This window comes from Anser anser (assembly GCF_964211835.1).
Source record: "Anser anser genome assembly, chromosome: 10".
NCBI classification, from domain to species: Eukaryota; Metazoa; Chordata; class Aves; order Anseriformes; family Anatidae; genus Anser; species Anser anser.
The window spans coordinates 11,184,585-11,462,012 of NC_139730.1; the positions used below are offsets into that span (position 1 = coordinate 11,184,585).

The 277,428-nt window shown below is 50.8% G+C and overlaps 11 protein-coding genes across 33 annotated transcripts in view; 7 read left to right on the forward strand and 4 right to left on the reverse strand.

Moving 5' to 3' along the window:
- The first annotated feature begins 2,875 nt into the window (after positions 1 to 2,875).
- Positions 2,876 to 14,982, forward strand: LOC310904616 (sodium/nucleoside cotransporter 1-like). 7 transcript variants are annotated; one of them, XM_083849631.1, is made up of 18 exons: positions 2,876 to 4,133; positions 5,330 to 5,453; positions 5,530 to 5,627; positions 5,733 to 5,824; positions 6,261 to 6,450; positions 6,807 to 6,948; positions 7,704 to 7,817; positions 8,211 to 8,288; positions 8,598 to 8,678; positions 9,029 to 9,109; positions 9,243 to 9,368; positions 10,566 to 10,696; positions 10,905 to 11,073; positions 11,254 to 11,451; positions 11,898 to 11,979; positions 13,779 to 13,877; positions 14,238 to 14,349; positions 14,643 to 14,982. In XM_083849631.1, the coding sequence occupies exons 2-18, from the start codon at positions 5,370 to 5,372 to the stop codon at positions 14,758 to 14,760; spliced, it is 1,995 nt and encodes a 664-aa protein (XP_083705757.1). In that variant the 5' UTR covers positions 2,876 to 4,133; positions 5,330 to 5,369; the 3' UTR covers positions 14,761 to 14,982. The 7 variants fall into 7 exon arrangements, with proteins under 7 accessions (XP_083705757.1, XP_083705758.1, XP_083705759.1 ...); XM_083849632.1 differs by having other exon boundaries at positions 5,363 to 5,453; XM_083849633.1 differs by lacking the exon at positions 6,807 to 6,948 and having other exon boundaries at positions 6,261 to 6,388.
- A 228-nt stretch (positions 14,983 to 15,210) lies between these two features.
- On the reverse strand, positions 15,211 to 49,420 carry ALPK3 (alpha kinase 3). Its single transcript, XM_083849630.1, is given in 14 exon segments — positions 15,211 to 16,824; positions 16,984 to 17,032; positions 17,233 to 17,450; positions 17,680 to 17,768; positions 18,108 to 18,382; positions 18,490 to 18,525; positions 18,797 to 18,924; positions 20,384 to 20,531; positions 21,495 to 23,499; positions 26,599 to 27,625; positions 28,884 to 29,001; positions 36,018 to 36,139; positions 49,166 to 49,362; positions 49,364 to 49,420. Coding segments are annotated over 14 exon segments (4,776 nt in total). The 5' UTR covers positions 49,406 to 49,420; the 3' UTR covers positions 15,211 to 16,502.
- A 6,276-nt stretch (positions 49,421 to 55,696) lies between these two features.
- LOC310904617 (mucosa-associated lymphoid tissue lymphoma translocation protein 1-like) lies at positions 55,697 to 83,962 on the forward strand. 5 transcript variants are annotated; one of them, XM_083849640.1, is made up of 16 exons: positions 55,702 to 55,850; positions 56,614 to 56,702; positions 56,860 to 56,963; positions 57,447 to 57,565; positions 57,910 to 58,063; positions 58,720 to 58,898; positions 60,390 to 60,486; positions 62,749 to 62,775; positions 63,594 to 63,797; positions 68,615 to 68,792; positions 72,363 to 72,437; positions 73,034 to 73,161; positions 73,433 to 73,564; positions 73,692 to 73,843; positions 80,021 to 80,146; positions 81,668 to 83,962. In XM_083849640.1, the coding sequence occupies exons 3-16, from the start codon at positions 56,954 to 56,956 to the stop codon at positions 81,992 to 81,994; spliced, it is 1,908 nt and encodes a 635-aa protein (XP_083705766.1). In that variant the 5' UTR covers positions 55,702 to 55,850; positions 56,614 to 56,702; positions 56,860 to 56,953; the 3' UTR covers positions 81,995 to 83,962. The 5 variants fall into 5 exon arrangements, with proteins under 5 accessions (XP_083705767.1, XP_083705766.1, XP_083705765.1 ...); XM_083849639.1 differs by lacking the exon at positions 55,702 to 55,850 and adding an exon at positions 56,390 to 56,457; XM_083849641.1 differs by lacking the exon at positions 56,614 to 56,702 and having other exon boundaries at positions 55,697 to 55,850.
- A 15,581-nt stretch (positions 83,963 to 99,543) lies between these two features.
- Positions 99,544 to 141,440, forward strand: ZNF592 (zinc finger protein 592). The gene is made up of 10 exons (XM_083850448.1): positions 99,544 to 99,673; positions 100,590 to 100,701; positions 104,701 to 107,039; positions 122,547 to 122,725; positions 127,100 to 127,276; positions 128,063 to 128,222; positions 132,568 to 132,846; positions 134,244 to 134,356; positions 138,111 to 138,246; positions 139,539 to 141,440. Exons 3-10 carry the CDS (start codon positions 104,709 to 104,711, stop codon positions 140,067 to 140,069), a joined length of 3,906 nt encoding a protein of 1,301 aa, XP_083706574.1. The 5' UTR covers positions 99,544 to 99,673; positions 100,590 to 100,701; positions 104,701 to 104,708; the 3' UTR covers positions 140,070 to 141,440.
- A 113-nt stretch (positions 141,441 to 141,553) lies between these two features.
- On the forward strand, positions 141,554 to 150,350 carry SEC11A (SEC11 homolog A, signal peptidase complex subunit). Of its 2 annotated transcripts, XM_083850449.1 has the most exons (6): positions 141,555 to 141,712; positions 141,805 to 141,914; positions 144,290 to 144,439; positions 148,132 to 148,251; positions 149,847 to 149,904; positions 150,064 to 150,350. In XM_083850449.1, exons 1-6 carry the CDS (start codon positions 141,662 to 141,664, stop codon positions 150,112 to 150,114), a joined length of 540 nt encoding a protein of 179 aa, XP_083706575.1. In that variant the 5' UTR covers positions 141,555 to 141,661; the 3' UTR covers positions 150,115 to 150,350. The 2 variants fall into 2 exon arrangements, with proteins under 2 accessions (XP_083706576.1, XP_083706575.1); XM_083850450.1 differs by lacking the exon at positions 148,132 to 148,251 and having other exon boundaries at positions 141,554 to 141,712.
- Positions 150,351 to 162,156: 11,806 nt separating this feature from the next.
- Positions 162,157 to 166,479, forward strand: NMB (neuromedin B). Of its 4 annotated transcripts, XR_014588726.1 has the most exons (5): positions 162,198 to 162,380; positions 162,811 to 163,013; positions 164,059 to 164,145; positions 164,254 to 164,427; positions 166,194 to 166,479. XR_014588726.1 is itself a non-coding variant. In XM_083850473.1 (3 exons), the coding sequence occupies exons 1-3, from the start codon at positions 162,245 to 162,247 to the stop codon at positions 166,239 to 166,241; spliced, it is 387 nt and encodes a 128-aa protein (XP_083706599.1). In that variant the 5' UTR covers positions 162,157 to 162,244; the 3' UTR covers positions 166,242 to 166,479. The 4 variants fall into 4 exon arrangements, 1 of the variants encoding a protein (XP_083706599.1); XR_014588725.1 differs by lacking the exons at positions 164,059 to 164,145; positions 164,254 to 164,427 and adding an exon at positions 163,888 to 163,995; XR_014588727.1 differs by lacking the exons at positions 164,059 to 164,145; positions 164,254 to 164,427 and adding an exon at positions 163,885 to 163,995 and having other exon boundaries at positions 162,199 to 162,380.
- A 7,770-nt stretch (positions 166,480 to 174,249) lies between these two features.
- On the forward strand, positions 174,250 to 182,686 carry LOC310904620 (dual oxidase maturation factor 1-like). 2 transcript variants are annotated; one of them, XM_083849647.1, is made up of 7 exons: positions 174,250 to 174,734; positions 175,198 to 175,352; positions 176,187 to 176,244; positions 176,835 to 176,969; positions 177,089 to 177,302; positions 179,059 to 179,273; positions 180,008 to 182,686. In XM_083849647.1, the coding sequence occupies exons 2-7, from the start codon at positions 175,206 to 175,208 to the stop codon at positions 180,220 to 180,222; spliced, it is 984 nt and encodes a 327-aa protein (XP_083705773.1). In that variant the 5' UTR covers positions 174,250 to 174,734; positions 175,198 to 175,205; the 3' UTR covers positions 180,223 to 182,686. The 2 variants fall into 2 exon arrangements, with proteins under 2 accessions (XP_083705773.1, XP_083705774.1); XM_083849648.1 differs by lacking the exons at positions 174,250 to 174,734; positions 175,198 to 175,352; positions 176,187 to 176,244 and adding an exon at positions 176,355 to 176,457.
- Positions 182,687 to 182,830: 144 nt separating this feature from the next.
- DUOXA2 (dual oxidase maturation factor 2) lies at positions 182,831 to 190,380 on the reverse strand. Of its 3 annotated transcripts, none has more exons than XM_083849653.1 (8): positions 190,359 to 190,380; positions 189,167 to 189,261; positions 187,521 to 187,684; positions 187,342 to 187,399; positions 185,338 to 185,472; positions 184,936 to 185,149; positions 184,431 to 184,645; positions 182,831 to 183,980 (listed from the first exon to the last, which is right to left on the reverse strand). In XM_083849653.1, the coding sequence occupies exons 3-8, from the start codon at positions 187,665 to 187,667 to the stop codon at positions 183,781 to 183,783; spliced, it is 969 nt and encodes a 322-aa protein (XP_083705779.1). In that variant the 5' UTR covers positions 187,668 to 187,684; positions 189,167 to 189,261; positions 190,359 to 190,380; the 3' UTR covers positions 182,831 to 183,780. The 3 variants fall into 3 exon arrangements, with proteins under 3 accessions (XP_083705779.1, XP_083705778.1, XP_083705780.1); XM_083849652.1 differs by having other exon boundaries at positions 187,521 to 187,817; XM_083849654.1 differs by lacking the exons at positions 187,521 to 187,684; positions 190,359 to 190,380.
- On the forward strand, positions 185,498 to 215,757 carry DUOX2 (dual oxidase 2). 2 transcript variants are annotated; one of them, XM_083849644.1, is made up of 34 exons: positions 185,498 to 185,861; positions 195,560 to 195,648; positions 196,318 to 196,401; positions 197,615 to 197,779; positions 198,604 to 198,791; positions 200,146 to 200,347; positions 201,024 to 201,190; positions 201,263 to 201,323; positions 201,447 to 201,543; positions 201,696 to 201,783; positions 202,507 to 202,609; positions 202,951 to 203,114; positions 203,540 to 203,706; positions 203,916 to 204,034; positions 205,171 to 205,308; positions 205,464 to 205,574; positions 206,277 to 206,479; positions 206,917 to 207,102; positions 207,529 to 207,754; positions 208,445 to 208,538; positions 208,770 to 208,945; positions 209,210 to 209,276; positions 209,769 to 209,864; positions 210,669 to 210,847; positions 211,668 to 211,898; positions 212,105 to 212,204; positions 212,322 to 212,371; positions 212,463 to 212,590; positions 212,776 to 212,929; positions 213,453 to 213,685; positions 213,840 to 213,998; positions 214,128 to 214,283; positions 214,365 to 214,493; positions 214,904 to 215,757. In XM_083849644.1, exons 2-34 carry the CDS (start codon positions 195,588 to 195,590, stop codon positions 215,024 to 215,026), a joined length of 4,605 nt encoding a protein of 1,534 aa, XP_083705770.1. In that variant the 5' UTR covers positions 185,498 to 185,861; positions 195,560 to 195,587; the 3' UTR covers positions 215,027 to 215,757. The 2 variants fall into 2 exon arrangements, with proteins under 2 accessions (XP_083705770.1, XP_083705769.1); XM_083849643.1 differs by lacking the exon at positions 185,498 to 185,861 and adding an exon at positions 190,386 to 190,488.
- Positions 215,758 to 216,327: 570 nt separating this feature from the next.
- Positions 216,328 to 237,797, reverse strand: SORD (sorbitol dehydrogenase). Of its 2 annotated transcripts, none has more exons than XM_083849646.1 (9): positions 237,624 to 237,797; positions 233,836 to 233,869; positions 232,950 to 233,114; positions 230,620 to 230,779; positions 228,197 to 228,315; positions 227,675 to 227,740; positions 221,352 to 221,482; positions 220,414 to 220,535; positions 216,328 to 217,601 (listed from the first exon to the last, which is right to left on the reverse strand). In XM_083849646.1, the coding sequence occupies exons 1-9, from the start codon at positions 237,681 to 237,683 to the stop codon at positions 217,436 to 217,438; spliced, it is 1,023 nt and encodes a 340-aa protein (XP_083705772.1). In that variant the 5' UTR covers positions 237,684 to 237,797; the 3' UTR covers positions 216,328 to 217,435. The 2 variants fall into 2 exon arrangements, with proteins under 2 accessions (XP_083705772.1, XP_083705771.1); XM_083849645.1 differs by having other exon boundaries at positions 221,352 to 221,527.
- Positions 237,798 to 257,028: 19,231 nt separating this feature from the next.
- The window catches only part of RBPMS2 (RNA binding protein, mRNA processing factor 2), a 25,352-nt gene continuing 4,952 nt past the window's right edge, over positions 257,029 to 277,428 (reverse strand). The window contains exons 2-9 of one of the 4 annotated variants that reach the window (XR_014588559.1): positions 270,916 to 270,993; positions 269,848 to 269,886; positions 269,224 to 269,286; positions 268,210 to 268,360; positions 267,456 to 267,604; positions 264,443 to 264,605; positions 258,459 to 258,528; positions 257,029 to 258,216 (exon numbers count right to left, since the gene is read on the reverse strand). Coding sequence is in view for 2 of the 4 variants with exons in the window: in XM_083849824.1 (XP_083705950.1) it covers positions 258,466 to 258,528; positions 267,456 to 267,604; positions 268,210 to 268,360; positions 269,224 to 269,286; positions 269,848 to 269,886; positions 270,916 to 270,993 (543 nt within the window). In the remaining 2 variants the exon portion in view is untranslated. Of the gene's footprint in view, positions 258,217 to 258,454; positions 258,529 to 264,442; positions 264,606 to 267,455; positions 267,605 to 268,209; positions 268,361 to 269,223; positions 269,287 to 269,847; positions 269,887 to 270,915; positions 270,994 to 277,428 lie in introns of all 4 variants that reach the window. The other 3 variants (XR_014588560.1, XM_083849824.1, XM_083849823.1) reach the window with 3 other exon arrangements.

The following is a 277,428-nucleotide window of genomic DNA, read 5'->3' on the forward strand; positions in this document are numbered from 1 at the left end:
ACATCCCAGCTCCCGCTGGAGGCTGGACCCACCGTGAAAGGGCTCAAGGAGCTTTGTGCTCCCTGCAGGTCAGAAGCAACAGCCCTGGGGAATCCCTACTCCATGCATTTTGGGGACCATTTGCCTTGATCTCTGGAGATCGGAGCCAAGGAAGGAGATCCCAGACAGAGGAAAGCACAAAATCAGTCTGATGTAGCCTGTTTGCCTGCCCTATATAGCACGGTTAAACTGGAAAAAGGTCTTTTTAGTCAGGGCTTGGAAGAACCAGGAGAACATCTCATGCACTGTTGTGGGCTCATAAAGCCTCTCAAGAGAACCACAGCTGAAAATTCCTATCAAGAAAAGCTTGAGTCCTTCTCCTTCAGTTCTCAGCACACATCTTAGAGCTAAAAGGAAATGGGGAGTTGGACGGTGGGGACAGAACCACGTCAGGTTGTTTGTACCGCTCACACATCTCACAGACGTGCTTTCCTTCACCTCCCAAATCCCACCTTAACCTTTGCCTCCAAAATCATCCCAGACCTTTCTCCTTGCTGCTGCACCCTGCAAATTTTAAGCTGCATTTATGGCCTATGAGTACGATGGTGATGGCCTGCATCAGTGCGTGGTTCTATATCACCAGGAAAGGCTGGAGTTCCTCCTCACAGCACTGGCCATCCCTCCTGCTTCCCCGGGCACCGGCACCATTCCTGGGGATGTTTTGGGGATCTGAGGCAGGCTCAGGACTGAAAGAGGCAGCGGTGGGGAAGGCTCTGCCTCCCTGAGGTGGGGAAAGCAGGTGGGGGGCTGCCCCAGTGAGGGAACAGCTGGAGAGGCCGCTGTAGGGGCAGAGCAGCTGAGACAGCCGCACGGTGATGAATTGCTCTTGTCCCTGTGCCAGCCGGAAGATTTATGTTTGTGCCACGGAGTGGCAACGTTTGGGCCTGGCAGTGCTCTGCCTGGCTGCACCAGCATTTCGACATTGAAGGCACCTCTAAAATCCTTTCAAACACAGCCCACAGGCATCAGATGGCGTGGAGGAAAGCCACCGAGGGACACAGAGGATGGGTAGAGCTCAGGAGCCTGCCTGGAGCAAGCATGCTGCCCAGGTGCTGAGCAGAGGCCAAAGGGACCAGGTCACCCAGCAGATGGACAGTCCCCCCATACCACGCGCCCCTTTTCCCCTACATGCCTTGGCAGGTCCAAACCACCCAGGGAGATCAGCAACATCCTGTGGACAAAACTACGCAGTAAAAAACCTGTTGGGGTCCCGAAAACCCGGCATGATTTCTTTAGGAGTGCTCACATCCAAATCCCACTGGGGAAGGCATCCCATGGGCAGGAAGCTGTGCTGGGACAGCCCCACCACTGCCAGTGACGGGTGGCAGCAGCTTCACACCTCCTTATCCACACCTGCCAGGCCCTGACTTATCTCCACATCCACTCGCCACCTCCCTGATCACTTCCATGTTTGGCTGATTCCTCCTTATCACCACAGTGTTTATCTCGGTGGTGTCTGTTCCAGCAGCTGAGATCATTGTTATTCTGACAGCCGAGCATCCGAAGCATGAGCCCCGCCACCTCCTTCCTGCCTGCAGAGAAACCAGCACCATGCACACCGAGTGTGCAGCACCCAGCGTGCAGCCGGGCGAACGCCCAGCTCAGGCTGAGAATCAGGATCAAGGCCTTGGTGGACACCACGCTCAGGGAGGAATCCCCTGCTCGCTGCGTGCATCGCTGGAGGTCCTCCATCCCCACCAGGCACAGACAGCATGTCCTGCCAGAGATGCTCTGCATCTCCACACCATCCCACCTTCTCTTTTGGTTGCTTCTTCCCCACCACAGCCGCGCTGGTCCAACACAGCAATTGCCCAGGGCCACGTGTGTCAGCAGGCCACTGACGCAGTGGAGCCAAGCTTGTCCTGTCCCTGTGACAAACCCAGCTCAGTGACATTGTGCCACCACCAGCTGGGTGTGGAAGAAAGCACAAGAGGCCAGGCACAGAACAGGACAAGGACTTCTCCCTCCACTATCCCATGCCTTGAGTTTCAGGGGTTGTGATGACCCCACCTCCACCGCTCAGTGACGCCTGTCCTGTCTTTGTATCTTCGTGTCTCCGTGGGGCTGACGACAGCGTTAAACTCGCCAGTCATGAGAGCAGACACACACACTTCTCACCAGGCATGCTGCACCCACTCCAGGCCCAGCATGAGGACACAGATGGCGACAAGGTTGGCCACAGATGAGCAGGAGCACCCCTGTAGCCCTGCGGGAGGGGTGGACCGGGACCCTTTGGGTGCAGACAAGGGAAGGTGAAAGGCAGCGCTGGGGCAGGAGGCGGCCAACAGCCACCCAGACACGCGGGGCATTCAGAGATACCACCAGAGAGCCCCTCATCCACCAGCTCCCGGGTTTGGTGTTGTGGAGACGCAGCGGTTCCCTCTGCCACTGAGGGACCAGCACATACACCAGGGCCTGGGGCACGTTAACAGCAGAGGCTGAGGAAAGAAGGAGATGGACGTGGGCAAAGGGGGGCCGGAAAAGGCCCGTTCCATCTCCCTTCACACCTCCGAGCTCTTTTGGTGTGCAGGCACGGAGCGAGAGGAGCGCCTCCTCTGACGCAGAGCTCCTTTGTTGGGAGCCTTGGTTTTATCAAATCCAACCAGAACTAGATGGTTGTTATGAACGTGACAACGCTGTGACAGACCCCAGCACCGCCACCGCCACCAGCCCACACGGCGCTGAGGGCACGGCCGCGCGGGGCGCGCAGGCGCACACGGCCCAGCGGAGGAGGGGGCCGCCCCCTTCCCCCCCCCGCGTCGCCATGGCAACGCCTCTCGGCCCGCCCCGCCGTGAGCTCAGCGCCCCCTGCGCTTAACAGCGCGCCCGGCGAGCTCGGCGCCCAGAGCCCCGGTAGCGCGCCGTGATCGTATAGTGGTTAGTACTCTGCGTTGTGGCCGCAGCAACCTCGGTTCGAATCCGAGTCACGGCATCGCCCCGGCGGTACCACGGCACACGGGCTCTCTTTTTTTCCCCTTATTCCGCTCACTTCCCCACACGTTCCAGCGCGCCCTTCGCGTTCGCCTTTTACACTTTCGCCCCGCTTTTTGCACGATTTTCGCTCGTTCCCCCCGCCGCCACCGCTACCCCCGCCGGCTCCCTCCGCCGCCTCGCCGGGGGCTGCGGGGCCGGGCCGAGGCCGGGGAAGGCGCCCGGGGGCCCTGCCGCAGCTGCCGGGCACGGCCGGGGACCGGAGCCAGGCCCCCCGCCGGCCCCCGAGGCCGCGCCACCGCCGCGGGGCTCCCCATAGCGAAAATCGTGTGAACCGCGCGGGACGGGCGTGCAAGGCGCGACGGGGGCGATGCGATTAGGGGCGCGCTGGCGCATGTTGAAAGCAGAGGAATGAGTAAAAGAAAAAAAAGAAAAAGAAAATATCGGAGCCCGTGTGCCGTGGTACCGCCGGGGCGATGCCGTGACTCGGATTCGAACCGAGGTTGCTGCGGCCACAACGCAGAGTACTAACCACTATACGATCACGGCGCGCTACCGGGGCTCTGGGCGCCGAGCTCGCCGGGCGCGCTGTTAAGCGCGGGGGGGGCGGGGCCGGGCGGGCCCCCTGCGGGCAGCGCCTGGCGGCCCGGCTCCCTGCGGCCCGTGCCCGGGAGGTGCAAAACCCCCGCCGCTGCCGCTCGGGGCTGACCACGACAGCGGGCACTCGGCGCAGCGGGGCGATGCCGGCGCCGTGCGTGCCCGCGGGGGCGCACCCTGCAACGTCCTGCCTTGAAAAGTTGTTTCCAAGCCAGGCTTTGGCCGTCCACCCTGCGTCCCTCCGCCTAACGCGACTTCGCGCCGCCGCATCCCTCTGCCTAGCACCCTTTTAGAATTTTTTTCCCGGCGTTTCTTCTTCCAGCTCGCTTCCTGCAAAGCTCCCTGCTGGGACGGGAGCACCGCAGGGGTTTGGCCGCAGGGTGCTGCCGTGGCTGCCCCGCCGCGCTCCTCCGAGCACCCTCGCGGCTGACGGGTGCAGCCAGGGCCGGGTGCCAGGGCGTGAGCCCGGGAGGAGCCGAGCTATCGCTATGGGTTGACCCAGCTCTTTGGACTGAGCTGTTAATCCGTAACCGCACGGCACCAGGCCGGAGCTGCGGGGCTGGCGGGTGAGCGCTGGGGCCCGGTGGGCACGGGGACTGGGGTGGGGGACATGGACGAGGGCCCTACGCGTGGCTGCGCTGTCCCACGGCCGGGCGGGGACCACGGGGGGCACCATGTCCCCACACAGGGGGCACAGGGGGCATGGGAGGGGGGTGTTGATTGTCTGCCTGCCCACCCGGCACCACTCCCAGGGAGGAGGGCGGCCAAGGCGGCCTTGGCAAAATAAAAGGCAGCAGAGCCACTGGGGGAGGGGAGTGGGCACTGGAACCCCCCTGCCTCAGGGTACAAGTGCCTGCGGCTCTGGGGGGAGCTGGGAGCACTGGGGAAACCCCGAGGGGGTCCCCAGACCCTGGGACTGGGAGGTGCTGGGGGGGGTCCCTGGGCTGGAGGGGGCCTGCTGTCCTTGATGGAGCCCGATTCTTGCGCTGTGGGAAGCGAGGTGTGAGCCTGGCCTCTCCGCCTTGTCCTTGCCGTCCTGACACACACACCTCCAGAGCAAGGACTCCTCGCCATTCCCTCTGTCCTCACGCAAAAGTGCTCCTGCAGTCACCCGCTGCCTTCTCTGTGACTTCTCTGCTCTCTGCACTTCCCCTGTTCTTCTCCAGGTAGAGATAGCGGGAGGGTGCCCAAACGAGATGCTGCAAGGAGCCCTGCACTGGTGGGAACACTGGTTCTTCTAGCTTTGCTGGACCAGTTCTCCCAGTACAATCCTCCTTTAGGACTAGTCCCCATGCAAATCACAGTTTACTCCTACCCATCACTCCTGTGCTGTACTAGTTACCATCAGGAAAAGACCTTCCTTATCCTCGTCTGAAGGACACGGGTGCTCCAAGAGCTCTTGATGGGACATGCGACCACTCTTATTTTTCGCAAACCCCCACAACATTTTTGCAAACATCTTCTCCACCTTGGAGGAGGGGTGCTAGCTCTTCCTGCAGCATTGCTGGGGTCTAATCCTCTCCTGTAATTCTTCGGAAGCATGGAAGAGCAAGGACCCTCCCATAGTTACAGGAGAACAAGCAAGCCAGCGCACCAGTCCCATGGCTTGAGGACACCACGGGATGGTCTGGTGCTTTGTTGGAGCAGGAGATGCTCTGAATGCTAACTACAAAGGGTGTTCTCCTCAGAGACCCCAAACTGTCATCAGGGGTCAGATATTTGTCCCTCCCAGAACTGATTCCAGCTTTCTCTCCCTGGCCAGATGGTCCCTCGTCGTGCTGTTTCTCTAATGCAGTGAAGCAATGGCGCACCAGGAGATGGAAGAAAACCAGATATCCCTGGACAACTTTGAGAAGGGCATAGACAACCCAGCTTTCGAATCCCTGGTAACCCCCCCCCCCCTTCCCCTCCCACAGGGCCACAGGAGCAGCTTGGGGTGCTCCAGCTAACAATGTTTTCCAGGGTGAGGAGAGACTCCATGAGGACCATGATGGTCCGCGTGGTGGGAGCAAGGAGGAAAGGCGAGGAGAAGGGAAAGGGAGAGTCTCCTCATACTGCAGGTAGGATAACCCCTGTAGATTCGTGCATGTAAAGTATTTCCAGTGGTCATAGCAAGTCCGAAACTGGGCTGATCTTCAGGATAAATGGTGTGTGACTCTCCCCAGGAAGGCTCTGCAGCCAGCATCCAAGGCAAAGCGCTTCTGCAAGGCTCATGCCAAGGTACTGCGGATGGTCTTCTGGGGGATCCTTGGAGCAGGTGAGGACTTCCCAGCACTGAGACCCCATCTCCACATCCCCTGGGCTGGCTGTGCCCCCAGCCTCTGAGCACCAGGCACCACTGCTCACATGGAGGTTGTGTCTATGCTCACCAGCCCCATTGTCCAAGTCCCCCTCACCCCGCTGCTCCTGTCCATGAGAGCTACCTGTACCTCACTGTCCTCCCCTTTCTCCACTTACACAAAGAGTTTGCTCGGCCTCTTCTCACTCCGTGTGCACCCAGACAGCTGAGATGCTGTCACCAAGGAGCCTAGCTGCTCAGGTGGTGCTACCTAAATCCTCCCCACGCATAAACGAGAGCCTCAAGGGTGGCCAGGGAAGGATGTTTTGAGGAAACAGACCTCACTGTTTGCCACAGTTAGTATTGTGAATCCCTATGGTCCTGATGTTTCTGACCCCCTGCGTGCCTTCTCCAGCCTACCTGTGCTACCTGATTGCGGCCTGTTGGCTCAACTTCCAGCGAGCCCTTGCCTTGCTCATCATAACTGCTGTGGTTGTCTTCTTCATCTTATGGAGCCTCTTCAAGAAGTACTGTGGGGCAAAGGTATTGCTGCTCCTCAGCCCCGTTCAGAAATGCTTCCAAAAGTCCTGGCCATGGCTGAAATGGTGAGTGAGGAAGAGACAGGGCCGCATCTCCCCAGAGCCTGGGTCCCCTATCCTGTGGTCGTCCGGCCAGAGCGGGGCAGGCGTGACCGATAGCTGGTGGCACTGGGCATGTGCCCTGGTGTTGTGCAGGCACCTCATGGGTGATGAGGCACGGCCCTGCCACGTAAAAGCCATGGCAGAAATGGCTTGCCGCCACCTCTCTACCTCAGTAGCCTGACGGCTAGTTGTACCCCTCATTTGCATCTGAGCCCCAGGTTTCATCAGATGCATGTCCCATAGGGTGACATCTCCCGCACAATTAGCTCCTGCCTTCATGGGGACTTCCTCTCTGTGACAGTCTGGGATTTACTTTGCAGGCTGCTGAGCGTGGTCCTCCTGGGCGGCCTGGTCACGTGGCTGGCTTTGGACACCGCCAGAAATCCAGAGCAGCTCATCTCATTAGCTGGCTTCTGCTTTATTTTGCTGTTTCTGTTCATCTTCTCCAAGCACCACAGCGCAGTATGTGTTTCAGGTGTGGCATGGCCTCACAAGAGGTGGCCACCCAGCACTGAGAGCTGAGGAGGATGTGGGGAACAAATGCTTCTTTCCCATTATCATCCCCTGATGGCCCATGGCTGGAGCAGGGGAGAAGTCCACAGGCTCCCTGGAGGACACAAAAACCCAGCAGGGCCCCTGGGCAGAGCTGGTCACAGCCTGGGAAGCAGAGCCCAGGCTGGATGGCTGGAGCCCCAAAGCCACCATACTGCTCTCCTGCCTGCTGCTCAACCCAGGGCTCCCCCGTGGTACCCCCATCCTGTTTTCCACCATGTCTTTCGTACTGGGGCAGACCCAGAGACCCAGAACCAGACCCGTACCTGAGCTTCAGGTGCCTGTGGGTGGAGGGGCAGAAGTGATTGAAGTCCCAGGGGTTTCCAACCCTGCCCTTTTCAATGTTTTGGGCAATCCCTCCATCCCCTTCCTCCAAAGTGTTAGTGAACAGGCAGTTTTGCTCTAGGGGGTCTGTACTACCACAAGAAGGTCTCCACTGCTCTTCTCCTCCCTGGCAAGCCTGGAAGGTTACATTTCACCAGCCATTTCCTGACTCCCACCAACTTGTCTCCTTCCTCTATCACCAACCTGGTTTCTGAGGGGATTTCTGCCAAATAGCATCCCCATGACCATCACCCAAGAGCTACTGAAAGGGCAGGAAGCCAGAGAGGTAAGTGTGTAGGCTTTGGTAACACTTTGGTCCTCATTCTACTCTTGGTCCCCAGGTGTCCTGGAGAGCTGTTTTCTGGGGTCTTGCCTTGGAATTCTTAATTGGACTCTTCATCCTCCGAACAACCCCTGGCATCCAAGCTTTCCAGTGGCTGGGTGACCAGATCCAGGTACTGTTTCTGCTCACCCCATCCCATCCTTAAGCCCTCCAGGTAGCTCCCCTTGCGACCAGTAAGTAGAGCTGAGCGTGGCATGGGCTGGAGGAGTGGCAGGGAATGCACGCCAGCATTCTTAATGAGACTGGAGAAAAGCCAGCTCTTTCCTGGTTCTGTGGCACAGCCCAGGCCCTTTGGCACAGTGTCCCTTGCAGGCTGGAGTAGTGCCCCGTGCCTCAGGGACACCCCACCACTATCCCCAGCTTAGGTTTCACAGGGTCTTTATCTGCTGGGGCAATGAATCTAGCTGTGGGATTGCGGGGGCAGTCACCTGCTAGGCAGAAGACAGACGTCAGGGGAAGAGCTCATGGAGATCTCCCTCTTACCATACGACATCCCCAATTGCAGATCTTCCTGGGCTACACCAAAGCTGGCTCCGTCTTTGTCTTTGGGAACACGCTCGTTGAAGAAGTCTTTGCCTTTCAGGTCAGCTTGGGGAATGGGATGTGGGGAGGGAGAGGCAGAGCCTGGTTTTCTTCTGGCCTTGTCCAGAGCTCAGCCAGCTCAAGGATGGGTCTCCCTTAGCTTTGTTCCCACCCATGGACCTCCTCAGAGCCATGGGGAATTTATACTGGTCCCTGTCTCTCCTGCTGGCCTGGCCCAGTGTTGTGGCACCCCAATAGCGTGGGCTGGATATGCAACACCATGCTATGCCCAGCCCATGTGGCAGGGGAGCCTGGTCCCCAAGTGTACTTAGATGCGCTTTAATCCTGCACCCTGGTGTCTCGTTTGCAGACTCTGCCCATCGTTGTTTTCTTCAGCTGTGTGATGTCCATCCTCTATTACCTCGGTGCCATGCAGTGGCTCATCCTGAAGGTAGGGCCTCGTGTCTAGCTCTGTGATGGTGGTGGAAAGGAGAAGGAGCTGGTGGTTTCTGCAGCCACAATGAAAAGTTGATGGATATCCCTGGAAAATTGGGATGGTGCTAATTTGGTTTGACTTGTCCTGCTAAAATGATAGACACAGGACCCCTTTTTTGTGCACATCTTCCTGAGAAAGCCCAGCCCTGGTGTTGATGATGCTAGTTGGTCTTTGGGCACTTCTGGAGATCACCACCATGCAGCTTGGCAAGGGCAGGCTGGAGGACCAAACAGTGCTCTGCTTCACAGGGTGGGTGGTAGGGTGTCAGGAGCCTTTGGGAACACAGTGGCCTTGTCTTTCCCCAGATCTCCTGGCTGCTTCAGATCTCAATGGGCACCACCCCTACTGAGACCCTGAGCGTGGCGGGGAACATTTTTGTGGGACAGGTAAGGCTCTGGGCAGGAGATGTAGCTCCTCAATCCTTGCAGCTGAGCCTGCCCCAGAGGAAAGGTCTTCTCCTCCCTTCCCAGCAGACCTACAGCCCTGCATGGTGACAACAGAGGCTTTTCTTTCACACAGACCGAAGCCCCACTGCTCATCCGCCCGTACCTTGCGGACATGACCTATTCAGAAATTCATGCTGTGATGACTGGGGGCTTTTCCACCATTGCAGGCAGCGTGATGGGAGCCTATATATCCTTTGGGGTGAGTGCATGGGCAGATATAAGCCACGTTTTCCCTGCTCAGGGGTCCTGACATGCCAGAACTGCCCTCAGATTGTGGGGGAAAAAGACCCACTGTGGTCCTCTTCCATAGGGGGCAAGGGGCCTCCATGCCCAGTCTCACCTCACTTCTGCTGGCCTCGCCAAAACCCCAGAGCTCTGCTAGGGACCCTCCCACAGCAATCAGGGTAAATCTTCTCATTGAATCAGGGAATAATTTAGCCTGGAAGACCCCTTTGGAGGTCTCTGGTCCACCCTCTTGCCCAGACTGGGTAATGGCAAAGCCCGAGCAGGATGCTCATCCAGGTTATCATCACCCCCCCACACCTCTCCTGTCTGCCCCACAGATGCCCCAATTCACTGGGAACAATTTTTTCCTTATGTCCAGCAGGAATTTCCCCACTGCAACCTGTACTGTGCTTCTCGCCCTTTCACCAGGCACCTCTGAGAAGTGTCTTCCCTTCAGCCCCCTTTAAAGTACATGGGAACTGCAGCTCCCACCTGCTCGGCTCTCTTTTCTCCCAGCCGAACAAGCCCAGCTCCTCCAGCATCTCCTTGGCTGTCCTGTGCCGCAGCCCTCTGGGAATGCTCTCACCAGTTCATCGTTGTCTCAGAGATGGACGTGGTGCCCAGATGTGGCCTCATCAGTGCTCCATAATGGGGAATAAACCTTCCCCTTGACCTTCTGGCTGAGCTACTGCTATTTAAACATTAATTAGGCTCCTTAAGGAGGGAGCCAAGGGTGAAAGGACAGAGAAATGAGAAATTGCCACGCAGAGGGCAGGGGAGGGGTGAGACAAGGCTGTTACGGTAATACACTGCTCCTGCTGGGAGCTTGGCTGTTCGTCGGGGGTAGAAGTTCACAATGTTGCACAACTTACGGCTCTGATAATGATAGAAAGGGACAGGGAGGGGACAAAAATCATCAAGATTAAGTCAGACAACAACAGATTAACATCTCTGAGGTTATGACTGCTGCGGCTCCAGCAATGTCTCCATCCAGACCTACACACTCTCAATGGCCAAGATGGGAAATGCAGAGACATTTTCCGACCCTGAGCAAACAGAGAGCCCTGCACTGCTCCAGGTGTTGCTGGCCCTTGCTGGCCATGTCCTGGGGCAGCCCTGTGCAGCCTTGCACGGAGGTGCAGCGCCTGAGCCCACGGTCTGCCTGTTGCAGATAGACGCAGCATCGCTGATTGCGGCCTCCGTGATGGCTGCACCCTGTGCCCTCGCTATGTCCAAACTGGTCTACCCTGAGGTGGAAGAGTCCAAGTTCAAGGGCAAAGAAAGCATCCACATCTCCGGCGGGTGAGTGGGAGCAGAGGGATGGGGCAGTGGGGTCGCGCACACTTCCTGCCACAGCAGGGAAGTTGCGGGAGTAATTCGGGTATCGCAGGTGGCAGAAGGTTGGGAGACCCTGTGGCGTGCAGACAGCGCAGTACATCCACAGAGCAAGACCAACCTTACACTGGAGATGCCTGGCCACGTGAGCCTGTCTGGGTCTTTTTTCTCCCAGGGAAGAGCAGAACATCCTGGAAGCTGCTAGCAGCGGGGCTGCTGCCTCGGTGGGGCTCGTGGCCAACATCGCGGCCAACCTCATCGCTTTCTTGGCGGTGCTGGAGTTCATCAATGCTGCCTTACTCTGGTTCGGGGAGATGGTGAACATCAAAGGCCTCTCCTTTCAGGTATCCCCAAACCCCCTGCCCATCCCCACCTTTGCCCGCTGCCTCAGTAGACTGCTGAGACCCCTCCTTGCCTAGCGTTCACCTTGCTGGTGCTTGGCAAACGCTGGCGGCGGGTGCCCAAGCTGGGGGCTACGCAGAGGCTCAGCTCTGCGTTGCTCCCTCCTGGCGCGCTCTTCCCAGATGATCTGCTCCTACGTCCTCATGCCCGTGGCCTTTCTCATGGGGGCAGACTGGGCAGACTCACCAGTGGTGGCCGAGCTCCTGGGGATCAAGATCTTCCTGAACGAGTTCGTGGCATACCAGCAGCTGGCCACATACAAGAAGAATCGGCTGGAAGGCCTGGAGGAGTGGAACGGGGGCCAGAAGCAATGGATATCTGTGAGGGCAACTGCCACCCTGCCGGGCATAGGGCAGTGATGGAGCCAGCTGAAACGGGGCACGGGGCCTGGCATGGGGGGTGATGGTTAGGGGGATGGGAGGACACCTACAGCCAACTAGACTTGAATGTCCCACTCACTACTGGGTTCGGGGTCATCCTGAAGGACCCAATGAAGTCACGTCCCACTGGTTCTGCTCTCCGGCAGGGCAGATCATGATGCTGTAGGGCCTCCCCCATGGTGCCAGCCCGACCTCTTCCACAAGCAGGCTGTCCCTCCCTTACCTCCTTGCTGCAAAAAAAAAAGGCTGAAGTAGAAAGGATTGGGGTGGGGACTTATCTCCATCCCGGCTAGCTGGGCTGGGAGCTACAACACGGTGCTCAGCACAGGGTGCTGTGGGGCTGCTGCTGGGCTGAGGTGATTGTCCCCTGCCTTTGTGCCCTCCAGGAGCGTGCCGAGACCATCACCACCTTTGCACTCTGTGGATTCGCCAACCTCAGCTCCATCGGGATCATGCTGGGAGGCCTGAGTGAGTGTGACCCACGTCCTGGGGGCTTGGGCATGGGGCAGTGGGACCTGTGGGCGGGAGGAGTTTGCTGCCTTCAAGCCTCAGCGTTCAGTCTCTGATAGCACGCAGCTAAGGAATGGGACTTACAGATTCACAGATTCACAGATTTCTCTAGGTTGGAAGAGACCTCAAGATCATCGAGTCCAACCTCCGACCTAACACTAAGTACTCCACTAAACCATATCCCTAAGCTCTACATCTAAACGTCTTTTAAAGACCTCCAGGGATGGTGACTCCACCACCTCCCTGGGCAGCCCGTTCCAATGCTTAATAACCCTTTCGGTAAAGAAGTACTTCCTAACATCCAACCTAAAACTCCCCTGTCGCAACTTTAGCCCATTCCCCCTCGTCCTGTCACTAGGCACGTGGGAGAACAGACCAACCCCCACCTCTCTACAGCCTCCTTTCAGGTAACTGTAGAGAGCGATGAGGTCGCCCCTGAGCCTCCTCTTCTCCAGGCTGAACAACCCCAGCTCCCTCAGCCGCTCCTCGTAAGACTTGTTCTCCAGACCCCTCACAAGCTTGGTCGCCCTTCTCTGGACTCGCTCGAGCACGTCCATGTCCTTCCTGTAGCGAGGGGCCCAAAACTGAACACAGTACTCGAGGTGCGGCCTCACCAGAGCCGAGTACAGGGGCACAATCACTTCCTTCGACCTGCTGGCCACACTGCTTCTTATACAGGCCAGGATGCCGTTGGCCTTCTTGGCTACCTGAGCACACTGCTGGCTCATATTCAGCTGACTATCCACCAATACTCCCAGGTCCTTCTCGGCCAGGCAGCTTTCCAGCCACTCATCTCCCAGCCTGTAGCTCTGCTTGGGGTTGTTGCGCCCCAGGTGCAGGACCCGGCACTTGGCCTTGTTGAACTTCATACAGTTGACCTCAGCCCATCGCTCCAGCCTATCCAGATCCTCCTGCAGAGCCTTCCTGCCCTCGAGCAGATCGACACACGCACTTAGCTTGGTGTCATCTGCAAACTTACTGAGGGTGCACTGGACGCCCTCATCCAGATCATCGATAAAGATATTAAAGAGGACCGGCCCCAGTACCGAGCCCTGGGGGACTCCACTAGTGACCGGCCTCCAACCAGATTTGACTCCATTCACCACAACTCTCTGGGCCCGGCCATCCAGCCAGTTTCTAACCCAGCGAAGCGTACGCCAGTCCAAGCCCCGAGCAGCCAGTTTCTTGAGGAGAATGTTGTGGGGAACGGTGTCAAAAGCCTTACTGAGGTCAAGGTAGACCACGTCCACAGCCTTTCCCTCATCCACCAAGCGCGTCACTTGGTCATAGAAGGAGATCAGGTTCGTCAAGCAGGACCTGCCTTTCATAAACCCATGCTGACTGGGCCTGATCGCCTGCTTGCCCTGCTTGCCCTTACATGAGATACAGATGATTTTGCAGGGTACCATGGGCAAGGTCACCTGCACATCCCACAAGCTGAGGTGTCGCCATGAACAGAGGTTAAAAGTCCAAAGTTCAAAACAAGGAACAGAGACTCCAGCCCAAAGGGCTCTGATTGATCCCTCACGGGTGCAGGGCGGGCACGGCACTCTGCCAACACCCCCCACCACAGGCTGGGCAGACAGGCTGGGCCATGGCCAGGACCACCAAACACGATGTTACACCAGCGTGGTTGGGCAGGGCACTGGATGGCAGAGCCAGATGGGGACCTGGGACATGTCTCTTCTGTGTCCCTGACTGGGGCCAGAAGCAGAGCAAGGATCCGACTTGCCCTATTCTCTGCTTTGTCCCCGCAGCCTCCCTTGTTCCCCACCGCAAGGGCGACTTTGCCTCCGTTGTGCTGCGAGCGCTGCTCACCGGCATCTGCGTCTCCATGCTCAACTCCTGCCTGGCAGGTAGGTCCCTGGGGAGAACGGGCGAAGGGCTGAACACCCCTACGAATGCTGGTGCAGGTGTAGGAAGGCTGGCTGCCGCCCCCACGGCTCTGACAGGGCCTCCAAACCCTCTGCTCTCTCCCCCCTGCGGCAGTTTGTCAGCATCCCCCAAATCCCATTGCTCTGCTGGGGCTCCTCACCCTCATCTGGGCTGCAACTGGGATATTTCAAGGGTGGATTTTGAGGCACTGTGAGGAGCTCCCGCTGCTGCAGCCAGCTGGGAGGATGTGGTGCATGGGGCTGGGTGTGCAAGCTTGGTCAGGGTGTGGGATTTGAGTGTGTGGTCCCTCAGAGACCAAACCACGAGGCCTTGTCCCGCAGGCCTCATGTACATGCCAAAGGAGGTGAGCGACTGCGTGACCTTCCTCAGCACCGCCAACTTCACCTCTACCAGCTACCCCATATACACGTGCTGCAAGCAACTCTTTGCTAGGTGGGTGTGTGGCCAGGCCCTGGGAAGGGTCTGGAGCTATGTGGTCTTGCCTGGGGACCCGTGTGCATGGGGGTGGCAGACAGGGCTGGGATGGGGCTGGCTCGTGTAGCTCGCCCGCACATCCCATCTCCTTCACCCTCAGGCAGCTGGGCACAGTGGGCACCCAGCAAGCCAGCTCTCTGGCTCTCTCATCTGGGAGGATGAGGAGCCCGGCATGAGCCTCTGAACCATCAGTTTTGGGATGGGGGTGGTAGGGTGGCTCTAGGCCTGACCGTGCCTCTCTCTCCTTTCAGCACGGTGCTGGAGAACGGGACACTCTCCTTCACTGGAGTCTGGGATGGCCAGGCGGAGAGCATGCGATGCCTGACGCAGTGCTGCGGGCACTACAACCACACATCCTGCACATGGTGAACTCTGAAACTCACAGGCTGCTGCCGGCTCGAAGAGACATCGGGGTCTGCACGGGCGGGCCCAGAGGCACGAAAAAAACCAGCATGGATACGTGTGTCTGGTCTTCTCCACTCCAGTGATGAAAGACAGCACCATGCACCTTGCAACCAGCAGCCCTGGGTGTTGGCCCCTGGACACAGGGGAACTGCTCCAAAATAAACCTCAGGCTGTACGTACCCATGACTGAAGCTCCCCATGGCTGTTTCTTGCTGCAAACCTTGCAAGCCGAGCCTCCACCAGGTGCCAGCTTCAGGGCCCGGGCCCAGCCCCAGCCCCAGCCCCTCTCCTCTCCCCACAACAGGCGTAGATGGGGTAAAGCTGTCAGCTGAAGCTGCTTCCTTCCCCAGACACAAGCCTCCCCGTCCCGCCGTGCTTGGGTTCATCTTTTCCATAGCGACCACAGCGCCGGGGAACAGGCCAGTCCTTCTCACTTTATTGCACTCGAGCACACCCATTTGCCAAGGCGGCCATGTATGTACACCATTATTTTACAATGATCTGACGACAGCACCAGGGCACTGGAGCACACCTCACTCCCGGCCCAGCCCCTTCCCTCCTCTGCCAGGCTGCAGCGAGTCACCGTTTCAGATGCCACCACCCTCGCCATGCTTAGGTGTGGCACTGCTGTCACCCAGCACGCCTCTCCAAAGCCCTAGGGAAGGTGATGGGGTGGGACGAAGGAGGCTTGTCCCACTGTGGGGAGCTTTACTTCGCAGCAGGAGCACCACTGCCCACTCGTCGATGCCTCCCACCACGGCCAGAGCACACGGCCCTGGGGCCCAGAACTGGCCTCTGTCTGGCACCAGGGCAGCAGGGACAGGGGCAGACACTGCCACTGGGGTAACTGCGCCAAGCGGGGGTGACGCTAACCACACGCGGCCAGCATTGCCCGCTCCTGGGCGCCCCATGTGAGGTAGAGCATCCTTACCTGTAGCAGCACCACCGCCCTCAGCATCCACCCGGCCAGGGAGGCCAGGAGAGGGGTGCAACTCTGGCCCCATGCAGCTGCTGGCACTGACACCAGCACCCTGCCACGGGGCTGGCCTGCACCCCAGAGCCCCAAGCAATAGCAGCAGGCAAGCACAAGTGCTGCAGCTCACCGCTAAACCCCACTGCAGCAAAACAATTTAAATCAGCATGCAAAGGACCAGTCAGGCTCTGGTTTGGTTCACACCCCTGACACCGAGCACTGTCTGGGCTTTACGGAGGACATGAAGAGGGACAGGAGTGGTGACACGTGCTGGGGGAGCAGAAAAGAGCTGGGAGCCAGGAGGAGAGCCCATACTCCTGCTCAGCTCAGGGGAGCGCTGGGGCACCGCCAGGAATGGGGCACGGTATAGGCAAAGCCTGAGGCAGCTGGTCTGACGGCCCATGTCTTGAATGCACCAGTTCAAGCAAGCCAAATGGAAAGAGGCAGGAGTGGAAAGCAAGTCCCAGTGCAAGGGCGTGCACAGCCCCACGCAGCTTCTACAGAGAGGTCTGTGAGAGGGGGCCCACGGGTGGGTGCCGCAATGCCCGCAGCTGTGCCGGCCCTGCTGCGAAGCCAGTCGAGTGGCTTGCGCTAGCACACACCACACAACACAAACGTGATGAGCCGGGGCAGGAGCAAAGGGATGAGAGCAGCTGCAGCACGCAGTCGCACGCTGCCCTCCGGCTGCTTGGGCTGGTGGGCGGAGCGGGGGTCCCCACGGCCGCAGCTCCGACTACTGCGGGCAACCAGACCCGCTGCCCTCTCCAGACCTGAGTTTGGAGGCTGCTTGGGCCTCCCCTGCTTCCACTGCTCTCCGGGAGCTCCTGGGGCTCACAGTAGCCTTCCGGGTGCCCTGGGGACTCGCCATCCCCTTCTTCGGAAGCTGGGGGCTGGACTGGGTTGATTTCCTGCCTGTGGAGGGGCTCTTGGAGCCCTTGGGTTTGGCCGGCTCCAGAGTCTTCAGGCCCAGGATGCTGCAGTAATGGTTGCACTGGTGAGTGGCTGCGAATTGCTCCAACAGGGAGGGGAAGCAGCTTTCCTTCAGCCCCTGGTACCTGCCAACACAGACACACTCAGCCTCACCTCGTGCTCGGAGACGTCCCACCGGATGGCGAGGATGGAGCCCGGCCACGCTTACTATCGTGCCCCACGCCAGCAGCGGAGCTGGGGACAGCCTGAGGCCACCCCATGCCACCATCTGGAGGGTCACTCACCCTTTGAGGTTGGTAGCTATCCGCACGTTGGTCATCTTCCAGCCCACTCCTGCAATGAAAGGGAGGACAACCAGTCCCTGCCCAGGCAAGGATGGGCACTGGAGCCAAGGGCAGCTCATCACCCTTGAAGCAGGGCTCCAAGGCACATAGGGAAACAGTCAGGAGGGCAAGGCTGGGGCTAGTTCTCCTCCTTTTGCAAGCCCATGAGTGGTGAAGGGCCACGGGAATTGGGTGGGAATATCCCTTTACCTTCCATGTCAGTCACAAGGATGTTTCCATTCGTCCACTGGTATACCCAATGCTGGAAGGCACAGCATTTGAGCACAATCTCTGAGGTGCCTCGTGCCACCAAGCTGCCATCTCTCTCGGTGACACAGTACTGCTCACAGGGCCCACCCAGATCCTCCTCCATTGTGGCGTAAGGGATGTTGTTAGCCGGTCGGTAGATCAGGTACAGAGGAATTATCCTGTGTGGTAACACACAGCTGGGGTAAGCACCAGCTTTCCCAGCTCAGCAAATGGAGATCCACACATCAGTCTCTGGCTTTTGCCTTCCCCCAAAATGTCTCCTGCTTGAGAGCAGGAGAAGTTGCTGCCCTCTGGTATGTCCCCAGTGCCCCATGGAGAACCCTCCCACCATCTCCCAAGAAGCTCTGCCCCACTGTCAAGCCCAAGGGGCTGCAGCACCCTACTTACTCAGGCACTGCTCCAAAATCAGGGACGGCTCGTGCCTCAGCAGCAAAGATCTTGCAGTACTCACGGCTAGAGTTCTGGATTTTACATTCCTGGAGATTCAAGCAGGAGAGTCAGGGCCCTGTCCCTCCTTGTGCCAACCAGCCTGCAACAAAGCCCTGGGACCCCCCTCCCGGGAAAGCATCCCTTGGGCCCGCTCCCAGTTGTTCCCCTGTCCCAGCAGTCAAAGGACAAGTGTCAGGAAAGCTCTGAGCAGCTCTGCGTTGCTCAGAGAGAAGGGCTGAAGCCCACAGGGATATGGCTTGACCCATCCAAAGCATTCAAAAACTGGAAGGAAATAAAGAAGGCAGGCATAGAGCTGGGGACCGTGGTGCCAACAGATGAGGAAAAAGTGGGGTATCCCCACAAGAGTGCCAGTCTGCAGTGCCCACCTGTATGGTGATATCATAGTTCTTCTCGATGAGGCTGTTCTCATTCTTGGTCCCAAAGACAATAAAATTGTGCACTTTGATGACGCAGGTGTGGCCGGACTCGAAGATGGGCTCTAGGCCGTAGATGGCTCTGGCACGGCAGGCTTTGCGCAGGAAGCCAGCACCCACTTCCATGTCCTCACTCACCACACGCCCGAAGAACTTATCCCCCCAGTAGCCTGCGTCAGCCAAGCCCTTTGCAAACACCATGGGCGTCATCTCGATCTCCTCTCCAACTGGTGGAGGGAAGAGCTGGTGAGAAGGGACAACGCAGGCACGTCCTGCCCACACCACAGCAAGGTGGGGTGGTGGGGGCAGCAGCTTGTCAGCACATCACCCTTACCTTCGATCTCTTCCCGCAAGATAAATCCTGACAGCACTGGAGGAGACACAAAGCAGGAGAGGAGTCAGGGTTCACCCAGGATCCCATCCTGCCTCAGGGCCCACGCACTTCCACACGGAGGGATGGCAAGGAGGAAGGCATGAACTGCTCACAAAGCAGCACGTGGAGGCAGATGCACCTTGCCAAGGTGGCTTGCAGGGCTCCCGCTCTGCAGCCCAGCACCAAACCCTCCCTGTGGCTCGCCGTGCCACCCCACCGCACACCCCGGCAGCTGTAAGAGCCCACCAGGCTGCTGAAGGCTCCTCACCTTCTGGGCTGAGCAGGAAATCAGTGGAGTCAGTGCCGTACTCATTGCTGATCACACAGCGGTAGACCCCGCAGTCCTTCTGGGATGCCTGCACGATGGCCAAGGCTGCCTGGCCCTCATCGCCAGCACTGGAAGAAATCAGAGCAAGGTGTCAGCCTCATGCAGTGCACGGGGACACCTGGAGCCCCGTCACCAGCCAGGGTGCTGCGGTGGGCACCGTGCTGACCTTGGAGGGCAGGCAGAGGGCTGGAAAGGAAGCCAGCCTGTGGGCATGCAGGAAGGCAGGAGCATCCTAGCTGCTCCCCTGGCACCTCACGGCATCAGGAGGCTTGCCCTTCATACTCACGGACGTGCACATCTCCCAGGCAAGCCCTGCAAACTCTGGCCAGGGTTGGGCTACATGCTGATAAAGGTGGTTGCCTCTGAGTGTGGCTAGGTCAGGGCTGTATCTGGCTAATAAATGCTTGTCTGGATGAGATAGCTGGAAGCCGAACACAGAGGTGTCCAGCTTCCTGCCACGTTTTCAGCCATTCAGGAGTGAGGGCAGACGCTACTCCCCACCCTGCAACCTCTCCCTTTCCAAGGAACCAATAAAACATGAAACTGCAGAACCAAGCTTTGGGCTGGCATCCCCTGGCCAAGGTGGCAGCACACCGGGCAGACTGGTCCCCACAAGAACCAAAAGCCCGTTTCTGCCTTGCATGGCCAGCGTGAACTGGCAAGGGATAACAGGTTGCAGAGGAAGGAGGTGAGACTTTCATTCCGAGACCCACGGCTGAGCTGGCCACACTGTTCAGCTAGAAGGAAACGGACACTCCTAGTCCATCTGCCTCAGCTCAAGTATCTGCTGCAGGACATTACTGGTGCCCCAGAAGCATCTCTTTCTGACTGCCCATTTTAAAGGATCCTCACTCACATGACTCCTAGAGGCATCAGGCAAATCTCATCCAATGTGGATGATGTTCTCACACAAGCGAGAGCTCACCTGGGCTTGAGCACAAGCTGTTCTCCATAACACACCCAAAGGAGCATCCCAGATACAAGCCACACAGAAGTTCTTTTCCTGTGCAAGGGCAGTGGCAAGGGGTAGGGAGAGCAAAACCAGAGCTACTTTTTTCTCCTTTGGTGCTTGCCAGTGTTGGTTGCATGGAAGTGCAGTGTGCAGGCCCTCCCAGCACAGCTACCAGCCCTCCCCTCCCCTGTATCACTTGGGGTCCCAGTTCTGTAGTTTGCTCCCAGCTTTCAAGCTCTGAGATGGGCACAACACTTTCCCTGCCCTCTCCAAGGTCTGGATCAGCCCCTGCCCTCCCCTGGGCTCCGTGACTCAAAGCATCAGCCCTTGAGCCAGACTCTAGATGAAGCATCAGTAGGACAAGTAGGGCAGCAGTTCCCTGTCCGAGCAATCCTCCCTCCCAGGGCACTGAGCAAATAAAGTTCACAATGTACCGTGCCATGCAACGAGCTTCCCATGCAGCCTTAAGAAAAGGGGCACCTTTACCGCAGTAAACACAATGGCCAGAGCTGGATTTAACACATGAACCCAGGGCTATGCACAAGGACTACAATGAAGTGGAGCTGGCAGGTTACCTCCTTTGTGCTTCTGCTACAGGGATCTCGTCCTTGTACCACATCAGCTTAGAATCACTCAAAATATTGAAGAACTGGCACCAAAGTTTCAGGTTTCCTGATGCATCGGAAAATTGTTCAGCCCTGATCTTACGAATCACCTGTGGAGCTAAGGACAGGGTGCAAAGAGATTGATGGTGAGACACACAATGCTGGCTGCAGCTCTGGGGACAGGCCAGCCTACCCCAGTGCTGCTGCATCGGACTTAGGTGGTGGGTATCACAAGTACATCAGCACAGCGTCGCCTGGTACAACGTTGCTTTCCCAGAGAAGGTCTCGGAGCTCTAAATATGATGGGATGTAAGTGGTACAAATGTTCTCAACGGCACAGCACTGCAATGCCTAGTGGGGCTCAGCCAGAGGCAAAGCAGAAGAACACTAGGCAATGTAGGAGGAAACATTTATCTACTAAGGTGGGTATTCAGTAAGGTTACCCTTACTTTTGCAAGAACTGGATTTTAGAGGTCTTTTCCAACCTAAGTGATTCTATGATTCTAAGAGTGCTGATTTCAGTGAGGCTATCAGCTGGCTCCTGCAAGCACCTCAACACCAGGATTAAGCCTTTTCTAAGTCATTGCCACCAGGGAACACATCAGCATGGACCACAGAGGCGGAAAAGGCGTGTGCACCCTGCTTACACCCACTGGAGCCCTGACCAGCACGAGGCACCATGAGGAACAGGGCATGCTGGCCAAGAACAAGAGAGTTAGTTCTGTCATTCCCTTGGGTTGGGAAGTCCATGCTGTGGACACAGCCAGTCTCAGCGCTACTCTCTCTGGCCTTCCTCTGCCTCCTCTGTGCTAACCGCGGCAGGGAACGGTGGCAGCAGATGTGCTTGTGCATCTCTTGTGCTCGGGCAGATGAGCATCTGGCCCATCTTACCCAGCTACATCTGACTTTGCAAATACTTGGAGCACACTTTGGGCTTTCATGCGGACAAAAGACAATGTTGAAAACCCTGCAAATGCACAAAACTCACATGGCCCCAGGTGGCTCTCACCAGCTTGGTTGGCCAGGCTCCCTTCATAGGCAACAGGGAAATGTGCTTCATGGGGATTACCTCTTTCCTTACCTTTAAACGGGTTATTTGCTTTCTTGGATTCTGCTGGCTGCCCTTCCAGCTTAGCATCTTCAGGGACTTCGGGATCATTGCTGCTGTCACCTGTGGGTTCATCATACAGCTTAGGAACCTCCAACGTGGCCATCTTCCTCATGAGGGTTGGCGAGCGTTGCTCTGCTGGAGGGGATGGAGCCTGGGCAGGTGTCTGCAACAGGGCTGCGTTCTTTCTGGATTGCCGCGGTGAAACAGTAGGGCTTCTTGCATGCCCTTGGCTCTCCGGGGTTGCCTCCTCTTCCTCCCCAGCTTGCTTCGTTTTTGGCAGGTATATTTTGCGACGGGCCCCAGAAGCAAGCTCCTCTGGTGTGGCACAAGGTAGCGCAACCGAAGGGTCACTAGGGCTCTCTTTCTCAGGGCTCACTGGAGGCAAGTTGGGAGCATTATTAGGAGGCTGTCCCGCTCCTGCTGCTGGCACGCTGCCCACCACGATGGATGGCACAGAGAGCTGGGATGACCCCTCTGCTTCGGGAGCCACCTTTGTTCGTCTCTTTGGTGGCACAGGCCTGCAAGCCAGCATCTCTTTGCTGGTAACAAATTCCTCATGAATCAGGCCTGTGATCCGCCTGGTTGTCCTGGGTGTCAGAGGCAAATTCTCTGCTGTCTGGAAGAGCTGGTTGTTTTGTACCTTTTCCAAAACTCTCCTTGAGGTGCGGGGGCTCAGGCCTGCAATGCCTATCTCTGGGAGCGCAGCTTCCTCTGCAGTGGGCTGCTCCTCATCCCTGGGCTCAGCATCTTCTTTTGTGTCACTGTTGCTGCTATCTGACATTTTTAAAAGCAGCAGGAGGTAGCTCTTCAAGGAGGAAACAAGGTTTTTGTGCTGCATCTTCTCCTCCAAAGTCATTTCCTGAGGTTTCTCGGGGCTTGGCAGGACCAGTGGTGCTTGTGGCTGAACCTCAGTGCCTCTTTCAAAAGTGCCCGAAGGTGCTGCTGGCTCCTGGTTTGGAGCTGCAGCTGTTTGCTCTGCTCCTTCCTTCCTCTGAGGTACTACAGGCACCTGTTTGGCACTCTCCTCCCCTGAAGTACTGGCTGGAAACTTTTCCCGTGGGACAGCTCCATCTGCCTTTTTGGTTTCCATGGCTTTGCTCGCAGGAGGCAGCAGCTGGGCTCCAGACGGGGCCTCCCCTGCAGCAGACTCCTTCCCCTGACTGCTGTGAGCTGCAGGCAGTGCCTCCTGTGCCGCCAATGTCCCTGCTGCAAGAGTAGGGACTGGCTCTTCTTTGGCCACTTGTACTAAAGCAGGAGCTGGTGTTTCAGCCTCCCGAAGCCCCAGAGTTTTCCCTCCCACCACAGGGGACGACTCTTCCTTGGCCACTTGTACTGAAGCAGGAGCTGGCGTTTCAGCCTCCTGAAGCCCCAGAGGTGTCCCTCCCACCACAGGGGACGACTCTTCCTTGGCCACTTGTACTGAAGCAGGAGCTGGTGTTTCAGCCTCCCGAAGCCCCAGACGTGTCCCTCCCACCACAGGGGATGACTCTGCTACACTGCTCCCTCTTGCCTCTGCGCAGGGCTCACTCCCGGATGTCTCTAAGCCTGCCTCTTTGCTCTTCCCATCCTTTACCATCGCCTGATGTGCATTTTGCTCAGGAGGAGTATTTTCTCCAGGCTCTGGAGGACTCAGTTTCTTTGGCAATGGCTCTTTATTACCTTGGCTCTTGACATCTTGATTTGACAGTCCTTGTTGGGCCTCTCTGCCCTCAAGAGTATGGGAATGTCCTTCTGACTGTTTCCTAGAGGGAGGATGCTCCTTGTGGGGCTGTGTGTGGTCTGCTGGTGGTGGCTTTGGTGGCTCCCGAGGCCTCAACCTGGGGTTCGTCCTTTTTCCAGACCCCCTGGTCTCCTGGCAAACTGGAGTCTCCTTCTTGGGCTCCTCTAACTTGTTGGCTTGCTGACCGGTATCTACTGTTGGGCCAGACACTGGATGTTTTAGGTCACTAGCAGACTGTCCCACTGCTCCTGCAACCTAGTCGAAGAAGAAAAAGGGAAACATTATTTTACTGTCTGGGTCTGCTCAGTGGTGCTTATGGTCCATCTGTACCATGCAGCACTGCCCAGCCTCTGCTTGAATCCTGAATCTTAACTGTGCAAACCTGGTATTGCTGGTACTCACTCATCCAGGGCCTTGCTGCTTCGCCATCGTCCCATGGTAGTGAGTCCCACAGCACCCTGTCACACTGCACAAAGTGGTTTTTCATTGTCAGCTCCAACTCTGCTGCCTTTCAACACACAGCAGTACAACCAAGAGGCAGGAGATCTGCTTCTCGAAAACACTCAGTGGCTTTAAATATAAGCTCCTTCAACACAGCACTTGTCCAAGGAGCAACGCTTTCCTGTTTTCAACAGCCATTGCTAAGACCTTGTATAAAATTCATGCTCTTTTTTAAGAGTCAGTACTCCCCTGACACTATATCTGCAATCTCCACTCTGAGATGGGGCGATTGGCATGTCACACAGTATCTGGATGAGGCTGCCTAAATGATTTATAGCGAAATTGTACACCCTGACGTTATCTGTGCTATTTGACCATCCTGTTTCTTTGACATTCGGGAAGCTCAAATGTTTCCGACTGCAGCTGCACACTAGCAGACATTTCAGCAAGCTGCCCACTGCGATGGCTGAGCTTTATCCCGAGGAGATCTGGTGAACTCTTCCAGCCAAGGGACACTACCTGTTTCTGTAGGATAAGGCTCAGGGGAGGTAGCGATACCACCAATATACGCTGTACCTGTTTGGTGCTCAGCTAGCAGCTTCAGGACAAAAGCATGGGAATGGGGCAGTCATACAACAGCTTCCCCATCCCCTATATATAGACCTGCCTGTCCTCCCCATCTCTACAGAGGATGTCCTGCCTGCAGAGGATGAGAGCTGCTCAAGTTTTTCTCCTGAAGGAGTTTTAAGCCTCCAAAATGAGGTCCATGGGTAAAGAGGGTTGTGGCACTTCATACTTAGGACTGCAGTTTTTGGTCCTCAGTGGCACAGAAAGGGATGGGGATGGTCACTGCACAGCCCCAGTCCGTCTGTTCAAATGCAAAGAGTGTGAAGGATCACGGCACACAGAGGAAGCTTGGGGAAAACAAGGTTCACAGATGGACGCTCAGAGTGAGCTCTGTGCCACAGTGCTGCCAAGGGAGGCATCTCTTTGGCTGAACAGGAGCTGGGGCTTGGGGGCACAGGAACTAAAGCTCATTCAGAAGAGCTTGCTGGGGGCTTTTTAGAAAAGCACCTCTCCTAAAGTAACTGTGAAACACCTAAACTAGGGGCATATAAAAGAAATACGATAAAAACACCATTTTCAAAATTATACAAGAACTACTGCAAGGGTGATTTTCATTCAAACCCAGTTTTACCTCTGCCCTTGTGCATGTGGATGTTCAGAACCTGGCTAGTGGCTGATGTTTTATAAAGTTCTTCTGCTACAGATAAATCCAGCTCAAAGAGAAGTCGTGAGCACAAGGACTAGATAGGTCCCAAGACCAGGAAAACACTGCTAAGGCTCTGTCTGGCTTGCGGGAAAGATTTAAAAAATAAAATAAAAAGCAATCTTTGTCCTGGAGAGCATAAGTATTCTCAAACACACTTGGAGTCAGCTACAAAGGATTTTAAAATGGCTTATTTGGTCACACAAAAGCCTCAGTACTTCCCCCAGCAACACTAACTAGCTGAAGCATTCAAATTCAAATCAAAAGCTTTTTGTCTGCTCAAAAAGCACACTAGCTGTCAAGTTACAGGTTTCCTCTGTGAGTGGGTTTTTGAAGAGGAAAATACCTTGATGTATTGTCAAAAGCTGAGGGATGACAGCCTGGCTGCCATACACAAAGTTCCACCCTCCTTAAGAGCAAGGGGCAGAATAATGCAGGAGAGAGAGAAAAAGAATTGCTTTTCCATGGGCTTACACACACAGCAATAATTAATGCAGCAATGTGTGATGCTGATGGGTTAAAGTGGGCTTCACTGCTTTGAGCCCCGGACCCAGACACTCAATTCACTGCATAAAGCAGCATATTTCTGAGAATAAAAAGTGCTCCTATCTATGGTTAAAGAAATCTAGAAGAGGAAGAAAGGATTTTTTTTTTACTGGAGCAGACAGCAGTCCCACTTTCCATACCATGGACGTCCCCACATCCAGACGTATTGCGTTACCTACTGAGGGAGACGTGCTACACCCGGAGTGCATCGCCCGATAGCCTTGGTCTGTACTGAGAGTGTGCACCTACCCTTGCTCAGATGCCAGATCCTGATGGCATCTGCAAATTGGACTCAGAGAACCCTTCACCACAGGAGGCTTCATCCAATTTAAAAAAGAACACAAAACAAACAAACAAACAAAAAACTGGTAGCCTCCAGTCTAATATTTTCATGGAAAATGCTTCAGGTTAAGTGGTTAAGTGACAAAAATAGAAGTTGACTAAAAGACGTAGTGAGGGTCAGGAGCAGGTGTGGTGCTCTGGCTCTGCATGGCCACCACAATGAGTCTTGCAAGAGAGTTTTTCCAACAGGGGAGAGCCAAAAAATAGCCCAGATCTACTGTATACATGTTGCACTGTAAACAAAATTCAATGCCCTGCCCGGCACAGCTCACGTGGCATACCTGGCACGCTGCGCTCATTTGCATGGGGGGCTCATTAAACGCCGGCTGAAGCTCAGGCTCAATTGCTAAACTGAACAGATGTCATCAGTCTCACGTACACACAAGGCATCCACCCCCAGCTAAAAATAGCCATTCACAGCTCCCTGCTTAACTGATTTGGAAGCATTCTGCATGAGGTCAGGCTGCCGATTAAACCGGAGAGCTCGCAGCACGCCCCGGGCCGCTCGCCGACCAGCTGTCCAGCCGCAGGGCCTGACGTACATCTCTCCTCGCCACCTCGTCTGACATTTATTCGGAGATGGGGTGCTCAGCTGGAAGCTCTGCCACTTGGGCACACAAAGCCCAGACAGTTTCCTGGGTGTTTTTGCTGGAGGAGACCTGCGAAGCTGCAGCAGCAGCTCCCTTGGGGTGCACACAGCCTCCCAGGGCTGGTGCTGCACCACAACCACGTTGGCTGAGATCTGTTCTAGTTACCTCTGGACCGACGGCTTTATGTCCCTCCGACTTCTGTGCTGTGTGCTGGCTCTTCCTTCCCTCAGGTGGTGCAGGTCCTGCCTTTGACACCTTTGAGGATGGTGAAGCACCCTCTGTCTGCCTGCTGACACCCGCGGGCTGCAGGGCAGCCTCTCTCGCAGCCTCTTCCTTGGCTCCTGCCTCCTCCTTCTCTGCTGCTGCTTTCACTTGATTATCAAAATACATCTCTTTCAAAGAGAAGTGCACATCACCATTAATTTTAGCATCCTGATTCACAGCTTTCCCAGACTCTTTGATCTTTGGAATATTTTCCACTTCTTGATCATTTGCCACCCTCAGATGTGCATTCCTGCGTAAGGGGACGGGAGGGGCAAACCTTGGATTTGCTGAGGGTTTTGTCCTGTCTCTCCCACTTTCCTCTCGCTTTGAAACTTCCTGCTTTGCTGCTGGAGCATCCTCCACTTTCTTCTTCTTTTTAGCTGCGGAGTCTTTGGCCATTGGCTTAGCCACTAGGTCTTCCACTGTCTCGTAGATGTACGCAAGAAAGCCATTCCCATTCTCTTCTGCACTTTCCAAACAGGCATCTCCATTGGTGGTCACCTCTGCTTTCAAAGGTGCTACCAGTTTGTTTGGTAAGCCAGTCATCGTGTTTACTGACTGTTCCTTCAACTCAGCCTCGTGGAATCTGGACTGAGAATCACCGACATGCACTTTTGCTGCATCCTCTTTCTCCCATAGAGAGGCTCCCGACCGGAGATTCAGATCCCTGGCCAGCCTCCGCTTTCTCTGGAGCCGATCGGGGCTCATTCCCTGCACATTCTCCACCTCCACATTCTCTTTCCCTCGTTTCTTGCTCTGTTCTATCTCTCGCAGTTTTTCTTCAGCTTTTCTCTTAATTTTGGCAAACCACTTCTGATGGATTTTGAACTCCGTCATGGTTCCCACTTCCAGCACGCCTGAGCAGGACACGATGCCTTTGTTATTTCTAGCTGAGGCCTGGTAAATGCCTGCATCTTCCTCTCGGCACCTGGAAACCAAAAGCTCTGCATGAGACCTGCCCGTCCTCCCCAAGCACTACAGCTGCATACACACACATGCCCTCTCCCACTTCTTGCCACAGAGGGGCCAGAAGATGCAGATGTTGGCCCAAGGTGCCTGCGGTAGGTCTGGAGGCCTGGGGCTGGCCTCTGTCCCTGGGCTCTGCCTGCTCTCAGCACTAACAGATAAGCAACCCGGATGTAAACCAGTGCCCAGTTCCCTTTGGGCTTTAACTCTGGTAACAGAGGGCTGAGATGAAGGAGGAACGGCCAGCACCATGCTTCCTGACTGTTCTCAGCCACATTCTTCCACAAGATCTTCTCCTCTCAGCTTTTCACAGACTAACTTTGCTTCTTACATTCCTGCTCTTCCTCTATCCTGCTGCCTTACCAGAGCCTTCTCACCTAACTTTGCAGGCGCAAGTACACGCACACCTCTGCCTTCACCCCCTGGAACTCCTGGCCCACGGAGCTCCCCGCTCCTGGAAGAACTGAGCCACATGGAAACCTGGAGCGGCAGAAAAGCCCACGCTGGAATCACAAGGATCGCAGGACTATCAGCAATACAGGTCTCTGTCTGACATCCCAAATCCAGGACTCAAGCTGCAACAGGTCTCTGCTTGCTGAGGACATGATGCCCCTGGCTCTCCAGAAACACAGTCCTTGCCTAAAGTTAAAGGAAGCTGGTAGCCTGGGCTGAATAAAGGAGGCCCTCGACTCCTTCAGTGCAGTGCCAAAGCAGCCCTTCCTTTCCCTGTCCTCTCAGTGGAAGCTAGGAAAGGCCCTCCTGGGGCAGGGCTACAGCCCTTTTCCCTCTTTTATCTTTGCTCAGGACACTTGTATGAACTGCTTCTGTCCTTATTCTGCCTGATCCCTGAACCATCATCATCATCCTGGATGTAGCCAGTGCTTTCCCTTCGCTCACCTGGGGTTAGTCCTAACACTCTGCTCCCGTCTCTTGCAGCAACAGCACGCACTGTTACAGCACTGGAAGGCTCCAGGGAGGGGAATTTCTCCCGACCTTCCTCTTGCTTCCAGCATGGCTGCTGTCCCTGGATGCAGTAATGGACTCATCCTGATGTGATCTGGGAGTCATCAGAGTGAAGAGCTGACTGGGAAGGGTTGGCTGGGAACACTGCAATGGGGAGCACTGGCACTGGGGGGATCACTGCTGACAGCCAGCTTCTCCAAGTCACGAAAACATGCTCCCACCAGCAAATCCAACTACTCTCCAGCTTCCTTACTCACTTGTACAGCTGCAGGGTGTGGCGATTTCCATGGCGGAAAATCTCATACTTAGGTAAGCCACAGTAGCGGTCCATCTCTTCATCATCCTTGTACCATGTCACCTCTGGCTGCGGGTACCCTGCGGAGGAGACAGATGGACATCAGCGTGAGGAACACTGCAACCAGCCGCACAGCAAGTCTGCTCTTGCGGGGACGAGGAATCATCAGCAAAACAAAACGCTCTGGCAGAACAGGATATGTGTTATTCTGGGCTCATCGCATTCTTTAAATCACACAGCAGAAAAAGTATTGTGAGTGGAAAACAGATGGGCTTATCCAAGTCCTTTATCACTCCTAGGAATAGGTCTATTTTTGAGAAAAAAATCCCAACACTTCATTCCTGAACAGAGGAGAGCGAATCACATGGCCATCTCCTGTAACACTGGCTGGGAGCAGAAGGTGAGCGCACTGTCGCTTTTAGGTGAAGAGGCATGTTTTGATGAGATTAAGGCTAAGGTTAGAAAACAGGCATTCGCCCCTCCATGAAGCCCTCAACATTTTGCTAAGTGTCACAGCCTGTAAACTGATCCAAAAGTTTCCATTGAACAGAAGCAACCTTGATTGCATCACAGCCAGCTTGGTGTCCTACAAATGTCACTTGACAACAGATGTCACCTGCCTTTTCCGTAGAATGACATCATGACGTGTGTGACTGGCTGGCCAGCGAGCTGGGCGCTCGGCCACCTTCCCCACCGCACTCGGCGGTGGTGGATCAGCCGGGGTGAGCACACAGACCAGAGCTGGCCACAGCCAGCGCCTCCCACCCACCGCAGCGCTAGCTCGGAACAGGAGCAGCGCATTTTTCAGGGGAAAACTGCTTGAGCAAGCGGCCACCATTCATTCCTGGACGCTTCCCAATGGCTAGCCCACAGATTTCAGGGCTGGCCAGGCCCCTTTTAATCTCCAGGGTGAGAAGCCTCCTGTTTGCACCAGCCAGAAGAGCCGTGAACCTGCAGCAATGCCTGAGCCCAGCTTACGTCTGTTCCCATAAAGAAGGTCCCATAGCAGGAGCAAAAAGTGGGAGCAAAGACTCATCAGCATGCATTGGCTCTGGTGTTGGCTGACTCAAAATGCCTTCGACCAGACAGAGCTAAACCAGGATGTACCAAATCTCCTCCCCATTTATCATTTGTTTTCCTCACCATCCGCTTTCCAACACACTCCCTGTTCCCATCCCCTCACTCATTAGGGCTCTCCACCATCTTCTGGCCTTTCCTAGGACTTATCCTGCTCCGACCAGAACAAGGCTGGGGAAGTACTCTCGGAGGAGTTTTCCTTTCCTGCCCTGCTATCAGATGAGAACGACAGCCACCCCTGTGACCCAGTCATTCCCACAGCCCAGATTTTACTCTGTTCTCTTCCTTTCCTCACTGAGGTCTCTCAACCTGCACTGCCTCTGGCATCCCTTTCCACCCTCACTGCTCTTAGATCTCTCACACCCTTCGCTGCCTCATTCACCCTCCACTGCTGCCATCAGCAGCTCTGGTTTTCGTTTGGTTAGTGTTCATTAGTGCTCCCTCCTCTTCTGCAGGGAGCCAAGTCATGACTTTCTCCCCGAAGCCCTTCATGCAAAGCTCTCCCCTTGACCCTCACATACATGTGGTTGAAGTGAACGAACCCTAAACTGCTAACCGCAGGAAGCCACAAGAGTATCCTAGCAAAGGAATCACCACGGATTGACCCTGCTGCTTATATTTTCCATAAATATTAGCTACTGACTACACTTGGCAGCAGGGCTGTGGACCGAACGAGCCCATGGTGGTTTCTTTCCTTTCTGTTCCAGGGACAAGGAACAAAATAGTTTTCATACACAGTTCACACTTCATCCGGGGCAATCCTACCCTTGCCAAGGGCTGTCTTGCACACAAGACTTTCAGGGCCCCCCCCCGGCTATTAGCACAGCTAGCTGGCAGGTAGATTTTCCTAATATTGTGTGAACAGCCACCACAGCACTTCATTCTGGGAACTGCAAACGTATCATTTCCAAGAAGTCCTGTGATGTCCCCCCGTGGCCTCTGCATCTGATTCCCATTCCCAGCTGACATCTGCCGGAAAGAACTATAATTTCTATAGCTGCACCGTGCCTCGATGAAAGGCTTTTCCTTCTGTTAAGCCTGAACTCTCTCTGGCTCATTGCACTTGCATACACAAGGCTACCTGCTCCCCACCAGGAGCTACCACCGTGCCAGCCCGCAAAGCGAGGGACCAGCCCCCACTGAACACCCCAGCTGGCAGCAAAATGGAGCTACAGGCAAGCACTGGTTGGAAACCCGCAGGCTGAAAGGCTTCCCAACCCCACACACAGCCCAGTCGAGCGTTTGGGAACAGCAGAGCCCAGCTGCCTGCCTGTGACTGCCAGCCGTCCCTCCCCAGGGGCTGTAACAGGAGTCAAGCAGGGGATGGTGAGATGGGCACGCCAGGGAGCCTAATCCTGCCTGGGGAGGGGAGCTGCTGCTGGCATTGCAGGCACAGGCATCCATCTTCTGTCAGACAAGCTAATAAATTTAGGGTAGGCTTTGCCCCCGGTAGGTGCTTTGCACCACTGGTCATGCCGGCAGCTACAGCATCCATCCACAGCGCGGCGGCGGCTGCAAACGGCCCCTTTCAAGACAGAGCAGCCATTCACAAACCAGGCACTCTCCCTCCCCAAGCCTGTCCCTCTCGCAGCCCCCATGCAGCTGGTGCTCAGAGGGATTTGCCAGCAGCTGGTCTGCTGCGTTCACCAGCGAGCGCCCGCATTTACAGACAGAAAGGTGCCACACATTCCTGGGGAGGAGGGCAGGCTCCCGCCGCGTTCCCCGGGTGTCTTCAGGCCCAGCAAAAGCTTTTGGGAAGTGTGTCTTCCGGCGGCATTGCTCCAGCGTGACAGCCAGGCACTGCACTGCACGGCCTGGAAGACCTTCTAAGCAGGGATTTTTCATGGAGAAATTGCCAAGTTTAGATCAAACGCTCTTTTTCCTGAAGCTGTTAAAGTCTGGGAAGCCTTCAAAGCTTTTGTGACCTTATCCAAAACAGCTCTTGAATCAGCCATCCAAAATCACTCAGAGAGTATGTTTAAAGCAATTTTTTATTATTATTTTACAGGGCAGAGGAGGGGGAAGTTAAGCTTCTGAAACTTGGGAAGGTGAAAAGAGTTCGGAAACAATTGCACATAATCTTGGTTTTCTGTTTCTGCTCTACACAAGCTATTTGAGGACTTCAGGCAGTTTGGAGAGGAAAAGTCACACTAAGACCTGGCCCTTTCTGGCTTCATGAATTTAAAGATCCCCACCACCCCTACCCAAGGCTAGGAGACTTCCAGTAATGCTGACAGGGGGACAGACGCTCGCCAAAAGAAGTACCTCTCCATGCCCCCGGCCTGTGAGTGCCACTTGCTCCCCATTCTTCTCTCTTGCTGGCTGTCCCAAACCCAGGCATTGCATCTTCCACCTCTGCTCATCACCTACCCCTTCCTCAGACCCACCCGTCCACTCCTCTTCACAGCCCCCGTGTCTCTCCACACATCCTTGATCCAAGCACTTTCCTCTCATGAGACAGAAGTTTCCCTAGGAGGGCTCCCACAGATGCAACAAGCTGAAATCCTTGATGCTCATTCCGTCCCCCATCCACTGCACTGCCCGCTCGCTCCACCTCCAGCCCCCTTCCCCCAGCTGCAGGCAGGGCCCTTTCCTCCCCATAGCTCTGTGATGAAACCGCACCGATTCTGGGCACTTTGCTTTGTTTCCATCCCCTCCGGGGATGGGCCACCCTGCACAAGCGCCACAGCGCAGATGGCAGCGTTGATCCAGCATCTGCAGAGTGCGGGTGAGTTACCAGGCCGGGCACTTGTTCAGCACAAGCACTGACCCACGGAACGAGTCCCGGGAATGAGCTCCCGAGCCATTGATTTGGGCAGCAAGGTCAGAGGGGTAGAACCTGCTTAAGGAGGGCTGAAATGGCGCTGCAAGTGTAAGCTGGCACTCCCTAGTACTGACGTAACGGCCTTGGCTGGAGGCAGTCACTGCCTCACTCCCTAACAAGCGGTTACAGACCCAGGCCCCCTCATCCGAGCCCCTACACTTCATCAGCATGCATCGCCCTTCCCTATACTGAGTATAACTGAAAAGTTGTAAAATCCTTGTAGCACTACGTTCAGTAAAGGGCACTCTCTAAAGAGAAGAGCCCAATGGCTACTGATAGGAAAGGATCTGCAGGATGAGGCCCCTGAGGTCTTGAAGTCCAGCCAGACCCACCAAGGAAACCACTTGGTGCAGAGAAGTAGGGCGCGCTCTGCTCTGTAAGAAACCACGCAAGAAAAGGAAGCGTTGCTGTTCCCTTTATTCTCAGAGAATAAAGGCTGAACTCATTTTGTCTAAAAAAATGAGAATATGTCATAACTGATGCACGATTTGACCCAAAACAATCAAGTCAGACTTATTAGGCACTCTGGTAGTAGGCAGAACAGTGCTGGAGGAAAGGAGGGGTTGTATGACCACCCAAGAGCATCAGGAAGTCTGCCCCAGACTTATTTTCTTGCTTGCAGCTCCCAGCAAATTTGGAGGCTGATTCTTCAAACACTGCCTTCCTAGGACGTGACCAGCGAGTCTCTGGTATTCACAGATGTGGGACTGCCCTGGAACTTGTTATCAGTCAAGAAGCAGCAAAAAAATATGAAGATGTTATTGTAGGTCACGTATCTGTGTATGGGGCTTGAGAGTCACAACAGGAGCAGCTGACAGTCTGCCCTTTGCCTCCTGTAGGGCTATGAACCAAAGTGTCCCTGGACTCCAGCCACAGCAGTGGGACTGAGCTGTTTCCACACTGGTCACTGGCCAGGGATGCAATCGCCACTTCCTTTCTCCCTGTAGTATCTCCCAGCTGAATGTAAACATCATAGCAGGGGAGATACCTGAACTCCTGATTAGACTTTACAACGGGAGTTTGATTTCCACCTCATGCCCCTCTGTCCCAAAGAGATCCCAAGATGAGCAGCCCACATGCAAGACGTTCGAAGTGGAACAGGTGGTCCAAGCTGCTTAAGGGCTATTCTGTGAAAATTCCTAACTGGGGAAGGGCGTCTCTTCATTTAAATGCATAAAGATGCTCCCCAGTCTAATTTACTAGGTGTAAAAATACTGCAATAGGTTACATGCTGAAGGTGTTCATTTGATGCTTTCCTTCACTTTATTAGGAAGTGAGACAAGTATCGGGTCAAGTTTTCAACTTGGTGTAACACGTCAGGTTGTGCTACACAGCACCAGCAGGTCAGCCAAAGCAGGAAGGCAGCCTCCTGCCTACAGACAGCAAGGGCAGACCACAGGAAGGGCTATAGACAGGAGAAAGACCATGTCTGTCTGTAGATGTACTTCCGTTTGGTACAAGCAGATGCTGTTATTCCTTGGCAGCATGTTTCCTGCACAGTGAAGAGTTTCTCCAGCATCTCTCCTGGAATAGCTGGAGAGGATATGGACGTGGCCTTTAGAAGGCTGACTGAAGTACCTCTCCCCTCTCCTAAAATCACACCCAGACTGTTGTCCTCAAATGCGCAGTGCACTTCCTACCCTGACAGCCAACTTCCAGTATAACTACAACTGAACTAGAGCTCAGCTGCACACATGCACCTCTCACCTTAGCAGGGCCCACATGGAGCTGAAAGTATCATCTGGACTTCAGAAGAAACAAGGCTTGTTAGAGGCAACTGTCCTCCCCAAAATGCAGCTGGTGGAGACTTAAGCCAGGACTAGGCATTTTAAAAAGGGACAAGAAATCCTGAAAGGTAAAGCAGTGCTATTGCATGTCTCTACAGGAAGCAGGCATGCCCTGGGTTCGCACACCTCCCCACTTTCAGGCAAGGATGAGGAGAGAACTGTGTCTGCTATTACTCAGGATTTCATAACGCATCCAAACATCACTCAGCTTTTGACCTGTGATACTCTTGGCTTGCAAAATGGTGAGTTACATGCCACTGCACAATATGTAAAGTTTCTCCTTTTAAATAACTTCAGTCGGAAAGCTCTTGTAATGAAGCACTGAAGGGCATGGCTTGGAGGCATCCCTAGCAGCCCAGTTTTACCACAGAAGCAGGAAGTGGTCTATTAAAGTTAAGCATTAATGAAGTAAATGTACCAGTTGTAGCCTTGCAAGTTCAGAAAGTCAGACCTGTAAAACAAGTGTATCATATGAGAAGAGCCAAGAATTCAAAGCAGGCGTCTTTCAGAGAAGTGCTTCAGTATGCTCTTCTTTGTATACAGCTTATTTACAGCATCGTTATAATGGCAAACTAGATCCCCTAAATCTTAAGCAAGTTGTGGTACTTGTGACTAAGAGGCTCACTGGAGATAACCTCCTCCTTCCAGAACTTGCAAGCTTGTTCTCTCCCTGAGTAACCTGTCTGAATAAATAACATATGCAATACCAGGAAGGATCAGTGTCATAAACAGATAAATACTATGAAAAAAAAGAAAAGGTTTTAGCATCCCTATATTTAAAAGACAAAAGCTCACCATCAAAGGAGTTGCGTGCCTTTATACCAGTGCGTTGCCATGCCCCATCACCATAATACCCTCTTTTTTCAGTCTCCCCCTTTTCCCCTCTTATTGGCCTAAACCGTTCCTGCTCAGGGTTAGATTTAAGCTCACTGGGTAGAAATTGGTCTTTATTTCAGACATTGACAGATATACACATTTGTCACCAATGCAAATTTACAGCCAGCAACCAGAGCTGAAGGTGGCTCCAGTATAACAGATTTAGTCTTTAGAACTGCACATTTCTAAATTATGGAGTCCAGGATTAGGAAAGAAGCAGAGATTAGGACGATAAAACGTCACTGGCCCAAGAAGTAATCATCATATTACATTTTCTGGTCTTTAATCTGCTCTGCTTAAGATGTTACGTTATGCCTTTGCTTCTTTATAAGCTCAAGTGTTTCCCCACCTTCCCCCCTTAAATTAAAGCTGAAATCATCTGCAATCACCATGCAATTGCTGAATCTTTACTTGGCAGCCTGACAACATTGTGCTTGTTATGTGCTGCCTTGTTATCACTTGCTCTAGAGTTTAACTAGCGCAAGTCCAGCAAGTGAGGCAGGACCAGGTTATTCACTGAAGACGCTGTTACCTGTCACTATGCACGTGAATCTAGCATCAGAGTCCTCGGACACAGAACGGGATTTGATAGTGGTTTCAAATAGTGGCTGGGTTTCCTCCGTCAGCTGAGAAATGATTGCGCAGAAGGTGCTCCTGGAAGATTCAAGAAGCATTTCTTAGAGATCAAAGTACTGGAAAGAAATCAAAGGGTCCCCTACCTATCTCATCTCAGAAATATGTCTGTGCTGTGTTCTTGCTATCAATGCCCTCCTTCCCTCCCATCATCCCTACAGTAGGCTTTTTACAAGTCAAGAGGCATGGTATTTGACTGTTTTTTCACTGCTAAGATGATTCTGTCAATTTAAAGTGTCATTTGGGAGACAACCCCTTTGTATATGAAGCTATCAGGGTAATGAATGTCAAGAATCATTTTAGTTCTGGATTATACTTGAGCATTTCTTTGATCAGCCAGCAGGCTCAAACTAAGACACTAACAAAGTTAGCTTCGCAGTCCTGATACTGCACTATCAGCGTTTCAAGCGTTGTGCTCTATACTGGGATTTTATTTCATTTGTGAAGATTTTATATGGCAGTTTCAGGCCAAGTGTGAACTGAACGTGGCTCCTGAACATGTGGCACTTGAACCTGGCTCGCACCCTTCTGAGCTCAGGAATTATATCCAAAGCTGACACCTGCTGCTGCGGGTAGGCACTCATGCTACGTACTCCATGAGTCCATGCACTGCCCCCAAAGTTCAGGCTGGGACAAGCAAGTAGCCAGAACCACCCAAATAGCCAGTACCATCTGTGAAGCTCATGAAAATGAACCATAGATTCTCCAGTCATTTAAATACTATTCGGGGGTGGCACTAAATCAATGTATTCCTACAGCCAACCCTGTTGGAGCGTCACCAAGAGAGGCTCCAGATTTGGTCTTCCTTAAAAAAAAGGGAAAGAATTTAATTCCGACTTGGATCTTCATTTGGATAGTACTCTGGCTCTCTTGGAAGGGAAGAACTTCTTTCATTTTCTCCTCTGCAATTAACACACTACACGTTTACACTGTAAGAGAGGACCCCAAGTTCTCAAGCACCAGGACCTTAGGAGAAACAGCAAGTATTGTAATGTAACTGGTACCCAGCAGCTCTACTTACATCATTTTCAGCAGTGGAAGACACATTCCTTAAACAAATGATCAGCTTCTAAAGACATGCAAGAGGTGGAACAAACCCCCAGATCATTCCTGACACAGCTCCACCACGAGCAGAAGGGCTCTCAGCACGTAGTGAGGGCTCCATGAGGAAGACCCCAGCCTCACAAGCAGCCCCCAGCTCGCAGGCAGGATGCTGGCACTGTTGCTACTCATGCTCTACCTGCTGGGGAAGCAGTCTGCTTCAGGAGAAAACAAAATCCACACTTAGCATGAACCCGGCAAGGGCAGGTGCGCTGACAGGCACTGCAGCATGGAATGAGTTGCACGCACGGCTGGAGGTGCCAGGAGAGCTCCAGCCACAGCAACTGCTTGTTTCATCCACCCAGAAAACTTACCTGGAGGTTGCAGTGCTGCGATTTTCACTCTGGCTTCCCACCAGCATCAGTTTATGAGAGATGCAGGGAGATGAATCCCTGAGCAGCAAACAGCTGGTGTGCCGCGTGAGCCTCACCCAGCTCCCAGGCACTTTGTGTTGGGCGAGGGGAAGGGAAGGGGGCAGCAGCTAGGGCTGTTGCAAACTTGACTCATCTATTGAGCAAGGGTTATGAGCATTGGCTATATCCAAACACACTTGTGGGACAGAGGGTAAAAAGCCGATGCCACAGCTTGGACTCCTTTCTGCAGAAATCAATGGTCCCCAAAGACTGGTCCTGGCAAGCAACTCTCTACCCAACCACGTGGCCACAAAAGGGCTGTGGATGCCAAAGCAGAGAAACCTTTCCATACCCCAAACCCAGGAGAAAAATAACTCCCATTTCCAAAGAGCAAGGCAGAAAATCCAGTGCCAAGGCAGTTACTGTTGGGGTTTGATGGCCTTTTCATTAAGGATTCCTATCCCTAGACCAGTAAATGCCTTTTTAGATCCACATAATGAAGTTAAAATGTCCCAAGCATCAATGACCATTTCATACACCAGCAAGAGAGCAACAGGATCAGCATCTTAGAAAATAAAAGGTGATGTGCACACACATAGTGACACACTCAGGACCAAGTTTAATCCCAGTAGCACGCCACTGCAGCACTGCGAGTAAGCCTGGTCCTTTCAGTGCAAATCCCAGAGTCAGGAGAAATACAGCAAAGGCTACTGAATGCTCTAGGAAAGCAGCATCACCAGAAGCTGGGGACTCCACAGGCACAGCAGATGAATCAGACGAGACTTGCCCAATGCTCACTTGGCAGAGAGCCCTGGAAAGTCTCTTTAATCTTTCAAAGAAACCATTGTATTAGTCACAGGCGGATTTTAGAGACTGCAGCACTGTGGGGCTCTCAGCTGACTCATTCCAGCTGCAACGAGACTTGTCCAATTCAAATTGCTTTCTAAACCAGTAATTCAGAGCATTCAAGAAATCTGATACAAGGCAGCAGCCACTCTTCCTCTGAGCCTTCCTGAAGCGGCACCTTTGCTGCAGAAAAAGCCCTGTAGACTAGGAATAGGACACCAGCAATTCAGTAGCCTTTTTACATTAAAGAGGGATTTCCATACAAAAGTAGCCTGCAGGAAAACAAGATCTGAGAAGTGTTTTCTTCTTCACCAGTTTTCTTTTCCTGACCTTTTGGTTAACAATCCCACAGCTACAGGGGTGTTCTGGAGAGGCCTTTCCATCCACAGTCAATCCTCTACCTGCTTCTGCAGCAAACCAGGAATGCCCACTGACTTCCAAATGTGCTCTTTTGCTAAAGTTCCACTGTACAAGTGCATTTCATGGCAGAGTCCAAATGAAAGAGGATCCTCATGATAAGGCAGAGGGTGATGGGGAAAGAAGAAAATTCCTTCTTTGAAAGCGTCAGGGCAGGAACATCTAATTTTTAAGGTCTCTGTATGGAAGTCTCGCTTTAATATCAAGAAGTAGCTGAACAAACTGTACACCCATCCTTTGGCTAGCGAATATGAATATTTCTTGCACCTTACCGCAGGAATTACAATGAACATTCACTTTGCTGTCTGCAGTTCAGGCAAGTATTAGGGATGCATTCATGCAGGATAAAACTGTTAGACCACTCCAGGGCTCTCTTTAATTAGTACTAAAGCATTACAGATTAATCGTGTGCAGCCAGATCCAGCAAAGTGTTTGGTCAGAGAAGTTTAATGCAATGTAGTTTTACCTTCCTAAACTGGAGAGAGAGAATCTGCTGCTTGATAAGCTAAGCAAAAAACAGCATAAAAACCATTAGACAAAAAAGCATGGAAAGGAGCTGAAATAAACTGTTACAGAGACGTATTAATGTGAGTTGTTTTGCACAGGTCATAGTTCCTATTAAAAGAAGGTACAGCTGCCTTACTCAGGCTGACTGCCAGGACGAGCAAGCCACATTGTAAATTGAAATCAAAGGCTGTAAAAATGAAACATTCATTAACTGCAGAGAATAAGTGTAAGGACATTTATACAAGTAGGTTTCCAAGAAGCAGCACCTGAGCCTTCCATGCACCATCTGCAGCGTTGTGCTCGAAGCAGGCAGCTCCACCCAGGAGATATTCAGTTAAATGGCCCTCAAGAGTACAGCCTGCTGCAAATCCGCTTGCCTACCCGCAAGCAGGTGGCCTGAGCTGGTCGCCTCCGTGCTTCCACGGACAGAGGTACCAGAGTTTTGGAGAAGCTGAAAATGCTCCGGTCACTATACACTGCTTTCTGGTTTGTCAGCCAAGTCACTAATGGCTGGCCAAAAAAAAAAAACAACAAAAAAATAAAATTAAAAACAAAACATTAAAATAAAATACAGACTTTTCAGGAATCTACAGGTTTTGTCTTCTTTGCAGGAAGATTGTATAAAATCAGCCATTTCAGGGAACAAAATCCAACACCAAACCCTACACAAGAGGCACCCAGGTGAGTTACTTACCAACAGCCACCAGCTCTCCCAGAGGAGTGTCTTCAGGGGCTCACATCCGCAGCCAAATACCCACACTGTCATTTTGTGGCAGCAGCAGCCCTTGCGGGCTGTAGGAAATAAACTCAGCACAGACCCACAGCAGCCAGGAGTGGTTCATCAGACTGTGCCCTGAGTCCATCTACATAAGAATCAGAAGTCTAAAGCTAGGTACCAGCTAGTCTGCAGCATGCAAGCTCACTGACTTAATCACACTGAGATATATGATCGTTATGTCTACTACAACCTCGCCATATGGCCTCAGAGGTGACTGGAGTGGGGACATGCCCTGTGGGCTGTAAGGCATCACATTCCCACACTGGTACATGCAGATGGATCAGACCTTATCAGCCTGGGACACTGGAGCAGTACTGAGCAACCAAACTGCTGGGCTTTATGATGATGGACAGCATAAAGAGCTAAGAAAGGTGAACACTTCCAGGTCTCCTACCCAAATTACCACATCTGGGCTCTGCACAACTCCCAGTTGCACGGAAGCCAGCAGAACTCAGTCTTGTCCTAAAAATGACTACAGAGGGCCTCTGAGAACTGCTACTGCCAACCCTGCAGCACTTCCACCTGTGGTTGAAGTACTTCCATGCAAATAACAACTAAAAAAGTAGTTCAGCTTAAAGGCCCTGCACTTTAATTGCATGCATAGAGACATTTACTAGAAGAACAGCCTTCTGAAGAGCTCACTGAAGCCTTTTGCTCAGATCAGGGGAGCAAGGACAGATCAGACAGAAGAAGTTTTAGGCAGCCACTCAGGAGCGACTCTAACCCAACAAACACGGGTGGCACTTGCCCTTTCAGCAGCAGCTTCACCCTCTCCACCCCCAGCCACATGATCCTGATCCTTCCCAGTGCCAGCACGGCTGTTCCTGCCACCAGAGGATGAGTGGATCAGGAGCCATCTGGCTGGAAAAAGCATCAAACACTAACCAGAACAGGTCGATGATCAGCTGCCTGATCCACCTTGCATGCGGTGGGTTGGTCCATGGGAGAAGTCCAAGGAACTTCAGCCTTTGGCTTTTGCAGTTGAGCTCCAGCACCTGGGGCATCCCGTTGAGCTCCAAGCCCTTTCCAGCACTACAAGGCATGCCCTGGCAGTACCTGCCTTACTGACCAGCACATCGCTTTGCCTTCACCACTCCTACCCAGCCCAACGCTTTAGGAGAGCTCCAATTCCTCTTTGAGCCGCTTTCCAACAGTAAAGGAACCCAAAAGTGTTTTGCATACCCACTAAAAGGGAAACCATCTCATTTTGACCTCCAGAAATATAAAGGACACAGGCATTGCTTGAGGAGCCAGGAGATCCTAAAATGCTTGCTGGAGAGTGCTATCATAAGCAGAAGCAGTGTTTCAATCATGCTTTCTTGCATAAGACCAACGGGGAGGTGCCTTGTCTCCAACGTAAAGCGAATCATTCAAAAGGCAAGAGTCAGAACGAAGGGTGCCTGTGACACAACCCCCTTCTGCTCACGTACGTGATCAAGCAGTGAACACAGTCAGCACTTTTAATTCCCAGCGTACAGCACACAGCCCAGGCTTTATTCACTGCATGTCCTGAAACATTATGCTAAATATTGGACTGATGGTCTCTTGAGGAGCCTTGATGCTATCAAAAAAAAAGAAAGACACCACCATTAAGAGCACAGGCATTGACTAAAGTTTAACCTCAGTACGCTAAGGAACTAAGCAAATTTTTCTTTTTTCTTTTTTAACAGACTGGAGATTTAAGCCCAGAGAGAGTAAGATCAAATTCTAAAAGCTCCAGCTACAACAGCCCTGCCTGCAGGCAGCTGGCGTTTCACTTCATTTTAATTAAGTTTACAGCATACCCACACAGAGCTGCACCAGCATAACTACATAAGAGTCTAAACCAAACCTATTAACTTGGAAATGCGGGACTCCTGTGCAAGGCACGACAGATGCCCCAGCACGCCTAGCTTGATACGCCTTGGGATTGGGCTATCCGTATCCTCAGCTCTCCAGAGACTTGTTAGTGTACACAGCGCAGGATTCTGCTAATTAAATGCAGCATCTACAGCGGATGTGTCTCCTCTGAGCAAGCTTGAGGGATGTAGGATGAAGGCAGCAGCTTAGCTTATCCTGAGTCTAAAGCAGATGAATCAAGGTCTAAAGGCACTGGTTTCTCTCCACTGGAGAAAGGGGGTTCTGGATGCTTAGGTTGGAGAGGTCTGCTCCATGCATGTCCAACACTGGTGGGAGGAAAGTCTGCAGGCATCTCATCTATGAGGTAAGGGACAGCTTGGTAAAAGCTAGCCCCGAAAGTACAGGTTTGGTTATCAACCGCTGTTGCACCAGCCCATGAGAATTACAACCCGCTGCTCAGCCTCAGCTCTTCTTAAATTTCCTTTCATCAGATGCTTCCAAACTTCTTTGGACGTTTATCATCCTTTTATAGGTTTTAGCCCTTCACCTGCTTGTAATTTCCTTCAGAAATGAAGACGGTCTCCCCCATTTTTCATGCACTTGCCGAATTTCAGTCTTGCTGCAAGGGCAGGAGGTAGAACCATCAACACCACTCACTTCCTAATCACTAAAAATATTGCTCAAATTGATGCCCTACTCTGGTACATCACCCCACTAGGAAGGACAGGTTAATTCCTTTAAAAACAGACTTTAAATCCAGTATCTTTTCCAATCCCTCTCATGCACTCACTGCACAAAATCCCCATTTCTCTATTTCTTTATCTGGGGGTGAAGAAAGCATTCGCCTTCCAGCTCAGGTCCTCATATGGAAGTCAACAGGAGCTCATGAGATGCTGCAATATGCCTTGCAGTAGCTCCATCCACACATGGACATGGACTCGATCTGCTCGAGCTGCAACAGTCACTCATACATTTCAGTGCTCTTCCACAGCACAAAGACTGAGCTGCACTAGCTGTCCAGTGCAGCACTGGAACAGAGAAATGCATCAATGACAGCAAGCCCAAGACCTCCGAGTTACGTTTTGAAGGAAATAGCATTGCAGAAAACTCTGCAGAAGAACCCACGGAGAACGGGGCAGAACACCCCCAGGACAGAGGGACTGCCCTGACCGTCCCGTGCAGATGCTCCCTCCCACCGCCCCTCTGACCCGTGATATTACTGGGCATGTTTTGCACATGCAGTCTCCTAAGGATAAGATTTCACATGAACTTCTCTGCCTCCAAGGTTAATACTACTTGAGACAAACACAAGCCACTCTGAGCATTTTCTCAGCTGTCAGTAGCCAAGCATTTTTGATTTTTGAAAGACGACAATGAAGCTTTCATGTACCTGTGGTTATGCTTAAGGCTTCTTTCCTGCCACGTGTCCCGCTTCTTATCAAGCACTTCATGCACACACGGAAAAAGTGTGTTTGTGTTTCATACACCGTGGCAGTAATTATCAGCTATCTTGTGATAAACTAGCTGTGAGTGCTGTGGAGTTGTACAAGACACGTTGTTATTTTACAGACTGGAAAATGGATGTATTGAGTCTTTACTTGTCAAGGTCACAGAACAAATCGATGTGAGAGCTGGAGAAATATGGTATTTTTCTGCAAGTAATTTGCTCCGAGACAAATGAACATGGACTGGAATGTTACAATTCAGAGCTAGATTTCATTAACAGGGAAGGTGGAAAACAATAAATTGAGTTACATGTGCCTGTATCAACCACTGAAAATACACAGCATCTTCTGAGTGTTAAACTCCAAAGTATCACTGCCTTTATTATCCAAATTAACTAGTAGCTAGAAGAAAGACATCAAGAAACAAGAAAGGACAAAAAGCTCTTCTATCTCCCCCTTCTCAGACCAGCTGATGCTATAAGACATGAGAGACAGACTGTGAAAAAACAGCCTCATTCATCCAAGCCCTTCCTTCCCTAGCTGAGACAGGGCGAGGATGGAGCAGATTTTAATTTCTGCTCCCGGAATCTGCCTCTGTTTTGGAGGAGACAACGCAACCCCCCTCCTCTGCGCAATGAAAGGGGATTGCAGGTCTGGAAAACGTCTCCATTTACGAGGTTCCTGGAGAATAGCGAAGTTCATACCTGTGATATATTTTAAATTTGAGCAGTGCTTTTGAAGGACAAGATGTGGAGCTGAACAAACAGTGATCTTTCAGCTTAGGTTATCGCCTTATCAGTCTACACAACCAGCTTTACCTAACTTTCTAGCAGATGAGGACAGGACACCTTAGAAAGGACTGAAGAAAACACAGCTTGGGATTATTATTCATAGCATACAGCTGTCAAGGAGCCCACTCAAACCAGGCATGACCGCACATACAGTCATACCTATAGGAAAGTGACATCTCTACTCTCAGGAGCCTACAGACTGGAGATCAGCCCATTGATGCCTTCATTTTTGTCTTTTGAGCAAGTATTGGATGAGCTTCCTTCAAAATCTGGGATACTTCCATTAGACAAGAGATGCACCAAATTCTCCCCGAAGCCACAGTTGGTTTCCTGTCAGGAATTTATACAGATCATTGCCAAGAGCGAGGTCTCACAAGAAGTTACAGATGCCCAGCTGCTGAAGAGGGAATTCCTCTGAACTAAGAAAGCTAGCCATGCTTTTCAGGAGCTAAGCAGCCCTGCATTTTCAGCTCACTTTATTATACTAACAGCTCTTTTCACCTTAATTTGTTATTATGTGCAAAGCAAGAGATAGAAGATAGGGAACCGTTCTTAGCCAGAAAAGCCAGGTGCATAGAAAAATGATGGCAAGGCACTCTCTTAAACTCATCTGCCACCACAGCCAGAAACGGCTGTCCAAGAAAAGATCAGAGGGAATGTCACTATACTCTATAAATATCTGCATATGACGAAGCTATGACAGCAGGAAGATATTTAAGCAAGGAGGCAATGCTTTAACAAGACCTAGTAGCAGACATCTGCGCTAGATGAGAGGTACTGATCGTTTCCAAGAGAAGGGTTGGCCTAGCACTCAAATGAAGCCTTTGTCATAAGTTTTTACAAAAAAAAAAAAGAGTATCTCTCCGCACTAGATGTCTTCCAAAGTCAGCTAGTTCTTACAAAAAGGACACTAACAGAGACTTCTTGAAGTTATGGCCCATGAATGCAGCTAAGGCAGATCCTGGACAGGACTGGCATCTTTTCCTCTCACTTTGTAAAGTAATTATAGCCCAGTGCTTTAAGACATAAGAGTTTAAAAAACGACAAAAACAAAACCACTTGGTGACTGCAAGGGCAAGGTAAGTCACCATTCCTGCTGCTCCTCATTGTCCGTTATCAGATAAATTAAAAGACAGAGGAGAGCCAGTAATTTATGGTCTCTGAACTGTCTGTTCAAAGGGAAAGACTCCTCTTAAAGACCAGTTCTCAACTGCACAAAAGGTAAATATCCTGGATACTCTCTTTAATAAAGGGATGATATTCTTTATCATGGGGTGCATGAGGCACAGCATTGCTGGTCGGTCAAGGGCAGTGATTTTCCTGCTCTGCACTGGTGCGGCCTCACCTTGAGAGCTGTGTGCAGTTTGAGGTGCCACAAAATAAGAAGGACATAAGCCTATTAGAGAGTGCCCAAAAGAGCGCAACAAAGATGGTGAAGGGTCTGGAGGGCGAGATGTATGAGGAGCAGCTGAAGTCACTTGCTTTGTTCAGCCCAGAGAAGAGGAGGCTAAAGGGAGGCCTCGTGGCGGCCTGCAGCTCCCTCACGAGGGGAGCGGAGGGGCAGGCGCTGAGCTCTGCTCTCTGGGGACAGCGACAGGACCCGAGGGGACAGCATGGAGCTGGGACAGGGGACGGTCAGGCTGGGTGTCAGCAAGAGGTTCTTCACAGAGAGGGTGGTCGGGCACTGGTCAAGGCATTGAGTGTGCTGGGGTTCAAGAAGCATTTGGACAACACTCAGACACGTGGTCTGATTTTTGCATGGTCCTGTGTGGAGCCAGGAGTTAGACTCCACGATCCTTGTGGGTCTCTTCCAACTCAGGACAGTCCATGAATATACAGTCAGTCATTTTCAACACCTCTGTTCTTCTGAATTCTATACCATCACCCCAATGATTTCTCTAAGTTAAAAAATGGAAAAAGCACATACCAGTTTCCAAACAGGAATTCTTCAATTTACACATCACTTTCCTACTATGGGCTTAGGGAGGCCAACTAAGACCATCCAGACTATTCTCTACATGGCTCATTAATGCAAGTATGCTGGTGAAACTTTTTCATGTGTTGTCCCAAAGTACGGGTTCCTAACCTCAGTTTATTTTCACGAAGATTTCCTCATCTGCAGGTACCTCTGTCACGTTACTAGTCTCTCTAGTAATTTCCATTGGGAATTGGTGATGAGAACAGGCAAGTATTTCAGCTAAACACTCCACAAATACATACAGAGACAGCAATAGAGAAGCCTGAAAAAACCCACATACTTTCTTTGGATCATTGTATCCATTTCTGCTTTCCAACCACCAAAACAGCCTCCCACTGCAATTCTGTGTCTGTATCACTTGTCCCATGCTTGTCAGCTTCAAACCCACCAAATTCAAATACATTCTGCATTAAAGAAAACTGCTGAATGTTATCTGCTGTTCTGCACATCACTCATCTTGCTTTTCAAGTTCTCCCAGGCAAGCTCTCCAGATGTTCCTGGATTTAATTAAATTCATAATTGCTTTCTGAAAGCCTCCTCGCTACATCATTCCCACTCACTCGCTTTCCAGAATTGTTATGATACATTATTTAATTACAGGACAAAAAGCCCCACTTCATTCAAACCCTTGCCCTGCATCATAGACAGCGATGCAGTTTCACAGCAAGTTTCCACACAGCCTCGCTCAAATCTTCTGCACTTGCAGACATACTCTAGGCTGTGCAGGGAGCAAGACTTCTATATTACTCCTCCCCTGTTCATTAGCGGAAACTGGAAGATGTCACAAATACAGGGAAAGGTCAGTTTTGCTATTTAGCAAATATCTATTCACTGCTTCTTACAACAGAAGGGGCAGCCACTGAAGTTAAATGGCAAAATGAAATTACCTTGCCATAGGCTTCGATGACCAAGTACTTGAATGGGTTGAAAAAGGAATTGAACAATTTGTGGAAAATGAATCCACTGCCAATTTAATCTTTGCAGTACAGTGTCACTTCTGCAAAAGCATAAGGCTCCTACAAATAGAAACGGGTGCAGGCAACACACAGTGCTAGCATGGCAAGATCAAGGCGTTCAGGGCTAGGAGCTTTGCGGTCACAGAGCAGTATTGCTGTGCTTGAGCAGCAGAGTCAACACATCCAGGAGATGCCAGGCTCACCCACATCACATCACTCTGCATCTTCCTCAGTGGCCTCGAGCAAAATTTCTGGGATCTGGGCAAGCCAGCTGGGAACACTGGAAGTATTAGTTGAGGACTGCTGAACCCTTCCTTATGGCTAAACAGATTAAAGCTGCAATTTGAACATATTGGGGGGGGGGGGGGGGGGGGGGGGGGGGTGAATAGAGAATCAAGCTCTAGGCAATCAAAAGTCCTCAACATCTTACTAAAGACTCTCTACCTTTAATCTGTAGAATGGAGGTACTGGACTCAATTACACATTTCCTTTGCAACATTAAGCATGGTCTGAGGTCACAGGTTGGTTGTGAATGCTGCATGTGTATTTCTTGGTACTGAAGACGCTGGGGTACACAGCCAGATTGCAATTAGATTGCACACTACAATACAAGCACAGAGGAACTGAATTAAGGCAACTTAACTTTGGCATTACCCGAGCTTTAACATCTGACTGCCAGGCAGCATGTTTCCGTCTCTTTTGGTGCTGTATTTATTTTCACAAATCTCAGATTATTTCAGGCACCAACCCTTGACATGCTGGAAATGCATTATTTATAAATCGTCAATAAGGAAGATGCACACTCAATTCAAGAGCTTACGGGTTGAAGAGTGCTCATAGCAAATTCAAAGTAATTTAAAGGCTTTATTTTGAACAACTAATGCTGTAACCAACACCTTCGCCTTCACTGGCATGTTGCCTTGTATTCACTAACCTCAACCGGTCTGAGTTAACAACATGTTTATCATACCTTCTCCCCTGAGAACAAAGCCTCATTCCTACCACAGACCTCCTGCCTGAGGCCATTTCTAACCCAGGAATGTAGTTCTCGTCACTGCTCAGCCCATATCTACATAGTAGAAATGCCTTTTTGGCAATAAGATAAGGCACCCGCACAGCGGGCCCCTTGCATGGAGTCTGGTGTAGATAACACAAGCAGTTTCACTACTATGAAGCCAGAAAGGGCAGGGCAGTATCCTGTAGGCAAGTTTAACCTCGAATATTCTGAGGTTTAAAAAAAAAAAAGAGGAAGAAGAAGAAGAAAGACAGAAGCTTGTGTCTGTCAGGATTTCTCAGCATGAAAGTCAACTCAGCCCTGTTATAAAAAGATGCACGATGCTGACAACCCCTGCCCCAGCAACAGCCACGGAAATACACCCCCGTCTTCAGGGAAGCGAGGAGCCAGCCCTCCTGCAGCGAGCACGCACCACATCGCTTTTGAGAACCCAAGAGCGTCCCATCGCTCCAGCTCGCCTCTGCTATCCTGCTCTAACCCTGGAAGGGCCTCCGGGGGCAGGCAGGCACGGCGCTTCCAGTTTCGCGCGCTGCCTTCGCCTTCAGGAGCGCCAGGCAGCCTCCAGCCGCTCGCCACCCGGGTGTGCCCCGCCGTGCGGCCCTGGCTGCGGGCTGGACGGCCGCCCGCTGCCCGGGACACCAGCCCGGCCTTCCGCCCCCGGCGCAGCGCTGGCGGCAGCCCTTCTGCTCCACCTTTTAACACAGCTTGATTTCACCTCCCCAGCTCCCGCGTCTCTTTATCCAGTCATTTTGGTTCTCCACCGTCCTTGGAAGTTTGTCCGTAGGCAGCACCGCCCTGCCCAGCGCTTAGGGGGCAAACAGGAGAGGTGCCAGCCCTGGGGGTGCCCCCGCCACCACACTCATCCCCGTCCCCGCGGCCGCCCCGGGCGCTCCCTGGCTTCGGGTGGCGGCGAGCCCATGGCTAACGGCCCCGGCGCGGGGCGAGCAGAGCCCCTCAGCTCCCCGCGGCACCCCGGGCTCGCCGCCCCCGGCAGGGCCCCGCCGCCCCCGGCCGCCCTCACCTGTTCTGGGGCCGGATGCTGAGGAGGTAGCTACGCCGGTTGGGCCGAGAGGCCCAGGCCGCGTTTTCCGCCTCCTCCGCGCCCTCGACGCTGCCCGGCCGAAGCGGCGGCGACAGCCTCCCGTTGCCCGCGTACGAGTTGCTGAGGGCCCGGCGCGGCGAGCCCATGGCGGCGGCCGGGCTCCGGCTGCCCCTGCCCGGCGCCGCCGCCGCTGCCGGCCCTGTCAATCACGGCCGGCATTTATAGCCGCCCCGCACATGGCGCTGTCAGTCGGGCGGCGGAGCCGTGACGCGGCCCCGGGCTCCCCCCCGCCAGCCTCGGGTCCCTCGGCGTGAGGTGGCCCGGCCCCGGCCCCCCTCCACCCCTCCTCCCCCTCTGGGGACGAAACGCGCGACGTTCGAGCGTTGGTTTTGTTAATCGTAACTCCCTCCCTGCCCCCAGCGCGTTGGTCAGTTTGGGGGTTTGGGGTTTCTCAAAGGTAGCTGAGGGTCGGCTGCAAAACGCCTTGTTGCTTCAAAGGCACGATCGTTGTGCCGTGGCTGGCAGCGCTGTGCGCTGCGATCGTTGCGGTCACGTCCTGGTGGCGGTCCCAGGAGCGTTTCACGCTTTGGCAGCTGTTTTTCCCCTGGGTTCCCAAGGTGCTGGTATTTATTCGGTCTCCCTGAAGAGGACAGCGTGAAACAGGGCCGTAAGAGGTGGGTACACGTCACAAAAGATTAGTGAGAGTGATTTAATACCAGATGAAAACATAACCCATAATAGAATTGAATTTCCTCTTGTTCCACCTTCATCTTGCCTGTCAAGCGGTTGTATTGAGCGCCGCAGGCACGTCGCTGGTGACACTGCGGCTCTGCGGAGCGGGATTGACGGATAGAACAGCTTGGCTGTGCATCGGCGGTCTGCCCACGGCTGTGTGCCTGGAGTCTGCAAGAAGAAAACAACAGCAGGCATTGCTGCAAAAGAGACGAGATCGTGGCAGAGAGGTCCAGACTGGGAAAGACAACAGGATTTGAGCTGATCCCTGCCTGGGCAGGAGAGAGAATGAACGTGACAACAAGCAGCGAGGCAGGTGAGGGCTGCGTGGGTCACTCGGTGCAGGACATCCCCAGCTCCTCATCCCCAGCAAACATTGTGGTTTGGAAGGTGACCTCTGATAGGGACTGGCACGACTGTGTGCGTCAGTTATACACCCGGATCCCTCCAGGACCTGAGCTCATGCACTCAGCGTGCCAGGAGCTGGCACCTGCACCCTTTTTTTCCCATTGCCTCCCGCTGAGACATGCACACATGCAAGCGAGTCTCTGATACATCTACCTACAGTTCATCTGGGCATCACAGACACAAATCCTTATTACCCAGAGTGTGACTTACTATTGGCACTCAGTCCCCTGCACACAACCAGACAGAATAGAGAGCCCCTCAGCCAGATGAATAGTTGGAAAAGGAGTTCATTTAGAAGCCAGGCTGGACTGCACTGATGAGGCACAGGGCATGGCCAGACAAGCATACTGACCACTCTGCTTTAGGTGCAAACAGCCCCTTTTGTTCTCTTACTACCCTGTGTTTTCCCACACTTGTGCTTCCCCAGACCACCCTGATTTCCTCCCTTCCTCCACCTTTAGTTCCTCCCCTAAGCATCCCACATGAAGTCTTGCACAGTTCCCACATGTTTTTCCCTTGCATTCCCTGATGAGTCTCTTACCTCTCAGCATGACTGGTGCCACCCCCAGGCCATAGGGTTGGCGACTGTCCTGGGACAGCCCTGGAAGGAACCAGGCTGGGGTCCCCTGGCTGGTTTATTCAGACAGAAACGTTCCTGCTCTGTTATCCTGTTCTGGAGTCCCATGGATAGTTTACTTCTCCCCAGGTTTATGATGGAAACACAGTATCAGTGTGCGTGGCACATGGAAGGGAGAAGTCAACAGGCCCCGATCAGCCAGGAACCCCAGAAAGGACACTAAAAACAGCAAAGGTGCTGGGTGACACCTGGACACGAAGCCACAACACAGATGTGCAGCAACAGCAGGTTGATGTAACTCAGTCTGGACCTCAGATGCTTTTTTTCACTGGTATATCAAACCTTGAGCCAAGTGGAAAGGGAGGTTACAGCTTGAGCCAGATATGCATGTGGAGAAACTGATGGCCCCCAACGAAGTTATCAAGCCCAGCAGATGCCCAAGCCTGCTTAGAGGGGAGGGTGCTGACATCTGTGGGCCAAGGTGGGGGGAGAAGGTTGCAAGGAGTACTAGGGGAATCCAGACATGCAGTCTAGTAGAGCAGCACTTGCAGACAACACCAGATCCAAAGCCAGGACCCCCGGGTGAATTTTTCTATCATATAAGGTTTCTTGGATCCTGTTAACTTGTCAGAGTCAGTGTATACTGGGTCAACAATTTTTTTTTAAGCTTACAGAAGTTATAATCTGGTCCGACGCAACCCAGATCTGGATACATCCAGTTGTTTTCTAGTGGCCTGAACAGAGTTGCAGTTCTCCACTCAAGCCGTGGTGAAATACATTTCTTAGCTCAGATCTCAGCACAATCTTGCATTTGGGCAGTGTTTTGGAAGGAGCCTTGTGTCATTTCAGGTGTAGGTACTGGAGTTTGCTTATTGCAGATCTCTGTAACAGGTGATTGTGCTATCAAGCATGTAAATAGCTGGATGTGTGACACCAGAGAGCATACTTGGTCTTGGCAAATGCAAAGGAGATGGACCCCATCAGACTTTTGGATTTGTTCCTAGGAAATATGGGGAGAAAGGGTGGTCTGAGAGGGCTGACTGAAGATCTCACCAGGCAGTAAAATAACAGATGAAAGCCCGTGATGACAAATGTAACATGATTCATAGAGGAAGCAATGACAGGCATTTTCCATAGGCAGTGGTGGGGTCTGCATGGGCTAATGCCACTCAGGAAGAATCCATCTCAAACAGAATATAGCAGACCTGAAAAGAAAAGGGAAAAAAAATCCAAACCAAACCAAAACCAAAACCAATCAACCAACCAACCAAACAAAAAACACAACTCACAGCAGGGCAGGAAGGATGATCAGAGACCAGAACTGGCTGCCACTTGGAGAATACCTGCATAGGCTGGGGCTCCTCAGCCTGGAAGGAACAACTGAGGTGTATATGACAGAGGTACGCACAGTCCCGAGGGACAGGGAGAGAGTGTCTATCAAAATAAGTTCATGGGCATCAAGTGAAGTTAGCAGGAGGTAAAGTCAGTAAAAGAGAGGTGCTTCCTTACACACCTTGGCGTTAAGCTGCTTCCATACATTGCTGTGGTTGCTGAATGTTAGTGAGCTTAAAAAAAAATAGGACAAATCTGTGGAAGGCAAATCTCTTGAGATTTCCTCAGGACAAAGATACTAGCTTTGCTTTAAAAAGCTTAAAGAAGTGTTCAAGCTATGAGAAGAAGAAGAATATGAAAGAAGAAGAATATGAAAGAAGAATATTTGCTGTGTGCGTGCACCAACCTCACACCCTATGCTGTGCTTCAGCTGCTGCCCAACGTGACAGGCAGGATGCTAGGCTGGGAGGCCCAATGTGTCATTCTCCTGTCCCCATTTCTTTTTCTGAAAGGAGGACTTTCAGGTCCCACAGCTTCAGGAAACCTGAACTTAAGTCCCATGATATGAATTACGTATGTCATTTCACCATGCCATCATGCTGAGCCCTATCTTTCGGGGTGTTGCCCTGATAGAAAAGACACTCGCCTTGAGAAGGGTGTGCAGAAGAGGTGAGTCTTTGTGTTGGGGCTGAAACTGTGTCCAGTTTCAGACTCTCCAATACAGGAAAGACATTGATATACTGGAGTGAGTCCAGTGAAGACCACCAAGACAATTAAGGGATCTCAGGCACATGCCATACAAGGAGAGCCTGAGGGAACTAGGCTTACATCTTAATCAGAGGTCTAAATGGAGACCTTCTTGCTGTGTTCAGTACCTCATGGTGGGCACAGACCAAACAGAGCCAGCCACTTCCCAGAGGTCCAGAGTGATAGACTGAGAGACAACAAAGACAAGCTGCAAGGAGGAAAATTCAGATTAGATGTTAAGGAAAAATAAATAAATAAATTGCCCCGTGAGTGGGATCAAACAATGCAACAGGGGCCAAGAGGTAAGCGATCTCCATCCTTGGAGATAGTTAAATGTGGATGGAACAAGATGCTGGGCGACAGATACAGGTCCTGCTTGGAGTGAGGGGCTGAATCAGAGACCCGGAGGTGCTCCTTCTCACCCCAGTTACACTGTGGTTGTGCACCTCACCCCACTAGCAAACGGAAACCTGGGTGGCAGGAGCAGGTTTAGCACCTACCAACTTAAGTGCGGTGGGATGAATCCTGCTGCAGTGTTTGAGCCTTCCCCTAGACACATGGTGAATGTATATTTTTCTGCCCTTTCAGGCACTGTATGGTTCCTGTGCCAGTTACCCTGCTGAGACAGAGCTTTCTCTTACAGCATTTGCTCTCTAGTCATTCTGTTTGCAGAGTGACAGTGCCCTCTGCTCCTGTCTCCATTTGGAAACTCGCTCTCGCAGCATTTAGTTTTTGAAGTCTAAGCCAGTCAGCCACAAGGCTTCAAGCCTTGTTAGCAAAGCTTTCGTCCTCTGCCTGCGAATCCAGCGCTGACTCACAGCAAGCGTCACAGATGTTTTCTCACTCCTCTCACACAGTATATCCTTCCCTTTCTCATCCTGCACACATACACATGGGTTCCTCCCTTTCTAAAATAACAGGCTTCTTCCTGCTCTCCAGCACAATGTCAACAAACTACCACCATTGGCATGCAGAAAAAAACATATTCTTGACCAAATATTCATGCAGAGTGTGCCGTGGCAGGGCTTTTAATGACCCAAGGACAAGCAGAACAGACTAGGCATATAATAGAGGATGTTAGCCTTGAAACCCAAAGAAGCGATCTATGGCGAATGCAGCAACCTCTAGCTGATTGAAAAGACACTGCATCAATCAGAAGTGTCATCTTTAGCTCACGGAAAGTGTTCAGGTTAATTTAATGATCACTTTTGTTAGCTACCTGTGCTGTATTTATGTTGACTCTGCATGAGATGTGACAGAGCTACTGGAACACGTTCAGACAGAACCTTCATTTGCAATACATTAATATCTGTATTTTAAACATGTAGGGTATATTTCTAAATATATGTGGAGGGAGAACATCCTTCTTCCATCCACCAATTCTGTTGGTTTTAGCTTTTTCCTACAAACTGCATCCCCATCCTTTTGAAGAGAAAAGCAGCAGGAAGAGTCACATCCCTGGAGAGGCATGGCTCAGCTTTGCTCCTTCCCCAGGTAAGCACATGGTGGTGGTCCCCCCTTGTGCCCAGGCTCCTCCTGCACACCCTCTCTCCATCCCTTTTCTCTCAGCCATAACAGCTTCCCCCTGACATCCAGACATCCATCTGCATCCTTCCATACTGCTAGTGAAGGTACTTGTGGCAAGAGCTGAGGGAGAGACCCAGTGGGAATTTGTCTGCTGGTGGGAATTTGTCCACGCTGGTCCTGAGCCCAGACCTGTTTCATCCCCATTGGTTTTGTGTCACATTCCCTGCCTGGTCACATCGGAGAGCAACAAGTTTGTTGGGAATTACAGCCACCCCCTCTTCTCCCTGTGTTCTCTCCATTCACAATTGCACAGAGCTCAGGTTCAGCTCCAGCTCCTTTCCACTTGGTCTGGTCTTTTGAAAGGTGATGAGTTTTGGTTTAATGAGTCTGTTCTTACAGACACCACTCCAGACCTCACATCGCCTTCATCACACTTCGTGTACCATCTCTAACACCACAGCATCGTTCTGCAAGGGAGAGCAACTAACCACGACTTGGTTGTGCCATAGGGCCATGTAGCAAAATTAAATGTAACGAAATATAATGATGGCGAATCCTTTTTATTTCATTGTTCTGGACACATTTGCAGCCTCACCTGAGATACTGGCGGCAGAGGAGATTCTGCCTTTTGTCCTAACTGTGTAAATAAAAATCACAGCACAGCGATAACAATCGGTACATTCTGCTTCTCCAAGTACAGCCTGCATCCGAGTGTAATTCATTTCATTAAGCTGTAGCTCTAGAAGGGCTCGAAGGATCTCTCATCCTGCTATAAAGGACTGTTTGCGATAGAAATCCGACAGGCACAAGTGTTCTGGTCTCAGAAGGCCTCTCTGAAATTAACTCCTAAATCAATTGGCTGCTTTATTAATGAATCCTCAGACCCATTTCCATGGCCAAGGAGGGAGATTTCAGGAACCAGGGGAGCAATTTCACATTTTTCCTTCACCAGAAAGGTTAAGTTTGGGCTTTGAGTAGAAAATCAAATAACTCGGAGACTATGAATAGGGCCAGTTCCCAGCCCAGGCTCCAGAGCTCACAGCACCGGCCCTGCGGGGCTGGGCTGTGGGGCCAGGCTGTTCCCAGTTGTCCCCATCTGTCGGCTTTCTGCCCTGTCCTGAAGGGTCTTGTGCAACCTCTGGGCGGGCTGGCCCAGCGACACTTCCCCTAGAGCCCTCGTGATACCCAGCCCAGGCGGCGGGGGATTTCTCGGCGGAAACAGCCTGGCAGGTTGTCGTCAGCGCGGGCTGGGTCTCGCCCCACTTCTCCCAGCTGAAGGAGCAGGGACAGCACAGCTGGGGTTCCACCATGAGACCCCGGGCTGTGGCCTCGGGGACAGAGGTGGGGCCGGCCGGCCGGCCGTGGGGATGAGGGGAGGGGGGCTGTGAGGACAGCGATGAGGGTGGTCGTGGGGATGGTGGCAAGGGAGGCGGTGGGGATGGGGGTGGAAGCGAGAGTGGGGATGAAGATGAAAGCAAGGGTTGGTGTAGCGACGGGTGAAGACACCCATGGGGACAACGGTGAGGGCTTGTGTGGGGATGGGGACGAGGACAACTGAGGGGACGTGATACGGCCAACTGAGGGGTTGGGGATGAGGACACCTGAATGGATGGGGCAAGGACAACTGAGGGGACGGGCTGAGGACACCCGTGGGGACAGGGCTGCGGACACCCGTGGGGACAGGCTGCGGGTACCCGTGGGCGCAGGGTGACAATAGCCGTGGGCAGCCCGGGGCCCGGCTGGTGGCGCCTCCCGCCGCTGCCCCCGACGGAGCAGCCCCGGCCCGGGCCGAGAGGCGGCCCCGGCCCCGGCCCCGGCCCCGGCCCCGGGCGGAGCCGCTGGGCGCCGTTTCGCTTTCGGAGCGGGGCTGCGGGGCGGGCCCGGCGGCGCGGAAGTGCGGCAGCTGGGGCCCGGCAGGGCCTTCCCCGGGCGGCGGGGCCGGCGGCAGGTGAGTCCGGGGCCGCGTCCCCGGGCCCAGGCCCGCGGGCACCGGGCCTGCGGCACCGCGGTCTAAGCCCGGAGGGGGAGACACCCGGGTGGCCCCCGGAGGAGCTCGGGGGCCGCGGCGGGGCGAGCCCCGGTGAGCGCCTCCGCCTCTCCGCAGGGCCCGCGGGAGCCCGGCCGGCCCGGGGAGCCTGAGCCCGGCGCTGCCCCCCGAGGACGGCGGCTCCTCGGAGGCCACCATGCCGGCAGGTGAGAGCCCCGCACCGCGGCCCGGCCCGGCCCGGGGAGGCCGCCGCCGAGGGGAGCGGGGAGAGCGGGCGGCTCGGGCTCCGCCACGCCGCCCGGGGCCGGGCCGGGGGCCGGGGGCCGCCTCACGACCTCGTGCCGCTGCTTCTCCCCTCCGCAGGTGCTCGGCGGGGCGAGGAGCCGCCTGCGAGGCCGGCGGCTGCTGAGGGCGGCCGGGGCAGGTGCGGTGCGGGGGACGAGGCGTCGGTAGAGCGATGCAGACAGGTGAGCGGTGTTGGGCTGGGTGACCCTGGCGGCGCCCTTGCAGCTCGGGGTGTTGTGCGGTTCTCAGCGAGCCGCGCCGGCAGGGAGCCACCGGCACGTCGGCGGCAGTGGCGCTGGGGTCGCGGGTTGGCGCTTGGGCAGGCCGGGTGAGCTGCGCCCAAGAAACGCCTGCGATGCCGCCCATCCAGCTGCGGCACAAACCGTGCACCGCAGGGTGCCCCTGCCTGCGTTTGAGCTCCCAGAAGCCACTTTTAAAACAGTGTGGCAACCCACGGGGGGGTCAAGCATGCTCATTTTCCAAAACCTCCCTTCCTTGGTAGGATGGGCCGTGTCTGCACTGGGGGCCTCACCCCTATTGTGAGTGGTCGAGCACCGTGGGTTATGCTGGAGTGTTTCTCCTCTGAAGGAGAAGGAGTGACGCTTGCAATGCCTCCCGGGTTGTGTCCATGCTCCTGTTGCAAACTCACACCTCTTTCTTCGTAGCCATTGTGATCACCGAGCAGCCGGTCTCCGTCTCTGTCCCCGTTGGTTATTCCTTCACGCTGCGGTGCAGAGCCGAGGCTCGTACATCACTACAGTACCAGTGGTTTTGTCAGCGCCAGGTAATGCTGTGAGCAGAGATTACCCCAGTTCTTGTGTCGGGCTTGCTCCCTGCCCTGCGGCATGGTGCAGATAGCCCTCTGTGGGTAGACTGGGTGGGAAGCAGGAGGCTAGAAGAGAAAAGAGGAGAGGGGACAGGATGCGGTTACATGACCATGCTAAGGGCTTCAGCAGGTGCCATGGGGAGTGCCGTAGAAAACATCCTTCTCCCTGTATCCCTGTGGCTGGAGGAGGTGACAGAACCAGGGATCCCTGCTTTTCCTGCTTTTAGCAGGAGCCTGCTGGTCCCTTCTGCTCCCAGCAGTGAGTGGCAACTCGCTGCCCACCGCCTGTGTTTTCCCTTTAGTCTGTCTGCTGCCAGATTCCTGGTGCTACCAAGCAAGACTTGCCCATCACTGCACAGCAGACCCAACTCTACACCTGCAGAATCAATGATCTCTACAGAAATGCCGTCTTCTCTGACTGGGTGAAGGTGGAGGTTCATCCGTGTGTTGCCAGAGGTACTAACATGTCTTGCAGCTTTTCTCTGTTTTCTGCTTTGCACAGATATTGCCAGACATCACTACAGTGGTCCTCTGTGGTTCCTGGGACAGTGCGTCCTCCCAGCTTGAAAAGCACTATACAGAAAGATCACCCCAGTGATGTGAGCCTGCAGGTCTTAGCCAGACTACTGTGTCCATGCTGTGGGTATTTCAGGTCCCTGTCATGATCCCAGTAACCCCAGCTGTATTTACCTGCTCCTCCTGTTGATCACTCGCCATGGGTTTACCGGAGGGAGGTTATACTGGGTGTGTGTTGTTTTGCATTGGACAGAGGGACTGGAAGAGGCAATCTGGCAAAAATACCTCTGGGTGTTGACTGCACCCTTGACAGGAAAGGGTGAGCATCACCAGGAGCCAGGGCATGTTTGGGACTGGGAAGCAAGAGGCAGTGCTTTGGTGTGTCATGTTCTGTAGTGGGTGTTGCTCTCAAGGATTCCCTGCAGAAGGGTGCAGCGGTGATGCTGCAACTACAGCCACCCCATGGGATGGCATCTCTTGGTGCGGATGGAAAAAGGTTCACTGCTCTGGCAATGCACACAGACTGCAGGATACAAAAATACCCTTGTTTTCTCTTCTCATGGATGGGGAACCAATTTTGTGTTCCTGCTTCATAGGACTGCTCCCTCAGCTCTGGCAAGGAGAACCGGTCATCATCCTCAACCCCACTGAGCAGAAGGTGGAAGTTGGGAAGCCACTACTGCTGCAGTGTGCTGCCATGGGGGTCCCAGCCCCCAGCTACCAGTGGTACTGCAATGGGAACGTGCTGGAACACCAGAAGAAAAAAAAGCTCTGGGTAATGTTACCTCGGGATGGTTCAGAAACTTTGGCTACTGGGCTGGGTGATGGGAGAAGCCCGATGGGACGGTGAGTGTGAGAGGGCTTCAGAAGCCTTGGAGAGACTGCTGAAAATTCTATGCTGTTGTCATCCTTGATATGACAGGTCACAGTCCTTAAGCCTGGCTCTTACCTGTGTGTAAAGGCTCAGGCATGCTTTGATCTGTGCCATCAGGTGAATGCGGTCAGAAAGCAGTCTCTTCTTGCCTGTCCTCCCCCTCTCTTCAGCCCTTGAGAAACAACCTCACGCTCAGCCGTGTTTCCCTGCAGTCCACAGATTACTCCTGTTGCTTTGATAGCCCTGACTGAAGGACTATGGTTGAAGAGGGAATACATTTTATGGGCTTCTTCCAAAGCTGTGGATGTTTCTGTAAGAAATAAGAGATTGATGCCTTGTGCTGGCATTGAGGGCTCTCAGCAGGCCTCTTGTGCTTTTTTGCAGTGGCACAAGAACAGCTATTGTATGTACGTGCAGGGGGCTGCGGGTGTAAAGTGATGGAGCTGCAGGAACAGTGTCTGCCTGCAGGAAAGCTAGAAGGAAAAGTGGTTAGTTACAACAGGAAAGAGTCAGGGAGTCAGAAAAAGGTCGGGTTTTGTGGTCAGTCACTGGCTGAATGTGCTGTCTAGTCGGTGCTGTCTTCTGTGCAAGAAAGGCAGACTTCCTCCTGGGGCATCACTTAAAGCATGGTAAAGGAGCCAAGCTCTTCTTAGGTGGTGTTACGAGGGACAGTGGCCTCAAACAGAACTTTTCCCAGGGAAGTTCAGCGTGGGGACTAGGAATAGATTCTTCACTTTGGGGTGGGTGCAGTGGTGGAGCCTGTACACAGAGAGGCCACAAGATCTCTGTCATTAGAGGTTTTTAAGACTTGTCTAGACAGAGCCACAGCTGCTTTGACCCGCTTGTGCCTTTAGTTCCTCTCTGAGCAGGAGGCTAGGCTGGGCTGGAGAACTGCAGAGGTCCTTGCCAGCCAGAACTGCTGGCATTCTTGTCCTGCTTCAGGCGGGACGGATATGAATGAGAAACTTGCTAGAAGAGAGCAATGGGCATGATGGATATCTAGAAAATGCCACCTAAGAGGAAAAACGGGCAACCTTCTGAAGTTGGCCATGTGCTGTCCTGCTAGTGTGGTTCATGGGGCAGAGTATGGCTATGACACAGCGTTTCAGGGCTGCTGGATAAAGAAAAGAGGGCATCAGGGCAGAGCATTCTTGCTCTCTAGAAGCTGGGGTTTGCAGCAGACCTTAGCGTGTGGCCTTGCTGAGCTTCTTAGAAAGACAAAAGTCATGGAAAAGCAATCTTAGATATCTTTCTGAGGCAATAAATGAGGTTGCAGGAAGCAGCAAAAAAAAATATATTTTATTCCCAAAACAAGGGTGCATTTGGCAGATACTGTTGAGAGGATGCAAACTGTCACCATAAATAATGAGATTTAACTTTTGATCTGTCTAGATCACCCACGCCAAAGTCAGTGACTCCGGCACGTACCTCTGCTGTGCCTCCAATAGCCACGGAGAGCACTGGACCAACGCAGTGGACATTCACATAGGTGAGCAGAGCCAACCCACATCTGCTTTGCTGCAAATCATCTTCTAGCTTGAGAAGTAGTTAAGAGGACTTCAGTGCTCTTGTCTGGAAATGCCAGGCCGGTGGACAAGGAGGCCAGTGCCAGGGTGTTACCCTGGGGCTCACTTTGTTCAGGGGAAGCTGGGCTGAGGGGTGTGGGATTAGGAGAAGTAGGGTGCATGGCTTTGCCACTCACACCTTTCTCCAGCTTGAACAGACTTTTAGTAACACAAAAAAATACCATTGGTTTTAAATAACACTGATGTGGGGAGCTGAACATAAGACACTTCAGAGTGGAGAGGCAGCGTGGGGCTCTGCGGAAACACGGGAGTGTCCTGGCAGTCCTGTGGCAGCTGTCACGGGAGCAGCCTGCAGAGCACAGTTTCACACCCTGGATATACTGGGTGATCTCAGCAGAGCTGCGTAAACCCTACTGAGCTGGGAATGCAGGCATCGGCCTGCCCCATGATAAATGGGATTACTTGATAACGGGGTTCAGATTTGGCGAGGGAAGTGGCAACTGTAAAAGAAAAAAAGCAGCATTCTGTCTGCCTGGCTGTACTGTGGCTTGGGACGCTGCTGGGTCCTGCAGATGGTAGGAAAACAGCCACATTAGGCTGCACTCTCAGATGCTCACTGCAGTTTTTCTTGCCCTGCCGAGGTGCGGGTTTAGTAGATCTCTCAACAAATTGCAATGGAGTCCTTCGTTAAAACTAATGCACAGCCTTGCCAAGACAAAGTGATGTGCTCAGACACATGGAGCTGGAGAGGATGGTGTTTATTTCAGGAAGGTTCAGGCCCATCAGGCTGGCAGCCTGGGGCTGATGCAGCGCGTGCTGTGTGACCTGATGGATCCTGGGGAGAAGATGGATCCCCGGAGCCTCGGGCATGCTCCACCTCCAGTGTGATGGCTGCTTTGGCCATCTGCCTTTGCAGTGAGTCAGGAATAGCTTTGTGGGCTCTTTACTCCATCTAGAGATTTTTCTATGCTATAAACTTCTCATCTGGCCTTACAGTCTGTCTTTAAAACCTCTCCAGGGAGCAAACTGGTCCTGTATAATCAGAGAGTGTTGTGTACTCTCCCTGCCTTCTTGCGTCTGGCAAAACAGCACCCAGGAGTAACAGTCAGCATGAAAGGGACATCAGACTGGGTTGGGTTCAAAATGCTATGCCTGAGTAGCTTTAAAATGCAACAGGTGGCTCTGTCAGAGGCAGAAAAGGACAAATAAGCTTGTTCTGATAGATTTCCCTGGAGCATTACCAGCACCGTCATCACTGTGTGTTCAGGTCTTCCAGACTCAGAAGATTTATGCAATTAAAAATATGCTCTTTCTTCATTTAGAGCCTGTAGGGTTTCAGGCTTTTCTCCTGTGCTGGATTTTTTTTTTTAATAGGGAAATCTGGAGCTGTCAGGGTAACGATGGTTTTCAGAGACTGCATGCTGGGAGCATTGAGGGGTGGGATTCCTGCATGGATGCCCCACAGGCACACCAGCACCCACAAAGCGCAGTGCTTGGACAGGGGAGCTGATGAAGCTCATGAAAGTGAGTCACATTTTGGGGTGGCCTTCCTGAGCTGGAACTGCTGAAAGGCAGGAAAAGACAAACCAGGGTGTTGAAGGTGCTGGGAATATTATCACCACCAAGAGCAAACAGCCAGCTTCCTTCCCGCTTGTGGGGAGCAGCTCTCACTTCTGAAGCTTATGTTGACTGAGTTTCTTCCTGGAGTCATCCTGTTTCCTTTGCTTTCGCTGCAGCGAAGGAGCATCTTGGCATCTTGGGAAGCACAGCAGTCCAGGCAGGGCTGATCCAAGCAGCACAGATGTCCTGATAGGCACCAGCTCCTCCACGGTGGCTCTCCTGCCTGCCCCTTCACTCAGCTTTGCTTCCTGGCTACTCACACACAGGCACCCTCCTTCCCTGCATGCCCTACCTTTCAACTCTAACCACTTGCTGTTCCTGTTTGCTGCTGACACGGGGTTTCAGGTACCTCCCAAAGGCCAGCTCAGGCAGGCTCCTGAAATCAGCAGACAAGTGTCTTTAAGGTTACCAAGCAGGCAGTGAAAAACTTGCCCAAGGAGCAGCCTGTTTTACTTCTACAGATGCGGATGAGATGCAGATGCACCGCATGATCCAGCTTTGCATTGCCAGGGGCCATGGGAACAGGTTTCAGACCTGTTGTAGGGGCTGGCACTGGGATGCTGAGTGCTGAGCACTGGCTTATTGTTCCCCTCTTTCTTTTCCAGGTTCCTGTCGTTCAGAGAAGTTTTTTGGTGAGTACTGTCATCATTTCTTCCTAAGCAATTATTCCCTGAATTAAAAGGCAAGCTCCAGGGTGCATGGGAGGGCAGGGCATAGGGGTGCTTTTCTTGCAGAGGCCATTTCAAGCCTTTATGGCCACTTTGTCACAGGCTCCACTGGCTCTGTGCTTTCTGGATCAGAGCTGTGAGGCACAGGATGAGAGTCTTTTTCCCTGCCAAGACCTGATCAGTCTCAGCCAGTGGAGTAAGATTATTCCTAATGAGTAACCCAATCTCAACCTCTGCACTTGCCAAATGACTTTATGAAGTCTGGGTCACACAACGCCTTTTCCCTTCTTTTAAATACCTCCTTGGACCAGAGCAAAGCTCCTTCTCCCACAGCTGCTGAAAGCCAATCTGATTTTCCTACAGGGGAAGCTGGGGGCTGAAGTGAAAGCAAGAGGCTTGGCTTTCCCTCCTTCAGCCCTGTGGGGGGAAAGGACCTCTGGCTCAGAGCTTCCCCCTCCAGGGGCCGCCAGCATGCGTAACAGTCACAGTAGGGCTGGTGCCAAATAGCCTCAGTAGTGCAGATCCTCCTCCACTCCTGCAGTTTTGCTTTCCACATGGAAACTTCTCAGGTCTTTCTTTCAAAATGATGCCTTGCATGTTTTGTCAAAGCGTTCAGAAAGCTGAGTGCTTTCTGGAGGGCACTCCAGGCTCGTGACAGGGTAAGGTCTAACCTTCCTGCCTAAAACTGAGAAAAATTTCCCCTGTCCTCACACCAACCGAAGGAAGTGAGACCTTGCCACTTGCTGTGTGCTTACAGCTTTTTCACTTGGTGTTTCTGTTAGCTACAGGCAAGATAGCACTTTTAGTGGGCAACAACCGCTACCAGCATCATCCAAACCTGATGGCTCCCGTCACAGACGTGTTTGAGCTGAGTGTTCTTCTGAAGCAGCTGGGCTTCCAAGTTGTCTCTCTTCTGGACCTGAACAAGGCTGAGATGGTGACAGCAGTCAGTCGGTTCCTGCAGCTCCTGGGAAAAGGAGTCTATGGTAAGGCATCCGTTTATGTACATGTAGCAGTGGTTGATACAAGGGAGGAGCAAAAAAAATAAAAAAATAAAAAAAATTACCTTTTCTCTTCAGGTAAACGTTTTGTCTAGGTTACAGGCAAGCAGAACAGGTTTTTCACTGTCACATGGCTACCCTTTGGCTCAATTAGCATGGGTTTCTGCTGATGTTTTGGGGAGTCAGTGCTTCCAATTGTGAATGGGAGAGGGTGTTTTAAAATTCAGGAGGTTGTTGATTGCCCCACCTGGTCCTTTGCCAGGACAGGAGCTCCTGTTGATCTGTCATGGCTACAGCTGGCCACAATTTGCTTGTTTCTCATTCCTCGTGGTCCAGTTTGAGCCTCTGACAGCCTTTTTGCAGAAGCACATATTCCCAGCTGCAGATGGCTTTGGGGCTGGGCTTCAATGGGAAGTGTTCCTTAAACATAAAACCAAAGAGCAGATCTTGTGGGTCTTAAAGCAGGTGTTCAGATTTTGGTGGTGAAAGTAGCTTCCTTTAGGTTTCTAAGGGTCTTCCAGCCTGATGGATACCCTCAAAACACCTGGCAGATGTTTTTTTTTTTTTTCTTTGAAACCTCAGCATGAGGCACAGCCTGCTTTGGAAAGTGCTTATCGTCACCACCCTCTCAGCTGCATGGTGAACCAGGGTATTGAGACAGCAAACGTCAACACAGGCCAACTCCAGCACTCGGTGTGAGGTTGGGAGGTTGTGCAATGGACAGGGACAAGGCCACAGATGGAAACATTGCAAAGCTACCTTGTTCCGGGAGGCACTGACTCACTCAGGGAGGCTGAGCTGGCAGGGAAAGGCATCATGCAGTTCTTGCTGCTCCAGCCGTGTGTCATCTGATGACAGCGTATTCCTATGACTTCACCTGCAGCTTCCTTTTGTGATTGCTGTCTGAAATCCCCTTGCATCTGAGGCTTTGCCTCTCCTGGGCCAGTGTCCTCCCTGGGGAGGTGCTGTGCTTTTTCCACGTCTGTGTAAGGCACTGCCATTCCTACCTGCTATCTGTAGCACACAAGGACCAAACGGCATTTTTTTCCATGACAATTCCCCTGTTTTCGTAAGCAATGGAGAAGAAAAAGATTTGGAAATGGCAAACCTTTCATGCTGTCATGCCTTATTTAAACTTCCAGTGCTTTTCTGCATTTGTGGCCATTGATCCTTCCTGGCAAAATTGATTTTGTGCACTGGCAAGGAAAACATTAACAGCTGAGTTACTGAACCTTGATAATCCTCAAGTGTTTGCTAGGCATAGCCTGCTTCAAATAGTAGTTTTCTTTACAGCTTTCTAAGCTGAGTGGTCTGCTATTATTCTGAGGCAGTGAACCTTGGCACAGGCTGGTCCCAGCCCTGTATTTGAGTGGAAGACTCTTGCAGTAGTTGGGTGGCATCCAGGCTTAGGGTGGGGTGTTGGGTCAGTCTGCCTGCTGATTGCCCCAGGGCTTCTCCACCTGAACTGTGCTGCATCTCGCTGTGATGCATCTTCCAGTAGTTTTTCAGCTGTTTTCTTGCATGAGATTAAAAAAACAGGTGAAGCACAAATCCTTTAAATTAACTTGTCTTGTTAATGCATATTTACAAGGAAGCCAACAACTCCTCCTAAACCCTATATGCCCATTTTTCAAGGCACTAGCTCCAGGATAAACACCTAGAACTGATTGAGAAATTCAGGTTTCATGCAACTCGTACGTGCTGGATGATGGTAGTGAGGCTGCAGTTCCAGTCACAATCTAGGTAGCCTGTTAAAACTTCAAAGATCCCAGGGGTGCCCACGTGGGAACCGGTCCTGTACATCCACGTGGGTGTGCTGGACGTGCACCTGCACAGAGACATCTCAGTGCCTCCACTTGTGGGTGTTTTCTTTTTTGGAGACTCCCAAGCATGGAGCCCCCCACTTCTCCACATTCCCTTTTCAGGGCAGACTTCCTCCTGGGAAGTCTTTCCTGACCCTCTGGAGCTGAGGTTGCCCTGTGTTGTATGGCCTGTGCCGATGAGGAGAGCTGGGCTTTGCTGTCTCTTTAATTGCTCCTACAGCAGTTGCAGGCTCTTGTTAGACCCTCCCTTCACCTCCACGTCACCATCCCACCCCATCTCTCCCTGCTTTCTTCCCAGGCCCTGGACCCCAGCATCTCAGTAGCTCCCACTGTCCTTTTTCTAGCTTCCTAGCTTCTCCACCTTCTTCTTGAACTGAAGTCCCTAAAACTGGACACAGGACCTAAGTGGGGTCTCCTTAGGGCCAAGGAGAGTGCCAAGAACTTCCCTTGCCCTGCTGGTCCTGCATGTCCTAACATAGCTCTGTTCCCAGGTGCTGGCTCATCTTTAGCAGGGTGTCTGCTGTGACCCCGGGTCCTTATCTCCAGCGTCGCTGTTCGATCAGCGCTCAGCCCCGGACAAAGCACTGCCTGGGGTTACCTGGACTTTGCTGGACTTTGTACTTTTATGTTATTGAGCCTCATCCGAGATTTCTCCATCGCAGAACAAAACCAGGCTTCATTGTTAGGCACAGAGGTATCGTATGTCTGGATGTTGGAGGTGATTCAAAGGCTCCTCTAATTCACTGCATGGAGGTGGTGGCTCATCTGGCTGCTTTTCCTCCAGACCTCCTCTTAGAAATGGTGATTTTGAAGGCCCCAGACATCCCCTGAATAGTCTAATTATATAGTCCTCAGATAAACAAGGAATCTCCCAAGTGGTTATTTCAAGCGTCCTAAAAAGTCCTGAGTCAAAAAAATGATGTCGGAAATGCAATAAGAGCAGAAAGTTACAAGTGAAATACTAGGAATAAGCTGTCATGCGTTAATTAAGCAGCATGCTGACATTTCCTGTATTATAAGCGGTGCCTGGAGCTTCCCCTTTTTAATTTGGTACTCGGAAGCTTGTCTCTGATCAGCAGTTTTGACTCACAAGATGTGGGAAGAGCACTGAAATGTGTCTCGGGGAAAACAAAACAAAACAAAAAACAAACAAATGAAAAAATACCTTTTCCCCCTCTAGCCAAAATGTTGATGTTCCTGTTCAGGAAGAGAGGTTAAGTCTAGGAAAGATTTGCAGCAAAGTTGTTCAGCTGATATAAAGAACCTGTCTTTCTGTTTGAACTTAAGTCTTTGTGGTTTATGTAGCACAGGGAGCGTTCAACAGTGTATTCCGGGTGCAAAATAGGACCCCAAAAGTTAGGGGATTTAATGATTTAATGATCCCTTATGGGCTTTTCTGTAATATTTCAGGTTTTTCCAAGTGTCAGTGACACTGTCAGGTAGAGGATGTCATCACCTCCATGTTATGTACAGAAATGGAGGCAGACAGACAAAAGCCAGAAGTGCTTGACTACTTTAGAGTCCAAGCCTGAAATGCCTGCATCTGATTTTTACAGAATGCTTCCCATTTTATACTCTTTTTTGGAGTAGGCTTCTGTGGCTTTGATTTGTGAGTTATGAAAGTTTTAAACTTCTGCAAGTCAGAGCCCTCTGTCTCTGGCTGGCAATCCATAAGAAGAGGAACCCAAACCTTGTGGGCACCTGTGAAAACATCTATTTGAGTAACTTTCCATTGTACTCTGAGAATGGAAACCCCTGATGACTTTAGGCCTCCATACGATGAGATCATGCTTTCAGTCCTTCAGCTCCTGCCCCACTCATTGCATCCCTTCCAGCATCAGAGATCAAAGTGAATTTCCAGCAGACTACAGGGGCAGGAAGAGGGGAAGGAAAATAGAGGAGAGGTTACTTAATGAAGCGTGGGCTTTGGCAGGGAATCTGACTTACGAATTTCTCTTACTTTTGCCTCTTAGCTGCTTGTTCCCGTTTCTGACCTCTCATTCTTCACTGTCCTTCAATTGCGGTAGTGCAACTGTTTGCGTCACCTCATGGAGCTATTTTTAGCAGATTTCAGTTCCCCAAGTTGCCTTTCGACAGCATCCCACAAGCAGTTTTATCAGTGCTGGGAAGGGGTAGACAGCCACTGCGCAGCTTCCTTTTGGGAAGCTACAGCCCACCTGGGGGTCCCTGGGCAGAAGGAGAGCTCATCCCTGAGCACGTGTGCAGGGGCTGGAGAAGCACCAGCTTTGGCTGTGTCACCTTCCTCAGTGCTGGCTTTCCAAGCTGGATGTTCCCGTGTTGCTGTCTCTTGTAAAGGTAGAAACCATTGTTATGTTTCATATGCTCAAGAGTAAAACTCAAAACCGAAATTCACATTGGATGTTGGACTTCCCACCAATGTCTGGATGAGTCCTGACTCCTCTCCCACCTTACAGGGCTGGTATCTGGTTTGAGATTGTTGAAGCACATGGTTCACATGGTCTGGACATCTGGAGAACTCATCTCTCTCTGTCTTTCTGAATCTCATTTTTCACTGGCTCATAGTTGTATAAATACAGGCAGACTTTTGAAACCACAGGAATGTTTCCCGTCACCTAAGCTGTTGATTGTCTCTCCTCCAAAACTAGGAAGCTGAGGTGTTTCTTATTTAAAAGGTTGTTAATGTGTTGTAGCACAAATGATTACAGTTTAGCTAATGTATACCCGGTGACTTTGGTGTCTCCTGAAGAACTGCTGGAAACCACAAGTACAGGAGAGCTTCTTGGGGCTACTGTCAGCTCTGCTGAAGGGAATGGATTTGAAAAAAGTTGAGACTGTGAGGTCAACATGGCTTAAGTTTTCCATTTGTAAGTGCTACTGGTGTAAGTCTGTCCCACGCCAGTATCCCTTCAGCGCAGGAGGTGGAAGATGGCCATGGGAAGCTGGTTACAGGCCTACAGGTTTGCACCGTGACTCATCCTCTCCTCTCCTCATTTCCAGCTATATTCTACTACGCTGGGCATGGCTATGAACATCTGGGGAGGAACTACATGGTCCCCATTGATGCTCCACAACCGTATGCCCCTGAGAACTGCATCAGCGTGCAGAGGATCCTCCAGAAGATGCAGCAGCAGCAGACGGCCCTGAACCTCATCCTGCTGGACACCTGCAGAAAATGGTAGGGTGCTCTTCCCCCTTCCTCAGTGGGACAGATTGTGGCATCTCAAGGGCTTGGGGAAACAGCTGCCAGCCTCATCCCCCCTTCAGCAATGGGCTCCTGCACAGCCACATGAGATGTTTGTCCTCTGTTGCACTGCTGAGGCCTCTGTGAAAGGTTATCCGTCTGTGTCATAAAATCAGTAAGGCTGTCAGGTCTTGCAGGGTCTCATGGGAAGCACAGTCAGTCACGTGCTAGATGCAGTTTTGTAAGCATCAGATCCTGCCTGAGACGTGCTGGAGAGAAGGGGAATGAAAAAGCCTGACAAATATAGGCTATTCAGGCAAGTCAACTGCAGTCTGCAAAGGGCTGGCTCTACTTCGGCGTAAAGCGCTAGCTGAAACTCAGCGTAGCTATAGTACAGATTGGCCTTTTATGTCTCAGCCACCTGCACTGACCCACCCGACCAGGCAGGCTGTAGCAGTGTCCCCATGTCATCTCACTGAGTTGCCCCGCATGCTCAGCCTGGGGCCATTTAGCTCATCTCTTTCTCTCGGCTGTGTTTTTGTTAACATCTCAGTAAGAAGAGCGCAACACAATGTGGAAAATATCTTAAGCCATGCCACTTGATTTTACTGGCCTTAAAGGCTTCTGAAGTCGTCGTGTGAAGTGGGACCAAGGCTGCTGCTGAGGTCGGGAATCAGCTTTTTTCTTCTCATTGTAGAAAACCTATCATCCTGCCTTGGCCGGCAGATCTCCATGGTGCATCTTGCGGGCTGCAGAAAGTTACTACTTGCCCATTTCCAACAGAGGTAGTTAGGCTTAGCTAGTAGAAGCTGTGATCGTTTCATTTATTTGGGGCTTCTGAGGTGGATTTACAGGACAGGAAGGACCTGGAGGTCAAAGGCAGAAAATTCTCCCTCTTCCTTCTGCGGTTCCTGCACTGAGCAATGGAAAGACAGTAAAGATTTTGATAGCACTGTCCCGAAAGAACCGCTAGCCCCTGGAAAGACATTAGATCTTTGACATCTTTTAGCTGCAGAGGTGGGAACACTTGCTTTGAATTGCTGGCAAGCTGGTTGCACTGGGACTTATCCTGCATTTTGCAGCTCTGAGTTGCCAACATTGATAGAGCTTGCTGTCCCGTGATACATGCCCCAAAAGCCCCATAGCGAAGCATCCCTCTCCTCCTGCTGTCTCACTGCTACTGCCTGCACACAGCGGGAGCAGAGCGCCTTGATTCCCTGCCCCGTGCTGCTGAGAGCCCTTGCTGAGGGGCACTGCTGAATCATCAGCGCAGCTCCTGCCAAATCTGAGGGCGGAGGTCAGGCCAGGAACTCACCCAAATGTCAAATGCTCCACCTGGAAAGAGCAGGGCAGTACTGCACTGGGATTTCTAACACAAACAGTGATAATCCATGAAGTGGCTTTAGAGCTGATACCTCCGTCCTTGGTGTTGCTGGCTGTTTATGTGCTCCGTGAATTCTTCCGGCACTTTGGGAAAAGGATGCGATGTGAGATCTGCTGTGATGTTTAAGCGTGGCTATGTGGCTGTTTTTCTCTCTTCCTCCCCCAATCTCACACTTCTTTTCTACCCTTTCCCACAGCAAGTGCAGCACTTAGTGCAGAAGGTGTTATCCCTGGGCTCACAGGGGTTTGCTGCAGAAGCTCTCTGCTGGGCTTGTTTTTCTTAAGAAGTCACTGCTTCAGCTCAGCAAAGCATCTGGATTTCATAAATGCATGTGTTTATATCACTCAGTAAAACAGGGCTCACAGGGCCTCCTTTCCCAACGCCCTTTTGGTTAAACTGATGTTGTGAATTGCAGATAGCTGTTGTCTTTTGGTGGCTTGCCCAGCTGTCCGTGAAGCAGGAGGAGCTGTGTGTGTGCTAAGAGGGATCTCACGCGGAGTATCTCTTCGCCCCATATGTCGGCATCAGAAATGCCAAGGCGATGAGAAATGCATATTCCTTTGCCAAGTGGTGGCAGATGTTCAGCTTCAGCACAGGACGAACCAGGAACAAGGAGCCTATGTGTAACCTAGTACATTTATGTGTTCGTTTTGGGTGGATGCGATTGCCTCTTCCAGGAATTCCCTGATTTATGAAGGTTTCTAGAGTGTGCTGCTTAGGACAGGAGGAGGACACTGTCTTCTGTCTGGGGTGCAGATCAGAACTGGGTTGTATGAGAAGTGCTGTATGAATGAGCCTCTACTGGGGCCTGAGGCAGGAGGGAGCGCTGCCACCTTCTCTGATGTCAGACATCTTCCTGTGTTTAGTCATGGTTTGGAAAAACTTTGTCTTCTCATGGGGCAGGGAACCATGGCCAGAACTTCTGCTGCATGCACCAGCTGCATCTGGAGCTGTGGATGCCTGCTGATGCCATCACAAAAGATTTGCATCAGCTTTTGTCTGTGCAGCCTCGGGTGGATGTCCCCAGCATGTGGACAACAGGCTTATTTTGGGATGTGATGTCTCATTTCTTCTTCGACCTGGCATCCCAGATTTCTATATTCATTTAGGAGCACCTGGGAGACAGATAAATCTCTCCATTCAGTGTTCATATTTAGAAGTGTATCTCCTTTTCAACATTTTCTCTTTTGATCATCTTTAGAAAACTTACACAAGCCAGATGAATAGTGCCATTGAACATCTTCTACAGGCTGTGCTACCAGTAGTAGGTAACTCACTGGCTGCTGGCAATACAATGATCCCTTCTGCTCGCCTTAGCGTGCCAGCTTCAGCCCCAGCAAGCTATGTTGGAATTGAATAACACCAAATAATGCCATCTCTGTGCCTGGCTTTTATCCCTGTGCGATTGGGAACAGCTCCAAATCACTGGTGTAGACCTCCTACCTCAGAAGCAACCAGTGCTTGTGCTCTCCAATATGTCTTGATTTGGGCGAGCTCCTAGGTAAGGCTTGCCAAGGGTGCTACCAGGAGATTATTTTGGTGGAAACCAGGACTATCACTTCAGATATAACTGATCTTGAAAATAACAGGCCTGTGGTCACCCTGGTGTCAGAACCAATACTGGGCTTCCAGCTGTACTGATCCCATCTCTCAGTGAGACCTGGCCATGTATTAGCTTTGGTTTCTTGGCGCAGAAGGTATGTGTGTGGGCTGGAAGAGAGCTGTGGAGCACCCCAGAACCCTGAGGCAGGCAGTCAAGCCATAGCCACAAGCTGTGCTTCGGTGCGCACCTCCAAGTCCTTCAGAGACAGCAGTCCCTTGCGCCATGGTAAGCCCACACATTCTCTGCAGTGTGCTGCTGCTTGAATTTGTGAAAAAATAGCCTCAGAAGGGAGGAGGCATGGTTGCACCCACAGCTCTGGGCTCACTTGCAGGATAGAGAGCAGTTACCAGTGTAGATAGGTCAGAGGTGGCCCTATCTGCTCGTTTTCCCATGGTTTGGGTTCTTAGGACTCCTAGCTTTAGTTTCAGTTGCTGCCCAATAACATGAGTATATTTGACATGGGTGTTAATATTATTGCCAACCACAGGAGGTGGATTTTGTGGAGCACACTGGCTCTCCCCTCCAGGCACACACTGTTGCTCTCAATACTGACTGGTACTTTCATCTCCTCTTACAGGTACAACTTAGAGTGTGCCCTCTCCCAGGTACAGCCGCTGGAGCCCTGGGGCAATATTGTGTATGGCTACGCCACGTAAGTGTATTTTGCTGTGCCCACACTGTGACACAGGCTCAAATACTGGCAGGAGCTGGCACTATCCCAGCTATTTTCATACCTTCATGCCTGGGGGCTTTGGAGGCTTGAGACTGCATTTCTCATGTTTTCTCTGGCTCTTACCCTTATCTCTAGCATTTCCCGTTTGAACACTTCTTCTCTTCCTCCTGACATTGCTAGTGGTAGCCTGTTTATCAGTTACAGGTTACCTGTGAAGCTCCTGTCATCTGTCCTTCTAGACCTGAGCCTGATTCCCAAGGCATGTGTGCCATGAGCAGGTCACCAGAAGCCTCCCGAGATGGAGATGAGCATTGCTTACTGTTCTGGTGCTAGCCTTAGAGGCTGCTCAGCTGCTGTCACCCAGCTGGGCTGACAAAAGAAGTTGTGCTCTTTTCTCCTGTCCCCTTTCACTACTTTTTCCCATCCCGTGCCCTTCTCATCCTCTCTGGGGCTAATGTCAAGCACTTGGCAGTATTGCTTGAGGAGCTAACTCAGACTCAGCCAACAAACCCTGATTCACCCCCAGGACTTCCTCCCCATTGCAGAAGGGTAAAGATGAATCATTACCCTTGCAGGAGTGAAGATGCGGAAGCCTATGAGTTGCAGGATGGGGAGTTCAGCTCTGGGATCTTCATGAAATATTTGAAGAAACATATTTTGCAGGAGAAGAAGGTTACACACATGCTGGAGGATGTGTTAGAAGGTAAAGGAGTGCTTTTAACCCAAGTTAGAAACCATTCATTTCAGCAGCAGGGATGAGAAGAGAGATCAGCAGAAGCCAAGTCCCAGCAAGGGGGACAGGGAGGATGAACACCCACACCCCCCCTGCCCCCAAAATCAAGTTGTGGGCCCTGCCCCATGGAAGGTTTTAGTAACCTGGCGGTGGGACCAGGATGCTAATGTAGTGTCTGAAAGGCAGGGTGGCAAGTAAGGAACCTGGAGTGACCCTTGTGCCTCTAAATTGTCTCCTCCAGACATCGGCCGGGATCCCTTGGTCACTGGGAAGCAGGTGATGGAGATAAAACACACTCTGAAGGAAGCCCGCTCCCTGACAGACCCCATCCGTCCCTTGGGAGCAGCCGTGGAGCGCTGGGGATGTGGCCACGGTGAGCTGTGCAGGGATGGAGGGAGCAGGGGGGTCGCTGTGCCCCTCAGAGGCACCTCTCTGCAGGGAGGCAGCAGTGGGATCACTGGAGGAACTGAATGCTGACCCCACTCTGCTTCCCCTTGCAGAGCCACCGAGAGAAACAGTGATGTTCCCCTGTGGGGCGCGGGCAGAGCTCCGCTTCCAACACCTTTTCTCCAATGTGATGTCTGTCTGCGCCAAGCTGCAGGACCCCCCGGCCCATGTCGCTGATGCCCACCTCATGCTCCGCCAGCCCACCGTGAGTCTTGAATGGGGAGATGCTGGTCCCGTTCCCCTTGATTCCCACTGGGGCAGGAGAGGGAAAGGGGGTTATGGTGAGCCCGACGAGTCCCAGGGGCTGGAAAAGGCTGAACCCATGTGAAATAGGATCCCCTCCACTGTTACTGCTGACACCACCTCCCTGCAAGAGCTTTGTGCTCTTTAAATGCTCCTTCCACACGTCAGTGGCTGGCAGACTGCCTGCTTGCTCCTAATGCATTGTGAAAAGGATTTAGTGCCAGTTTCAATGCCTTTAACCAGTTACTCCTCAGACTGATTTCTGGCCTGCCTGATTAAATTATTGCATTTAATCTGATTGAGATGAAGAGCCTGTCTGTTTTCTGTGTTTGGAAGCAGGTCTGGCTTTCTGAATGATCCCGTCTTGACCCGCTGTGCTAAAAGATCTCAACGCAATGATATATTCTCATGGACTTGTTCCCTGTTGAGCTATACCAGCTTCCTCATACCACTTCTTACACCTTTCCTAACAGACCGTGCTCACAGCGTGGTCTTTTCCAGTGGCCTCCACGCTATTGCTAAGGATTTAATTCTCTTGCTGATCCTTTTTGCTAACAATCTTCCTCATTTTTCTGTAGTCCCTTTGCTGAAGCGTAGCATGACTGTGGTGGATCTTTTGGCCCTTGCTGCTCATGGAGGGATGCTGCCCCTAAGTACGTTGTGGTCACTGATGCGGAGCAGTGCGTCCAGCGGGAGGTTTGGAGCCTGATCCTGCCCCTTACAAAACCAGATCATCGTTTCCCCTTGTGAACTCCCAAAACACACCTGAAAATTTTCTGTATGGGTGCGTGTATCCATGCCACAGCAGCACTTGTGGGAAAAGGGAGACCCATCTGCTTGCTCCTGTGTCCCAGACTAGTGCAAGAGGGATTAGGGAGACAAAAAAGGGACCCAGGAACGCTGGAGTGGTAGGATCCTGTGTCCCCGTCCTGCTCCATGGCGGTGCTAGCCTACACTGACCTCCAGTGGTGTCTGCTGACATGGCAGCACATCCTCACGCGGTTGCAGTTCATCGGGCACCCTAGCCATCCACAGTGAGGCCACCCACACTCACCCTTGGGACCAACCCAGAGGTTCAGGGGTGTCTGTAGGAGGGCACCGGGCTCCTTTGGGGATCTGGGCGCTCTGGCTGCATCCTTGCTTGCCAGGGACACTGAGAGGAGCCAGAGGACTGTGAGCCACACTGCTGAGATGCAGGAGCTGGAGGCTGAAGGCAGGCAAACGCAGGCGTGATGTGAGGTGTATGTTTTAAGCCCTGGGAAATGAGTCCAGGGCGCTGTTTGGCTGAGGAAATGGCAGTTTTTATAACATTTGCCATATTCTGACTATCAAAGTGACTTCAGCAGAGAGCCTGGGCTTGATGTAGGGCTTGTCAGAGATAATTATGATGGGCTTTTCTAGCATTGTTTCATTTTCTTTAATTGTCCAGTGGTAGTGTTCTTTCCTGTCCCTTGTCTTGCATTTTCACTGTCCTCAGAGAGAGAAGCTATTTTAGGACATAGGTGGAAATGAGTTATGCTGAGAGCTAAGGCATTCCATTTTTTTTCCTCTGTACTGTTTAAATGCCTACTTTTTTAAACTTTTATGTTGAATCTCCATATTTTCAAGTCAAGTCACTTGATCTGGAGCTGTTTGACCTAATGGTCTCCCCATTCACCTTCTCCCCATATTACTTAGAGTACCTGAATCTCTGGGCGCACCAAAACTCTGGCCTTGCCAATTCCGGGACATCATCCTCATTAAATAATACATTCCATCATGGGGAAACATTTGTCTGTAATTATGAATGGAATACAAATATTAATTCAGAAAATCCTTTTCTCCATTTCCTGACTCCTACCCAGCCAGAAATGATAAAGGAGACTAATGGAAGGAAATACTTGCCTGTGTGCATTGTAATTAGATTGTGGAAGTCATTGGCGCAGGAGGCTACAGAGGCTGGGAATTTAGCAGAGTGCATATACTTGTGGATAACAAGTTGCTGTCGGCAGAGAAGCTCTGAGTCTCGTATGTCAAGGCTTTAATTGATCCCTTGAGACTAGGTCACTCCTTGCCCAGATGAATGTCTTGAAGGTCACCAGGCTCAAGAGCTATTTTCTGTGAGAGACAGTCCTGGAGAGATGAGAGGTCCAGCAGAGCTGGTGGTTTTTTTTGTTGCTGTTTTTTTTTTTTTTTTCCCCTCCTGTAAGCTCAGGAATCCCAATGAGCAGGCAAAGGCAGCAGGAAGCCTGCATGGATGTGCCAGGGGCTCCTACCTGAGCTCAGACATGACAAGCAGGAATGCGAGAGGTAGAAGGAAGGGCAGATGGCACAGGAGGACTGTAGAGACATGGATTCAGGGATGGGGTTAGGAAAGCCAAAGCCTGTCTGGAATTGAATCTGGTGGCAGCAAGAAGGGCTTCTACATCAGCAAAAGAAGGCAAGTAAAATACAGGCCCCTGCTAAATGGGGCACAGACCCTGGTGACACAGGACATGGTAAAGGACAAGGTACTCTGTACCTTCTTTGCCTCAGTACCTTTACTGTTCAGAGTGGCCTTCAGGACTCCCAGACACCAGAGGGGAACTCTGGGGCAAGGAGAACTTTCCCCTGGTGGAGAAGAATCAGATCATGGAGCACTTAAAGAAACTAGGACATAAACCATGCCACGAGTGCTAAAGGATTTGCCAGATGTCACTGCGAGGCCACTGTCAGCTCATGGTGGTCAATGGAAGTTCCTGAGGCTTGGAAGAAAGCCAGCATCCCTCCTGTCTTTTAGAAGGGCAAGAGTAAAGATCTGGGAAGGTGATGGAGCAAATAATCCTGGAAGCCATTTCCAAACACAGTAAGGACAAGGTATACAACTGGAATCAGCCAGTGTGGACTACAGTGTGGACTACCAAGGGGAAGCCATGCCTGATAACCTGATAGCCTTTGTCGAAAGGCTTTTAACAGTCTCTCACATAACTTCCTCATAGACGTGCTGAGATAACGCTGATGAGATAACAGACTAGATAAGTGGACGGTGAAGTAGATTGAAAACAGACTCAATTGCCAGGTTCAAGAGGTTGTGAGTGCCCAGCCCAGCCCAGCCCAGGGACATGCTGTGGACACCCAGCTGGGAAGCAGCCTGGTGGAGAAGGCCCTGGGGATCCAAGGTGAGCAGGAGCCAGCAGGAGGAGGGAGGGGATCCTGCCCCTCTGCTCAGCACTGGGGAGGCCACGCCAGGAGCACTGGGTCCGGTGCCGGGCTCCTCACCAGCAGAGAGCAACAGGCGTACTTCAGGGAGTCCAAGGAAGGACACGGGGAAGCTGATGCCTGGAGCATCTCCGCTGTGAGGAGAGGCTGAGAGAGCTGGGGCTGCTCGGCCTGGAGAAGAGGAGGCTCAGGGGGCGCTCACCAATGTCCGTAACCACCCACGGGCAGGGTGCGGAGAGGTTGGAGCCAGGCGCTTGTCAGCGGTGCCAGTGCCAGGAGCAGAGGCACTGGGCACAAGCTGGAGCATGGGGGGCTCCACTTAAACTTCACAGAAAACCTTTCTACTCTCATACTCTCAGGGTGATTGAATATGTTTCTTCTGGAAAACCAGGGCTGTGGCATTACTTTCTGTTTTCATTAATGACATCAGTGATGTGCCATAGCATGAGCTTATTTAATGTGCAGATCCCGTAACATGGGGAGCACTGCAATGTGCTAAAAAAACAGGGTTGGATTTTAGAAAGATTTGGATAAGCTCGAGATGCAATCTGACAGCAAGGCTGTTACTTGGCAGGTGCAAGGTCCTGCGCATAGGCAGAAGCAAGCATGAGAATAAGCATGGGATGGGAAATGACTCAGTTGCTCTGGTCAGTCCACAATGATTGGTGCAACCAAAGCAGGGCAGAAAACTCTGCCAAGAGCTCCCAGGTTTGTGTCCTCTCTGGCTCTCCTCAGTGTTGCTGAGGCTGGAGCACTGGGTCCTTGTTTGGGTCCATTTGCTCCCCCGGTCTGTGCCAGAGAGAAACAGCACGTCTGATCTGGATGTTCAACGCTAAGGAATGGCTTTGTCCCGTTCAGGGAGGCTGCGTGGTTCTCTCCATCCCAGATTCCTGGTGCTGCTTGGCTTTTCACGCACCAAGTTTTAACTTGCATTGGAGTATTGTATTCCTGCTAGTCACATCTGCAATATTTGCTTTTTTCTTAGGTTGAAAAAAAGGGTAGCCCCGCTGCAAGGGGCTTGAAAATGCAGAACAATAGATGTTCAGGAGAAGAGTCCCGTGCATTAGAACAGATCTGAGCATCCCTGCCCTGCTAGTGTGAACCAAATTGCGATGTTAATCGCCAAGGATTCACGGTGTCCACAAAGGCTGGTAATGCAATTGCAAAAGTAGGCACTTAGAAGTCATCTGATCCACAGCACATCCGTGGCTGCAAGGAGAAAGAAGGGAACATGGCCCAACCCCAGCTCCAACAGGCTGATGGATCCCAGAGGAGGCACTCTGGGACAGAGGTTGTGGATGTGGGGATGCGCTGGGGAAGGCAGGGCTGCAGAAGCCAAAAACCGCTTGTGGAAACAACAAAGAGGCAGCTGTGGAGAAGGCTGGAGGAGAATGACACATCAGAGACCACGTATGGGGAGGAGAGGAGACTAGTGGTGGGTGACTGAGGAGGAATTCTGGCCATGAACTGGATAATTTTTCTCTTAGTTATTGGGATGTTGTAGATATTATGAAGTCTAGCAAGGTTCAAAGATAACTTTGGCACCTTCGTAACAGTCCAGAGATGCTACTGAAAGCACAGGCACAACCTTTAACTCGAAAAGTTGGTGATTTTCCCATGGCAGGAGGCTGGCAGGGTAGGCTTACCCAAGGCAGGGCTGACTGCATGCTTGCCCTGTCCTTCCATTGCAGTGCAATGTCAGCAGCATCAGGTGAGGTGAAGCTGGCTGGGTGTGGTAGGAGCACTCTGCTCCTTTTTGCGGTCCTCCTGCTGAAGCCCTGCATTGGTGGCTTCCAGGCTGATCTGCTTTGTCCCTCTGTTTGGTCTCCAGGTTTACCTTAACCCGGCTGCTGAGCGCAGCACAGCAGTGGCTGAGTTGAGGGAGCTCGGAGCAGATACCTGATGCGATGAGCCAAAGAAGGAGAGGGCAGGAGAGGGCAGTGTTCATTTGCAGAAGGTGCTCTGCATTGCAGTCTCTCTTCTGTTTCAGACTCGGTTCATGCTGGCTGAAGGAACCATGATGAGGCTCCCTGAGCAGGAGAGCTGTTCCATCCCCCTATGAGCTGTGTCCTCCCTTTGTTGGCACAGCCATCCCCCTTTTTGCAACTCCATTTGCTGCGCTGATCTCTCCTAAACACCCTCCAGTTTCTCTTTATCTTTCCAGTAATGAGTAGCCAAGTGCAGAGATGGGATTTGGCTTTGCTTTGTCCAGAGATAAATGCTATTTCTTCAGCCTGCCTCTGGTCGACCTGCTGGATCAGCAACAGACAGATGATGGACTGTTTACTCCTGTTCTGCCAGCCTTGCAGGCAAAGGTGACTCTGATGCCTGTAGATCCCAGCCAGCATTTGGGATCCAGCGTTTTTGCTTCCACCCCCAGTATTCTGGCCAGAAACAAATTGCTTTGGCCTTTTGCAGGCAGCGGTTCAGGGGAGGCTCCAAGAGACGATGGTTTCTGAAGAGGATCTCATAGAGAGGGAGCTGTTCTAGAAAAGTTTGAGTAATTAGGCAAGAATTGACAGTTCTGTAGATGGCAGGGGCTAGCTCAGCACCCAGCACAGTTCAGAGCTTCCTCCAGATCTGCCATCAGAAAACTCCTTCCTCCCTCCTCGACACACCCCTTACACTACAGGTGGTTGTGATATGGGCTGTTGCTGCTATCTATACTGCTGGAAATCCCATTACACCACAAATTTCCTGTTGCTGCCCTCTGGGGATGTTTGGCTAGGTTTTCCCATTGATATACACAAGGCAAGTGTGTAAAATCTCTGTATTTCTGCTGTTTGCACTCTGTAGTACTTCCATTAGGGTACGCAGCATTGCCACTAGCCCAGGTGGCAAGGGCACAGGCCAGCCCCGGTCCCTGCTGTGTAGAGAAGCAGCAGGTTTGATGGGCAGTTGTTCCTCCAGGCCTAAGCTGACACTGAAATTTCCTTACATTTCCTTTGTCTTTCTGACCCAGGAGGTGGATGATGTGGCCAACCTGGAGGAGAGCCGCCCGGACCAAGTGGAATCTCTGCTCGCATCTGTTTGCAAGCAGGAGGAGCAGGACTGCATCTTCCAGCTCTGTGGACTACAGAAAATCCAGGTAGAGGGCTGCGATGTGCAAATCTCTGCTGTTCCCTTTCCCCCTCACACAACTGGTACTCCCCATCCCCACTGGCTGTGCCCCTCTGACCGTGCATCTCTTGGCTCCATGCAGAAAGTGGCTGGCATCTGGGCTGAGACCCTCCTGTGTTGCAGTGTAATGCCCATAGTGATGTTAGAGGAGCTTGTTGGTCTCCAGGGCACAAAAGCTGACTTCTTTCTCTTGGTTTAGCCTGTCCTTCTGTGCTGTCTGGCCAGGGAGGCTGTTCCTTGCCTGTAGCAACCTCGCAGAGGTCAGGACTAGCCCAAATGTTTTGGATGAAGGATATCTCACTAAGCTTGTGCTTGCCTGAGAGATGGGCACATAGGCTGGCCAGGAGCTCGAGCAGCAGGAGAGTTTATCCCCTGCTGTCAGTGATACTACCAAACCTGAGCCAAACTGTGCCTCTCTGGCACACTTCAAAAGACTCTCAAACTATTTAAAGACCATGAGAAGGCAGAATTGCTAGTTGCCTGCCTTGTCTCTTTCAGCAGATTCTGTCTTTGCAAATAGCAGCATGCACCTGGTTTCTCCCTTATTTTTTTCTCACTCTACCACCCAGCCAGTGGATCTTGCCAGGTGCTTATCTGCTCTGCTCCATGCAGGCTCACCCTGAACATTGCTCTCGAGCTGCTGTGTGGATCTGCCTGTAGCGAGCTCCATTTGCTGAGTACAGTACGTGCCTCGGCATATGGCAGCTCTTTCAGCCCTTGATTGTTCCTGGAGCTCTTTTCTTGAACCCTTCCCAAGCTGTTAAATGCAGACATGAGAGCTGGACCCTGTGTTGCCTGCCAGGCACACAGGAAAAATCTCCTTGCTGCATGATACATTTCCCTGCTTTGTACAGCCAGGCATCTCAGGCAAAGCCCCACGCTAGGGTTTCACGTTCAGGGATTTGGCTGCCATGAAACTGCTATTTTCTGTTTTTTTTTCACCCTATTTTATAGAGATCTAAAGTAGTGCTAGACTGCAAATGGATCCCTGCAGAGCATTGCTGTTTTAAACTCTCATTTTTCACTCTGTGATGTGTGTTTTATATAAATGATTCATATCCCTGCCCTTGCATGCCTCCCTCTGTGTGCGCAGTGCCGTACTGTGGCCAGGACGGACATCATGACCAGGACAGACGTCATGGCCTTCCTTGTGTGGGTGCAGTTTGCCTGGGCGCAGTCCCTGTCCCCTCCTGCTCCCCTGCACCAGCGCCCTGGGGTGATGCTGTCCTGCACTGATGAGGTCTTAAGTGAGGTGGCCTGATCTCAGGAGAAGTCCTGAAATCCAGAAACCGTGGCTCAGGCCCTCGAATGCCACAAGTGTATGTAACAGCTCATCTTCTGTGGCAGCAGCATTGCTCCAGCACACCACAGCATGGGGCTGTGAGCCTGCAGAACAGCCAGCAGAGTCCGTCAGGATTTTTGAGCAAAAAAGCTCTGTTTCAAGTCTTGGTCTCCGATTCACCTTGTGTCCTTTGCTCTCCCCTTCTAGGTGGATGTGGCCCTGCAGTTGGATTTGCATTACACCCAGCTGAGCACAAAGAAAAGGACTTGTGAAAGCCTTCAGAAAATCCTCCCAAAATCTCTGCTGGGGCAGTTTTTCAGCCAGAGGAACTATGCCCAGCCAAAGTACCAGAACACTCCCGCCTGGGCAGACCCGAAGGGGCAGCAGGCATCCTTGAGGACAGGTGCTGGCCACAGCTTGCCCAGCAGCAACCCCTCCAACTCCAGCAGCGAGCCGGAGGAGAATGACGAGAGCAGCCTGAGCGAGCTCTGCTCGGCGCTGCTGCGGGCTGGCCCCGGGCAGGACCATCCGTGACCCTGCAGGCTGGCGTGCGCAGCTGAGGGGTGGCTGCCTTGTAGAGGCAGCAGTTATTCAAGTGCTGAACGCGGCAGAATTTATCTGCTTCCCAGCCTCAGCGATCACCCTGTCCAAATGAGGCCAAGGCTGCTTTTTTGGAAAGGCTTCTCCCATCTGGTCCTGAAGCCTGCTGGAAACGACCCCTGTCCCACACGAGGCTGTAGGCATCACCAAGGAGTCACCATCACATCTGGCGGAGGACCCGGCCACCCGACAAGTCATAACATTGCCAGGCAGAACCCAACCGTGCTCACAGTCAAGGGCACGGGATGGTGTTTTCTGCGAATCAGAGTTCGCGAAGCAAGTGCCTGAAAGCAAGCGTTGCAGCATTAATTGTGTTGAGAAACCCACAAACACTACAGTCCTGCACTACAGCAGAGGCACCATCTCAAAGCCCACAACTGCTGTTACTGCTTGTGCCAAGGACACAAGGAATGACCAAGGGACCCAGATAAAACTGTGTGAATGTGTAAGCTTTCCCCTGGGGTTTCCCACTGGGGGTTTCCTTCCTTGCAAGTCCTGCTTGTGTCCAAGCAGGTTTTAAATTATGTGTTTATATATTTCTACAGAATGTATTTATACTTGAGGCAAGAAAAGTGCTTGCTAGGAAAAGGAGGCTCAGATGTCCTGTCGGGTGCATGTTTACAGTGGAGGCTGGTTTTCCATCAGTAGTAGCCCCTGGGCAGGTACATTTCTGCATGCCCCTTGTAGCATGTTACAGTGGGGCATAAAAGGGTGTTAAATTCTGCATGGTCCTGAGTTCCTCTCAGATGCAGAATCTCTACATGTGGGAGATGGAAAAGACCAGGATGGAGAAGGAAGAACCTCAAAAATAGTTATTACTGCAACTGGTTTTTTGTTTGTTTGTTTGTTTTGTTTTGTAAGTGCCTGTCTCAGTGTGCATGCACTGTGGGCAGCCTGAAGCACTACTTTCCGTGGAGAACCAGCCGTCCAGGGAGGAACACAGGTGAGGAGGCCCAGCCTGAGTGGTTGCAGTCTCCTCCCTGCCTGCTTCTCTAGTTTTTCTTTAATAAGGGCCTGGGAGGACAATCAAAAAGCACACGGAGGCCAGTGACCCCAGTGAGGTGTGGCTTCTCCATCCCTGGAGACAGTCCCCTCCGGACTGGAGAAGGTGCTGCTGAACTGATGGAAGTTGGCCTTGCTTGGAGCAGGGAGCTCTACCAGAGAGCTCCAGACAACCCTCCTGGCAATTGTGAACCTGTGGCAGAAGGAATTTGGAGCTCAAAGACTTCTTGAGAAGTCAAGGATGGTGGGGTGAGATGGGGAGAGTGCCTGAGCTCTCTCTGCTGTCTTGTTCTAAAAGAGGGATGGGGAGAACATTTTCTGAGTTTTGGTTCTTCCTCAGCAGTGAAGATAACAGCATATCAGTGTACAGTGGGGACTGCCTATTGCAGCATGGAAAAATATGAAATGCTTCTTCCAGATAAACCATCCTACAAATGCTGGAAGCCTGTCCAAAGAGAACAGAGGAGGCTTTTATTCTCCTCACAGTGAGTAGAGCCAAGGGAAAGAAGAGAGGCCCCATCTGGCTGAAGTCTAGAAAGTCTTCTAGGAAAAAAAAGTAAAGCTCAAAAAAAAAATAAATAAATTACAGGATGAAGTTTAAATAAGATGGACTGATAGAGAAGCTAAACCAGAAAATAATAAACTAACTGAGGGGAGAACCAAAGATTAAATCAACACCAGCAGAAATTTAAGACAGGTCAGTGGGAATTGCTATGGAGCCATTTAGGAGGAGTATGGTACTCAGAAGGAGGGATTATACACACCCTTCTATACCGGTGGGGCAAAGTGTGTCTCTGGCTCGTGTAATTATGGCAGATGTCATCTCATGTGAATGTAAATCTCATTCAAAGCAAGGCTGTTTATTTTTTCTAAATAAAACACTTGGTGTTTTTGAATGCATAGTTTCATGTGGCTCTAAGTTAATGGTCTTTGTTTTTCCCTCTAAGTGCCAGGGTGTGATGTGTGATTTAATCTTGCCCTAATGCTTTTTATGCTTTGAACTGTGTCTTCTAGGATTTTATGCATGAGGACTGCTTCCTTTAGGTAACTGTGTACTGAAGTGTGGATTTAGCAAGTGGATCAAATGCCATTAGATAGGATAAAATAATGTCAGATGAAATGCAGAGATAATGTCAGCATTCGTCGTGAATTATCCACCTCCTTTGTAAAGGGTGGCCCTCAGGTGGCAGAGCCAGGCTTAGCAGGCCTCCTGTCCTGGTGCCAACTGTAGGACGGGGACTTGTCTCTCTCAGCAACTCTCCTGCTGATTCCAGGAGACCCTGCAGCCAAGCCCAGCCCTACCACCATGTTTCCACGTGCCTCAGTTGACAGTGTGTTACTGCAAGCACTTGCAAAGCTGAATTGCAGAGGTGGAGTTTGCATCCTGGACCTCTGACTATGACAGCCTGCTCCCCTGCCGCCAGTTGTGTCAGCGATCAGCCTCTGCAACTGGAAGATCCTTCCCATCTGCCCGTTTTTGTCTACAATGTGAGCTGAACATTATTAGCCTGTTCTTCAGTCTTGCCAGCACTCTGCATTCACCCTCGAGGAGGTCCTGCATCTGCTTCACCCAGAGGTCAGGGTCATCCCCAGCCAGCTTGATGGTCACTCCCATGCAGGCCTGGATTCATTGTAGGAAAAGGTGAAGCTGTTTCTGTATTCCTACCGTACCGTACCCTACCGTACACATGAAATGCTGTGGTGGGATAAATGTTTAGCGCCAGTAAGTTTTCCCTTCAATCTGTGGTTCCGTCACCGTCGTCCTCTGCTTATCCTGATCCTGGCCCAGCACCGACCCTGCAGCCTGTGGCCGTTCCTCTTACTGCATCCCTTTCTCACCTGACAGCACATATCCCACCCACCTTTCTGTGTCATTTCAGGTTATCCCTGCACCCCCATCAGTTTTGAGTAGATTTCCATGCCTGTTTGTACATTTTCTGAAGTAGTTGGTGATGCCTCCAAACTTAGAGACCTGGAACTTTGATGCTATCCCACTGCATTTCTTTACGGGGTCAAAGCTTGGGCAGATCCTGTGGCTGAGCAGTACAGGTGGGCTCACCTGTCTATCTAATTCACGCTACCTTTACTGAGAAAACCACCCCATTACTTAGTCTGTTTCTCCGAGGACTACAAGACCCACTGAAGGCTGGGCTCCCTCATGAGCTGCACAGCTACAGGCAAGGTGGGACCCCAAATCAGCTCCGATTACATTCCCTCTCTGCCTCCATACCTCCATATAACCATGGCCACCACCCTCTGCCTGGGGCTGTTCCTTGGCCAGTTCATGCCCAGGGGCTAAGAACAACAACTCGAGCGTAGCATTTTGAAGCATTTAAGTAAGTAATAAAGCTGCCTTCCCTTTGCCAAAGTCTACTATGCTTTTTTAACTAGCAAACTGAAGCTTTAAACAGTCATTAAACTCCGATGAAAATGGCATCATCTAAACGTTCAGTAATTTGGGGGTTAATTTTCACTTTTTTTCCTCTCTCTTCTTACAAATGTGTTGAAGGGAAGGACCTTGCTCAACAGCCTGATGTGCTCGTCCTGTGCTACACGGTTTGTCTGGGATCAGTTCTCAGTTTTTTTTCTGCTGATGTTTGGCAGTTCCTGACAAAACAAGGCAGATGCACCCAAATAGGGTGAGAAAACAAGGCAGTAAAAAGCAGGGAAATGCCATTTTGTCTGTTTTATTTAGTTGCTGGAAAATCACTGGCCCAGCACGCAGTTGAGAATTGTGTTTTGTGTGGGCTGGCATATATACCCGAACCTGGCGTGCTTCCATAGGCAGCAGATTCTTCAAGGTTTGGTCTCAGCTGGCTTTTTTGTGAATGAAGCAATGAAAGGGTGGATTTGTCCCAGATCAGCCACTCTCCAGACACAGCCAGAGAGCTAAGTGTAAGGCAGCTCTCTCTGCACCTGAAGAACTGATCATGCCTGTAAACTCCCAAGTTAGGGATAAGAAGAGAGCAGAAGCAATGGGTTCGTGTCTCAGGACAGGGACACCAGCTATTCTTGTCTGGTGGCACGAGCTGCTGCTGCCATGTGTTGGCAATGGGAGCTGCCTTTGAAAGAGCTGCATCTGATCACCAGCTCTCTTCATCCAGATGAACATATCATGCCCGGTAGCTTTGGGCCTTCCATATCAGCAGCTCTACGGAGCGTGTCCCCATGCCAAACAGATCTTCCTGGCACCTTTGGGTAGCTGAGACATCAGCACGCCACACCACCGGGGCATTGATGCCACGTACCCAAGAAGCAGCGTGGAGGTGGGGCAGAACGTGGGTTGTTTCTGGGTTAGAACAGCCCCTCACTGGCTGCCAATCCTGCCTGGATTCATCCCCGTTTGCTCTGGGTAAGAGCTGTTTCCTACTGGACTCAACAAAACTGCACAGGAGAGAGCCTGGGATCCACTGACGCCTGTCTGTGAACATTCCCGTCCTCTGTAGTGCATAGGCAGGTTCTTCTCATTCTTACCTATCAACAGTGTGCAACAGAGGGACAGAAATGCCTCCACCAGCTCCTGGGTCACCTCTCAGCACAGTCATCTTAGTGGGACCAGAAAAGACAAGCTCACATCCCAGCTGTGTTCACCTGCGGTTGAGTTCTGCAGCCTATCCAGTAAGAAACAGTGATACTTAGGTGACTGCTTGTAACTTCAACAGCCCAGCTGACCAGGAGGATTTGCAAGCTGTGCTGTGTCTTGGGTAGGACACAGAAAAATGGCCAGCATGTATGCTGTCAGCATAAAGTGAAAATAATAAGCATACCTTATAGAGTGGTAAATATAGTGCAGATGAGACTGATGGATCACAGGACGATAGAACATCCCGTGTTGGAAGGGACCCCTGGGATCACCCAGTCCAACTCCTGGTTCCACACAGGATCACCCAATAATCAAACCACATTTTTGAGAGCATTGAAAGTTGCATGGACTTACCAAAGTGGCTTCAGCACAGGGGGAAATGTATCCTTCGTGCAGAGCAGCTGCTCGTTGTTTGCTTTCCCAGGGTGACGCTGCCAACGTGCAGGTCTGGGTGGTGGCAGGGCACCAAGGGAGCAGCCCAGAGCAGCTCCTGGGAGCTGAGGGAAAGCCCTAGACGGGGTCGCAAAACGTCTGCCATGCAGCAGTGTGTCAGCACACCCGGGGCACTGGCTAAAGCATAATGACCCCTCAAGAGCTGTTTCTAGGGAGAGAAATATCTATATGGAGGAATGTTGAGCTGTTTCACTTACCTGCTCATTTATCTCCCACCATAGACACTGTTAACTGTTGCTTATAGCTTTCAAACTGTTGAGCTGAAATTTTGTGTGTCATGGGCCAACCTCAGGCTGTTTTCTGCCCTTTCCCACCGTTATGCAAGCTTGAGAATTTTTTCTTTTACTCCAGCCTCCTGCTACGCAGGCAACCCAGTCGGTCTGGGCCTTGACAGCACCTTATGGAAAGGATGCATGTAGTGTAGCAGAACATACGGAAGCACGTATTAACGAACTGCAAGACTTGAGAATGCCTGGTTAGTCCTCTATCCCTAGTTTTTGGAAGCAGCTCCTCATGTAGCCAGGAAGGATCCCGAAGGCATTAGCTAGTCATTCCTTCCCAGGGAAAGGAGTTTCCAAAAGGACAGTTTATCATTTTCTTTAGTGGTGACGGTCCCTTTCTTGTAGACAAGGATTGAATAAGATAATGACTTGATCTCATAGAGGAACTTCTCTATTTCTAAAGCGCTCATGCTTAACATTTCTAAAGCACTGTCATAGTTCGTGACTTCTGAAATAGGAGGCAGTGGCAGTCGACTTCCTATAGGCACAGCAGGACCGTACACAAGATGGTAATCAAAGACAGCAGACTCAGGACTAGCAGGGAGCTCTTGAATCGTTGGATTCGGGTGGTGCTCTCAAAGGCAGCATGTCCCAGATGGCCTTTATCCATCATGCCTTGCACATGCTGACACCCACGGCTGTGTTCTCCTCTCTCCTAACGCTGGCAATCATCCTGCTTTGAACAGGAGGTTGGACTAGGTCCCTTCCAACCAACGCTTCTGTGATTCTCCTACCAGATCATATGTCCAAAAGAGTATACATGTTCTGGGTGACTCCGAACAGCAGGCAGGCTGGGAGATGCAAGACTGTGAAATATCCCTGCTGCCTGTCCAAAAGGCAAACAAGGACATGGGTTCAGCTCAACTGGTTCTGAAACTTTGTTTCAAAATAAAATAAAATAAATAAAAATAAAAATAAAAATAAAAAATAAAAATAAAAATAAAAATAAAAATAAAAATAAAAATAAAAATAAAAATAAAAATAAAAATAAAAATAAAAATAAAAATAGATCAGATCTAGAAGACAAGGGAAAGGTGGTGAAACAGCTCATTTGAAAATGTGAGATGGTTCAGATTCAGTCATTCCAGGCTTCCTCAAGAAGCAGATTGTTCAGTAATGAAGCCAGGAGGATGGTTTTAAGTAAAGGGTGAGTGAAGTCATCCACCATGAAGGCAATAAACCCAAGACTGCTCAAATTAAAAGGGTTGATCTGCATTCAGCAAGCTATCCTTCTGCAGAGCGCTGGCATGCCTCTTTGGAAAGCAAAGGCAGGGGCAGGTTTGGTGGCATGGTAAAGCCTGCATACTAAGACTTCATCAATGGTGATAAAATTATTGATAGCACAGCCTCCTCACATGGTCACAGAGCTCTCTCCTCTATCAAAGATTATTTCAGTGACTGCTTTGCCATTGTTACTAATCGCTTGAAATTGGGTCTGTGACATCATGTGGCACTGAAGAGAAAAGCATATCACCGAACAAATGAGACTCCTTGAAATGCTTGAAGCTGCTTCTTATCTTCACAGCTTGGATAACCTTTTGCATAGTAATCAACAATTTCAAATGTATTGGTCATATCAGCTCCTCAAAGAGATGGAAGACTCTCTTTGAAATTACAGACCAGACTTCATATATGCGAGAAGCACTGACGCGGTGTCACACAGTAACGATGAGCTAATGTCTCTTTGATAAAGCTGTCTTCACCAAGTTTGATTTTCTTGCCATGGTGTCAGGAATAGTTGACGAGACAGACGTGTTATTAAGTGGTAAAAATAAACAGATGGAAGAGGCAAGTGAGAGATTTCAGCTATGACTTTCCAGAATGTTTCAGCAAAGAATAACCTAATTTCCATTCCCTACTGGAGATGAAAGATACGAGGTACTTGCCCAAGCGTTGTGCGGTCGCAGATCTCGTGCATCAGTGGGGCCAACTTGCACCCACTGTAATGCCTCTGCTTGAAGGTCAAGCAGTTGATGGAGCAGTTGGTGGGCCCAGAGAAGGGGTGCTGGTCCTGACCTGCTGCTACCCTTGGAGGCAAAGCCATCATTGTGAAGAGTGCTGCTGGACGTTCAGGTGTGTGCCTGGGTTCCTGCTGGGCATCACCACCTATTTCTGAGCCCCCCCACCTCTGTGCCCTGCCTCTTTTCTCATCCTCCCCCATCTGCAGCGCATCTTCTCCACAGCTTTCCATTTCGTCTCACCCTTCCCACCGTCGAGGACGCAGCAGTTTGGGCAGGGCTGTCGGACCGTACCTAACCAGGGGAAGGGCAGATCACAGGCAGGCTGAGCACTTCTCTTCCCCTGGGGTTGCAGCGGCTGGAGCACCACCTCATGCAGGGATGTGACGCTGGCACAGTGCTACGTGGTGACAGTGTGAGCTTGGAGGAGCCTGCCTCTGAATCTGGGTCCTTGCCACAGACGGGCTTGAGGGAAATCCTTTTTTTCTATGGGGTCTGTAGAGGAGGGCTGTTGAGCCCCGACCTGGGCAATACATTACTGGAAAAGTAGAGGGCAGCTTCTGCCATGTCACTGCAGAGCTGCAGCTATCTCCAGCCTGCCTGTCAGATCCATCTGTGTTGCTTAATATCAATTATAAAATATTAAATCAGATAAATACCTTTGGCCTTTCTGGATGATAAGAAAATACATTGTTCTCCCTCCTCAAATGCTGTTGTTTTCACTGGAAATGCTAATGGGATTATATAAAGGTTATTTCAGCCTCCTCTCAAGACTGGAGACATGGCAAAACAGTCACAATGCCCTTTGTTTGTGCCTTTTTAATGACTGCTTTTATCTCCAGTTATAAGGCCTATGTGTCTTCTCAGGTGCTCACTCGCAGAGTCCTAGGGCTGAGTATGGGGGGGAACATCATGGAGAAGATAAACGTATCTGCACTGTCACGTTAGAGATCTGGAGGAGAGCTGGCGGAGCAGAGAGTCCTGGGCGTCTGGCAAGGGTTTGATGTGTATGCCTAGATGCCCTGGGTTACATGCCCTTCTGCATTTTTCATTACGAGCATCTGGGAGCTCGCACCCATGGGCCCGGCGTGCTCCTGCGGTACGTCTGCGCACCGGTGTCCGCACGTGCAGCCTGGGGCTCCGTCTCCTGGATTGCTTTCTTGGAGGCTTCTGTCTGTGAGCCTGTGCTAGGATGCACGCATGAGCGCACGCGGCTCTTGCGATGAGCAAGTAGCGCGGCACGGTCCCCGCGTGCGACCTCCAGTCTAGACGGGCCTTCACCACAGCGTGCAGAAGCGACAGGCTGAGTAAGAAGCGTAGCTCATGAGCCAGAGACAGCTGCAGAAGTAACTGTGGAGTGCCCTCCACTCTGTTCTCTGGGGGGGTGCTTCCAGATGCATAGTTTCCTCCATTTTTTTTTGTTTTTGCTTTTCTGCCCAGGCCTTTGATTTTTACCAATTCACTCCCTTACATCCCAAAAGCATCCCAGTGACATGCGGAGGGCTTGTGATGGCCTGGTAGCCGTGTTGCTTTCCAGAGAGCAGCAGTGTACCGACAGACTGTCAGAATTTGGGTGGTCCTGTGCGAAGCCAGGGGTTGGACTCGATGACCCTTCTGGGTCCCTTCCAACTCAGGACATTCTACAATTCTGCGATAATTTCCAACACCAGAAACGTCAGAAAATAATCTCTTCTCACTGGAGAACCCCCCCAGCCCTGCCTCTGTGTGGGCTGATGAATGCATTCCTGTAGGCTGGCACTGTCGTGAGGGATGGGGTCACAAACCTCGTAGGCATCAGGCTCTGAGCAAGCGGCTGCCACTCTGTCAGCAGCCTCTCTTTGAGCAGGAGGTTGGCCTGGGGACCTCCAGAGTGGCCTTCCACCCTGGGTCCTTCGAGGAATCTAGAAAAATTGCTGCAAAATTTTGCTTGGCTGTGGTCTCCTGCCTTCGTATGCTCTCCTGGAAGAGATGAAGAGAAGATAAAACCGGGTATGTGGCCAATGCAAGGACACCATTCCCTGCCCATACCACCTAAAACTTCATGTTGCTCTGGGTCTTTCACGGTAGTCAGTGGCAGATGGGCTTGTGCTGATACCCTGGGGGTTGCCAGAGCCATCGGATGGGGATTCACATTTTTCCTAAAAAATTCTTTTATTGGTTCCCTTGGTGTAGGTGGTGGGAGGAAGATGGTACTTCGGGAACAATTGTTCTAAGTGTAACTTTATTGTGTTAACACATCAGATTGAGAGGAATAAGAGGTCCTGGAGAGCAGGGGGGCACATTAGGTAGGACAGCCAGGATGACATCTTTCAAAGAGAAAGAGACAGTGGCTGTCGCTGCGTGTTGCAAAGAGCAACATTTGCTCGTTTAGCAAAGAGCATGGGCAGCAAAACGGGTGCATTCCTGGGGTTCAACGGAGATACGAATTGTAAATGCTGTTGCTAAAAGTTGTAATTCTCTCTTTCGAAGTTATTTTGTTGGTGTCCCTGGAGGATCATGCCTGAGAGGTCAGAGACGGCGCAGAGCAGCTGCTTTGGGAGGACAGACCGCTTGCTGCCGATGGGGGGTTTCTGATGCACGTTGGCTATGCAAATTCAGATAATAGGTTTGGTTTTCTCACCTAATTTCTCACCTAACTTCAGTGAGACCGTTTGAATCCTCCCAGACTGGAGAATCATACAGCAGGGGAAGCCCACAGTTTGATCGTACTCTAACAGGCCGTGATCTTGGCCACGTCTGCAGAGGTGCATGGACAGTATTTGCGTGCTTCTGTGTGACTGCTGCTCCCCACCAGGCTGTTTTGGATGATCGTTTTGGTGTGTTTGAAGGGAGAGGAGGGAAAAGGCTTCAGAAGGCAGACAGCCCTTGCCAAGTTATGTCCTTAAACCACCACCGCTCCTGCTAAATTAATACCTTCATTCCCTATGCTGCTTCCCAAAGCCCCACTGCTGCTGAGTTGCTCTCATCCTTTCTTTTCCTATACATCTTTCAATAGAGTCTCCCCGGCACCTGTGTTAATTAAAGAAAGCCTGAAATCTAATTATTAACTCAACATTTCCAGTCTTGAGATCATCCTTTCAATTGCATTGCTGACATAACAGAGCCACTGAATTACCTCCCAAGACTGCTGAGACCCACAAGATCACAAGGAGCAGCAAGATGGACCAAGCTCCAGCCAGCTCCCTGGAGCAGCACTGTGGGCAGGGAGCAACCCCACCCAGGGCTCAGATTTCAGTGAATTTTGGGTGCCCATGCACCGTCAACTCTTCTCTGCATCTTGCTCGTGAAACGGTAGGGTCAAAGCTAGAAGCTTCACATGAGAGGTGAGATCTCATCTGGAGGTCCAGTCTTGGCACTGTTTTGGGACAGCGCTACTGAGGATGTGTTAGAGAACACCAAGAAGAATGCTGGAGAATGCACTCCATGAGGAAAAATGGAAGGATCTTGGTTTTTCAGATAAAGAGAAAATTCATGGAAGGCATAAAATCGATCCCTCCAAGTGGTCTGCATGCTTATTCTGTCAGACTTTAAAGTACCTCAGGTGATGGATGCTTACCACTCAGTGAGACAGAGCAAGAGCCTGTTTAACGCTCTTGCCTTTGACGTCAGCGCAGGCAACGCACCTCAACTCCTCCAGCTGGAAATCAGCAAACACATTGCAATCCCACAGCATGTCAGCAGGCTCGGGAGGCTTCCTTTCAAGTGGCTGAATCAAAAGGACTGTCTCAGACACCAGTGGTCCCCACGCAACCCGCAGAAGTGCTTGTCCTGAAGTGCTTGCATAGCGTGCACCCCTTTTTGCTGGCCCTGACTCTGCAGGGCCTGACCCAAACCAGGCCTAAGCCTGGCTGCAGAGCAATGCGTTGCTCCTGCTCCCTGCCCTGGTGACCACTGTGGAGAAATGCAGAAGGGTAGGTCTGAAAAGAGACCACCATCCACTCCAGACCCTCCTCACCATGCTTTGAGTACAGGCGTGTTTTGGCCATGACGAATGGGTGCTGATCCTGGACATGGGACCTACCAGATCAACCCCCTCTACCTCCCACCTTTGAAAAGTGCCTTAAATCTGGGGGTTGTAGGAAACTGTGATGCTAACAGTGGTGTTAGAGGGCAAAGCACTGATGCTCAGAAAGGACTCCGTGCAGCCTGGAAGGAGATGCCCCAAGGAAAGGGGATACAGGAATGGAAAGGACAGTCACCAGGATTGCTTTCAGCTCAGTTCTTCACCTGCAGCAATGCGACACGGCAAGATGCTCCAGGGGAAGACTTGAGAAACCTCCACCTCCCGCACAGGCCAATTCATTTATTGCCTGTTTCCTTCCTACCTCAAAGCCATAGGTTATAATTTTGCCCTGTCTACCCCACTGTAATTTTACTCTTTGACTTTATCAATGTTTTAATGAGTTCTACTTGGCCCTTTCATTGGAAAAGGTGTTTTGTTTTGTTTTGTTTTGTTTTGTTTTGTTTTGTTTTTTTTCCTGTAATTCAGCAATGAAATAAGGCAGCTTATTCATTCCTGGCTCCTCTCCACAATTTTCTCTTGCAGGAAACACTTCTGCTTCCAGGTAGACTGCAATAAGAGTGCTTAGCACAGCTCTCTGCTGCGCTGGAATGAGTCAATGTGAGTTCAACCTTTGGAAAATTGTTTCTTGAAGGCCAGAGACATTTGTTTGTCCTACCCTTAAATGTCTTTCACTGACATATCACAGCAACCACAGCCCATCACTTAGCACCCTGAGTGACAGCACAGCGTAACTGATGGCCCAGCGGATGCCTAACAGGATAAAAAAGAACATGAAATACTCTAATGTCCACAGTTAATGGGGTCAAAGGAGGCCTATTGTAGACAACTATATCTTCATATGACTTTTGACTATGCTAGTACAATGCTTTCTTATCATCAGAGTTCCTAGTGTTTTTAAGGCATTAAATATATAAAACAAAACAGAACAAAACAAAACAAAATAAAATAAAACTAAATTAAATTAAAAAAAAATAAAAAATAAAAGTCACCACAACAAATCCTACAATTGTTCTTATTTTTTTCTTTCTGAAAAACCTGTTTGTCACAGCCCCTTTTAGTTTCCTATCTTTCTTCATTTTCCTACCAAAGCTTGGTTTGAGCAAAAAATACTCAGCCTCATGCACCTCTTATGAGATGCTGTGTCCTCATTCACAGTGTTATTTTTTTCTTTCTTCTTTCATAATGGACTTGTAAACAGACAAGATAGCTTCTATTGTTAAACAAAGCAGCAAAAGCCTCCAGGACACACGAGACACACCACCAGTAATCTCACTTAAAATCAGGTTTGAATTTAAGGACAAAGCAAAACGAGAATGGAAAGATATGGAGGATAAATTCCCAAGGTCCTTCTCTCCCTAGGGACTGCAAAACCAAAGGTCTGGAGAAGAAGGAGGAGAAAGCCACTGACAAGCGAAGATCAACTTTTAGGAAACAGATTTTGCATCTCACATGCAAGTACTGCAGGGCTGATAGGGGTTGCTGAAGGCTGCGACCTCTCCAGGGATGTAATTATTGCTGCTTAACACCAGCCTTCTGCTCGAGGTTTTTCTCGGTAAGGCCTACGGAGGAGCTCCGAGCCTCATGCTGGGCTGCCCCGAGCTGACACAGCTCTGCCCTGCCACAGCACGTGGGGCTGGCGGTGCCGAACCCAGCAGCGTTACAGGCAGGGCAGAAGGGGTCTCCATCCACGGGGATCTTCCAAAAATGTCTGGAGGCGGCCCCGGACAGGGGAGCAGGGGTTAGACCCAGGGGTGCCCCCAGCCTCAACCATGCTGTGATCCTGCGATTCCATGAGAGATCGAGCACGGAGGATTTCTGCCTCCCGTGGGATTCCTAGAAACTGGCAATGCTTGGAGAGCAAGAAGAGGCTGAAGGTGTTGTATTGCCCAGCTACAAATCCTCTTGGCTGTTTTCATCCCTAGCTACGAGGAGAAGCCCCTGCCTCAGACGGGGAGCGGTTTTACATCCAGCCGTGCTACGTGTGGGACGAGGCCTTGGTGTGGGCACAAAGCTGCCCAGCACAGTACGGCTGGAGGTCAAACTGCTCAGGTGCCTGCCAGTCCCTGGTGAGGAAAATCCCACACCAGCAGCACGGAGTGTCCCCACGTCTGCACCTACATTGCTCTCTCCTGCTTGTGAGTGTGCAAAGCAACTTTTTGAGCTTTCTTGGCAATGCTTTTCTAGGTACAACTGCACTAAAAATGCTGCGGGCATGCTACAGGCAATTTAGGACAGGGAGCCCTTGCAGAATTATTCTTTTTGCATTTTTTCAAGCTTTGGTTAAACTTTTCGGCAAAGCTCAGGAGAGTTTCCAGGAGCGACGTGGGCTGCAGCTTCTGATGCTGCTGGTCTGGCCTTCCTGCCCCAGCAGCTCCCACTAGGGCTGGTTCCCACCTGGGTGCCAATGCCCCACTCCTCATTTTTGCCCACATGACCACTTGTGGGACTACATGAAAGATGATGGGGGAAGTAGTGAAGTTTAATTTCTTCTCCAAAGAGGTTTATAACGTCTGGATCAGCTCTTTTGTCCGTAGAGTGGTCCAGCTGCCATCACATTGTTCCACTGGGGGCACAGAGGTGAGAACAGCTCAAGCCAGCCTTGTCGCCAGGTCATTCTGCACCCGGATCACATTCAGCAATCAGGTGCAGAGCCCCACAAGCAGTTGTGTCAGCACCACTGAGGCAAAGCCACGCAGAGCGCAGGGCTTTGCACTGTCTCTGCTGTCAGCACGGAGGATTGTGCAAGGGACTTTGCCTGCCCAGGCCTTGGAGCATGTCCGTACTGCACCGGAGCCTGCAGCTCTCATGGGTGAAGAAGGCTGTCTGGATGTTATTCCTCCAGTTTTCTAGCTGAGTAGTAAAACGTGTTTGCTATTGCGCCAGTGATAGCTGGTACAGGAAAGTTGCACAAAGCCATTCCAGCAGCCCTTGACTACAACCTCCTCGTGAAAAATCAGCCAGTCTCACCACATCTCCAACCCCAGTAAATGGGAATCAGAAGAACGGCAGGGCACAAAACAGTACTTCTCTAATCCCAAAATCTAAGGGGGAGAACCCGAATTAGGGTTCTCACTGCAATTCGTAAACTCCCAGGGATACAGAGCTTTGCTCTGTTTGATTTGATGCAGGAATGGATCTGGAGCAAGGGCAAGATTTTCCGTGTTGGTGGTTGATCAGTGGTTGTACGGGGCACTCTTTGTTGAGGAGTCATGTTGGCTTGTTGGTGTACACGCCAAGAAGCCAAAGGGAGAAAAATCTGTTTGGGGCATGCCCTTGGAGTCGCGGAGACCAAAAAGCCAGAGTGAAAGGTGTAAATGGTTTTAAATGCATACAGATGACATCTGTATAATTAATTACCTTGATTTAAGTTACACTGATTTTTTTTGTGTGTGTGCGTGTAGACAATGCCGAAGGCTACGCTGTTATCTTAGAGAAATGTTTGTGTCTGGGGATTCGTTCTCACCCTGCCAATAATAAACCTTCCCTGGAGTTTCTGAAACATTAATTACAATTTTGTAACACGCAAGTTTTGCAACCAGCTCAAGGTAATTCTCTATAACACCACACTCTGACAGAAACAAATTAATCGCTGATTTGAAAAATGACAGTTGCCTAGGCATGAGTGCTCAAGACTTTGTTATGTTTGTTATGAATAAATAAAATGGGTCTCACCGTGCTTGCCAGCCAGCTTGCCTACATACGCACACGCACACCCTCTGACACAGCTTGCACCTGGGAAGAGCCCACCTCCCCCAGCCAAGTGCAAGTTCGAACAACCTCAAGCAGGAGAAAAAGTTGAAAGCAAGGCTCTCAGACATAGCTGGACATCACTTGCAAGAGTGTTTCCTTTCTCTGCCCAAAAAACTGGGATGGATAGCTGCTTGACTTGTCAGCTCACCTTGGCCAAGTGGATGGAGTGGAGAGCAGTAAAAACCCCATTCTGAATCCTCCTCCTCATCCTGCTCCTAAAGCCAGCTCATGCTGTAGTGGGAAGCGTGATTCCCTTGGGCAGGAGCTGCCTGTTACAGGCCCATCCAGGTCCAGCAGAGCACAGGTCCCATCCAGGTGCCACCAGAGCACAGCTGTGCCCACAGAAGCTGCTCTTTGCAGCATCTTTTAATCTTTTTGAGTTTCTGCTGTCATGTGGAGAGGAATTAGCCTCTCAGTCAGGCACTCTATGGCTGCCTTTCCTCCTCATCCATTTGGGATGGAGCTAAATTCCCATTGGCATTATATTTCTTAATTAGCACAATCACTCAAATTACAGTGGCTTCCCTGCAAGCCACAACGTGTTCAGGACTGTGGCAGCTCTTCATACATTGTATAAGAAATGTCAGCTATCTTAGTAGTTATAGCTTACAGCTCCCAAGTAGCTTTTTATAGAGAAAAAGACGTGCTAAAAATATAGGTACCAGTCGTGATATTGAAACTCTTTTCTTAGTGCAACTTCCTTTGCCCTTTCATTAGTTTCAAGGGACTGACTGTCACCTCCAAAAGGAGAAAGGTGATAACACCGATTCAGAAATGAAGGAAGAGAAGCGGTGAGTGTACATGTATATATGTCTACATATAATATATATACACGTCTATATATAATATATGTATAGATATTACCCACTGGACTGGGGACAAGGAAAACAAAGTTACTTAACTGAATGAGAAACAAATGCAATATGAACAGTACTGTACATGCAGTACGCGATATAGATGGTAAGGTTGTCGTGTCACAAGGAAGACAAACAATAATTATTTCTGGCTTTTATTTACAACAGAAGGAGAATGGCACAGTCACACCTTAACACAAAATGCTTCACAGATTCAGACTTGTTGAGGTTGGAGGCAAGTCTGGAAGTCATCTGGCTGAATCTCCCTGCTCAAGCTGCGTGACTCGAGCATGCCCAGGACCACGTCCAGGCGGCTTTTGAAGATCCCCACGGATGGAGACCCCACAGCCTCTCTGGGCAGCCTGTGCCAGTGCTCCATCACCTGCACAGCACAGGAGTGCTTCCTGGTGTTCAGATGGAGCCTTCCCATGCTCCAGCTTGTGCCCAGTGCCTCTGCTCCTGGCACTGGCACCGCTGACAAGCGCCTGGCTCCAACCTCTCCGCACCCTGCCCATGGGTGGTTACAGACGTTGGTGAGCGCCCCCTGAGCCTCCTCTTCTCCAGGCCGAGCAGCCCCAGCTCTCTCAGCCTCTCCTCACAGCGGAGATGCTCCAGGCCCTTCAGCTTCCCCATGTCCTTCCTTGGACTCTCTGAAGGTTGGATATTAGGAAGAACTTCTTTACCGAAAGGGCTGTTAGGCATTGGAATGGGCTGCCCAGGGAAGTGGTTGAGTCACCATCCCTGGAGGTCTCTAAAAGACGTTTAGATGTAGAGCTTAGTGACGTGGTTTAGTGGAGGGCTTGTTAGTGTTAGGTCAGAGGTTGGACTGGGTGACCTTGGAGGTCTCTTCCAGCCTCGATGATTCTGTGAAGTACGCCTGTTGCTCTCTTCTGGTGAGGAGCCCAGCACCGGACCCAGCGCTCCAGGTGTGGGCTAACTGGTGCTTCCGAATCTATCCGTAACTACAGAAAGCATTGAGCACAAGCCATTACAATAAACTCTTTTTTTTTTTTTTTTAACTGTAGGATTTAATAACGAGTACCCCAAAGTGTTAGCAGTTAAGGAAGTCACTGAGCAATTAAAATCAATAGTCAATAAATCCTAACGACTTGGGCAAGCTCCATAGGATCAGGGGAAAAACCCACCCCTGTACTCACATTTGTGAAAAGCAAGTGGGAGGATGTGAAGTCTAGACCCACTAACCTAACAAGAACCATAAATAAAACTATGTAAATGTCGGTTTGGGGTAGGACAAGGAAAAAAATAAGGAATTAATTAGGTGCTAATGAGCAGCCTGCCGTTCTAGAAGCCGGGTTTTGGCGAGCGAACGTTAACAACGGAGGCACGGAGCGCCTCGAAGCGGGGCCTGCTGCCTGGGGAGGGGGGGGGGGAGCCGGGCACGGAGCGGGGCCTCCCGGTGCCAGGCAGGGCCCGCCCCGGCCGAGGCCCCGTCCCCGCAGGCCCGGCCCGGCCGCGGCGCCTCAGGCGGGGCGGGGGCGGCGGCGGCGGCGGGGCCCGGCGGCGGCGCGGGGCCGGGAGAGGGGGGGTGGGGGGGGCGGTCTCGCCGTGCCCCGTCCCGGCCCCGCCCCGCCCCCGGCCCCGCCCGCCGCCGCCGCCGCCATGTTGCGGCCGTTGGTGCCCGGTGCGGGGTGAGGCCTGCGCGGGGCCCCGGCGGCGGCGGTGGCCCGCGGAGGAGCCGCCTGCGTGGGTGAGTGCCGCCCGGCCGCGCCGGGGCCCGCCCCTCCCGCTCGCCCTCCGCCCTCCCCGCGGGTGCCTCCCGCCGCCGCCGCTGCTGCCGCCCCGCGGGCAGGGCGGGCGGCCCCGCCGCCGGCAGCCGGAGCCCTGCGCTCTCGGCGCTCCGGGCCGCCCCGCTCCGCTCCGCTCCGCCCGCCCCGGGAGCGGCGGCGGCGGGAGGCTCCCGGCCGGCCTCCGCGGCCCGGCCCCGGCGAGCAAACTTCGGCGGGGCTCGCCCACGTGCGGGGCCGCGGGGCTGGGCCGCGGCGGGGCTGACAGCGCGGCGGCGGCCGGGGCCGGGCCGGGGTCGAGCGGGCGGGCGGCCGCCGCCTGCCCTTTGTGTCGGGCGGGCCGCGCGGGGAGCGGGCGCTGCCGGGGGCGGCGGGGCCGGGGCCTGAGCGCTGCCCCCCGCTGCCCCCCGCGGGCTCGGCCCCGCGTCCCCTCGCGGGGCTGCTCAAAGTTGGGTGCGTGCGAAGGCGCTGCCCCCGCTGCCGGCTGCGCGGCGGTGCCCCCGGCCGGAGCCTCCACCGGCCGGCGGAGTTTGCCGCGCTTCAGCCTCCCCAAACGCGCTCCCTCCTGACAGCCCCTGGCCGGCCGCGCTCCTCGGCAGGCTGGGGCTGCCTCCGCCGCTGCCAGCTGGCGTGTGCTCCCCACGCTTCCCCGCTCCTGACATCCCAGCCTTCCCCAGGCGCTCCCCTGGCGAGCAGTCCCGGCCTGCCTCCGCACCCCCTCCAGGAAAAGCCTGCTTTTTCTGGGCCCGGAGTCGCACCGGGAGCCGCCGTTGGCGGATGTTTTCCGTTGTACCTAACTGTTGTCTTGCGGATTTATGAATATTTATTGTTTGAAGACGCCTAGCCTCGTGTAATTGCATTTTCATTCTCTCATATTAGGTGGCAATCTTGAACTTCCTCCTTGAGCAGCATGTTACACGCTGGTTTGAAGTCTGCAGAGGAGCCGCTGCGGATCTCCCAAAGTCCGCAGGAATAACGCTGCTGCTGAAAGGTTCGTATATACTGCGTGTGCGGGAGACGCCGGTACTGAGGTACCTCTGCGGAGTTGGGAAGCTGAAGCCAGAGCAGAAGGCCCTAGGCTTTGCCATAGTGCCTGCAGCAAGTTCATGGGTTTTGGGGATGGCATGGAGACATCTAGGTTCCCTGCCTCCTGGAGAAACATGCTGTTCTGCGGTTGGCTTTGCAAAGTGAAATACATGTATTTTACTCTGTGAGTCCTTGTTCTCTCCGTATGTTACTGATCTAACCCGTTGCTTTGCAAGTCTCAACTTCCATGTCTTTTATAGGCAAGTAGAGAGAGAAACTTGGCTTCAGAGCTTTGTTTCTAAGGCAAGTCTTCAGCAATGGAAGGATGGAGTAAGGATGGAAGTCCTTATTTTCTGCTTTCCTCACAAGCGAGTTCGTGGAAAGTTTGGGCAGAATTTCTTCAATCTACTTGTCCCGTTTGTTATCTAAGAGCAGAAATAAGTGGTGTTTAATCAGAGTTTTAAATTTACGTCACTTAAAATCTCTTCCATTGGCAAGATGCGTATGCGGTCTTCTCTAGAATTTGTGTCCAACTTTGCTTTTCTTAAGGAATTGTAGCTTTGACAAGTTTAAGATGCAGTTTTGTGTAGAAATGTTTGAATAGAGGCCTCTTCTCATAATAGCAAAGAGCATAAACCGGTCTTTTATAGGCCTGAAGACGTACACGAAATCTGAAAATGCAGGGTTTCTTCCAAGAAAAGCTTATTTTGTAATGCTGCGGATACCTTGGATTTATTTTGCCTTGCGCTTTAAAATACGCATCCAGAGATGTGGATAGGTGTTTGGCGGTGAGAAGAGAAGGGTCGAGTGATTGGCAAGCTGATTTTTCTGTATATAAAACTTGGGCGTTCCAGGTTATGGAACAAAATGTCTTCCTCGCGTAGGGATTTGTGTGCCAGAAATCTCAGCAGCTGAACGATGCCTAGCTCCTGCCCAACTGGCACAAGTTTTCCCACCCGAAGGAAAGGGAGGTTTCAGGTCTGCGCTCCTTGCCAACTGTAATAATCTGTGATGTTTCTAAACTCATTATCAAGTGCTGGTGATTTGAAGCATATGGGTAATCCTCTGGGCTTTGGGGACTTGACTCAAAGCACCGTTGCCCTACCTTCCTGTGGGATGGGACTTGTAAATTACTGCAGAGCCCTGTCTGGACATTCACATTTGTGGTTTAATTTAAGAATGAGAACAAGTTTAAGCTAAACCACAGCGAGCCACTTTTAAGCCAAGTAAATCTCCACAGAAGTGTGTTGGAGTAGATTAACCAAAGCAACACCTCCAGGGCTTGTCTGTAGGCACAACTGAACTAACGCTCAAAGACCAGCATGCCCTGTTGTTCTGTGCTGCGGTGATTTCTCCTGGCCCAGCTCTAGAAATAGAAATGCTGGTTCCCTGTACCAGCAGTCTGGCAGGAAGAGTTGTGTTTTGTTTGCTTTTTAAATGTGGCGTTTGATGAACTTTTTTAACCTGGTCACAAATAATGAAAACAGCCTTCAATTAGCAGCTCCCAGCGTGTTGGGGGAGGTGTCAAACAGCTACTTTCTCTCCCTCATCCCGGGGTGCTTACTCCTCCCTGCCTGCACCTCTGCTTTCTGCTCTTCCCCCTTCTTTTGGGCTCTTGCCACTCCTTCCGTCTCTCTCACTTGCTGCTGGCTTTGGCAGCGCGGATGCAGCCCAAGTCAAGTGAGTGTGGCGGGACTGACTTTGCCTGTGGGTGCTCCTTGCCAAGCAGGAACTGGTGCTCTGCAAGCTTACTTGGTGCTCTTTGGGCCTTTTCCTCCCCTCATACATCAGGTTGCGTAAACGTGGCTTTCAAATGAAACATGTTAAGATGATGGCTCATTAAAAGCTTGGGAAGTCTATTTATTTCACCAACGTTTTGGTTAAATGTGGGGGCAAACCCAGTATTCCGCACAGTAGTGAGCATAAATGTTCAAGCAATTCTGTGCTGTCAGTTTTCATCATGCATCTCATCAGAGCTTTATTATTGCTGTCGTAGGTCTCTGTGGCTAGTGTCTAAGCCCTGCTCCCTTCTGGAGGGCTTGTGAAGAGAACTGGCTGGGAACGTCGCTTCTTGTTACGATCCGGATGCGATCCTTTACTTTGTCTTTGGGCAGTTTTGGCCTGGTGGCATCATTACCTAATTAAGGATTGCCCCCTGTTTCAAATAACCCCCGCTTGGTTTACAGTGCTTTGAGCTGCTGTACTGAAATATTTACTGAAGACTTGTATTATTTAAATTGCCCTGCGTAGGGTAGAGAGTCATCTCAGTTTTCAGGCCTATTTCTCTTTGCCTGCCTGTTTACCTCTAGCTTTTCTTCCCTGAAGGAGGACTGAATTCTTCAGATTATTAGCTCTCAAAAAAAAAAAAAAAGGCAGTAATGTACTTCTGAATCTTTTCAGTTGAAGTTCATGATGACAGTTGTTCTTGGAGCAATGAGGTATCAGGTTGAGAGAACGTCTTCCACATGGGCTCGGTGACGTTTAAAAGGTTGCGTTTGGACCAGAGGTGAAGGGGATGCTATCTCCCACTGCTTTGCTTGCAACACCAGGAGCAGCTCTGCAGACAGCCTGGAGAGGAGAGGTGGTGTTGCAGGACTGTAGATGAACAGCTCCTGTCATTTGTCATCTGCCTCTGCGGCTTGAGCAGGATGGGAACTGAGCTTTCGCTGATTGTCCAGGAGCAGTTCAGGTAGAAGAGGTTCCTTCCCCATGTTGCCCTCCAAAGCAGCACGGCAGAAGGGGTGAAGATGACACAAACTGAGAACTGACGCTAGTGGGAGACCCTCGGTGTGGTGAAAATTGCCTGGTGGCCGCAGTTTGAACGAATACTGGTCATTGATGGGCCTGGAGGAGCCAGAGCGAGTTTCCCTCTCCCTAGAGAGCTTGCTTGGCCTGAATACCTTTGTGCCAAGCAAGCTGTGCTTAAAAAAAGTGGATCCCACAGGGTGAATATCTTTGTGTGTAAACAGTCAATCTTGGAGTAGTTGAAATGGAAGTTGAAAGTGTCTGCAGCGGATGTTTCTAGCCTTTGTACCATGCTGCGTTCGTGTTTTGGGTAGTTGTGTTTTTTGTCACATAAGACTCATTTGCATCAACATCTTACAAAGTTTGTCCTTGAGAGAAATACACCTACCGCATTAAAGGTTAAATTTATTGGGAGCGATGCTCAATTCGTTGTTATAAATCCGGTTGCATTCAGAGCACTGAACCATCATGATTACAGATGCACAAATAGCGTAATACACCCTTAATCTAGTCGTGTTCCATGAGCTACCACGGCCACGCTTGAAGAGTTTGGTCATGTTCAGTGAGAACTACCATGGCTAGATTAACAAGTAGTGCAATTTATTAAAGCAACAGACGCACAGGTTCTTTGGATTGCTGGTGATAAATTCACTGTCTGCAAAGCACGTGCAAATACCGAGAGTATGAGTAACACTGCCTGGCTACAAACGCATGAAAAGATATAAAGTGACTCTGTAGAGATTTCTAAGTTTCCCAGGGAGGTACTTGGCATAACCCAGGGAGGTGTGGTTACACCTTGGAGGCAGGTAGCTTTTGGGATGGAGGTGTGTTTTGGTATTGTAATGGACAAAGTTTATCAAAAGGACAGCATTTTGTCAAAACTATGGCAGGCTGTTGGCCCAGGGTAGCAAATATGCAGCTTATCGGTTCCGATGTACCTTCAAGTTCCCATCTTATCACAGAGCCTGGCTACGGCATCTCCACTCCACCCCACCCTCTGTACATTTCCTCTTAGAGTCAGCATACCAGGTTCCTCTGGTGTGGTCAACATCTAAAGTTAGAGGCCTAGGGAATTTCTATGGAGTGCAGCTACACTCTGCCCTGGAGGCTTCTTCAGTGATGTACCTTTTCTTTAAAATGTGAATATAAGTTTAATTTCTAAGTCACCTCTGGCAATTATTCCATAACAACTGACAACGTATTTTGCTTTTAATTGTAGCTTTCATCATGGGGGACATGAAAACCCCAGACTTTGATGACCTCTTGGCTGCTTTTGACATCCCTGATCCGACAAGCCTTGATGCCAAGGAGACCATCCCGTCAGCTGGGGAGGAGAACGAGAATCACCTGAAGTCATCGGGAATCTGTATAGATGAAAATGTGTCCTTGTCCCACTCTTTGCCTCCCTCTGATGCTCCTGTTGTGAGTGTAATAGTGAAGAACACAAGTCGCCAGGAGTCCTTTGAAGCAGAAAAGGAGGGAAATCACCTGGGGACTGGTCTGCTACACAACGGGTTTCGTGGGTCTGATCTGCCATCAGAGGCTCATGCTTTAGTGCATAATTATGGGAAGTTTGAGTCGACTTTTATTAATGGTGATAGCTCAAGAAGTTACTCTGAAAAATTGGACCAGTCCAAATCAGAGCCTTTGCCAACATTCAGTCAGTTTAGCCCAATTTCCAGCCCTGAACCAGAGGATGCATTCAAAGAGAACAGTATTGGTGATAAACTGAAACATGCCCAAACTCCGTATTTTCCACCACCTTCCATGTATATACCAACAGGAGCTTCAGTACTAGATCATTTTAGGAAGGTACCAGAGCCTGAATTAAGCATGTTTGATCAATACTGTAAAAAGGATCAAAAGATGGAGATCCACTTCCAGCCAGATAGTAGGCTGGAAATGAGCAGGAGAGACCAAGATAAAGCAGCAGAGAGGTTTGTGGAGTCAGGCAAGGACTTGGTAGATACTAATAGCTTCCTTGGAGAAGGCTTGGTGTTTGGAGATCTCCCTCACAATAATTTAGGAGAAGATAAAGGGTCTGTGCCCGATCTGAACATGTCTTCGTCAGTACCACCTCGCCAGAGGTTAAAGCCAACTCATTCAAAGTTGTCATCCTGCGTGGCTGCGTTAGTAGCTCTTCAGGCCAAAAAGGTTGCCTGTATTCCAAAAGGCGATCAGCCGAATCTTACAAAGGAACCTGGTCCTTTTAAAGATGGGACAAAGGGAAGTCCAAAAATGCCCAAGTCGCCAAAGAGTCCGCGAAGCCCCTTAGAGGTGATGAGGAAGGCCAGCAAGCAGCCCGAGAGTCCTCGAAGCGTGTGCAGCGACAGCAGTGGGAAAGGCTCGCCTTCCATGGCAGCCGGCTCTCCACCAGCTATTCCCAAAGTTAGAATAAAGACTATCAAGACATCCTCTGGTGAAATCAAAAGAACTGTAACTAGAATTTTGCCAGAAAACGATGAGCTGGGTAAATCGTTAGAAGAGTCACCTGCAGAAACCTCATCCGCTGAAGAGTTTATCAAATCCTTCCCTTCCCCTGACACTAGCGCAGTTATGGAAAGCGAGGCTAGCAAGAACTCAGCCAAAAATGGGGCTGCTTTGGCTATCCAGCTGTCAAACATAGCAAGTCCTTACACAGATAGTATGAAAACAGATCTTGCTGGAAACAGCACATCTGCCGTGTCTTTATCTCCACTGCCAAACTGCAGTGGCGGTGCCATAAAAGTAGGTATCACTGGGCAGCAGCTGAGCAAGAGACAGCAGCAGAGTATCGTGGTGCAGCCATCCAGCGTGACCACCTCCAGCCTTCTTCCCAAAGCTGTGCACTTGGCAAATCTCAACTTAGTTCCGCACAGTGTTGCTGCGTCTGTTACGGCGAAGTCATCAGCGCAGAGGCGGAATCAGCCTCAGGTGACTCAAATGTCTGTGCCGCTGGTGCATCAAGTAAAGAAAGCTGCTCCTGTCATTGTGGAGGCATTTAACAAAGTACTGCACAGTGCCAATCCGGTGCCAATATATACTCCAAACCTTAGCCCTCCACCTGACACCAGTATTAATTTACCTGCCTCTGGGTACTGTTGCCTGGAATGTGGGGATTCGTTTGCCTTAGAGAAAAGCCTGACTCAACACTATAGTAGGCGGAGCGTTCACATTGAAGTCATGTGCACTCAGTGTTCAACTATGCTACTTTTTTTTAATAAGTGTAGCTTGCTTAAACATGCAAGAGATCATAAGAGCAAAGGATTTATCATGCAGTGTTCTCAGCTGTTGATGAAACCAATTTCCTTAGACCAAATGTTTTCACCTTCTACAAGCTCTTCAGCATCTTCGGCTCCTCAGACTTTGCACTCGCCCTCTCCTTCACGTAAACCCAATGCTACTTCAGGAAACGGGGTAGGAATTTCTACTAACACTCAGCCCGCTTTGCCTCTGTACACGGACCCATTGCGACTAATCCGTCAAGGACTTAAGTGTTTAGAATGTAACAAGCAGGCGCAGGATTACGTTGCTTTAGCGGCTCATTACCAGAGAACCTCAGAAGATAATGAGAGACTGGTAAGTCATCATTTTAATGTTATTAGTTAAATCTGAGTTTAAAGACACTGTCCTCTAGGAAAAAAGTAGGTGTCATAGTGGCAAATGAGTTACTTTGTTTAAGAAAAAAGTGCTTGCAGGGAACATTTGGGATATGTGTGGACCCGGATGTGTGCATCTGAAGAGATGTCTTAGCGTTGCTTGCTTACCTTCTTTTTACCCTTTGCCAGTAAAAAGTGGGTAGTGTCTTTAATTATGGGGATGACAAGAAAAGAGCTGGAGGGAGACTACAGAGATCTTCGAGCATCAAAGAAAGATGGTGTTGGAGATCAGAGATCACCAGCAAGCACATCAAGTGCTGAGCAGTGCCTTGAACAGGCTTTTGTGCTCTAGGCTTGGGTACAGGAAATCTGACAGAGCTTAATTTTACCTTTCCTAGGACGTGTGACAAAATCTTTGCATTATACTTTGAAACTTTTGGTGCTGTTTTTTTTTTTTTTTTTTTTACTTTTAGACTGGTAAAGCGTATATAGGGATGGAACTAGCTGAGAGGCTAGCAGCCTCTACTGATGAATAGGAAGGGGATGCTCTTCATTACATACTATGACGATACGCTTTGGTGTGTGTGTGTAGGGGTTTTTGTTGTGGTTGCTGTTTGTTTTTAATTTTAGAGGATATGGTCAATCCCACTTAACTATGAACCACCCTGAAGTTGAACAGGAGGAGGAATCCTTTTTGCTTGTTTCTTTGCGTGAAATGAAAGCTTTCCACATGCATCTGGCTGCCAGCTCCACTCCCAGTGCTCTCCTCCATGAGCTCTGTGAATGAAGACACCATGCCACCAAGTGACCTTTTGGGGTTTGACCACCGTTTTCTGCCATGGCCATTGCGGTGTCTGCAAGCTCCAGAGCCTCCCTTTACTTGTTAAATGTCTACCAGGAACATTGAGGTTACTAGCATGGGCATACAGTGGCCCCGTTTCGATGCTTTATCTTTCTCTTAAATTCATCAGCAGCAAAAAATAGATTATGGCTGAATGGTTTTGTCATGAAAAATAGCAAGGCCAGAAGGGATTGACGTGGCCATATAATCACATTTCTTACCTGAGGCAGACCAGTAAGCACTGCACTCTTATCAACACCATAACTTGGTTTTGAACTATAATACATTTCTAGGAAATGTCAGCAGTCTGGAATGAAAAGCCTTCAGGTGCGGGGATACAGTGAGTGCTCCTAAGTGAGCTAAAATGTTAATCAGTGGCATTAAAAATGTATTTCCTATTTTTGTTGTGGGATTATCAATTCAAGAGCTCCTTAAAGAGAGAACAAATGGCTGATAGTATTTTTAGACTGTAATCAAATAATTTATTCCGTAACTTAACCAAGAAAAGTTTGTGCCTCTCACTTTGAGTTAGGTTTGTTAGATGTGAGATCTTTTTTTTGAAGTGCTTTTCTGAATATAATTGTTGAAAAACTAGAAAAAGAGGGAACATGAGAGCTTGCAAAGCCCTCTCCTCCCTATTTGGTCTTCCCCTGCTTACACTCGAAGGGGTGCATTCATCCTCTCTGCAGTGTTGTGTTGGGAGTCCCTTTTCAGCGCATCTCCTGTCATCGCTCCCCATTACCCCCTGGTGCCCTGTGCCCATCACAGAATCATTCAGGTTGGAAAAGGTCTGTGAGATCACCAGGTCTAACCTTGAGCCTAGTACTGACGAGTCCACCAATAACCCATGCGGTGGAGTTCTCCGTCTACGTGTTTCTTGAAGACCTCAATGGGTGGTCACTCAGCCACTTCCCTGGGCAGCCTGTTCCAGAGCTGCACAGCCCTTTCAGTAAAGACATTTCTCCTTATATCCAACCTAAACCAACCTATCCAACAGAACATCCGTTTCAGCAAGACTGTTAACGTTTCTAAAGGAAAAAAGGACTTGGGCCTGTATGCCCGTTACTGTTTGTGTCCCGCTTTAGCAGTAGCTCGTGGAAGACGTCCCTCTGCCTTGTAGCAGTCCCCAAGGTATTTTGTGTCACTGGACTGAGAGCTGAAAGTGTTAGTGAAATTAGCTGGTCTTGGAGGGGGCCCATGCAGGAGGTGGGTGGCACACTCAACTTCTCTAAGTCATCACGGCGAAAAGGTGCCGACATGGTGTGCTTGGGGCAGGAAGGAGCTGAAGGTTTTACATTTCATGGAGTGGTTTGGGTTGGAAGCGACCCTAGCGGTCATCTAATTCCAGCCCCCTTGGGCAGGGATATCACCAGCTCTGCATTTATTTGAGATTGCTACTCTTACATAGATCAGAAAAAAAAGAGGAACGTTGGTAGGAGCAGGAGATGACCTAACAACTAGTTTCACAAACACTTTCTTAGGTGGTAGAAGCAGCCACAAAATACTCCTGAGATATTTTCTCCCCTCTTCCAGGTAATGTAGAAGCCTAAATTGGACATAATTTCCATATTGTATGCTCCAGTGAATTCAGCACATAGTTGTGTGCCTGTGCTTGATCTGGAGCATGCTCCTGTTGCGGGACAATGCCAACATGCAGAGGTGGTATAAAGAGTTGTGGACAACCTCAGACATGAACCACAACCCCATGTCTCAAGAGACTAATTATCTAGTATTTGTTGTAATTTTAAGCATTTGAGCAAAAACTCTTGTGTACTACTTTTGTCCCTGACGTTCTTCTCAGTGCACTGAGAAGTTGATTTAGAAACAGCTGTCTTTGGGATGGAGAAACATTGTCATCGTTTCTTAAAGCTAGCAGAAATCGCACTATAGTGTTTTGGGTTTTTTTGGTGTTTTTCAATATCTTGCTCCGTGCCTTCCTCAGGATGCGTGGAGAAGAGCTTGTGTCTGAATCCTGGGACTGAGTATCTTGATATTTTCAAAGTAAAGTTGTGGCTTGGCTTACATATTCTAAAGAGCTTCAAGAAACAGAAAAAAAAATCCCTTTAACTTTGGTTGTAGCAGAGCAGGTCCCCATTGTGTTATTGCCTGAAGGTTATCATTAGTGATTATTCAGGTACCTGGTTCCAGATTATCCCAAGAAAGGGAATTCTTGGGAAAGGTCAGTGGCTGAAGACAAAGGGTGGCAGTGGCATATTTGCTGTTCCCAGGTCTGTACTAAAGGATGGTGACCTCTGACAAATGGAAAGTAAGCTGGGTTGATATTTGATTGGTGTTCTTTACAGCTCTTGTGTTAAATGACACTAAATTTGGATTATTAACTATGACACGTGCCAATCTAATGTTTGCATAACCTGAGAAACAAGAAAATAAAAAGCTTTCTAGCTTGGTATGGAACAAGAATGTCACCTTGTTTGGAAGGCAGGGAAGATGTCTTATCCAACAGGGCTGTTCAAGAAAAGAAGTAGAAAGCTAATTTTTTCAGTATGATACTTTCCAGTCACCCAGTTCCACGCTACAGTGAAATAACCGAAGGACAAGTGAGCTGCAGCGAGAGGCAGGAATGATCGCATTGGAGAGGGGACACAGCTTAAGCTGGCTTCGCTCCATGAGAAAACTTATCCTGTATCGATACTTAAGGCTTCTCACTTTAATTGGAATTTCTTACCGCGACTTTTTGAATTACTTAGACATCTTCATGTTTCTTGTATCTGTTCAAAAGGAAAGTAAGGCAAATGGTTTGTTCGTTCCTGCCAGTGGTTTGGAAAATACCGTGTCTTATCTTTCTGAATGGCCTTGGGTAAAGTCCGTATTAATGGGACTGATAACAGGTAAATGAGTTTCCTAGGTGAGGCCAAAATGTGAATGACATAGGTGGATCCTGGTTGTTTTGGGGAAGGGAAGAGGAATGTGGATGTGGTCCGGACAGTGGGGAAAGGAGGAGATTGGGAGCAACTATGAGGATGAGAAGGCGATGATGCTGGATTGAGAAGGTGGAGCGGAAAGACCTTTAGAGAAATGATTGAGAGCTTGACTGTAATATTACATTTTGGGCTTTCAGTGGCTACATGGTTGCAGTTACTCCAAGTACAGCAGGGAAATCCTACTGGACTTAGTTTCATATAGAATATGCGTAAGACGAAGGCAGCTAAATACCAAGGTGGGCTCTCCAGCTTTTAGTGAGGATATAGGATTACGAGCTATGAGTTAATCCATTTCAGAAATAGAAAGAACAGGACTTACTGGATGTGTGCTTTAAGTGGATCGTATTAATGGATCTCAGTTATTTTTACCTTTTTTTTTTTTTTGGAGACTTCTGAGGCCATTTTTGCAATCGTCACTTGATAGGATTTATTTACTCCTCCTCTGTTGCAGAAGCACAAGAAGAAAACAGTATGCGAACTTGAATATCTGGTAGGTTGGATTTTGATCACAGGGGATGCTGTGCTGCATGCAGGTATTACGTTTATCCAGTTGTTCAAAAAGTGGAAGCAGATGTTTCTTGTAACTTCAGGTCTGTTTGGTCTGACTATGGCAGTGTTATGTTCTAGAGCAAGTTGTTTGTTTTTTTTGGGGGGGGGTGTGATTAAATAGTTGCTAGATTATGCCAAATTAATCTGATATGCGTGTTCTACAATTTATTTTTGGATTGGAGAAATAGGTAGATCCTAATTGTCCAGGTGTTCAGTGAAATGGCTGACAAGAGTGCTGTGTGGGGAACGGCTGTACTGAAGAAGTAAAGTTAAGAGGTTGGAGCAGAACCAGGTAAAAAAGGAGGGCACTGCAACTGGGGACAGGTTGCCTGTAGGACTCCCCTAGGGGTGGCTTTATCCAGCTCAAACACCCTAGTTGATGGTCGTATTAAGGACCTTGGAGGCTGAATGTGCTGGTAAAACTTGTGGAACCAACAGAGTAAGAAGTCATCAGGGGGAAAACTGGATGTTTTACAGGAGGACCTAGGTGGTCATGAAGACTGCATAGGAATCGGAAGAAGCAATTGAAAATCAGGGTATGTGTTTGGTCACAGGAAGGCTCTGAACAATCGATCTGTGCAAGGGATTTGAGTTAACCTGCAGTACCAGCCAGGGTCTTGTTAATGCTCCCTGTCGCTGCTAGCAATTACTTACCAGGAGAAACATGTATTGTTCCACATTTATCAGGGAGAAACTGGAATAAATGAAGACTGAACGACTGGGGAAATGGAAAGATGATGTTATGAGGGGAAATTAAAAGACCTTTATGAGTTTAGCTTGGCAAAGAACTGAAACATTACAATGGGTCTCCTTCAGTACCACGCAAGACACAGTATTAAAGGTGAGGGTTGTGGCACTTTCTTCCAGAAATCAAATCTTCAAAAATGAAGTGTTGCCCCTCAGGGATCACCCTCTGTAGTTTGTCAGCATCAGACAGTTCTTGTAGCCTTTTCGGAACTGAGCTCAAATTCCAGATGAACAAAAACCATGCAGATCCTCATGCTTTCATTATAGGTCTGCTTTTCCTCACAAAGTGAGAGTGTGCGAGGCTGCTCTGTGTTCACTATGATGTTTACAGAGTGGAGCTTTTTAAACCTACAGGCAACGTTGATGCGAGAACAGGCTCAGATAGATTTACATGGAAAATTGGGAGATGGTTTGTCATCATCAGAGGAATGAATTCTGGAAAAGGTTTCCCATAGAAGTAACGAACAAAGGATACAAACTGGTTTTGAGACAGAGCTTATTTGTTTTTTTGGCAAGGACAGAACAGTGCACAATAATGTGCAAGAATTCAAAGTACTTTCTGACCCTCTTGGGCATAATTGTCCATCTACTAGTAACCAGAGAGATTTCCTATTTCATTTTGTCTTTTTTGATACCATCCAAAATCCACAGAGGTAGCTAAGACTTGAAATACAACACGTAAACTAAGGACCTCTGAATTTTCCTCCACCTCTGTGCTTTTGTTCTTCCCCCTCTCTTTCTTCTTCTGTTGTTCTTTATTTGTCCAATAAGATTTTTTCAGTGAGACATGACGTATCCTGTTTATGCACCACCTACACTAGAGTTACTTAAAAGCAATTTTATGGCTGCCTTTTCTGTTTCTTCTTCCTTCCCCCTCTTAAATCAATGTTTTATAATTTATTGGCTAAAACTTGCCAGAAGCTAGTAGGACCACATGCTGCACTGGTAATCTCCCAGCAGTAAAGTAGCAAGTAAGAAAGCAGCTATATCTCTGCTTTTTTTTCCTTCTTTCTTTTTTTTTTTTTCCCTGCATTTTCATGTTTTAATTTGGAAAACAAGAAGATCGAAAATCAATAAAAATTCTCGTGGCCCTGGAGAGTACTGCTTTCTTCCTCTCCCAAACCAACTGCGATTAATGCAGTTCCTAGGTACCAGCAAAGGCTGATTTTGTTTTGTTTTTGTATGGAGGTTTTCCCTCTGGATTTTATGGAAGCAAAGGGTTGGAGGATGTTATGGTGAAAGCACATTGAGGGAATGAAGCTGCAGGCAGGGATTGCTGGGAGCGCAGACAAAGAGATGAGCGGCAGGATAGGAGCCAGAGCCCGTACCCTGAGGCCAGAACAGCGCGTTGCGATGAGGAGGAGGAGAGGCTGGGGAGGAAGGAGGTTAGGGTGCAGCTCTATGGTCCGCTTAAATCAGCGTGTGGGCTGCTGCCACACAGGGTGACAATCCCACCCTCGTTTGGTCTCCCAGCCCTGGCAGCCCCACAGCCCCCAGGGGACGGAGGTCAGCACGGAGGAAGGGGCACGCAGGGGAACCAGCACGAGGGCAAGGAGGGGGTCGGAGGCAGAGTCTGTCCCCAGCAGGATGGTGCGTGGAAGCTGTGAGGCTGGAAGCTGATGGCCTCTGGCACCAAGATGGAAGGCTCCTTCTCCCTCGTTGTTCCTCCATATGGGCACCAGTGACGCTGACAGAGCGCCGGGGGCAGAAGGGCCGGGTGGTGGTGGTGGTCTCAAATCCTGCTGGTGCAGGGAAGGGTGCGAGGAGGAGGAGGTGTCCTTCTGAAGTGCCTGTGCACCAACGCACGCAGCACGGGGAGAATACACGAGGAATTGCAGGTGTGCGTGCAGTCGCGGGGCTGTGATCCCGTGGGGATCATGGAGGTACGGTAGGATGGCCTGCGTGACTGGATTGCTGCATCAGAGGGATACAGCTGCTGTGGGAAGAACAGGCTGTGAAGGGAAAGAGTTCTCCTTTGTGTGAGAGAGCAGCTGGAACGTGCGGAGCTCTTCCTGGTGATGGGTAACTGAGAGCTTGTGGCTTAGGATGAGAGAGAAGATGAGTAAGGATGACATGGTAATGGATATCTGCTACAGGTTGGCTGTACGGGAAGAACAGGCAGGCGAGGCCCTAGGCAGGCGAGGCCCTGTACAGGCAGCTGGTAGCAGCCTCGTGCTCACAGGACTGGGTCCTCGTGGGGGACTGCAGCCACCTAACATCTGCAGCGCTGGAGGGCATAAGCAGTCCAGGAGACCCCTGGACAGCGTCAGTGACAACCTCCTGACCCAAGTGAAAGGGGTTCCAACAAATGGCTTCTTGGAAGTGTGAAGGTCAAAAGCAGCCTTGGCTGTGGTGTCCATGAGATTGTGGAGCTCAGGATTCTGAGGGCAGGGAGAAGTGTGAAGAAGAAGCTTACAAATCTGGACTTCAGGGGAGCAGACTTAGGCCTCGTTAGGATCTGCTTGAAAGAGTCACAAAATTGTTCAGGTTGGAGGCACCTTGGGGTCTATCTGCTCCAACCCCTGCTCAAGCAGGGACACCTGGAACAAGTTGCCCAGGACCACGTCCAGATGGCTTTTGAAGATCTCCAGGGAGGGAGACCACAACCTCTCTGGGCAGCCCGTGCCAGTGCTCTGTCACCCACACAGTAAAAAAGCACTTCCTGATGTTCAGACGTAAGCTTCTGTGTTCCAGTTTGTGCCCAGTGCCTCTTGTCCTGGCACGGGGCACCACAGAGAAGAGCCTGCCTCAGTCCTCTTTACACCCTCCCTTCAGCTATGTACAGACATTGGTAAAGCTCCCCCTGACCCCCACTTCTCCAGGCCGAGCAGTCCCAGCCTCTCCTCACAGGAGAGGTGCTCAGTCCCTTTGTCATCTCCATGGCCCTTTGCTGGACTCCCTCCAGTCTGTCCAGGTCTCCCTTGTGTTGAGGAGCCCAACATGGGACCTGGCGCTCCCGGCATGGCCTCCCCAGAGCTGAGCAGGGCAGGATCCGTCCCCTGCCTCCAGCCCAGACTGCTGCTTGCCGCCTTCCTGGCAAGGGTGCGCTGCTGGCTCGTGCTTGGCCAAGCTGATGGCCTTCTGTCGTGGTAGATGAGGGGGAAGCAGTGTGTGCTGTCCAGCTTGACTTCGGTGCAGCTGTTGTTGCTGTCCTCTTCAGGAACCTCCTAGAAAAGCTGTGAAGTATGGGCTGGATGAGCAAACAGTGCTGCGGGCTGAAAGCTGGTTGTGTAGCCAGGCCTGGAGGGGTGGTGCGCAAGTACAAAGTCTAGCTGGAGGCCAGTTACTTACTAGCAGTGTGCAAGGGTTAGTGCTGGGTCCAGGCCTGTTGAACAGCTTCATTAATGGTCTGGGTGATGGGGTACATTGTACCCTAAGCACCTTTGCAGGTGCCACTAAACTGGGAGGAGTGGCTGGTGCACCAGAGGGTCATGCTGCCATCCAGGGGGACCTGGGCAGGCTGGAGATGTGGGCTGGCAGGAACCCGATGAGGTTCACCAAGGAGAAGTGCAAAGTCCTGCCCTGGGGAGCACCCCCAAAACCCAGCCCCAGGACACGCTGGGGCACCCAGCTGGGAAGCAGCCCAGCACAGAAGGCCCGGGGGGGAGTCCTGAGGAACACCAAGGTGACCGTGAACCAGCAACGTGCCCAAGGAGTAAAATGGTGTCCTGGGCTGTGTCAGGCACAGCACTGCAGGTGGAGGGAGGGGACCCTACGCACCTTCCTTCTGTGGCAAGGGCTGGGATCTTGTAGTTGGGATTAGCAAATATTTGGCTGGTGAAGTAGGAAGGGAGTCAGTGAAAAAGCAAAGTGGTGAAGATCACAGCAAAAATGGTGCGTGAACTGCTGTCCTTCTGTCTTTGCTAGGACACAAAGCACAAGGAAATGCAGGGTGAAAAGAAGGAAGCAGAGCTGAGAGACTAGATGGGCATCAACCGATGGATGGGCGGAAATCTGCCCTGCAGGGTGGAGGGCAAGCAGAGGGCTTTAACATTACTGTCATAAGAAAGGAGAAGGAAAAGTGCCATGCAGTCTTAAGGGACGTACTGGTGACTTGAAAGTGGGGATGTGAAAGCCCAGTGTCATCCAGTGAGGGATTATTTTAGCAACTGGGAGTTCAGGTTTCGAGTCGCAATGCGAGAGGCAGAGTGGTTGGTTGGTGGCTCAGAAGAAAAGATGTGGAAACTGAAATTCTTAAAATTATGGCTGACATCAGGAGAAAAGTTCTGCAGACTGAGAGGGTTCAGAATTAAGTTTATTTGATGCAGCATTGTCTATACATGGGATACTGGTGTGAAATTTCATTTTGCATTGAAATTCCACTGTTTCCTACAGCTGTCAATTCCTAGATCTACACATTTTTCTGCAAGTGCAAAAATGTATTTTGTGGTTATCGAAGAGCCTTAACTTCCAGGGAATCAGGTGTTACTTGAATGCCTTAGATGACTGGGGCTTAACCACCCTGGTGTCTTGGGAATATTTAGGGGTGTGTGTGTGGAGGGGTCAGTCTTGGTGGGGGTGTGAGAAGGACGCTGGGTTTGGGAGCGTTGGGCGGTGGACGAGGTGCAGGAGCACTGATGAGTGAACAGGGGAGGTGGGATGCAACGAAGAAGAGCAGACGTGCGGTGGAGAGCGGGAGTGAGCCAGAGCGAGCAGAAGAGGGGATAGATGGAAAAGTTCCGCATTGAATTGTAATTAAGTCCTTTAGGCTGACGGCCAAGCAGGTTCCCGTGGCGGCATTGGCCCTCTAGGCTGACACGTTAAAACAGGCAGCTATAACCAAGGAAACAGAAGTATCTTTGTACTCCCTGAGAGTATGGAGTTAATTAGGTTAAAAATGTCCATGTTAGGGCTGGACTTGCATGTTCCTTCACCAAAACGTGAATGCATTGGTCTTAGGATATCACTTTGGTTCCAGATTTTTCTTTTAATTAATAACTTTAGGTTTCTCTTGTAGCTTTTCAGATCTTTAAGTTGAACGTGCTAATGAAACGATACCTATTCATTTAAAGAAAGCCTAGGGGAAGGATACAGCTTAGCTATCACAAAGACTGCAGAAGAAATTCTCTGCTGGCCACTTCTGCTCGCATAGGTAAAATTTTGTGTAGCAACATTATAAACTTGAAACCATCCAAGTGAAAAATCACCCTGCAGGCGTCTGGTTTGCTCAGAGATGTTGACTGCAGGGTGGGCTGGGAAAAAGCTGTGCCCGCAGGAGGTGTGGAGCTGAAGGTGAGGGCTGGAGCTGCAGGCTGCCGGAGCCAGCGTGCCACACAGCACCGCACAGCCGTGCCGAAGGATGCAGGCTGCTGGCGTTCAGCCCAGTGAGGCAGTAAGTGAAAGCTAATGCAAAGTTAACGGTTAACTCTAAGTGGTAATTCCCTTCTATTTTTTTTTTTATAGCAGAAACATCCTGCTAATCTACATTGCGCTGCTCAAACTGCCTGCGGTCCCTTGGCTGCCAGAAGTATTGGTTGTCCCTTCAGTTCTGCTAAAGCAGAAAAAATAAAAGCTATTGAAAGGCTGGATTTGGGAAGGACTGGGGCTTTGGGGCACCTCTGGTGGGGGATTTTTGGTATGAATATGTAAAGGACAAGTGCTCTTTAAAACACTTGTGTTCCAAAAATACCAGTTCTCTTCCCCTCTAACTGTTTCACTCTGAGTCCTTAATGATTTTTTTTTTAACGTAGAGGTTGTTAGCCTTATGAAATTTTTCCTCTTTTGTAGCTGAGGTTCCATGCCTTGCAGTCAGCATGACCCCATGTTTCCAGCTGAAGCTACACAGTGGTCATGTCAAGGAGTCTGGGGGCTTCTCATTAAATATATGTGAATTTTGTCGGCATCGTTTAACTTTCTATAGCAGCAAAGAGGGTCTGAACCTAATGTGAAGTGTCTTTGCTTGCACTGAAGCTGGCTCCCTTTCGGTTTGTGTCAGGAGTAGTGAAAGCGAAGGGTTTAGTGCCCCAGGTTCAGCCTCCAGTGGGGCGTTGATGGGATCGTGCCCTGGCTGGTTACAGACAAAGCCTGTAACCGTCGGGAAAATTGCCCGCCGGGATTTTGCGGCGATGCCTGTGTGTGAGAAGGGAGATTGCTCTGACTTTCTGATCCGGTGTGCTGTGCACAGCTGGGCTAGAAGAAAACATGCTTGTAAACGGATCAAATGTGAGGCAGAGTCATTTAGTCAATTGTTTTAATGAAGCAGAAGGGTCAATGACGCTGTCTCTATGCAGGCACTTCCCACAGCAAAACTGGGCTTTATCTTCGAATTTCCTGATTCACAAATACCTTTGTGGCTTCAGGATTGCAGTTAGCACTCTGAAAGAGTTGGTCTAGTATGGTTTTTTTTCAACCTTAACTCTACTTCAGTGAGTATTTGGTGTTTTTTTTCCCTTCTGAAGATGTTAATAAATAGAAATGGGAATAAAATTAAGTATTCTGAAGTGTGTGAGCTTCTGAGCATTTTTCTGTGTGTGTGATTGTGACTTCTGAAAGAAAAGCCCGAATGCTGTGTGGCAGGCGAACCAGAATTAAATAAAACTTGTAATAAATAACTCTTGATTAAAGTGTAGGTTATGGGAGTATACGAGAAACGCAGACATTACACAACTCAAAATCATATCCTGGTAACACGCTTTAGAAATAACTGACTAATGAATGTCTCAAATTGCTGCCAGACTTCTTTGAAAAGTCATGGAAAACTAGGAGAGAGATAAAAATGTGACATCTGGAACCAAGTTAAAATTTCTCGTGCAAAGCAGAAGCGTTGCAAAAGAAAACGCCACTTGGGCTCCAAGATAAAGCCTTGGGGATGTGGGGAGCTGAAACGGGGCTGCCCCTTTGCCCCTGAGAAATGCGGCTGCTCCTGGTCTGAAACAGATGGGTGTGTGCTCCTGCACTGCCTCCGGGCAGCTGAATGGCAGGATTTCTGGGCTCAAGTCTTTTGCAGGCCTTAAGGAAAGGATGAGAATAAGCTTAAAGGTATTAGTTACTGGTTTTATTTTCCTCCACTGAACCTTTTTCAGCTCTGCTGTATACCTTGGAGTGAAGGAGGTGACCCCGATTCATACAGAAGTGAACTGTGGGAATTATGTACAGGGGGGAGATGTTTTCTGTCTCATTCCATGCTGGTTTTTTGCTTTTTTTAATTCAATCCTGACATATAATTTTTTTTCTGATTGCTGCAGAACACTGCGCTGATGTTTTCTCAGGAGTGTCTCCTTCCTGTAGTGGCAATGCTCAGCTTGCAGACTGTCACTACGTGCGTAAAGCTAAGACTGCTTTTTCCCATGTAGCTCACTTTGATTCGATAGCCAAATGTAACCTGCCACGTGCTTACCTGGATACTCAGTCCTGTGTGGTCTTTTTGCAGTTTTTTGTGGCCAGTTCTTATTTGTAATACTCTGAGTTAACCAGGATATCATCAGCGTTCTTTGCCATTTTACTGTTTGTTCCCTTTCCCAGATATTTTGCAAATATTTTGAAGAGCCCAAATTCCAGCAGACCTTTCCTGGACCCCTTCCTCCATGAAAGAGCTGTTTCTTTCTGTCTTCTGACCAGTGATTTATCAATGCATAAGTCATCTTTGTTTATGCCCTAGCAGCTAGTTCCCTTGAAAGCCTTTGGAGAAGGGTGTTGCAAAACTCTTTTTGGAAATCCAGGTAGATTGACCCATCTGGAGGTCACATCTTCCTTACCCTTGTGGTTTTGGAGCCCTTTGGAGAACTTGGATGAAGCAGGGAGGGAGAAGCCGTGTTGACTTTTCCCAAGTACTGTACAAGTAACGCTGGTTAAAGATGACAGTTTTCATTATTCTTACTAATTTGTCCGTGACTCATTGCTCTTCATTTTGTCTGCTCCGTAAATTCTCGTCTCTTCCATGAGACAATCTGAACTCGGAGGCTTGTTTTTTTGTTTTGTCCCCACTCCGCAGCATGGTGTCAGTGTGGGAATCCTTCCAGCTTCTGCCACGGCATTCGTAGACGCAATAAATTCATTTCTCCTTATCCTCACCAGACTCTTGCTTTTTATTCCCCTATCATGCATGTGCACTCTCTGGCAGCCTTCCTGCTCTTGCAGGGTCTGAAGAAGATAACTATTGGCGTTGATGCCTCTTGCTAGCTGGCCCCCAAACATTTCTATCCTATGTCACCATATTTTGGGTCGTTGACAGCCTTTCACGTAGTGGGGAAGCTCACTGCTTCTGGGTGTAGCCTGCGCATCCCCAGGCAGCACTGCCCGACACAAAGCCCATTAAATGCTGCAGGCAGAAGGGTGATTGGGGCACGTTTCAGATCAAGCACAAGCACTCTAGGCAGTGAAGATTCAGGTTTTTCTGTGTGTTGGTTGCCAAGGGGCCAAGGGAGCCTTTAGGGGTGCAAGATAGGGCATGTTGGGATGCAAGAGGTGAGCCCCAAACTGTCTCTTTGCTGCCTTAAAACCAAAATTTAATCAGCCTTGACAAGGCAGTTTTGGGGATTTGTGGAGAAGGTATTTCTTGCTACAACATGAGGGCAAAGGTGCTTTCTACTTGTGTTTGTGCTGAGTCTGCTTTAAATACTAGGTGGGATCAAAGTTGAAGAGTCCTCTTCTAACAGCACCAAAAAGTGGCATTTCCCACTGCAAATCGAAACCCAGTTAGAAAAAATTCTGTAAAAGACAATAAAGAAAGCTGAGACTGCCCTGAACATCAGTTTCTACTTGTAGCTCTTCTTTGGTGATTTGAGAGTGCTTTGGAGAATTTAAAGTTGAGCTCAGAAGTTAAAATATTCCTTGCCTAGAAGTCCTGGGGGTATTTTAATTTCCCATTTTCCCATTGCCACTTGTATTTAACGGGTTCAGACCATGGCTGAGTAGTGCTGTTGTTCCTTGCTGAAATTAGGGCATTTTTGGGAAGGGCTAAAATACCCTTGAATGTGGTTTAGGTTTGGGTGTCTGCGTGGGGATTCTACAATATAGTTCCTTCCAGCTGTTCTTCTCTTTCCTATGAAAATCTTTTCTGCTTTAAATTTATTTTGTAACATCTCAAATCATGTCTTTTGGATAGTTTGGCAATTTCTGAAGTTTCCTCCTTCCTCGAGGGCCTAATTTTTTATTCCCCCCCTCCCCCTCCAAAAAATAAAAATCCTTTTTGGATTTGTTGTAGCTTTGCGTTTTATTATAAATGATGTTTTCGGATACCTGCAGTACTTCTGACAATTCCCTAATAGGCACTAGGTACTGGAGCATCAGAGATGTTCCATGAAGTAGCAATGCTGTAGAAAACGTAGCTGACACTCGCGGCATTTGGCTTTATTTTACTTTTTGTCAGATTTAGGGGATTCTCTCCCAGGTTTCTGCCCTGGTTGCCAGCGGTGAAGTCTGAAGGACTTAGGCTGGTCCACCTAGGTGTGCACATGCTACATTAAAAGCTTCACTTGGCCCCAAAGACATACTTCCTTCTTCAGAGCCTTCTTTAACTGGAGTGGAAGAAATGATGCAGTTAAATTATCCAATTTGATAATCCATAATTAGCTGCTTGCTGTAGCTCATTCTTAAGCTGGAGTTAGGAGCAGAGGAATAATTTTGCATGTGTTTATTAACGACAGAAGAGAGTTTAAGCTCCTAGAGGGCTCAGATCGGAAGGTAGGTATCTATTATGGCTGTTCATATGTACGTACTGTTATGGTACCGAACTTTGTGTATCACGTAAATGATGCTTGTTCTGCAGATCTGTATTGCTATGAAGTGTGGCCCTTCTAACAGCAGGAAGAAAAAATTGGATTTCATAAGAGGCACAGAAACAGGGAGAAAAAGCGTCTTTGCATCATTTCCAATACAAGGTTATCAAGAAGCACCTATAAGGATGTCACAGCACGCATGGCTCGTGTTCTTTAAAAGTTCAGATTTGGTCCAGTTAGAAGAAATTTTGCAGGAGACCTAGATGTGGTTTTGGTAGGGAAGGCACGTCAGCACTGCGCTGCGTTCAGTGGTAAGCGTTCTGAGCCAGTGTGTAGGGGAGTTCGTCTGCGTTTTTGGTGACTTTGGTGCAGGACGTGGGCATGTTGAGGAAAGTGCTTTCCTTCTCAAACGTCGTAATGCTGAAATGAGGGCAGTGACTGCGTAGGTTTTCAGAGCTAAGAGCTGAAAGTTTTTGTTTTCTTTTTATAGAAGAAAAAAGGAAAATAAATCATAGAGGGTGTGGTTTTAGAATGGATACACACACTTGAAATGGCTAATTATAGAAGTTGTTAGGTTTGTTGTGGAAAAAGATGACAAAGGCAGGCCAAAGTGTGTCGTAGAGCTAATGCCAGGTAGGTAGGGGAACGTGCTGGAGCTTCCCCTAAACCTGAAAGATTTCTAGGATGAATTAGGGGGAGGGAAAGCAAATAGAGAATAAATAAATAACATAACATAACCTTTCTTCCATCAGACTTGCCAAGTGTGCCAGATGATGCTGCCCAACCAGTGCAGCTACTGCGCTCACCAGAGGATCCACGCTCACAAGTCCCCGTACTGCTGCCCGGAGTGCGGGGCCGTCTGCCGCTCTGCCTATTTCCAGACTCACGTCAAAGAGAACTGCCTGCATTACTCCCGCAAAGTCGGATTCAGGTTTGTGCAAGCTCCAGAAGGTCTGCACCGGGGCAGCAAGAGGGAGGGGGACGTTGGATTTAGGTCTTTGGAAACGTGCTTTGCTTGTGGCAGAAACAAAAGGGGATGTGTCACAGGACCACGTGGTTCTCTGTGGGGCGAAACACATTTGGAACGGGAAATGACTAAAAGAATTTAAGGGGAGGTTTCTGAGCACAGAAATGATTTTGAGGCAGCTTTAAGTTGAAAGATGCTTGTATTAACTTCAAGTTGCAGGCAGTCCTCTCAGGATTGATATTTACAGCAAAAAGATTGCAGAACTTAATCCTCTAAATCTCTTTAAGGGTAGAACTTATATATATGCCAGTTATAATGGACTGAGGGATGTGTGCCTTCACAGGAAAGGCACAGATTATTTTACCGTACGTCCCTAAAACTCTGCAAATGCTTCTCATGAGCTGAGAGAAATGGAGGAAGGCTCCCAAGGTGGTGTGTGTGTGTGCTCGTGCTGTCCTTTTTCCAGCCAAATTGATTGCTTTAATAAAAGACATTACTTTTCCCTACAAGCCTTTCCTGCTCTGTATGTGTAGATCACCTCAGCTGCAATACGGCTCATGCTGAGATGCAGATGATTTGCTCAGGAGATGAATGATGGACTAGGTGACCTTTCAAGATTCCTTAAAGTCCTGTTTTTTCTCCGATTACTGTTAAATACTATGAAATGTAGAGTGCGTAGGGCAATTTCTGCTCTTGGAGCTGTTCTTTTAAAATTACAAATTCAGGAAGCTTCCACTGTGTGGCTTCTTCTAAAATCACACTTAAGTTTTCAAGGGTGTTTTCTTTCGACCATGAAGACAAGAGACATATCCAACTGATTCTGAATTTAATTATATACAGTTTTTTTTTATGTGGGATCTGATCTGAGGGTGCACAGCCCACAATGAAGAATTAATTCCATTGCAAATTAAATGGCTCTGATACTGAGGCTGTTTGAAAAATGAATTAATTTGTGAGAAGGAGGAAGGAAGAATGCTGGAAAAAACAAACAAACAAACTTTTCCCTGAGATGGAAAAATGTGAATGGGAGTAGATGTCAGAAGACTAGCTGTGGTTTTAATGTAGTTGTTCGTACCTCACTGGCACTTGAGAATCCCAAATTCAGGCATAGCTTCGTTGGGCTGAGCCACTTGCGTAGCATCCCCATCTCTGGAAATGCCCTGGTCAGTAACGGGTCACAGGGTTACTCTGGCCTGAGCTTGCTCTTTTAGCAAGGATCCAGTGCTGGTCCTTTCTCTTCTGTTTCCAGTTAATGGGCTCACAGTCAACAGCAACCAACAGCAGAGGTTGCTCCTGATTCTTGTGTGACCTTGCATTTTTTTTTAAACATTATTCATTCCAGATGTATGCAGTAATATCTTTATGATGCCTCCTTAATGCTTGTCAGCAATGCCAGCTTCCATCCATCTACAGATGTCATAAGCAAATATCTGCTTTCTGTGCTAGGGACAGTAATGAAGATCTAAAACAAGACAGAGCTCAAGAATGGTACTTATGGTGTTTGAGCTTTAACCGGTTTCTCTAGAAGTTAAATTTCTTTAACTTCCCCAATTTGTATCTTCTGAAGTTCATCTTTGAAAACTGAATCCACTAAGTAGATGAACATCTGGCTGTGCCATCCTTGTTACCCTTCCTGTCCCTGCTGCGGGGTTGATGTCATTGCCATTGTTGAAAACAGAAGAAATAAATTCAAGTTGTAGAACAGTATCTAGATAATCCGTGGCATCTGTCCTATGGTCACGTAGGGACTTTTGTTCTTTCTTTTTGTTTTTGTTACTTGCAGAACTGCAAAGCCAAGGATTTCTTTTAAATCCTCTCCAGGGTCAGTTCAACTTTTTGCTGCTTTACAATATATATCTGTTTTTCTTGAATTTCTGATACGTATGTTTGGTTTTGTTTTTCTGATCAGTCCTTGTTCTGTCTTCTTTTCTGCTGATATCCCAATGCATCCAATGAAGTTTGGAGTAGGGTTGTTTGAATTTGAGTTTTAGGTGTGGATTACATTGAAGATGAGAAAGGTCTTCTGCAGTTTAACGTTAAAACTAACAAGACTGTCCTAAATGCTGCTTTCCACTTGGCTCCAAGTGTCACCTCCCCCCCTTTCCAAGCACTGTCCAGCTGTCCCCACAGATGTGGCACCATGTAGTACCCGTTTTCCTTCTCGGTACCACCGGGAGTGTTCAGGGGCTGGATGATGACAGCGTAGGAAATATTCAGAAGGTTAAAACAACATCTTGTAGCCTTATCTCCTCTCGCAGGATTCTTTCCAAGACTTGTACGCCACCCTTCCTTGCCCTGAGGCTATCCTGGAGTCTTTTCTTGCAAGCTATTCCCCCGTGCTTGGGATATGATAGCAGAATTTGTAATTTACAGAAATTACATGGCAAGCCTCTGACATCCTCCATCCACTTTGCTCTGCTAATTAGTTTACTTTATCAAAGTTTGTCCTTCTGGCACTGGGATTCTTGATTACAAAGTGGCTTTTGTTTAAACTTCCATGTACTGTAAATTAAATTAACTTGCGATCATTTGACCCCAAGTTAGAACTTATTTCATCCCTAATTCTTTATGAAGTCTTTAGTGCTTGCCAAAACCGAACGTACTGCAGAACCATTTCTTGTTGATTCGGGAAGTGTTTGTGGAAGAAGCCTGTTGAATATTCCTGGGTGTACCAGCTAGAGCTTACTGGCAGGATTAGTGCTTTTTCTCCCATTTATACTTGGAAATTTATTCTTCCATAATAACAGGGTTCTTGGTGTTACTATAATAGAAGTCTCTCTCCCTGGCTCACATGATTGTGGATCAGGCTCGAAGGCAGAACTACCCGAGCAGAATATTTTCATGTTTTTCCACGGACGATACCAGCTGTTGTCACCGCTTCCCTCTCTAAATTCCAGAAAAGAGTGTTTCTGTGTGTATTTTGGGGGGAGAGGGTTCGACTCCTCTGGGCTGGCTTCTGCCTAAGGATCTTTTGAAGTACAACTTCAAAGCGCAGACTGGTTTCCTAAGCGCTGTCGGGAGGCTCATTTGGAGGGAAGGATAATCTAGCGGCTTGTTTGTTTTTGATACGGGCTTGGAGCTCTTCCAGTTGCTAGATAGCTGGGGTCCATCTGCGGCGGTGCCGCTGGTGTGGCGTTTGTGCCGCGGCACTGCTGAACGCACGAACGCTGACAGCACCACGGGCAAACGGCAAACCTCAGAACGAAGGAAAAAAACATTCATAAAGCAGCTTAACTCCAGCCTCGCTGGAGGAAATTACCCCTTACGTGCCTTTTGCATCCCACCAGCACAAGAGTTGGCCCCACACGCGCCCAGCCGGGCTCCTCACAGGAAAGTTCCTTCGTTGCTGCAGTCAGGACGTGCAGCGTTTGGCTCGAGCAGAGCTCTGCTGCTGCTCGTTTTGACTGAATCTTCTTAGCAGCAGCTATTCTGGCCACGGGGATGGTGACCCCTGCAGCTGGCGCAGGCGAGGGCAGGTGCCTGCATCCTCATGTGCCCCTGAAGTGTCGGCATGTGGCTTCCCAGCAGCAGGGTGGGTGCTCGGGAGGAGCGCTGAAGCCTAAATATAGTGCGGCTGCAGGCAGTTGTTGCTATCTCGGGGCAGGCCTGTCACAGGAGCGTGCTGGGTGACCCTGGCCCTCCTCCTGGCCCCAGGGCTTTGTTTTAGGCTGCCGAGAAGAATCCTCTGGCTCCACCTGCAACCTCTGCTTCTTCGTCGCAGTCCTCCCAGAGCGTCCCCCCAGCTCCCAGACAAGCAATATCCAGGCAGCACCTGGGTCTTAATGATTTTAATGAGCCTAATCAGTTTCTGTTGCTGTTTTCAGTACCTTTGCTGTTGCTGTCATCATTTGCTGTTGCTTAGTGTCGTATGAGAAAAGCAATTGTGCAGGGTTACTGAAGATTTCTTAGCTGAATAATCTTTGTGTGTGTGTGTGAGTGTGCTGGGGATTAACTTTGTTTATGATGCTTGTTACTACCTGGAGACCTCATCAGATACTTCTACTTCAGTTCTTCGTGTGCACCTGTAACAGAATTGGCTTTCAGAGATACAGGACTGCATTTTGCTGTACCACGTCTTCCTTTGTTCTTTCCACATCATTGTAGTCTCTGAAGGCTTCTTTTATAGATGCGCTCACTTGCCAATTTGTAAGATCTGCCCAGCTCGTGAATTCCTGTATCGTATTCCTCCTTGATTCTTCTGTGCTGTTACTGAAGAGACTAAACGAGGACCTGCCATAGCCTGGTGCTTGCCTCCCTCTGTGCTGCTTTCCCTTGGTGTTTGCCTTTTGGAAGCAATATTTCAGCTGTAACTCAGCTTCTTCTTCATGTGTCCCCCAGGTGCATCCATTGTGGCGTTGTCTTCATGACCCTCGCATTGCTGAAAGTGCACATTCATGAGAAACACTGCGAAGTCTTCCACAAGTGTTCTTTTTGCCCAATGGCCTTCAAGTCAGCGGACAGCACCACGGCTCACATGACCAGCCAGCACCCAGGAGAGCCTCACAAGACGACTCAGTGAGTATTTTGTTACTATCTGTTCTTTTCCTTTGCTGGCTAGTTCCAGAACTCCCCCTTTCCATCCCATTTTTTTCCTTTTTTTTGGTTTCTGTCCTCATATCAGAAGAAGGGCTGCCACTTTGTCTGCAGGCAGAGGTTTGATCCTAACAACAGCGTGCTCTCCTTGATACGAATGCAGTCTGCTCGGGTAGGGGGAGAGGAGTTTGGGCTCCGGGTTTTGTGTACATCTGTAAAAGGATCTTAATTGTTACGCTTTGTCCAGCAGGAGTCAGAGTGGCACCTCGTGGTAGATGGCTCCAGGGTAACTGCTGAATCTGGCACTCAAAGGGAAGAGAAAGCTGTGCCATACAGCATTGCCGCAAAAAATCACTGGAGAGAAACCTCCTGTTTTTTCCACTCTGTATCAAGCCCTGAGCTAGTGCCAAAAATGTGTAAGGGAGGAACCATGGAAAGGGAGGATTGAAAGTAATGTGTAGCTAGTATACTTTTTGAGTCTGCTCCCCTCCGTCTGCGCTTAGTGACACAAACGTGTAGGTAGTTATGCATAAAAGTAAACTTATTTTTAGCAAGCTGTGGTATGTGCCTGGGGCATTTTGTAATTCTTCCCAGTTGAGTTAATGGTTTGGTGGTCCACATGGGTGTGTGTTGACAATACGTTGAGAGCGCAGCCCTCATTAGAAGCCCATCCCTTTTTGAAGTTAACTTGCTGAGATAACTTCTTCCGCTGTCTTCTCAAGATAACTAACGAAGAGAGAGTGAGTTTTCTTTTTTAAATTGTTCCAGGGTGATCTACAAATGTTCTTGTGAGACTGTCTTTAACAAGAAGAAGCTGCTCCAAGAGCACTTTCAGCAGAATACCAGCAAGTTGTTAGTGGGCGTGTTTAAGTGTCCGCAGTGTCAGCTGGTGTATATGCAGAAACAGCAGTTAATGCAGCATGTTAAGGTAGGTAACTCCCACCACTTACTGATATGAGGTCCTAGTTTTTGAGTTCACGGAGAGTTTGTGTCAACTGTTAAAGGAAATTGGTTGAAGAAGCGGAAGGTTCTTGAGCAACAGTGGAAAAATAGACTGCAAAAATTTACAGTATTATCTGGATACATCAGTTGAGCAATTAGTTGGTAATATTGCAGGCAGTTACTCTCATCTATATCTAATTTAGCTTTGTGACAAAGGCTTACTTTCTACAGGTAAATCTTTTTGATTGTTCAAGTATTCTATATTAAAGCCAAGGAAGTGATTAAATTTGGTAGGAAGCTTTATCTTTGCTTGGGAGGCAGGGAGAAGTGTTCTCTGCTCATGGTACTGCTGGATTTATATAAGAAAAGCTGGATCTCCCCTTTCTGATACTCAGAAAAAAAGAAGAGCTTTTGGCTCTTTGGCCACTTCCCCAGCTGCTCCACTTGCCTGCAAAATCACAGCAGATCACGAGATGGGAATGACCAAGGCAGAAATAATTGCCCTGGAGTTGCCACCCATTGGGATTAGGGTCCCCTGCCCTGTGTGTCCCTGCTGGCACCGCTCCATGGCAGGCCCAGCACAGCATGGCATGCTTAAGGAGATGGTCTGAAGAGTGATAGGTCTGGGTCAGCCCAAAAACTTGGTGGAAGTGGTGGTCCAGAGAGCGCTCCAAGTCTGCACTCCCACAGTAATAGCTCATATTGCAATAAGCAATGCAGTATGAGCAAAATTTCACTGCCATTCCTAGTTCGGTTATACTGGTGGGTGAAGTTGCTACGCCACTGTCCATCATATTTGATAAGTTGTGGCAGTCCAGTGAAGTTCCAGGTGGCTGGAAGAGGGAGACATAACACCCATTTTTAAAACGGGACAAAAGGAAGATCCAGGAACTACACGCCAGTCAGTCTCACCTCTGTGCCCAGCAAGACCATGAAGCAGATCCTCTTGGAAACCATGCTAAGGAACATGGAAAACAGGTGATTCATGACAGCCAACATGGCTTCACCAAGTGCAAATCATGCCTGACAAATCTGGTGGCCTTCTACAGCAGGGTTACAGCATTGGTGGATAAGGGAAGAGCAACTGACATCATCTACCTGGACTTGTGTAAAGCATTTGGCACTGTCCCCCATGATATCCTTGTCTCTAAATTGGAGAGACATGGGTTTGATGGACGGACCATTCTGTGGGTAAGGAACTGGCTGGATGGTTGCACTCAGAGTTGTGGTCAACAGCTCAGTGTCCAGGTGGAGACCGGTGATGTTCCTCAGAGATTGGTATTGGGACCAGTGCTGTTTAACATCTTTGTTGGTGACATGGACAGTGCACCCTCAGCAGGTTTGCTGATGAAACCAAGCTGTGTGGTGTTGTCGACGTGCTGGAGGGAAGGGATGCTATCCAGAGGGACCTGGGCAGGCGTGAGAGCCGGGCCTGTGCAAACCTCTTGAGGTTCGACATGGCCAAGTGCAAGGTTCTGCACGGGGACTGGGGCAAACCCAAGCACAAACGCAGGCTGGGCAGAGCATGGATCAAGAGCAGCCCTGAGGAGAAGGACCTGGGGGGGTGTTGGTTGATGGGAAGCTCAACATGAGCCAGCAACGTGCGCTTGCAGCCCAGAAGGCCAACCACATCCTGGGCTGCAACAATAGCAGTGTGGCCAGCAGGGTGAGGGAGGGGATGGTCCCCCTCTTCTCTGCTCTCGTGAGACCCCACCCGGAGTCCTGTATTCAGCTCTGGGACACCCAGCGTAAGGGCATGGACCTATTGGTGCAAGTCAGAGGAGGCCACGAGCGTGGTCAGAGGCTGGAGCCACTCTGCTATGGAGCCAGGCTAAGGGAGTTGGGGGTGCTCGGCCTGAAGGAAAGAAGGCCCTGGGGAGACCTCGCAGCGTCCTGCCAGTGCCTGAAGGGGCTGCAGGAGAGATGGGGGGGACTCTTTGTTGGGGGTGTAGGGATAAGACAAGGGGTAAAGGCTTTAAACTGCAAGAGGGTAGATTTAGATTAGATATAAGGAAGAAATTCTTCACTCGGAGGGCAGTGAGACCCTGGCCCAGGCTGCCCAGAGAAGCTGTGGGTGCCCCATCCCTGGCAGTGCCCAAGGCCAGGCTGGGTGGGATTTGGGCAGCCTGGGCTGGTGGGAGGGGTCCCTGCCCACGGAATAGGGGTGGAACCAGATGGTCTTTGAGTCCCTTCCAACCCAAAACGTTGTGTGATTCTATGATACATGTATGAAAAGCATGTTATTGCCCATTTGGTGGTGATTTTTACAGGATGCATATGAGGGCTTGCAGAATCGATTATTCCGTGAACGTCAGCACCATGTTTTCCTGTTGTTTAAGTCAGTATATTTCTGTGCACAGTATCTAACAACACTGGAGTGAAAATCCTCTTGGAAGGCTTGCTGGTGTCATTCTGAAGAAAGAGCTTGCAAAGTCTTATTTCCCTTTGATTTGAAAAAACAGTGACATGTTTGTTTGTTTTTTTTTTAATTCGTGACTTTGTTTATACTTGCACTTAAAAAAGCCAGAAGATTCATTAGCTCACTCCTAAAAGAGAAAAACATTCAAAACTACTACTTTGCTCTCTCCCCCTTTGCCTTTAACGTGCAAATCTGGAAAGTCTTTGCATGTGTTAATGAATTAAAACTTGAAGCCCTCTTGTGAAGTTGATGATTGCTAATCTTCCTGTATTATAGCTGGGAAAACAGAGTTGAGATTAAGGCTGGGACCTTCAAAGAGGCATTCAGCCCCAATGCTGATGGCTGGGCTTGAGCTGAAGTACTCGGCTTGTTGCAGCTCATTTGCAGATGCCAGGGACCTGCCTGCAGCAGTTTGTGCACCAGCACCCTGACATCGACAGTACAAAACTTGTAAAACCATTTTAACCACCGGGCTGTATTTGGCCATCAACATGTCTTTGAGATTTTAATTGAAAAAGGCTTTTTGGCTGTGGCAGGGTAGTAATTGCATTAACCCATCACTTCTCCTATTTGATCCCAGTCCTTTATGCAGTATAGCGTTTGTAGGAGGTGTTGTCTGATTTGTGCCCACATGAAAAACAAAGAAACCGTGTGCCTTCTCATCTTTCCTGACTTTCCGTTGTTAAAGCATAAAAGAGGAGTTGGAAGGTCTGGGTCCTGTTATTGATTCTGCAATGAAGTCAGTTCACTTTTCTGTGCTCCCTTCTTTTTCCTCCAGTGGTGTAATAATAGGAGGGATGGGGTAATGGGTGCTAATGTACTCCTTGCTCATAAAACACTCCTGAGAGTTCCAGATGGGGATAAAGGTGAAGTGTTCATGTTACCCTAAATAGCTGGCCATGCTGCGGAGCAGCTGCCATTGCCCTGCGATTGCGTGAAGGAGCTTCTGCGGACAGCAGCTGGATCAGGTGCAAAGCACAGTCTTCTCAGATGAGATTTTGTGTTTTGAAGTGTGTTTGGTGTCTAACCCAAGGAAAGACTTCCAAAGGCCTGGGGCCTTCGTGTGTTGAAACCTTACCCGTTGTTAATTACTGTGCACAATTAAACCTCTAAATTATCCTTTTGTGTAGATGAACTGTTGTTGTTCCTAGGGGAATTTCTTGAGGTTTCTTTGGTATGTTGCTATTTTATTTCCTTTTGCTTTCCCACAGCTCTTCAATTCTGGATTATTTTCTTTATGTTCAATTTTCTTTGTTAAAATAACTTTTTGGGGGACAGGGATTTTGGCCTGTTGAACAACCAAAGAGCCTGAAAACATATTCCATATAAGGCTGGTTTCTGGCTTTGTGCTTGCTTTTATTTGTCAAGAGCAAAGTTTTGAACTGTGAAAATGTAAATAGCAGTAGGCATTGTGGAATTAAAGAAAATAGGGTTGGAGAAACTGAGAGGTTGTCTCTTCCCTTCCCCTGAGCAAAGATCAAGCAGCTTTGCAGCCCCCAAGATAACAGCAAACATTTCACTCAGCATTTACCAAAGCAATGTGTTTTTAGAGCTTAGGCTCTTGAAATAATGACAATTAGCATTTCTCTCTCATTACATCTTCCCTTTTTAACCCGAGTTCTCAGAGCTCATCCAAAATGTTAAACAGACAGCACCAAGGAGCTGCTGTTGTCACGCAGGAAACATAAATAGAAGCTTCATGTTTCTTGGGAAAATCTCTTGTTGGGGAAAGCACTGCAGCCAGCTTCAAGGGGAAGTGGGACAATATACAACAGTAAGACATTAACGTAGCGTTTGGAGGGGGGCTTAAATTATTTATTTAGATAATAGGTGTTAGTTATTTATAGATAAAGGTGTATAATACAAATTATATATTAATGCTATGTTTGATTTGATTGTTTTTGTTATCCAGGGTGTTCATGGAGTCCCCCAGAATCCTGAGGAGCTTTTAAGCTTTCGCCAGAAGTCTGAGAAGTCATCAAGGAACCAGGTTCATAACCTACCAAAGGAGCTGTCAGTAGCCAACGGGACTTCCCACTTGTCTCTGCCGAGGAAGGACATGAGGATGGGAGGACACAATCCCGAATCCAAGTCCAGACTGAGAAGAACTGGTTGGACTTGCAAGGAGTGTTCACAGTGGATTCCTGATCGGGAAACCTACGTGTCCCACATGAAGAGAAGTCATGGAAGGGTAAGGACTCTTATGAAACACTTCAGCTAGGTAACACAAAATTCTTAGCAACACAGACTGATAATCATTAATATTTGAGGCAAAAAGAAACTGATAATCTGTTTGCCAGCTCACTGAGGAATAAGAACAGAGCCAGAAGAAAAAATCGATGTAGCCTGTTGTAAGCATACTTTCTGTCCTTGATCATATACTCTACAACCTGTGTGCCTTATTGGTTTTTTTTGTTCCTTCTCCCATTACATCTAATGCCAGGCTTCGTTGTTTGGGTAAGTGGATGGAAAGTCGTGTCTTCTCCAGTTGCTGGTTCAACAGTCTGGTCTAAACAAAGCTGCAGAAGGACACACAGTTCCTCTCTAGTGACACCATATTATTTGGTAGATATCACAGTACATCTAATTGGGGAAGACTTCTGTAACAGATATATGCAGTGTGCAGAGGTGTCATTATAGGAACTATAAATCTCAATTTTGTTGGTTTTATCCAGCTCAGGCCTTGTGTTGCCTTGACCTAGTTCTGTCAAGTTAATTCTTAACTTGCTTGCAGAACACAGGCCAAGATGTCGTGTGCACCAGATTTCGTAGTACTTTGGCATCAGGACATCTTGTTTGATGTACTGAGTCACCCTGTTTTGAGTCCCATGAGCAGAGGCTGTCAAAATCTGGATCATTGTCTTTGACTCCTTCTAGCTTGACTGGGGGAATGGAATGCTAGGTTGTCCACCTGACAAATATCAAGAGAATAAGATTAGGGTAGGTTGAGAGTGCCATTTGAATTCTATAGGTGTAGGAGATTTGCCAAATATTTCAGTTCAATAAATACATGTATTTATTTAAAAAGTCTAAGGAGATTTTAAATGGAATGCACACAGGTTATATGAAGGACTGTAGGAAAAAGGAGGAGGAGGCTAGCTACAAGGCAGAGTTGTGTGGGAAAACATGGGTATCATAAATGGATAACGAGCAATATTGTGTGATGCTCTCTAACATCCTGCCCTTTTGTTTTTCTGAGTTAGGAGGAGAGGGAAGGGTAGACTTGGCAGATTTGTACTTCGCACTGGGGTCTTGCCTTTTTCTGGGTGAGAAAGGACCTTCCCCTGAATTAATTCTGCAGAGTCCTGTAGTGAAATGAGCCCACAGCAGAAACATCTAATGCAATTCCCATTTAAAAATAATAATAATAAAAAATCGAGCATATGCTTTAACTAGTCCTGGTTTTTATAATTAACCAACTGTTGGGCTGAGTAAGTGAAACCCCAAAATATCAATTACCTTTATCAGTGTAAGAGGAATATTTTGCACCTGAGAGGTAAGGTCCAGATGTACAGCATGGGAAAGTTAGAATCCGGTCAGTACCTTTTGTCTCCCTGTTACTAAAAGGTATTTCTGTTCTTCTGCTAGGCTGTGAAGAGGTATCCCTGTCGACAGTGTGAACGCTCATTTAATGCCTCCAACAGTCTGCGTAGACACATCCGCAATAATCATGACACAGCAAAGAAAGTTTACACTTGCTGGTACGTACTAAATACCACGTTTCAAATTTCTACTCAATGGCAGGCTAATCTTTCAAGTCCAGAGCCATTTGTAATAGATCGTGTCTGCTCCTATCTACTCCAGGATAGAAATTACTGAGAGAGAATGAGAAGACTATTTTAAACATGAGAGACTTGGTGGCTAAAATAAGTCCTTGGTTTGGACTGCGTAATACCTTTTGGAAACTTAGGGTAAGGTTTGATTTGAGATCTGCAGGTGCAAAATGAGAATTAAGTTGCATGGCCTTGTGGAACAGCTGATAAAATCTGGGGCCAATCCTTTGCTGCTTTGTGGCTTGTGTAATTGTGCGTCACTCTTGGGCCTTCCCCTTGGAAAAAAGGTGTGTAAACTGCTAATGAATCAGGGCACTAGGTCTTGCCACCACTTTGCACAGGCAGAACTGACTGCACAAACTGCAGGGCAGTGGAGAATTAAGCTTCCTGGGTTTGTTTCAGCAGATGCACCTCAAAATTGGAAAATGGATTTGGAGACTTCAGATGAACTATGTGAATCAGCAGTGAATGAAAGTTGTTGCCAGTGAACATATTTTAACTGTGAATACAATGTCAGTTAAGGACAGAGCCCAGTGGTTACAAAACTGCCTCTGCAACTGTTCTCATCTACTGTTGCAGAATAAGTCATACAGTGAGCAATCATGCAGACTTGATTCCTGTCTCAGGTTCTCAGATATACTTCTAAAAAACACAGAATTAAAGCACATTTGTGTATGAAAGGAAGTTTGCAGTGATGTAGGGTAGGGGATTTTTTTTAACTAAAATTTTGGCTTAATGCAAGTGTTTCTGAAGAGTGTGCTATAGCTTTACTGCACTTAAATTACTAAAAGCCTATTCTGAAGAGTACATCTCTCATGTACTCTATGTCTATGGACTGAATAGTGAGCCACAGTAGCTTTTTAAAAATGGATGAAGTATTGGCATCACCACAGGGCCTGATAGGAGTAAATTCCCAACTCATTTTCCGGCCAGGACTTCTAAATTTTCCATTTCTTGTAACTGCGCTGTGACTTGCAACCTCTGGAGGAAATAAAACATTGGCTCCCAGTATTCCCCGTATTCATTCTGCCTTAAGTTTGTGGACGATGGTCTTTGGAGTCTTTGGAGATGGTCTTTTTGTGCACTTGGTTTGTATAAATCTATTCTCTCTGGATCGGTTGTTTTTAAAGTGGGGTGTATCAGAATCAAAATGAACATGAGGCCTAGCCGGGAAGGATTTGTGTACAAATAACAACCTGGGGTGTGCCAACCTACTAGATTAGATGCGTTAACTTGTACAGACCCTGGAATGCAGTTTTTCTGTTACTTCTCAGCATGCAGTTGTGGATCCATAGTTTACCCAAGGGTTTGTGGTCATCCTATATTTACAGCAGACACAGCTACAAATTCAAGTGAATTGTGGTTGTATTTAATTCTCAAGTTTGTAGTTGCTCCTTCTCAAAATCTGCTGATGAAGTCATAATTGGACAGTGGTGGTGCCCTCTTTAATTGTTCTAGCGGAAGACTTACTGAAATCATAGCACCCTTCACATTAGGTCTCTTCCTTGAAGATCTTATGCCAGAGTCTCCAACAGCTGCTCTTTATTTGGATCCAAGGTCTTCTGGATGGTCTTCCCTTTGTCAGCTAGTTGACCTCAGTGCATCTCATTACCAAGCCTCTGTGGACATGTTCCTCCCTATCTACTTACCCTGTCTTTGTCTGCCCTTGGTGTCTCCTCCAGCTGCCTTCATGCCTGTGTGCCTTAGACCTGAGAACAGCCTCTACACCAGGAGATGCGGAAGACTCTCCGTCCCTTGGGTCTTTTCCAAAACCTGTTTCTGAACTGGTTCAATCCCTTTTAGGTTGTGCAGAGTGCTGTTATAAAACTCACCTTCATTACTACCACTTGTGATTCCTTCATCTCTTTGAATTCCTCTTTGGCTCCTTTCTGCACTCTGTAACGCATCACGTCTCTGCTGCTGCTTTCCTTTTTGCTTGAGTGCTGTTGTTTTTCTTTTTCCTACCAAGAACTTTGTATCAGTCCTGGTGCCTTAACTTCACATCATCCTCTACTCCTAAATTTCCACATGAAGGCCAGAAGTATGAGTGAAATTTGTTATTGAATCCATTAGTCAAGTATTTCTGAGACTCCGGTGTGCTGTCTTGTAGTTGCCCTCTCATTGCTAACATTTCAAGCTGTGATTTCCCCTTCTCCCGCGGCCATGCTTAGGCCTCTGCCTTCTGTTAACTTTGTAGGGAGAAATCAGTGCTGGAGGATTTGATTAAATACCCTCATGCAAAGTTTGTCACTGGAATAATTAGGAAAGCATCTTCTACCAACTTTTCCCAGCTTTTAGCATCTTTTCCAATGAAAAGAATTCCAAACTAAAACAAATTGCAAAATATTCTGATGTTTTATGTATTTTCTTTCATAATGCACTTGGTTATTGTTATCGGAACTTGCTCTTATTTTCCAAGTCTTAAGTACAAACTGTCTGGAACGCTTGATTTTTCAACTTGTTTGGTTTTGATAAATGCCACTTAATAACCTCTTGTCTTGCCTTCATGAGGGAGAAAAATTCCATCATTATTAAATATTGATTTATCATCCAAACAGTTCCTGTTAAAAAACGGAAATATTCAGTGAGCACTTCTGTATTTTCATATTGTTAATGACAGTTGTTTAATTTCCATTCAGTAGAGAAGCTGGAAGATCAGTAGGAATCGTCTTCTTGTCTGCTGTTAAAAATGTCTTTGTTGCCCAGAGATACTTAATCTCCGATGTGCTGCTTTTCATCCCCTGCTGCCTACGTTTCAAGTGCAATTTGTGCATTTCAGAGAAGTCTGATGTTACTTGCCTCATTGCTCGGGTCAATGCATAGCTTACGGACCTTCCCTATGTCGTGCTGGCAGTCTGCAGAAGAGCACAAAGTCCATCCTGGGTGTCCCAGCTGCTAACGGAGTACTACTCTGCGTGCTTGACCATGCTGCAGAGGGGTGGTTTATGTGCCTGAGAGACCTGGCACTTACTTGCAGTAGACCTTGGTCACCCAGGAGGGCCGGTGAATAGCTGGCTCAACCCTTCCACATCTCCTTTTGAAATGTCACCGTGGTTTCTGGCACCTCTTGAAGCCATCCAAGTTTTAAGGTGCGATTACGCATAAATGATGCATTTGTGAGTGTTCCTGACTAGATTCTTGTTATCAAGGCTGGAAGTGCAGGGGTTTTGTAAGAATTTTTAAGTGTGCTGTGATAAATATTGTCTTGTGGATGCGGTGCTGCACTGGTGCGTGGGAGTTCTGGGTGCAGGCCTGGTTCTGCTGCAAGGCTCCTCTGTGTTCCACAGGTCATGAGGTCTCTCAACTGAGAGCTGTTCTTCTCCCATTCTTTTTCCATCTTGATTATTTACCTTGTGCTTGTGTGGCATGTATCACAGCGGGCCTGATCTCCACTCATCCCTGTATTTATTAAGTACTGTACTGTAAATAATGTGTGTCCTACTTTCGTTCTCATTCATACTTCCTGTGGTAAACTCTAAACTGTTCTAGATTTCTGTCAGGGATAACATTGTATTATTAAAACGGTGATTTGCTGCCTCTTTTGGTAATCTAATAGTACATTACTCACCAGCTTCTGTCTTCAACGACACCTCTTGGTTTGGCACATAACGAAGAGCTGTTAGGATGAAATGAACAGTTGGGCATCTCCCTTAATAAATTTTCTTCCTTTTTTGTTTCCAAGGTACTGCACAGATGAAAATCAGACATTTCCTCAGCCATTCATGCTGGAGAATCACATCAGCCTCATGCATGGCATCAAAAACCCAGACTTATCCCAGATGGCCAAAGCAAAAGCTCCAGAGAGAGACGCAGCAGAAGTAACTGATATTTTTGTTAAAAAAAAATAAGCGTACCTGGCGAGCAGCTGTCCACTTGGGGTGTTGTGTCGAGCTGCAGCCTTGCGGCAGTAAAGCCCTCTCACGTCCATTGGGCAGATTGCCCTCCTCTTCTGTAAACTCCATACAGTTTGTTGCTATCTAGAAGTGTTGTGATTTGAAATGAAAGCGCAGCTGAGCTGTGGCAGCACCAGGGCAATGTATTTTGCATTTTTCGATTATTTTTGAATGTGTGGCCCTGTCTCTAACTGACCTTTTTCCAGGCTGCTTTGTAACCAGAGCTTATTTAGGTCTGTTTTTACACTCATTTTCCCTTGCCATGGTGTTGTTTTGTTTAGATGTATGTGCATGGTACATTTTTCTGCTTTCTCCCGTGGTTTTTTTTACTATATGTTACCGTATGGTGTTCCTCCTAAGTAGGACTATGCATTTTTTTTTCAGCAAATGTTCAACTGATTTTGTTATGTGTTGATTTGGAGTGGAGGATTGCCTGACTGGGTTTCTTTGTTCCATTTACTTTAAAAATAGAAGTAGGTTTTCCTTATTACTGCTGTTTGTCATTCATCAGTACCATAGCACAGAGGGACTGCAACCAAGACTGAGTCCCCTCTGTATTTATGCTGTATTTGTATTGTGGTCACAGGTGTAGTGAAAGGGAAACCTGGAATTCACTTCCATGAGCTGGTGGCTGCTTTCTCCAAGCAGAGCTGATGTGTCTAGGGCAGTTTGCTTCGTACAGCTCTAGCTGTGTCTGCAAATACAAGCCTAAGTGTGTGCAAAACAAAGACTGCACAATCCTGCTGGATAAGGAGATAACAAAATCACATGAAGGGACATATGCGAGCGAGCCATCCTCGTGGGAGGAAAAGCACGCTGCGGGATTATAAGGCAGAGGGGATGAGTTAATGAGAGATGGCACAAAGAAAAAGCCTGAGTAGAGGGGAAAATGTTCAAGTTCACCTTCCCATCATGTTTCTGCCCAGCCAGCCCCTCCCAGAGCTCCCATCTCACTTTGCAGGACAGCAGCTGAGATCCTGTGTGTTGGGATGAAGGATGGACTAGGCATTGCAGTAACCCCGAGGTGTTTAGGTGTTGTTAGGGAAGACAATGCAAGAAGAGCCCATAGGCATGCCATTATTTAGTTAGTAACAAAATACATACATATATTCGCCCTCAGATGTTTTCAAATGCATGTGTGGAGTTCAGCAGTCTAAGACACTTATTCTTACATGGTTTCGAACAATAATGTAATTTTTTCCATCTTACTTTTTAAGGCAAGATCTCCAAAGAGGATGGCAACGGATGAGCTGGGTCAGGCAGAGACCACTGCAGGTTCAGACGCGCCGTCAGCCAAAAAACTGAAAGCGCATTGGAAATGTGCTAAATGCGGATTTGCAACAGACATCAGTACTGAGTTTCAGGAACACATACCTCAGCACAAGACAGACAGCTCCACGTATCAGTGCTTGTTCTGCGGCTTGTGTTACACGTCTCACATCTCTCTGAACAGACACCTCTTCATCGTTCACAAAGTAAAAGATGAGGAGGAAGAGGAGGAGGAGGAGGAGGAAGAAGAGGAGGAGGAGCAGGAGGAGGAAGAAGAGGAAAGGGCGAAGTTACAAGCAGAGATGAATGAGAACGGACATGAGGGGTATAATGGCGAGATGAACACTACGGTGGAAGAAAACCTGAAATGCAAAGAGTGCAAAACTGACTCAGCTCTTTGTGAACACAGGCAGACGTGTGGTGTGGAGGGTCCTAATAGCACCTCTCAGAACAATCATTCAAAGTCTCTTAAGACTTAAAAACAAAAACAAAATGAAACAAAAACCCTTTTGGTCTGTTGGGGTTTTTTGTTCGGGGGTTTTTACTTAAAATACTGGGTGGGGATGGGGCAAATCATTGAAATATTCTGTTGATTTCTCGGGATGGACATTGCTTTCCGTTAACTTCCATTTGTAAGGGAAATTTAAAAAAGAAAAAACCCTGCCATTTCATCCTAAGCACTAACTCTCTGCCAGATCAGAGAGGTGAAAAGGGAAAGCAGGGCGAGAATCCTCGCTGGAGCTTGTCCAGCTCCTGAGGATCAAGGAGCACTTTCTGCAGTTGCAGTTTCCTAAAGATGAGCTCTCCTCCTTTGAGCGTGCACTGCCTCAGCCTCTGCCCAGAGCCCCTGCCTTGCCTTCCCTGTCTCGCTTTCTTTTTTCTCCTATTTATGACTTATTTTTCTCTTCCCATCCTGCCTTTTTTTACTCATTTTAATTCATAATGCTGTCTCAGCAGAACACACTCGTCAGGACCGCACTGGCCGATCTGAGATCGTCTGTGTTCCGCAGGACAGGCTCAAGCTGTACTCCAGCTTCCGTTTATTTTACTGCCCTAATAACAATCTTATTTTCTGAAAGGTAATTTAATGAAATGTCACAAATCTTACTCGCCCTGAAGGAGAGTTTCGCAGTCGCTGTCATCCTGTGCGAGAGTGGGTGGGTATGGCACTTTGCCTCTGCGCCTGGGAGGTGCAATGGGGACGGGGTGTTGTGGTCCCCGGAGCAGAAAATCTCCCCCCCCCCAGGGCTGTCCGTGACCGCGGTGTCTCTGGGTGGCTGAGGTGCCCGCGTCCTGGCGGGGTTCAGTGGGGAGAGGTCCCCGGAGAGGTGCTGGCAGAGCCGGGCTGCCCCCGCTGCCACCTCACCCTTGGGCTCACGCCCCTGCCGTAGCGCTTCTCCCCCCAGCTCGATGTCATCCATTTCTTCGGAGGCGTTTATTTCCCCGTGGTCATATTGACTTTGCCCCTGCTGTTCCCTCGCTCGTCCCCCCGGCACACACATGCTTCGTGTAATATAGTTATCTCCTGTACCATTTTTTATGTTGAGCCAGAATCCTGCTCGTTATTGTTTACTATGACAATGTTTAAATAATTTAAGAACTATTTATCTTATTGCATTCGAATTGCTCACTTTCTTGTCTCAATGTGTTTTGATACGAACAGTTTGGACTCTTTGTATTTTTTGATACTGTGTACATTAGCCTAGGGAATGTTTTACGAGGTAGCCTACGTAGAGTAACGATAGCGGGGGGCACTCCCAAGCCATCACATAATCTATTTAATCCGCAGCGGCGTTTGTGCCTTGCTACGATGTTTACTTCAAAGTATTTCAAATAAAAGCATCCAACAGTGCCCGCCCGCGCTCCGTGCTTGCTTGATGGCGGCGGGGGGGCGCCGGGGGAGACGAAGGGAGCCGAGGGGCGGGCGGCGGCCGCCTCCTGCCCCGTCCCCGCCTCCTCCGGTGGGGCCCCGGGGCCGCCCCTGTCTCCTCCCCGCGGCGGGGCGGGATCGGAAGCGGCGGGGGGAAGCGGGGGGAAGCGGAAGAGGCGCGGGGCCCGGCGTGGTGCGGCGATGCTGTCGCTGGACTTTCTGGACGATGTGCGGCGCATGAACCGGCGGCAGGTGCGGGGCGCGGCGGGGCCGGGCGGGGGGCGCCGGCAGGGCCCGGGCTGACCGCGCCGCCCCTTGTTGCCTTCCCCCTCCCTCCCCCCCAGCTCTACTACCAGGTGCTGAACTTCGGCATGATCGTCTCGTCCGCGCTCATGATCTGGAAGGGGCTGATGGTGGTGACGGGCAGCGAGAGCCCCATCGTGGTGGTGCTCAGGTACAGCCGCGGGCCTGCCGCGGGCGGCGGCCTGGGCGGGGGGGTCGGCGTGGTGGTGGTCACGGTCATGGTCGTGGCCACGGAGGTAGCCACGGTCATTCATGGTTGTGGTCATGGTCACAGTCGTGGTGGTGGGCATGGGCATGACGGTGGTCACAGTCACGGTCGTTCATGGTTGTGGTCGTGGGCACGGTCACGGTCATGGTCGTGGTGGTGGTCATGGCCATGGCCATGGGCACAGTCATGGTCCTGCTCAGGGTGGTCGTGGTTGTGGTCATGGTCGTGGTGGTGGTGCTCCAGGCTCTCCAGCCCCGCTGGAGGACATTATCTAGAGACACAGGGCAGCAGCAGACCCTGCCTGCAGCCCAGCTGCCGGGCCCTGGCTGCGCAAGAGCCTCTGTAAGAGGGAAGAAGAAGTAATACAAGGGAGGCTGCAGAGAGGTTGGTGCCAGGATCTTCTTGGTGGTGCCCAGTGTCAGGACCTTTCAACGTCAGGAAGCACTCCTGTGCTGTGTGAGTCACTGAGCGCTGGCACAGTTGCCCAGAGAGACTGTGGAGTCTCTTTCCTTGGATCTTCAAACCCACCTGGGCATGGACCTGGGCGACCTGCTCTTGGTGTCCCTGCTTGAGCAGGGTTTGGACCAGATGGCCTCCAGAAGTCCCTTCCAACCTCAGCCGTTCTGTGGAGTAGGTAGGCAGAATGTGTTGCCTGATGTAAGAATAACATCTTACTTTTCTGCTTCTGTCAGCTGGCAAACGTGTGTTACGGGGGTAATCCTGAGGCAGGGGACACAGAAGAAACTGGAGGACTTCAAAGAAATACGTCAGGAGCTCCACCCAGCCGCTTCTGCCGAATCTTGGGGAAAAACACTTGGCAGCGTGGGTGAAGGCAGACGTGGGGAAGGAAGGCCTTGGATCAGGGGGCCTGGCACCAGTGACAGAGCTGCTGCTTGGGGCATCACCGCTGTATGAAAGCGGAGTTTGTGGCGGAGCTCGCCTTCTCAACGAGGCTAATGGCTGGCAGTCCCCCGGTACAGGCTGTAGCAGCAGGACATCACAGTGCAGTTACCTCCTGCCTGTCTCTCTTGTTGCTGCTACATGAATAGTTGAAGTATGTGACGAGTCTGGATTAATGTAAAAAGAGGTTGAAATCTTTGAGATGCCAGGAAACAAACTCTTACAGTGAGGAGGAGTTTATCTTTGAATGGGAACTGGCTTGCTGCTAAAATACCCAGTGAGCGTTATTAGTGTTACGTTGCATCCTCACAAGTATCCACTAACTGTCCTTTCACGGCTGCTCATTTTTTTCCCTGGTCTTCTCGCGAGCTGTAGTAGTGCCAGGAAAAGGGGAGCTGTAGCCGTGCCCTCATATATGTGTGGCTGAAAATAAGGGATATCACCGTCAGTGGATGTGTTTCAGATGTTGCACATTGCCTCACAAAAGCATGATGCCGTGGGTACTACCACTGTTATTCGTGTCCTCCTGCTTACTGGGACAAATTCCCGTTGCTGGAGTTCTCAGGCAGCCGTTGGGTGCTGGCACTGTCAGGCGCTGCGTGCGTATTGCACAGGTCGTGTTCTGTAGCTGCCTTGGCCTTTCGGTGCATTTCTACATCAGCATTAATTGCAGCGTGCCATTTAGCAAGACTCATACAAATTAAAGGAAGTGGCACTCCTGATGGATCTGTGAAGTTCAGGGGAGACGTTCCGCCCTGCACCTCCCAGTGAGTAAGACAGGGGCCGTTATGTCACATCCCTTCTTCGGCGATGCGATCTTATCTTCTGAAGAGCAGCTCCTGCACTGTCTTGTGATAAAACAGAAATACACGCGGTACTTAAAGTTCATCATTTCCTTTTGTGCTGCGTTATTTATTTGGAATTAAGAAGGTTAAGTATTTTGTAACAGTTGCCATTTACAAGACAGGAGAAAAATAACTTGAATAGCAGTGCCTGGGATGAGACGTTAAGCGAAGTGATGAATCACAATAATGAATTTTTAGCACACCTGTCTGTTTGTTCCGGATGGGAATATAAATGCTGGTATGTTTTCAGTGCTTTGCTCACAAAGACCGTGTATCTACCTGTAAAAAAGTAAAATTTAAAATGCTACCCACCACTGTAGTACTGCCAGTGTAGCACTACGAGCTGAGAGCTCAGAAGCAGAGTTGCTGCTGCTTGTCGTCAGCCCAGCTGTTACGAAGAGAGCAGAAGGCTTTTCCTGTTTGGTATGTTCTTAACACTGACTTCTGGCAGTGCTCTTTTCCTAACAAGTCTAAGTTAAGGACATTGCAAGATCTTTCTTAAAAGACTATGAACTCCAAAGCCTGATTCTGAGTGTTTAAATATTGCTCAATTGCTCATCTTCTCTTTTGCAGTGGAAGCATGGAGCCTGCGTTTCACAGAGGAGATCTCCTGTTTCTAACAAACCGAATTGAAGATCCAATCAGAGTGGGAGAAATCGTGGTCTTTAGGATAGAAGGAAGGGAAATTCCTATAGTCCATCGTGTCCTGAAAATTCATGAGAAGTATGTCAAAATTTGCTGGCTTTTATTGCAGTTATCCAATTAATTGTATTTTTCCTCATCTCCCTGGCTAAATGAACGGTGAAAGTTCAGTAACGGATATCCTGCTGTCGGAAGTAACATCGAAGTTTCAGACAGACCAAATCTAGCCTCTTTGGTTTCCTTATGAAGGTCAGCTGGCAGAGTTCACAAGCTGGGGAGTCTGTACTAGTATCCCGAGCTCCCTGTGTCACTTAATGTCTCCTGTGCCATGGTTTCCACCCCAAATTGCTGTGTTGTCTCCTCTAGGTGTAGCTGGGTTTGGATGTGTGAAGTGACTCTTGTTTGTAGAGGTAGAACTTTATGGAAGAAGGGCATTTTGTGTGTAGCATATACTACTATTTCAAAGCTTGTTTTTTTGGTCCAGGTTCCTGCTCTCATAGAGGCGCAGAGTTTTTCTGTAGGAATTTTTGCATTGCTATGCTTAGGGCCTCTAGATGCGCTGCACTATCTGTGTACTCTTCATTCTCAACATGTTTAGCAGGGTGCATGTCTGAAGGGCTGAAACAATGTCATTCGGGTTTGGTTTTCCAAGCAAGGCTTTCTCTGCAGTTGTAGGCCTTCAAGGGCAGTCCAGGGGGATATGAGCCAGCCCCATGAGGGATTCGGGTGAAAACTAAACCTTGAACCAAATCCCTCTTTCTTCAAGCAAGCTCTGAGAAGAGGGCAACAACTGGATGGCATCCCAGCACCTGCTTCTGCTAAGTAAATGCCTGCTGCATTATGAATGGACTGGAGCTGTACCAGGGCTCAGAGATCTGTTCATAGATTTAGTGAATCACCTGAATCATGTGTAAAGGTGGCATTTGAGGGTTGCTGTAGACAAATGAGGTTGATGGGATGGGGAGGTTCCGTTCCCCCAAGCATTTGTAGCATTCACAGCTACTGGGACGTGCAGACCACTTGTCTGACCCAATTTCAAGCTCAAACAGCTTCACGCGTGTAAATAGTTCAGCTTAAATCTTGGCTAAGGGAGGGTGACATCTCCCCCAGTTGACAGAACAGATTGCTGTACCGAGTTGTTCTGCACCCAAAATTTGCAATGATGGTTTAGTCAGTTTTCAAAGTACTGGTTTTAATACCATAAATTTAAAAATCAAAATAAGCTCATTATATGTGGTAAATCTGGTATCTAACGCTGCAGACGCACTTTTTGAGATGTCTTGGGAACGCTTTTAAGTGAAACACTACTTTCCTTCTCCCCTGTTACATACAAAAGCCTCATCTGGGCTCCAGTGCTGCTGCTTGGACTGATGATTGAAGAGGCGAGAAAAGTCAGGGTCCTCTCTCTGCTCTCAGTGTATGAGAAGGAGGAGCAGAAATCTACACGTGGTGTGACAGTTTGTCTCCAGATAATCGCCACCTTTCTTTTTTTGCCTGGCTTTATCTCAGCACTAGATCTTAAGGTGTCCAGCGTCTCTTTTTTTTTGTTTTTATTAAAATGTAACAGGACCATAGTAGCAGTCCTAGATTTTGTGAAATCAAGCCATTCTCCTGTATTTTTCCTTTCATTTTAAAATAAGACAAACCCAAAACTAATCCTTGGGTTAGTAAAGATAAAACTGAAAAATGAGTACTGTGACCTTAAGCTGGGCATCGAAAGCAGCTCATACTCTGAGGTATCAGTTGCTTCTCTCACTAATTGAAGAATATTTTTCTAGTGAGAATTTGGAATTCAAGAGTGTCCTCGGAGTAGGCAGAGTCCAGTTTCTTTCTGTAGTCATGGACAGTACGAAAACTGTGAAAAGTCTATGTGAAACCTAACGGGAGTGTCAAAATGAAGGAAAACAGGACAACCCTGTTGCCCGTGATTTTGCAGCAACTTGGGTTCCAGTTCACATCAGTATTGTTTCAGTGCAAAAATGTTTTTTACTTGCTAGCCTTTTCTTCATGTTCAGAGTGAAATGGGGTTCATTCTTTATCACTAAGCACAGAGTCTGCCAAGTTATGTACTTAGTGGTTTTGGTGCAGGAAAGCCAGACCAGCTTTCACTTCACCTTTCGGACAGCAGAGCAACTCTACTGAGAGATTCTCACACTGGTTCGTGATACAGCATTGAACCTTTTCAGTAAGATGTTGTGTTCCTTCACGATTAGTCTTCAGAATTGAAACTACATTATCTGCACCTTTGGGTATCTTCATCTTCTTCCAGACCGTATCTGTAAGCTCCTAGGTTTTTTGCTGTCCCCACACTGTGAGCCAGATGTGCTTTGAAGAGAGATCTGTCCTGTTTTTTTCCTCCTCTTTTTCCCTTCCAAGCTTCTCATGTCAAGTAACACAGATTAGTATTCGGACGTGATGAAAACGGTAGGAGCTCTGAAGGTCTGCCTGCTTTCCCGTGCTGTATTTGATCTGTTGTTGCTGTGAGGAAGCCGACAGAATCGAGCAACAGGAACGCTGCCGCTCAGCATCTGCCTTCGGGTGACACAGGGAGATGACGGGCCAGCTGATCCCTGAGCGGTGGCACAAGCTGCTGCTTCAAAACAAGCATTGCCAGGTGTCCAGCAAACAGGATGGAAATGCCTGTGGAAGTGTGCTCTAGCTTTACACACCATGCTTTGCATAACAGCAGCTGTTTCCGGGTCAGAGCAAAGGTTTGTCTACCACTGGATCCTGTTTCTGACAAGCTAACTAATTCACCTAAGGACGAACTGAAAACTGGAGAGTGTGCAGTGGCAATTTCCCTGCTTTCTGCAAATTACGGTTTCAAGCAAGAAGTGATAGATCTGTATTAATGGCCCCACTTACTCCTTTACGTGGGATATCTAGTCACTTTTTGAACTGATGTAATTTTTTGCCATCCAGACTATCCCACCACAGAGAGACGTGGTTTAGTTTGCACTGCGTTAGTTATGCATTGTACTTTCTCTCACTTGTTTTAACTTGTTACCTCTGAGTTTTGTTTGATGTCCTGTAGGTGTTGTATCAGAAGAGGCAGTGAAAAGCTGCTTGATAGTTGCTCATTTAAATTGGACTACCACCATATCTCTCATCAGTCCTGTCTGTTCCAGGCTGAAGAGTCCTGGTCTGTTGCTTCTTGTATGGAAATGGTTCCAGACCTCGTTAACTATTTCTGAACCTTTGCCAGTTTTCCTCTCCATTTCAGAAAAGGATGTAGGGGGTTCAGAACTACACAGAGCATTCAAGATGCAGGCACATCGTGAGTTCATACAGTATCATAATGGTATTGTTTGTTTTGTTCTGTCCCCCTTTCTTAATAATTTCTAAGCTTCAGCTTGCTTCTGACTGCTGCTGAGTAGAGCTATATCCTTGAACCCCAGAATCACATTTTGGATGGTAGTGCAGAGCCCAGAGTCCAACATATGTATATAAAACACAAGAAGCATCAACATGAGAGAGGTCAAAAGCAAAGAGACAATAGCTACACCTTCACTAGAAATGGCTCATCCTGCTGGTTCTGTTCTTAAACTCTGCAGGAAGGCTTGGCTGGGGCCAGAATTCACTCTTCCATTGCATTTTTTTCCCTCAAACAATCTTCTTTCCTCTGCACTCAAGAGTTTCCCTCTTTCATTCTACTCAAACATCGAGAACACAATTGCTTTGATATCTTTGTGTTAGTCTCAACATGCTTGCTCTAAAACAGCTCGTGAAAAGTTCTTTTTCTCTGACTTATCTGTCCATCCTATCTTTGCTAGGCAAAACGGTGACATCAAATTTTTGACAAAGGGAGACAATAATGCTGTTGATGACAGAGGGCTGTACAAACGAGGGCAACATTGGCTGGAGAAAAAGGACGTAGTAGGAAGAGCAAGAGGGTAAGTGAAATTGAGGAAGTTGCAGCTTTTTGCATTGCTCTTCCCCAACGCCGGCTGTTAATCTCCCTCTCTCGCTGAACTCACCCTGCTGGGTTTTTGTGACCATTTCAAAAGGTACCAGTGAGAGTTAAGATGAAGGTAATTCAGTTCTGAGCTTGTTTAAGTGAAGGCATCAAGCTGCGAGCTGCATCCTGAGATTTTGACATTGAGTGGACACCAGTGCAAAGGCAGTGCATGCTCAGGCATTAAGGCACGATGAGAATTTTATCAAAATTATTTTGCAAGTCAGAGTCTTTCCAGGGAAGCGAAATCCAAATTTCTAATGTGGAATCCCCTGTGTGAAAGATAAGGTTCTCAAGTGGTACCAGTTATCATCAGTTGATGGAGGCCCGAGAGCCTGCTTGCTCAGTATTTCTTTCGTCCTTCTCATAGGAGGAAACAACCACCTGTTTCTAATCTCCATGGCTTGCTTGGTCTTTTCTTCTAAGAATTGTCCTTTTTCCTGAGGACCTTCCTTCAGTTAGACAAAAGAGCTCCAGTACTCACCATATTGACAGAACTTGGTCATCCTGATAATTGCACTAAAATTAAAACAAAAACAAACAAAAATCAAAACAAAACCCCTCCCCTCACCATTAAGCTTTTTTTCACATCCCAGATCATGCATAAGCACGTCACGTTAGTTAGCCATCAAGAGTATTAGAATAATTGGGATTAGATAGCTGACTCAGGGCTGTTTAGATTTTGCTCTTCGCTATAGCAGTCGCTAAGGTTTCTACAAGCTAAACTGTTTTTGTGCCAAATCCATCTATCCCAAGGCAGGTCCACTGTTCATTTATTTTAAATCGATTCTTTGCAAACCTGATACTGATTACCCCTCCCTCCCTCCTCAGAAAACAAGCTGGTATTACAGCCACGTTTTATTTCCAGTGGTTCATGTTAGGAGCCTGCTGGCACCTGGATGTGGATTTACTGTGCTGAAAGGAGCTGGGGAAACAGGACCAGTGACAAGCTGCAGGTGGTGACTGCTGAACTTGGTTGAATTGCCTTGCAGCACACCAAGCATAATGAGCAATTTGATTGACTCTGCCTTGTTTGATCCAAGGGAACCTGCCTTTTGGCCAGGCCTCTGCTCCTTTTACAGTGGCCCTCAGGAAAGCTAGCCTGTTTGAAGGTGCAAGCAAGGGAGCACGGGTGAAATGGATAACCTTTTTCCTAGCAGTACCTCAATAGGTCTGATTGCTCCAAGGTGCCATTGAGCTCTTGAGGGCCAAGAACCTAAAGGGTTGATAGGAAAAAATCACCAGTTATGTTAGTAGAGGTAAAGAACCCCATCAGGCAGGAATGAAGGCAGCCTGCTTCTGCACCTCTGCCAAAGAAGGCAGAGGCTAAAACACGCACTGGGGTTGCATATCCACTCAGTGCCTGCTGCTGTGGCTTCCCTGCTTGTCAGGAAGAATCCCAAGATGTTTAACCATAGCAGCCAGCTATACAAAGCATGCTTGTACAGCAAACACTTCCTTTGTACAGGGCAGTGCCTATTCCGTATGCAATCCTGAATACTCTCTTTTTTATTTTTATTTCTGTCTTTGTAGATTTGTGCCCTATATTGGAATAGTGACCATCTTAATGAATGATTATCCAAAATTTAAGGTAAGAGTTCTTTCATCTTTTCCCTGCTTCTCCCACCCCAGCTAAAATTACCTCATGAGAACTTGGTAAGCAGAGTGCTGTTTGCCCTGTGTGTTTGCTGCTGTTTCTGCATCTTTAGATGTGAGTGCACACTCTTGTCTCTTCTGCTTTCTCTTGCAGTATGCAGTCCTCTTTCTACTGGGTTTATTTGTGCTGGTCCATCGAGAGTAGCCTGTTGCGGTGAAGTACGCAGCGAAGATGCCATGGATTTTGTAGAGGAACATTTTAAGTAGGTGATGGTCCAGTGTGCCGGGAGGAAGAAGAAAACATACATTTCAAAGCTTCTTGCAAGTTTGGGTTTGTTTTGTTTTATACTGCGTAAGGGCAAATGTTTGTCACAGTATTTCCAATGGTTTGTCACATTTTAGCATTTTTAGTGAGTTTTTATATTAAAAGTTTAAGCCAAACTGTTCAGTGTTTGTACTTTGAAGCTGAGCTTCCTCTCCAAGTGCCTACAGGACTGTGTCCTCTAAGTCTGTGCCTCCACTGGGCAAGACCTCTCCCCATGCTGACTGAACTGTCAAATAGTGACATGTGGAGGTGATTTTTTTTTTTCCAATTCAGAACTGGAATAAAGATTTTGCATCTCGCCCAGTATAAGCCCGCCATGTTCTTCGTTATTGCCCAGCTTCCCTGTGAGGGGGGTGGGCTTTGCCATCGCAGACTGACTCCTAGAGCCCAGTGAGTTGGCTTGTCCTCTCTTTACAGATGGGCAGCTGCTCCTCTCATTTGTTTTTGGAGAGTAAGCAGTCCTGAGCTGTAGATCCGTTCAACTTTTCTGTGTTCCTGTAAATCACACCGAAATAATCTGCTTAAGGACTGCAGTGTCTTTTGGGCAGAAGATGACAAAGGATTACTTTGTGCACAAGCTTCCAGAGTGGCACTAAGTAACAGAAGAATTGTGATGGGAAATATCCACAGCTGTTTAGCAGGGATGATTTAGTAGGATGGAATAGGCATTTTTTTTTACACTTTGCAAATGGGATTTGGGTCTCCACAGCTGGCCATGTCTTACAGCTCATCTGGAAGCTACTTTCTGGCTGAACCCCAACTGCACAGAGGTTTTAAAGAAGAAAACACTCATTGCCATGTGCAATTGCTTGTTTTCTGAGCTTCCCAGTCTGGTTAGTGATCGTGCTTGTGTAGATGTGGTGTCACAGGAGAGTCTGAGGAGGAGGTATAAAGCAGAGGCTCGGTAGTTATCTGCTTCTAAGCAAATTTGTGCTGCTTGCACGGAGTGTGTGACCATTATAACTTACCTCTGTGCTATCTATACTGACTTATGGAAAGACTTTACTTTCCTTTTGTTAGGGCAGATCTTCATGAGCACAGCCACTGGCATCGCGCTGCAATTGCTGCCTCCAGCTCAGGCTGTCTGACCCCTTGTGCAGTTTACTTACCAGTTGCCTCACTAGACAGCTTCCCCTGGCAGCAGGAGCCTGTCTCCTCCCCCCTTGTGCTCTCCCTGGATCAACAGCTCTCTTCTCGATCTTACAAAACCTGCTGAGAGTTCAAAGCAGGTTTTACTTCAGGTGCATTTCACCGCATCCTCTATTTCCTCTTCTTCATGACTGCTCTAGGATTGCACAGCAACAGGGATCACTGAAGATGATTACTGCTGTCACACACGCAGCTTGTGTAGGGTAAAAGCAGTCAGGAAGGGTAAGGACAAAACCCAACAGGGCATTTATGGTCTGTTTTCAGATTCTTGCATATGTACCTTGCTAGGCTTGTGCCACCTGTAGAGGTGGATTGTGCTGTTAGCCATGACCGTGGGGCCATTTGTTTAACACTCGGTAGCTGTACTGACCTGTGGTATCCCAAAATGAGTAGAGACAGTTGGTTTAACCACGTGGTTTGTTCCCTGGGTTGGCTGCAGCAAGGAAGTATCTTATATTTAGGACAGTGCTAAGAGTCTACAAAAAGGTCCAGCCGCTAGCACTGAGCCTTGGGCCTTGTGGCTCTTTGTTTTTTTCTAACTTATGTTACTCAGTAATAGAAATCTGTATCTGCCACTCCAGTGTTGGAGTCCTTGAGAAGACAATTCGGACACAGTTTGTACAAGATGCTGGAGTGAGGGAGGGGATGTTTTGTCAAAGACAAACCCAGGCAGCAGTGAGGGAACATAAAATCTCTCTTTGAGGGCTGCTGAGCACCTTCCTGAGGACTTGGAGCAATGTTTCTGCATCTGCAGGTAGCGTTGAAGCTGAGGCTCTGTTCCCCATTTTGCCTTTGGCTTGAATTGCTTTGTGCAAAGATTGTTTTAACTTGGTATCATATAAAGGACGGAGTCAAGCTTTTCTGAAGTCTGCTAATCAACACCTCTCAGTGAAAGCCTGCTGAAAGTGCTGCAGGTGCTGTTCTCTGAGTCCTCTCGCTTTCACACCTTTTGCAAAAACCTGAGCACACAGAAGCAGTTGTATTACTGTCACTGAGAATTTAACCAAAAAAAAAAAAAAAACTAAAATGCAAAGGAATTCTGATTGTAGGGGAAGTAAGGATTAGCTCTGAAAGAGCATCTGCAGAACCCCAGCTCCGAGAGATGAGAAGTGGTCATTTTAGTTGTTTGGAAATAACAACGCACCTGTCCTGGTTGTGGTCACCCTGCTGGCGCTGCGGGCTGCTGGCAGCAGGTGTCAGCAGTCAGTGCGGCTGAGGACATGCTCCTTGCAAACGTGGGTGCAAGGCCACGCTTGGGCTCTCGCAGGAAGGTGTGCCTTTCCCAGGCTTGCTCTTGCATGGTGCCATACGGTGTAATTGAGCAGGAAGAGTTTCAAACACGCAGGGTGGCTGGGGTAAAGGGTAGAGTATTTCCCACTGCAGCCCCCAGCTTCAGTGTTTGTCAGGGCCATTTGGGAAATTACTTCTATGGCCCATGTTCTGCCTATTTTCAGCTCAGTGTAGCTGACAACGTGGTTCTGTGTTATCTGCAGTCATGAAATGAAGTGTTGACTCTAATTAGAGCGAGGATAAATAAGCAGTTAATCCACTCACAGCTCGAACACCCACCAGCTCCCGCACTGCCTCCCACATCACATCCCGCATCCGTGTAATGCCTCTCCTGCTGCTGTGAGAAGGGAAGGTGCCGGGGACGAGCCTGCACAGGCTGGAAACTGGGAACGTGGGGGCAGGATGACAAAGAGTTGCTGCTGGCTCTGTCCCCATCTCTTATTCTGCTTTGCTGAGCAGAAAAGCTACGGAGCATGCAGGATCTCTGGTTCAGCTGGGTGCTAATGCTGAAATGTCTGGTGAGTGCTGTTGTGCTCCCGCAGAGCCAGGGGTTTTGCTGCTAGGACATGCTGTGTCTTTGTGTCTTATTTCAGTTTTATTCTTCTTTTAAAGGTGAAGCTGCCTGGCCGGTTGCAGCAAAACCTTTGAGACTTAAGGATCTCAGGGTGGCTTAGGAAACATGGAGACCTTTGTGTCACAGCAGGAATGGGATTTGTTTGTAAAGTATGTGGGTGTTGAAAGGTCTGGTTTATAAAGACCAAAAAAAAATAAATAAAAGGAAAAAAATCCACCAGGTCTAAGACTGCCACAGGCTCTGTTGTGGTTACAGCCAAACAGAGCAGGTTTTCTGGTAGACAATGTCATTGCCTAATTACTGCTCCTTCACATCCGCAGTTCAGGGCACAGTTCTGCAATGTACAGATTCCTTCATGGGCAGGAGCTGTCTCATCAGAGCAAAGCAGTGCTGGAGTGTTTCTGATCACTGCTAGAATTCTGTTGGTGAACTCTTTTTTTCAAAGGAAAACTGAATGCTTAAGCGAAAGCACGATGGATGGGAAGTGAGCTGTAAGGAGTAACATGCTGAAAATTGAAGCTCCTCGAGACAAAGGCTGTCTTTGTAGGTTTATGATGCTTGAATGCATGGTTGTCAGTTAAGCAGTGATCAGCTTTACCCTGTTTTCATCTAGATCTGCCAAGGCGTATTGCTTAGCAGAGTGGTTCTAGAGGTTGGATTTGTAAGGTGATTGGTTGCGTGCTTTCTTTAAAAAGACCTGGTGATCTCATGGTGGCTTTACTGCCTTTATAACCAGAAGAGGTCAACCTTAGTTCTTCAGAGAAGACTCTGCAAGGCAAAGCCTTGTTTGTGTATGGTTAGAAGACAGCTTCCTGCTAGAGAAATGCGTGACCGCAAACCCACCATGCAGCTCCTGGGACAAGCTAAGCAGAGGTACCAAGTGAGGAGAGGTGGCTTAGGCAGAGCTCGTCACTCAGAGGTAGCTCCTGTGCCAACGCAGAGCAGATGTGTCCATCTCCCCAGCTGAGGACCCACACGGTGCGGGTGACTCAGTGGCTGAATCAGACGAGGAGTGTCCTGGTTCCAGTCCTCCGACTGCCAGGTGCGCCTGGGTGATGCCAGACAGGCACAGCCTTCAGTTCCCATCCATGTCAGCAGATCCTGGTGCTGGCTGATGTGTAGTAGATGACTGGTCCGCATGTCTCAGCTCTGGCTGCTGGGAAAAGAGAAACAGCACCTACATTGCGTCTTGGGCCAATTTAATAGCTTCCTGCCTCCTTTACCTTCTGCCCTCCCTTGCAATACTTCCATCCCTTTCTGCCCTAGGCACCCGGCCACTCCACTTGCTCACCCACCAGAAAACAGCAGATCCGGAGTCAGCGTGTGGGAAGGAGCAAGGTGGATCTTGTTGGATCTTCTTAGCCATAGCCAGGTGGCTCCACCGCTGTTGGTAGCCTGCCCAGCCATGAGAAGCCCCTCGTGTGGCTTTGCTGGTGCCGTGTCCTTGGCCCCACTTGCCTCTCAGGTCCTGCAACAAATGCTCCTTTGCGCACAGTCCCACCTCACCACGGTGCACAGCCTGCCTGTGGGTCCTGCTGGCTGAGCACATCGTGTGTTAGGAGTGGAAGCTGTCCTGCTCGCAGGGCAGTTCCTGCACATGTTCAGTTCCAGCAGGTCTTCTGAATGCTTGATCTAGCAGAGCTCCCTAAACCTTGGGGGAAATCAAATCTCTGCACAGAGAGCTGCCTGATTAGGGACAGATTAGAAATGTACCCCCTGTGATCCAGGACTGCGCAGACACACTCGCTAGCTCTTGCTCTCTCTGCCGAGCTCCTCATCTCGACTTTTCTGCTCATTCTTTTTAATAATTTAAAAGCACTTCCTGGAGCACTTTCTGCTGAGTATCTTGCTATCGCTTTTCCTCTCCAATCTCTCGTTCTCCTATAGAAACCAGCCTTGCAGGGCTTTAGTTTCCAGAGAGACAAAAGTAAAAATAATGTAGAGAAAATGAACTTCAATTTAATTTCTCTAAGCCTCACTTCACTCAAACAGGGATGTCAGACTTCTGCCACGTAATTCTGGTTGGGACACTTCTGAGCTAGGCCTGGATTTGCCTGCAAGAAAACAAGATTTTCTTCTAAGTCTTCTTGCAAAGCCGTTATTTGTACCATGTCCAGTGGGTGTGGAGTGAGTGGGAAACCTCAGGGAAAACCACAACTCATTTACTGCTTAAATGAAAATTGAAAAAGAGTTGAAAACAAGATGTGCAAGATTTCAAGATTTATCTTTTATAAACAACAGTTGTTGCCTGTGGAAGAATGAATGTAACAGAGGGATTTAATCTTTTGTAAATAAGAGACAAATGCATCAAAACAGACCCTCGGGCATACGACAGGACTTTAAATTTGACCTGGCTTTGGAGAAGCAGTGAAGAGGAAGCCGAAAGAATGTAGCTGCTGCTAAGAGTTTTATTGGCACCAGGAGCTCTGAGAGTTACATATAGGGGGATTTGAGGCCTTTGCTCTTTGTTTTTTATTAGAGCCATCGGTTTTGAGTATGCATTTGCCTGCCCAGTAGATATTTTCAGGGCCTGGGAGCATCTGCACTGTGTTTCTGGAGCTCTCCAGCTCAGAGTCCCTCCCAGGCCAGACTGGCCACCTCACTGGGAGATGCATTAGTCAATGCCAAAGTATCAAAGTGTAATTCAATAGGGAAGACACAAAATGGACCTTGCTTTAAACCCTATGAACCATGACATTTCCAGATTGGTCTATTAAGTTTGCCCGCTCTTAGCTCAGTGTTAGCAAGGCCTTCTTAGCTGTGCAGTTTTTTGATACGTTTGTTTTGCATAGCTATGGGAAGGTAGCTATGCTTTCCCTGGTGAAAACTTGCTTTGTCTTTGGTGCATCTGGAGGATTTTTTACTAGTGCCTGTTTCACAGGTCTGTTAGTACTCACATCAGCCCTACACAGACAAACATTGCTCTTTGATAAGGAAGGGGACACCCCAGGTGTAGTGTGCTGCCATCAGCTTCTGGACACCAGCAGTAGAAGAACCTGCAGAAGAAATCAGTGATTGAGAGAATGACAACAAAGACCCAGGCCTGGATGGAGCTGCTCGTGGGCTCAGATGGGACGCAAACCTGAAAGCGTCAAGCTATTAGCTGTGGCGAATACCTGTCCTGTAAAACCCACCATGGCACCAGGGGACAGAGAGATGGCTGGGCTGGAGACATGGGGATCTGCAGGCTATAAACCAGATCTGTGGGCTGGAAAGAAGTAGGACTTCTTGTCAAAGTAAGCTTGGATCTCATTGAAGGATTCAGGAGGTGTGTGGGCAAGTGAGCCCACTGGGATCATCCACCTGCATTTCTCAAAGGTGTTTGGCAAGGTTCATCAGCAAAGGCTCCTAAAGACAGGAAGCAGACCTGGAATAGGAGGGGAGGTCTTTAGAGGGAGAAATCGTTTGCTAAAAGGTAAGGAACAAAAGGTAGGAGGAAACAATCTGTTTCTGTAGCAGAAAACACCAGGGAGCTGTGCAGGGACTGCTCTCAGCATATTCAAAAATGATCAGCAAAAGAAGGCAAATATTGAAGTTTGGTGCTGATACAAAGTTCTTCAGGGTTGTGTGGATGAAGGCCAACTGTGCAAAGAGACTGGGCAATAAAAAAATGAAATTCAAATGTACATAAATATAAAATGGTGCACATGGGGAAAAAACAATTTTAACTCTATTTATAAAACAACGGGTTCTGAGTTAAGTGTTACCATCTGGAACGCTGGGGTTGTAACAGACTGTGCTATGAAAATGTCATTTCAGTGGTCAGTAGCCATCGAGAAAATAAATCACAAGTGAGAATCATTAGGGAAAAATAGAGAGCAAAACAGACCATCTCTGTTTCCTCCAACTGGAAGCATCAGGGGGAGCCAACGGTGCAAGCTGAAGGATCTTTAGAGACTTTAGGCTACTTTGGGTGAGATGGAACAGCTCCTGGAGGGTGTGGATCCATGTAGGGCTGCAGAGAGGTGCCTGCAGGCTGCTCTAGCCCAGCCCTGGGGGTTAATCCTGCTGGGAAAGGGGATGGTGAGTTCTGTGCAGACACGCTGCCTCACGGACAAAGCCATCTATCAGAAGTCCAGTGTATGCTGAGTCACCTCTGTCCTTCCCCGGCTCCACTGCAAGGCACTTGCAGGAAGCTGGTGGCTGACAGGCAACCACCTGCGGAAGCCAGTGTGGTGACCTTTGCTGGTAAAATCAATTTCTAAAATAGAATTTGTACTGCCTTTTTTTAATATATTAGCTGGGAAGATTTCTTTGGCGGCTGGTAGCAGTTGGTGAAGTGAACTGCTGAGTTGCAGAGAGCAAGCCACGGAGGAGCACTGGCGTGACAATTCCTGTCCCAAGTGCTGGAGGTCCCAGCAGGGCCCAGACCAAGGCTGTCCCATCAGCAGGCTCCAGCCCCCACTGCCACCAGGCACCGGCTGCCCTGCTGCGCAGCAGAGGGGTGTGCAGCCCCTGGGGAGCCCAGCTCTGCACGCCAAAGCTGAAGGAAGGCAGAGGCAGAAAATGTATCACAAACCACACCAGGGACAGGAGTTTGGGTCGCCATGCCTCCCCAGGCAGGTGCCCTCAAGTGTGGGTGCCAGTTATTTTTCCCGAATTAGGAACAACATCACCTCTTTGCAGAGACGATGCAGATTAAAAAACCCTGAGGAAACCTGGTCTCCATTTGTAAACAAGGTCACTTTTGTTGCAGCCGCCTCTCAAGCTGCATTTGTTCAGTCTCATGGTGACAATGGAGGAAGGAGCCCTCTTGCCTGCTCAGGAAGGGAGTGACTTCGCTGCAGTGTGACCAGCTCACCCCAGCCCCACGCTCGATTTTAACAAGACCACTGCAGAGGCTGAAGTCGGTGTTCTCAAACCCTGCCTGCACAGCTCCCTTTAGCACCAACACAGCTGCTCAGCAAGCAGTGAGCTCAGGTCACTTTCACAAACGGTTTTCCATAAAACCCCACTAGCTGCCATGAATCGTGCTCCCACTTCCAGCCCGCACCAAGCCCCTGAGCAGCTGTTCCCCGGCTTGAAAGCAGGGTTACGGGCCCGTGTCACTCAAACCTCCCCACACCCCATCTGGCCAAGCCTCAGTACTCGGCAATTAACACAGCGTACCGTCAGTTTCTGAGCATTTGTTACTATGCTCTGATGGGAAAGCTCCCCACTTTCCTTTTCCCAGCCTTTCCCAAGCCTGGCTTGAAACGTTGTGCCTTGCAGTCCCTCATCAGTAGCGTGGGGATCAGAAATATCCATTCCTCCTCTCACACCCTGGCTGAGGTAACACCTGCAGATGCCAGCTGAAAAAGAGGAAAGATCTTTGTCAGTTTGGCTGTGTGTCTAGTTAAAATCAGATCAGAACAAAAGCCTTCACCCTGATTGAAATGCTGTGCTGATTCCTGCTGCTTGGAAGGTGACAGTCCCTGTCCCTCAGGCTGCCTTCCCCTCTCAGTTAATCTCCCAGGAGCACTGCGCTGCCCTGCAGGTGCAGGACTTAACCCTGTCACACTTCAGTAGGTGCTGTAATTGCCCACGACTTGTTTCTCTGCCCTCTCTGTAATTGGTATCACTTCATCCCCAGCTTCATCCTCCGTAATCCTACAGGTATCTCCTTGTCTCGCTCTAACCCGCTGCTGCTCGCGTGCAGTGACACAGCAGCTCATGCAAGTGCCAGACCCAGTCCTGCTGGCTTTGGACTCTGCCACAGGGAGAATTTTCCACACACTTTTGTTGTGCAGCTCCTCCACAAGACCGCTGGGCTGAGCACACCGCAGCTGCCCCAGTAAAGCCTCGGTATCTGGGAGGGAAAGCAGTAGAAGAATCATTTGCACGTGCATGGAGCCAGCAGCACCAAAGCATTCGCAGAGGAACCGAGCTCTGCTTCCCAGATAACACCACAAATCTCCAGCACTTTTGCATCCATGGGTGACTTTAAAACGGAAACGACATGCTTTGAGCTATGTTTTAGTGGCAGCGCAGGGTACTGGAGGAGGAACACAGGCTGCAGGAGGAAAGGGGTAAGAAGCCTGCGTGTGCAGCTGGAGCACCGGCTGCAGCAGCAACTGCCCTGCCTTCTCCTGCTGCCTTCTCAAGGAGGCAGTGGTGCAGCCGGGGTTGTACAGAGCAACCTTGGATCAGAAATACCTGTTCCTCCTCTTGCACCCTGACTGAGATAACGTGTGTGGTCTGCAGCTGCCAGTTAAAACGGAGGAAAGTTCTGTGTCGGTTCTGGTACTGTATCTAGTTAAAATCAGACCAGGGTGGGATCACGGGGATCACATCACCCCAGGCAGCTCCAATGCTAGTGAAAGCTTCCCACAGGGCTTGTGAGGAGTGACATGGGACATCAGAGCCAAAGCTGTGGTCACAGCCACGTCAGGAAAGCAGCCTGAGGGCTTTTTGGCTCTTCCCTCAGCTCTCCTGGTGGAAGAGAACATGCGGTGGAGAACTCTGGCTGCAGAGAGTCAGGGAAGGAGCGTGGAGAGAAAGAGGCACGAGATTCCCTGCTGCGGCCCAGGGCCACCAGCACACACACAGGCATGGGGCTGGCGGAGGCGGCTGCCTCCCCGGTGGGACCCACTGGAAGGGCATGTCTCCTAGCTGGCCTGCAGGCCCATCAGCACGGCACACCTCCCTGACAGAAAGGGAGCCCACAATGATAAGTGAGCCACCTCTGGGGAAGTCTGCACCTTCTGAATAGCCAGCCGGCATCCAGGGACACACACAATTAAGAAGTATGCATGCCTTGTGCAGGAGTATTTCATATCAGTTTTTTTTTTTTCTTCTTGTAACGTTAAAGCTACATTTGCAGTTTTGTCTCTACCCCCTGCTGTGGCAGAGGAATGAATCTCCCTGAGACCTTTTCTCTTTCGCAGCAGTAAAACCTGAGAAGGGCATTGCTAATAAGCCTTCCCTGTGCCACCTCCCAGGAGAACTGGGTCATCTCAGGCATCTCCTCCCCCACAAGCCAGCACCCCCTTGCAAAGTCGTGGAGCTGTAAATTTGGCAGAATCTGTCAGGGCCCTGGGGGCACTGATAGATGTTAATGGGTCCCACCTGGGCTCATGGCCCCAGGAACTGATTTAAGCTCAGCCCTGGGTCTTCATTCTCTCCTTAAGCTATGTAGTGGGGGGTGCTGCTCTCCAGCTTAGCAGTGCCTGGCTATGGACTGACTTCTTGGCTTGATCTCAGACCTGCCGCATTGCTACGGAACTGGTGGTGACTGCTGGGCTGTGCCAGGCCATGCTTACCCTCACCAGATCTCATCCTAACCTGTAGGTTGACCTGAGACTTGCCTCTTCACTGTGAACCTGCCTGATGACCTGAGCTCCTGTCTGAACCTGGTGACTATCTCTGCCTGCATTGCTTCCCTCCTGGTGGGACTGGGCCTTGGCAGGCCAACAGGTCCCGCTCAGCCCCATCCCTTCAGACCTTTTGCTCCCTGGCACTGGTCTCTGTGTACTGCACAAAAGGGGAATCATTCAAAACCCAGCACACCAGGTGAGTTTTCTGGGCACTGTAGCTTATCTTTGGACTTACAGGTTTCTCTTGCACCTTGCTATTCACTGAGAACACCTTGGTATGATTGAGGAACCTGGAGGATCCTTAAAATCCCTGTGGGCTGCAGAAGAAACCAAGCACAATCTGTGTCTCAGGGTCCTCTCTGATCAAGTTTTACGTGGATTTCACTGTACTCAGCAGTCACTGCTTCAGGCCCTTACTATCACTGCTCCTGGCATGGCAGGGTGTGCACAATCTCATCCACGCTGTTGCTGGGTATGCATGGCTCTACCCTATTAATGCAAAAAAGACAATTTTTTGTGGAATGTGATAACCTATAGCAGGTGTGGCTGTAGTGGTAAGGTCTTCAATATCCCGAAGTGACTTAAAAAGGCAAGCAGCCACCCTTTGCTTTGGGAAACAGATCTGCTTCCCATAGGAAGCCACAGACCAAAAGGGTAAAGGAGCTCAGGAGGGCTGGTAGGTTTAAGGACAGATTCTTCCAAGGCCATCCCAATAACCAGGTAAAAATGTACTGGAAGATGTCTTGGCTAAGCTGGGAGCTTGTGACTGAGCTCCAATGTCAGCAGGCTATATGCAGGAGATGGAAGCAGGGACAGGCTATAGAGATTTGGAAACATGCAGACGTGTAGGGATAATGATAGGAAATCCAGAACTCAGTCTGTTGGTATGTATCAGGTCTTCTGCTGCTACTTCAGTTGTAAAAGGCTGAGCAGGGAAATTGTGGGACATCAGCTGAACGGCGCAAGCAGTAGCGGACATAGGGGAAGCTGAGGTTCCTCAGTGCTTTCCTTGCGTCAGCCTTTACCAACAGGGTCTCCTAGGCTCCGCACCTGGAGGCAGGGTTCACAGAAAACCAGCAGTGGCTGAGAGTTGAGATGGGCATTGTCTGAAGGTGCTGAAAGCTAGCCACTGGTACTGCTTGATGTCCTTGCGAGGCCACTCCCTTAAGATCATGAAGAGAATCCCAGAGCAAGCCCTGCTGGAGCACGTTTGCGGGCAGATGGAGAAGCGGGAGGCTATGGGGAGCAGTGTGACCCATCTCGGTCACCTCCTGTGACTGAACCACGGGGTGGATTACTGGGCGAGGGCACAGCACCGTCGCCATCCTCCTCAGCAGCAGACCCAGCACCACCTCCCACCACGTTTGTGTTAGGGTTCGGGACGGGTGGGCGCCAGAGGGGTGCGTAGGGACAGGATGTCGGTCCCGGGGCTGTGGTTAAGGGGTCACAGGCGGGCTCCGCAGGGGCCGTCCCGCTGAGGGGGCGCGGAGGGCGGGAGGCGGGCGGCTGAGGGGGCGCGCGCGGCGCCACGGGCGGGAAGCGCGAGGAGCCCAACGGTCGGCGGGGGGGGGGCGCGTGGCGGGAAGGGCGGGAAGCCCACGCGCTGGGGGCGTGGCGCAGCGAGGCCCCGCCCCCCGCCCTATATAAGCCGGGGCGGCGGCGGCGGCGGCGCCAGGCGGGAGCGGGTCCCGCCGAGGCGGCCATGGCGGCGCTGCGCTGCCTCCTGCTGCTGCTGTGCGGCGCCGCGCTGGGGCCCGCCGTGCACCTCGACTTCGCCGAGCACCGCAGCCAGGCGGCCAAGATCAAGGTCAACCCCCGCGGCAACCTCTGGGCCACAGGTACCGCGGCTCCCCGTCGGGCTGGCGGCGAGGGCTGGTGCCCCTGGCCGAGCGGGGCTGCGGCGGGGGGTCCCGGGGTGGTTCCCATCCAGGAGGAGGGTTGGGGGGGTCTCTGGTCACGCTGTCGTTTGAGGTGGTGGCATGGGGACGTGGGACTTGGGGTACCTGCCTGCACAATCACGAAGCAGGTAACATCTCTCGGGGATGGTAACTTCAGTCCCCTGAAGTCTGGTGTGGAACGAGGACCTGGGATTTCTGGGTTTCTCCTCGCTGCATTGCATTCGGCTATTTTAGACGTTAGGCTTGCTCGGTGCGTCTCGCTGAATGGTGTCAGCATGCGGTCGCAGATAACAGCTTAATGTCATTCAGCCAGAGCCTCTGCCTCTCTCTCCAGCCGTTTGTGTAGACACACAAGTGCATTGTATTGCAGGCCACTTCATGGGGAAGAAGAGCGTCACGGGCACTCCGCGCCTGGAGTCACCAGAAGAGCCTGCAGCGCCCATGGTTTTTGGTCCCTCGCTCAGAGCCTTGCTGGAGGACATGATGGAACTGCTTACCCGTGAGCTCCTGAAAATCCTCTTGCAAGAAAGACTTTTGGATGAGAACCAAGGAAAATATGACCTCACTGATCAGGTGAATATTGACTAATATGGAAGGAGATGGCCAGAGCAGGGAGGTGGTCGTGATGTTAATCTGCAACAGCCAGCCTTGCTGGGAACACCTGTACAGCTGCTATAGGTTTGTTTCCCCTCTTGCTCCCTTTAACCCTCCTTAAACTACTTCCCTAGAGCAGCCACAAAGGAGCAGATAAATCTGTCAAGGCTTGCGTCCAGCTGGACAGCGGCTAGTAGTCCCAAATATTTGGGAAGGGTGTGAGGCTGGGCAGGGGATGTCACGATCTCCAGCCCAGGGGTTGTTAGTGAGCTTCTGGGTCCTCCTCAGGTGCAGAAGAGGATGGCTGGCCACTGCGGCTCTCATAAAGAAATGTCTCCTTACCCAGCCACCGCAAGGACATGGAAATCCTGCCTCCCCTCGCTTTCTATAGAGAAAGGCAAAGAGGGACGTGGCTTTGCATGTACAGGGAAAAGAGTCTGCCCTGTAGAGGTCTTGGGCTTCTGATTCCCCCTTCTGGGGTGGTTGTGTTGCTATGGTCAGGATGCCTTGTTACTGAAGGGGCATGTAGCGTTGTTAGCTTGGCTTGCAGAAGGGAGGTGTGCGCTATTCTGCCACAGAGTGGGAATCGGGCAGCAGGCAAGTGCTCTGTCTGCAGCAGGAGCTCCGTTGGTGTTGTATGTCAGCAGGTCCTCAGCCTCCTCTTTTAGCTCCTTGGTGTGGCTTTTGCCTGAGAGCTCACCCAACTCCTAGTGGAAAATTAAGCCACTGGGAGCAAAGCGAGCCCGGATCCTCACTTAAAACATAGAGATGGAATTGCTTGGTCCATGTGGTTCTGCCCATTTGCTGCCTCATGTATGCTTCCCTGGTGTCTTGCCATTTCTATTCACAGCAGGAAGTAACGGAGAGCCTTGAAGGCATGAAATCCACTTAGGTGGGTCCTGTGTGTGCTGTACCACTGAGCTGCTTGCTTGAGGAGCTTATCCAGTAACGGTGAATACAGGTAAAGCTGCTTCTGTCATCCAGGTTTAGGCAGTTCTTGCTCCTATTATTTGCTTTTTTGTAGGGAAGGCACAGGTGGAGCACAGCTGCAGGGAGGTCAGCCTGAGTGGTATATTCAAGCACCTTCCTGACTTGATTTCTTCAGATTAAGGTAAACTGAGGCTCTCCTAGGGAACTAGTCCCAGTGGGATAGAGAGGGATAGAAGCTGGATGTGGCCGAAGACATTCTGCTCCCCTCACATTGTGCCGTCCACTGCAGTGCCGCAGCTTGCGCTTCTTAGATGCAGCTGCAAGGGAGGAGAAGGCTCTGCAGGTCCTGGACTCTTCCTCAACCAGCCTGGGGAACCTTTGAGGAGGAGGAGGGTATTTGCTGCATTAGCTATCTGAGATGTGAGAGCTGGATGTGTGATCCTCGTGGATCTCCTCTGTGTAGGTAAGTCGCTCTGTCGCAGGTGCGCTTGGGTGGATGTTCCTCAAACACTGGTCCCGTGGCTTAGGCTGCCAGCTGGGGGTGTCTGTGCTCTGCCAGCCACAGCCGTGCTCATTCTCAGTGCTCAAAAGCAGGTCCTGGCCAGGGTTAGCACCCACTGTTAAACATTCACCGTTGGCGCGTGATCTGGGTGTCGAAGCTCCATTGCTGGAGAGCAGTTTGGCTCACCATGAAGCAGACACTGGTCAGCTGCCTGCCTCATTGCTCTGATGCCTCTGGTGGCTGTGTGGGAGGTGGTGTTGCAGCTTAGGTGCCTGGTGTGCAGCTGGCTCCTGTCCCTCAGTCTCTTCCCGGAGCCTCTTGCCTCTCCTGCCTTGACCTGGCAGATACCAGCCATCCTGGTGGCAGCAGGGACCTTGCTCTTTGCAGGCGTTTTGCCTGGTTGTGTCTTTCAAGCACCCCTGAGCACCTCTCTGGACTCGGCTTCTGCCTTCCTACCGCTGCCTTCTCGCCCTCTGGGGTGTCCTTGCCTCAGAGCTGCTCGTTGATGTTAGTTCTCCGTGGTGCCTTTGAGCACTGCTCTCGTTACACTTTTCTGTGGGACTATACTTTTTGCCCTTGTGGGTGACACGATGCCAGTGCAAATTCCTGCCACTTTTACTGCTTTCTCCCTCACTCTGACTGTTGTTGGACACCTGGGGTCAGCAGCCAGTGTGTGCCTGAACTGATCTGTGTGCAGAGTTTGCTGCCTGCCTAAGAAGGTGCTTAAGAGCTTTATGTTGTGAAACTCTCTATGTGCCCTCTACTTGGGGTCTGTCATTTACATCCTGACGCGGTTTAGAAAAGCCAAGATGCTTCCCCCTTCGTTGGGACCTGCTGGTCAGCAGAATGAGAATTAACGTGCTACGTGTTGCTCTGCTGCTCCAACACACAAGCTGTCCTTTGTAGCAGGATAACTATCAAGGGAATGCGGACTTAATGAAAAAACAAGCAGACTTTTCCCTTCCTGAGGCTGTTGCTGATCATTCACAGAATGGTTCTTCCTTTCTGTGGGGCACCTTTAGACATTAAACAAGTCCCAGGGCTTAATATTTTTGCTTGCCCTACCTTTACATGGGTAAGCCCTACCTGTTGCCAGTGGGATTTATCCCAAGATGTCCCTTCCCAAAGCAGGAGCGTGTATTTCATGGTTAGTGATGGAAGAAGTCTCACAGAGCAGAAGGGGTTTGCAAACAGTATTTTTTTTCTTAATCTTTCTAACTACATGCAATAGGCAGGGCTTGCACTCGGGGTTCCTGGTGCTGCCCCAGTGCTGCGTGTGACAAATCTTTGTCTGGGAGGGGAGGATCCTCAGTGGGAAGGGCTGGCATCTCCTTGTGTGTGTGGCAACATTTCTTCTGGAGGCAACCACGGTGAGATCCGTGTGTGGAGTGCGATGACTCCAGGGTAGGGGGAGAACCCCTCTGGGTGAAAACAAATGCTGCTCTGTGTAGCTCTGGGCAGTATGCAATCCCTCAAAATCCATCTACAACTTCTCTCTGCTGTGTTTTGTGTATTTTTTGCCTTCTCATGTAGCTCCCTGCTGGATTGGGCCCTGAGGCTGCCCTCATCCCTGAAACCCAAGGCAGTGGTGGCTGTCTCAGCGTCAGCACAGTTCACCTCCGATGTCAGCTGTGATCCAGCTGTTGAGCCCCATGCTGCCCAGGCAGATGATGTCAACCAAGGCTGCGTATGGGACCAGTGGCTCACTGTTGTGCCTTTTCTTGCAGGAGACTGGGCTTTTGACAAAGGTGCTGGAGAAGTATTTTTCAAACTGAAGGAGCAGAGCAGTGGAGGATGGAGTCTGTAGGCTTGGCCATGCACGGCAAACGGAGGAGATCATAATCCTTGTGGGTTACTGTAGCAACATCACTTTTTATTTATTCTTTCTGTAATACTGTTAATAGTGATTGCTTGTATGAAGAGCAGAGCCACCCTGTATATTTCCTGTATGTTTTCTGCTTTCTTGATATCTGATGTGCCCCTGCAAATAAAATTAGCTCTTTGCAAACAGCAGCTCAGACTTTTATTTGGGGGTGGAAAGGTTGATCCCATGGCTTGTGAAGGAAGAATGGGGAATGGAGGGAGGCTCCTGGATCTCAGCAACCAGGAGGCAAGAGGATATGCTCCCTGCTGCCCCTGCTCACTGCTGTTGGATAAAATTACAAGCGTGGGTAAGTTCTTACAGCACTGTGCTACTGAAGCACCCTATAAACCCTCCTTGCTGGAGAGATTATCAGCATGTTCCTGTGAAAACAAAAAGCATCTTGTTTATATCATGGTGATTTCTGGTTTGAGCAGAACCCCAGGGTTTACTACATTCCTCTGCTGTCCTTCAGGGTGCAGGCTGTGACCACTCATCCTGATTTGGGATGATCTTTTGTCCTCTCAGCTAAGCCATCCTGCACATGTACAGCCCCAGGGTCCTCTGGGACAGCTGAAGAAGGCAGGCTACTTTTTAATTATTCTTTTATATTGTTTTTAAGATGTGGTTAAAACGGTGATTGTGCTGCCTTCAAGGTGCTGAAGTCTGGGAAATGAGCCTTGCAAAGAGAAATAGCAGAACCTGTGTCCGAGGTTCTGTCGCTTCTGAAGCTGCTGCTCATACATGAGTGCTCCCAGCCACCCTGTGCACATGCTGATGTGTGCAGAGGGAGGGGAAAGCCATGGTAGGAGTCTTCAGTCTTAGGGTTTGGAGCCTGTTGTGGGTGCAACCAGTCCAGGTGCATTTGCACTGCTCATGTTTGCAGAAAATGAGCCTGCAGGCTGTTGGCAGAGTTTTCTGTTTGTCCAAGTGCCTGCGTGATGCCCTTCTGTCCTTTACATGTCACTCACTCCTGGGGTTTGCTGGCAGCGATTGCCCACGTGTAACAGGGACCCAGTATCCCCAGTGCAAATACACACCAAATACAGGTTTTAGACCAATAAAAGAGCATCTTTTCTCTCCCACTTATAGCCCAGCTTTCGAGCCATTGGAGTTTTCTCAGCTATTTGAAGGTTGGTTTTGGTAGGTGAAAACCAAATGTCCTACAACTGGTTTGCCCCCAGCATTGTCTCCAAAACTTGGTGCTCCCCATCAAACGCCCCAGCACAAGGGTACTTCGTACTTTGGGGAGATGTTTTCTGGGAGGCGCCTTTCTTCAGTTATTTTTTTAATTTTTTCCCCCAGCTTGTTGCTGTGTGCTGGGTTGTGGGTGACCCCAAGCTTGCCTATCATTAGCTGTATCGAAGCCTTGTCTTATAAGCTAATTATGAGCAAGAAAAATAATGACATAGCTTATCATGTTTGACGCTGGAGCAGACCAGATGCCTCTCAGGCGGCAGTGTGATGGAGTGACAGCCTTATGGGATTCCTGACCTGATGCTCAGCTGTCTCATGACGCGCCACGGAGTGGGACTGCCAGCTCACAGCTTGCCCACGGAGGCTCAGGGGAGGGTAGGCAGGTTTCTGGATGTCACAGCAGAAACCTGCCATGAGATACCGAGGTGAGAGCCTCCCTCTCCCAGCAAGAACCTCTCCATTTTACCTGTCTGTCTGTCTGTCCATTGTCTGCCCCAGACCCCAAGATAGAGATGAATTGGTCACTTAGCAATTATTATCACAGGCAAAACAGACTCGATTGAGGGAAACTGATGTATTATTTGGGGAACTTAATGTATTGCCAGTTAATGTAATATAAGTATTTGAATACTGATTCAGGTGCTGATCGCCTAGGAAAGGTGGTTGTCCGAGCAGAGTCTCTGAATGCAGATCAGCTAGAAGACACAGGTACTTCTTGCCAGACCTATTCTTCATCTCTGGAGCATGAGGTGGCAGAGGACGCATACATCTTCATACGTAGTGCACCAGGGCTGCAGGTCAAGACTCAAGAGAGGTCTCTGTTGGGTAGAGGATCCAGAGATCCAGGCCACGTCGAGCTGCCATGTAAGACCCCTGGAGCTGTGTTGGCCCCGCAGAGCCCTGTGTTGCACAGAAAGAAACCTGCCTTGGGCACCATCCTAGGAGCACAGGATAATTTGGGGTGGAGAGGACCTCAGCAGGTCTCTAGTCCAGCCACCTGCTCAAAGGAGGGCCAGCTCTGGGGTCAGGCCAGGTTGCTCAGGGCTTTGTCTTGTCGGGTCTTGAAAACCTCTGGGGATGAAGGCTGCATAGCCCAGTACTGGACCTGCTGCTCCACCGCTTAGCTGTTTCATTGTTTCTCGCGCACTCATACTGGCAAGCAAACAATCAAGCCCAAAGCCCCCAGTCCTTCTTCAGTTTTGATTAAAACTGAGGAAGTCAGAAAAAAAAACATCTGAGAAATCCCCAAATTTGGCAACCTCCCTGTTCTGCCCTGGGCTCTGCTTTCCTGATCTGGTTGCTGGGCCACAGCATTCACAACCTCCAGGCACAAGTTCCCTTCGCTTACCAGGTCATACTCTTTGGGAGTTTCCAGGACCAAGCCCTTGCATCCAGGCTAGGGAAACTAGCATTTTATTTTTATTATTATTATTATTTTCATTTTTTCCAGCTTTGCATTTGCTCCCCTTGCCACTCCTCCATGTTGCAGCTTGGACTCCTGCTCTCCAGGCTCTCGTGCCTCAATGTTTTCCAGAACCTGCTCAGAGCAGAGCTGGCTACTTCTGCACATCGTGAGCAGAGGTGCAATGCGGCCACTGACTTGACTGGTCCCTGGGATGCCCCCAGCCTGCACAGACCCTCAGCATCGGAGGCAGTTCGGAGCATAGGTGTCTGCAAAGTGATCACAGCAGGTCTCCTGGACTTCCCCCACCCCTGTAGCCACGGCATGACTGCAGAGATGGTAAAGGAGTGTGAAATGACAAGAGAAAAAGCGATAAGCCACTGTCACCCCTGACATTTGTTTCTATTTAGTTGTGGGACTGCCCCGTGAGGAGGAGCTGGCTCAGAGCTATGTGGTTGAAGGTTCACTGCTACCACTTGGTGTCATTAGTGTCCCAGGCTTAGTGAATTGCTCCCTGTCATACTCAGTTGCATAGGACTGGCTCTTCTCCAACCTCAGCAAAGGCGTCAGGCCTCAGGTTGGTCTGCTCCTTCCTCTGCAGTGTTTTGAGACCCCCCTTCCATAGGAGACCAAGAAACCAGGCAATGAAGAAGAGGGAGAAAGGGGCAGAAAGGAAATCAGCTTGTCATCAAGAGGCAAAAATGATCTTCGTCTTCTAAACACCATTGCCACCCCCCCATGCACCTCCAGGGAAGCCCCTCTCATCCTGATATGGCCACTTAAATCTGAGCTGAACAAGTTAAACCCAATTAATCCAAATGCTGAGACAGCTTCAGAAAGTGAGTGTCCAGTGTTTGGCACCCCTATTGTCTTGAAAATGATTTCCAGGGAGCAGGATATCCTGGTGCAGAGGAGCCAAGGCAAAATGCAGAGTAGGGGTGCAAACCATCTGGGTAGCTCCATCAAGGGTATGACGGTAGGATGACAAGAAGGGCCCAGAGGGATCTCACCAAATGGCAAAGAGCAGAGAGCAAGTATTTGTACCCTGAATCCAGCACTGTTTTCATCATAGTCCAGCCCCATCATCAGCGCACATGTGGCCAGCTTTCCTTGGTCAGCTTTTGGGACTGAGGATGGGCTCACCTGGGAGCTGACAAGAAGGGAGATTTAAGCCATGTACCAGCTCTTCCTGTCTGTCTGGAGCATGGCAGAAGCACTTTGGAAGAAAACAGGTATGGGACCCCGATGTGGATTTAGCTTTGCATTGCGTCAGGTCCTTCCACCTGAGGCCCCCAGGAAGAGGGTCAGCTGAAGATGAGCAGGAGCTGTGTTCTGGCCTGACAGAGATCTACCTCCATGGGAACCCTGGCAGTTCAGAAAATGGCTCCATCTCACACTGGAGAGCTGCCCAACAATCTCAACAGCCACCCAATTTCACTCGGAAATGAGGGAGCCACACTCCCCTGGTCCCATTCCATAAAACTTGACGTGCAGCCTGTTCTTACCACTCAACTCTTTGTGGGAAACTTCTCTTATTCCTTTCCTTCAGTCCTGGAGATGCATTCTGGAGCATGAAGTGACTCCAGCATTGCTTGTCCCAAGCCAGATCTCCCCACAAGAGAGCCCCAAGCAAACAGCACAGCTTGTTCTGGATTTGGGTGGTCTGTGGACAAGCAACTGAAACAAGGACATCCTGAAACACAGTGTCTGGAAATCTGGTTATTTCTGCAGCTGTTTGCACTGAGGGAATTGCATCTCCCTGCTAGTTCGGGAGGCTTTGGGCCATCTCAGGACTGTGTCTCACCCAAGGTCCCCTATGTGAAGCGCTCAGGACAGTCTTGCAATGTCCATGCAGCAGATGTTGCTGCCCAAGGCTAGAGAGAGATAGAGAGACCTTCCCAGCTACAGACCCACAAAAACTTTTTACAGGCTTTCTTTGCAGCATTTGTTCCTGGCAGACAGAAATAAGTCTTCAACGGATGGAAAAGTTTCTAGAGCAGCAGGGGCAAAACCAGACACAGGGCCAGGTAAGAGCCTTCCTGTGTCCAGCAGGCCCCCAAACCCATCAGGGTGATGATGTGTGGAGGGGGAGAGGTCTGTCATAATGTCATTTCCATTTTCTATATACTTATGCCACAGTTTTAATTTCTGCATGGTGATAATAACCAGGAATAAGAATAAAATATTCATATATTAATTGGTTTTTCGAGCTCACGGTTTATAAAATATCTTGAGAGGGATAAACTTGATGTAGCACACGGGAGTTGCTTTGTGCAGCACTGTTCCTACAGCGTGTGTTCCCTCCTTCCAGGTCTGCTTTAGAAAAAATGAATTTAGGACATTCCTTTCTCTCAATTTTCCTCCACCAGGATAAGGACAAACAAAGCTCCCAGTAAACTTTGGGAAGTTTCCTTTCCACAATCCCTCCAGAAATCTGTGCCAGTTCCAGCTGGAGTCAGCACTATTTGCAGCTATTTGTTGCGTCTAAGCTAAGGCAACCTTGTCTCTGCTTGCAGACTACCTTGATCCTATTGATGATGATGATGATGATTATTATTATTATTTAAATATTAAGCAAGCAGTTGGTTGCAAGTTACCTTACAATACTTCTACCCACACACTGCAGAGCAGCCCTCAGGACTTTCCACCACTTTGGAATGGTTTTCTGTTACACCATGTGCTATTGGCATTTTTGCCTGGATGGAGGATGCAGATATTCAGATGATCTTCTACCCACAGATAGGATATGGGGTGTAGAGTGCTAGTGTGTGCTTGGACACAGACCTGAATCCTAGGTAGGGTAGCACAGCTCTGTTCATTAATTTCAAGGCTGGTGTGGTGACACTCAACACAGGAGTTCCATGGAAAAATGGGTATCGCTTCAGTTAGGCCTCTAACAGCAGGGATTATGAGAGAAAGCTTCTCTCTAAATTGCAGCCTGGGCTGAAAGTGCTAATTACCACATAGTGCATCGTCAACAAGCCCCAGCAAAGCTTGGAAAGAGGCAGCTCCCTCTTTGCTACGTCAAACTGACAGAAAGGGTTGTTATCTCCAGGAAGGGGTTATCCAAGCTGAGGTGGTGAAATCCATGATGAAACGTGTCCCAAAGTCTCATGCCTTTGTCACCTCCTGCTAGGAGGATGAAGGCTCCTGCTGAGCTCCATCTCCCTGTTAGCCCTCCTGTGTCTCCATCACAAGATACTAATCCCTGGCCTGTAGCTGCATCCCAGCACCCAGCAATGATCCTACCCACTGGCAGCCTTCTCCTGTCCTGATCCCATCCCTCACCCCATGCTGCAATCTGGCCACCAAGCTCACTCCTGATGCTCCTTGGAGCAAAGCAACTGCACAGGAAGACCTTGGTGCAATCGCTGGCTTTTGCCAGGGCCAGGTCAAGCAGTGTACTGGCTTTGGAAGCAAAGATCATGGTAGCTCTTGCCTCCTTCTTATTAGCCATATGTGTGCAAGGACAAGTCTTTGAACTTTTATACCTGTTCAGCAGCGTGGACTGGCACAGGAACATGATCTTGCTTTCGGGGTTTTGCACTAGGATGAAGCATGAAATAATCCAGGTTGGCCTGTTTAGCTTTTGGCATTCTAGGCAGCCCTGGCTCATGGGTCTGCATTTGCTGGTAGGGAGAGAGCCAAGTCTATCATCCCTCTGGATAAGGGAGTTGGAGAAACTTCAACCCAGTCAGTCTGGGGCATTTCTCCACTCCCTGGCCGGTGAAGGTACCCAAGCTGGTAAGGCCAGCCGGTAGTGGGCCTGGCAGGAGCTATGGCTGGTGGAAGAGATGGGTGTCTGATCAGAGCTGCTCCCCGTGTCCTCAGCACCGCTGCCCAGGAAGCAGGTGGGCAGGGACGTGATGCACGGCATGATGCACGTTGGAGGTGCGACCAGCCTGCTGCCCAGGCCAGGCTGCTGGGATGAGCCTGCCGTGGATGGAGGCCACGAGTCAGGAGCTGAGACAGGCAGCAGTCACAGGGAGGGGAGAGGAGCCATGCCGTGCCCTGGCCTCTTGGCCGGTTTTGTTTTGCAGGTCTCACGTGCTGAGATGCCTGGCCTTTTCCTCTCATGTTTGGCACCACAGCAGCCGCAAGCGCCTGCCCCGCATCACCTTCATGGTGATCACCTTTGTGGTTCCATGGACACCACGCCATTGCCTACCTGGCGGGCACGCTCTGCTGGGGAGATGCCAGCAGGTTTCCCTTGGGCTGGCCAACGGGAGGCCTTTCCCTCTGATACCCAGACCTCTTCCAGCGATGGGATGTTGGATACGGGACGTTAGATGGGCTGCACAACAACAGAGCCGCAGCCAGGCCCCAGCTGAGGTGTCCGTGTCCATGCTTGGGACCAGGAATGGGGATGGCTAGGGTGACACTTGGACACAAATGTCACATCTACCCCATTGGCTCCAACAGGCCGGGCACAAATCCCTTGTGGTGTCCTCCTGGGCTCCTGATGTGTCCCCAAAGCCACCTCCTTGCCTAAGCACATCCCCACGCTGTCCCCGCCTTGGCTCCCAGCACTGCATGAAACAGTGAGGCTGCTTGCACAAGAGGGGCTGCTCCCACCGCCCCCCTCCCTCCCGTGGCCTGGGTGGGGTGACTCACCCTCATCCATCACTGGAAACAGGATGAAGCAGAAGCAGCTTGATAAAAGATGTCTCTCAAACTGTGGGCAGGGTGCTCATGGCAGGAGCAGTGCCCTGGGCACGTGGCTGTGAGCTCCTGCACCTAAAACTCACCCCTAGACCTGCTCCCGGGAAGGTGCCTGGCGAATGGCATGACTGCACCACCATTGTCCCCAGAAAATAGGAGAAATACCCAGAGCATTGAAAGGAGAAGGGAAAAAAAAAAGGCAAAAAAAAAAAAAGCTTGAGCTATCATCGTGGCCTCAGTCTTCCCATAAGACCTCTCTGTGGATGCAGAGTGCTGGGGAAAGGCAAAGCCAGCTGTACTCCCATGACCCCACCAGCAGCCCAGAGGCGTGCATGCAGCATCCCCCCGCCACTGCCACACCACGCTCCCATCCACCACGCTCCCATCGCCGCTGAGGACGGGGGTCACTGGGGAAGGACGGCAGCTCCATCTCGCAGGGTTCTTCTCCAGGGAGAAGCACAGCTGTGCTGTGCGTGAACCATCAGCTCCCACCCCATGGGGGAAAAGGGTTGTGTGCTAAGTGGAAATTCAGGGAAATCCTGTCTCTGGGAAGCGGGATTCCAACAGCTGGACCGGGCAGCTCCGTGGTTATCCCACTCCCACACCTCTCCAAGAGGCCCAAAGCCGCAAACTCCAGCGATCGCCCCCCAGCACCTGCCCCATTTGCTCTGAAGCCCATATCTCCCTTGCTTTGCAGATGCTTCTGGATCTGGAGCTGACTCCACATCCAGGCATTGCCTGCGCCAGCAGATGCGCCCGCAGCACAGTTCTGCACATGTTTCCCAGCCACGTCACCTTTGCCACCCCTTTGTTCTTTTTTTTTTTTTTTTCTTTTTAAACAACCCCCAGGGAGGGATTCAGTGTTCAGATTGAGTAGCAACAGTCTGGGACTTGAGGGGACATGGCAAAGTCTGACCAGGAATGCCTCATTTCCTGCTGGGCATGAACTTGGTAAAAAACAAGACGTGGTTTTAACCTCCCTCCGCCAAGGGGGTTGGAAGCACAAGAAAACTGCTGGGAGAAACACGCCAGGCTGGCTTCTTGCCCGCAGTCCCGGGAGGCGGCGTGGGCAGGCGGGGAGGCAGCATCTCTGAGCAGCAGCCGGCCCTGGGGATCCGCGGGCGCTCCGGCATCGCCGCGGCAGAGGTAGGCTCAGCACGGGGAAGGGGCGCGGGTGCTTCTGCAGGTGCTGCTCAGATGGTCCCCACTGCCCAGGGGTGTCCAGCAGTGTCTTGGCCAAATGCCTTGGCCAAAACCATGACAGCATGCTTGTTTTCCAAGTTCTCTGCTTGCTGTGGCACGGTGCTGCTGCCAGCCAGCTCTGAGGATGCAGGGTTGGAAGTAGTGACACAGGGCAGCTTCTCCGTTGCCTCTTCATTAGTCCTGTTCCCTTGGGGTTGCCTCCATCTGGGGCTTGGAGAGGGGCAGCCCCGATGCACCGAGTGCCCCCTGCACCCACAAGCAGAAGCTGGATTTTCTGATGAGAAGCCAGCCCAAGGCAGGGTGGGAGCCCAGGCTGGGTCCCATGGGGGGTGCCTGAATGCACTCCCAGATGCCAGGTGGTGATGTTCATAGTGGGGGATCCAGGTGCCAATTTCCAACCCCCCAGGCATCAGGATGACTCTGTGGAATGGCTCCTTCCCCTTCTACCCTGGCACCAATGCTTGCTTCCCCTTCAACACCACCTCGGCCGTCATCGCCTCTGTCTTCCTCTCTGCGCTGGCCACTTCCATCATCATCCTTCCGGGCATCCGAGGAAAGGGGGTAAGTGGAGGGGCTGGGAGGGCTCAGCCCCATGCTGGGTGCACCCCATGTGCCGCCCCCTTCCCTGCCTCTACAGCAGACCCAGTAGCAAACACGCCCCTGGGGCAGGGGCCTGCCGATGGCCAGGGCTATGGGGTCTCCAGTGAGCCCTGAGGACGAGCTCCAGCCCAGCTCCCATGCCGGAGGAGCCAGACTCCACCACCCCAAATTTACAGACAGCCCAGATCTGAGCTTGGCAAGTTCTCGGTTAGATTTAGCCTGAATGATTTCACTGGGTGAGGCACAAAGAGCTTGCTCCACCTTCCTGAATCCCCAAAAAAACAGGCGGTGTGCACTGTGCATGCCTCAGCACTGTCAGACAAGCCCAGGGGGATGTGTGGCAAACCCACCTTGCCCTCACCCCACCGCTCGCACATCACAAGCCTGCAGAAAGGTGTTTCCCACCCAGCAAACCCACTGCCCCACTGCTTTTGTCTCCGGCTGTGGCCAGCTGCCAGCACATAAAAACACATGAGGTTTGGATAAGTGTGGAAACTTCTACTCAGGACTATTAAAGGGAGTGGCTCCATCTTTCTCAGAAAGGGAAAGGCACAGTTTTCCCAAATGGGCTGTTTTGACCTTCTTGCCCTGCCTCGACGTCCCTTCTGCCTTCTTCCCCCAGCTGTCCCCATGCCATGGAAGGGAAGCCCAAGCCATGGGTCCTTCTCCTCTCCTACCCACCCACAGAGCCTGTGGGGTCGCTCCTCAGGCTAAGGATGGACCCATTTCTGGTGGGACGTGCTTGGAGCTGAGGGCCAAGTCACAAAATCTGAGACCTCTGCTTCCCACTTGCAGCGACTCTTCTGGCTCCTGCGGGTGATGATGGGACTCTTCATCGGAGCGGTGGTCCTCAGTGAGTACGGGGGTCCAGGGGCACTCAGAGCCAGGTGGGGAAGAGCAAGAATGTCCAAGATGTGTGGCATGGAGGAGCAAGGTGTGGGGGGATGAAATGAATGGAGCCCAGCCTGCAGGATGAGCTCACAGGGAAGACCTACCCATTTCTGTGCCCAGGACCTGGCTCCCTCAGGGCAATCAGCAAGTCGTGGGAGCCATCTCCTCTCTAAAGGTTGGTGGTCAGATGCACAGAGCATCTCTAGCACAGACAACGAAAGCCTGCTGCCATCTGCCAGGGGACCCAAACAAACTGGCAGGTATTTAGATGGGGACCAAAGCCTGAAGGGTGCCCACAAACCAGCCCCATTGCCAGTAGGTCTGGGGGGCTGAGCTGGGAGAAACCATCCCAGATGGGGCTCCTGAGCTCATGGGTAGGTGTTGGGGAGATGACACGCAAGCACGTGTACCTTCTGCTCACAAGCCAGGCTTACAACCTAGGCTTCACCCTTGGGATGGTGTTCAGGCCATGATGGCAGTCACAGCAGGTACTCCCACGGACATTATCACTAGATGGCTGGCCACCAGGCCGTGGCTAACCTGTCTTTACAGCCATACAGTTCACCAGGGACTGGGAGAGCGGCTGGGTGACAGCAAACACCTCCTACAAGTCCTTCAGCAGTGCCATGGTGAAGGCGGACATCGGGCTGCACATCGGCCTGGCGGGGGTGAACGTCACGCTGGTGGGTGAGTGCGTGTCGCAAACGGAAGGGATTGGGCACAAGCTTGGCTACCCTGCACGTACCGGGAAATCTTGGAGCTGCCTCCAAGGCTGAGAGAAGACCTTAGGCTTCCTCCTCTGGCAGGAAACCCGGTGAATCAGGTCAATGAGACCATCAACTACAACGAGCACTTTGCCTGGAGCTTCGATGCGGACTATGACCACAGCTACAGCGAGGGCCTGGAGAAGGGGCTGCCCAGCCCCATCCTCTACGTGGTGGAGAAGTTCACCACAGAAAGCCCCTGCAACATGCACAGGCAGTACCGCATCTCCGGCCACTACGCGTCCATCACGCTGTGGTAAGGTGGAGCAGGAGGTCAGTGCCATCTCTGCTTAGTCAGGAAGTAGGAAGAACCGAGTAGAGCCAAGAATGCTTGGTGGAGCTGCTCTCTTCCTTGGAAGTCCACAACAAAGCCTTGGCTGGTCTCAGGGACCCTCCCTTCTGAAGAATTAGAGATGCTCGCACCCATGATTGGTCATCTCCCCTGTAGTCCTTTTCTAACTCCTGCACCCTAATGCAGCAAGATGGTGAAAATATTCTGCATTATCTAAAGGAAAGCACAGGAAGCTTCATGTAGTGTTTTTTCCTTCCTGGCCTGATGAACTCCACCACAACCGTTCCATCACCTCCCCTCCTCAGAAGAGGGCGAGAAGAAAGTATGTTGGAATGGAAAAAAAAAAAGGCTCAAGGGTTGAGATAAAGATAATTTAATTAAAGGGAAATGGAAGAGGAAAAAAAGAAAAGAAAAAAACAACAACAACAACAACAAGCAAAGGCTGTGCTGAAGCACAAGGAGAGGAAAAAAAATTCTCTACTTCCCATCATTGATTGATATTCTGCCATGTCCTGGGAAGCAGGACCTCAATATGCATAGCAGCTGTCTGGGAGGACATATGTCTTCATAACGAGACCCTCCTCCCCTTCCCCTTCCCCACGTTTAATTGCTGGGTGTGACACCATGCAGTATGGAATATCCCTTTGGCCAGTTTAGGTCAGCTGCCCCAGTGATATCCCCTCCCCACCTCTTGCCCACTGCCTACCTACTGGCTTTGGGGGGCTTTGGAGGGAGTCCCAGTGCTGTGCCAGCACTGCTCAGCAGCAGACACAACACTGGTGTGATACCAGTGCTGTTCTAGCTACAAGTGCAGGCACAGCACTGTATGGGCTGCTGCAGGGAAAGTTAACTCCATCCCCGCCAGACCCGGTGCACTTCGTGAGGCTTCTGGCGCAAGGTCCTCTCCCAGGGCACCTGGCTGAAGACGCAGAGCCCTGCTGAGACCGCTGTGGGGGTCCCTCCAGCAAGCTGGAGCAGGCGTGAGATATGCTAGAAGGTAGCAGGAGGGAACATCGAGAGGGTGCTCAGGAGCTGTTTGTGGCATAAAACAGGGATCCTTTGTGTGCGCTGTGACTGCAGGGTCTCGGAGCATCCCCATGTGTCTCAGAGATCACGAGAAAGGCTGCAGGGACAAGGGCCTTGTAATCCTTGCAAGGGTGCCAGCACCCAGCCCCAGCTCACGTCCCCCTCTTCATTCTCAAAAGTAACTGGCCATGCCTAAACCTCTCTGCTATTGAGAAGGGAGTTATTTCAAGGCAGGGAAGTTGATGTAAAAGTATTCTTCTTTATTGTTCTTGGAATCAGAGTAACTTCTCACCTACCCGTGAGATAAACGCAAACAGCACGCACAGGGCAGGGCTGGGAGCTGGGTTCACTCCAGATGCTGAATCAGAGGCAGGCAGGGCTTCTTGTTTGGTTTTTCCTACAAAGGTCTCCCTTTCTGCCATTCTCCCTTTGAATAGGTGGGAACCACCTGGAGTTGGCCAGTCGTGGAGGACTACAGGGTCAGAGAAAGGCTTAATTTGGAGGGGACCTTTGGAGGTTTCCAGATGAGCCCCCGCTTCAGAGCAGGGCTGGTGTCAAAGCCAGATCAGGGTGCTCGGGGCCTTGTGCAGTTTAGTGCTGAATGCCCCTGGGTGCGGAGAGGCCCCTCTACCACCACAGGAATTTTCATGCCCAAGTGTGATGCGTGCAGCTCAGTTTTGTGGTCCTTTCACAGGATGGCCTTATGCACCTGGCTCATTTCCATCTTGCTCTTCTCCATGCCCATCCTCCTTTATGGTGGCTACATGCTCCTGCTCACTGCCGCACTGATGCTCTTCTCACTGCTCTTCTTTGTCACTGCGAGGAACACCCCAAAGTGTCCCATCCAGTTCGGACCAGCCTCCCTGAAAACAGACTACGGTGGATCCTTTTGGCTGACATTAGCAACAGGTGAGTGCTCACCTTGCTGCTGGGGCTTTTGTTGCCCATCTCTGCACCAATGATGCCCCCAAAGTACTTTGTCCACACGCATCTGAGTGACCCCAGTTACCTGTGCGGAGGTGTGCGCTGGGAAGTGCTATGAAAGTCCTGAATCATTAAGCTGGGGAAAGACCTGGCCTGGAAGGTCCCTTGGATATCTCTCACACAGCCCTTGCCCAGAGCAGGGTTAACCACAAAGCCACATCAGGTTGTCCAGGGCCTTGTTCGGTCTGGTGGTGGATATCCCCATGGTCAGAGACCCCCTCCGCCTTTCAGAACCTGTCCCACGGCTGTTCCACTCATGGAGAGCAATTTTTTTCTGTATATCAAGGTGGAATTTCCCCTGTTGCACCTGTGCACCTCTGAGAAGGGACTGGCTTTTGTTCAGCAGAGGTTCCCCTGAAGACTCCTCTTTACCTGGCTAAACAAGCCCAGCTCCTCCAGACATTCCCCATACATGGTGGACTCCAGCCCCATCTGTCTTGGCCTTCTGCCCCAGTTTACTGGCTAGTTTCTTGTACTGGAGAGCCCAAACTGACAGCAGTGTCCAGATGTGGAGGTGCAGTAGGAAGGTGAGAAGGGAAATTACCCTTCCCTTGACCTCCCAGGTCTGGCCTCCATCCCCAGGTCTGGGTCTGGATGGGATGGGACATGTTAGGAGGAAGCACAGGGTCCAACGCTTGTCTTCACACTGTGTGTTTCAGGGCTGCTGTGCCTGCTGCTGGGGCTGGGCGTGATCATCCTCAACTCCGTGCGGCCACAGAAGCTGAAGCTTGTCTTTAACCTGGATGAGGGAAAGGGAGAAAAAGCAGAAGGGTGGGACAAGCCCCACCTGCCAGACGAGTCCAGCTCCTCTGAGCAGGATGTGCTGATGGTCCCCCTAAATGAGCTTTGCGAGGTGACGACCACCCAGCTGTAAGGCACAGTTGTGGGGGGGGGCAGGAGAAGGAGGACAAAGACGGAGGACACCGTCCCCCCCGAATACGTGTTCAGGTCCAAACCCCCAGGAGCCCAGGTGAAAAGAGACACATCAAGAGCTGACTGAAAAGAATATCAAAATCTGGAAAGATTCCTCAAAAACAGCAGTTGTATCCCCCTCCCCTCGCCCCTTTCCCCCCCCCCTCCCCCGTTTAATTTTTTTCAATTGTTGAACTCACCAGCAGCTGGAAGAGCTTTTAGGGTGAGGTGAATCCTTGTCGTGTCCCTGGCTGCCCAGTTACAGACACTGGGCTACTGCCCTTCCCTTTAGCCCATCCATCCGCAACAACACCTGGGAGCGCTCCCTACGATATGGAAATTAAACCAGAAGAAACTAGAGATAAACCAAATAATTGCAGAAGCACGAATATGAACGAAAGGAGGAGCAGCGTGCCCCCGATAGCATTATTACCCCAAAGGCCTCCAAGAGGCCCACTCTGCCTGTCGTCAGGCAGTAAGACGGAGCAGAGCCGTGGTCACCAGGGTGCCCTGTATCCATCACCTCGTGGTCTGGAGTGAAGGATGGGTTGTCAAGGAGGCCCATGATTTAGTGCCACGTTGGATGTCCCAAACCCTGATGGCGTCCTGAATGCTGGAGGCACCAATTTCTGGAGGCATCCTGGATTTCAGACACATCCAAGCACCCCACTGCTGAGGCTCATGGGCAGTGGGTCAGAGACCTGCTGGGCTGCATGCTGGGCTGGAAGCAGAGCAGTCAGAGTTGGTTGGTAGGCTCCTGCTTCTTACACTGCTTATAAACACCCCATACCACGAGCCTGTGAGCAGCCTAGGAGGCTGGATCACAAAGGAGCATCAAACCACCTGCCCTGCCCTACAAAGAGCCAGGAGGGGGCCCAGGGCCATCTCCTCGCCCTGCTCCCCTCCCTGGCTCTGTACAAAGCTCTGGATGCAGTTTCACTCACATTTGGTGTCAAAGGCTGGAACATCATCGATGGTCACAGAAAGTGAGTTACCAGCACTCTTGCAGCACTCTGACAGGAAGACAAAACATTCCAGTGGGAGGGAGGGAGAGGTTGAGATGGGAATGGAGGTGCTATAGTGCCCCGCAGAGTGGCTGTAAGCAACGTGCAAGAGGTGAGCGTCTGGGAGGCTAGTTTCACCCTTCTTAGCTGTGGAAATGAACTTGTCATGGGGCATGCAAAGCTGGAATCCTGCAAATCCAGGGTGGATGTGGCCACCCACTCCCAGCTACCAGCAGCAAGCAGGTACCTTGGCCGTGCAGGGAGGCTGGGGAGGGAATGCGCTTCAGGCTTGCGTTCCTTCAACTCTATGCAACGCTTTTTTTTTTTTTTCCCTGTATTGTATTCACTTGCTGTTCCCTCTGTCTTAGTAAAATAAGTTGGACTCAGTCTTTCTCTTTTCTGTCAATAAAGGAGTCCCTCTGAGGGCTGGAGGGCTGGGGACGCTGTTCCTTTGACATGGCCGTCATAGGATAGGGAAGAAGTCACAGGCAGAGCCTTTTTGTGGTTCAGTATGGGACATCTGACCATGGCTAGTCAGTTCAGGGCTACAGGGGCAAGCTGACACTTGGGAAGCAGAGTATCAGAGCAACCTCAGGCAGGTGGGATATGGGAGGGCTGGAGTGATCCTGGACATGAGGAGGTCTTGATGGGAGCAATCCCCAGCCCAGCACAGGTTTGCAGACAGACCACCGTGGGGCAGGCCCTGGGGGGGGGGAAGAGGGGTGTTTAGGCATGACAACTCATCCCACCCCACTCCAGATGGAAGACCCTTCAACAAGGACCTCGAAGACCCAAGAGGCGTTTACAAAGAGGCTGGAGCTGAACTCCCTTGGTCTTGGAGACCTCAGCCAGGACATTCCCAAAGGTGTCTACTAGGAGATGCTTCAGCCTAAAGATGCAAGGTTTAACAAAAGACTTTTATTTATCAAATTGAAATTCAAGTGTGTTCCCCCTTGCAGCCCATCCTGGGGGCAAGGTAGCAGGCAGCTCTGGTGCTTGCTAGGTGGCACGATGGCTGCGTGTCCTGGGGCACTGATCACCTCCAGGCACGGGGACCGTGGTCCTTACAGGGCCCCAGAAGCTGTGCTCTCCAAGTTGCTTAATGGTGTTTGCTCTGTCTGTTGCACTGGCTGCCTGGTGAGATGCCAGGTTCTGTCCAGCCATCAGACCCAATCTGGGCAGCATGGGGCCAGAAGCAGCCTGGGCTGAGAACCAGGGCTTTGTTGGCAATCACTTTACATCTTGTAATGTAAGTGTAATGTAAAGCCTGTGAGTCTCATCCTTCCTGGGGGTGCCTCTGCCAGGGCAACCCCCATGGAAAGGATGCCACCGCTGGGAGCTCACAAGCATTTGCCTGCAGACAAGGCCCACAGCCCCCACAGAAGAAAACAGCCCCAGAAAATACCCAACATGTTTCCAAGAAGTACTTTTAAATAAAAATTTATTAAAAATAGTAATTCTTGCCAGTAACAAATCATGCTAAAGCAACATAACCATCTCGTCAAAGGAATAAGTAGTCTAACTTAACAGCAAGAGTCTTTTCTCAGGAAGAAAAGAGTCAAAATACTGAAATTGTCTCCTTTACAATTAACTGGACTAAAGCTCTTCAGGCATCATCCAGATATGACTATCACCTTGCACATGCCAGTGGACACCTTGTGAGGCTGATGGATTTGGTTCCAGAGCCCATCTTTTATTTGTAATTGTGCAGCTTGGTGCACTTCATTTCTGACCTCGGCTACAAGCAGGCTGAGTCTGACTCAGGGTTGCATTTCGTGGTAAGCCCAGCCAGTACAAGCGTGCTCCAGCTGGACGGGTGTAATTTCATTCTTCCTTCCCCTCTGGCATCTTTTTGGCCCATGTTAGGCTACAGTTCTTATCTAAGAAAGCCCAAGTTTGAAAGTGAAAACAATCACATCACCACATTCCCCCTGGCAAGCTCCACGGTATGTTTACTCAGTCTTTATTTTAGGAGCAGCTTTTTTATTCTAGCTCATGCAGCATCCAGCCTGGGGGAGTCTGGGTCTGTGCCTGGCCTTCCTAGGTACATTTAAAGTTCTACGCAGTCTACATCAGTGCTTGGTAAAGAAAAACTGAACAGGTTTGATCACTGGTTTTTGGAGTCACAGGTGCTCCCCATGAGAAATCTCTCCAGAAAACTCAGTTTCTGGTATGGGAACTGGCCACCACAGACTCCCTGCACCAAGCTGTAGCAGGAATGGGCACTCCTCCTTGGGACAGATTCCCAGGTGAGCATATGGCTCAACTTGCTGGGGATCTGAGCTACTCAGATCGCAGCCTGCTGGCTCGTTGCAAAGCCTGCCCTTTTCCCAGAGAGGACAATCAGGGAAAGAGAATCTGCAAAGGTACTTCTGAGCAAGTCCCCATCCCATCATGGACTCATGCACTTTTTAAAGGCAGATGGACAGGGAGATGGGTGTTGGGAGACACCAAGAAGGGTTTGAGCTCTGCCCTCTTGGGCCTGCCTTCAGGGAAGGAATGGGAAAAGCTTTCTTCTACATGCCACCGGGGCTAATTCTGGCGGGCTGAGGAGGAGATCGTGCGTTGCTCATGAACTGAGGGTTGATGTACACTTCAGTCATCTCTTGGCAGTCCTCTGTTCTGACCTCATGGAGGTCAAAGAAAGTTTTCAGTAGGTCTGAGTTGAAGTAGTGCAGTGCGACAATAGTGATCCCAGCCACAAAACAGAGCAAGCCTGGAAGACAATGTGCTCTCTGAGAGCAATCCTGTAAACACCAGCACATTTCCCTCCCCTTATCCTACTCTGATGGCCCCCTGTTGAGGGACAATACCTTCTCCTATGAAAGATGGCATACTACTTTATGAGGTCACTTCAGCTTCTGTGCTGAGCATCATAAAAAACAAGTATGTGTCTTAAATCGCAGGCTTATGGTCCCCAATTCCTTGCACTGCTGCAATTTAGGGACTAAAAACCCCTCCACCACCCTCAAGACAGGGACAGTGCTCCCAGTTTTGCCAGCCCTCTCCATATCTCTGCTGGGAGCTGCTGTGCCAAGACACAGGGTGAGCCTCCACTGGGCTGCACTCCCCAAGCTCTCTTGCCTCCATTTATGAGGAAAAAAATCTGGAACTCTTGCAAACCCAGACAGACTCTGCGGTGAGTCCTGTTGTAGCTTGTACTTACCAATCACTAGCGTGAGCCAGAAAGATCCCCCATAGTCTATGAGCAGGGATGCGGTCCCAAATTGGATCGGGCATATCAGGGAGTTCCTCACAGTGGAGAAGGAAAGCAATGAAAAGATCATGAAAGCCCCTGTGATCAGGACCATGTAGCCTCCATAGACTAGGACAGGCATGGAGAAGAGCATGTTGGAGATGAGCCACGTGCAAAAGGCCACCCTGGAAACAAGAAAAGACCACTGGATAAGATGTGCAAGTGCCATAGCCTAGGAAGTTCTACGTGAGGATTTCCATGTGGAAGCAGAGATTCGTGGTCATCATGCCCCATCCCTGGAGGTGTTCAAGGCCAGGCTGGATGAGGCCCTGGGTAACCTGATCTAGTGGGTGGTGTCACTGCCCATGACAGCGGGGTTGGAACTGGGTGGTCTTTAAGGTCCCTTCCAACTCGAGCCATTCTATGATTCTTTGTTTCCCGTGTCCTTGCATCTCCCCTGCAGAGAAGGACTCACCAGAGAGTGGCCGACGCGTAGTGGCCGGAGATGCGGTACTGCCTGTGCATGTTGCAGGGGCTTTCTGTGGTGAACTTCTCCGCCACGTAGAGGATGGGGCTGGGCAGCCCCTTCTCCAGGCCTTCGCTGTAGCTGTGGTCGTAGTCTGCATCAAAGCTCCAGGCAAAGTGCTCATTGTAGTTGATGGTCTCATTGACCTGATTCACCGGGTTTCCTGCCAGAGGAGGAAGACTAAGGTCTTGCTGTGTCCCAGCAGGCTGGGCACTGCCAGCCAGGAGCACAGGCAACCCAGTGATGACATCGGCTCAGAAGCCTCCAGTAAAAGCAAGGCCATCCACAAAGCACTTGGAGACCTCCCAAGGCCATGGCCTCCAGAACTACAGGCAGGGACATCAGACTCACCCACCAGCGTGACGTTCACCCCTGCCAGGCCAACGTGCAGCCCGATGTCCGCCTTCACCATGGCACTGCTGAAGGACTTGTAGGAGGTGTTCGCTGTCACCCAGCCGCTCTCCCAGTCCCCCGTGAACTGGACAGCTGCCAGAAACAATTGAAGGGCGGTTAAAGAAGGGTTGGTCTCGGACCTTGCTGTGCTCCAGGTGGGCCTGGGATGAGCTCAAGCTGCCGCCTTCCTTCTGTGGCACCGCAAGGGAGTGTAAGAAGGGCAGGAGAAATGACTCAGCCGTAAGGACGTGCCTCAACCAGCTCCCACGCCCTGGCAGAGCTCTTGTCCTCCTCTTGCTGAGCATCCACTCCCTCAGTCCTGGAGGGGGGGAGCTCAGATTCCCAGGAACGAACCCCAAGACCTGATTCCTCCCTGGACATTCTCTTCAGGACTTCCCTGCAAGCTCCCCACCATGGCAAGCACCACAGCCCCCAAGGACAGGGCTCAGAAATGAGCCCACTCCTCAGCCTCAGGAACAGGGGTGAGTTTCATTGCCATTATTAAGCTCTCTAGGAAGCAGCATATAGCACTAATAGCAAAAATTGACTAGAATTTTTGTCAAATAGAGGTGGTTGAGAGGGGTGGCAAGCACCATTGCAGCTTTTGCTTGTCATTTCAGTTGGGGAAAGAAGAAAAACTTGAACCATTTTTGGTATACTTATTTTGAAAAAAAGCTTGTTTTTCTGAAACACTTTCACTTTGCCGTGGACTTAATTTTCCAGCAATAATAAAAGCTGAATGTAAAGACAATGATTGAATCTCAGGCTGCACAAGACCTTTCAAACCTGCCTGAAAATAAGTTCAGCTGCTGAATCAACTTGTGAGAGCACTGATCCGGTTGCAGCTTTGTAGGAACATTTTCTAGCTGCAGGGTTGAGTGTGCCCAACTGAAGACAGAAATCCTGACGCTGGCTTTACAACAATTAATTCCTCTTGTGTACCCAAGCAGCACCTGGCTGCATCCTTGTACTGAGAACAGCACTGTATGGCTCTCCAGAGCTGAGTGAGTGCTGAACTGGTTCAGGCTGTGGAGCAAGCCACGATCTCCTCCCCTCCTCCAGCTGCAACCTGGCACCGTGTTCCCTGGCAGCTCTGGTGGCATCTCCCAGCACTTAGACACCCCCAGGTGGACGACCACCACATGCCAGACTGGGCCCCATAACCCATGTGTCAGGTAGCAGAGTCAAGCAGCTGGTCACAGTTCGGCTATCCACTTCTATCCACTTTTATCCTCAAGTCGTTTCTCATTTCAGCTGTGCTTCATCATCCCACTCCAAGCAGTCTTATCAGTCCTGTACTTTAAAGCTAGGGTTTCTTTGATTTAGGGTCAGGACTGGTTGCTCTCCCCGCCCATCACCTTCCCTCTCCTCACTGCTGCTTATATACCCTGTAGCCCTGTCCAAATTTGAAATGCCCACAGCCTGGACTTTGCAGGTTCCAGCTGTCAGTCCCATTTATTACAGAAGATTTCCTGTTTTCTGCTCAATCAAATCCTCTCCTTTGCGTACTCCTGCCTTGCTCCTTGGAAAGTCTGTACCCCCTGCTTTCATCCTGACTACATTTTAGTTTGTCCTGCTCTCTACATCACTTTCACCCTCCAGTTTTGCCTGGCCGCAGCCCGAGCTACTTATCTGTGCTCCCGTGGCACCAGGTGGCTCAGGAAGGCTTGTGCAGCTGGAGGAACATGGGGCTCTTTGACCTCCTCGGTGCAGTTAGAGCAAGCAAAGTGCCTTCCCAATTCAGAAGTGAGCTCGGGCACCTCTAAAAGCTCTCAGCCCCTGTGCGAGTGGTGGGGGAGCCCAACTGAGGAGCTGCACGGCTGCTTTGCATAGTAAGGGAAGGGCAAACAGCCTCTGCCAAGCCACGGCTGTGATCACCAGCTCATACTCCCCAGACACAGACCCTGCCCCAGGGTCAAATCCTGCCCTGTGCCCGCCCTCGAAGGGGTGCGCAGCACTTACCAACAATCACCACTCCCACCACCAGGCTGAGGAGAACTCGGAGCATCCAGTACAGCCTCTGCATGGAGAGAGGTGGGATGTCAGGCACGGAGGAACAGCCCCTGGCTGTCCTCCCGCCTTGCCCCAGCATCCAAAACATGGGCAGTGGACGCTTATCCCCGGGAGGAAGGGTCACACACCGCCCGTCCACGGATGCCTGGGATGATGAGCAGAAAGCTGGAAGCGAACGTCAGGAAGACAATAATCACTATGATGGTGCTGACATCGAACACAAAGTGCTTCCTCTGCTGCAGGTAGAAGGGGTAGACGCCGTCGAAGAGAGTCATTCTGCACCTCCAGGAGCCTGGGAGAGAGAGGCAGTCACGGCAGAGGCTCAGACTGCCTCGTTCGCTTCTTGAGCCTGTGGTCACCAGCTCCAACTCAGCTCTGGAATAACCAGCTGCGGGAGGTCCACCTCAAAACTCAAGGAAATGACGCTGCAAGGAAATGGACACGATGAAATACTCCCCAGAAGAGAAACATGCCACCCAAAGCCCTCAGGGGAGGAGAGGAAGTGCCTAGGTCAGGGCTTAGCCAGCCTGAGGGGTTTGTGGCTGCGTGGGGGACTGCAAGGTGCTGTCCTGCTGCAGCTTGAGGAACAGCCCAGACCCAGAAACCTGCCGAGCAGCTCCTCCCCAGACAGAGCCAGGTTTTTCCCTCCAGCAGATGTGGCCAGGGCTTTCCACGTTGTGGTGTGCCCTTCGAGGAAGTCTGCAAGACAGCAACCACTGCTCCTCCAAGCTGGCACATGCAGACTTCCTCCAAAATGACAATGAACTACTGAGAACATTGACTTCACAAAAGCAAAATTATCCCAGCCAGGGGCACCATCACCAAGCACAGCAAAGCCCACTACCTCCATTGCCACCCCCTCTCCTCAGAGAGGTTTTTCCCCAGGAACTGCAAAGTACAGTCTTAGGAGTAGCAAAGTATGATCTCTTTCTATGCTCGGTCCAGAGTGGCCCCAAAGGAACAGAAGCAACCTGTGGACCTGGGATGCGGGTCCAAGAATGGAGCACTGGCACGCATAAGCATCAGGGGCAAGTCTTTAGGTTATAGGAGACTGAGCTATACAAAATCAAATGGCAAAGTGTGCAGTTCCAAAAGATTGCTTTGAACTCCCACCAGCACTTTAGTTCCGACAATTACAGAAATTCACACATTTCTGGGCTAGATATTTTCTACCAAAACTGATTACATTCTTAGTCCTTTCATTTTGCTTATTTAATAGCATCTCTGCATGTAAATACCCTGGGAAGTCTTCAAAAGTCAAGGAATGCCAGAACTAACATGACTCACAGCCAAATATAATTTCATTCTATCCTTGCATGGAGGAGTTGATTTTATTCTTATTTTCTGAAAACAGTAATAATCATATTTTTAGATAAGATCCAAACCAAAGCAATTCAGCCACAAAAGCGCAGGTCTCAAATCCCTAGAAGTGGGTGGTGATTACTGTAAGTATCTTAAAACGATTTACCAGGGCAGCTGAAGTCACTTTTCAATCCATAAAGCAATATTTTGTTTCAGAATAAATCTCTGTCAGGAAACCCAGATCATTACAGCAAACAGTTTAACAGACATTGAGTTTTACAGGGAAATTGTCTGGCTCACAACTGATCTAGCTCTCATCTTATCTAGACTCTCTGTTCCAGAATAACAGAGCTATCAAGTATACCTATAAATCTTGTTTCATATTGTTTTGTTGTAATTATTCCGGCATATTTCCATGGACAGCCAAGCACGGAGCAGGACAGCCTTCAATCACCATTCCTACTAGGATTACCTGATGAGCAGGAGCTGTAATTGAGTCCCAATGTTACAATATCAAACTGAAGTCCAGGGTTCCCAGATCAGCAAACGTGCCCACAGTCTGAGAGGCTGTAAGAGAAAGAATAAACAACCAGTTTAGACTACGACTAGTTAACTCTTGTTTTCTTTAATTTCACTGTTTTCATTTTATCTTTGTCCAAACTTCAAAAGATGGAAACACTTGGGAAGGGACACTTTCCAAGTCTGCATTGACTGAAATGCAACTCTTTGCAGCTTAAAACAGTCATCAAAAAAACAGTGATATATAAGAATTGAAAACACGGAATGTAACATGGAAAATGTTTCCTTTTTTAATCTAATTTAACTTTCAAACAATATCAAGGGATGTTTATACTTTGTCTACAATATAATTTATAAGAACAGTTCTGGGGGGAACTCCTAGGGAAACAGTGCTTTCTGTTGCTGCCTGTCCAATCTTTCTTTGAATTTCCTGCATGGAAGACCAGTTCCTTGGCATTTTCACAGCTTTGAAGTGGAAAACTGGGGCCCGCAGCTCAGGGCAGAAGAAGTTGAAGTTGTTGCACCTTGGAAAGCAACCTCCATGCAGAAACAAGTATGTGCCCTAGAGCCCTTGTCATCTCCTCTATCGATGCATGGAGACAAAGTCTAGAGACATCTTCAAGGAAAGGTTCAGTAATTTAGTAGAAATGGACATAAAAGTATATATTTCGTTTAAAATATTCTGGACTAGCAACCACGTTTTCCTGTCATAGAATGAGTCAGGCTGGAAGGGAACTTTCAGAGGACTCCAGCCCAAACCTCGCAGCAGAGGCAACAGCAACCCTAGATTGGGTTGCTGGGGGCTGCAGATTGGTATTTCCCATCAAAATTTCCAAGGGCATTCTCTTGGAAGTTCAGGGGTGTGGGGACCCCCTGTACTATCCCACCCCTAAAGAAAAAAAAAAAAAGTCAAATCAGTTTAAGGAAAAACTTCCGCGTTAGTTCAGGATGGAGACCCGTCCTTTCCTCCCCACCCTCACCCATCCGGGACCCCTTAGGCAGGGTAGCGAGCACCAGGGGCTGCTCCCCGGAGCTCGCCAAGGGCTGGGGCAGCAGCGGGGCGCCCCGCAGCGGGGCGCCGGCGGCGGGCAGCGGGGCGCGGGCGAGCCGGCGCGGGGGGCGGCGGCCCTTCCCCAGGCACCTACCTGCTGGCGGCGGCGGCGCTCGGGTGGTACCGGCCCGCGCAGCGCTCTTATAGGCGGCGGCGGGCGCGGAGCCCTATGTAAATGCCGGCGCCGCCCGCCCCGCCGCACAGCCCGCAGCACCGCCAACACGGTGAGTGCCGCGGCTCGGGGACCGCGGCCACGCGTGTCCCGCCCGCGTGGGGGCCGCGGGGGTGATGGGGGGGGATCGGGGACCTCGGGGGTGATGGGGGGGGATCGGGGACCTCGGGGGGCTGGGGCTGCGCCTGGCCCCGCCTTCATGGGGGGCTGTGGATGGGTTCCACGCGTGGCCCCGCCTGCGTGGGGGCTGTGGATCGGTTCCACGCGTGTCCACTTCTGCGTGGGGGTGATGGGGGTCGGAGCCGTGTTGCTGTTTGGTTAGGGGGGCACTGGGGTCAGCACCATGCGTGTCCCTGCCGAGCGTGGGGTGCGTGGGGTAATGGGGCCAGAGCCACAGCCACGAGCGTCCCCGACTGGGTAGGAGGTGCCAGGGGATCGCTTCCACGTGTCTTCCCCGTTGGTGTGGAGTCAGGGGGATCGGGGCCACGCTTGTCCCCCCGCGTGGGGGAGCAGGAGCTAGGGCTGCGCATGTTGCTGCCTGCCGAGGCGTGGCGCGGGTTGAGCTGTGCGCGTGTTGTTGCCCGGTGGGGGGGCAGGGGGTTGTGCTACTCCTCTCCTCTGACACGGGGGGCAAAGTGTGATGGGGCCATACATGTCCTTGGCTGTGTGGCATATGGAAGGGGCTGGGCCATATGTTTCTCACCTGTGTGAGGTATGGGGTGAGATAAGGCCTTATGTCGCCACCTCCATGGGAGCCGGGCAACCAGGCCACTGGTGTCCCTACCTGTTTATTAGGGGACAGGGTGAGATGGGGGTACATGTCCCCATCTACACAGGAGACCTAGGGGCCAGGGCTACTGGTGTCCCTGCCTGCTTGGCGTATGCACTTGTACAGGGTACTAGGAGGTTGGGACCACCCGTGTCCCTGCCTGCGTGGAGAACTGGGGGGGCTGTGTGACAGCAGAGTAGGATGGGGTCATACATGTCCCCCTCCTGCAGGGTGCGATGGAGCCCTGCATATCCCTGCCTGTCAGGGTTTGGAGCCATAGGACAAGGTGGGCTGAGGACATGAGATTTGGGCTATGCAGGTAGGACCCCCCTGGGACTTATGTCCCACCAGAGGAGGGAGTCCCTGCTGTGCTCTGTGGTGACCTGAGGTGGACAAGCTGGAGACGCTGCGGGCCCCTGTGTCATCACTATCCAGAGTGTGTGCCCAGGTTTGGGTTTTTGTGGACAACATCCAAGGCTGGAGAGATGCAGTCTGTTCTCAAACCCCAGGGCTGGCTGGCTGGTGGGGGAAGGTGGCGGTCCCCCAGCCTGTCCCACCAAGACTGGGGTGGGGGGGAGAAAAAAAAGCTGTGACTAACAGGGGCCATAAGGACAAGGCTCCAAGCTTCTCAGATGCCTTGAGTCTGCTTTACCTGTATGGTCACCCTCAACTCAGCCACAGCACTGCCACTCCTCCGGTATGCTGACGGGGTTCACAGTCCCAGCTGACACATGCCTCTGGGGAGAGCTCAGGAGATGTTTGAAGGATGAAGCCTTAACTCTGGGGGAGCCAAATCTGCTGAGATCAGTTAAGCTGGAGGTTCTGGCTCTGGGGGAAGCCACATGCATGCACCCTCTGCAGCAGGGTTTCAACATACTCAGGGATGTGAAAAAAAACAGGTTTAAGATAGGGCACAGGTTTGCTCTCTAATGGGAAAAGACAGGGCTTGGGAAGCTGGTACTTCCTTCCACTAGGTGCAGATGGAGGGAGTGACTTTCCCAAGGTGGCACAGGAATCTGTGGAACAGCAAAGCCTGGAGGGCTCATCAGACCTTACAAACTTATTGGTAAACTTGATAAGACTATCGAGCTAATCCAAGCTTGCAAAACTTTCAATTGGCAAGCTGCACCATGGGCTTCCAAGGTCAGCCACATTTCGTTATGTCAGGGAAGCTCCTGGGTGGATTGGCAGGTTTGGAGGCAGATCTGAGGGCAGGAGGCTCTTTCTGGAGAAGCCAGGTGATGGGTCCTCAAAACATGGAGAACACACTGGAGAGAGTGAAGGTGGAGCTCTCAGCTGCAGCATGGCAAAGCATCCTGTAGGACAGCTGAGTGCTGCTCATGGGATGCCTGTCTTCCTTGGGCATGGGGCCCCAAGCTCAGATGTGCGTCTTCCCCTTCTTGAGAGTGTCCTATAAAGATTCATGTTACTCAGTTTTGCCTTTGAGGAAGTTCCCAGCAATGGCTGGAGAAAGTCTGATAGGGGAGATGTAGTGTCATGCCTGCACAGTCCAAATACTGCCATGAAGAGGTGCTCCTGGAAAAGGGAAATGGCTCTTGAAGTTTGGCTGGGAGAGACACGCCGCAGATATGCCAAATATGTCATGGGAAGACTTAAAGGTAATGGAAAGATATGGAAGAGAAGTTCAAGGTGGGTAGAAAAGAATCTATATTTCAGGAGTCTATAGTCCAACCTACTGCTCGGAGCAACAACACCACTGTCACTGTATCATGCTGGCCACAGCTTGTTCTACCCAAGGCTGGAAGATCTCCAAGGACTCCACAGTGTGTGAGACTGACCAGGCAATAAATGGGTTTTCAGTGCCAGTCCACTGACAGATGAGAAATGTGTGAGCACTGGCATGTTGCCTCTTGACTTGAATCAAGAGTAATTCTCACAGCTGAGGAAATGGGAGGTTTGCTCAGTGACAGAGGGGATTTTCAAAATTACTTTCTTCTGGAGCCCTGCAAGAAGAAGTAAGGGGAAGGAGAACAGGTGCTGTGCTGTGACTATGGTGATGTAGTTTGAGTCTTGGCTTCACCCCACATTTCCTGAGTGACTTTGGTAAATCTTCACCTTCACGTCTCAGCTGTAGATGAGGGTTTCAGCTCTGTACACTGCAGATCAGCGGGAGATAAGTCCAGCTGTGTCTTTGGGGTCTCCCTTTCCTACAGCCTGGGAGGTCATGCGGACTTCTGCGCACAAGGAAATCACAGGTGCTGCTGGTTGCTCAGGTTGTCTCCAGACATGCAGCCCTTTGCGTTGATTTCAGCAGGGAAGAGGAAATATCTCTGGTACAAAAGTCCTGTGTGGTGATGGTGGCTGGGCTCTGCCACTCCTGGCAGAGGTCCCAAGCATCATGGCAGTTCACCCATTGGACAGACTTTTGAGTTTCGTCTGTGGTTCCCACCAGCTGCACAACCCAAATCTCACATCCTGAAGACCAGCCCAGCAGAGGGCTGTAGGGTGGAAGAGCTGTGGGGCCCCTTTCACAATGGGGTACTTCAGGAGGGCAGGGACAGCACTGTGTGCCTGGGGCCACCCTCTGATGACATCCTTAGCAGCTCCGAGGCTTGCTGCAGCCCCCAGCGCAGCACAGACCTGCTGTTAGCCCTGGGGCACAGCTGAGGGACTGTGCCTGAGCCGTTTGCCAGGTGCATGCTGCAGAGGAGCTGCAGGATAACCCAAGCACCACACAGCCACCCTGGCACATTGTGCTGCTGTGAAACTGCAGGGTTTGCTGGCGAGAAAGAGCCACCTCAGGGCATGCGGCTCTTTGCGGGCGTCCCACAAAGGTTTCCCATAGAGCCAGGTGTGGGCTGGACACCGCACTGCTATGCGCATGGAGGTGAGAACAGAACTGAAAAAGCAATCAGTGCTGAGGTATTTCAACAGTGGTTTAATTTTAAAATCCATGTTATGAAAAGATAATAGAGCGGTTTGTAAGAACATTCTGTGACTTGTAGAGAGAAGGTGAGCTGTTGTGAAGGAGGAGGAACAGGGAAATGTTACTCATTGAGAAACACCTCCTTTTCTAATGTAAAAGGCCAAAAGTACAGAAATCTTTGATGGAAGTGGGTTAACATGGTTCATATGATATACTCACAGCCTGGCAATGAACATCCAGTTTTACAAATGCAACAAACTGTGAGCACAAATGATAGCATTTAAATCTCAAACCACTTCATTTCTGAAGTGGATAAGGTACTTAGTTACCTGTATGCTGTAATTTGCACCACTGATAATTATCAGTGATAAATCCCCATTGCGATTCCCAGGTAATCAAAAATAAAACCTACAGAACTACTGGCAATGTGTAAGCCTTCCTGAAACCAGTGTTTCTTAAGGTTTGATTAAAACAATGACAAAAAGAAGCTAAAAGGATGCTTTGTGACAGAGCAATGTAGGAAGAAGAGATGTTTGACACAGAGAAACCTGTGCATCTCCGCATTTCTTGTCAATGCAGCTCATCCAACATGATGTTAGCCTTTGGATATGCCTCTACAGTTCTGCTACTTAGCCATAGTGTTGGAACAAGTGGGCAAAGACCATGTTTAGTTGAAAGCCCTATCCTGGAGTTAAATCCATGTTTAGCATTTCTGTGCATGGAAAGCCAGTGGCAGCTTTATAGCATTTGTGGCTGAAAAATGTAACCTTTGCTTTTTATGGCCGGGAATCTCTCTGTTCTGTTATGTGTTGGCTGGGGATCTGAAGGTTCATGTCCCACTGATGACATTTGCTCTGGATTCAGGATCTTTGTGGAAAGTAAGATGGTAAAACATCATGAGAATGGCTGGTCTTGAGTCAGTGGTGTTGGACACTTGCTTGGAGATAACCCAAGGATGACCAAGAGATCCTTACTGCAGTATTCGCACATTTGGGGGCACCTGGCTGCATGCTGAGGGTGTTCCCATCATGTTCACAGCTGGATTTTGTTTGGATGGGACAATGTGCGTGCAGAGAAACTGCCAGTTTAAACGTGTCTGTTTCTGTAAGGAAGAGCATACTTCTCTTAACTGAGCTGGCAGGGCTTAACATCTTCCTGCCGTAGATGATGAATCGTGAACCCACATCTGAAGCTACCCCGAGGCAGGGGTGCTGGTCCTGCCTCATCAGAAAGGCCATCTCAGGCCAGATGGTGCCTCCTGACAGAGCGTTCCCAGGGTGATGGGCTCCCATATGGCCCCTGCCACCATCCCGCAGCCTGAATCGGGCGATGCTGCTGATGGGTGGCAGCGGAGGTTTCACTGGAAAGTAGGAACCACAAGAGGGAGCTGACGTCGTGGTCTGTCGATGTTCCCAGACTGTTGGAACAGCCCCGCTCCAGCTCGCTCCTTGTCCTCTTTATTTGCAGGTTGTTTCTTCCAAGGATCCAGTGGCCAATGCAGCCCACAGAGATGTTGTGTTTGACTGTGGTTCTACTGGTGACCTGGACCTTGGGGGGTAAGGACAGTTCCTGGGAAGGGGGTCCAAGAGTAGATCCTGGATCCAAAGTAGTTCCATGGGGTATCATATTAGAGGTGGGGATGATTCTGTTTGTGTGAAAAGATAAGAAAACTTTGATAAGAAAACTGAGCAAAATCCTGACTGTGTGGATCCTGCAGTCTGGGAGACTCCCCTAGCGTGTTTTGTGTGTGTACACAGCTTGTAACCAGGAAATGGAGCTTCTTCCTAGTGTTATAATGGAATAAATGAAAATTAACAGAAAGGAAACAAGGCAAATAGTTATTGACAAAGGTTTGCTCTTAAAACACAATGCAAATAGAAGGGCATAACCTCAGTGTCAAGGCTTTCACTTGACTCACGTAGGTAATGTGGGGGTGAGAAGTCAGGGAATACCTCTGACACAGAGGAGAAAATGAAGATCCTTCGGGAGTAGACTGGTGGGAGCCAGAAACCTTACGCACTGATTTGGGAACAACGGGATCACAAGCATGAATTTCTTATCTTAGACATTCCTTATCCCTCAAAAGAAGGAAATTCTCAAAATACCTGTTTGGACAGAAGGTTTCAGAAAGAATATGGGAAAATAGTACAATGTAGTTCTGTAATGGAGATACTCTTTTCATGTGTGTTTTGCGCTGCTCACCAGATGGATCTGGTCTTTTCCAGGTGCCCAGGAAAACATCTTCTGGGAGGTCCAGCGCTATGATGGCTGGTACAACAACCTGCTGCACCACAGCCGTGGCTCGGTGGGTGAGTGCCAGGTGGGGATGGGAGTGGAGGGGTGGGGAGAGCTGGCACTTTGACATCCGGACCGAGAGAGAAACCCTTTCCCACTTGAGCCCAAACCCAGGAGGTGACCAGGTAATTCCTGTCGCTCGTGGTAGATCCCTAGATGCGCCTGACAGCCCTGTTAGAGCAGCCCGAGGGGGCCAAGCAGCCCAGCTTTAGTGCTGTGGCTGCGTCACTCTTCCCGTCTGCACAGGCACCATCTGCGGGCTGTGCTGGGGCTGGATTATGCCAGAGTAGAGCCATTGTGGGCCAGTTCAAAATATCTGAGGTAGGGTGGACACAGCTGTTCCCAGCAGGCATTTCAGTGATGGTCAGGGATCCCAGAGCCAGGAAAAGGCTTCATGAGCCAAAACCAGCATTCTGTTTGAGCAGCATTCGACACCAAGTCAGAGACAGACAAGTTCACCGTCCAGGCATTGTGCAGACTATTCTTGTGACATGAAAGCCCATCAGGGAGTTCCAGTGGGTCCTGACAAACAAGATTTCTCTTTACCAGAGCACACAGGTCAACCCTTAATATTTCAAAACAAACCTAAACCCGAAACTAAGTCAGTAAATTCAGGATTTCCCCCAGTTTTAGGGATCCCCTTCAATGGAGATGCCCACCGCACAGAGTCTTTTGAAATGAAGAGTCTTTTGAAAGTCTTTTTGAAGAGTCTTTTGAAACGAATTTGCTCATCAGTGAGAAACGAGCCCCCACCTCCCAGCTTTTCAGTTATGGGTCAAGCAGCGGGTGCCAAATCAGGGTGCTCTTCTCCCTCATTTCTGCACTTCTGTGGCTGTTACTGCTCCCGTTTCCTACAATGTTGGCAATTGCCATGTTTACACACGATTGTATAATAAATACTGGCAGCTCAACAGCACTCCAGTTACCACCTGGAGCGCACCACTGAGCTCCCCAGGTGCCCAGAAAGCAAAGGGGATGCAGAGGGAGAGGAGAAGGACAACCAGAAAGTAACATGCCCACAAAGGATCCCTCATTTTAAGAGGACTGATCCCTGTGCTGTAAGAAGTTTGGGGAGTTGGTATCAGCACCAAAACTTGCATGTCCTTGGCCACTATAAGTGCCTCCAGTCTCTTTTATACCTTCACACACACTGGTGCACCCTGCTGCTACCATGGCTCCATGTGTCGTGTGCCGCTGGCCCCACACCATGTTGCTCTGGTGCCTCAGGTGCCCGGCTGCTGCGTCTCCTGCCGGCCAACTATGCGGATGGTGTCTACCAGGCTCTGCAGGAGCCCCATGTGCCCAACGCTCGCCAGCTCAGCAACGTGGTGGCACGGGGACCCTCTGGACTGCCCTCCAGGAGGAACACAACCGTGCTGGCCGTCTTCTTCGGTAAGAGCTGGGGGCTGCCAACAGGAGGAAGACGTAGGTTTCCTATGCCCCAGACTGCACATCAGAGCAGTCCTCACACCTACTGCTTCAGAGCAGACCCACACCCAAAAGATAAAGCCTTGCATATTGCCAACCACAGTGCTGTCCAGCATGAATTTTGGTGACCTTTGACAGTTGCCCCAAATGCTGATATTTGTCATTTGGAAACTTCCACGTTTGTTTTAGCGGTAGAGTTATCTCATTGCAAAACATCCAACAGACTTGATAAGAGCCACACAGTGAGTGATTGCTGGGCAGAATTGCTACAAGTCAGAGCAGTTTCTGCTGTTGCTCAGGAGGCTGGAGGGGTCTTTGGTCACTGGGAAATACTGTTGGCTCATTGAGGAAAAAGGCTGAATTTGTCAAAGATGTGGAGCACAAAGTTCTTACACGTCCCCAGATGCCCCAAGATGGGCCACTAAGGGACAGAAGACTGTTGTACAGTACCATTGAACTTCTCCCTGGAGGCAGATATTCCCGTCCCACTAAACCTTAAGTTTGCCAACAGCAGCAGCAGCCACTGAGCTCAACATCAGCAGCAACCATTGGTGTTGAAGGCCACCAGCATGGAAGAGCTCAGGGAAGTAATGGCTGAGCCTTATTCCTGGAGAAATGGTGGCCTACAGATGGTCCAGCTGCTGAACCACTGACTGAATTTATCCACCCTGGTCCCTGGATGATCCTTCCCTGCTCATGGTGTCTGGCTAGGAGCACCAGGAGCACCATCTGCTCCAGGTGCCAGTGACCATCCTCCCAACAGCTGCTCCTGCTTGGTTCTCTGGCAGGTTTCCATGTTCTCTCGGACATCCTGGGGACAGAGAAACCTGGCTGTCCCGCTGAGTTCCTGAACATCCACATCCCGTCCGGGGACCTCGTGTTTGACCCTGCAGGAACTGGCGACGTGGTCCTGCCCTTTCAGCGCATCCACTGGGCGCTGGAGACGGGGCAGAGCCCCAACAGCCCCCGAGAGCAGGTAGGAGATTGCATCTCCTTTGCTCTTCTCCTTTTGGCTAAATTCCTCTTCACTCGATGTTTGGAATTATAGAAGCTGAGATAGCATTTCCAAAGAAAAGGAGAGCGCTGCTGTTTCTTTAAAAAGATAATTCTCTCTAGTGTTTGAACTGATTACAGATGAACCCAAAGCACAGCCTCCCAAGGTATTGCTTTGCATGGAGCAACAGCTGTTGTTGCTCAAGGTCAGAGCTTTTTTTTGGTGGGGGGGAAAAAAAGGAAAGATACTCTAGATCTGCTCATGACACTTATTTTAATCTTATTTTAATGCACATTTGAGTATCTGGCATGGTTTAGCAAGAGCAGAAGAGAAAATGTAAAGGAACAGTTCACGGTCTTCCTTGGCTGCCAGAGTTTTTATTGCTTCAATCAAAATGATCAAAGATAAGTCCGTTGGTACTGGATAAGAAACTGGTGAAACAAGTGATAGCCAAGACCTTTTTATGGCACATGTAAAGAACTTCAGTAACAGATTTTTACATTTGTACCACTCTAGAAGATCAGTAATTAAGACATACATACTAGGCAACTCTGTTCTTTAAAAATGTATCACGAAACTGAGTTGGTACTGTCATAAAGTTGTAAAGCCTCTTGATTTCCACGTCACCATACTTTGCTGTGCCGAGGTTGGATGTGTTCCAAAGTCAAATATGCTGTTTCTTTTAAATCTGGGAAGTTTCCCAGCCAAAATTGCTGAAGCAAAACCACTCTGCCCCAAACCTTTCACATGACAAAGCATGATGAGACCAGATTAGCAGGTCACATTTTCAGCAGTATTTCGAACCTTAGAAAAGTGAAAACTCCAGCATGCTTTCAAAAGAAAAATGATGTTTTCAAGGAAATATTTGGCAGAGGAGATACTTCAACGTGCTGCTAGGGTGGTAGGACTGCCGGCTGTGAGGACAGGAATCCCCAGAGGGCACAACCGCAATGTTTCCAGTATCCCCAGAAATGAATTTAGCCCCTTTCCAGCCCTGCCTTGCCTACGTTAGGGATTCACTGACATCCAGTTCTGGGTACAGCCAAAAATAATCAGGGAAAATATATATGTCTATATATGTATGATTATTCATATTATTTACTATTATATAATATAAAAGTACATATATGTGTACTTTTGAAAACCCTGTGATAGTCTTTTCCTGTACTTGTCACTAACTCCTAGTTAGTCCATCAGGTTGCACAGAGGTTGGCTGTGTTTGTACTTTCACCCTGATAGCTTGCCCTAAAAAGAGGGGATGGGGTGGCTTGCAAGACCAGACGGGTCGGGATGGGACTTTTCAGATGTTTTGCACCTTTTGACGCTCGTTCTCTAGACCAACGAGGTGACAGGCTGGCTGGATGGCAGCTCCATCTATGGCCCCTCGCACTCCTGGAGCGATGCCCTGCGGAGCTTCTCGGAGGGACAGCTGGCATCAGGGCCCGACGGGCGCTTCCCCAAGGAGACGGATGGGAGGGTCCCCATGTGGAAAGCTCTGGATCCATCCACTGGACTGGGTGGTCCTCATGGGATCTACGGTAAGGGGCAACCTGCAGCTTCCCTGGTGGTTTTCTCACGTTTGCCCCAGCCGAGTGACTCAGTGGAGGCTTTCCCCATCTCGGGGTGGGATGAGTCAAGGAAGGGGTCACCCAGTGCTGCCTTGCAGCATCCTCCCCCTCATCTTGGCAGGGAGCCATGGCCGTTAATGAGCATGGCCAGGGCAATGCCTGAAGGTGACCCAAGTACGGGGCGGGGGGTACGGGAGCCCCGTGGGACAGAAGGCAACATCCTAGCCCGAGGGGGAGGAAGATGCATGTCTGGCAAAGATGTGCTGGGAACTGGAGGTGCTGTGTCCCCAGAAGGCATTGAGTCATTTTCCAGCGTGTGCGTGGAGGCTGGCGGGTGCTCGTGCCTTGGATCCGAAGCAATCTTCTCTTGGGAAAGAGGATGAAGATGATAAAAACCGGCTCAGCTTGCTTTGAATTCCTTATCTGCCTGACCTTCGGTCAGTGCTTGGGGCTTGTGCTGCCTCTTGCTTGCTCAGGTTGCTCACTTCCCCAGCGTGAAATGGTGAGGGGAAAAGGGCATGGGGCTGGGAGCCTCTCAAACCATGGGCATGGAAAACCCCTGGATGGGGAGCAGGAGGTGAAGGCAGGAGCTGCCCAAGTCTCCACCCATGGCTGCGTCTCCTGATGTCCCCGGTGGCTCTTGCAGACCTGGGGAACGCCTGGGGGAATGAGAACCGCTTCCTGCAGGCCGAGAGCATCGCTTGGTTTCGGTACCACAACCACCTGGCCACGGAGCTGGCCCAGGCGCACCCCAGCTGGTCCGATGAGGACATCTTCCAGCACACTCGCAAGAGGGTCATCGCCACTTTCCAGGTAAGGGATGTGACCCCACGGTCCCCAGCATTCTCCCTGGTCACGTCCCTGACCTGATTCCCTGTGCCCTAGAGCATTGTGCTGTACGAGTGGCTGCCAGCGCTGCTGGGGAGAGCTGTCCCGGAGTACACAGGTGAGAGTCACAGCAGCAGTGGGAACAAGGGGTGCGTAGGGACTGGGGGAGCTTGGGGTCAGGGCTTGGTCCCCTTTCCCTCCGTCCTGGGTGCTGGATCCAGCCACTGCTGCCACCCTGCAGGTTACCAGCAGCACATGGACCCCAGCCTTTCGCCGGAGTTCGTGGCGGCAGCGGGGCTTTTTCTGGCCACCATGGTGCCGCCGGGTGTCTACAAGAGGTAGGAGCATCTCAGCTGGGCAGTGGGAGCATGATGCCAGGGGAGGGGATGCCTGAGATTGGGGTCAGGACTGGGGATGGTCCCTGCCCGGCCCCAGCTTGGGAACATCCCTGGCCAGGGGCTATGTGTCCAGCCCTTCTCTGCTGTCTCAGGGACCCCAGCTGCCAGTTCCAGAATGTGTCCAGCCCTGGTGGCCCCTTCCCAGCGATGCGGCTCTGCAACAGCTACTGGAGCAGAGAGGTACGAAGAGGGGAGTGACAACATGCGGTGGAAGCTCCATTTCTCCCCAGATTGTCTTTTCATTGGGAAGATCCCTCTGAGGAGTCATTTCCCACAAAGAGAAGGGACCATCATTCCTTCAGCTGACGAGGTCAGGGATGTGAGGACAAAATCTCTCTGCATGGTGCAGAAACAAAACAGTTACTGCTGAGAAGTGCTGGTCTGAAGAGCAGCTCTACCTCCTATCCCCTGCTTTGGGGTTATTTTCCAGCTTGGTCCAGGTTGGGTCCCTCTTGGCTCCATGGCTGGTGGTGGTGGATCCAGCTGTGTCCCCAGGCTCTTCAGGACATATGTGCCATGGCAAGGAAAGTCCAGTGGTCACTTGGGTCTGTGGTGGATGTGTCCTGCTTGGGCAGTCTGTACTAAAGCTGGCAGAATGACCGGGGGGCTTCATTCAGTGCTTTACATTATGGAGGACCACACAGGGGGCTGAAAGGGAAACTGGGCACAGAGTGTGATGGCCAAACACAGAGTGTGAGAACCTCCTCATCCAGACATCCCCAGATACCTTCTTCAGCCACAGTGGCCTTAAGACCTCAAGGTTGAGGTGACATAGAGGAGATGAGCCTGGAAGACCCACGGGTCCCCCTTTGCCTGGAGCCTGTACCACTTTGGGCACTGGTTCAAGGGTGTGGGGCAGCCCCACATCTTTTTTCTTGTCCTTGTCTTCCCATCTCCCCTCAGAGCACTGGGATGCAGCAGGCAGAAGATGTGGATGGCCTCCTGCTGGGGATGAGCTCACAGATTGCTGAGCGGGAGGACAACATTTTGGTGGAAGATCTCCAAGGTCTGCACTCCTCTACACCTCAGCTGGCACATTTTTTGAGGGGGGGAACCCTCTCTCCTGGGGCAATGTGGGGGACAAAGAGGGGCGGCAGGTCCCATCCCCACTGCTGTCAGCACCCAACCACTTGCTCCAACCAGCTTCAACCCTGTTAACGGAGGGGCAGAGAAGCCACAGGGCATGCGAAAGCGTGTCCCTGGGGCCATCCTCACAAGGGCGTGGAGGTGATCTCGATGTTCTTCAAGGCCTGTGGCAGAGCGACAAGGCCAGCTAGGCATCCAGAACAGTTGGGGTTGCCATTTCACTCTACCTTACCATCACGGTGGTTTTGGTTCAACCTGCAGATTACTGGTACGGGCCTCTGAAGTACTCCCGCACTGACTTCATGGCCAGCTGGCTGCAGCGCGGGCGCGACCTTGGCCTGCCCACCTATAACCAAGCCCGGGAGCGGTTTGGTTTGCAGCCTCTCCAGAACTGGATGGACCTTGCCCCACATCTGGAGCAAGAGGTAACAGGAAACTGGCCCGGCATGGAAACCGTGCATGTCGGGGCATCTTGGGGCAGTCCAAGCGGTAGCTGGCCTCTCCAGCAGCGTGTGGAGAGGGACATCAGTGCGCATCCTGCTCCAGCTTCTGTGCCCGTGGGGCTGCTGCACTGGGGTAGCCATGCAGTTACATGGTAGGAATAAATCTGTCATGCCCTGGTGCTGAGCTCCTGTGCTGCTGTGTGCTCTGCTCCTCCTGGGGCGGATGTTTACTTGCTCATGTCCAAGCTATGAGCTCAAGGCTGCATGGGGCTGAGCAATCTCCCAGCCCACAGACATGATGGCTGGCAAGTGCATTTTCCTTGCTCCTTCTGAGGCTTGCCAGGACTTTCTGAAGCCCTGACAAAATCCCCTCTGCTCACATGTGTTTGATCTGGGTTTCTGGCCAGGTCCTGAAGAACGTTGCTGACCTGTATGCCAACAACACGGCCAGGCTGGAGATGCTCCCCGGAGGCATGCTGGAGGCTGATAGCCCCCTCTTCAGTGCTATCATCCTGGACCAGTTTGTGCGCCTGCGCGATGGCGACAGGTTCTGGTTTGAAAACACCAAGAATGGGTAAATGCCTCTTCTCCATCGGGTGGGCAGAGCAGGCTGCCCACTGCTCTACCAACTCCCGCGAGACAGCTGCTGGGGCTGGAGGAGAAACCAGCCTCCAGCTCCCTCGGTTCCTAATGCAGCATGGGGAGCAAACCCCAGCTCCCCAGGTCTCTGGGCTGAGCTGCGGCACCCCGGGGCCATGCTTGGCTCCGCCACTGTTTCCCCAGGCTCTTCACAGCGGCAGAAGCCAGGGACATCCGTAACACCACATTCCGTGACGTCCTGGCTGCAGTCACCTCTGCAAACCTTGCAGACTTCCAGAGCAACGTGTTCGTCTGGAGGGAGGGTGAGTGCTGCCTGCCATGGCAGGGCAAGGGGGCAAACGGCACCAGGCTGCAATGCGTGACAGCGAGGAGCATGCAAAACGCACGAGTTGCTTGTAAGCAAGGCAGGCAGCGCTGCTGTTGAAAGTGGGCTGAAGTCCAGGCATCTGCATTGCACGAGTCCTGGAAGGATCCCCAGGTACAAAAGATGCAACGATGCCCCGGGAGGTTGTGCTGAGGTTAAGGCTTGGCCTCTGGCTACCCCGTGCTGTGTCATGCTCCTCACTGACGTGTCCTTTTTCTGCTTTCATATACATGCACACACAGGTCTGCAGGTTAAACGTGAGCAACCTGAAACACAATGAAGTTCTGTAGATGACTTAAGCCTTGCGTACCATAACTGTGTAACTCTGCCTCCTTCTGCCCTTCATCGGCTGCCTGGGGTTGGTTAACTGGGGCTGCTGGGAGGGCTGGCAAGGCTTTCCTGGAACTGTGGTTGCAACAACACCGTGAACTGCACCAGCCAGATTTCAGCCCGCTGAGGGCTCAGGGCTTGCGTTCCTGTGCAGTTTTGAGTTCCCATCAGGCTAGAAGCAGCCTTAAAGCCCCAAGTCCCGCACTTATGTGGTCCATCACCTGGGTTACCTCCTGTGCCGTCCTTGCAATGAGGTTTTCTCTCCCCACTGAGACCCAGAGACTCCTGGCACTATCCACAGCCTGTCTTTTCCTCTTGGGATTCGGCCACGCCTTTTCCATGTACTGAGAGCCTTTTATCTAGCGCACATTCCAGCCCTTGCAAGGCGTTTTGGTCCCTTGGCAATGCACCAGGAGGACTCCCTGGATTTGCAACACCCAGCTGGCAGCCCAGACAAGCAGAGGCCCTGAGCCCCAGCTTGCCATGGCCCAAGGTGCTTTTTAGTCATTGAAGAGGTGATGGTGCTGAGCTCCACAGAGCCCAGTTCTGCATGTGGTTTGGTGTGACATGCAAAGGTTCAGCCTGAAAACAAGGCTTGTCTCCTAAAGATCTCGAGCAGCCCCATTTGCTGGGTCACCTGGCAACGAACCTCACCAGCACCTCAGTCGCAGAGGTTCCAGGAGACAATGGAGGTGAGAAGGGTAAAAGTGCTGTGACACTCACTGCCTGTCTCCCCCCATGCAGGGGACCCGTGCCCCCAGCCCCAGCAGCTGACATCTCAACTCCTGGCCAACTGCACGCCCATGACCGTCCTGGACTACTTTGAAGGCAGTGGCGCAGGCTTTGGGATCATCATCGTTGTCCTCTTCTGCCTGCCTTTAGGTTTGCCTCCCCGTTTCTTTACCCATCTCCTCTTCTACTGGAGAAAGGGGCTGAGTGGCTGTGGGCCCCTGCCCACCTTTATCATACAAGTGATGCTGCCAAAGCAGGAAGGAGCTTTGGGGCATCTCATGCCTCCTCCTCCCGTGTGTCCTCAGTGAGCCTGTTTGTTGCCTGGATCGTTGCCGTTCTCCGCAAGAGGGATTTCAAGAAACTGGAGAAGAAGAAGGCCAGCGTGCGGCGGGAGGTGGCCAGCGAGGCGATACACGGTGAGGTGGCATTGTCGATCCCATGGTGGTGCCTGGTGATGTTCCTGAAGTCAGGGCACATATCCAAGCATCACAGCTATTTGGCTTGGAGCTTATAGCTAAACTGGATATATTCCAACCCAAGCCATCCTCTGACCCAGATTGCTCCTTACCTGAAGGAAATCCATGTAGGCAATTGCACTAGTAGCTACAGAACAGGCACTGTATCTCTTTGCTCTGGACACTGGAAAAATCTTGCCTCCCTGCTCCATGAGCTGTACGTGAGCTCCATGCCCATGCACTTGAGGTCTGTGTTTGGGAGATCATCATTTTAACATGAGCCTGGTCTCCTGGCAGATGCTCAGCCAGCAGTTAGAGAATAAATAAAACTGAGAACTGCTAGTCTAAATTTTAAGAAATCGGATGGGAGAGCTTACCCCTGACACAGCTAAGACTTGTGCACACTTGTACCATTGCACCAGCGATGGCACAGTTATTACAGCAAAGGCAGGCTGTGCGGTAGCAACCCAGGTGGCCCCCTGACTGTTTTCTGTGCCATGTCTGTAGTGCGCAGCACTGGCAGGGAAGGAATGAAGGGTTGCCAGCCCTAGGTCACAAGCTGAATGCAATTTCTCACAAGCCACATTGGCGCGAAGGAGGTGCTGAGACGAACAGAAGCGCAGGTGCACCTTTCCGACTGCGTGCTGTGCTCTGTCCCCTCAGCCATGGAGTGGCACGGTCCCAAGACAGACAGCTCTCCTGTCTACGTTCAGCTCCAAGCTGACAAAGTGCTCAAAGTGCTGGATGGGAGAGGGTCGGTGTTGCGGAGCATCAGCCTGAAAGCCCATGGAAAGGTGGAGGTGATCCTCTCCAGCAACAAAGGGAACAAAGCTCTGCTGCTGAAGAGCCCCAAGGAGTATGACCTGGTGAGTACCATGACGCCTGGAGAGAGCCTCCTCTGGACCCTCCACCATCCTCTGCTGCTGCTCATGGCACCATTCAGACCTTGGCTCTGGGATCCCAGGGCAGGGTAGGTCCCTGAAGGGTGGTTGTGGCCTCCTGAGAACCACCAGGTCCAGCTCATACCATGGAGTGTCCACGGTGGTGAACAGCAGCAGATGTTTGTACCAAGCTGGGGGAAGACACCTTCCTTCAGACTTTAGCAAACTGGGTCTTGGGTGATACCCGTGGACACAGAAATGGCATGCAGGGGGTGGATTTGGTAGGGGAGGTCAGGCCAGCTTGGAAACAGACACTAAAATCTGCTGAGGAGAGCATGGGCTTTTAGCTGGTTGGGTGCAATGTCCAGCCCCAGCCTGGCTGAGCCTCTGCCACTCACAGCATTTGGTGGGGCCTCGTGCAGGTGCTGCTTTTCAACGAGGAGGCAGATAGGAGCAACTTCATGGGGAAGCTACGAGAATACTTGAGAAAGAGCTGCCTTGATCTGCTTGTGTCTGAGATGAAGGAGCAGAGCCTGCTGAAACGGGCAGTCACCCAGGAGCAGAGGAAACAAATTCTGGAGACTTTCTTTAGGCACCTGTTTGCTCAGGTATGTTTGGGTGTGGCAGGCTCTGATGCACGGAGGAAGGTATTTCTGTATTGACTGAGCAATGAATGTTGCTGCTGTTGGGCTCCGTAAGAGCTGGTAAGCCATGCACAAGGAAGCTGCCAACACTTTCAGGACCAAGGGACCTTTTCCCTTGTAGAAAACAAAGGGATTTCTGCTGTGGTGATACAGATGGTTAATGTTGCAAAGAGACTTTTGGGTGATTCAGCCATGGTCTCTGTTATGGTCAGTGATGTTTAGTGTAAAAGTTGTATTGTGCAGGAGAAATACAGGACTTCCCCGTGGTATCTGCCATGAATTCTGTGCCAAGAGAGCCACTGGTCTTTGTGCAATAGGTTTTCCATGTGAGCACCAACCTGCTGCTCTGCCAGCACTCATGAGATTTGTTTTGTGGGACATAACCTGCAGGTGCTGGACATAGACAAATCCGATGCTGGAGAGCTCAACTTTGAGTCTTCACAGAAGGCAAAGGAGTCTCTGACATGTGAGCTGAGCAGGGCTGAGTTCGCCGAGGCCCTTGGGCTCAAAGCCCACTCCATGTTTGTGGACTCCATGTTCTCCTTGGCGGACAAGGATGGCAATGGCTACATCTCCTTCAGGGAGTTCCTGGACATCTTGGTGGTCTTCATGAAAGGTGGGAACTGGTGGGGGTTAGTGTCTTCATCTGTTGCCCTGAGCCCCGTTTCTAGGCTGTGGCAATGCCACCAGCAGAGTGAAGGACAAGATCCATCCAGCAGGTCAATCTGTAGGCACTTCTACAGGTTACAATTCCCTTCAAGGGGCAGTGACAATGTAATGATGTTTTCTGTGAGGCTGTTCATGAGGGGAGCTGTCTCAGAGCAGCGATTTGCTGATCAGTGACCTTCCATGTGCAACTCTGCCCTACCTCGAGAATGTATCATGCAGCTATCCTTGACCGCTGATAACAGCCATATCTGATATCAATTCTCATCCTCCCTAATGACCACTGGAAAGACAGATTCATAGGTGGAGGTGGTGAATGCCAGATTCAATCACAGCAGCTCCCAGAATAATTCTTTGCTATGCAAAAGCGCATTCTGAGTTTGCAAAATAATGCCCAACAAACAATGTGTATTTACCCAACTTTTCACCTTGCACTTGAGAAAGTCAAGCAGAAGGGCAGCACAGGGCTCTGAAAGCAAATTCAGCTGCCATTCAGACTGATCAGCAGTGTGGTTTCAGACTGTTTAGAGCTGTGTGGCGTCACTGATGCTGGTCCAGACTCTCGAAGACATGTCTGAAAGCACCTTTGTTGGTGAAACTAGGATCTTGTTGTTACTTTACCTCTCTCCCTTGCCACCAGGGTCCTCAGAGGAGAAGTCCAAGGTGATGTTCAGGATGTATGACATTGATGAGAACGGGTTCCTCTCCAAGGAGGAGTTTCTGAGGATGCTCAGGTACTTCTCTTCAGCCCGCTAGACATTTTCACAATGTCTGAAGTTACAGGTGTCTTCACAAGCAACTTCTGTGCCTCAGACCCCAAGGAAGTTACACGAGAGCCCCTGGGCTCAACACTGACAGCCAGAAGCCCATTTCTCCCGTGAAACTTGTCTGGGGCTCTGCCCTGTGTTATTTCAAGGACTCAAGCTATGGTCCTCTGAAGTTCTCATCTCTCCTCCTTGCTCCAGGTCCTTCATTGAGATCTCCAACAACTGCCTGTCAAGGGAGCAAGCAGAGCAGGTGACCGAGTCCATGTTCCAGGCCTCAGGGTTTCAGGACAGGGATGAACTGACGTGGGAGGATTTCCACTACATGCTACGGGACCACGACAGCGAGCTTCGTTTCACCCAGCTCTGCATCAAAGGTCAGTGGGAAATGGGCAGGAGCTCTGGGTCGCCCCAGGGCCAGCAGCATCTGTACATAGCTCCCCAGTCTTGTCCTATCGGTCTTTCCAATCCCAGTTCTCTGTGGGGCAGTAAGCGGGCATGGGCTGTCACTCCTCGCATGACACATTTTGCTCTGTGCAGAGCCTCTCCCCAATGTAGCCCTGCCCAGCAGAGGTGCCAACAATTTGTCCACCACATCATCCCACTGTAAATGGCTGTTTTGTCCTTTTGGCTCCTGAAAGGTGTCCCCGAGGTATTCAAGAAAAACCTACACAACCGTGTCTCCTTCATAAAGAAAGAGCCCAGAGGGTAAGCGCTCTTACTCGTGCCGCTGCTATTTCTTCTCCTCTTTCTGCCCTTTTGCACATCCATCCTTCACCAGAGCTTCTCCAGCAAACGCTCCTCCCAGGCCTTTGCACCCCCCAGTGCTGGGGATGGGGGGCCACCGTGTGGGGACATGGCTGTGAGCACGCCACCACTGCAGGGCTGTTGCCCTCTGCCCTCCCGTGGCTCCTGCAGAGCCCCCGCTGCATCTCCTGCACGGCTGGGGTGTCTCGGAGCGGGTGGGAGTCCGGCCTCGCTTGTCAGAGGGACAGCGGGTTATCTTGGAGTGAATCCACCCCGTGTGCTGGGCAGTTAGGGTTCACACCAGCAGGACACCTTGGCAGCTGAGCCTGAGATGGAAAGTGTCCATGGGGTGGTAGTAGGGAAAATTTTGGCGAGGCCAGGCTGGCTGCTGGCTGACCGACGGCCCTTTGTGCACGGACAGCTTTAGGTGAGACATACCCCTCTTTCTGGCAGAACCATCTCAGACGGGGAGAAAGACCCAAACCTGGACACAGTGGCCCACTACAAGGATCGAGAAGGGCAAGAGCTGAGGAAGAGACCAGGCAGAAAGTGAGTATGCTCCTCTCCTCCTCGGGTTTCTTGCGTCTGTTCACACCATAGGTCAAGTGGCAGGGCTGCAGGGAGGGGGTGCCAGACCATCACTGCAGGGGATGCTCCAGCCCCAGCAGGCACATCAAGCCCTTGCTGAGCACCTACTGTGGGGGCAGCAAAGGGCTGGCTGCTTTCCTGCTGTAGCTGGAGAGGTGTTGGTGTCTCTCTGATGACAAAAACAAATAATAACGAAGTGGTCAGCTCTGGAGAACATGACTAGTTTTTGGGGTGTATGTCTTACCCATGGAGAGGGACATCTCATAGCAAGTCCTGCCTTCACTCCTCTGCCCCTCGAGACTCTGCTTATTCACATGTGGGCTGTCTGCAAGATCTGCAGGAGAGGCTCCTGTCCTCACCACTGTGTCACTGCCAAATACTTCCACAAGGAAGCAGTTCAATGGCTGTTTTTCATGGCCAGAAGTAATACGTTCTTTACAATAACCTGGTTTGCCTTAACAGTTCCAAGAACCTTACCTGACCCTGGGATATTTTTGAAGGTTTAAATATTACAAAGAGAATCATCTTTTATGGTTCTTATCTGTGGTTTCATTTGTGAGTCACTACCTGATGATTTGTTATGATCTTTCACGTAGACCAACTGATGGCCTGAGATCATCTGCTGGTACCGTGTGTTGCAGGTCACTGCAGTGGCTGCCGTGCAGAGGTGGTTGTGGTGCTGCAGAGGGAGGAAGATGCATTAATCTGGACCCTGCAGCCTTTGGTTGAACCTCAAAATGACACCAGTCTTCCCGTTTTTGCCAGGGCAAATCAGTACCAGCTGCATTTGTACACCGAAGCACAACGGAAGAAGTACCAGCGAAACAAAGTTCAGCAGAAGATCCAGGAGTTCAAGCGTTTCATTGAGAATTACCGGCGCCACATCGTCTGCGTGGTCCTGTTCTCTGCCATCACCGCCGGCTTGTTCGTGGAGAGGGCATACTGTGAGTGTCCCCCCAGCCCCAGACGCTCCTTTGGATGAGCTGCTCGCTGCGTGGGGCACGCCGGGGTGCGAAAGGTCCGGGCACAGCTTTGAACAACAGCATTGGTCTTCCTCTGGGATAACCAAAGAATTACTGGGGTCAGAAGGGACCACTGGGGGTCCAGTTTCAAAGCCGAACCAGGCTGCTATCTAGAGAGGGCTTCAGGAGCTGTTAGGTTGGAGAGCTCACTGCCTTGCCAGGCCTGTGCCAGTGTTTGGTCATCTTCCCTGTGAAGTGTTTTTATTTTACATCTAACTTGAATTTCCTTCTGTGAGAGTCATGTTGTTGCCTCTCATCCTTTCACTGTGCAGCTCTGAAAAAGAGCATGGCTCTTTCCCCTCTGTAACACCCACTAAGTTGTGGCATACAGCAATGTGCTCCCTGCCCCATCTTCTCCAGCCTGACCAAGCCCATTTCCCTCACCCTCTGCCCTGTGGGACATGCCCCAGCTCCCACCCATCCTGGTGGCCTCTGCTGGGCTTGTTCCCATTCACTGATGCCTCTCTTGTATTGGAGTGCCCAACTCCGGACACGATATCAAGCCGCAGAATCTCAGTGCCCTACAGAGGAGACCACTCACCTCCTTTCTCCAAGGAGACCCTGTCACCCAGTAGCAGCATGTCTGGGCCTGACGCAGCGTATCATGCCTCTGGTCCCACACAGCCCCATCCAGATGACATTTTCTTGGTGGAGCAACACAAGTGGCTGTCCCCTTGGTGCAGGAAGGGGCATGGTCCTCACCACCAGGCACGTGACGTGCACTCTGCTCTCTTCCCCTCAGACTACGCCTTTGCATCCCCCAGCACTGGAATTGCGCAGACCACCTTTGTCGGGATCATCATCTCCCGAGGATCAGCTGCCTGCATCTCCTTCATGTACTCCTACATCCTGCTCACCATGTGCCGCAACCTCATCACCACCCTGCGGGAGACATTCCTCAATCACTACATCCCCTTTGATGCCGCCGTGGATTTCCACCGCTGGATTGCCATGGCAGCCCTGATTTTCTCAGGTGGGTGAGCCGCTGGCAGCGGGAACAGGAGGACGTAATGGCACAGCAGGACCAGGTAGGAGCTTGAAGACTCTTGTGGAGCATGGAGATATGCAGGCCCCGGAAAAGAGGAGGAATCACCATGTCCCTGGCACAACAGCAGGGTTGCCAGATCTCCACCCACTGCAGCGGTGATGCTTTTCTCTCATGGTTTCTGTCTCTTACAGTGCTCCACACTGCGGGTCACATAGTGAACGTCTACATCTTCTCAGTCATGCCTCTCAGCGTCTTGTCCTGCCTCTTCTCCAGTGTCTTTATGAATGACGGGTAGGTGAAGTTTAAAGTAGAGCATGTTAAGCATAGATGGGAGTGAAAGTGGAAGCCAGGAGTTTGGTTTCTCCCAGGTCTGCCGACTCCATGGTGCAATTTCTTGTCCCCCCCTAGGTCACAGCTCCCTCAGAAGTATTACTGGTGGGTCTTCCAGACCATTCCAGGTGAGGATGGCAGGCAGTCCTCTGCCCTGCTCCAGGGGAGCCCCGTGGGGCATCCCAGATCCCCACCAGCACCTCCCAACCCCTTTCACAGGCATGACAGGCGTGCTGCTGCTCATCATTCTGGCCATCATGTATGTGTTCGCCACCCACCACTTCCGACGCGTCAGCTTCCAGGCCTTCTGGATCACCCACCATCTCTACGTGCTGCTCTACGTCCTGGTAAAACCTATGGGATGGGGAGGGACAGAGGGAGGGGCAGCGTCGATGTACCACAAGCCCGTGGGAGCTCCCAAGGGACCCAAGGGCCCCAGTCCTAGCACCCCACTGCTCCTGAGCTGCCACCGAACCAGCAAAGGCTGTGCCAAGCCCTGTGCTGATGAGGGCTGCCCCCTGCCCTTGCCCAGGTCATCATCCACGGCAGCTACGCTCTGGTCCAGCAGCCCCGCTTCCACATCTACTTCATCATCCCAGCTCTCATCTACGGTGCAGACAAGCTGCTCAGCCTGAGCAGGAAGAAAGTGGAGATCAATGTGGTGAAAGCCGAGCTCCTGCCCTCAGGTACTGCATCCCCCTGGCCGCACAGTGCCAGGTCAGCCCAGGCCCTTTACAAGAGCATGGAGGCTGCAGGGGTTGGAGGAACCACAGCTCCCCCAAGGGTGGGGGTCTGTGGGGTGCCCCATAGCAGCAGTCCCCAACCCGGTGGCATGCAGGTGACTCTGGCCCCGGAAATTCGCTTGCTGATTGTCCTGCAGGCTGGTGGCTTGGATTGGCACCTCCAAGAGGCAGCCACGTCCCACTACACGATCCCCTGATGCTTTCGCAGCATGCCTGCATGGCAAGGGTCTCTTCTGCATCTCCCAGAGTTAGGGAAACTGAGGCACAGAGCTCAGGCCATCACACCCAAGCCCAGCACAGCCTCTTCAGCATCCTGAGCACTGTGCCTGGCTCCACCGTTTGTCCTCAAGCTCTGTCCCAGCCATCATTAGGACTGCTCTAGCGCCCTGTCTTTCCTTGAGCCTTTCCTCCACTCAACATCTCCACCTTAACGACAGAGGTAACGAAGTCCCTGTCCCCCCTCCAGGCGTCACCCACCTGCGGTTCCAGCGGCCGCAGGACTTTGACTACAAGTCCGGGCAGTGGGTGCGCATCGCCTGCATGGCCCTGGGCACCACCGAGTACCACCCCTTCACCCTGACCTCGGCGCCCCATGAGGACACTTTGAGCCTGCACATCCGTGCCGTGGGGCCCTGGACCACCCGCCTGCGGGAGCTCTATGCCCCGGAGAGCCTGGCTCTCCTCGGCAAGCTGCCCAAGGTGAGGCATCTCTCTGGGGATGGGAACACCCAAGCCAAGGGCATTTCGGTGCCCGTTTGTGCCTGGGCCAAAACACTTCTCTAGCCCTGAAGGTGACCGATCCCTGGGCAAGCAGAGGAGGGAGATGCTCTGCTGATGGCTGGCTCCTTTCTAGCTCTATCTGGACGGGCCCTTCGGGGAGGGCCACCAGGAGTGGCACAAGTTTGAGGTGTCTGTGTTGGTGGGAGGAGGCATTGGGGTGACGCCCTTCGCGTCCATCCTCAAGGACCTGGTCTTCAAGTCATCCATCAACTCCAAGCTGATGTGTAAGAAGGTAAGGGGAAGCATCTGGAGGGCAAGAGCCCTCCTGAGATAAAATCCCCCGTTACCCAGCTGAGAAGAGCCCCATGGATCTATGGAGGGCTCCCAGCCCTATACAGAGCCTCATCCCTCTCTTCCGCAGATCTATTTCATCTGGGTGACACGCACGCAGCGGCAGTTCGAGTGGCTGGCGGACATCATCCGCGAGGTGGAGGAGGCAGACAAGAACGAGCTGGTCTCCGTGCACATCTACATCACGCAGCTGGCTGAGAAGTTTGACCTGCGCACCACCATGCTGGTGAGCCCCGTGCCAGGACCACCCGTGGGGAGGCTGCCAGGCCGTACTGGGCCACCTGACATGCGCTGATCTCTCTTTCAGTACATCTGCGAGCGGCACTTCCAGAAGGTGCTGAACAAGAGCCTGTTCACGGGGCTGCGCTCCATCACCCATTTCGGGCGCCCGCCATTCGTACCCTTCTTCGACTCGCTGCAGGAGGTGCACCCCGAGGTTAGTGCCACCAATGTGCTTGGGGCAGGAGGGGGACACCCACCTGCAAGTGTGGAGGACACTCATGGCACCACTCCCAGCCTTTCCCCAAGGTCCTTGGAAACCTCAGTGACACCTGCACTGAAAGGAGGGCAGAAGGGCCATAAACCCTGCTTTCCCTCCAGTGCTGGGATGAGCCGTGAGGGTCAACAATGCCCCACCACAGCCATATGTGCCCCTCCAGTGCCTGTAGCTGGCAGAGGCCCCAGGGCTCCAAACCTGAGGTCCCCATCCTTCCCCCATGCCCCTGTACCTCCCCAGGGAGGTGACAACCTCCCCAAGAGCCTCCTCAGGCTGGTGTCCGTGCCTGAAGCTGCTGGAGGGCACGCGGCCAGAGCAGGCTGACCCCTTTGGCTGCCCTCCTCCCCCAGGTGCACAAGATCGGGGTGTTCAGCTGTGGTCCACCTGGAATGACGAAGAGCGTGGAGAAGGCTTGTCAGCAGCTGAACAAGAAGGACCAGGCCTACTTTTCACATCACTACGAGAATTTCTAACCCTACCCCCGTTTTACTCCCGTGGGCTGCAGTTGCCATGGGAAATGTGTGTTTGACCCCAGCACCCATGCAGCGAGGCTTCGGGTGGTTGTGGTCCCAGGCTCCCACCTGCTGCCAACCCTGGAAGAAACCCACCCATGACCATGAGCAGCCTGGCACACACAGGAGCTGCGACACGGTGCTCGGTGCACCGGCAGAACACTGCCTTCCTGGCATCGCCCCACTGAGTCCCACGTGCTGGCGGCTTGTGTGTCTCAGTGCAGGAAACCCAGAATTCGGTTCAAGCCCAGATTCGCAACCTTGATCCTGCAAGCCGGAGGCCGTGCTCTGTGGGGTCACGGGGGAATGGCTCTGAACAACTTCAGGAAAGGGGCTTGGTGCCTGCACAACTCCAATTCACAGCACTCTGCCCACAGACCTGGGCAGGGGGCACACACATGGGGTGAGGAGGCAGTGAGCTAGCTCCCCACCGCCCCTCTCCTGCAAACGGGCTCAGCTTCGCTACTGTACGTGCTCATCAGTGCTCTGAGCCTTCCCTGGGTTTGCTTAGGGCCTTAGCAGTGTTTGTGTTGGCTTCTTTCAGCAGCATCCCCATCCCTTTGATCAGGGATCATTTTTGCTTGTTTAACTAATGCCTGGCTATGCATCGCTGGGCTGCTGCTCTCACGGGCTGTGATTGAGCAATAGGATTTTATCTTTGCTTAAATAAAGTTGACTGAAGTTTTAAATCACTTTCTGGGTCCTGTGTTGGGTCTCAGTCACCTGCAGACTTGCAATACTTACAGCATCATGTTGGCCTTGCTCCCATTACAGAGCATTTGCACCATCCCACTGGGAAACACATTGAACAGAAGCAAGTTTCCCCTCCACTGGTAATACAGAAGGGCTGGGGGTGGGAGGGATAAGGACTTGAGCCCCATAGACTGTGTCTTAGCATCCTCAGCAACGCCCCTGCAGTTGGCAATGCTCCCAGTGAAACCTCGCTCAGGATATGTTAACCCAGTTATCCTGAGCGGTACTTTGACCACTTCTACAACGACTAAGGGAAGTCTGCCCAGGCTGTACCATCCCCATAAAACACAGCATGACGTTGCAGGCTTTTCCTCTGCCTAATCGCCTTTGCCACCTCTGCAGTCAGCCCTGATGCATAAGCACTTGGGACATTTAAGGTTTCACTGAGCTCTCCCACAGCCTGGTGGGACTTAGCAGCACAGCAGCCCAGGTGCTACACCATCCCTGGGGCCCAAAGTCACAGACCCCCTTCAAACCACCCACCCCACGCTTCAGAGGACACAGAGACACCAGGTAGGTAGCATTTATTGTGGAAAGTCCAGTACCGGCCCAAGAAAGGGATCTCAGATTGATCTCCTAGTATTAAAATTAGCATGACTGTAATCTAAGATTATATTTTACCTGCAACATGTCCCCTCGCTTAGTACCTCGTTCATGGCTCACTAACTCAGCAGGAAGGACTGATACACCCGAGGAGTTACAATTCCTTCATAGTGGTAAAACCTTTGAGTGATGCTGTGCTCCTACTATGTCCCCCCATGCTAAAAGCAAGCTGTGGCCCCCACCAGCAGCCCTTCCTTGGGAGCCATGTAAGGACCAGGATCTGGTGTCCAAGCCAAAGACAGGGCAGGGTCCTTGCAAACACTCCAGCCCGCTCTGTAGCGGTCATTTCTGCCCCACAGGGAGCTGCTGGGGGAGGACTACACAGCAGATATGGTCCCAGCTGGCCTCCAGCCTAGCTTCTCCTTAACCAAGCCCTGGGCTTTTGGGGCCTGCAGTTTGCTGTTTGTAAAGAGCATGGGGAGAACGATCTGACTGCACACATGCACCCCGCCAAGACAGGCTGGCTGGGTTTTGTTCCATAGGCTGTTACAGTCCCTGAGCATCCCTGAGGGAATGTGCAACTGCAAGGCAGGGTGCTCACACAAGGCCATTCCCTGCCCAGGGATTGCCACGTAGGAAGAGCTTCGGCAAGCACCTCGGTCCTCGCTTCACCCGTGTGACTGGTGACAGCCTCCCACAGTCTGCCTGTGAAGACAAACCCGTGGCCACGCAGGAGGCTGTGTATGGCACACGCAGAGAGACCCAGGCTCATCCACATGTGTGGTCTGCTGGAGAAGAGCCGTCTGTGTGATCCATCTAATCGAAGAGCAGTGTTTTGATTCAAACTAGTTCCTATTGGTTCTCCATTTGTATGTGCCTGCTAATACTTGAATCATGTACCCCTCAGTGCCATCCACCCTCATTATCACTGGATTTTTTAGCTCTATTACAAAGCACTGCCTGCATAAGGTGACTGTGTAAACATGCATCAGCCATACATCAGCCTCCTGTGGCTTCATGCTTCGCATCTCAGGCAGGCGGTGTGATGGGGAGAGGGCCGGGCACCGCGGCATATCAGGGGTTGTGGTCAGTGGGGTCACACTTCAGCATAACTTTTACCCCCTCACCCCTCTTCGTGGCCTCAAATGCCTCAAGAGCCTTTTCCAGGGGGAAGCGGTGTGTAACCAAGGGCTTGACATTGATCCGCTTGGATGCCAGCAAGAAAATTGCCACAGGCCACCTGCAAGAGAAATAGCGAGCAGAAGATGAGAGCAGTCACCAGCTTGGAGCCCTAAGGAAAGAGCATAGAGGAGCCTGGCTTCATTACAGTAATTTCCTCAGCCCAGGCAACCAAGGGAGTTTTGCCTGGAAATGATCTTCTGGAGAGGGAACCTCAAGCATCAGGTACGTGAGCTGGGACACGCCAACTGCTTCAGGCTGTCAAGCACCATAAAGGCAGGCAGGGCTATACGCAGACAGCTGGCTGTGCTTCACCCTGGGGTGTTTTTACCACGCTGGGCAGCTAAAGTCCACCACAGCCACTCTCACTTCCCCTCCTTAGAGGAAAAGGGGGAGAAAATATGATGAAAAGGGCTCAAAGGTTGAGATAAGGACAGGGAGATCACAATTATCGTCATGGGCAAACAGACTCAGCATAGGGAGACTGATGTCATTTATTGTCCATCACTAGCAGACTAGAGCAGTGAGAAACTAAAAACTAAAAACACCTTCCCTCACACACCCTCTCCTACATCCTGCCCCTGAGCAGCACAGGGGACAGAGGAATGGGGGCTGCAGTCAGTCCCTAACACTTCGTCTCCACCGCTCCTTCACGGTCCCTCCCTGCCCCTGCTGCACGTGGGGTCCCTCCCACGGGATGCTGTCCTGCCCAAACTGAGCCTGTGGGGGCTGCCCACAGGCAGCAGCTCTTCAACAACTGCTCCCACACGGCTCCGTACCACGGGGTCCATCCCCCAGGAGCAAACTGCTCCAGCACGGGTCCCCCACAGGCGGCAGCTCCCCCCAGACCCCCTGCTCCTGCGTGGGCTCCTCTCCACGTGCTGCAGCTCCGGCCCGGGGCCTGCTCCTGCGGGGGCTCTCCATGGGCCGCAGCCTCCTCCAGGCCACATCCACCTGCTCCACCGGGGGCTCCTCCACGGGCTGCAGCGTGGAGATCTGCTCCATGTGGGACCCATGGGCTGCAGGGGGACAGCCTGCTCCACCAGGGGCCTCTCCACAGGCTGAAGGGGAACTGCTGCTGCGTGCCTGGAGCACCTCCTGCCCTCCTGCTGCACTCACCTTGGAGGCTGCAGGGTTGGTTCTCACTCTTCTCTCCCAGCTGCTGTTGTGCAGCAGTTGTGTGGTTTTTTTGTTTGTTTTTCCCTTTCTTAAATCTCCTCTCATACAGGCACAACCAGCATCGCTCATGGCTCAGCTCTGGCCAGCTGCTGGTCCCTTTTTGAACTGTCTGGAGCTGGCTCCGATCTGACATGGGGCAGCTGCTGGGCTTTTCTCACAGATGCCACCCCTACAGCCCCCCTGCTACCAAGTCCTTGCCACATAAACCCAATACACACCCTCAAGAGGCTGAGTAAGTGAAAATCACAGGAAAAAAAAGGATATTTGAAGCACTGAATGAAAAGCAAAATTGCTGCGTGCTGCTCTCCTCTTGTTCTCCCTCCTTGCTTGCAGACTGATTGCTGTGGAGTTCAAACTCACCAACTCAGTGCAGGGAGAAGAAAAGAGAATTTCGTCAGCTTCCAACCTCTTCTTTGGCAGAGACTCACTCAATTTGATTGCCTTGCCATTCCATTTCAATGGGCCAAATTAGAGCGATGGGAGATGCAGCAGCTAATCCAATTCCCAAACTGCATACTTAAAGATATCTCTCATTTTAAGGAGCTTGGCAGTGGCTAAGACTAAATCCTATAAAGCTTTCCTGGAAATCAACCTCTAAAGACCAGACAATGATTCTTGCTCAGCTAGCAAGAAACGGAAGCTCTGAGCAGAGCAGAAGCCAGGCTGCAAATGTGCAATGCTGTGTCTCAAGCCCCGTAACAAGACTAAAGAGGACAGCTGGGTTTCTCCTGCCTTCAGTGCTAGGCCAACTTTCAGTACACTCAAAGACCTGCTTGTCTGCAAGCTGTGCAGTTCAGTTCTCCGTAGAGAGTGCATATGCCTTCAAACTGGCTCATGCCATATCTTCAGCTCCAGCAAAATATGAAGACTAAACATGGCTCTTGCTCATGCAAGTATGCACTGATCTCCACCAAGACTGATGATGTGGTTTCCTTCCATGACGAGCAAGGCGAGCAGAGCCAGGCACCACCAGCAAGGCTGGGTATGCATGGCTTGGCACAGGATGTGGCATTTGGGATTCTGACTCTTTGCCCAGAATTAAGATTCCCCATATCCTTTGCCTCAAAATGGACAATACAACACTTAGGAAGGCAGATGCCAGCATGCAGACAGCTTTTCACAAAGCAGTGTGGAGGGCCGGTACCAGGCCAAGCTGCTGCTTAGATACCTCCCAGCACAAAGGGTTGAAAGCAGCTAAAAGCTTTGTTGCTCTCAGGCAGTCTTCTCAATGAGTCAGCTCACTTGTGGACAAGTCAGTCTCATTCAAAACACCTCTAGTACCTCGACTTTCCTTTCTACAGGGCACAGGAGTTGAAGGCACAAATGTTAACTACGTATTTTTTTTTAATTTTGGCCTGCTTGCTTGCCACAGAGCAAGGTTTTTTTTGTGTCTGTACCTCTCTTTATGCCAAATGGTGCGTGAAATGGGACTGTAGGTGGGCTGGTTGTTGTGGTCAAGTCTGTAGTGAAGGGCTCTTCCAGGAACCAAGGGATAGAATGCAAGACATATCAGACAGACAGCCTGCACTGCAGCGCTGGTATTTCAGAGTGAGTGAAATGAGGTTTAACCAACTGTATGGAAAAACAGCCTTTTCCATGCCCTCTCTCTTTGTGGAGAGCAAGAATTTCTTAAGGACATCGAGGATGAAAGACTCAGAGACACATCAGCCCACCCAGCCCTGCACAAGACTCACGTGTTGCAGTAGCGGAATATCCCCCGGATATCCACCTCCCGCACAGCAGCGTTCACGATGGGCACGGTCACCATCTCAGGCCCCAGCCCAACCAGCACCAGTGTCCCACCAGAACGAGTGGCCTGAAGAAAAGACACACAAATGCATTATATTTTGCAAAATGCAATTAGTCGCCAGAGCCTGCTCAGCTGTCTGTAAAAAAATAAAGCTGTTCTTGTATGATGGACCGCCTGGGGCACGGTGGAGAAGCTGGGGAGAGGCAGGATGCTGTCAGGAGGCTCTAAGTGTGAAACATGTGATAAACAAGGCTTAAAAACAATCTTTCGAAAATCCCTGAAGGATTTTGGTATCTAAATCTCATTCTGAAAAATGACTGGCACTTAGAAGTACAATAAGTACTTTTGGGTTTCAGTCGCAGAGATTTAAAACATCTAAGGGGCTGATGCTTCACTGGAATTTTTGTTTTGGCAGCCTGTCCCATTTGTCTCTTGTCCTTTCACTGCCAACCTCTGAGAAGAGTCTTCTCCACATCCTCCCTTTATGCAGTTCATGACAACAAATTATCCTGTCCTTAACTGCTTTCTCCACCTGATGGAATTAATTTTATTAATTATTCTCCTTACTGGGACATAACGAAAGACCCTGTCCTATTTGTACCAGCTCCCTGACGCTGCTGTGTTGCCATGCTTCGGTCTGGGGTGTTACTGTGGTCTCTTTGGTAAACAGTAAATCAGACAATTATCTGCATGCTGTCTGCAAAGACCAATTTTTTTGAATCACCTCTCCTGGTTTGTAGTCTAACAAGCATCTTCTCTCCCCTGCACTAAAAAGACTGAAATAAGCACAGGGGTAGTGAAACAACCATCACTCACCACTGCAGCCCAGAAAGAGAAAGCAAAAGCCAGCACTGCTCTAGCCTGGGGACAAGTGGTACTCACGTAAATGCCAGCCTGGATGCAGGCTTGCACTCCTGTGCACTCCACAGTTATCTCAGGCATGCAGCCAAGCAGACTTTCCACTTTGGAGGCCACCTCCTGCGGGGTCTCGTTCTTTACCTGAATGGTGAAATCTGCCCCCACCTCCTTGGCTTTTTGCAGGCGAGAGGCAGATAAATCTGCGGAAAGACAAAATGTCATGAACTGGAGCATTATAAAAACCAGAGGGGGAGCAAGGACCTCAGCTTGCAATCTGCTTCCTGCCCATCTGACGTCTCAGCAGGGCGACCTCGTTCGGTGACCAGCTGTCAAGTACCTCAAGATAGTTCTCAAGGATTTATGCAGCCCACCCAGACCAAAGGGCTTCCCAGCCTTGATGTAAGTCAATGACCACCATCAAGGAGCCCTGCTGGAAGCATACTTCTCTGTGGTCTGAACATGGGTTCACAGGGCAGCACACAACTAGGAAAGGAAACAGTCTATCTACATTTCCTCCCTGAAATTCACTCAGGCTTCAGTGAGGAGGTAAGGAGGAGACCTGTTCATTTTTTTGGGAAAGCAGAGAAGTATGAGCAATGAAGACACTTGAAAGACCCAGGAGATGCCAAAGTCCTTCCTACAGGGGAAGGTGTCCTTCAAAGATGCTAGATTAAAACCTCGCAAACAAAATTCACACCACACGAAGCAGGGTCCAGGTGAAGGAAGAGCTGCCACCACTAGACTCAAGGTGTGTCTTCTAAGATCAGTTCATAGATTTCTCAAATTCACTTCAGCACTGACGAAGCACCAAGAGGCCAGAGTGCTAAGACAAATCTGCAAGCCAAGCTTAACTCCAAAGGGTGTGTGCATCGATCCTGCAAGCAGAAACAGCCATGGCCAAGCACTGGCACACAAATCCTACCTGTGCTGCCATGCCTGACCTGGGCTAATGAGTGCCACAGTCCTGATGCTCACAGCAGAGCAGAGGAACCTCAGTGCAGGAAAAGGCAAAAGGCAGTACAGGAACAACGCTCATCCTGCTTGAAGTGCTGCGGTGTCTTTGCAAAGCTACCACTGCCTAATCCTGCTGCTGCTCAGTGCCTCTTGGCAATCACCCTTTCATGAGGCAGCTTCACTAATTCACGTGGAACCTCAGTCCACTAGTGAAAAGGGATGGTATGAAAAACACAGTGCACACGCTCAGCGAGTTAACCTGCAGTGAGGCAACATCCCAACACTCACTTCTTTTGCATTTTCCTTCCCTGGCTCTCAAGGTGCTTGGCTATTGCTGACACCATCAAGCACATCTCTCTAAAGGGCATCTGCAGACCAAGACATGGTCACTTTGACTTTGCTCCCCAACGCCCACAGATGATGTGTGTGTCCTTTCTTTCACATGATGCTACCCAAACCTCTCAGGCACCACTGGGGATCAGGACATCTCCAGAGATGAGGAGGTGGACAGAAGAAAAGAAGAAGCATTTCTCACGCAGAAATGATCTCTCTGCCTGCCAAAGCAGTTGTCTAGAGGGGCGTGTGTTTGCACTAGAAAAGAAGTTTGGATCGAAGGTAGAAACTGGGCTACAGCAGTAGACCCAAGGTGGAGGGGTTGGCAATGTCTCCTGCCAGAGGTCCTAGGCTTGAAGACAGAGAAAATCACGCCTTTCCCAGAGGAACACTTCTCTCCAGGACACACAGCACACCCACCACAAAGAGGAAAATACCCTTCTCACCAGGACACAGCATCTCTTCCAGCTTCAGAGAAGTCAGAGATGGGGCTGGAGTGGAGGAAACTATTAAGGAAGAAGAGAAGGAGAACTGGAGACAGAGCTATAACCGTGGCGAGGCTGCTGCTCTGACACGAGCCGCTCTGACTCAGCCCCAGCACTGGAAGGAGGCAAGGCCAGAGGACCTGCCCTGCTCCTCATGTGGGGAACGTGACGTTACTGCCAGGGCAGGCGATGGACGTGTCCCTGCCGGCAGCGAGAGGGCTCGGGAGGCCAGCTGCAGGCACACCCACCGACATGAGCACCCAGGAAAGCTGCGGAGGGAGTTTCAAGAAGGGAGAACAAAGGGTAATAAAATGCAGACTATGTAGGAAAACCCAAGGATGGAAACTAAGCGCAACATCACCCTGGAAGCCCTGCCGTGAGCTTCCTCTCCTGTGGCAGCAGGAGGCATTAGTCACCTCTGCCCTTCCCAAGCTCCGAGCGTTGGGCCCCGGGCCACGTGTATGGTCACGCTTGACATAGAGCTGCACCCAGAGCCAGCAAGAGCTGGTATTTTTGAAGCACTTGAAGAGCTAAGGAGCAGTTCTGCCTGGCATGGCTGGTGTCTCCCAAATCTCACAGTACAGCAAGGATGCTCCCTGTGAAGCACCCCAGACTGCAGCACACGTAGCTGGATCCAACCGTTTGCATTACCTACCCATTTGCTAATGTATTTTATACTGTCTCTTTGGCAGAAATACACCCAGAGGCGGTGTCCTGCAGCAAAGGAAGAGACAGCCCACCCTGCCAGCCAATGCATTTCAAACTGACCACAAAAGGAGCTCCCAGGCTCCAAAGTCTCTGGAGAAAACCCACACTTCTGCAGTTGGCATCTAGTTTTCTGACCCACTTGTCAAGGAAGTCTTTGCATAGGAGAGGAATGCAGGACACAGCAACAATACCATCAGACTCAGTCAGGACTCTGGTAACATCTTTGTGCACTTGGCCTAAGTGAATCACTGTTCAGCATTTACTAAAGCTGCTAGATCTGCACATTATCAAATGAGAAGGCTATCGTAATGTCCAGAGCTCAGACACTTGAAGGACGGAGTCGTTCAGGTTCTAAACGTTACTGTGGCAGAACCCCACATAGCTCTTGGGCAACTGTTCAATTACAGAATTAAAGGGTTGCATCTTGCCTTTAGGCAGAAATTTGTTTTCACTTCCTGGCTGCTGGAGCTAATTAACGTTTTCACTGCCAGACTAAGTGGCCCAGTCTTGTGTCTCTACTCCCACAGAAGTTATCAAATCGTACTTAAGCCAATAAGTAAATTTAACCAGCAAATATCCTTGAAGCTGTTACATATTCTATGTTGATCATCCTTCATAAAGGAGCTGCATTCAGTCCAGTTATTCATCTTCCCTAACATTGACTTCCCGGATTTTCAGAGGCATTGGCACCCAGGACTTCAGACTTATACAGTACAAGCGGAATAATTTCCCTTAATTAGGAAATATTAAGTGTACTTTAAGTGACAGAGCAAAGCAAGACAGCCTGATACTGTCATACAAATACCCAAACTGTCACTTCACTTGCTGGGTATAAGGCTGCTCTTTTACATGCCTTTAAGGAGAAAAGCAGCTTTTCAGAGCAACAACAGTGTCCACAGCAAGGCAGCAGGACAGGAGAAGGTTGCCCATAAATATCAAGCACACCCTTAGCAATGGAGTGGAGAAAGCTGTAGATCCTAGGGAATAGGAAACAAGGAGCCATGCACAAATTCAGCTTCAGCACCCAACCACCAGTCATTAAATACATCAAAAGCCTCCCAAAAAGGAAAAATGTCAGCCTTCTGGGAGAAGTGCAAAGGTTATCAGAAGAACTAATACTTTGTACCAGGTAAGCTGCCATAGCTAGTAAGAAAGCCAAGTTCTGGTTCACACAAGCCTTTGGGAAAGGTATGGCCAATTGTTAAGTCTCTTGGAAAAGCCAGCCTTTCTTAAGGAGTCACAGAGAAGGGACCCGACCCCTCAGCAGCGATGAAGCTTTCTCAAATTCACTGAATCCAGCTATGCCAAAGGCACTCAATACAGTCATAGGAGGTGAGTTCTCCCCAGGTCAGAAGAAAGCTCTTCTAGCTATTTCTACATTTGCGTGTAATTTTTCAAAACAAACACAAACATTTAAAATAATGAGCTTTCAGTGTGCTGCACAGACAAAGCTCTTCACAGACAAACACATCATAAAAGCTCTGTGCGGTGAATTAAAAGAATTTGATAGCAAAGGACAAGAGAGCCTTTGTGAGCAGACAGTCACCTCACAGGTATGGGCTCCTGAAGCTGACGCAAAAAGCAGTTCCTTGAGAAGCACAGCAAATTCCCCAGAGGCAACAAGCCAAACTAAACTCTTTTCTCAGCTCGTGTAATGTACAAATATTTGACTAGAGACAGCACCTACACGGGTGTCTTCGAGCATCTCAGCCTGCCAGGTGGGGGATGTGGAGATGCCTACAGGTCCAGATCATTAGCTAGACAAAGGCTCAAAGATAAAAAGGGTTTAATTCACATAGCCAAGCTTGCTCACCCTACAAACCAGGTACCAGGAACGGTACCTGGTTTCTTATGGCCGCCTGGAGCCCGGTGGCACGTACTGTTCAGATCTGACTGCCAAAGGCCCCAGGAGCAGTTCACAAACTGAGGCAACAGCAGCTCCCTGCTCTGCAGGGAAGAATATGACCAGACAGGAGCAGGGCTGCGGCAGCAGGATGAACCAGCAGCCCTACCACCCCCTGCCAGCTCACCAGTCCCTTCCCCACCCAAGGACTGGGTCACCCACCAGCCCCAGCACCAGCTCAGCTCTGCAGCAAGGTTCCTCAGATGTGATTCAAGAGGTAGAGTTGATCTTCCTGCTATAGCAACCATCATCCTCAGATGACAACACTTAGCAAAACGTAAGGCCTGGACTGATTACATCCACTAAGCACACCCCAGCAGGGTGGGGCCAGCAGAGCAAAATATGCCCCAGACTCGGCAGCAAGAGGATTTGGGGAGGAGAAGGCAATAATCTGCCTTAGGTTTTGACACAAGCTACTACTGAAGGATGCTTCCGCAAAGGCAAGAGGGTGGAACCTTAATTCTGTCTCTCAACTTGAAGACTGGAAAACAATAACTGAGAGGTCAAAGTAAGCTTCGTTCAAAGCAGAAAGATTGAGGAACAGCCTTCTGAAAGGACCAGGTTGGGACTTCATCCTATGAACACTTCAGCAACCTCTGCTTGTTGTCTAGTCATACCTGTAACTGCTCCTCCCAGCCACCATCACTCAGAAAGGTTCAAAGAGTAGCAGTGGGAGATGGAAATACCATTTCCAGGCCATGTTCAGGTGGAAATTTTAATGAGGGAACCTTATGAGGTTACTCCAGCTGTCAGTTCTTCTGGGCAAGATACGCAGAGAAGAGCTTGACCTTTGAGTAGAGGTGGAGGGAGCTGGGCTGGGTTAGCATGGCAAAGAGAAGGGGGGATCGAACAGCTGTCTGCAACCAACAGCTGCAAAGAGGATGAAGACAAACTCATTTCAGTTGCTGCAGAAAATGAAAAGGGAAAGAGCCACAAATTGCAGTCTGGGAGGTTCAGAATGGGCCCCAGGAAAAGCTTCTTCATTAGGAGGTGGTGCAGTCCTGGAATAGGTACCCAGACAGGTGGGTTCCCCAACTTCAGAGGTTATCCAGACCGAGCCAAACAAAAACATGGCAGCAAGCACTAGTTGGACTAGATATCTCCAGGACACAGGATTTCTGAAATGCAGGGAGCCTGAAAAGGCCATTTTGATCACTGCAGATAACCAGTGGAAAATGAACCCCCCAGCAGGACAGCAGCAAGAACAGCAAAGGAGGACTGGAGAGGGACAATGTGGCTGGACACAGAAAGGACTGTGAAAATACTATGTACAGGCCACCACTTAGCACAACAAGAGATAAAACTCTGCTCGTAGCAAAGTTCCAAGAATAGCACCAAGCAGGGTATAAAATATGCTGGATCTGCCTGCCTTATCAAGGTGAAGATTAGAAGCAGATAAAATTAATGTTTATAGGCATGACATAGAAGAGGAAAATATAATAAGCACGAAATATAATAAGCAAGAAAACTTTATCTATAAATCAAAGGCACAACACAAACCAAAAGCTGAAAGCTGAGGTCAAGAAGAGATCAAAACAGAAATAAAAAGAAAAGAGCCAGTGATCAGAGGCACCATGAGCAAGAACAGCATCTGTAACTACAAGGCCTGTCATACAGATGCATTGCCTCTTCTCAATAGACCTCCTCAAAGTCTGACAGAAGTCTAGGGCTTGATCCAAGGACCACTCACTAGCCTCTGGTTTATTCTTAAAGCACTGTAGCAACTCCACCCGCACAACCTGTCTCTGCTAGAAAGGAGAAGTAATTAGCCTGGTCCGCTGACCTAGCAGAGAAATACCAGTTGCAACCTGTATGTTTTATAGATTCCAATTAGTGCAAAGATCAATGTCTTCTCCTGGGGAATGAGATGTGCTTGGGATGCCCAATGGAATATTAAGGAACTAGTCAAAGTGTTTGCTGTATTATGGGAAAAAGGCACACTAGTAAGTGTTTAAAGAACTTACCTGTAACTACCACAGTTGCTGCACCCATCATCTTGGCAACAATCACATTAACAAGGCCAATTGGTCCTGGGTACAAAGGGGAGGAAAAGAACATATACAACTGTCAGACAGCACCAGCCATAGGCTCTGAAGGTGCCCAGAGCTCGCCATGTTCTTGGGCTAAAGGAAGCTCTGAAAGTGTTTCCAGGTGGGCAGCTCTGGGATCACAGCATCACCTCAATCCCAGGGTAGTGAGACAAAGTATTGCTACAAGAGGGACTCTGCAATGAAAACACCACCCAATCCTCTGCTCCCTCAAGGTGGAAGGAGCAGTGTGCCCCTTGTACTTTGTCTTCGGGCTGCTCGAAATGCAGCGTTATAGCGCAGCATGGGCAAGAACAGACTTGAGGACCCGCGGCACCCCCGTAACTCTGCCATGACCCACACTTACAGCTGAGCCTAGAACCACAGCGTGCACCCTGTCCATCGCCCCCCACACCACAGCTGGCAGAGAACCCAAGGACTGAGTATGTTCCACCATACCAGAGCCACACACGAAGACTTTGCTTCCCAGAGTGACTCCCGCTCTTCTGCAGGCATGGATTCCCACCGAAAGGGGCTCAATAAGGGCCCCTTCTTCAAAGGTGACATTATCTGGAAGCCTGCAAGAGCCAGACACAAAACAACAGTCACCGAGGAGGTTTATGAAGGTGATGAGGAAAGCAGTGATACCTGAAAACCAAACACGGGTCTAAATCACAGCTGCAAAATACACTCTTACCCATGGCCTGAGAGGTGCAGGGCTGGAAGGCATTCCAGGTTATGTTTTCTTTTTTCCCCACTCTGAAGTACCATCAAGTACATTTCAGCCATTTACCAATGAGGTCTGCCTAAGCACCAAACAGAGGGACCCACAAACTTCCCCATACCATCTGTCTGGTGCTTGGCAAGTCAACACTAAAACTCTTTTGCTGCTCCTTCCATTTGGAATAAACCACACAGCTGCAAATGCATCACCCCAAATGCTGCGCTACATCTGGGACCCATCGGTGAGATCCCAGCCCCCTCATTTGGGCCAAGTCATCTACCTCCACAGTTCAGCAAACATCTTGCTGCCTGCAACAAGCCAATGGCAATGACACGTAAAGCAAAGGCAGCCAGAACCAGCTCTCCTCATTGTGCCCTGGATATGATGCATCAAGTGTTTCAAACAGTGGACTGGTTTCAGCTGTGCACCCTCCCAGCAACCAGGGTAAATGTGTACAGAAGGTATCAAAACACCTTTTGGACAGAAACAGCAGTGTAATGCAGCAAGCAGAAGTGACAGAAAAAAGCAGAGTGGTGTGAAACTCCTCTGAAGTGACAAATAAATCCCAGACTTCCAGAAAACCACCAGTGTGGCCTCTCACACAGCAGGTACCAGGACAGTCCTGGGAAGCTTGAGGTCAGAGATCAGCCAGGCCAAAAGAAGCCAAAGTAACGTAAATGACAGTTATGGGAAGGCAGCTGTAAGACATCCACATGTCCCTTATCTCCAGGAGGCTGACTCCAAGAGTTTGGTTGCCTGAGAGCTTGGCATAACATCCTTCAGAAGGACAGACAATACCTGCCCAAATGTGCAAAAGCCCACTGAGCTCTACCATCAACTTTTCTTGGAAAATCTGTGCAGAACAACTTCCTGCTCTTGATGCTCTGCTTCAGATGGCCATGGCATTGCTGAGCTGAACCCAGGAGCACCAGGCTTTGTATTTCACAGCTTAAGCAAAAACGTTTAGCCAAGTAATATCCCCAGTTATTCACACTGGGGGAAAAAAAGCAGATCTTTCCTTAGAAGACAGCTACAAACCAGCCAGTTCCTCCCAAGCAAAAACTTGTGATATGTTGTTAGCAAATGTTATTTTACTGGAACACAAGAACCAGTGACAGGGGGTCTGGGCAGCAAGAAGCTGGGCCCATGCAGACCAGCATCTCATTCTGCAGCAGCTGCCTGTGACCCACTTAGAAAGGAGCTTCCTGCCTGAAGACTCTCATGAGAAGTAAAAGCATTCAAATGCCTCCTTCAGGATAACTTGATCCTGAACGCTACCTCTGCAGACACCAAAGACAAATCCTGAGGATGTGCAAGGAGCTGCTCCTCCCTTCCTTCTCATGGAAGAACAAGCTCCACGCAGTCTGAGAAACAAAAGCTCCAGAGAGAGACCAGTCTCATACGACCACTACCTTACACTATTTTAACTCCCTGTGTAAATATATTTAGGTGGGTACAACGTTGCAGAGGCTTATGCAAATTTCTAACATATTAATTTGCCAGAGGACTTAAACACACACTTGCGTTTAAGCAAACGCGTCAGTCCTGCCACAATTAAAAACACACTCAAGTTTGATCAAGTGGATATGAAAACTGATGTGTGATGCTGGCAGCTTAGTGGAGCCTCTCAGGGGCACATAAAAAGATGAGCTTAGCAAGGACACTGCTTTCTCCTCCTCTTTTGCTGTAACTAGGATGACTTTGTTTCAAATGCTAGAGCGAAGTGTCAGCAGTTGATACAGTGCTTCCTAAGAAGCAACAATAAAGCCAGCTCAGCTCAAACAACCAGACAAAGACCTTCAGGCACCGGTGTAAGAAGGCAAAGATATAAAAAGACAACAGAAAAGAAATCGAAGGCAGGGACCAAATAAGAAAAGGAAAGTAATTATAGGGTAAAACAACAGTGACATCCCAAGAAACATGCTAGAAATGTCTGTTTATGTCTGGCACCAGAGGGGATAGCTACACCTGCCTGATAAACCCTTTGCAAAGTGGTTACCATCCGAGCCTTATACGTGTTATTCATGGATCAGAAAGCAATAAAAATTGTGTTCAAGTAAAGAACGCTCACTGTGACACTCAAAAGGGCCAAGGGCAATTGCTTCAGCTATTCCCCCCGGGGAGTATCTATTGCTCCGCAGAGGGCGCAGCGACTGACTTGTAGCAGTAACTGGCACTGTGCTTGTAGTAGCGGCACAAGTTCCCATCGTCAGGAGGCGTCGCGCAGAAGAAGATGGTTGGAGACAGGTTATAGCGGCCAGTTTTGCAGAACTCGTCTGTTTCTCTCGGGACGCCGGGCTCGATGGCCACTCGATCACCTGCCAGGATGAAAGGAGACTGTCAGTCAGGGAAAAGGTGGGCACACAGGTACAAGTAGCTGAGAACAACCACAGAAGAGAGCATGAAACCCTGGCACAGAAGCATGAGGGACATCTGCTAACTGAGAAAGATCACACTGCACACAGCAGGCAAGTTCCTAACACTTCCTTTACAGTGGCCTCACCACCAAGATCTTCACAGTTACACAAAAAGAGTTGGTGTTTCGGAGGCACAGACACCGAGCAGATGGAGGCTCAGTCACATACAAACCTCTCTCCAGCTGCCATGCACTCAATCTTAGCAGATGAAAAGGCAGCCCTCACCCCAAGCAATCGCATGGTGATCACATTTTGTTCAGAATCTCTAGTCAGAACAGGAAATAATTATGCCAGAGCAGGGGAGCTCTGCTGGCCACCAAGCTGCCAGCTGGAAGGACCTGCTCCTTGGCAAGGGAACTCAAGATGCAGAAGTGGCACCCAGGAACCAGGCAGAACTCAACAGGGAACAGAGGTATCTTGATGCTACAATACTGTAGTCCAGGTGGCTGGAAGGACACATTGCAGGACAAAGAATAATTATTTAATTGCAATTACAAGGCAGAATGGACTAAGGTAGACAACAGTGGGACCACATTGCAACCTGCAAGTACACAAGGGACACAAGACAGCCCTTTTTATTTGGCAGAGGAAGCCAGCCAATGCCAAATCTCTCAGTATACCTCTCCACCAGGCTCTTAATCAGGCACAGTGACAAACAAGAGGATGGATCAAAGTAAAGATCCATTCTAGCCCACTACACCGTTGGAGATATGGCACACAGGGAACATCCAGTAAGAAGAGGAGCAGGATATGCTGAATGTTCTCCCAGCCTCATTACATTCACTTCTGGGGACTCGCAAGCATGTGGTTTCTCTGTATTTAGCAACCCTCACCAATTTCTCTGTCAACTTCCACCACGTAATCTTTTATCATCTTTCATGATCCTTTGCCAAGGAGACCGGTAGGTCTGCTACATCTTAGGTGAACACCACACCCAGATTCTATTGTCCTTTGCTCTTACATTGGAAGAACCAGAGAAAACGTGATCTTTATTATCTTTAAGATAGTATTTAAGAATTATAATCTTTAGAAAACAAAGGTTGTTTAATATTACAACCCTCTCCCTGTCCTCCATCAGCTTTCAGACGTCTGTCATGTAACCTGGAGTTGTCCATTTAGCTCCTAGCTTGAGCTCCTAGCTTAGTCAGTTGTCAATGATCTGCTGCTCCACATCTCCGACCACCTTGTTGTCCTCTGAATCTTTTTCACTTCTTTTACATTGCTATGGAAAGGAGGAGAAAAGACCTGCATGCAGAGCTCCAGATGTGGGGGTGCACACAGGGTGCAATGACATACTCTGAGCCTCTGAGCCTTTCCTAACGCTGATTTGCATTTTCTCCCTTACTGAGCCAACAACCCCACGCACTGTGTCGGAGCCAACAGCCTCACTCGTCAGCAGTGATGGTCAGCCCATCCTTTTAAGGTACAAAGCTGGTTTTGTTTCTTCTGCCATGGGCACCACTTTATGTTTATCTGCATTGAATTTCACCTGCACCCCATTGCCCAGGCACCCTTAAAGTCTCTCTGCAATGCCTACTAACTCTCCCTTGTCCTCTTCACTCCGCCTAACTTGCTGTCATCAGCAAACTGCAAAATTCCATTTTCTAGGACATTCATGAGCACAGCAAACTGTAGAGGTCACAACACAGGGCCTGGTCCAGTTGCTCCAGTGACCTCTCTCCACTGCAGGAGGTCCATTGCTCCTTCACAAACACACACAGTGAAAAAAACATTAACAGCAGGTTGTTGGCAAGAGTACATGGTTTCTGAAGCTTTCTCTAGCTTATTCAAAAGGCACCTTTTATCGTTGTGCACTCTGACCTGCATTAAAATAAGATCAGAGCAGCTCAAGATATAGTAAGATATCAAGATATTCCTAAAAAACACCATACGCCACTGCAGCCAAGTTGGGTGATGCATAGCACTGCAGCACTCTTGGAAGGAGAAGGTCAGACCATGCAGCTCACAGCAGATAAATCACTACCACGGAAAGGCACAGCCTGCTATCACTGCATTCACAGGAACCGATTAGCAGGAAAGCAAATAAAAAGAGAAATTTGATTCCTGTCACCTGGTTTCAGATGAGTTACTCCTGATCCCACTTTGACGACAGTCCCGGAACCTTCATGCCCCAACACCATAGGATCCTTTACAACAAAATCCCCAATTCGACCATGCTGCCAGTAGTGCACATCAGATCCGCAGATCCCAACAGAATGCATCCGCAGGAGGACCTCTGCCAGAACAGGATGAAAAGTACCTTGTAGAAAAACTTACCTTCTTGAGCACTGGGAGAGAGTCATGTTTGCTGTCCCTGCACCCCAGAACCATGGCCAAACCAGCGATGAAACATCCACATTTACCAGCATTGAATAAACGTACCAGAACCACACATACACGCTTTAGGACAGATGGCATATTCATGAGACGCCTGCTGAAATATAAAACTACAGAAGGATTTGCACCTCAGGAAAGCTTAAAATATGGGGAGACCCCTGTCAATGAAAGCTAGTACAATCTAGGAGGGGCACGACTATTATTGGAGCAAAAAGAAAAGAGCAAGCCCATTTAATTTCTCCCTAAGCTACAATTTCATCCCTGGAGAGAGTTAGTGAATCAAATTCCTATCAGCCTATACACCTGGTCTACTAATATTTAGTCCTACAATTAGATCACTTGACCAGTCCCAAGAGCTGTGTCATGTCAAATACATGAACTGATGAAACGGGATGCAAAAAAAAGCTGGATAATGGGATGTATCTGTGGCTGCTCCAGCAATTCTTTTCAAAGGGAAACACAGCATTATCTGCTTCAGCTGCAGATTTTTTTTTCTTGGATTATTTTATACTTTCTCAGAAATATTTTATGTTTATAGTACCATGGAGATACAAAAGAGAATGAGAAAAGAAAACAGACTGGCAAAGGCAGCAGGCAGAAGCAGTCACCTCTAGACCTACCATTGGGACCCGGTTCTGGGATCGGACGGTTTTCCTGTGGACAAACAGAAAAAGAAAGGGATTCAGGTGCTTGTGCACAGCAACGGGAAAACCTTGTGGAAAGTCAGTCCAGGTTGCATCAGTCAAGTCCACATGCTGATCAGGTTTTTGGTTCTGCCTGCTTGGTAAGACACTGCTGTGGAACAAGGCAGGATATAAATGTGCAGTCCACACTTCCTCGCTAAGCTCACCTTATTTTTCTTGCACAGAGGCGTAACGTGAGCATCCAGGAATGAGCACAGTCAGTTTGTAAACCCACTCTCTAACTTACTTTGCAGTAACTTCCCCTTCCCTGCACAGACAAGAGCCATGTACTAAACCTTCCTGCCCTGGCACAGCCTCAAGTTTCAGCTGAAGCCCTCACCCCACTCACTGAAAAAAAAAAAATAAAAAATCAATCTTACATAATCGGGAAGATTCCGAGCTATGTATTTCTGTGAAGTGGTAATATTTCAATGTCTGTAATATTATAAATAACAGAAAATATTTTTTACTATAGAATAACAACTAACTGTATAAAACAATTGTAAATATAGTGTAAACCACATTTAAAGTCATGTCTTCTTGTAATTGGCATGACAGATCTGCATGGGATAAATGATAAATGCCGGCTTATAGAAATAGTTGCAGAGGGCTGGCTATTGGCCACAAGTCATCCTTCCACCCCAAAGGTCTAAAAACATTTCTTCTTCACTGAACTCCCCCAGCTACTTCAAAAGACAAAGGAATAATTTTGTTGGGTTTTACAACACCAAGACGGCATGATGCAATGTTGCACCACTGCACACAGCACTTCCAAACACCTCTGAAGTTTAGGGTGAAGGAACTACTGCAACACAGAAAGGACCCACAAATTTCCCAGCTTTAAACAGGCTCAGCCATACATTTCTTCCTAACCTCAAGAAAGAAAATGGGAATACATTCCATTTGTTTTCAAATCAACAAGAAATCCACCTAAAACCCACCTTTAGGGTCACACCTCTAAGAAAGTCCCCACCAAAGTTTGCTGTGCTAACCACGAACTCTTTAGAACCCACTTGCTGCTCACATCTTCATGCATCCTCACGCCCTTTGCCCACAGCCCAAAACTGAGCACAAGACCTTTGAGCAGACCTCTTATTGACAGGGCTCCTGTTTAAAACCTGCAGCTAATAGGAAGAATTTGGTGGACATCACAACAGTGAGCCCATGGCTGGTTATCGTCCCTTGCAGCGTTACCTCTGGCTGTATCTTTCTGCAAGAGCATCTTAGCAAGGCAATTGACGCCTGGATTCATGCGATGAACAATCACTTTATAGCTTCTAACTACACCAATTAGAAGCTGCCACACAACAACATTGGATTTTCTGCTGCTCTACTGCAGAGAAAGTGGGGTACTCCTCCCTGCTTTTGAGGAGTGCTGTTTTGCATTTAAGCTAATTAAATTGCATTCTCAACCCATTCTTCGTACTTCACTAATCTAAATATCAGAAAAGCAAAAAAAATCTAGAAAATTAAAATTCCAGCAACAAAATGAAATTTAATGAGTGCAAAAACAGACACAACAATCCTGAAGCTCATCTGTTACCAAGACCGCAACCCCGCTGACTGATTACACAGGGACTGCATCACAACTGAGAACCAGGGGACGCGTAAATGGGGCAAGGAAGGGAAAGCTGGACAAAACCTGATGCATACGTGCAGCTCACACAGTGCAGCTCTATTAAAACACCTGCCGAATAGCTACAGTGCTGCCTGTGGTCAGGATGGCCCAAATTCTGTTGACGAGAACATAAACTGAAGCACAGCCCAACCTACTGAAATTTTCAATGCTTAGAACTGCACTTATTTTTGTGGGGGATGTTTGTTTTGTCCCACCAAGGACACAGTACAGAACATTAGTTTTAAAAGAAGTTGATCTAGATGTAGCCCCTTATGTAAAAAACGTCTAATGTGTGTGCAGTCTGGTAACACATCAAAGGTACAGACTGCCTCAGATATCTCAAAGAGATCAAACAGAACAGTCCATGGCTAGAGATTAAATAAAAAAAAAAAGCCAACTTTTAGCTGAAAATGTATATGTGGGATTTCACAGCTCCCCTCTCAAAAAAAAAATAATATTTCTTTCTTCAGTAATATCTGTACTGAAAACAAGATGTTTTGGTGGAAAGTGAATCCTCCAGCCTGATTTGTAAAAAATAGAGTGACCCAGCTGGAAGCATTTTCTGGACACACATTCTGTTTGCTGTCCATTGTTCATGGAGAAGTTCAGAGACAGCAACAGGTGTAAGTGAGGATGTAAAGGAGATGTAGCAAATGTTTTCTGTGAAAGGAGACATATTTAGTGAAGACATGGTAAATGCATAAGAAACAATACAACCTGAGGTGGCAGCAAATGAGAGCCCATTGCAACTGTACAAGATCTAGAGGAGAATTAACAAAACAGACGCCAATACATTTTCACATAACACAGCCCAGCTACTGAATGACTCACGGTGACTCTCCAATGGCAAACAGGTGCCCAGGATTGAAGAAGGGTGTGGGGTGCGCATTACAGGAAAGATGATCTCACCTAACTTTAGCCATCAATAATGCAGATAAAAAGCTCAGAGTTTACTGTCTAAACTCCTTACGTGATCAGTGGGGCAAAGCTATGAGGGCCATTCACGCTGTGGCAAAGAAACACAGAGAAGCCTGAGAGGATCACAGCTCGGGAGGGCTGCCCGCAGTGCCAGGGGAGCACTGATGACCACCTCTGATGTCTCTAGCAGTAAGAAAATCCCAAAGAAAATTCATGTCTGGGTGTAAGCCCCTTCAGAAACCACAACACAGATGGGATGAGCCAGCATCCGCTGTCACAAGTCTCATGCACCTTTCTGAATCGCACGACTCTGCGAATGTGTTCCTCCAATAGAGGGACCGACCCAATTCTCACTTCCCGTGGCAATGCCTTTTACTCCTAGTAGGAGTCAGGCCGCTGCCGTACGTTCTTCAAGCGAAGACTGCAGATGTGTCAAAGCTGGCAGGGAGCCACGCAGGAATTACCCACACGAACACCGCCTGGCCTTTGGCACGTGCTGCTTGTGTTGTGCAGATATGGTAAAAAATCAACTGTTTCCTTAGCAATCAGCCCCCCAGGCGAGCTGCTTAGGTGTCCAAAGTTCGTGACAGCTCTCCTGCCAACTCCGTTTGTACAGAAAACTGCCTGTCACTGTTTGTCCACGCAAACCTCACCGCTCTGACTTGGCACACACCGAACCGCCGAGGTACAAACCCCCGGCAGCCCCACACCCGCCTCGCCACCCGGGAGCGCCCCGGAGAAGCAGGCACAGTTTGAAGCCCCGATGAAAAGCAAACGCCCCCCTGCCCGCCTGCAAGGCTGCGCTGAGAGGCGCACGGGGCTCGGCTCCTCCGAACCCTCCTGCCGGGCAGCGTTTGCGTGCGGCAGCCGGCAGCAGCATGTCGCCTCTCGCTTGCTGGGAACGCCTTTGCTCGGGAGTGCCCGCCGGGACCAGGGGCTCCGTCCCCTCCTTCCACCCAGCGCAGGCCGCGCCGCTGCCGCCTTGTGCGCCGCCGGGCGCCCCGGGGAGGCCGCGCCGCCTCCCCCCGGCCCCGCGGGCCCTGCCCGCTTCCCCCCCCCCCCGCCGCCAGCCCGGGCCCGGCCGCGGCGCTGCGGGGCCGTCCCCGAGCCCCGCTCCCGGTCCCGGTCCCTCCGCCCGGGCCCCGCCGAGCCGAGCCGAGCCCCGGGCCCGCTCCCCCCCGGCCCGTACCAGGCGCAGGTCCCCGGCTCGGTGCACCACCACGGCCAGGTTCTGCCCCGGCGCCGCCATGGCTCGGCTCGGCTCGGCTCGGCTCGGCGCCCGGGTCCAAGGGCCGGCGGCGGGGCCTCCGCCGGCGGGGCCGCCCTCTGCCCCCGGCCGCCCTCCGCGCAGGGCCCGGCGCCGCCCCCAGGCCCCGCGGCCCCTCCGCCGCCGGGGCTCGTCCCTCCGCGGGGGCAGCCGGGGAGCCCCGCTCCGCCCTCCCGGCACCCGCGGGCGGCGGGGGAGAGCGGGCTCGGTGCCCCCAGCCCCGGCCCTGCCTCGGGCCTCGTCCCCCCGGTGCGAGACGAGCGGGGGCACCCCGCGGAATTCGGCAGGAAGTCGGCGAAGTGCGGGCCCGAGGCCTGGCCTGCGCCACGCGGAGCGCTCGTCTGAGCATCGTTTGGACGAGGAGAGCTCGGTGGCCAGGATCGCTTTTTGGGAAAAAGCCTGAGATTTCAGGAGGTTTCAGGGATAAGATGCTTTTCCACCTGGGATCTTTTGCGAGCGGATTTGGCAGAGATATCAAGGAGGTCGTTCACGCCAGTGTCCCCAAGCAGCCTGAAGCGAAAGCTTTTTGAGCTGGCACTTCCTTGGAAAAATAATAATAATAAAAAATGCTCAGGATGTGTCATGCAACAGTTGACAGAACCATTTAAAAATAGCTTGAATTTCTAATGCTCCTACGTTTTCCTGCTGTATTTGCTTGCTTACAGGAATGGGAGTATCTATGAACTTGCTTTTGTTTTTGTAACTGCATGTGACCTTGAAGGCAGACCGGGGCTGATAACGTTTCTCGTCTTCATATCAGGGTCAGCTGTATCAGTCATTCATGGCAATGCTTATCGGAGCAATAGTCAGCGTGTAATTAGTGGCCATGAGCAGTCCCTGTGGTTATAACAAGCGCAGGAGTGTGTGTACGAGGGAAGCCGTGATGAAATGTGTTACTCAGTGTTTACACACCAATACAGCTCCTGCTGAGTCCTCAGTGGAACAAGCCAGAGTATTTACATTTCTGCAAATTGCAGAAAGACGGTGAGAGGCCACCTCCTCCTGCACACGCTCGTTTTTTTGAGGCACCAGCTCATGGCTCCCCTTTGTGGGACGTAGTGCTGTTAGCCTCCAAACTACGCTTTGCAGAGAAAACCGCTGATTTTCAAATAAAACCCTGAATAAGCAGAGTTGTCCAGAATCAAGCATGACCAGGGATGCCTATGAAGCTGGCGATTTCCATGCAGCCTAATCCCTCCTTTTGTCACAGGAAATTTCTCACAGGCTCAATGTTTGTCCCGGATAATTTCTCTGTTTGAAACCACTCCCATTTCTCGGAGCCCCCTTGCGATAGCAGCTCTGGCTCCTTGCATTTTGCAGCGCACACCAAGATTTCCTCTGTGTGTAACAAACGGGCCCAGAGCGACAGGCCAGGCTGATGGCAGGTGCATTCAGCAAGCTAAAAAAAGCGTCTTTCAGTCACCATGTGCTTTGCCTTACTGCAGAAGTGACTTTTCTGCTGCTTAAATGTGCTTTTGCGCACCAGGGGATGCTTTGAAGAGCCCAGCAGATTTAAAGTTCTTCAGTGCCGTCTTCTCCTCTTCCAGGAGGAACTGGTGGTGCTGGCTCTTCTCAAGGTGCAGTGATACCCTCAGCCAACACGGCCACGTGGCCAGACAGCCTCTGCTCCCTGCCCTGCAGCAAGATGTGGAGGAAGGTGGATCCTTGCCAGCGTTTGGGCAGACAAGCACCTTTTTGTTGAGGCAGGAGAACTGGTCCCTTCAGCTTTTCTGCTCCCCTCTGCTATGACTGTCAGCACCGGGTCTTTGATGTCCTCCCCTTCTCTTTCCCACTTTCCTTCTGGATCAGGTGCACTTCACATTTTCCATATTTTCTCTGCCAGTATTTGCTGCCTGGCAGGTAGGTCCAGCGTGCAGACTGAGTCTGCTCTTGCTTCAAGATCATAAGGACTTTGCCAGCTTCAATAAAGTCCTCAGGCATCCTGTTTTAAAAGCAGTTTTGAAGCTCTTGCCATGGCCTATTTCTCTTTGTTTGCCTTCATAACTACCTGGCAAGGTCTTTTGACTGCCAACCAAAGAAAGCTGTAAACAAAACAGACTTAGGACTTAGTTCCACATTTGTTTCTTTTTCATAGAAGCATATGGGCATCCAACTTTTTCTAACCACAGAGGTCATACATATTTCCCTCGGGCACACAGTAGTGGTGCTACAAAGGTCATATTTTAATCATAAATTGACCTTGCAAAACAATCCTTTTTGACAGAACAGCTTTTTTTTTTTTTTTTGTATTAGCTTAACAGAAATATGTTTACCTAAATAGAATCATTGTTGCCCTGCTTGATGAGAAGATAAGTCTTTGTTGACATGACTGTAACTCTGTTCACTTATATCGGTCAATATCAGCATTTTCCTTGTTTGCAAGTTATGAAACACTCCTGGACCATTTCAGATGTGGAGAGTGGTGGCATGGGCTCAGGGGACTCATCCACGGGTCTTGGAGGAAGACGCCCAGTGACTGAGCGAGAGGAAGCAAAGAGCAGCATTACAGGTTGCACACCCGCTGGTTCTCCACACTGAGGAAGAGGACAGTTCCTCGGACCCCAGGCTCCCTGCAGTAGGTAGGAGGTAGCTACTGCAGCTGTCCCAAATGATGGGGCAGCCTTGGGTCTCCCTCATGTTGGCTTGGGGGCCTTGTGTGGAGCAGCCAAATACCTGCTGTGAGCTTCGACTTTCAGTGCAAGCCTCTGCCCGTTCCAAAACATGGCTTGAATTCATGGCTGAATTCCCTGTAGCCAATTTCTCTACGTCTGTAAGCTTTTCATTTCCATGCATAGCTCAAGCAAGACCTATGTTGGAGCTATCTAATTCTATTTCCCTTCTTATTTCCCTCAGAAAATAGCATGTTTCCCTTCTCTAGGAAGTATTGTCATGCTCAACAGGGTTCCTCTGTGGCTTCTTGCACATCCCAGCATAACAATTCTATTTCTGACAAACTGGAGCAAAAGTTTTCTTCCGAATTTAAGCAGAAAATGCTAAAACACTTGTTCAGATCTACCAGCACCTTTGTCAACAGTTAGAAATCAGTCAAAAAACACGGTAGGAAGTTCTCTCTCCTGAAGAAAGGAAATTCCATGACTACTTCTCAGCCATAAAGTCATCATCAAGCCCTCATAGTTTTATCTCGAGAGGATTTCTTCCAAAAATGTGATCCTCTGTTGCCAAACTTGCAAACAGGGCTGGAGCTCAAAATATCTACCAGCATTCCTTACTTTAAAATATTTACGCACCCACAACCAGACACTCCAAAGCAATTCCTTTCCTCTATTTGGGTTTTGAGGGCTCCACAGAGTTTGCTTCTGCTCCTTGTCCTCCGAGCACTTCACAAGATGCTCCATCAGGAAGACAGATAGAGGAATACAGGGAGATACAACATTTCTAACTGCCCAGATAGCTGGGTAATGACAAGAGAAGATCCATCCTGGGAGATTTTGTGGCTACTGGTTATCAATTTTTGCAGCATCATTCTGCTCTGAGTCAAGACCTTCACCTATTGTTGTGTGTACGTGCCATCACTCACTCTGCCTTTTCCGTGGATGCTGTGATTCAATCAATTAGGAATCTCCTAAACTTACAGTTATTTGCATAGCTTGTGATTATGATTTCATTGGAATTGATCCTCAGCTGCTCACTTCCTTATCCACACTTACAGAACATCACACTTCAGATCCTCCCATCAATTAATATTTAAACTTTTTTTTTCACTTTTTTTTTTTTTCCTGTAATGGTCAGACAATCATTTGCAATCTCATTGTGAGACAGTTATTTGGAGAGCTTGTGGCAGCCTTTCAGGAGCATGAAGGGCATGCTCTTTCTCCTGTTCTGGCAGAGGTGGCTGTAGCTTTTGTCTCAAAGGCAGGAGCAAACTGCCCAGTAGTCACCCAAAACAATTTGGTGGCATTTAGTGATCCAAGGCCAGGGCTTCAACCCAGAGAGGCTCTGCTTTACTCCGTGACCAACTCCTACTTCACTTGCCTAGAAACACCCCTCTTCAGCCAGATTTTCTAAGCCATTGGATGGTGGCAAATCTCTCTACATTTACGTAAGTACCTAGTGGTAGAAGCACTATCTCAAGTATGTATAGAGAAGGGTTTGAACCCAAGGCTAATTGGAGCAGAGAGCCCCAGGCTCTGGTCCTGCTCCCGGAAGCTTAAAGGGCAAACTTTTCTCCCAGGTGTCTGCAGTCATAAAATAGCTTTACAAGCAGCAAGATTTGTTTGCTAGTGCATTTCAAAGTCTGACATTGTCACCCCAAAGTCAGGTCAAGCCCAGCATAGCATGCCCATGCAATAGCAACATTCTGTTATCAGTTTTCCTGTGACTCCCTGCTCCAGTCTTTTTCTTTTTTTTTTTTTTCTGAAGTACAATTTTACTGACTTTACATCCAGTTTTCACAAAAGACACTGCCAAATCTCTTCTAGCAACTTGCCTCCCCACCTCTCTACTATGCATGAGAGCTAAGCATGGGAGGTTGGTCCAAGCCAGCTGCCCAGATGTGGCAATTGGGCAGCAAGTGTCTTCATCCAGGAGAGTCGCCTGGATTAACTGGTAATGTTTAATCCACAATCATCCACATGCTACAGCTATACAATGCCCTACTGAAATTCCTGCCTGAATTCAATTTCAGTATTAACCCTGCAAAGGTGAGCAGGAGACACCAGCAGTCAAGTTTTTAATGCCCTATGAGCAGTGGCCTCTCTAATAGAGAACACATCAAAACAACAAAATAAAATCTAGTTACCTGATCCTTTCTGGCCCCACAGGAGCTTTACTCATCAAATTAAGATGAGATAAGTGGGGCAAACAAATGTAGTTATCAAAGTTTGTCATCATACAATCACAGAGAGATGTAACCTAGAAGGACCCAGCAGGGGTCTCCTGGCAAAGGCAGGGTTAACTTCAAAGCTACATCAGGTTGACTGGGGCCTTCTCCAGTTTGGTTGGAGATGTCCTCGTGGGTGGCGATCTCCTTCCAAATCTTTGGGCTTGTCCCACAGCTGCACCACACATGGTGACAGTTTTTTCCCTATGTCCAACTAGAGTGTCCCTACTGCCGTTTGAGCAGTTGTCTCTTGTCCTTTCTCTGGGCACCTCTGAGAAAAGTCTGGTTCTGTCTTCTCTATAGGTAACTGAAGGCAGCAACTGCGTTCCCCAGAAACTTTCTTTTTCCGGGTGAGACATGCCCAGCTGCTGCAGCATCTCCTCATATACCATGTTCTCCAGCCTCAGCCATATTAATGATCCTCTGCTGGATCCTGATTCCATGAACGCAGGCAAAGTCAAGCAGTCAGTGACATTACTTCCCCTCTGTTGTGGCATCCCTTTCTTTGTGTACAGCCCTGAAGCTACCTGCCTGTATAAGCATGATTATCGTGCTCATCTCTTTGCCTTTCTTCAGTTTCTTCTGCTTCTCTTCACACACCATTAATACCAGAATGGTTTAAGACCTAGCCATGTGGTATTTGCATTCACCCACAGAGAAACAGCTTGACACATATGACTACAAAGCACAGTTCAGCAATACAGTCAACAGCCTAAATTTGGGGCTGTTTGTATGTCACCATCTTTTTCCAGAAGAAAGAGCCATGTCCTTTGATGATGGAAGGACAGAGAAGCTGCTTGGATGCTTATCAGAGCTTTTTCCAGGCTAGTGGCACAGCCTGGAAATCACCATTAAGTCCTCATGGGAAGCTGGGCACTGATAGATAGATCCATGCAAGAGAGACGTGGCCAGTTTGGGAGGAGCTGTTTCGTACCTGCGGGACTGGATGAAAGAGCAGAAAGTTCCCTGCAGGTGGAGGAGAGACATGGGATAACAGACCACAAAACAAGCAGGGCTTGGTGAGAGCTGTGGACTGATGACCAGAGAAGGAATAGCTACAAGGAGGCTTGGAGGCAGACAGGGAACGCTGGACCATGTGCTGGAGACAGGGAGGGTGGTGAGGAGCAGCAGCAAAGCATGGATAACGCATAAGGAAGTTACCACGTTCTCCACACAGGAACCAGGCTACTCGGAAAACCGAGCTGCTTCTCAGCAGGGATCAATACCCCAAAGTAGGCTGTGGTTGGTATCAGATTTTGCATTTTGTCTCTTCCTCGTGCCAGGCCATTCCCCACAGCATGTTTCCTGGAAGAGCCTGGCCTTTTTTAGCACTAGCAGCAGCAGGCTGGAGGCAGTTGTTTGCTTTGCTTTGTAGTCATATCTCATCCATGCCTGCACCATCCGCGGTGAAGTACAACACCAGCAGTGCAAAGGGATGCCATAAAAACATCACGTCTTTAAACACATCTCAAATATCTAAGTGCTGTGAAATGAGTCATAAACCACACTCCCTCAACAGATGAGGAAACAGAGGGAAACAAAAACACCAAGTGCAGCAAGGAAGCTAGGTACCAGGTTATTGACCTACCGCTCAAGGTTTGTTTGGGAAGTTAGAAAAAAAAAATATGTTGACATTACTTCTTGTTAAACAAAGTGACCTATTTACAATGAATTCAACCACCCAGGGCTAGAAATGAATTCTGGATCACACAGGGGCCTGAATAACTTCCTCTTCTTAGGAGGTGAGGCTCTCGTTTCTAATCTGTCATGTGGACCCAGTTTCTGAGACCAGTATGAGTAGGAGGATAAGTGTTGGCCCCAGTGGGATTTCCCCATCTTGGTCCCCAGACAGTGTTAACAGTCCATATGGTCAAAATAGGTTGAGATTTCAACAAAAACAATTTAGAGTATTTGGGTAAATGTCCAGGGGAAAGATGCTGAGGAAAGAAACAATTCTGCACCATGAGCAGATGAGATGAACACAAGTGGTCCATGCTGTGAATGTCCCCAGCAGCAGGGACTTGGAATGTGCCCAGTGTTGGGGCCCAGGGGGCTCCTGAATGCCTCCTGGGTCCAGGGGAGATTGCTCTTGGGCAGGGTAGGATGCCACTGATGTAAAAATCTCCCCAGACAGCAGGAGCCCTGCAAACATGGGACAAACCCTGGTGCCACCTTAAGTCCGCCTGAGTGTTGCACAGAAGTCCAGCTCCTGAAGCATCAGAAGGACTCAGGGAAACCTCTTACTGATGACAGCAGCAAAGATTGGGGACAAATAATCTCCTTCCCAAAGACTGTTGATCTTCTAAAAGCAGATGTAGTCCCTGATTGCTGTCAGGACTGCCAAGGACTCAAGGAGTACCTCTGCCAAGGGGGAAGAGCAGCCCAGGGAGGTCACAAAGCACTGTCCACTCTGAAATATTCAGCCACAAGGGAAACACAGTTCCCATTCAGTCCCTCTCTTGTCTACTGCTAAATGGCATTCCCATCCTGTCCCTGGCATATCATCCCACACTTCCAGACCTCACCCTTGGGAAGTATTTCCCCTTTCCAGATGATGCCAAATGTCCTTCTAGGGAACCTCCTCTTTTCCTGCAAGTCCCCCTCCTCTCCTTCCTCTCAACCCTCTTGCCCCTTTTGCAGTCTTGTGGAGAGTCGCATACAGCCCTGTCCCTTGCCCTCAAAGGTAACACCCAAAGTGCAAATATCTCTCTGCAGTCACCCACTGCCTCATTCCCCACTCCTGCCGGAGTTCTCCCTTGGCTTCTCTTTTGGTTCCTCCTGGTCCTGTCACCTACAGGTATGGGGCATGTTCCCTGTCTCCTCTGCAAGACATGGGGAGTCCCAGATCTCTGCATCTCTTTTTTGCTACTCTACTGTCTCAGTCCTGAGTGGCTCTCTACCAGTCTGTAGGGATCGATGATTAAATTTTCCCCATCCAAGTATTGTTCCACTGCGTGACTTCAGAAAGTCTTGTAGTACCTCCAGCTTACGGAAACTACCTTGTCCAGATATTCTGATGTTCTTGGTGTTCCCACATTTTTCTCTGGACACTTTTGGAGGTGTGAAGCTGCTGATCTCTCACATACTGGCCTTGCTACATATTTTTTCCATTTACTGTCGGCTTTTTTTCTGAGGTGTTTGTATTAGGAGGTGCCAGAGACTAGGCATTACTTTTATGATAGGTATGTGGGACTTGCATACTCACCCTCACACTGTGAGAAGCTGGTATGATCTGGAGCATCCTTTTTGGGCCAAACAACTAAAAGCTGGGTGTGGTTGGAAAGGTGAGCTGGGCTTGGTGAGAACAGCGCACAGTTCACATACAAATGGCATTCCTTGAGAAATGCAGTGGAAGAGCAAGTGCTAGAAGAGCAAGTGCTGAAGGAGGAGGCTGAGCATGGAAAAACAGTTTGAGTTGAGCTGAGGAGGAAAACCATGCATGCCAGGACATTAAAGCAAGAGCTGTCCCAACGTAGGGAGCCACAAGCCAGAGATGTCAGGCTGCCAGCTGGAATACGAGGTAGCTCTGATGAATGCTCAGCTTTTTTCAGCGTGTGGGCTACTAACTTCTCCCAGTGGCAGAAGATACCCATGGGCTGCAACTCCTCTGCATAGCTGAACTGACCTGCTCATGTAGGGTGATGCATCCTATGCCGAAGCTTGCCCTGGAGACCAGTCCAAGAGCCTATCTGCAAGGCTTCCCCCAGACAACTCTTAGCACTGTGTGATTTGCTTCTTCTAATTTTTCACATCATGTTCCTTCTGGAAAGCAGCGACTGGTTGGCTCCTTCCCCAGGGAGCAGTTAAGCCTGTCTGGGGAGAAAGCCCGGGACCAATAACCACAATAAGGATCTGGGAAGCTGCACCTCCAGAAGCAGCTGCAAGGAAGAGCAGGGAGCAGGCATCAGGGTGATGGGAAAGGACTGGTGGCCCCACGCAGAGCTGGACTCAAAGCCATGGAGCTCACTAAACCCAAGTCTGGAGGCAAGGTCATCTGCAAGGAGGAAATTTCTTATAAACCTCTTATTTTTTGATTCCAGCCTTACTACTTTGATTCCCTTTAGTTGAAGAATGATCTCTTCCAGTTTATAGCTGGGTTTGCTATGCCATGATATGTCTTCATGGTGTGTTGGGAACTCTGAGATCCACCCTAAAATTTTGGCTGACTCGCCTGCAACATGCCCCAGCAAGAAGTAGAAGCCCAGAGCCTAGAAAGAAACAGGATGGTGCTTGAGAAACCCTGCAAAGGCTGCATCAAACTTGTTTGGTGGATTGGTGACACAGTATGGAGGCTGCTCTTTTAACCCTTGGCATACGGCCACCTTTTACATCCCTGGGCTAAGATGGAAAGTGGCCAGGAAGATGTCAAGTCTGGCCCTAACTTGCAGACTGTCGGTAACTGCTTGGTCTTTAAGATGCCACGTATGACCTGCTCATCCCCTTCATCTTTCCAGCATAGCAGCTGGGTTACACATTAAGAGATTTCAGGATTGACTCACCTCTGTATTTTCTTGTCTACTAAAGCACTGACTGAGCTGGAAGCTGCTCATCTTATTAGAGAAGCTCTTTCGTAATTGAACACCAGGCCTGTGTCCTTGTTTACCTGCTCACTGCTTACTCCTCGGGACAAACTCAACAGAGCACTGCAGCTCTTGCCCACAGTTTGCATTGCCATCCCGTTTTGGCAAGGCCATGTGTCTCCTTCCCTAGATCTGTTATTTCTGTATTCTCACAATGTTAGCCACACAGGGGGGGCAGAAAACCATCTCTGGCCATAATCCAGAGTGCTTTGGGGTTCTTAGAGATGAATATTGGTGATAAAAAAAAATATGTAGTTTTAGACTTGAGTACAGTAGAATTAAAATCTCAGTGAAAATGATCGCGTGCCTTGGATTCAGCCACCCTGCTTTGGATCCTTCTTGATCTTGGCAATGGCTCCTTCTACACAGGGCTTTTGGCAATTAGCTTTACAAACCTACAGTGAGCCTCTGACAGAATTGCAGCTTGCATTTTTTTTTCTAATGTAGAAAACGTTGTTTTCTAACCTCCCTGCCAGGAACCCATTTGGTCAGGATCCCTGCATACCCATCACCAGCTGAGGGATGGGAGAAGACTGCACCAGGACAATAATGAGGATTTCACTGGCATTTGTTACTATGGGACCTGGCGTGCAGTAGGACAAGCTGTGCTTCTCTCTAGGACTTTAGCAGAAGTTTTAATACACAGATGTTTCTTGCCTGAGCCTGGGGGCTAATTCTCTACTTAACAATCTGAGTTTGCTGTAGAAACTTCTCCAGCACAAAGTCCTGCAGGATTTGTCTGCTCGGCATGCATGGAGACCCCATGTCCCAGGCCCAGCCTGGAGCACTGCTGACACCCATGGTATCTCCTGTCCCACCAGTACAGCTGCAGCTCTGCGAGGCAAAGTCCCTGTTGACATGGATGTGTCCAGAAGTGTCCTTCCTAGCTGGGAAACAGCCCATGGGGAAGGGCAGCCATGCGGTTTTGGAGGAGCAAGGCCAGGGGGGATCTCAGGATGCAAAGGGTCAGAAGAAAATGAGATATCAGAGCTGGGAAAAAGCCCAGAGCCTTCCCCTACTGCTGGGATAGTCCAAAATACTTCATCTGAGGAAGAGAAGAAGAACCTGGTCTGGCTGTTGGCAAAGATGACTCAAAGGGAAAGGCACGGTGTGGCTCCACGGGTGGAGGAGCCACCCTCTCCAAGAAGACAGCAGAGGTTTTGTGTTGGTTTTTGGGTTTTGTTTGTTTGTTTGTTACTGTGAGCTGCACCAAGTTGCCCGTTGTTTCCATCAGATTGGAAAGGAGAGGCTGCTTTGAGACACCTCGCAAGCAAGGCAGCACCGACTTAACAAATACCTCCATCACCACCCGTCAGGTCCCACCTCCTCCTGCTCCTGCAGGTTGCCACTGTTGGCAGTGAGATGAGCATCGTGGTGCTTGAGCCTCGCCCAGGAGGGGCTGTCATGGGGGCAAGCAAGGAGCGAGGAGAGCAAAGGCCCAGGTACCTGTGAGAGAGCACGAGTCACAGAGACATACTGAATTGCTTGCAGCACTCTGAAAGTGCTCCGCTGGGGCAAATGAAACCCAGTCCTTCAGTTTTGTGATTTTTTCACACTGGAAAATATCTAGAGAGGCCACTTCTGTGCGAGTCGAGCATGACCTCGGTCCTGCGCAATGTGCCTGACTCACCAGTTCGGCTTATCCTCTCTGCTGGAGATCTTTGTGCGATTATTAGGAGAAAATTGATTTATACACATAATGGCACAGAGAGGCTGTTTAGTCCTGAAAATGAGGAAAATGCATTCTGTGCATTTGCTTTTATTTTTCTATAGTCATCTTCTTACAGGGTTATTTTTAATGACATTATTTTGAAACAAATGGCCCATGTAGCATTTCTCTACCAAAATACGTTTTCCTGCACAACGCTTCTTTGTTCTTTAGCCCAGGCTTTGCTCCCAATGGTCCCAGTCACACGTGCATCGATGCTGGTATTAAGTCTATATGCACAATTTCCTAAAAGAATATTTTCAAAATTATTTAAAACAGACGACATCATTTTTCCCCACAAAGAGCTGATATGCATTTACATAGTGAATACCCACAGCAGTGGGAGAGCCTAGGAAAAGAGTAAAAGAGTGGGATATGAATGACAGGCAGAGGGCATTTGGGAATCTGTCCAAAATCCACGGGAGGAAAACAGACACAGCAGCATGTTCTGATGCTGGAGATCAAGGTGCACTTTTCCCTAGACCCATAAGTCTTCCTGAGAAGAAGTTTGGTGGACCTTGGACCTTCTTGTCCAAGGAAGAGCACATGCTCCACTAGATGCTGACTAGAAGTCAGCATCTTCTCTCCTAGTACCTCTCCATCATCACGAGCTCAGGAGAAGGTGTTCCTCTCTAGTTCATAGAAGTCCTCTGTCACTTGGGTTTCTTCTGTAGCTGCCCCAAAACTGCCTCGCATCCTCCCTTGTTCGTGCAAGAAGGTTACACTGGAATGACATGAACAGTCTGAATTGAAATGGAAGTAGCTATAACTATACTGTTTTCCACAGTCTGCTGAAAAAAAATAAAAAATAAAAAATTAGTTGTGGTGGCTGGGGATGGTTTTATCCACAGCAGCTCAGCCCAGGTCTCCCCTTCTCATCTTGACTTTGACCTTGGCCATCTCCTCCCTGTCCTTTGGAGCTACCCCTGCAGATGCTTCCAATCTAACATTCACACTCAGGACTTTGCCCAGAAACAAAAGCCCCATAGTTTTGGCTATCCCCACTCAGAAAATGTGAGAAAACCTGTCTTGTTTTTTCCAAGCCTCACTCAACACCATCTTCTGTGAGTGTCACCAGTGTTTGCTTCCACTTTCTAGATCAAGATCCTTAAGTGCTCCGCAGCTTTACTCTGATCCGATACACAAACAAATACCTCTGGGAGATCGCCTTTCACGTAACCACAAAATATTTTAGACACCCAAGGCACTTACCGGCTTTACCTTTGTGTGTGTATGTGTGTAATAACATTTCTTAAGAATATAGATGGTTCAAAAAGCTGTTAGCTTCCATTTTCCATTTACATAGTGCTTTTGTAAGGGCATGTGTGATGAGAAGTGCCTAAACACTAAGAAATGCTTAAATTCTCCAGAAAATACTGGCTGCATTCAGAGGGTAAGATAAATGTAATCCCTAAAACAATATGTATTTTTTGTTCTGAGCTAGAAACTTACTTTTTAGAGCAAAGATCTGTTAAAACAAAGTTTATCCACATGTATTAAGTGATAAATGACTTCCTATGGAGCGTGGCCAGAGAGAACTGCTCAGCCAGATGTATCCCTTCTCCCCTTCAATGTCTCCATAAAGTGCAAGAATCAGAGAAAGTCTGAGGGCTGAAGGGATCTCCGGGGAGCTCGGTCCACACTCCTGCTCCAAGTCAAGGCAGGATGCCCAAGGCCTTCTCCAGGCATGCATTGTAAGTCTCCGAGGTTGGAGATCCCACTTCACTTCCCTGTCCCTGTCAGGCAGCTCCATCAATCTCAATGTGAATTTTTTCCCTTATATCCAACTGGAAATTCCCCTTCTTTCCCAAGGGGTTTTGTTTTTTCCCTAACCACAGGATTTCTCCATCAGAAGTAAAAACTAAACATTTTAAAATAGAACAGAGACGCTTAAGATAAATGTTAAGAAAGACTATTTAGCCTTAGCACAGTATTAAAATAGTTTTAAGCTTCTATGACCTGTTTTTTGTCTGTTTGTTTTTTACGTCTATCAGATATAAGCTTTCTTTTGTCTGTTTAATAAAGCCATATCCATCTTCTGAACTCAATACTTCCCAAGTTATTATCTTTCAATCTTTAACAATGGTAAGGGTTTTGTTTGTTTGTTTTGTGTTGTTGTTGTTTGTTTGTTTGTTTTGTTTTGTTTTCATTTTGTTTCATTTTCTTTTGTTTTGAGAAAGGAAACCAGGACAACAGGCCCAGTGGTCCCTGGGATTTCCAAGTAAACCTTTTTTTTGTTTGTTTTTGGACCTTGAGAAAAGTCCCTGTCCAAGTGCTCAGCTCAAGCCAAGAGATGGCCGGTTTAAGATGCAGCTGTTGAAAAACACAGTGATTGTGTTTTAGAAAGATGCTGCTGCATCTGGGCTGATCTGCAAAAGAGAAATAGTTCATCTCAGTTTCCCCAGACCACCCCAAAAACACCTCTGTAAAATAGGGAATGTCCTTGCAGGTGGCAATTTCCCTGGAAAAGCAATGTTTCCTTACTGATCCCCATCTCTAAGTGCCTACACCAGAGGGGTAATCCAAAAACACGGGTATTAAATTGAAATGTAATCAAGTTTTACCCTTTCTCCTTGTCAGCATTTTGATGTGCTCAGGACACAAATGCAAGGAGTGGTTCAGGAACAGCAGAGTCACAACTTGTGGTCAGTGATTTGCTCGGGAGCGCTTTTCTTGCAGAGATGAGCCCCTGGGACTGGAGATGCTCTTCTTGAGTAATATCCTCATAAAGACTCAGCCATGGGGCGTGGGGGGGTGGTGGTAAGCCTGATATATGCATTCATTTCTGGGTGAAAAACTCGCTCCGTGCAGGCGATTCAGCAAGGCAGCGCTTTCCATGCCCAAAGCTCTCAGCCACTCCACCTGCGAAGCCTTCATCCCTGGCTGGCCTTGATTCATCCAAGAGCAAGGATGAAAACCAAAGGGTTTTGTTGAGTGGTCTGGCCTCACAGACAGAGCAGCAGAGATCTTCAGCACGTTTCCCCATGCGGCGGTGACACCGGAGGTGACGCCTGCTTCCCAAACCCCTGGGCACCACGAGGGCCGCGTGCTTCAGCATCTTGGAAAGGACAAGCACCCCTGGGGAGCCATTTTCACCCAGGTCCTGCTGCCGACTGCCCAACCCTGGCATTTCGGGAAGCATTCCTCCAGCACAGAAGCCATATTTCCACATGGCAGTCAGGCCTGGGACTTAAAAGCCAAAACGCTGGCTGTGAGAGGCTGGCAGGAAGGTGGGTGAAGCCACAAAGCTTCCTGCAGTACAGGGATGTGCTTATCAGGCCGTCTATCAACTCATTAGCTGCCTTAAGGAGCCAGGCACGCGGAAGCAGTGCTGGCTGCTGTTGACTTTGGCCAGTGATGGCACCTGCGGCTCGGCCTGTCGGCAGCACCAGGGCCTGTTCCCAGCGCAAGGTGCTGGGAGGAAGCGGCTGGAGCCACCGGCGCCAGCAGGCACCTCATACAGGGCCCTGCGTGGGCACCCTCAGCTCAATGGCTTCTCCCAGACGTTTGCAAGGGCCAGGTTTTTCCACCAAAACTTCTCTCAGCTCACCCATTGCTTTCATCTTTCCCTACGGCCACCTCTGTGCCACCGAGTGCCACGGTGCAGATGTACGGGCACGGCTTTTCCCCTGCTGCCTTGGGAAAACAGCCAGAAAAGCCGTTTTCAGGGGGACTTCCAGCACTGCGCCCACAATTTCCCAGCTGGAAATACCCAAAAGGCCAAAAGTGTGGGCCTGAGGCCTGGCTCACGGCTCCCCAGCACTGGTCCTGTAGGCGCCATGAGATCAGCTCCTGGCTGCCTTTTGGTGGGGCCGGACGATCTCCTGAGAAACTCCAGCACATCCTGCATGAGCTTGGCCCACCACTGGGGTTGGACAGAGAAGGGGAAGCCCCTGCAGAAGAAGCAGGTACCCACCCCAGAAGGAAACACGAGGAAGACTATGCCATTTGGCTTTGAAATTTTTGCCCAAGCTGAAATCCTCACCTTGCCTGCTGAAATTCCCGTCCTGGGTGAGCGGCATGGAGATTTGGTTCCCAGGAGATTTTTGAGGGTTCTGTCACTCCAGTGACTTGGAGGAGGACACCAAGAGTGTGTCAGTCACAGTGATGCTCAGGGGATGAAGCCCACCAGATGAAGCCCAGTGGATGAGGCCAACCAGGTAACGTGTGCTCGGTCTGCCATGCCTGGAGGGTGTGGGAAATGGAGGGAAGGGGTGAGCTGTGGATTCCCATAGCAGGACTAACATCCAGGAGACCCCCAACCCATCTGTATCATAGAGAAGCTGGGATTTCTCCTGTTTTGAATGCTCTGGATGAAGGGAGCAGGACGTTTTTGCACACATTTGCAGAACTTCTAGGGGTCTATCAGGGTCTGGTGCTCCCACGCTCTCTCTGGCCCGGGTCTTGGGTTGCTGCAGTCGATTCTTTCCTCTTGATCTCCTGCCCGGCAGCATTAGGGTCCATGAGCTGCAAGTCCAGAGGTGGCTTCTGCTCCCTCCAGGCATCCTGGCCTGCTCTGTCCTTCCTGATCTCCTAGTGCCATCTGCTGCCTCGCCCCAACACCGCCGTAGGGTGGTGGTAACACCCGTCGTCTCCTCATCCTCACTTGCAAAAAGAGATGGACCAGTTTGCCCACTGCTAAGCCCCGTTGGCCCCCTGACATTTTCTCTCCTCTTTTTCAGGAAAAAGGACCCCAAAGGCCCGTGGGGTGGAGGACTGTGTGATCGCTACACCACGGTTCCTAATGAATTGCCATGTCATCACATAAGGCTGCTGTGGTTTTCTGCCTTTTGATTTTAACAAGGAATACCAGAAGCTGCTCCCTGGGACACGCACCCAGGGGGCTTTCCATCCTCTGGGGTCCCCCCCTGACCTCGGACAGTGCTGGTGCCAGTCGCACTGCAGACAGATTGGGCTACACCTGTCCAAGAGCCTCCCAGCAAGCCCACTGAGATCCAGTGGATTTTTTTTGGGTGGAGTTGCTATAGCTGACCCCCCCCCCCCCAAAAAAAAAAAAAGAAACAAAAAAAAAGAAACAAAAAAAAGAAAAAAAAAGTGAGCTCTTCCTCTGTTCACATAATACAAAGTGTCTTTGTCTAAGTGCCTACACTTTGCCCCTCCCAAGGGGAAGGGGAAGGTGCAGGACAAAATCCAGGTGTGTGTTCCCCTTGCCCCCTTGCCATCCCAAGCCGCAATCTCCTGCTAAGTTCTTGCTTCAGAAATGTGTCCAGCTATCATGTGCTCAGGTCTTGGATGCCACCTCCTGGCTTTCCCACTGTACTGTGCAGCTCATTAATGCGCCTTGACTCCAGGCTGCTTGTCTCAATGCACACGGCAAGGGCCTTTCCCGTCACGACAATTTGGCCCTACAGATTTTATATGACCCCTATGCAGTCTCTTACGTTTCACCTGTGTCCTTCTGTGCTCCCTGTTTGGGATATTGGGATGCTGCATCCAAGTCTCGACAGACTTCTTGTGGGGTTGGGGAATAATTTAACACGTGGGTGGATAGGGGAATAGCAAATCAGAGGGATTTCTGGAGCTGTAAGACAGTCTGCTGATATACCAGCCTGGCAGGTAAGCAAAACTCATTAAAGGGGGCACTGTGCAATAAGGAAATGCAAGACAGGGTGCAAACAGCGTGTTCCCTGCTTGTTCTCCAGCATATCCCGACTCTTTCTGCCCTCACAGTGATGTTTCTGGCTTGGGTTAGCCTACCTGTATGTCCACCAGCCAAACCCACCTCTTCCAGAGGTGTGGTATCAAGCGCCTCCATCACTAAGCAGCTTGGCCAGTCAATTTTTATTCAGCCCCACGTGCAGCGGCTGGGCTGGGGCTCTACAGAGCTGGTCCACGTGCTGCTCCCTGGGCATACAGACCTTCTCCCCATCCCATGGAGCGGGTCCACGTGGGCTTGCCAGGGAATTCCCACCAGCGTTACGTGAGCTGCGGCTTCCTGGAGGTCACTGGGGAGCAGCATCTGCTGATGGCAGAAATTTTGGCAATCTCTGATCTGGAGCCATCTGAGACACCTCCTCGTGGCTGAGGCTGTTGACGTCTGTGCAGCATATGAGGAACTGGAGGATATCACTGGTCCCGCAGAGCTTGGCTTTCCAGCCAGCTGAGCCACCTGATAGCATCTGCAGGAGAGGGGCCACCAGCAGGACTGGAGGTAACTGCAGCAGTGCCGCACTGAAGGCAGTGCTCGGCTTTGGAGACAGCCCTGTCTAGGGCCTTGGAGGCTCACAAGTGTTGTCCTCCAGCCTGAGGTAAAATGGTCTTCAGCCATGAAGGACTTTGGCCTGAGAGAGGAAGGATGTCATGGGGAAAGACCGTGAGAGAGGCTTTTCTGCCTGCGCTGCCGCTGCAGACCAGCAGATGGAAGCTGCCGGGCTTTGCAGGAGCCATTTTAATTACTTGCAGAAGCTGTTTGCATTGCTTTCATCAGCAGAAATGGGGTGAAGGTGCTAGAGCACGCGACCTGTGCAGCCTAGAGGCATCTGGGCACTCTCAAAGACCAGTGACAGCAACAGCACCGAGAGATCAGCAGCTCTGCCAAACACTCCTGGCCTCGGGGACAGGAGCTATGGTCCCCTGCGATCAGCTGGTCTGTGGACAAACACGGGCGTTAAATGTTTGCTCTCCTTTCCTATGAACCCCCTTTCAAGCAGGAACTAAGTTTTGCACCCGGATGTCCCACTGGCCTCCATGAAGATGCCCTGGCTTGCTACAAGCGTGGCTGAGCTGTCCAAGCTCTGCGCCCTGGAGCTCCGTGCCACCCGCAGGCATCCCCTGCCCCAGGCGGCCCTTCGTGCAGGACACAAGTCACAGCCAGCGTTGGGGTCAGGGTAAAAGCCAGCGGCACCACGGCTCCGCACCCCTGGAACGCAGCAGGGCAGGGGCATCGCTGGTGCACGCACGGTGCTGTGCCCCACGCACGCCCACGTGGACACAGACACATGCCCACTCCTCGCCCACCCGTGGTGGCACAGGCCCAGGGACCCTCGGCGCAGACGTGACCTACTTTAGCTGCGAGGCGAGCCACGCTGCGCCGGTCCCGGTGTAAAAGCTTAATAGAGGCAGGCATAAATTATTCATTGCCTGGCCATGTTAATGCATGTGCTAAAGGCTTTCTTTTTTTTTTTTTTCCAAAAAAAAGAAAATCTCCTTTATAATTTAAAGCCTCGCACGCTCCCATCGCCGCGGATGCTCTCCAGAGGTGTTTCCGCTTAGGCGAGCAGCTCTGTGAGATGCGGGTGGAGCTGGCAGGGCAGAGCTGCCCTGCAGCCAAGCCGGCCCCGATTCAGGCAGCAGCAGGGAGGGCAACCACTGGCCCCGCTTGCTTCACCCCATGACCCTGCTCTGAGCCGCTTCCCCGTGCGGCCGAGCCTGTTCCCAGGCACGGTGGCCAGTGGAGCTATTTTTAGAGCCGCCTTTTTCTATTTTTTTTTTTTTTTTGGTTTATTTTCCTCCCGCTCCTCGCCTTGGCCAAGCAGCCTTGAAGCCCTGGGGAAGAGAGGAAAACACCGAGCCCCGGGGCAGGATGCTGCACAGGGTCCCACTGCCACCACAGCCCACCCCGTGCGCTGCGCCACGCAGGAAAGCCACGGGTGGCAGCCCCTCCTGCTGCGCTGATGGGGAAAAGGCCCTTGTAGGGTGGCAGGGGTGGGGGAAGCTCCTTTACAAGCACGGGACTGCCCTCCCGGCACAGCGAGAAGCCCCCAGCAATGATTTCGTGCTGTCAGGGCCCATGAAAAAGCAACTACCCCTCCGCCAGGGCCGCTGCTCCCAGGGCTGCTCCGGCAGGTATTGATAAGGGCAGAAGCGCCGGGGGAACCTCTCGCCCTCCTGCAGCCCCAGCTCGCCCCGAGCCCGGCACCGGAGGAGGAGCTGGGCGCTGCTGCAGCTCCCCGGCCGTTTTGCCTTCTATGGACATCTCTGCAGCAAGGAACTGCGCTGGCACGGAGCAGAGGCCACCCCAGGCCCCAGGGAGGGGGAAGAAAAACACCCAAGCCCAGCGTGGTTGCCTGTTCTTAGAGGCCTCCTGGAGAAGCTCAGCACCAACAGCCCCTTGACCACGCTGCCCTGTGCTGGGGGGGTAAAAGGAAGCCCCCCAAGCACCACTGGCAGCGGACAGGAGCCCCACACACTGCCCCATGCCCTGCCCAGCCCCAGAAGAAAACACTCCAGACCACCAGAAAGAGTCACAGCAGCCTCTGGGTATATTTTTTTTTGTTTGTTGCATTTCATATATTATCCAGTTTCACATTCTCATAGGATCAGCAAGTATAGAGCAACTTATTCTCAAATCTTTTAATACAAGCGAGACAGCCATGGTCATATAATACTTAAAGCACTTCAATACCAAGCAATAAGATGCTAAAACAAAAATTGCACAATTTCTTGTTTACTATGCCTGACTGAATCATTGTTACAGAAGACAACCCTTCTCTGTTCAAGCTTTTAACTAAACATTAACTTATCTTACAGGATTACAATTTCTCTTTTAATAATAATAATAATTAATTGCACACAAACACACAAGAAATTCTTTATGATGCATAAATATTTCCTTATTACACATGGTACAAAAATACTCGTACTTTTTTTTTTGTTCGGTATTCCCATAAGGATGGCTGATTATTTGGCAGGACTGGATGCTCTCCAATCAGAGGGATGTGGAAAAAAAGAAAAGAGGTTAGATATTTTACAGCCTTTCTATATATAGCAGTCTGAAAAAATAATATAAGAACCCTGACTTTAAAACAGGAGAATGGATGAGAACAGAAACCCAGTGCATCGTACTTGGAGGAAAAAAAAATAAAAAAACATTTTTCAAATTCTTCTGGTTGTACTGGGAAGGGGGAGGGCGGAGGTGGGCGAAGGGGTGAGACAAGGACAGTTAGTATTTCTCAGAGCCAAGTCTTCACCGACGCAAGATGAAAACCTTGATGGATCAATCCGTTGGGCCAAGACCTGTTGCTAACGGTTACACAAACGCTAGAACAAACAAACTTACACTCACACATACACAAGTTAAGTGTTTTAATTCATGCCAGAAAACATGCAAAACCCGATTTGCCTTTCGTTTCCTTCAGCCGAGCCGCGGGCAAGGCGAGCCCGGCACCAAGCCCCTGCCACCCCGGCCGGGTTTCGGCGCGGCCGGACAGTGAAGCTCAGCCAGGGAAGAGGTCCTGGGGATGGACGGACGGAGGGACAGCGGGACGGAGGCGGCGCGCAGCAGCTTCACAGTCCGGAGGGGGATGCGCCGGGGCCGGGCGCCTTGTCCGCTGGCCGCAAACCAAAGCGAGAGGAGTTGGAGCAATCGTCCCTGGCACATCCCTCCGCGGAGAGGCAGGGAGGAGGAACACGAGCCGAGGAGAGACGCTGCGGGAGAGGGGCAGCAGTGAGCGGGGCCAGACGCATCCGTGCCCCAGCCCCGTCACCTCATGCCCCCCCGTGCCCACCCGGGGAGCGGGGCTTGACCCCGCCACCCGTTAACGAGACCCAAGCACGTCCTTCGTGGGGTGCGTAGGGCTGGCGGCGGCCCAAGCTCCCATCCCTCCTCCCACCGGAGCTCAAGGACAGGCAGGACAAGGACAGGGCTCCAGGAGCGATTACTTACTTACTAACAAACTAACAAAACTGACGAGACTTCCATCCTTGCTGGGTAGCTTCAGAGGGAGGATACCAGCGCATCTGGAAGAAAAGAAAGCCACGCCAGAGGTCCGTGATCCAGAATAATTGCAAACCTTCAGCTCCATTAGGCCGCCTGAGAGGCGCCCTGAGCGGAGAAGGCTCCAGCATGGGAAAGGATGTGCCCCAAGGAGCACCCCAAGGGCTGGAGGCTCAGACAGGCACCGGGACCTTACCACGTCCTCCCTTAAGGAGCACAGCAGGATCCCACAGCTCTGAAGGGAGCTGGCTCCCCCCTCTCATGGCCTGCCTCAACATCCCCAGTATTTTCCATAGACAGAAAATAGCGTCCAAACTCACACCCAGCTCGCTACAGCGTGCTGGGCAGCACCATCCAGGCTAGGAAGGGTCCTCACCACCAAGCCACATGGGAAGCTTATTGCTTCGGAGCTGTGCGTGAGGGGGCGCACCCCAGATTTACATCCCAAATTTACAGCTCTCCCTCCCAGTGCAGGCTCAGGCAGGGCAGAGGAGGCTCGTAGCAGGCACACAACGCCTCAGTGTGGTGGTTGCTCTGCCTTCAGCCACCACAAGGCCATACACTTAAACCAGGCAACCTCCACTTGGCACGATTAAGACCTGCCTCATCTGCAATGGAAGAGACCCGGAGCAATGATCCGGCCATCCAAAGAGGCTCCAGGCAGAGCACCAAGCCAGCAAGACACAGAGGCTTCCCTGGTCTTTGCAGCAGCATCTGCTGCTCAGGGCTGCTCCTTGGCAAGGAAGGACCCAAAAAGCAGACGGGTACAGAAACCAAACAGGCACTTCCAGCCTGTCAGTAGAGGCAGCAAGCTGGCAACATCCAGTAGAATAGCATCAAGACATCCAGATGCTCACGTTCAGTTTGCAAGACCAGTACTTGGGCTGGGCCACTGCAGGCTGGGATGGCAGCTGGCGATGCAGGGGACCAGGAGGTGGCTGCTCCTGCAGCCAGCACGCTGCCTAACAGATGCACTGGGGTGCATGCAGCAGAAATCTTGCTGCAAAGTCATCCAGCAGTGGAGATGCAGACCTGCGTCCCTGACCCCAGCTGCACGAGACCTTCCAAGGGCTGTGCACAGGTCTTCAGAGCTCTGAAGACAGCCAGAGGCTCAGTGACAGCCCTGGAATTACTCTTCAAGATAGGAACATCCTTGACAGCCCCTCCAAACCCCACTCCCTGGGAGCAGCAGAGGTCTGTCTGTTGATGGAAAGGCTTTGCACGCACTGCTGTAACACAGAAACACACAGCAAGTGCCAAGACCTTGATACGGCAGCCTCCTTACAGAGGCTGGAAGGGACAACAAGGTCACACCTCCCAGAAAACACAGCTGCCTGCGACGGCTGCATCCTCCCTCCACCAGCACAAGAGCTGTGACACCACTAACAGAACAGTCCCGAGCAGGAGCTTGAGGACTTGGGGTCCTTCTTGTGATGCTTCCCAGAAGGAGAGAGCCCTGCAGGTTTCCTCAGCTAGGCGAGGGCTGCTGGAAGCCAGGCTCTGGTGCCTGCATCAGATGGACCCAGCTCAGCCACATCCTCGCTCCGCTGCCACCACGCTGCCCCAGGGCGCAGCCATCTCCTTGCACCAGCACAGGCCAGGCAGGCTCCCAGTGCTGCTATGGCCTGGAGAGGGCTGACGCACCCAGGGGGCTGCCACAGCTGCTGCCAGCACCAGGACAGGGCAGGATCAGCCCCTTCCCCCCCATCACCAGGAGGTGCTTGCTCAGCAGAGCCACAGCCCAGGTCCTCCTCCACTGGCTGACATCTCCCACTCCAGCACCCTCCCCTCGACAGCTGGAAGCAGTTTCCTCCTGCCCAGCAGCAACAGGAAACTCCCCCGTCCTTCACAAGGCTGCGAGCGCTTAACCCCGAGAGCAGCCACCATCCTGCGCCTGCCCAGTTTGGTGCAAGCACATGCAAGGCAGCCACCCCGGTCCCCAAACCTGGTGGCTCTCCCACCCCTCCACAGGGGGTCCAAACCAGCTCCTGCCCCATATGCAACCCACAGCCTCCAGCACCTCCAGTTCAACAGAAATCCTGCTTGTTCACAGCTCTGGCACAAATTAACCTTCATCTCTGCTGGCCCTCCTCTCCATGCCAGGCAGGGACATCCCAGGCTAGGAACCAGCAGGAAGCACCAGAAGAACCAGATCTGCTAGCCAAGGGGGGACACTGCTGGAAACAACAGCCCATCAGGACAATTTTCTCTTCACATCTCTCTTGGGCACCTTGCTTGTCCCGGGAAGCAGAGGTGCTGCAAATGGGGGCACTGCAGCCACCTGAAGGAGGAGGCCAGGTACACAAGGACATGGCAGGGTTGTCTCAAGGACTGTGATGCACCAAGCCAGGTCAGAGCCCGTATCTGAGGGCTTCGGGGAGGTCTGCTGTCTCTCCAAGGGGACTATCCGTCATGTGGGAAGCTGAGGCAGGGAATGGGGACAGATATCCAACATGGGGCTAGGGAAGTAGAGCAAGGGAGGCTTTTACTGGAAGACACGCAGTTGTTTCTGGAGCTGCATGAGCTCACAGTTGGAAGGGAGTCTGGCCACACCACTGCAAACATCCCCTGCTCGCCTGCCCACAGGGACATGACAGACACCGCCAGCCAGCTGCGGCCTGCCTCAGGTCCCAGAAAACAGCTGGAGAAGAGCAATGTGTGCCTCCACTTGCCACCTTCACAAAGCCAGGGGGAAACAACAGGATCAGCGCATGGGGGCAGAGACATGCCCCATCAGGGCTCCAATCTCCTTGTGAAGGTCTGCTTCAGCTCTCCTGGTTGTGCTCGTCAGAATTTAACAGCCCCTTCTCTTGATTGCCTTCCTTATGGAGAGCAGGAAGAGCAGGCCAAATACACATGGCCATCCTCAAGCCATCTTTAGCTTAGACAGCCCGTCCTTCCTCCTTAGGTACTTCTAGGTCTGCCCCGCAGTCAGCCCCAGTCTCTCAGGGAGCTCAGAGCCGTACCTACCCCCGGAACAGACCCGGCAGCTCCCCAGGTACCAGAAAGGCCTCCCTGTGTGGCAAGGACAAAGCAGCCCCTTCTCTGGGCTCCCGGGAGCTGGTAGGTCCTCAGCAGCTCACTCAAGAGCTGCTCTGCTCCAGCTGGAAGCAGAGCAGAGAGGAACACGACCCGCAACAGGCGAGGACAGCCTGCAGAGGTACACCACAAGCACTGACACCAGCCAGCAGGGCTCTCCGGACACTTCCAGTCTCACTTCAGCCAAGCCTCCTGCATCCAGGGTCCTGCAAGAGGGCTGGCTTGAGGAGACGAGCACGCGAGCACTTGCATGCTCTGCAAGACCCAAGCAGCTCAGCCTACCGAGAAAAACCTCACTGCAGCTGAACCGAGCGCTCCCCATGCGGCTGCTGTCAGGGAGGGTCTGCACATCCTGCGCCGTGCTGAGAGGCACATGGAGGAGGACAGGCAGCAATCCAGCCCTGTTCCTCAGAAGGGGAATTTCAACAAGCATCCAACGCTTTGAAACCTTCTGGGTCAACTGCCTATGCTGCAGATACTGGAGACCTCAAGCAAGCATGTGTCCTTTTCCCAGAGCAGAAATGAGGTGGGCTGCTTCCATTTGTTGAGCCAGGGAGAGCTGTGCCAGTTGCAGTTCAGGAAGTCCCTTCTGACAGCATCTTGGTCCAGTTCACTCCTCAGGTGTGACAGAGCAGCTGCTCAGCAGGTACCCTAAAGAGCTAAGAGCGTCTCACATTTTTCTCTGTCTAGGAGGAAACAAATGGCTCGGGGAGAACTTGCTCAGGGCTCCTTAGCCAGCACTAAGTCACTGGATTTTAGGCAAACACCACAGCCATGAAGTTCTTGAAGTACTCTTCACACTTATAAGGATCCAAGCCCTGAAAAAAAAATCCTGGTAAATCCTATGTGACAGCCCCAAACAGGCAATGGGTTATTATGCACAGGAAATCCACCGTGGCTTCCAACTTCCCATCGCAGGGAGGGTCCATCACAGCTCAGCTGCCACAATATGAAGTCCAGCAGATTTTGCAGACAGGACCCTGAGATCAAGCCAAGTGGTGCACAAAGGGAAATGCCCATGGTCTGCAGACTGCCGTGCTGCCCACCGCTCCCAGACTCTGCCAGGCTGGTGGCACCCAGGTGGTCACACATCACAGCAGACAGCAGCATCCCAACAGGAGGCAGGTACTGGAGGAGAAGTGCAGCACCTGAACCCCTCCCAGCAGATCTGCTCCATGCTCTCAGCTCTTTAGGACCAGCACCCGGTAACAGCCATTGGGACCAGCCTCATGTCCATCCACAACAGCAGCCACAGCTCAGGAGATCCAGCTTGCCCTAGGCAAGCTTGGGCAGCGATCGAGAGGGGAAGGTTGGAGAATTACTCAGAGCACTGGCTTCCTCTTCCATCGATGGGCTCTGCCTCAGCTCTATGCTGGGAAGACTCAGGGTCCTGCTGGGCTCTGTGTCACCACCACACAGCCACGAAGCAGAGCTGGGACTGCACCTTCCACTCCCTTGGGCAGTCCCAGCTTCAGAAGCCCACCTTCACCATCTCCTCAAAGCCTCCAGCCCATGTTTCTGCTGCTGGCAGCAGCTTTGAGGCTCTGATGGCACCTCAGGCGGCCTAACCCCAACAGGATGGGCAGCTGGGAGCTTTCAGTCCATGATCTCCTCCCTGCCTTGGAAGCATCAGCCACAGCCTGCCTGCTGGGTACCCAGCATCTGTCTGGTGTCCTGCATGCACCATGCAGCGACTGCCACCAGCCTTACCCACAAGTTTACGAGATGCTCCTCTATGCTGATCTCGGGGCAAGTACTGCCCTCAGGGGTGCTGCCACAGCTGGAAGCATCACTTTGCAGAAGAGCACTGAGAGCCCCTGGTGTCTCCTAGTGCTCGCTCAGAGGCTGGCTTAGGGACACTCTAAAGACCATGGTTCCACATCAGAGACATGGTCACACAGACGCTAGATGAAACAGTGCAACAGGTCTAGAGAGAACAGGTTTCCACCCTGGTGGAAAGACCTCCCTCTTCCCAGGGCACCGTCTCAGCACATCTGTGCATCCCACAATCTCCCAAGGACAAAGGCAGACCTCAGCCCCCATCCTTGATGACGTCTTTCCCCAACATCACTACCACAAAGAAGGGGAGGGGAAAAAATGTCTACCCAGAACCACTGCAAGGAGAAGTGATCCCAGACTCAGTTCCTTCAGTAGATGACCACAGCAACCATCCTCCCTGCCAGCCAGTCCCAGGCTGGGCCACCTTCCCTCTTCCCAGCCTCCCAGTTCCCTACACCACTCCCAGGCCACAGTTTTCCCTCGTTGCAGCTCACGAGACCTACATCCTGCCTGTGATTTCAGGCTGCAAAGAGAAGCCAAGCTCCAGGTAGGAACTTGCTCCATTTCCAGTAACTGGAGAGGAAAGAGGTGAGATTAGACCCATGAGTAGGAGCAGGGTCTGTCCCGATATGCAATTCTGGAACAAAAGTGACCGGCAAGTGCTGTTGTCTAACGTGCCCGGTAGAATTTAGTCGTGTGCTATCACTACCACGTCACTCACCTCCCCCACCGTGTGCCAGGAGTGAGGTCAAGGTGTATTTCTGGTTGCCCTCGAAGGGTCGTGGTTGGGGAGAAACCAGGTTTCTTTCCTGCCGAGGGGCAGGATCATCTCTGCCGCGGCTCAACCAGGCTGCTCCCCTCCCGCCGGCAGGACCTGGCTGAGCCTGGCTCAGCTGGGAGGAGTTGATGTAAGATGGTGCCATGCTGTGTGCGCCATGTCATGTGCTGCCAAGTTGGAGATGTGGGTTAGAAAGAAGGCCTGGTATCTCATTCCCCAGGCTCTGGTGGGTGGGTAGCGTGAGGCCCATGCACTGGGTGGGCAAGGAGATACGGGCTAAAGAGATGGGCAGAAGCTTGCAAATCCCATGGTGCACCTTGGAGGAGAGATGGTTACCTTACCAGTCTTTCCAGACGGGGCTGCCATCATGCTTAACACTTCTAGGAATGGAGCTGTAGTACAGCCACTCCACTAGCTGCAATAAGGCATCACTAGGGCGTCCCATCTCCAGGGACAGCTCTGAGCTTCAGGGCTAGCCTGCGCTGGCATCATGGCTGGAGTTCACTAGGGACATCAAAGGAGGGATTTGAGAGAGGGTGGGAGGGAGGGAAGGCAGATGGGACAGTCTTAAAGTCAGTGGCGTCCCCGCAGGTAGAGGCTTTCAGCAGTGCCACAGTCACACCGGCAGCACGGAGGGACCCCATCCCCGCGACACGGCGGTGCCGGGAGCAGCGGTCAGTCTTCTGCGCGCGGCTTCCCGAGGGCACCCGGTGCATGAGCCAGGGCCAGCAGCCTCATGCCACCTCCTGCCAGCCCTCCGAGCAGCTCTTCAGAAGGCCGCATTGGTGCAGCACAGATGGCAGCCACTCTCCTCTCAGACTTGAGCACAGAGATGCGAGAGGATGAGCTCTTAGAGTTTAAACCTTTTGCCACAAGCTCTCTTTAGCTGCTGCCTCCACCTACACGCTCCCTCCGCGATTAATGGAGCTGCTGCAGCTCCAGGCACCCCATGAATGCCCTCCAGCCAACACCAGTCTCCAGAGGAAGAACTGCTGCTGCCCTGGAGAACAGCCCATGTGTCCACCACGCTGACAGCGAGGTGAACCAGCCTTACCAGTGAGAACACAGGGCTCAGCACACCAGGACCAAGGCTACAGCTTTCAGCCCAGTTTGAGAGCAAAAGTCATCTCATCTCACGCTGACTCAACTCCACCCTGCCTCAGCTCTGCAAGGGAAAGGCCTCCAGCCTAGAGATCAGGCAGCTCAGAGCGGCCACCCTGAGTAATGTTTAACCCCATAAAACTTTATTGGTAACGTATACTGCGCCAGAATGTCTCCTGCGAGGTCACCGCCAGCTCAAGCACGACGCAGCGAGGAGCAGCCATGGCTGCTCGGCCAGCCTGCCTGCTGCTCTTCAGAAGAGGGCCGGCCCTGGCTGCAGTTTGGAGGGGCTACACTGGCTCCCTAGGGCTTACAGGAGCATAGCCTGTTACAGACCTGCTTGGGCAGGGAGTCCCTTGTCCTCCTGAGGGCTCCCTGGAGCTCAGGGGTCATCCTGCAGGCCAAAAGACTTATTTGATAGCTAAGCTGCCTGCCCAGAGCAAGTATCTTACCAGCTGGAGGACATGAACTCAAACCCCAGTGGGAGAAGATCTGGCTGAAGGCCTCCTTCATTTTGGGAGAGCTGAGTTCTTTCCTCCACCCAGCACACACCATAAAGTTTTGTGTCTAACCCTTCTGTCCCTGCACAGTCACTGATGATCATCCTTGAAGGAACCACAGTAATGGTTTCACCTTCCTCAATTGTCTCCTGATTGTCAACGGAGGGAGTGTTCCTGGCCCTCCCTGCTGGGGCAATTCTGGCAGCAACAGCCCTTGGCTCCTCCACCCTATGCAAGGGGCAGGGATGGAAAGGAGAGACTTCTGCTCCCCTGGGCTGCCCAGGAGCAGAGCACATTCAGATGCTCCAGGAGCTGTGGGCACCATCAATAGCTCTTGGAGAACACCAGCAAACAAAACCTCCTGACTGGTACGGACCTAGTGAAGGACCAGCCTACCTGGAGGCCTTTGAAAGATGGGACCAGTGTCTGGTCCTGCCCTAGGCCCCACATACCTCTTGCCTACCCTGCAGGAGCTTCAGCCCACTGCTAGCTCACCAGCAGAAGGCCAAAAGCAGCAGAGGACAAGCCTATGCAGGCCAGAAGCTTGCATCCCCTCCAGTGTTTCCATATTGCATTTGGACACAAGCTGGGGTTGAAGCCATTCAGTTACAGTCAAGATGCTGGCAGGAGCAAGAGGATGATGAAGGGCCAGCTCAACTGCTGGCCAGGTAGACAAGGTGATGGGACACAGCTCTTCTTCCTTTCAAGCTAAGCAGGGGAGAGCAGAGCTAAATGCCCTGCTTGGTGGGGCAGAAATAGCAGAGGTTAAACCCCGATGCTCTGGGGACTAAGCCCAGAGCCCCACTGTCCTGGCCCCACTGGCACTGTTACAGGAGCAGAGACAGAAGCAGGCAGAGCACAGCTGGTGATAACACCAAGCAGGGTAGGGACAGGGGCTCCAGGTTCTCCTACACAAGTTCTCCAAACAAAGCACCTTAACCTGGGGTGATGACATATCTTCTCTGCTTTGGCTTTCTTTTTGCATTTCCCCAGCTTCAGGAGATGTTATACTCAACAGGGGTGGTGGTGTCTCAGTACATTAAAACATTCCAGTACCAAACCAGTACAGGTACCCCTACACCTCCTGCTGTCAGCAAGCATACCCCAGGGACACCAGGCAGCTGGATGCGCCACCACCAGCATCTCCATAGGCCCACACACAAGCGACTCTCTCTAGCCTGCGCCCAGAGGAGCTAATGGTGACCAGAGCTCCTTGCTCTGGCAGGTCTCTGGTCACTCATCCCCTACAGGACATTCCCCTCCAGCTTCAGAATTGTTTCTAAGTTACCTGGCCCACAGGGTTCCAGCTGAGCCCCTGAGCTTCAGCACTGAGCTAAGCCTTCACTTCAAGGAGGACATCTCCTAGCTATTCTACTTGCTGGCACATCGGGTATCCTACCAGCAGTCACACAAGGTTCTCTGGCCAAAGGTACCAAAGCCAGCCAAAAATTGAGTACTGACTTTCTCCAGCTTGCCTGCCTGGCACCAGAGGAAGGTTGGACCTGCAGGGTCAGAAACCAGCGCAGAGCTCTGGCTGCACTCAGGTCACCTATTTATTCAACAGGCTATGGCTTCGACATCTGCCCTGTGCTTTGTTCAGGGCTGGGGGCCCCTGCACATGGCAACTGGGAAGAGGCTTTGCCCAGGAGTCAAGGTGCAGAGGCCAGGGTCGAGCTGGCCAAGCAGAACCCCGAGAAAGCAAGAACCAGGGGAAGGGGGGAGAGGAGAGCGCAGTTCTTGGCGAGCAACTCACCTGAGCGTGAAGAGCAGCGGCCGCAGCAGCGGCCGCCGGGTACGTGAAGGCGGCATGGGGGATGGCTGGGGTTAGCTCCGTGGTGTACAGGGGGTAGGGAGCCCACGCTTCTGGGGATGCTGGAATAAGAGCTGCTCCAGTCAGGTCATCTGGACAGGGGGAGACAAGGTGACAGCCTCTCAGTTGCCGGAGCCAACAGCCTGCTTCAGGGATGGACTCTGGATTTTCCACCCCAAACTAAAACTCTGCACTGCTGTCCCAGCAAGGTTTAAAATATATAATGCAGGTAGTCCCCTGCATTCTGCTCCTCTGGCCTCCCAGCCTTGCCAGCAGAGGCCAGGAGCATGTCCCATCCCTACTCCGCACCCCACATGGGCGCTAGGCTTCGTGCCTGGGCCACCACCAAGCCTCAGCAGGGCTGCTTGCCCCACCAGGGCACGCTGAGGGTGCATGGCGCAGGACCAGCCCTTTATGCTTTGCATCTAGCTTAAAGCACTTGAGCAGTACCACTTCAGCTACCAGAACCAACTCTGCTCTCCCGATGCTTCTAGTGTTGCTGTTAGCCAGAAGCCTTGGCAGATGCCTGTTGTTCTCCTGCAACCCCAATATGCTGACAGATTTCAGCCAGAGCATAGGTGGCTATGGTTCCCTTGCTACCCTGGCTGCACCAGGCTCTGACACCAGCATTCCCAGTGCCAGGCATCTCCCAGGCTGGGCCAGACACTGCCTCAAGCTGCCCCCCCAGCATACTCACAGGGGTCCCGTGCAATGAAGTGTGCGCCCAGGGCAGGGTGGATATTGGTGGGGTTTGGTGTGGCCATCAGCTTGCTCTTGGCCATCTTTGTGTTGGCTTTAGCAAACTCTAACCGCAAGGTCTGAGGGTTCTCTGGGTCAAAGCGGATGCCCTGTCACAGAAGAAAACACAGGAATCTCTCAGAGGAAAGGTTTCCCATCCAAGCACAGGACGCAGCTACTCACAGAGCAGAGCCCAACCAGGGGATCAGGGCCACCCCCCTGCAGTCACACACCCAGTTCTTGTCACCTCATGTTTGCATTTCCATGTTTAGCTGGCCCAAGGCCACTACTTCCAAGATGAGGGACACAGCTTTGCTCTTTAAGTGCAGTTTGCCAGCCAGCAGAGCAGTGATGTAGTGCTGGTCAGGAAAGATGCCTCATCTTCTGCCATGGAAATATCAGTGTGGGAAGGCTGCACTCCTCTGCCACATCTTTCTAGAGCAGGTACCTTCTGGCTGCAGAGATCCTGGCAGTCCAGAGTGCAGGACAAGGACCTGCTCTGCTGAACTAACATGCTTTCCATCAGGACATTTGGTAAGTGAGGCTTTAAACGAGGCCGCCAGCACCAAGCAAGCCGTACGGCCATTTGACAGAGCTTTGCGGCGAGCCTGCTTCACTGCCCAGCTAGGCTGGTGAGCCAACCTAGAGCCCCACAGAACTGCTGCGGAACACAGGCTGAGCACCACAGGCCACGACAGAGCACTGGGTGTTGCTGTACCTGTTGGCTGAGGCTTGGCCTCCCAGAGGACCCTGCATCAGGTACCCCGAGCCAAGCACGACTGACATCAGCCCTAAACATGACTAGCTCTCCTGCCTGCCTGGTGCTGCAGGACCATTTATCTTTCGTATTTGTGGGCACAGCTGAGACTCCCTGACCCTTCCCATGCTACAGAGAAGCCACGCATCACCCCTGCCCACAGCTCCAGGTCTAGTGACTGCAGGGTGTACAGCCCCCAGCCCTCCCAGTACTCACATTTAAGGCGTTCTTTGCTGCTTCAGCACCAGCCCGGCTGTCAAAGGTCACAAAACCAACTGGCTAAAAGAAACAATGCCGATTTCAGTTTGGAAGCCTCTTCCCACTCCTCAGACCACCCTGACACCCTCTCTCACCTAGACAGCTTATAGGAAGCAGAAGAAACCACATGAAGCTGCACAGGGCTTTCAGGCAGAGCGTGAAGGGGCTTGGGTCAATGACCCCTGCTCTGTCTGCTCCCACCACACCAAAGTGCTTTGGCATTCCTACACGAGTGGGCACTTTTCACCCTAGCAGCCCCTCAGCAAAGGTCCCCCTTGCCCACAAAGGGAACTGCTGCTGCCTTGGTTAGGATGGGTCTAGGGAAGGTTTTCTGGTGTGAGGCTGAAGTACCATTCCTCCTGCAGCCCCCATCAACATGGCCAGCCATGGGCAATATGGAAATGCTCAGTACATGCTGAGAGCTTGGGGCCACCAGGATAGGAGGCAGGGAGCAGAACCCAGCTGCGTACGTGGCGCTGAACACAGACAACGCTTTAAACAGTGAAGTGGCATCTGCACCCCTTCCCTCCCAGCACATCTAGCAGAAGCAAAAAATACCCCAGCACTGGAAAAAGGAGGTACCTGCTTTGATGTTAGCTTGATCAGTGACCCTTCATAACCCTAGAGAAAGGAAGAAAGCGAGTCGGTGTCAGGTTCCTGAAGGAGCCAAGCTACAACTGAGACATGATGCAACAGCTCCAGGAGTTCCTGCAGCACCAAACCCTCCACAAGGCAAGGTCTGCAGCAGAGGTAGATACATTAACCCATCTCCCAGGGAGGCATCCTTCTCTTTCCCACCAAAGACGACAGATCAGTCACAAAGCAGAGCAGGTATCTCAACTAACCCATTCTTCTAGTCCGCTCAGGAAGAAACCCTCTTTTCCAGCTCCTTGTCAAGCTATTAAGATATGAAACCCTTGCCTGGGTAGCATGCAGGGAGCACAGAGCACCCTGTGCTAGAGGAATGCAAACAAGGACTCCTGGGGAAGAGGTTCATTTTGATGTAAATTTCTCTCCCCATTCCCCAGCTTCCCAGGTCCTGCACAGAAATGAGCTGCAAGCAGCAGCAGGTTGATTTGTACGCACCATCACTGAAGCAGTACAGCACAGGTCCCAGACCAGGTACAGCCAGCTCACCTACACTAAACACTCAGAGCCAACCACCCACAACTAGGCAGACTGCAGAAGGACTTCCAGGACATTAAGACCAGACCTTCCAGAACCTCGAGCTGGCCACTTCCAGCAGCTGCACAGAGCCACCAGCACTGGGGAGCAGCAGTACATGGGAGGAGAAATGCTACCCCAGACCCCAAGGCAGCCAGAGAGGAGACACCTAGTGAAGGCTGGATAGTAACTGGGTCAGGACAAATGGCAGAGGAAGGGCTGGTCCAGCCAGGCAGCAGTGCTGACCGAACAGTCAGCATCAGGCTTGGAGACAGCATGACTCCAACAACAGGCTCTAAGGGAGGCTGCCAAGCTGAGCACAACCCACAGGATACCAGCCCCATTTCCTAACAGGTTCCCAAAGCTTTCACAAAAGGCCTCGCTTCCTACTTCATCCTTGCTTCCTTCTGGCAGAGGTCTTTTGTGCAAGGCTGGCCATAAGATAGCATCTTTTCCTCCGAAGCCCAAATCTGAAGACTTTCTTACCTTGAATGGTCGGAAGAGTAGGTAGAGCTCTCTGGGTTTGATGTCCACAGGAAGACCACTGACAAACAGAGTCCGTACCTAGGAGAGAGGTCAATGAGATGTACTGAAAGGAGACATTTAGTACTGAAGTGGGAATACAGAGGACAGTTCAGAAGCTCTATGTGATGGAGGCAGGGCATCTCGCACCAAAGGTGGCCTCGCAGGCACTCACACTTCCCTATATTAGAGGATTGTCACAGATGAGATGCACCCAGCCCTTTTCTTCTTTCCCCAGAGGACTTAGACCTTCCCAAAAATTCAGACTCTAGAACAGTTTGGATTGAATAGGGTATGGACAGCAGCCCCAGTCTTTGACTGGACCTTGATGACTAAGACAAGACCGTACACTGTCCAAAGCACTAAAGCAGAGAGTAACACACCTCACAGCTCCAGGAGAGACTGGTACAACTCCCACTTGTCTCTCTAGCTCTTCCTATGACATGAAGTGCTAGATCTCGATCTCCTTTCCCTAGCCCATCCTGGCACCTCACTTCAGCCATGAATTCAGAGACAGCCCTCAATTTTGCGAGCCACCTCACTACTACATGCACATCTTTTACTTCTGCAAGAGCCCCAGAACATCACTGGGAGGGTGATTTTGGGTCCACCCCAGCTCCTTCACCAACACACCCCACACCTTTCAGGAGTCACTCTCAAACCAACTCATAGTGTCCATCCTGCTACAGCCAGCCGTGAGCCAGCTGTGCTGCACCAAGTCCAAGGAGACCGCTGCTCCTTCCAAGCCGTAGAGATCACGCAACAAATCCAAAGACATTTGTACAAGCACGAATCCAGTACCAGAGGAAAATTTCAACCGACAGCAATAGAATTCACATGAATAGCCAGGAAGCTGAAGCAGTATTAAAGGCTGATGGAGAACATTGCTGAAGTCAGACCATCGCAGCCACCTTCTCCCTGCACTGGGAGATGTTGGCTGCCAGCCTATTTCCATAGGAAGCAGCACAATGAAGCTGCCAAGATTTCTTGTAAGTCAGCACTGAGCTGGAAAGGGAAGTTATGCACTACAGAGGTCACCAAGACACTAGTCATCGTTAATAAGGACCAGGAGACCGCAAGCTCAACTCAGCCAGCACCAGAGAAGCAAGGAAGGCAGAAAACCATGGGAACAAGATGGAGCTCTTCATTCCTTGCTCTTAATTACCTGGCTATGCCACCCACTGAAGCAATCCCAAACACGTCTCTGGAAGGTCATGGGACAGCAGTAGGGCATCAGCGCTCAGAGTGACGCCAAACTGCACCAGACACATTTGGGGTGGACACAGCACGAGCAGAGCCTTTCTCCTGGCCCACTTCCAGTCGGGAGTTTACACTCCCATTACGTTCCCATGGCAGAAGCATTCTGCTCCCACACTTCAGTTTTTGCTTGGGCATTTCCCCTTCCCCAGAGGAAGGGGGTTGTACCTGACACCTCGTTAAACCTCTTTTCCCACCAAAGTGAGCAGCACACTCTTGCCCTGCTCCTGGGCTGGAAGCTGTGGACACCCAAAAAAAACAGAGGCATGCAGCACAGCCTCCACACCCTGTGGGTCTTTGGGAGTAGCCAGATCCAGACTCCTCCAAGCAAGGAAGCTTCTGCTGTTTTGCCACAGGAAGTACATATCTCCTTGTGCTCCTCTGCCCAGGTCAGCGACACCCATCACATCAGCCCAAGTGGCAGCGTAAGCCCTCCAGGATGGACAGTGATCATCAAGTCTTGGGGTGCTCTGCCCCTCTTTCTCTCTACGACCTGAGACCAAAGGCTGCCACCACCCCCGTTAATGCACAGAGCCCTTCTCCAGTCCAGCACATCTGGGATGCAGCCATTGAGCATCCCTCCTATCCCAAGTCCCAGCATTCCCAGGCTCAGTCCTGGGGTCTTCCCATCCCACCCAGCACCTCGGGTGACATCTCAGTGCATTCCTCTGGGGCCATTTTATACCCAGGCAGAGCGGGCAGTGGCAGCCAGCAAGCCACGACAGCACCTCAAAGACTTCGGGCTTCAGCCTGAGCTATGCAGCGCGGCTGCTGCGCGTTCCCAGAAGACGCACAGCCATCTCTTGCAGGGGAGGACTGCGTGGAGCACGGTGACACACATGTGCCTCAGCCATGTGAAAGCACCATCCCTTTTCAATATTTCAGGATTTGAGTGCGTTCAGCCCCCAGAATGGATGTTTCTTCCAAGCAGATAGAAATCTGCATCCCTGTTGGGTCTCTAAATGGTCCCGTGATGTGCGGCTGGGTAAGTCCTTGCGACAGGCGTGACAGAATAGAAGATGTGCAGTTGCTTGGGGAGGGAGAAAGTCAGCTACTCAGAGCCCTTACAACAGCCTGAACAGAGCAGCACAGGTGCCTAGGAAAGCTCTTTGTCAGAGGCAACAAGCTCCTAATGCTGTCCCCATCAGCTGCTGCCAAGGACAGGAACAGGAAACCTTATTTCACAAGCTTCAAAGCTTCCCTTGGCCTCCAGATTCAGTTTGTCACTGCACATGGCTTTAGAAGGGGGACCCACAGCACCCTCCAAGGACCGGCATTGCCCCAGAGCAAGCCTGGCCAGTCCTGCATGCCACCAGCTAGAATCTGCAAGTGAGGTTTCCCCAAGGGTCTTGAGACAGACTAGGGAAGGGCCCTGCTCAGAAGAACAGGTTAGGAAAGGAGATGAGACCAAGTGGATGGTTTTCCAAGATCCCTGCAATTCAGCACATCTGAGAGTGATCTGGCAGAGGACAGGGGGAAGTGGGACCAAGTAATTCAGGGAGGAGAGCCTGGGGCTGGTGAGAGACCCAGTCAAGGCTCATAAACAGGGCAAGGCAAGCCAGAGACCATTCCTCAGACCAGGTGTGAGCATAAGATGAGCAGCAACCACTCAGCAAAGGAGATCTACAGTGTTCCAACAGGAAGAGAGCAGGAGGCATCTCGCCAGTCTAAGCATTGGGCATGCACTGTGGGCAGTCCTGGTCCAGCCTCCTACACCCAAGAAAGAGGAATTATATAGAAGAGCATCAATAAAGGGTTTGGACATGCATCTTCCAGTGTATTAACTGCACTGGGACTCTCAAGACACCCCTTCGCGGCTCAAGTCCTGCAGGCTTGGAGGCCACCAGGAGTGACACATCCACCCTTCTGGCCCTTACACTCGTCATGCCACAACGGGGTGCTTTAATCAGCCTGCCCTGCTTCACCAAACACCGGATCCACTTTGACATTCAGCTTACCCACAGAGCAGCCGGAAAAGCCACAGGGCAAACATATGCGTGTGTGTGTGTGTGTACAGGGCTAGATCAGAAAGTACCTAAGTCGAAGTGGATGTTCAGCAGGAGTTTGGAGAAGATACGACAGAAAGCTCTCCAGGAATACCTTGTTCTGATGCTCTGAGACTCAAGTGACCAGCAGCAGAGCGGAGGCAGCAGCTTGGAGCAGCCCCTTCTCGCCCAAGCTGCTCCTCACCATGCACACAACCAGAGAAGCAGAGCAGCTCTTGCCTAGGACAGCCCAGCAGGGTCACGCTGCTGGAGGCCCTGCAGAAAACGCGCTCCCTTCCCTGTCCCTGCCCCCTCTGGGGATGTCCCCAGTCCAAACACCCGGCAGAGATGGAGAAGAGCCATGGAAAACAGGATTCGTGCCAGGAGGGACAAGACCATCTAGGCCATCTCTTAAAGAGGGAGGATCCCAGCACAGCTTCCCACGCAGGAGCAGGGAGGGACAAGGACAAAGCCAGTCAGTGCTCAGATCCTCAGAGGCTCTAAAGCAGTCCTTGCACAGCTGCATCTCCCAGAAGAGAAACACATCCAGTGCAAGCATAGCCAGGTGCTTAGCACCAAAGTTTCAGGCCAGCACAAGTCCTGTTACATCTGCATCTCCTGACTATGTCTGCTTTAAATAAGCGATCGAAGGGGAGTCCTGAGAGCTGCCAGACGCTGCCCTGCAGCCCAGCAAGGGTCAAGTTATGTCAAAAATGCAAAAGCACAAGCACCCGTCTCCTGCAAGGCTGCTCTGGTAGTTCTCTGGGCTTTCATTAAGAGATTGCTCCAAATCCTCCCACAAGCAAGCAAGGCAGAAGGGGAGGTTCTGCAGGATGAGGCTTTTAGCTGCATTTCCCACATCCCTGCTTTCACAAAGCTGTGGCCACTCCAGCTCCCAGCAGAGCCCTGGGGTCGTGCCGACATAGGAAGGGAGCCCAGCACCCAACAAACTCAGACAGCATCCCAAAAGCTGTCCCCACTCCAGGCATGCAAGCCCATCACCCGTCCCCTGTCTCTGTGATGCCCTACTGGCTGAGCCAAGCTGCCCCATAGCCACGTCCTGCACCGCAGCTATTCCTGTGGGAATGCAACCCCAGCTGGGCACCCAGCACCCCAAGGACTGGGGCTGCAGCCCCCATGATGTTGCTGAGCCCCAGCGGCCGCAATGTGTCTGGGGCCACTTGACACGAGGCTGCTGGAATGCAGCGAGGCTGCAGGCAGCCCCAGGAGCAGGGACTTATAAGGCATGGATGGGAAAGGCGGGGAGCCAAGCGTGCAAAACTCTGCTGCAGAGAGGGGAAGGCTCAGGAGCGCTGCTGCTGGAGCTGAAAACCGATGGGGACGCTCCAGATGGGCTGCAGGGCTCCTGCCACTGCTCCAGGTGGAGCCAGCCCTGGGCAGTTTTGCTCTTCTGCACATCAAACACCCCCCACAAATAAAGAAAACAGAAGAGAGGCAGCTGATCTGCAGCTCACGGGCTGGCTACCACTGAGCCCCAGGGCAGGATCAGACCAGGAGTTGGGCACCAGCACCTAGTCCCCTGAGGCTGGAGTGTTCTGCACAGCTCTGCTCCCAGCTGGATCAACCCTTCTCCAACAAACCCACAGCAGGCAGGGGGACACCACCGGGGCTCAGCCACCCCTGTGGTCAGGGCAGGAAGCAGCTCAAGCAAGGGGGGAAGCATGGAGAGGCACCAGCCCCTGCCTGGAGGAGCAGGAAGCACATGGGTGCCGATAAGTCCAGGCACAACGGGGCAGCACCCAAGAATAGGACATGGCCGGGGCAGAGGAAGTGCTGCCAGTTACTGTCCCAGCGGGGCAGCTCCCCAGCTCAGGAAGATGCCAGCACAGCATCCCCCCCTTCCTTCCACCTGGCCAAGAGGTCTGCTGGGCTAGGAGACACACGAGTGGCGCAGAAAACACGCTGGACGCTCACCTCCACACTGGTACCACCCAGCCCATGGGCTCCAGCAGCCCATGTGCCACCATGAGGTGGCAAGGGACCTACAGACCCCTCACCAGCAGCTGGAGCCATGGGCCTCACCCATGGGGGGGGCTCAGGAGCACACGCACCACGGAAAGCTTCTACAGACCAGCTCCTCCTGCCCGCACCCAAGCATTTGTTCTCCGGGCGGGAGACACGGAGATGTGACAAGTTCCTGCCCTGACAGCAGGGTGTTGGTCTGTATGCAGGACCCTCAAGAGGAATATTCTCCCCTTGGGTCCTCAAGCAAGGGTATCTGTGCCCAAGGTCTCTGCCCAGCCACAAGTCAGATTCCTGGGCACCCTTCAGTCCTGCATCTCCTCTACTCACACATACAGAGCACGACTGGAGGCACACGACCCTCTCCTCAAACCAGCCTGATGTAGGGCAGCACACTTCTGGCCACACTTCGCATCTCCATGGGCCAACACCAAGCAACTCTTCCACAAAACCTGAGCAATGGTGAGCTGAAGGGCTGCAGCAGCTCTCTGCTATTAATGATAGCTATGGGACCATCACCCTGATCCCAGGGAACCTTTTGGGATTATCAGTAGGATGCCACAGCACTGAGCCACCATTGCATTAGTCCAGTTCCGGGCAAGACAGGGCTACTAGACAGTGGGGAGAGGCCATGCTACCCAAGAACAGACCCTAAATGCCAACCCTAAGCAGCACCAAGCCCTGGCCTCCACACAGCACTCTTCCCCACATGACCCCAAGTGGGCAGCCAGCCTGTAAGAAACAGAAAACAAGGCAGAGGCAAGACTATCAGCCCAGACGGAGAACTTCTGTTAGCCCCCAAGACAACAGCTTTCATATGCAGCCAAGTACTAGGACCTCACCCCACACTAACACGAGAACCCACCGCCATGTCCTTAGCAGGGAACATGCCATCCCAAACTGGGAGGTGCAACCAGTCCACAGCCTGTTCTGAGCTACGCAGCAGGGCTGGAGGTCCTCCACATGAGTAAGGCTGTCCTACTGGCCCCTTGGTTTTGAGCAACCACAGCCTGTGCCCAGGAACAGAGGAGAGCGTTGTGTGAGGCCAGCACACGTGGTGCCATGCAACCATGATCCAGAGGCACACACCCCAGCAAGCACCGAGCACACCAAGGAAAGGCTGGAGGCAGGAACTCATACCAACACCCCGCCTCCCTGTTCTACCAGGGGGATAACATCCGCCTGGTTGGGCTTGAGACCATTCCTTCCCATAGGGCACGCAGCAGAGGTCAACATCCTGTTCCTGTCTACA

Bases quoted from the DNA above. Each gene is read 5' to 3' on its own strand.
- NMB (XM_083850473.1), top strand. From the start codon at position 162,245: ATGGCGGCGCTGCGCTGCCTCCTGCTGCTGCTGTGCGGCGCCGCGCTG. The intron at 162,381-162,810 runs GTACCGCGGCTC...ATTGTATTGCAG, and splicing joins CGGCAACCTCTGGGCCACAG to GCCACTTCATGGGGAAGAAG. The intron at 163,014-166,193 runs GTGAATATTGAC...CTTTTCTTGCAG, and splicing joins AATATGACCTCACTGATCAG to GAGACTGGGCTTTTGACAAA.
- SORD (XM_083849645.1), bottom strand. From the start codon at position 237,683: ATGGCGGCGCCGGGGCAGAACCTGGCCGTGGTGGTGCACCGAGCCGGG. The intron at 230,780-232,949 runs GTGACAGGAATC...TCATCCTGGCAG, and splicing joins AGTAACTCATCTGAAACCAG to GTGATCGAGTGGCCATCGAG. The intron at 217,602-220,413 runs GTGAGTCTTGTG...TTTCTCTTGCAG, and splicing joins ATATTCCGCTACTGCAACAC to GTGGCCTGTGGCAATTTTCT.
- DUOX2 (XM_083849644.1), top strand. From the start codon at position 195,588: ATGCAGCCCACAGAGATGTTGTGTTTGACTGTGGTTCTACTGGTGACC. The intron at 203,707-203,915 runs GTAAATGCCTCT...CTGTTTCCCCAG, and splicing joins TTTGAAAACACCAAGAATGG to GCTCTTCACAGCGGCAGAAG. The intron at 210,848-211,667 runs GTGAGTGTCCCC...TCTTCCCCTCAG, and splicing joins GTTCGTGGAGAGGGCATACT to ACTACGCCTTTGCATCCCCC.
- LOC310904616 (XM_083849631.1), top strand. From the start codon at position 5,370: ATGGCGCACCAGGAGATGGAAGAAAACCAGATATCCCTGGACAACTTT. The intron at 5,454-5,529 runs GTAACCCCCCCC...AATGTTTTCCAG, and splicing joins ACCCAGCTTTCGAATCCCTG to GGTGAGGAGAGACTCCATGA. The intron at 9,369-10,565 runs GTGAGTGCATGG...TGCCTGTTGCAG, and splicing joins GAGCCTATATATCCTTTGGG to ATAGACGCAGCATCGCTGAT.
- SEC11A (XM_083850449.1), top strand. From the start codon at position 141,662: ATGCTGTCGCTGGACTTTCTGGACGATGTGCGGCGCATGAACCGGCGG. The intron at 141,915-144,289 runs GTACAGCCGCGG...TCTCTTTTGCAG, and splicing joins CCCATCGTGGTGGTGCTCAG to TGGAAGCATGGAGCCTGCGT. The intron at 144,440-148,131 runs GTATGTCAAAAT...TATCTTTGCTAG, and splicing joins GTCCTGAAAATTCATGAGAA to GCAAAACGGTGACATCAAAT.
- LOC310904620 (XM_083849647.1), top strand. From the start codon at position 175,206: ATGACTCTGTGGAATGGCTCCTTCCCCTTCTACCCTGGCACCAATGCT. The intron at 175,353-176,186 runs GTAAGTGGAGGG...TCCCACTTGCAG, and splicing joins CGGGCATCCGAGGAAAGGGG to CGACTCTTCTGGCTCCTGCG. The intron at 176,970-177,088 runs GTGAGTGCGTGT...CTCCTCTGGCAG, and splicing joins GGTGAACGTCACGCTGGTGG to GAAACCCGGTGAATCAGGTC.
- ZNF592 (XM_083850448.1), top strand. From the start codon at position 104,709: ATGGGGGACATGAAAACCCCAGACTTTGATGACCTCTTGGCTGCTTTT. The intron at 127,277-128,062 runs GTGAGTATTTTG...AAATTGTTCCAG, and splicing joins GAGCCTCACAAGACGACTCA to GGTGATCTACAAATGTTCTT. The intron at 132,847-134,243 runs GTAAGGACTCTT...TTCTTCTGCTAG, and splicing joins TGAAGAGAAGTCATGGAAGG to GCTGTGAAGAGGTATCCCTG.
- LOC310904617 (XM_083849641.1), top strand. The intron at 73,162-73,432 runs GTAAAGGAGTGC...TGTCTCCTCCAG, and splicing joins GCTGGAGGATGTGTTAGAAG to ACATCGGCCGGGATCCCTTG. The intron at 80,147-81,667 runs GTAGAGGGCTGC...CTCCCCTTCTAG, and splicing joins GTGGACTACAGAAAATCCAG to GTGGATGTGGCCCTGCAGTT.
- DUOXA2 (XM_083849653.1), bottom strand. From the start codon at position 187,667: ATGACTCTCTTCGACGGCGTCTACCCCTTCTACCTGCAGCAGAGGAAG. The intron at 187,400-187,520 runs GTGTGTGACCCT...CTCTCCATGCAG, and splicing joins CAGGCATCCGTGGACGGGCG to AGGCTGTACTGGATGCTCCG. The intron at 183,981-184,430 runs GTAAGTACAAGC...ATTGTCTTCCAG, and splicing joins CTGGCTCACGCTAGTGATTG to GCTTGCTCTGTTTTGTGGCT.